Source organism: Hesperophylax consimilis, chromosome 1, assembly GCF_061612785.1.
Source record: "Hesperophylax consimilis isolate HC1 chromosome 1, BYU_Hcon_1.0, whole genome shotgun sequence".
NCBI classification, from domain to species: Eukaryota; Metazoa; Arthropoda; class Insecta; order Trichoptera; family Limnephilidae; genus Hesperophylax; species Hesperophylax consimilis.
In genome coordinates, this window is record NC_142836.1 from 40,998,737 (window position 1) to 41,200,779 (window position 202,043).

Genomic DNA, 202,043 nt, shown 5'->3' on the forward strand with positions numbered 1-202,043 from the left:
CGCGGTGGTCTCTCTCGCTGCAGCAGCTGGTCCAGTTTCTTCACCACCTAGGATTCTTGCTGATGAGTCTCCATCTTCTATCTTCGTCGAACGTCACAGCGGTGCTGCCAAGGTGTGTTATCTATGTGAGGATATTGTGTCAGCGCTTTATTAGCAGCAGACACATACCTGGATGGATGACGAACCTCGTGCTGGCACTGTTGGTGGACGCGGTGGTCTCTCTCGCTGCAGCAGCTGGTCCAGTTTCTTCACCACCTGCTGCAGAATCTCCATCTTCTATCTTCATGTCACCTGTTCCTGTTCTTCATTCTACTTTACTTAAATTCACCTTATTTTGGTAATATTTATATTTTTGTAATACCTGCATCAGCTGTAAAGCGCCCCTGAGGTGATAACTCTCAAAAGCGGCGCTATAAAAATTGACCAATTATTATTATTATTATTATTATACGATTATAATAAGTGTACGCGATACTGATGTAATTATTTTCGTCTCTTTCTCCTGGTAAATGTAAGCGAATTTTGCATCATTCATCGGGTTACTCACTTATGGCCCCACTTTCTGTAAACACTTATTATTATTACCGGTCTAGTTGTGTGACGAATTAATCGACGCTGAACGGATAAGTTATTCAACCACGTGTACCATCTTGAAAATGTCCGGATATAATAATGTTGAGACATCATCGCCTTTATCGCGCGGTGTATATGTTATTAATAGGTTTTAGCGATGCATGTTGTCTGCCTGCGCTGCATTAATTTCAATAGTAAATAGCACAATAGATAACGACACATGCAGTCAACAACAAACAATACATTATTGTTCTTTATTACACCATGTAACTACTAGGTACCTAAACATTATTGCGCTTTATTAGACCGCTTAACTACCAGGCAACTAAAATATATTTTTTTATTTATTATAGCGCTCAACTGCTAGGTACTACATACCTGATAGGTAGGTACCTAAAAAAAGAGTGAACTTTTAATACTTAGCTACTAGGTAGGTACATAAAATTCTTTCTTCGTTGATAATGTAACTAGTTACTAAGAAGTAGGTATGTGCATAAAATACTATTTTACTTTATTACTACTTAACTTAACCAAGTAGGTAACTAAATAGTATTTTGGGTACCTACCTAGTAGTTAAGTATTTTAAGTTCACTCTTTATTAGACCGCTTAACTACCAGGCAACTAAAATATTTTATTGATTTATTATAGCGCTCATCTGCTAGGTACTACATACCTGATAGGTAGGTACCTAAAAAAAGACTGAACTTATAATACTTAACTACTAGGTAGGTACATAAAATTCTTTCTTCGTTGATAATGTAACTAGGTACGAAGTAGGAATGTGCCTAAAATACTATTTTACTTTATTACAGCGCTTAACTAGTAGGCACTACCTAACTTAACCAAGTAGGTAACTAAAATAGCATTTCAATGAATTACAAATTAGGTACAGGTACCTGAAATTTGATAGCTTATGATATTATTTATTATTCGTCAACACTATTAATTTGCCCGAAGGAATAACGAGTAGTGCAGCACTTTTTGAAATCTTCGTCTCACGCTGCGTCCATCACCCATTTTTTTCCGTTTTGGGTTTAAATATTATACCTACATACACATCGTGGCTGACGTGATGGGATGCACGTAGCATGCTGTGCGTAGCTTTTCGACGCCATGATTATAGCATGCAACTATAATGCTAACAAAGACGTGCGTGCACTCACTCTTCAAAGTTTACTAAAACAGAAAGACTTCTATTTTGTGACGTGTCCATTCTCTTTCGAAGTAATTAGGTGCTATTATCTAAATAAAGGTCATAAATCATAATACTTATTAGTTCAATTTCTTCTACCCTCCACTCTGCACGTAGGTAGACATACTATTATTACAAGTAGGTACTATCCAAGTGCTGACTTATTTAGGTTTAACTTGAAACCGTGCATATTTTTATTTTGTTCTAATATAAAAATAATAATAAGTCAAATTAAAATGTAGCAATCCAAGTTACAAGACTAGATTATTTCAAATTTATAAATTACACAATGAAAAAGTTACACTACTATGTTTTATCTAATACATACTTCTATTGCTATAATTACTAGATTTTATTAACAGTACGAGAGCCCACGATCAAAATTTTTGAATCGCATAGTATTACGGATAAAACAGTATAAAATCCGCACATTTCGGCACTTCTTTCATAAACTGATAGAAGTTTTTTTTGTTAATATTATTATTATTATGGGAAAAATTAGTTGAGAATAATACTGTTAACTATGAATTTGAAATATGAAATCGACAAAAATGACATAAAATAATTAGGTACCAATGGTCGAGTGGTTAGAGGCGTTGTCCCGGTGAGATAGAGATCACAGGTTCGATTCCCAGTTGAAACCGTTACCTTTAATTTGTGTGTGTCTTGTTTCATGTTTCGTTTATACTTATTAGTATTATCTTCTTCTTTAATAATTAATTATATTTTCTTGATTAATTACGGAAATGAGCAAAGAATTCCGCACGCCACTTTTCTCTTGGACCTAGATTTTACCTATTATAGACTTAACTTCTGTCTACAATTCTCCAACTACCTGGCTAAAGGGGGATAAGGTTAATGTGGTGCTAGTAGTTTTATCAAGGGGAGAAGGGGGACAGAACATAGAACATAGGGGAAGGAGTGGAAGACAAAGGACAAAGCTATCGAGATTACGTGGTCGCTCGAACTCGAATAAAGCTATTATTTTCTTATCAGTTACAGAGTAGATTTACATAAGAAGGTAAAAAAAATCACTATGATAGACGTTTTATCTCTTTTCAGGTTGTCTTTTGGTATGACGCCATTGTTGTTTCTGTAAAGCGCAGTACATTGGACAAATCGCCGGTTTGTTTGAAATGCGCGGTACAGTTTAAAACCACCTTGTTACTTGTTGAGAGAAAATATACGAAAACGTGCCAGTATTTGCCTAATTTAGCAACTAATCTATGCCAATTAATTTGCAACGGGTATAATCAAAACAATTCCGAAACACCAATGTAAGAAAAAAATGTTTCCGATTAATCTTTCGAAAAGCGCCTTACCAATAAAAGATGCAACAATATTTTTGTTACTCAAATAAAGCGAGAAAAATTCATCTTATTCGATTATTTCGAGTGTTTACCAACTTTTGAATCGAAATGTTAGAAAGATTTTTATCGATTAATTTTTAGAATTTTTTTTTTTTCTTTTTTGAGATAATCTGTAATTACGAAATGGTTATTAAAACGCACTATTTCAACATATAGGAATAGGTGAAGATTGTATTTTTTCAGTAATAAAATGAAGGTTTTGATTGCGGTCTACACATTTTTAGGTCTGCTCAGTAAAGACGGTGAAGCAAACAATTCATCTACCTAATAGTCGAACTACCTAATTACATATTAAATATCCCCACCATCGCTTGCTGGCGGTGAAATCAGGAACTACAGGATGTCGGCGTTGATTTTCACATTTTCAATAACATAATATTAATTTGCAGCATCATTCCTGATTTCACCGTCTGCAACCTCTCGATGGTCGGAGTTCGGAGTGAACATACGATTCAACTGAACAATATTCATTTCCTGCATGAATACGAAACGGCAGTTTTCTAGCAGGTTTTAGCTGTAGTGGGAGGGGCAAAAACGAAAAAAGGTTGTTTGTGAGAAAATGATGTTTAACAAAAAAATTAATGCAAATTAGGCAATCATTATTGTGATAAATAAATCTGGTTAGAAACACTTTTTTAAATTATGAAACATTTTTTGACGGAACTGTGTATAATATATATTTTTTTTAACATTCCCAATTGCGGTGAGGTTAAAGGTAGAGAGGAGGGGGAAGGAGATGGGAAAGAGGAAGGTTAGGATGTGCCTGGTTATTTACATATGGTCACCAAATACGACTAAAACCATTTCAAACAACGTTTAGATGGCTGTGCCGAAACCGGTTGGCTTGTTGTTGTTAAAATAAGTTGACATACACAGTCTCAGTGTTTACTTGATAATATATTATATCTATTCATCTTACTTATTTAGTCTACGCTGTTATTAATAATAGAAAATGTTAATTGATGTGATAACGTAAAAAAACAAATCAAATAAATATTGTTTTACTTGACGCGTTTCTGAAAATCATATTTTCATTCAGACTAGCGAAATGAACAAAATAATCCTTAATTCATCTAAGTGGTGAAATTATAGCTATTATTAGTATACGGTAACGTGCAAACACACGTGTTGGTCCCTGAAAATGTATTTTTCACTTTGCGGGTAGATATTATTAGACTGCTGTATACGTCCAAATCTTTTTCAAATTGAGCACGTGTAGTTGCAATTATAGCACTTACAATATATTATTCTATTCAATATAGATACTCTATTCTGAGAGGCGGGAACGTGGAATTGTTTACCATTGACCACCGCTTGACTGTGTGTGTGCATATATACTAAGTAATGTTTATTACATACACTAATCCACATCCATGCTATTGCTATCATATACTATGTACTGCTGTATTATATTTGGATAGGTACTATTCCTACCAGCAAAGAGCTATAGCTACGGATAGAGCTACCATGGAACTATGATAGGTACACAGTATATATATAGGTATGTTGTTATAAGGTAGATAGTAGCTAGTAGCTACCCACAGTTCATGGTTGGGCCCGCTCTGTCCCGCTGCTGGGTTATCGTCTCAACTGGTCCGAGCCGGTTCTACACGGGGCCCACAAACTGATCTTACCCCAAATATATAAAAAAAATCAACATTTTGCTGTCACCTCAAATATATTATTTTGGTATTTTGCTTTGATTTGAGTATTTGGTTCCTTTAGAACGGGCAATCTGCCCAGCTAGGAACTAATATTCACCTGACAACACATAATAACACTTGTACACATTTAATTAAAATAAAATATAACGCATTGTGGACGATATACATATATATTTTTTTTAAAGAAAGACAAACATTCCCGGGTTTCGAATAACCTGTCAATATTTGAAAATCTCCCAATACCACCACAGTAAGCTGAAAATGTTGCTTGTGTTGCGATGGAGGACTTAGCCGGCCGAGAAATTGAACACACTACGCCTAAGTGGGACCCAAACGCAATGTCAACTCGGCCACCGACCGGTGACGGTATTGAAAAATAGTTACGATAGATTTGGAAAATTTAGATTTTTTTTTTGTAAATGTGAATACCGCACAACCATCTGGAGCCAGTGAGACTATGGCATCCCCAATTGGGGTATGTTGTGAGGCTGAAGGTATTGGGGAGGGGATGAAGATAGGGAAGAGGAAAGCGGGGTAGTACCCGGCTATTCAGATCTGGTCACCAAACACGGTTAAAGCCATTTCAAGCACAAATGAGAATTACTTGCGCACGCTGGGATTTGACCCCGCAACCTTCAGCTTGCTAATTGGTAGCCTTACCCCTCGACCACGGAGGCCTTCGATTAATGTATTACTACTTCTGTATTAGGTTCACATTCATCAGGGCTGGACTACCCTGAATCTAGAAAAACTTAGGATATTGCATGAATCATATATTTCATCAAAACAATTTTCAGAAATAATAATAATAATTGGATGACTTGTATAGCGCGTTTTTGTGCAAAATCAAATACAAATTTATAATACATTTCTCATAATAGGTAATATTAGTAATATTACTATCAATATTACTAATCATAATATTACTGATGTAAGTTTTGTGCAATTGTCATTAATTTGTTCAGATAGCCGCCATAGCCAAGTAACTATACCTACTCCAACCAATTTCTTCGTTCATTTCTACTGTTTTTCGTTCGTATTATAAGCTTTGTATATATGATAAAAAAATAGTCAGTAAAAAAATATAATAAAAAATGTAATAAGTAAATAAAAATACTTATCGTCTTTAAAATTATATGTTTGTGTAAGAAATAATCATCTCAACTATAAACGGTATCCGGAAACTCGTATTACAAGCGGGAAACTGGTAAATCTGCATCATATAGAGAACCCCAAACAACTTTTTTTTTTCGATCTCAGCATTTCGAATAGTTTCGGCAGCAAAGGATTAAAACAAACTTTTGAAACCAGGTCTACGCTCGACACATTTAAAAATGAAATATGTATACCGCTGATATTAACCCCATAGGGACCGATTTTTGTTCACATTTGACAAAAAAAATTTCCAACTCCGGACTAGAATTACTTGAAAACGAAAACTCAAATCAAAAAAGTTCTACTACAAATGTGATTTGGATTCACCGGTTTCCCGCTTGTTTTACGATTTTCCAGACACCATGTATTATAAATAATCATCTTTCGTCTGCAATTAACCAAATCAATTACAATAAATTACCCTATCAAACAAATTATTATCAATTATCACTTATTTTTTTTAGATAACTAATCTATTGATGGATCGTGTCAATCTATTATTGTTATTTAGTACCTACCTCACAAAGCTTAATCGAACATCGCACTTATCGAGAAAGATCGAAACTATTTATAAAATTAAAGCTTTATTTACTAATAGGCTTCGCCAGTTACTTATCTGTATACATTTTTTTATTTATTTTTAGTGAACAATTATTATACTCTGAAAAAAAACAGCATGTCGAGAGGAAGGGCTGTTCACTTTTCAGTACGCTGAATAAATAGATTTTCTGATTTATGCTAATCTCACACTAAACTCTCAATGTATAGGTATATAAGGCTTGGCCTGTTTCACCATACCGCTCGCCATACATTTACATAGAAAATCAAATCCAGACAAGCGATAAAGTACCTACCTATGATAATAATTTACATTGGGTTATTGCAAGGCGATTATTTTTTTCCACAGGAAATGTATGGGGAGCGGTGTGGTGAAATAATTCAAGCCAACATATTATGTTATGAGAGTACAGCATACGTGTGAGACTAGCTTTATAGTTAAAATGTTGTTCATTGCTTTGTTCTTATTCCAATGTGAGGTACCTACCTACTCAGTACTCACCTGTTGGGCACGGCTTTTTTTTTTAACCTAAAATAATTATCTATTGGAACGAAATAAATTGACATCGAACTCCTGGTGACTAATATTGATTTGAAGTTGTGTTTTTTTTTTTGCAATAAGATAATATTTAAAAAAAAAGAGCTTTTGAAGTTTTAAAAAAATCTTGGGACACTTATAAAAACATATGCGATGTAGGTACCTACCTACCCATCTCTCTACTTAGCGTAGCGAATTATTGAATGATTAAATCATGCACATTGTATATACATAAGTAATAGAATTCATACACATGTTTTCATCAAGGTAAAGTTATTATTTTTAGCAGAGGCTGTTGGCACTATTACGAACCAATAATTATTTATCAGCTCGTCGTTTTGGATAAAACTTACTACGAACTTCGAATATCGTCGTCGGTAGTACCTGTACTAGGATATTCACGTTAATTGCATAAGAATATTAATATAAAAGGAAAATACGATGTGAGCAACGATATACCTACACATACAACAATAAAAGTGTGCCCCTTTGTCAAATAATGTACACAGCTGTTTCGGGTTAAACTTGATCCGCAGTTCATAGAATATATTGAATCATATTTTCCTCATTTTTGTATACACCGCCGCATATCTGACATTGTCCGTTGCAGTTGAGTAAATGTAAATAGTAGGTATATGTCGCCATTGTTAAAAAGAAAGGCCACAATAATGAATATAATAGCCGATAGAGCGTCAAACACTTTGACTCACAACCAGGGCAAATAAACTTATCGGTCGATGACTCATCGAGTCATAAAGGTAACGAATTGATTATCCTAGCGAGGTACTGGCCATATTGCTTTACTTTGGCTATTGTAACAGAGAAATAAAACAAAGTTGTTCGAAAATAGCCAGTAAAAATGACGCAGTCACGATTCTTAATATAATAAAAGTTAGATATACGGAAAATGGGAACTGGGAACTTAAGTAATGCTTAACAATCACGAATGATGCGAACTTGATCGTACATCAGGGTGCTAAGCGGAAAAGTGAGGTGAGTCAGGAAACTTGCACGATTGCCCAATAGGTACCTACCGCTACTGCGGAAAACGAAATACTTTGCAAGTAGGTACTTATCAAGAAAATTTCAACATTAGTTTTTCTCTTTAATTCGAATCGGGTCATCCGGGATTAGTTTATTGTTTATCTGAACGGCTATATACCCGGAGTGCGCCTGAATCACCCGGTATTTACATCTGTGGACGTGCTACGCTCCGCACAATTTATTTATAAAACCAATAACAACAAACGACAACAATGTAAAACGCGTATTTAAGTACCTGGCTCTAATAAGGTGCTTTTTATAGGGTGATTCTTCATTTTTTCTATTAAATTATTATCTAGGTAGGTACCTAACCAAACTGAAACAACCACAACGAAAAGTTGGTTTTCCAAATATGAAAATACGCCTTTCGTGTATTTCCTTGTGCGTAAGTACTTTTCAAATCCAAACAAGCGATAAAGTACCTAATACGAAAAAATAATGGTGTCAAATAAAACACTCTAATTTAGACAAATATCAATCAATTTTATTAATTCTTTTTGCATTATAAAGAAAAAATGTTTATTTATATGAATATGAAAAAATAAAATATGTTTATTTTTGTATTTTATTTCTTTTTGAAAATAAAAAATATAAAAAAAATCTCAACAACTATGTTTTACCGCACAAATAGCATGTAGGCCTTTCCTACATCGAACGCAAATAAGGCGGGTTCGCTTTATCCCATTCCCTCTGTTGCTGCACACCGCGCACTGGCGTAAGTTACGTCCTGGTAATTTTTCCAGCGCAAATTTTTTGTTCGATGAAGATGGTTGTGTTGACACGCCATTTTTATGATTCATCCACTCCTTTTCGATATCCTCAATAATTTTCGATGTGAATTGGAGCCGGATCATTTTTTTTTCGGTTTTAGTGTTGGAAACATACAAAATGTAAGAGTTGAGCACCATTCTTCCAAATATGTTGAATACTACTTTTTTCCAATATTTAAGAGTTCTTCGCTCGTCCAAATACACATACAACATTTTGTCAGATTCGTCCATACCTCCCATGTATTTGTTGTAGTCATCAATCATGCTTGGTTTCACCTTTTCATATTCACAATTCCCTTTCTTTTTCTTGATCGTCACACTATTAGTATCTGCATTGGATGAAATCAATATGACTGGGTTTGGTTCGGACTTTTTGTCTCTGAATGAACACATCAAAACATTTTCATGTGCTAGGTATTTGGCTTCTCCTACGATTGCTTTCTTAGTTTCTGGAGGAATCTCTTTTCTGTTACGTCTTATTGTTCCAGTTAGATATGTATTTTGTTTCAAAAGAGCTTTGGCCAAGCGTAAGCTTGTGTAAAAATCATCTGTAAACAAATGATAACCTTTGTTCAGGTAATTTCCAAAAAAAGGCAATTTTTTCAAAGCAAATCCAAGACCATATTTTTTTACTAAATCTGTGTCATCTGTATTCTTAGCTCCTTTGTAGCAGAAAAAACCCAAGCAATATTTAGAAATCGAGTCGCACAGCATCCCAAATTTGATCCCCCATTTATGGTGTTTTTTGTTTGGAATGTATTGTTTTATGGCAGAATGGTAAATTAACGACTCGTCGATGGATAATTGTTGATTTGGTATATAATGCTGCTGAAATACAGTATTTGCATGTTTGACAAGCACATCAAACCTGCCACATGGGTCATAATCTGGATGACCTGGTTCAAATAATAACCTATTATCAACCAAGTGAAAAAACTTCAAAATCATTTGAAACCTATCCCTTGAAAACATTGTCCTAAACCATGGTATGTGTCGGGAATTTTTTATCCAATAACTAGCAATTGTTGGCTTTTTCGTTATCCCCATTTCGAGTAAGACGGCAATAAAGGCTTTCATTTCGTATATTGTTGTCGGCGTCCACTTTTTTGCTCGAGAATTATCCGATACAGTGTGCGAGGCCAAAAAATGGGCAGCATATCGATTTGTTTCCCTTACGATGGTTTCGAGCAGTGAAATGGTAAAGAATAAGTTGAAATAGGTTATGGGTGTGCCATCAGGAGGAGGCGCCTGTCTAGGACCAGGAGTCTCTAAAAAATCATTTGTTACTTTAGAAAACACTTTTGTCGGAGGAATTTTGGTAAAAATTGGTGTTTCTTCTGTTTCTGAAGATGAAGAGGAGATAGAAGACTCACTTTCAATTCTTAATCTTTTTCTTCGATGCGTTATAATACTGTTATCATCACTATTTGTATCTGCTGTTTCACTATCCGTAGAATCACGATCATCACTATCCGTAGGAATCGAATCAACGTTCGAAATAATAACACGTGACATGGTTATTTTTTAAAATAATATTAAAAAAACGGTAAAAAATTATTTTTAAATGTATAAGACTGCACTCTCGTTACAAATTACGCGCGAGGTTAGAGTACGTCCACCCCCACCGAGCACCAAAACAACACTGAAACTCGCAGCGCTTTTGCGCTGCGTCGCAATTTTCAATACAAACGATCGCAGCGCTTTTGCGCCGCGTAGCATTCAAACGATTAAAATGCACAACATATTTTTAATTCAGTAGAAACAAATTTCTCAGTTTTCATCTTGGCAAGTAGTAAGTCTAGTAACTTAGTGAGTATATCTAGGCATTGGACATGTATACTTATTGTAAATGGATGGGTATACGAGGGGGATAGAACGCCCAGCGTTATCCATTATGTTTGTACTCTTTTCGATGTGCTTATAGCTTTATGTGCTCTGAACACCACACACAATTTTCTCTTCCGCACACAATCACGCATCATTTCATAATAAACGCTAATATACATAAAATAAAACGGGTGCGTATCTATAGGAGATCCTTTGTTAACCGTGGGGCGACATTTAGGTACTGCGACACCCCACCAATATATTTTTTAATGAAAATAATAGTAAAATATGGCGAAAGCGATAGCGTTAGCATTCTGCAAAAAAGTTGGCATCAAATAAATAAGTTTTAATTTATCTTTTATGATTGAGATCTCACTAATTATTACCCGGATTCCTCCGGGTTTTTTACACTTTTATATTGAACAATAGACAAATATGGAACAAACAATCTGGCGACTTGCCTTATTTGGATACTTCAAAACTCCGTAGCTCATGATGAAATTGACGTTCCGAGTTTGAAGTAATTACATTATCCAGGACTTTCCCGAGGGAAAATTTTGTTTCACTATCACAACGCAAGTGATTTATTATTAATTTATTGATATAATCTTTATGATGAAGATATTTAAGGCGAAAGCGTTATACGTAAATAATCAGGTTGTCATCTGATAAAAATAGGTTATTAATACTTATTAAATTGATAAATAAAACTTCCATGATTGTATTTTATATTTATATCTTATTTTTGGAATAATAACAGCCGATTGATAAAAAACGTCTGATATTTGCGTAGGTAACTATTTTATTTATTCGATACACAAATAATATAAAATATACATAGTTGCTTGGAGTGATATTTCATTTTTAAAAAAGCGTTACATAATTTAAAACAATCACTATTAAATATTAACATAAATACTAGTAGTTCTGTGGTCACTAGATCTCGCGTCCAAGAAATAATGTTTTTAATTTTCTCTTATAATAAGTAAGTAAAAACCAGAACTTCCTTTGCAGATTATTGCCCTGCGGTAAGTTTGTAAAAAGGGAGACTGTTGCGTATCTTGTTATGGAACTGGAAAGACAAAGAAATAATCCTAAACAATAACCCGATACATTTCCCTAGTCGGAAAACTAATTAGGGTCAGCGTAGGGTTTAACTTTAATTTTGCAACAGCGCCCGGCTCCGGCAGTTCAGAACAAAGAAAAACGAGTCCGTTCTAGCGGCAACATCGCAACTGGGTCCCCCGCTACCAACAACTACACTCGTAGCAAGCAAGCGAGCCCGAGCTAGCAGCAGCTAGGCCCCATGGTCGGACAACATCGCGACAGCTGATGGGCAAGTGCTCCTAACAACATCAAAAGGAAACAAACAATATGAAGAGTGTGCGATGTGTAAAGTAAGGATTCGATACTCCGTTGTGAGGTGTCGTTATTTTAATACCCCGTTTTCCCGCTCGGTGATAGCGCGCTCGAGCCAATTCGAAAGCCAGTGCACGTAGAGCAATTGGAGTGGGGCACTATTTAATCGAATGTAGAAATAAAGTTGCGTCAGTTCCCGAAGTAGAGAGTTCTGGATAGGTCGTATCGTCGCTAGCCGGCTTACTCCGAGACAAAGAAAACTGTTGAGTATCCGTGTTTCGATGAGTTAAAAAGCAGCGACTTTCATTATAAATATTAGCATTCGCCATTATTTGACGAAATCTCCAGAATTTGTATTTACCCGTTAGCGGTTTCAGTGCAAATAAATAATAAAAAACTTGTGATATTTTTAACATTAAAAAATAGGTTCCGAGAGGAACAGTAAAACATAAAGTTTTTAATAACAAATAATAGAAAGAAGAAGAAATGGAGGTGTTACCGGCAACTAATCAATTCAGCATAGGATTCGGCTATGACAAAGGTAAGCTTCTATTTTTATACAATACCTACACACTCAATTAGTAAATAAATCCTCATCGATACAAGATTAGTATATTCTCTCATTTATCGACTCTATATTTCAGAAGAAGTGTCAAAGAAAATTATAAATATTGTTCTATCGGATCTTTCTTACCTATGTTAAAGTGTCATTGATTTTATGCTTGCAAATAAATCCAAAATATTGTGGGATTCTTCGAAATTGACAGTTTAGTGTAATTGTAATCAGGACGTTACCAAGCAGAGTAGAATTGTTCTAAAATGTAGGAAATAATATGTAATTTTGACGTCTTCCTGGCTTCGATCCTTTGTTTTGTAACAAGTACCTAGGAAGTGACAGTTCCTTGGCGTTAGGTAACGCTCAGCTGTTCCCCGCATCCTTTGTGTTTCAACCCGGCCGGTCCCCCGCCCCCCGCACCACACTTCGCACTCTTCACCCAACCCCCCAAGCAGACCTAGGAAATCAATTCTACCTTTATTATTAGGTTTATTTCTCTTCCTATACTGCATCTTCCTGAAATAATATTCATTCAAATTTAATATAACCTTAATTCTTAATTTTTTCACTTGTGTAGAAAATCGAACATTGGGTAGGTCACGTAGAAGCTCGCGTCGATACTCGGGTAGATGCAACCGTCGGGCTATTTTGATTCTTATTGCATCCTGCATAAGAACCATTATTGCCTGTAGTCACTAATTGTTTAATAAGGTCTTTCGTTTAGTTATTTGAGTTGGTTATTTATTGCGAAAATCTCCCAACGCTGATTGGATGGCACAAAAAAAAATATTACAAAAAATTAACAAAGTTTTTTTTTTCGTTTATGTATTTATTATTTTTATTTTTTATTTTAGTATCCGAAGGAGTTTGGGGAAGCGGAGACGCACTCCGGCGGCGGCTGGAAGAGGAGCTGAGGGCTGCCAAGGGGCGGCTGGCTGTGGGCGAGGTAGTTGTGCCGGCCACCCTGCTGCCCTCGGTGGCGCGGGCCTGCCTAGCGCTGGCAGAACACGAGCCTTGCGGGGCACGTGGAGCTACTCTGTTCCTCAGCCTGCGGGACGAGCGCCTGCCCGAGCCAACACCGCTGGCCACCCTCAAGATGGACCACTCTACCGTGTCCACCTTTGAGCTGCACCTCACCCTGCAGCACACCGCCCCCGCTTGGACTCATCTCCTGCCACATTTCCTCAAGTAATTACACCTTCTTTCTTTGTGAATTTTTTTATAAATAATACTATATTTGACATAAGAATTTAGAATATTTGAAATAAGAATTTAGAATATTATTTTACCATAATAGAGAATTTAGAATATTTGACATTAGAATTTAGAACACCCATTTAATTAAGAATATTCAAATGTGAATTCAAGTGAGAATTTAGAACACTCATTTGAAATAAGAATTTAGAATATTTGTAGAAAGAATTTAGTTACATGGAAAAGGAATTTAAAGAAAATTGACATTTGAAATGAGAATTTAGAGTGAATGGATTCTAATGAGAATTGTTTTTTGTTACAGAAACTTGGCAGGAAACGGAACGATGGTGATCAGCCCGCAGTTCACCCTGACCAAGAAGAAGCTGTACAGGTCGTACCAGCAAGACTGAAGCACGAGGGTGAGGAATGCGCTTCAACCTTCTAGCTCGGTCTGCAGCGTTTCCGTGTGGAATGCCGAGGCCATCCGTGAGAAGAACTTCTCGCCATTTGAACTTCTGGATTATTCCATCAATGTTGAACTCGGGTGAGCTGATGTCGTTGGGAGCAATGGTCCCCGCCGTCTGTTTGCTAAGTCTTTGATCTCCGGAACGGTCCTGAAGAATGTTCAAAGCATTTACAACTCTTCATATCACGTCTTGAACTCATCTGTATGGATATTGCGTCTCATGAGCAACCGATAGGGGGAGGCTAGTTCTCACGTTGCCATGTTAATGTTTCGCTATTCAATTTCCATTTTCACCTTCATTTTTTTTTTTACTCGTACATTGATAGTTTTATTTACTTGGTGGTTTGAATAATATTTCAACTACAGACTCACTGTGATTACGGATAAAATAATGTAGTTATTTGTTTATATTTGTTTATTTCTGATATCCTTTTAATTTTCTTAGATTATTAATTTGGTTCAGTCATATCTGCTAATTATGATGTCAATTGAATAAACAGAGTACAGTCGGTGCAGTGCTTATTAAAGAACCCCATTCATCATTCAGTCGTCATTCGGAGTCCTTCCTTCCTTGAAGTGACCCTTTTCCATAAACAGTATTAATTCATCATAACGCGTTGCCATTTCGACATGTTCATTTTTATTATGAAGTCATTCATAAAGCAAATGAAAATAATGGCCCTTCATTAACATACTTGTGTCGACTGTGCTTAAAATTGACTGAAAATAAAAAAAAAATTAAGAAGCCCATCGAAAGAAAAAGGATCATAAATATATACCCTAAAATTAAGTATATCATATTTTCTATATATGTGTAGATGTAGATGTAATATATTAAGAAAGCGCAGCGTGATATAATGTTAACTTAGGATAGTTCTCTGGGAGGTCTTGTTTACCCTTTTATACCTTTACCTGAATGTGCATTTGTGCACTTTCACAGCCACAGCCAATTGCACTGGCAGCTGGTTGTGCTCCGTGCTTCCATTACAGGTTCAAAACACTTTTTTCTGTTGAAACAAATAAAGAAAGATAGAGAAGCCGACTCGCGGAGTTCAGACACGAGGATTTCTGTATGTATCTCTCTTCTCTAATTTTACATACATTTAGTGATCTTAATAATGTAACTAACTATCATAGCGAATTCTGTACAATGACAGCTTTCTAATGATCGATTCCAACAATAACAAATTGCCAGCCCTTCACAGTAAAGTAAAGTCCAATTGAATAGTTTGTTTGTAATATAAGTAAAGCCGCATTGTGTCTGCAACACTCCCAGTCGCATATCTCTAAAGGTTGCTTACAGATAAATGGTAGTATTTGAAATAGCAGTATTAGAGCTTAAGTGTGATTCAGTGAGGAGTGATACGAAGACGAATAAGAAAGTTCGAAGGAGGCTGGAGCCTACGTTTCCAAATCTCGGGTCCAGTGTGTATAATGGGTGACCAATTCTTTTGATCTCAAATTTTGAATTGCAAATTATTTATGTAAAATGTTTCGAGTTAAGTGTTATTTATGTTATAATTCACTTTTGCAAATGTTACTCATTCATTGAATTTAATAAATGTTTCATAACAGTAAGATTCAGTTTTGCATACAATGAAATCTCTATGAATGTTACATTAATTTATTCTTAACTTTGTGACCTGACGAGAACAAACACGGACAGTACATTGAATTTATGTATCAATTCATATTTGGCATGAGTAACCAAAATCAATTGTTTAACCTTGTTTGGAAGTCAAACTGTGAGGTCCCACAGTCAAATAATAGCTATAGTCAACAAATAAGTGTTTTATGTAAACGTAGAAATATATATATAAAGGCTCTGTGTGATAGTAGGTGTCCCAAGTGATTATTAGAGGATATGATTAAACAATGTACAAATAAATGTGTAGTTTATGAGAGCAGTATTGGCCCGGGCTGTTTCCCTCCGCCGAGGTACTAAGGTGTAATAACTGCGTGTAAGCGGTATTGTTATAGTTCCCGATTACTAACGATACCGACTACTCCACACGCCTGCAGTAGTGGCCCGGGCTGTTTCCCTTCCACCGAGGTACGGCATGTGAGTGGTGTTGTTAGAGTTTCCGATTACTAACGATACTGACAACTCCACATGTCGCAGCATCTGCCCGGGCTATGGTTCCCTTCTACCGGTGATACTGATAACTTGACATAACATACTTTTCTCATTATATGTAAGCTATCTACTTGGTTGTAAATTTGTATATGCAAATTATATAAAAAATGTGAAAAAATACAAAAATATATTAAAAAACCAAATATCAAAAAAAAGATATATAATATAAAATGTGGCGATCCCACGTAAAAAGATATTAACAAAAAGATATATAAAAATAAATATGTTCAAAATCTAACATATGTATTTCCTTTCACCATTCCCTTACCCAATACACAAAATATAGCGTGCATGCAACAAAGGAAGAAACAAAATTGAAAATGTTGATAATTATTGTTGCGCCCTCACGGGTCAGTAAGGAATCTACATAAACCGGGTACAGTAAGAATGCGGGCAATGGTAATGAAAAACTGTAGCGACCCATGAACGGTCTACGATGCTACGGTTTTGCATGAAGGATGATTGCAATTTTTACTGTTGTACTGAATGCAAAAAATATCAATTAGGGGCAACAATATGAATTGTGATATTAAGGCCCTATTTCACCAGGACACCATTTGGTACACCAAACCAATTGTGTAGAACTATACAGGGAGGGCCTGGGGTAGCAACAATTTGGTGGCCAAAACATCCAGCATCAACGCATGCCAACCAGTAAAATATATGGTTGCTCATTCACTCAGACACCAGTGTGTCACCACTGGTGTCCCGGTGAAATAGGGCACTTAGAATTAATGGTAAAATTAACCACCAAAGCTATAACGGTTCCTATAACCAAAAAAATATAAATGCAGTAGGTTAGGGTTCATAGCTCTATTGAATATGGTGGTAAATCTACAGTGTACAAGAACATAATGGGTGACGCAGAAGAAAAAAACTATTGGGTACATAATAATATATTTATTTTATTTATCATATACCCAATAATAAGGAACTCCAATCAAAAATATATTAATATGGATCAAAAAATGCTGATTCTGAAAATATAAGTTTTATTTTATATTATTTTGTGTAGAATTTATAAATCGTTCTTTAAAAACGCCTTATTGGTTGGCATGACTGAATCTTTTGATTCTGACGGCAGGGGTCACGGAACTCAGTCGACAAGTCAACATTTTATTGTGGCTTTGTATGGAGATTGAACCAATTAAACTAAGGTTTTATTTTTATTTAAAATTTTTCCCTTATAGTTTTTTCACATTGTTGACGGAATTGAAACATAATTTAGGCCCTCAATAATTAAAATACAGGTGGAAAATGACGGAAATCATTTGAGTTACACTTGAGGATTAGTTACACAGTTACATTTGAGGACAGTCGGATAATCTACCCATAGTTAATACAGAGATAGTTATTTTATTCTTCAAGTATAATACTGACTATTTAAGTGGAGAATTTCATGCAATAAAAGCTTCTAAGCAATAATATCATCGACTGTTTGAGTTTATGATCATGTCATATTTTCTTTGCAATGATATCGATTGTATTTTCGAATTGTAATTTGAGCATCAATGGATTTTAATATACATTACACAGTCTTCATGATCAGTGTATGCCAGTATGCTATTTAGATGTAATACAATACAACTAACTAACCATCACGCCGTTTCTCCACAGGGGTAGGCAGAGAGGACGGACCTCCAAACAACTCGGTCTTGGCACACACTCCTTGCCTCATTCACATTCATACATACTCTTCTATTATTCTGACTCTTGACATGGCCCGACTCAAGTATCTGATTCACTTGGTTGGTGTCTTCCTCGGGCGTCCCCGACTTCTGCTACCATTCACATTTGCATAGTAGATTCTCCTTACACTCCTTTCTTCGCTCATTTGCTCTACATGCCCATTGGAAAACCAATATAATACATGGATTATTTTTGCACTTTCGTACGATACAATAACAGTAGTGATGAGATGCTGACATTTTACGTAGTGCTCTTCAATATTAAAAGCGGTTAAACTTAAGAATAAAAACGTCTCGACTCTCGACATCGCCATACAAAATACAGTGCCTGTTGAAATAAAACACAGGCTCCTTGTGGCATCAAACAAACCACAGATTTGGGAAGACCCGAAAAATGAAAACTTTGAATATTATTTTAAATATTGGAGCTCCAATTAAAAAGGACTGGAGTTCCTTATTAGGCAGGCGGAAACAAGGTAAGTACATAAGTAATATCATTTTAGAGATTCTTGCTTGCGTAGTGGTGTACTGTACCGTAGGACAAGAGCTGGACCTGTGCGGGCACAATTGGAGAAGTCCACTTCAGACGCCAACTTGCCAAGGAGCAGATAATACCTAATGCCTAATACAGGGCCCTGTAGGATTTCATTTCGCCAGGCGCTTATTGCGGGGTAAAAGGGGACTGCAGGGGGTGTTCCAAACTATTTTGAACTACTAATATATAGTGTACCTAGAAAAATTATTTACAGTTAAAAAATACCTATACATTTCATTTATTGTTCATTGTTTTTAAAGCAAAAAATTACACTTCACATAAGTACCAATTTCCAATTTTCCATCACATATTTCTATTTTCACATTGATAAACCTTGAAAGATGTTCCCCACCCTTTACATGATGTCCAGAAACTCGTAGTACAAGCAGGAAACCGGTGAATCTGCTTCACGCAGCGAAGCCTTCTTTTAATCTGAACATTTCTTGTTTTTTTTTTCCTTTTTTTCGGCAGGGGTTTAAAAATTTTGGAGACAGGTGTATCTAGGTTTCGAATAATTGTAGCGACTGTTTTTTTTCAAATTCAACCTCTAAAATTCCAACTTTAGATTCGATTTTCTCTAAAACGAGAGATCAAAAAAAAAAAAGTTTGACAAAATCGACTCTAAAGTAGGCGACACATTACGCCATATGCATCATGGCTTGGCCTATTTCAGCATATGGCTCGCCATAGACTACCAATGGGAATGTATGGCGAGCAATATGCTGAAATAGGCCAAGCCACAAATATATATATCGTGGTGTGTCTCAGGCTTAAATGTGATGTTGACACCAGTTTTCCACTTATACTACGAGTTTCCGGCACCATGTGTGGCAATGATTAAGATTTTTTATTTTTCCTCAATGTGTATCATTTTGACACCCAACTGAGGCCTCCTTCTTGTCTTGTGTCTTCAATATGTACCATTTTGGCACCTAGCACCCAAGATAAGGTCCCTGGGATAGGCTTGGCGGAAGTTTAACCCTGGCCATAATCCCACCAGCTCTGGGCAGAGTTAACATTTCCTTTTTTTGGTAAACAAGGGAAACACCTGTAATTAGTTTGCAGCTAGTTATTTGACTTGATTTAAATTTTTTGTCCATAATTCATGGGACAAAGGAAAAAAATAAAGTATTTTGATATTTAAATTCGTTTAATCTTTTCACAACAGAATACATCAATTATAATTCTACAAACATGAAAAATAAATAAGTATGTATTACATTATATTAACTCATTCATGGCAACTAAAAAAACCTACAAATAATAAACAGACCGATGTCACTTAACCTAAATAAATGTAAATATATCTATAGCTCATGAACTTTCATTTAGAAAGGTCTGCATCAACATGATTTATTTTTGGGGTTTTATGCCGTGTTGCACTACTTCCTTCTTCAGGCAACATTTTGGACAGTGTTACAGTGTTCATCATAAGGGCAGATGTGTGTGGTATAAAAATTGCATTACAGCGAAATTATTGTAGAGTTTTCAAATTTATCAGATTAGTTTCTCATGAACAACCCCCTTCAGTTCATGTTTCCCTCCAGTGAATGTTTTTACGATCGTGGATTAGTTCCTCATCCTCCAATCCATGTTTCCACGACCACGCATCATTCCTCTCCCGCCAAAATTTCCATGATTCATATTTCTATTGTGCCCCCTGAAATTGTTCATAGGAAGGTTGTCATAGCCAGAGTTGTAATAATCCTCTTCCACCGGCGGTCTGTCCCTAAATTGATTAGACGGTAACATTCTATGTTGGTCTTTATTCCAGGAGCGTTCACCATTGTACATATCCTGATAGTTGCCGCCGCCAACTGCATTGTGTCCGTAAGCAGCTCTCATGTCATCAGGGTACTGATTTCCTCGGTTCATGCTGGCTGGAAAGGGTCTGGAATTACCATTACCAAACACTTGATTTTGAGCATAGCCCATTTCTTTGTGCTGGTGTTGACCTCCAAAATCGCCAGGAAAATCAACCCGATTGCCTCTTTGCAACATGTTGGGGTATTCAGTGTCAGGGTTGTGGTTGCGCATGGAATGTGGGAATTGAGAAGACTCGGGGTAGTGGTTTCTGTCATAGTGATCTTGATTCATGGCAGATTGAGCTTGCATATTGAAGTTTGATGTTTCATCTGCTTGCATGTTTCTGTCATAGTGATCTTGATTCATGGCAGATTGAGCTTGCATATTGAAGTTTGATGTTTCATCTGCTTGCATGTTTCTGTCATAGTGATCTTGATTCATGGTAGATTGAGCTTGCATATTGAAGTTTGATGTTTCATCTGCTTGCATGTTTCTGTCATAGTGATCTTGATTCATGGCAGATTGAGATTGCATGTTGAAGTTGGATGTTTCATCTGCGTGCATGTTTTGATTGAATTTTTCGTTAGCGGTAATGTTTTGATTGGGTATTTGCAAAGCTTCAGAGAGGGTTGGAGGCGGAGGGGGTGGCTGCGTAGACAAGGGTTGAAGTGGTGCTTTTGCAGGAGTGGGGGCTGGAGCATCTTGTCCAGCCATACAGCCGATGAGACTCAATACCCTGGCAATGTTTTCTGCATTGCGGTCCCCAGCCATACTGTCTTCAAGTGGGCTGGGAGCCACTTCGCCCCCTTGCCCTTGCTTGAAAGATACCATTAAATTAGATATGATTGATTGCGTATCCAAAGCAGCAGTTTTCGCATCGCTGGTTTCCTTCAATGTTTTATTGATGACTTCCAGTTCATCTTGCATCTGTTTCTCTTTTACCTTTTTAGAAGCTGATTTAATCACCTGTAAAAATGCAAATAAATAAAAGTACATTCATTATTATACAATTAACTCTTATTTTCGAATAATCTATTACATATTTACTCCAATGAGAGATGGTAGCTCGAGCAGTACCTAATGACAGTTAAATTGTCTAAAATTATGTACTTCTTCTACAGTGTGTGGACGAAATATGCATGTATTTAAATATATTTACCTCATCAAATGTATAATCATCCTCATCATCACTATCCTTGGGTTTGGTTTCCACTTTCTCCACGGAGGCTGGTTTGTTACTGACTTTGTTCTCATCTTGTTCTCTACTTGAAGATATACTCGTTTTTTTTTCATCTGAAATTATTATATTTATTAAAAAATTAACCCTTTAAAGAAGTTTTTTTGTACTATAAAACATCTATTTCAAAATGAGTTTTTTTTGACTGAGGACTGAACGTTCGTACCCAGGGACTGGAGTCGACAACTCTACCAACCGAGCCGAAACCAGATTGTATAAGACGTATATAACTATATTAATATTATGTATATTAACATGTATATGTTTTGCGTATTTTAACTGCTGTAATGTCAATGAATTTCAGAGAAATGTGTGTTCCCAAAAATTGATAGAATGCATTGTCATCAACAACGAGTCTATCTGCCGAGTTTCAGCTTGATCGGGTGTCAGGAAATGGTTTAGTTTCCACCTCCAACATTTGCAATGATTCACGAAAACGAAAGTGAAATTCAAATACATAGATGTATTTAAAAATATAAATAAAAATACATAATCATGTTGGTTATACCTAATCAAAGCAACAAAAGTCGACTAGTCTGAATATTTCGTAATGGAATTTACAAATAGTATAATACAACAGTTTCTAAAAAGAAAAATAATGTTACCAAGGTTATCCAGCTCCACGTCTAATTTTTCTAATGGGTGCTTTTTCAGATTGGCAAACATTTTCAATTTGTCCACACTCCTGGGCTCCTTGAATTCGAGCTTCTTCAAGTAGGTGATCAGTCCGTGCTGCTCGTCAGAGGACAGGTCCTTGAAGTTTTGCAAGAGGGTTTTTAAGTCTGTGTCACTCAGCCCTTCGATTCCCGTCATTTCATCCGGTGGCACCGTCACCGGTGAGGCCTGTCCAGCACTGCCAACAAATCAACCATCCATTACATTTACAATAATTAGTATTTCAAGTCCCCATCACTCAGCCCTTCCATTCCCGTCGGCTCATCCAGTGGCACCGTCGCAGGTGACACCGGAGAAGCCCGTCCACCCCTGCTAAGGAAACAACCATCCATTAAGGTGGGTCTCCTGCGTTGCGTTTACACAAACATTGAACAAATTGGGTCAGAATACAAAAATGTGTACAGACATGACCCATTTTTCATGAGGTAATGTTTGTGTAATGTTAGTATTTCACAATATATGTAAAAAGCAATTGGATATTAGAAGATACACATAGTACAGGGATGATGAATTGAATATATGTATGGTGTTAGTTTGCTATGGACATACTTTTGTGTATAGGCAGACTGCAACATCTGAAGTGCATTAGTGCTGGAGCTGTCTGCTTCCTTGCTCAAATCTTTCACCTGGAGGGTTGTCAGAATGGGCATCTTTTCTATGCTGGAATTTGTCAGTTTCATCGATAATCCTACAATTAAAAGAAAATACATCACATCAACACAAATTTATCAACATGTAATACAGAGAGGTTAATTTAAAAACAAATGTGTGTGTGTATTACTGCCACGAAAGTGAAATACTTATTAAAAATGAGTAATTTTTTAAATTTTAACAAGAGATGGAAACAATAATGCCCCCGATTATTGGCATTTGGTGTCCAGTCACACAAATAAATAAAGTTCTACAAGATGGGTAGTAATTCAGGCACAGTGTTTAATTAATGCAAAAAGAAAACTGTAATGATTTAAAAAAATTGACCATATTCAACTACACCGTGCAATTACAACCCTAGAGATTAAACAATTGAGATCACCGTAGTGGACACACAATGCACAAGTAAAGTAAGCAAGTTGAAGAAATGTGACCTGTCCAAGTTGAGAATAGACACATCTGGGATGGTATTCACTAGCGGTAGGTAGTTGTTAGCTGTTTGTCTGTGGCCAGCAGTTTCTGCATAATACATAAGCTGTCTGCACTTTCATTCTTCTGGAATAGCAGGTAATGCTAAGGTCAAGTTACAACTAACCAACGGGATCTGCAGGCTTCTCAGTGGTATGTGCGGTGTTGGCCATCCCCACGACTGCGTTGACCAGAGTCTCCAGCTGCCCCGCGGTGACGCTGGTCTTCCCTTGGGCGATCAGCGCAGCCGCAATCTGCTTGGCGATGGCGGCCTTCTCCATCTTGCCGATACCTTCTACCTTCATGGGCATATGCTGTGGACAAAACAATCAAATACATTATTACCCAAATCGAGTATATTAAAAATTATTTTAAATATTTTTTCCTGTTTTTCGATCCCTGGAAGGAATAATAATTTTTCCCAAATAAGAAGTTTTCTAAATTTATTTCCCATCCCTTGGAAAATGTCATAAACGAGTTTCCCTGTAATTGGAGTAAGTAGTTTTGAGGAAATGATTGTTCACTCTTTAACGTTAACAAAAATAATATTTCTCATATAATAAGGAGCAACCTTTAACTTGATTTTCTCCTGTTCCTCCATCAGTTTCTTGGTGGCGGCCAGCTGGGTGCCCTTGTGCAGCAGGGAGGCCGTGTATTGGATGGCGGTCTTGGTGGCTTGCACGGCGTTGCTCTCCACCAGGCCGGCCAGCAGCTGCCCCTTCAGCTTCTCCTTCACCGTCTCAAACAACACACTGTGCGTGTCGTCCAGCAGGATATCACCAGAAGAGTTTGGCTTGTCCTGGAAATACAACAAAGTTTAATAGTTCATAGGGGATTCTAATCCCAAACAAGCCAAACGAATATATACTCAATATTGATAGGAACTCACTGAGGGAGCTAGGATTATTGACAGGACACTGCCACCTCAAGAAACACCATATGTAGACATGTTGGGAGTAGAAAGTGCCAACAACTGTGAAGAGGATGAAAAACACTAAGGACGGGAATTTGAACGATTTTTTCAATTTTCAAAGTTAATTTTTAAGTTCTGTGAATTTTTTTTCAAGTTCAGTTATTATTTCAGTTCTGTCAAGCCACTAGCCTATAATCATATAACAGAACTTGAATAGGACTTTCAAAGAACCCGAAAATGAATGTTGAAATTTGATAGTGTTCAGAATTTGAATAATTTATCAAATTTCAAAGTTAATTTTCAAGTTCCGTGAAAGTTTTATTTTTTTATCTATGGTTCCGATGTCTCTTCATGTATCATAATTCTGATGACAGCAAAATAAGCTGCCATGGTCATCACCGTATAAATAAATAAATAAGGTCATGAAGCTCAGATATCGTTAAAAACTTATTTTAAGTCTGTGAACAAAAAAAAAATTAATGGCCAAATAACCAAAAATGGATAATTTTAATTTTAACCCGTCAAAAGTAAGTGGCCAGAAAACATGGACAATTAAAACCTTTAATAATATGTAACACTATAAAAATCTTCCGCACAGGATGGGGGTAATACACATCCCCCAAACCAGAGTGTGTGCTATATCTAAATTGTTATCACATCATCACATACTCTATAATTTAGGTAATCCTAGTGATACTGAAAAAGGCAAAAGGAATATTAAGAGACACAACTATCTTCGGTGATACATAAATGTTCTTGGAACATGCTTAAACACCCCCTTTCCAGTGACCATTTCCCTATTATAATTATCTTTCACCATCTAACCACCTCGCATTCCTTACAACAATAATTTCAAATTTAAAATGAAAGATGCGAACTGGAGAACTTTTTCTTCCAAATTAGACTCTCTGTTGACTCTGCGAAGTCTTCTCTTGGGAACATCAGAACACTGTGAAATTGTGAACAATGTGAATTATTTCCTAGTATGGTAATAAAAGCAGCAGAAAAATCCATTCCAAAGCGTAATGTTAATTCCAAAAGAATTTATTATAGGTTTTGCTGATAAGATTGCCCCTCCTTCAGTTACCAGATGTGAAGAAATGGCCACTTTTATTTCATATCCATCTCATTGTAACTGGCTAGACTCCCCTTTCTCAGTTAGTGAATTAAAACGAGAAATTAATTCCCTATCAGACTCTTCTCCAGGTCCTGATGGAATATTATATAGCTTCTTTAAAGCATTCTCTGACATGTCGATTGAATATTTCTTATCCTCAATTAATAAAATGTTTGAAACAGGATTGATTATAAAGTATTACAAAATTGATATTTTGAAAGAAAAATTAGTTCAATTTATTATCAACTTGCTAACAGACACATCCATTATTATCCACTCTTCCTCAAAAATATTGTAGTGCAAACTATGGAAAGGGCTACCCCAGGGGTCTGTACAGTCGATTATTATTTCATATTTATATAAGGTCGGAGACAGTTTACTGGTAGTTCCCGTGAGCACTTTCTTTTTTTTTTTAAAAGACAAACATACCAGGGTTACGAATAACCTGACAATATATGAAAATCTCCTACTACCACCACAGTAAGCTGAAAATTTTGCTTGTGTTGTGAAGGAGGACTTAGCCAGCCGAGGAATTGAACACACTACGCCTGAGTGGGACCCAAACGCGATGTCAACTCGGCCACCGACCTGTCAAAAATTTATATAAGTTAATTAGACGTTGTAATCCCTTCATCGATCAAGCGACTTTATTTTTTGGACGATTTTCTTATATATTTATCACACAAAAATGTATCGCATGCTACGAAGGAATTAAATTTGGCCTTGCATAATATTAAAATTTGGTTGTTGACAAATGGAATGAATTAAAAACCCTCTAAAACTAAGGTAGTGGCTTTTACATGCAAAAGAAAACTGCCCCATTTTATAGTCTCTTTTGTTAATGTCCCTCTACAAATCGCTAAGCAAATGAAATTTCTTGGCCTAATTTTATGTAAGTTTTCCTGGCTCCCGCATATTCAGAACATTTATGCTGAGTGTGAAAAGGGGCTTAATATGATGCGAGCTGTTGTTTCCAGAGTATGGTGGGGATCCCATCCGACTATTCTTAAACTAATGTATAATTCCCTCGTTCTAAGTCACTTGGATTATGGCACATTTCTTTTCGACCTACTTCCTAAATATCTGGATAAAAAACTTGAAAGAATCTAATCAAAAGTGCTCAGAATGATTATTGGGGCAATGAAATCTTCTCCAATTAATTCTCTCCAGGTAGAATGTGTAGATCCTCCCTTATTTTTGAGAAGACAATTCCTCGCGGATAGATATCTTCAAAGTGTTATCTTTGTTGTGTCACTCTTTGGAAGAGAGTCTCGATCGTTTGTTCAGCATTTGAACAACAGAAAGAGGATAAGACCGATTGCCTTCTCTAATGCATAGACGCAATGTAGGCATGCTGTGTCTGTTCTACAGGTATTTCAATGGAGCCTGCTCCAAGGAGCTAGCAGCATTGATTCCTGATGCACCGGTGCACGTGCGCGAAACTCGACGGACACGAACTGAACACCCGTTCACGGTTGACGTTGGCTTCATGAGAACGGGCCGTTTTTACGACTCGTTTTTGTGTAAGTCGGCTCGTATGTGGAACGAGCTACCGGCATCTGTTTTTCCTCCGTCCTATAATCCGAGCCTCTTCAAGGCCCGCATTAACAAATCCCTTCCTACAGCCCCTACCTTATTCCGCCTCACAACGCCGCCCAACCGGGTGGTGACATAGTTCCCCTGTCTGTACACTGCACAGGCAGGGACACTCTTGTGAGGTGTCACATAAAAAAAAAAATAATAGATAGAGATTGATTCTCTCTCCTACTAAAAAGTTTTCTTTCATTCACATCTCTGTCTTCTTCCCTACAAAACCTACAAGATAATCCAATACTTCCTATTTACAGTACCCCGTTTGATGCTATCAATTTTATTCTTATTTCTTAAATTCAACATGTCTCGTTCCTGGGAAGAAAATTTGACAGATGCGAAAACCCGAACTGGATCTTTCTATGTTGGAATACAAAAATCATATTCCAACTTCCATGGTTTGGAACCAACCTTGGTTCCACGGTAAAAAAAAAATCCAAAAGATTTATTTCCTGTATCTCGAGAATGGGAATTGGCCACTGCTCTATTGCTGCTCATTTGTTTAAAATTAGGGTACTCGAGAGTTAATTCTGCCGGTGTGGTGAAAAGGAGGAGACTCTTGACCATGTCTTCTTCAATTGTAAAATCCATTCTTCTTTCAAAGGCAGGAATCGTTTGCTTATTAAAATCACCCACCAGTCTCTCTTTAGTATTCCTTATTTGCTGTCCCTCAACAACTCTCGCCTATATTCAATTCTATCTTTTAATATATGATATGTCCTGTTCCCTTATAGATAATCCACTAAAGTTTAACCATATATCTTAACTCTAATGGCACAAAGCACTCTTTTTAGGGTGAATTGCCTTATACAAAAAAAACACGACCCTAGAGACTCCCCTAAAAGTGATACGTGATTTTTACATTCAGGTATGTAAAGGTTAACAAGTAGGGAATGAAAAATACCTTCTCCATTCTCAGGGCGACAGCAAAAAGCTCAACAATTTTGGGTCCCAAACTTCCAAGATAATTCTCCAGAGCCGTGAGAAAGCGGAGAACCGAAATGACGTTTATGTCCATTTTATCACTTTTGAATTTAGATTTTTTTTTTTCAGCCGGCTTGGAAGATCGACCAAAGCTCCTGAAATGAACAAGATAAAAAAGATTAAAAAATATTGTTGAGGTATTAACATTACCTTTCTTTACTTATTAGTCTTCCATGTTTTTGAGGCAATAAACCTGCTGTGAACATGTCTTTAACTAATTGGGTATTTTCACTGCTTTTGGTTATTCTCAAAAAAAATTCCGATATGAAGGTATTTTTATGCTGATGAATAATGTGCCATTTTCGATTTGCCGCCAAAATGACATGTTTGTTTTTCGTGAATTCGGCAGCGTTAACGTCACGTCAGGCAACGTTGGTGACTTGCTTCTTATCAGACATTGGCAGTTTCTATGTCATAATGACGTTGTAGCCAGTTGGAACTGTTTCAGAATGTGCTGTTTTTCATATCAATAATTTCAAATGAAAATATTAAAATTACACTTCTTTAACGATAAAAAATAAACTTTAAATTTTCTACACCTTACAATGGTATCCATAGTTTGTGAAAATATAGTCCTGTTTTAACTCTACCGTTTTGCATTTCGTTGGTCTGTAAATGTATTTGTACCTACCTGCTTGAAGAAAATTTGAAAAAAGATGGTGACGTTTCTTTGGACAAATTGTATAATTCCTTATTTGAAATAAAAAAAAATGTTAACAAAGTATATGGTTAGTAATTAGAAAGTACCCGAATTCTAACAAAATCTACCCAAATGTGTGTTTTAGAGAAACAACATATTAGCATGATAGATGATAGCTGCTGGTGAATCACATACAGAAGAACATGGCACACACATGAACAGGCTGTCAACTCCGCAATTGCATTGTAATATGTTATGATATTATCATATTATGTAGACTAATCTGTATACATATTCACCAGTTCAACAAGGACTCAATTCACTTGAGTAGGTGTTCATTTACTGTCCATTTCAAGAACACAAGTAAGAAGAATACAAACCTCTCTCGTTCTGCTGAAATAACATTTCTCCCACGAATCGACGCACTCTTAGAATCTCGTGAGAAGGATTCACCTTTTCTTGAGTTGGGCACAACTCTGTCATTATCATCGTCCCATGGTAAGAAGTCTGAGCCACTAGAATTAAACAAGAAGCATTATTCCTTCTGCGGTTCATGAAATGTATACATATTATTTCTCGATGTTTTTATCATTATTACGCATTATCTCGGCACTGGAATGAGATACGGTATCGAATTAAAGTCGAGAAAATGTGGTTTTTTAACAGTAACAATGTGGTATACAGTAGGGAATAAGTGGGGGGGACACCAGAGGAAGATTAAACGCAATATCTCTGCACTGAAATGAGAGACAAAGTCAAATTGAAGTCTATATAATGAAGTTTTTTAACAGTACCAATGTGGTATACAGTAGGGAATAAGTGGGGGGGACACCAGAGGAAGATTAAACGCAATATCTCTGCACTGAAATGAGAGACAAAGTCAAATTGAAGTCTATATAATGAAGTTTTTTAACAGTACCAATGTGGTATACAGTAGGGAATAAGTGGGGGGGACACCAGAGGAAGATTAAACGCAATATCTCTGCACTGAAATGAGAGACAAAGTCAAATTGAAGTCTATATAATGAAGTTTTTTAACAGTACCAATGTGGTATACAGTAGGGAATAAGTGGGGGGGACACCAGAGGAAGATTAAACGCAATATCTCTGCACTGAAATGAGAGACAAAGTCAAATTGAAGTCTATATAATGAAGTTTTTTAACAGTAACAATGTGGTATACAGTAGGGAATAAGTGGGGGGGACACCAGAGGAAGATTAAACGCAATATCTCTGCACTGAAATGAGAGACAAAGTCAAATTGAAGTCTATATAATGAAGTTTTTTAACAGTACCAATGTGGTATACAGTAGGGAATAAGTGGGGGGGACACCAGAGGAAGATTAAACGCAATATCTCTGCACTGAAATGAGAGACAAAGTCAAATTGAAGTCTATATAATGAAGTTTTTTAACAGTAACAATGTGGTATACAGTAGGGAATAAGTGGGGGGGACACCAGAGGAAGATTAAACGCAATATCTCTGCACTGAAATGAGAGACAAAGTCAAATTGAAGTCTATATAATGAAGTTTTTTAACAGTAACAATGTGGTATACAGTAGGGAATAAGTGGGGGGGACACCAGAGGAAGATTAAACGCAATATCTCTGCACTGAAATGAGAGACAAAGTCAAATTGAAGTCTATATAATGAAGTTTTTTAACAGTACCAATGTGGTATACAGTAGGGAATAAGTGGGGGGGACACCAGAGGAAGATTAAACGCAATATCTCTGCACTGAAATGAGAGACAAAGTCAAATTGAAGTCTATATAATGAAGTTTTTTAACAGTAACAATGTGGTATACAGTAGGGAATAAGTGGGGGGGACACCAGAGGAAGATTAAACGCAATATCTCTGCACTGAAATGAGAGACAAAGTCAAATTGAAGTCTATATAATGAAGTTTTTTAACAGTAACAATGTGGTATACAGTAGGGAATAAGTGGGGGGGACACCAGAGGAAGATTAAACGCAATATCTCTGCACTGAAATGAGAGACAAAGTCAAATTGAAGTCTATATAATGAAGTTTTTTAACAGTACCAATGTGGTATACAGTAGGGAATAAGTGGGGGGGACACCAGAGGAAGATTAAACGCAATATCTCTGCACTGAAATGAGAGACAAAGTCAAATTGAAGTCTATATAATGAAGTTTTTTAACAGTACCAATGTGGTATACAGTAGGGAATAAGTGGGGGGGACACCAGAGGAAGATTAAACGCAATATCTCTGCACTGAAATGAGAGACAAAGTCAAATTGAAGTCTATATAATGAAGTTTTTTAACAGTAACAATGTGGTATACAGTAGGGAATAAGTGGGGGGGACACCAGAGGAAGATTAAACGCAATATCTCTGCACTGAAATGAGAGACAAAGTCAAATTGAAGTCTATATAATGAAGTTTTTTAACAGTACCAATGTGGTATACAGTAGGGAATAAGTGGGGGGGACACCAGAGGAAGATTAAACGCAATATCTCTGCACTGAAATGAGAGACAAAGTCAAATTGAAGTCTATATAATGAAGTTTTTTAACAGTAACAATGTGGTATACAGTAGGGAATAAGTGGGGGGGACACCAGAGGAAGATTAAACGCAATATCTCTGCACTGAAATGAGAGACAAAGTCAAATTGAAGTCTATATAATGAAGTTTTTTAACAGTACCAATGTGGTATACAGTAGGGAATAAGTGGGGGGGACACCAGAGGAAGATTAAACGCAATATCTCTGCACTGAAATGAGAGACAAAGTCAAATTGAAGTCTATATAATGAAGTTTTTTAACAGTAACAATGTGGTATACAGTAGGGAATAAGTGGGGGGGACACCAGAGGAAGATTAAACGCAATATCTCTGCACTGAAATGAGAGACAAAGTCAAATTGAAGTCTATATAATGAAGTTTTTTAACAGTAACAATGTGGTATACAGTAGGGAATAAGTGGGGGGGACACCAGAGGAAGATTAAACGCAATATCTCTGCACTGAAATGAGAGACAAAGTCAAATTGAAGTCTATATAATGAAGTTTTTTAACAGTACCAATGTGGTATACAGTAGGGAATAAGTGGGGGGGACACCAGAGGAAGATTAAACGCAATATCTCTGCACTGAAATGAGAGACAAAGTCAAATTGAAGTCTATATAATGAAGTTTTTTAACAGTAACAATGTGGTATACAGTAGGGAATAAGTGGGGGGGACACCAGAGGAAGATTAAACGCAATATCTCTGCACTGAAATGAGAGACAAAGTCAAATTGAAGTCTATATAATGAAGTTTTTTAACAGTACCAATGTGGTATACAGTAGGGAATAAGTGGGGGGGACACCAGAGGAAGATTAAACGCAATATCTCTGCACTGAAATGAGAGACAAAGTCAAATTGAAGTCTATATAATGAAGTTTTTTAACAGTAACAATGTGGTATACAGTAGGGAATAAGTGGGGGGGACACCAGAGGAAGATTAAACGCAATATCTCTGCACTGAAATGAGAGACAAAGTCAAATTGAAGTCTATATAATGAAGTTTTTTAACAGTACCAATGTGGTATACAGTAGGGAATAAGTGGGGGGGACACCAGAGGAAGATTAAACGCAATATCTCTGCACTGAAATGAGAGACAAAGTCAAATTGAAGTCTATATAATGAAGTTTTTTAACAGTAACAATGTGGTATACAGTAGGGAATAAGTGGGGGGGACACCAGAGGAAGATTAAACGCAATATCTCTGCACTGAAATGAGAGACAAAGTCAAATTGAAGTCTATATAATGAAGTTTTTTAACAGTACCAATGTGGTATACAGTAGGGAATAAGTGGGGGGGACACCAGAGGAAGATTAAACGCAATATCTCTGCACTGAAATGAGAGACAAAGTCAAATTGAAGTCTATATAATGAAGTTTTTTAACAGTAACAATGTGGTATACAGTAGGGAATAAGTGGGGGGGACACCAGAGGAAGATTAAACGCAATATCTCTGCACTGAAATGAGAGACAAAGTCAAATTGAAGTCTATATAATGAAGTTTTTTAACAGTAACAATGTGGTATACAGTAGGGAATAAGTGGGGGGGACACCAGAGGAAGATTAAACGCAATATCTCTGCACTGAAATGAGAGACAAAGTCAAATTGAAGTCTATATAATGAAGTTTTTTAACAGTACCAATGTGGTATACAGTAGGGAATAAGTGGGGGGGACACCAGAGGAAGATTAAACGCAATATCTCTGCACTGAAATGAGAGACAAAGTCAAATTGAAGTCTATATAATGAAGTTTTTTAACAGTAACAATGTGGTATACAGTAGGGAATAAGTGGGGGGGACACCAGAGGAAGATTAAACGCAATATCTCTGCACTGAAATGAGAGACAAAGTCAAATTGAAGTCTATATAATGAAGTTTTTTAACAGTACCAATGTGGTATACAGTAGGGAATAAGTGGGGGGGACACCAGAGGAAGATTAAACGCAATATCTCTGCACTGAAATGAGAGACAAAGTCAAATTGAAGTCTATATAATGAAGTTTTTTAACAGTAACAATGTGGTATACAGTAGGGAATAAGTGGGGAAACAAACCCACAGAACTCGCGCCGCTAGGCGGTGCTAGTGTAGCATAAGGCCATCAGAAAGTAAGGAAAATGTCTGAAGTTGGAGGTATTATAACAATTTTACAGTATTTGAAGTGTGACATCTGACATAACAGGACGGTTACCGCCCGGCACCTGGCAATGAGCACCAATCTGCCAGCAAGCTTAGTGGCATTTTTTGATCTATTAGCGAAACATGTAATAAAATTTATAAGAATCAGGCACAAAAAAAATTTATCTGACTCTTCTGAAAAGTTACTAAATAATAATAATGCCTGCTTTTGTTGTGGCAATGACTCATACTCTATGTGGCCGAAAAGGTTTGAAAAACAAAACGGCTGCTAAACATTTTATGCATAACTGCTGTAAAGTGACAATAAAAAAAACTCACTCGTCTCCTGCTGTGGAATTTATCGGGGGGGAAACAAAGCGTCTTGCCTTATTCCAAGAAGGTCTAAATTCGTTTCCCGCTGGTCTGTTTGGCTGGTAGTTTCTCTTATTATCTCCCTCATCCCTACCATCTCTGCTGTTTCTACCATCTCTGGTGTCCCTACCATCGCTTGCATATCTGCCGCAACTATTTTTCAGAGGAGACTCAAAGTGCATTTCCTTATTCATACAAGGTCTGGATTCCTTCTCATCTGGTCTGTTTGGCTGGTAATTCCAATTATTATCACCCCCATCCCCACCATCTCTGCAATCCTTACCATCTTTGGTGTCTTTATCATATGTGGCACCTCTGCTATCTCTCATGTCTCTACCATCTCTGGTATCTCCAGCATCTCTGATGTCTCTACCAACTTTGGTGTCTCTACCGCCTCTGATGTCTCTACCATCTTTGAATTCTCTATCATCTCTGCTATCTCTACCACCTCTGGCTTCGGTACAATGTCTGGGGTCCTTATCATGTCTGACGTGTCTGCCATCTCTGGTGTCCTTACCATGTCTGGTGACTCTACCATCTCTGATATCTCTACCATCTCTGACGTCTCTACTTTCTTTGCTGTCTTTACCATCTTTGGTGTCCTTACCATCTCTGGTGTCTGTATCAACTCTGACATCTTTGCTGTCTCTATCATCCCTGGTGTCCTTACAACCTCTGGTATCCTTACCAACTTTGACATCTCTACCATCTCTGGTGTCCTTACCGTCTCTGGTGTCTCTACCATCTCTATTATTTTTGGCATCTCTAGTGTCCTTACTATCTCTGGTGTACTTACCATCTTTGGTATCCTTACCATCTCTGGTGTCCTTTCTATATCTGGTGTCCTTACCATCTTTGGTATCCTTACCATCTCTGATATCTCTACCATCTCTGACGTCTCTACTTTCTTTGCTGTCTTTACCATCTCTGGTGTCCTTACCATCTCTGGTGTCTGTATCAACTCTGACATCTTTGCTGTATCTATCATCCCTGGTGTCCTTACAACCTCTGGTATCCTTACCAACTTTGACATCTCTACCATCTCTGGTGTCCTTACCGTCTCTGGTGTCTCTACCATCTCTATTATTTTTGGCATCTCTAGTGTCCTTACTATCTCTGGTGTCCTTACCATCTTTGGTATCCTTACCATCTCTGGTGTCCTTTCTATCTCTGGTGTCCTTACCATCTTTGGTATCCTTACCATCTCTGGTGTCCTTACCATCTCTGGTGTCCTTACCATCTTTGGTATCCTTACCATCTCTGGTGTCCTTTCTATCTCTGGTGTCCTTACCATCTTTGGTATCCTTACCATCTCTGGTGTCCTTACCATCTCTGGTGTCCTTATCATCTCTGACGTCTAAACCATCTTTGGCATCCCTGTCAATTCTGCTGTCCTTTACATCTTTTCCATCTCTCCCTTTTCTATCATCTATCTCTTCCCGACCTTTCCTGGGTAAGGACTCGAAATCCAACTTTTCTTTACTTAGCATCTCACGTATTCTTTCCACGGGTGGAGGTGAAGCATTGAGTGAACTGTCTATATTCTCCTGAGAGCTGAAATTTACCAAATCAACAATAAACTTATTACCTAATGCAATACTTTTTGTTTTAATTTATAGGTATATATATTTTTGGAAAAATTATAATAATTGACATATTTCCAAATGACCAGAAGGCACTCTTATTTCAACAACCCCTTAGGATCAAAGAAAGACACCCGGCTACAAGCCCGGGCTTTAAAATGGTAGTATATACAGGGTGTATAGGAGTAAAAAAGATAAATAACTTTTTCTGAAATTCCAACTTTTAGGTGTACTTTTAAGCTAATAACGAAAAATTTCTCCGAAGTGCGTAGACGGCATTATTTTTTTCGTCGTTGCCAAATCTACATCCCGCGCCCCCCCGGTAACTAATACCCGCTACCCCCGGCACCCGAATTCAGTCGGTCAGCTGGTAAACTGTCCCCCGCACCCCCTCCTGCACCCCCCGCTATTAGTAAATCGTAATTCAGTAAACAAACGTCTGTGCTTTGAATGTAATGTGTCACCTAATTTGACGCGCGGAGTAAACAACTTTGAAAATTTAATTTATCTAGTGTTAAAAGTCTCATTTAAATAAAAACTTGTTAATTTAGTGTCTTTATCTAGTGTTTAAGTCTTACTAAAAAGTACATCTTTATTCGGTGCGTGTTTTCCTTAAACATCGAGTTTTATTTAGTTTAAGAGTAACCTAACTGTTAAAAATGTGTTTCTTTTGTGCGTAATTTTAATATTAAATTATTGTGACAATGCCTCGCTTTACCAACGAAGAACGGGCAGATATTCATTATTTTTATGGACTACATGGTGGAAATTCCGAAGCGGCGCGCCGGGAATATGCACGTCGTTTTCCGAATCTAATGTGCCCAACTCTCGTGTTTTTGTTCAAACGCATGCACTTATTCGCGAACAAGGAATTGGCCGAAGACCCCGAAACAACAATGCTATTAATTTACCAATAGCGGACGAAGACTTCATCATGGCTACAATTGTAAATGATCCTACATTGTCGCTTCGTAGAATTTCCGCAATGACTGGTGTCCCTAAGAGTTCTATCTGGGATCTCTTCAAGACGTACGGAATGCACCCGTTCCATTATCGGTGCGTGCAAGGCCTACTGGAACGTGACCCCGTATCAAGGATTGCATATTGTCAGTGGCTACTTCCTAAGCAACTTAATAACCCGAACTTCATTGGGAACATCCTTTGGACGGATGAGGCCCAGTTCAACAGAACTGGTGTGATAAACCTGCATAACTTGCATGAATGGGCGGAAGAAAACCCGCGCTCCGTAAGGCAGTTGCACCATCAAGTTCAATTTTCCGTTAACGTTTGGGCTGGAATTATCAACAATCAAATTATAGGACCGCATGTGTTGCCACCTAGGCTTAATTCAATAAATTACCTGGATTTCTTGAAGAATGACCTTCCCGTTCTTTTGGAAGAAGTTGATTTAAATAGAAGACGTGAAATGTGGTTTCAACAGGATGGAGCTCCACCACATTTCGGACTTGCCGTTCGTCGCTACCTAGACGAACAATTCCCAGATCGTTGGATTGGACGAGGGAGTACTTCGCCATGGCCGGCGCGTTCTCCAGACTTGACACCGTTAGATTTTTTCTTTTGGGGTGCGATGAAGGATAAAGTTTACGCCAAAGAAGTAAATAACGTCGAAGATCTCCGGTTACGTATTCACGAAGCCGCAGATGAAATACGCCACAATGTACTAATTATAAATAATATTACTGTACGTTTACATACTTGCCTACAAGCAGAAGGTGGACATTTTGAAAATATTTTAAATTAGTAAAAAGCGATGAAATTAGTTAAGTGTTCAATTAGTTATTAATATTTTTTATAATAAAAAGTGTAACGTGATTTTAGTGCAGTTCTCTTTTTGAATTTGGTAAAATATCAAAACATACGGCGAACTCTGTGTTGTTATTGTTTACAATTCACATGCGGTTTCCATGGATACGCGCCACTCACAAATATGCAACGTTGCCACGTTCACACTTGCGAATTTATCGGGTAAGTTTGCACCTACACTATGGCTTTTTAGCAGGTATGTCTTTTTGTATGAAAAAGAAAAAATTGGAATTTCGGAAAAAGTTATTTATCTTTTTTACTTCTACGATCATGTAGAATCCCCCCACGAAGTTACTGCACTTTACCCCCGGACACCCTGTATAGCGGGATTGCAACACCGAAATCAGCTTCTTCACAAAACCATACCTTTATTTCCTCGCTCATGTAAATATGCCACAAAAATGCTGCTTATATTATATTTTTATGCATTTTCCTTTTTTTAATTTGGTCTTAATTTTTAATGTCATTTATTGGTCATTGATATAATCAATTCTCAATACTGGAAAAATAAAAATGTATATAGACTGTTTATAACGCAAATAAAATAATGTAATTGCAAAACACGTGTTTGTGGCATACTTGGGCGAGGAAAAAAGATATGACTTTTTGTAACTCCAAAAAGCCGATTTCGGAGTTACCTAGTTGTAGTACAGGGTTTTCCAATAAGAGGTGTTATTTTGAATAGCCCGCTATTGCGGTACATGTTACTTTTGAAGCTGTCATTTTTTGACATTTGACAAGTAGAAACTACGCCATTTATAAAAATGGAACGATACACGCTTCAACAACGCATTGAAATTATTAAAATTCACTTGAGTAAATCAAATGCAAATCATCTTGAGTGATGAGGCCCGTTTCCACCTCGGTGGCTTCGTCAACAAGCAAAATTGTCGCATCTGGGGCTCGGAAAACCCAAGAGTTATTGTTGAACAGCCTCTCTATCCTCAACGTGTGACTGTTTGGAGCGGTTTATGGTCCGGCGGAGTCATTGGACCTTACTTTTTCGAAAATGAGGCTGGAGAATGGATTGCGCTATCGAGAGATGATTAATGATTTTTTATGGCCGGAATTGGATGGTATTGATCTGGACAACGTTTACTTTCAACAAGACGGCGCTACGTGCCACACAAGCAACTAAACCATTGATCTTTTACGATTGAATATCAAAATAACACCTCTTATTGGAAAACCCTGTATAATGTAATGTAAATTTCTTTGAACCCAAGGAGAAATTTTATTCCTATTAGTAGTTGTACATTATTTTCAATGGCAAATGTGTACATTGTTAAAGAAAAATAAAAATTATGAATTTTTTACCTCATTACGGTGGTTGTTTTATCCAAAAATTTAAAATAACTAGAGAATTCTGGCTCTTCTGTAGAAAGGCTCAGCAGCTTGCAATTCTCCAGTTTCAGATCCTCAATTTCCGCCAAGTGCAGTTCGTTCATGCGGTTTCCCCAGAACACTATCCACTCTGGTTTAAAATCAAATTGGGTCACATCTGCTTTTGCTGGCGGGACAAAAATACAAATTTAACAACCACTTCTATTAACACACAATAGTTTGCCGGAAGCTTACAAAACCACTGATGGCATCAAACTTTCAGTTACAGGATCACCTTCATCAAGATTTCAGGATGATACACATTAAAATTAAAATGGATATATTTATCCAATACCCTATCTAGATTACATTTAGTTGGGGAAGAATCTTGAGATCATACATAAAGATAGCAGCCAATAAAAATATACTTTAAGACAATGAAGATAATGTTAGGTTGGATTAGCTCAGTGGTAGAGAAGCGCCCTGGCAAGGCTAAGGTCCTGGGTTCAATTCCTAGATGAGACCCTATCTTTTTCTGTTTCAAATTTTCATTTGAGTCGCTGATATTGTTTTCAATGATTAAAATTATTAATGTTTTTCAGGTATAGAAATCAAACTATGTTAAAAAATATCTATGTTAGTGTATGTTTTAGCAAGATCGTTGTATGGTCTTAAACTGAAGTGAACTTTTGATGCCCTTATAAATTAAATTGGTTTGACTATTGACTATAAGGATTGAACATTCCTCCTCGCTGCGGATGCGTAGACCGGCCATATTAGTTGCTATCAGATTTTCGGCTGGTCCCTTAGCACAGTCAGGATAGCGCTGGCAATATAAAGAATTTATTTTTATTATATGTAATATGTCCTCCGTGGACTTCTCCTACAAGGAGGTTATTAAAATAACAAGGAAAGGCAAAGCAGGCAAAAGGAAAGGAGATATCCTCACAAAAGAGACGACAACCTTCTTCCAGGTCTTATGCGCTCATGGAGAGTATGAGAGCCCACAAGGGTATGGCAGTCCAAGACAGTCCACTTCACCGTTTACCAGTATCCATGGCAGTTTACTCCATGAAGAGGGATTAGCATCCACTTTGGCCGCCCCGAAGGATGTGGCGAACCTTTCTTCTGGAAATACTCACACTAGCACTGGCGAAGTGGCCAAAAACCCATCGCCTAACCCAGCAAAAAAGAAGTGTATTAGGATTTAGGAATCGTTTCAGGTGACGACTACGATACGGCAGTCGAGGAGGACTATCTTGTCCCATTTTGGACCCCTCTTTCGAGAATCTCTGCAAAGGTGAATGAGATGAAAAATAAAATGAAAGAAGGGGAGAAGCGCTCAGTTGTAGGTAAGTATCTAAACTTGGCCATTGCCTGTGCCGCCGCCAATGAGAGAGCTGGCGCCTTCGCTGAGATTAGTGACTCACAGAAGGGATTATCTGAAAAAATAGACCTACTCATTAAATGTCCATCCCCTATGGCCCAAGTTATTGAAAAGTAGTAAGTAAAAAGACATATGCGGGTGCAGCTGCCGGATCGCCGACCAGTGGTTCTATCTTATTCGAGGGACAGGAGCGTGAGCTGCCTCCCCTGCCTCCCCCGAGGCTCATTATTTTATTCTACCCCACTGCCCCTGAAGGCAAAATGTCTGAGACCCAGAAGGTAATAACATCTCTTCTGGAACCCAAAACCGACAGTTTTAATGTGGTTAGGACACGAGAGGTCAAGGGTGGAGTCATTCTTCTGCACTGACAGCCCGGGGTGTGTCAGGAACATTCAGAAGGCGGCGGCAAAACCTAATTCTTAAAGGTTTAAAAATTGTTAACCCACAGGGACGACTTCCCAAGATAGTCATTTATGATGTCCCCACAGGAGACGCGGCTGCTGACACGACTCTTTTTGAGGAAATTTTTGATAATAAGATCAACTCTCTCCAGGGAAGACCATTTAAGGACAATGCGGAGGGTCTCCCTCTTTGGGAAACGTGAAGACGGGACTATGCATATGATTGTCACGATTGCCGGAAGGTATTAATAGATAGCGGTCTTTGCTACCTCGGGTGGCATGCCTATCGGGTTCGTGACTGCCTGAAAGCTACCCGTTGCGTCAAATGTGAGTTGCCATGAGAGCAAATCTTGTACTCAGGAGTTCATTTCTTGCCGCCACTGCGCTGCAGCAGGTGATGATTTCGAGGAGTGCCCCCAAAAAGGCACAGGCCGCTATCTGCACAACCTGTACCAAGTTTAAGAAACCAGCCGATCATTGTACTGGTGACCGAGCCTGCCCCGCAAACAGAGCTGCGATCGAGGCTCAAGTCCGGATGATCGATTATGGCCGCCGCTAATCCCCTCTCCATAGGCCATGTCAACCGGCATGAGGCCCAGCGGGTCATGACCGACCTTGGGTTCGACATTCTGCTCAATACGTTTGGCAAGGAAAAACACCTGGTATCATTAGTCCAGAGGCGGTACTCGAAGTAGGCAGCTCTCCCGGGGCGGGTGTTCTCGTTAACACTTCGTTGATCAGCCCCCTCCTTCTCGAAGGACTGTCGAACCAATACCAAACATGCATTTCCTTTAAATGGGCTGTCCACAAGGGTCAGTCCTCAGACCTGTCCTGTGGAACATCCTTTTAACGACTCCTCTAGGTTACCCTTACCTGAAGGATGCATATTGGTTGACTATGCAGATGATAAGTTTCTTTTGGTCTCAGGGGACAGCAGAACAGCAGACAGAAGTGGAGGGTAAAGCAGAAGGAAGTCTGCGTGAAATTCTTGAATGGTGTAAGAGAAACAGAACTTCGCTCCCCATAAGACCGTGGGACTCTTGATGAAGGGTATGCTCAGTCTTACAAGAAACCCTTCCGTCAGAATGGGAGGCTCCACTATTTGTTGCGTTGAAAGCTTAACGGCTGTGGGAGTGGGGATTGCGGACTCCGGCACTTCGCCTCCTACATGTACATGGCACATGTCTCTTATGAAAGCCATGCGAGATAAAAGCTAAGTAACAATAACCAGACAGCCGAGCACATTCTGTGGCACTGCGAGTTGATGAAGGATGCCAGAGAGGAAATATTGGACGGCTTGAGAGGGATTACAAGACAGGCGTGGAATGCCGATCTCATGAGAACAGAGGGAATTTTGAATGCTTTAAAAAGTTTGTAAAGTCCTGGGTAGACTGGCGAGGTCACTGGCCTGTGCTTAGAGTTGCTGACTTAGATTAAAATCATCTTTGTTCCAGGTGCCGAGCGTATTGCTCTTGTCCCTTCACGGTTACTCCTCTATCATAATTTTAATATTGATTATGCCCGATTGCTTTGTATTTTTTATATACTATATGTTTTTGCTTTCCTTGTCTTATGGCATGATTGCAATGCATTTATAATTTTGGTTGTTTTATTATTTTTATTTATTTGTGGTGTATATTGGCTTTTTACACCGTTCTTTACACTGTTTATTTATGCATTTGTTATGCCTGTATATTCTTCTTTTGATTTTGAGCCCTATTTACTGTTCAAATAAAATATTCTGTTATTATAACATTCTAGGCCTTAATAGAATTTACTTTATATTAATTACTATTCATTATCATAAACACCTCATACCTCGATTTATGTCAGGTCTTATACAAACCTAGTATTCATTCAACTATTACTACACTAGTAGATAATTCTTGTAATTATGTATTGTTTAACTGCACTTCTTTTAACAACTGTATCACTTGCAATAATATTTTTGTGTACACATTACTTGTTCTGTAATCACTCTATTGTAAAAGCCATTTTATGGCATTTAAATAAATAAATAAATTTATTAGGAACGCATTGATAATTATAATAATGTTTCTTTTTGTGTTTTTAGCTCTTTACTACTACGTAAATCTTTTTTTCTATTATGATCAGTCAATTTGTAGTTGATTACAACTTATTTTCTACGTTTGTTATTTGCCTTTTTATTATGTTACTAACACCTTGGTTTAGGTTGCCGTACTGAACTCCATCGTACTGTATTGTTCATTCCCCATTATGGGGGGGGGATAGACCTTGTTCCTGCATCCACTCAGGTGACAGTAATCCGGTGCGGCCGTCCCACGAACCACGGGTATCTCCCCCGTTATCATGAGCGCATTTTTAGAAAAAAAATTTAGTCCCGACGTGAGTGGCTAAAGAGGTTAAACAATCAGTTTCCTCACACAGCCGTTGGGAAATGGTGGGTCCCCTCCAATGATGTTTTTTCGCGAAATTTAATATATATTGATTTGTCACATAATGAAAATGTAAAAAAGCGGTAATACCCATTTGCAGCACCATCGGAGGGATATTTTAAATCGATTTACGAACACAAATACGGAATGCATAATCGAATTGGGTAGATTTCGATGCGTGCGATGCAAAGTCTTGCTGAGTCTTAAAACAAAAATTTTGCTGATCGTCCATTCAAAGTATCCGGTCCTAAAGGTTGGAATAAAATTCCTATGGAAATGAGATGCATAACCAGCTCAACAAAATTGAAATAAACCAAGAAAATAAGAACAAAACGTCATTTCGTAAAATAAAGCAAACTGTTGTTTTGTATATTGATCATTTTCTTTCATTATACGGGTTGTCCGGGGGTAAAGTGCACTAACTTCGGGAGGTGATTCTACACGATGATAGAAGTAAAAAAAGCTAAATAAATTTTATTGAAATTACAATATTTATTTTCCCATTTAAACAATTCAACTTTTTTCACATAAAAACTAGTCAATACATTGGAATTTCTAAAAAAGTTATTTATCTTATTTACTTGCACTACACGTAGAACCACCCCCAGAAGGTAATACACTTTACCCCGGGACACCTGTATAGTATATAATATTTATATTTTACAATCAAGGTGATTGAAATCCAACGAAAACGCTTAAACATCAGAGCAGAAAAATGTAATCATCTGCAGCAGTTGGAGTACGTAAAAAAATAAAAGTTTGATTAAATGTCTAAAATATGGAAGACAATCGGCAGAGGCAACTGTTGGAGAATAAATAATATTTACCAGTTTTAAGTTCCTTGTATCGTTTATTCCAGTATTTTTTCCACTCCTCTTGATAAAGGGGATGCTTTTCAGGATTTTTTTCATGATAATCCAAAGATGTTCTAGACAACCTCAGACCCTCTTTGATTTTCTCTTCCAATACATACAATTTGTGTAACAAATTATATTGTGTCTGTCAAATTAAGTACAAAATAAAATAATTAACTATCAAGGTTACTTTTAAAGTTGGGGTTATTCAGAAATTAATTAATTATTAGGAACATACATAATCAATTTCAGGAAATAATTTTTTTGGTTCTTCAACAGGTGACCTGAAACAGAAATAATTAGCATGACTTAGATAGGAAACTATGCACCCAGTCTTTTCCATACTAACAGAGTAGTTAAAATACTACACACGACACGAGTCTCAGTGAGTACACTATACAGTATAGTGTGGTGACTGACCTGTGAGACGAGTTGACCTCATCCTTGGGTACTAAAGGGTGGTGGCGGCCCGACCTCAGATAGGAAACTATGCATCCAGTCTTTTCCATACTAACAGAGTAGTTAAAATACTACACACGACACGAGTCTCAGTGAGTACACTATACAGTATAGTGTGGTGACTGACCTGTGAGACGAGTTGACCTCTTCCTTGGGTACTAAAGGGTGGTGGCGGCCCGACCTCTGATGAAAAGAACTCCTCCAGGGAGACCTCCTCACGGGAGAGCGGCTCCTGCCTCTCTTTCTCTTTTTCTCTCGAGATTGACTTCTCTCTCTATGATTTCTCTTCCTGCTGTTTCCAGGACTGAACCTTTTGTTGAAGTCACGCCCACCAGAACCCAGCGCTAAAACAACAAATGAATAATACAGCAGAAAGAAATATAGAATCAATGCATATCACAGTGAACTATGTTTATAAGTTTAAATGCTGGTATATCTACAATATCGCTAAAATACCTTTAACATATTTTGATGGTTGTATTGGGGAAACAGGCTGCAAGTTATTTCTGTGAGCAAACAACCCTAAAACAACAAATGGCATGAATAATATAGCAGAAATAAACATAGAATCAATGCATATCACAGTGAACTATGTTTATAAGTTTAAATGCTGGTATGTATATCTACAATATCGCTAAAATACCTTTAACATAGTTTGATGGTTGTATTGGGGAAACAGGCTGCAAGTTATTTCTGTGAGCAAACAACCCTAAAACAACAAATGGCATGAATAATATAGCAGAAATAAACATAGAATCAATGCATATCACAGTGAACTATGTTTATAAGTTTAAATGCTGGTATGTATATCTACAATATCGCTAAAATACCTTTAACATAGTTTGATGGTTGTATTGGGGAAACAGGCTGCAAGTTATTTCTGTGAGCAAACAACCCTAAAACAACAAATGGCATGAATAATATAGCAGAAATAAACATAGAATCAATGCATATCACAGTGAACTATGTTTATAAGTTTAAATGCTGGTATGTATATCTACAATATCGCTAAAATACCTTTAACATAGTTTGATGGTTGTATTGGGGAAACAGGCTGCAAGTTATTTCTGTGAGCAAACAACCCTAAAACAACAAATGGCATGAATAATATAGCAGAAATAAACATAGAATCAATGCATATCACAGTGAACTATGTTTATAAGTTTAAATGCTGGTATGTATATCTACAATATCGCTAAAATACCTTTAACATAGTTTGATGGTTGTATTGGGGAAACAGGCTGCAAGTTATTTCTGTGAGCAAACAACCCTAAAACAACAAATGGCATGAATAATATAGCAGAAATAAACATAGAATCAATGCATATCACAGTGAACTATGTTTATAAGTTTTAGGGCGGCTTGCACCATAAGTTAAATTTGATTTAAATATAATTTTAAACACATTATTTGATTTAAGTCGACTTGGCGTCTTGCACCACAAAATTTAAGTCGTTAAATGCGTTTAAAGAACTGTCAAAGTTAAATACCCAAAATGGGCTGTTTAACCGAGTTAAACGCGTTTAGCCCGACTCATAAAGCAGTACTGTCAAAAATTGTTTAGGTTATCCCTTAGATTTCTGATTGTGGTTAAAATCTATATCATTTTAATTTGTATTCACAATGAACATTTGGGATTTGTATTCTGACGATGATGAAGAAATTATAGAGTTTATAAGTAGACCGTTTATAGTCAGAGAAGTAAACACAAGAACAAATTTATTTGAAACACTCAGTGCCAAGAAGTTTCAAAGAAGATTTCGTCTCTGTAAAAAAACGACATCATAGTGCAAGAAATTAAACCTCAGTTAAAATTCAACACCAATAAAAACATCAGCGAGGTGCTCGTAACTTGAAGCTAACACTCCTTATCGAGGAGTACTTTGCAAGGTTGTAAACATCTAATCATACCTACAGCATTCTTATAATACTTTAAAACAATATAATATGTAAAAGAAATAAAAAACAAAATTACTCGGATAATTGTTTTATTTTTAATTCCAACAACAGAAGCTCTTTTTGTCTTATTTCATCATTATGTCTATTTGCTTTAACTTTTTCTTCAAAATAAATGAACACACTATTAAACCACACACACAATCACAAAATATTTTGACACTTCAAGTAAAATGAAACATCGTAGCTGTTTTATTTACGCGTTAATGGCGGTAACCACGCGGTAACTGTTTTACCGACGCGTTAAACACGTTTAGCTAAAATTGCCACCGAACTGCGTGGTGCAGGACGCAACTAAACGCATTTAAGTTAAATGTATGTTAGGGTCTTAAATACGTTTAGTTAAATACAATTTAAGATAAAATTTGCGATAGTTGGTGCAAGTCGCCCTAAATGCTGGTATATCTACAATATCGCTAAAATACCTTTAACATATTTTGATGGTTGTATTGGGGAAACAGGCTGCAAGTTATTTCTGTGAGCAAACAACCCTAAAACAACAAATGGCATGAATAATATAGCAGAAATAAACATAGAATCAATGCATATCACAGTGAACTATGTTTATAAGTTTAAATGCTGGTATGTATATCTACAATATCGCTAAAATACCTTTAACATAGTTTGATGGTTGTATTGGGGAAACAGGCTGCAAGTTATTTCTGTGAGCAAACAACCCTAAAACAACAAATGGCATGAATAATATAGCAGAAATAAACATAGAATCAATGCATATCACAGTGAACTATGTTTATAAGTTTAAATGCTGGTATATCTACAATATCGCTAAAATACCTTTAACATATTTTGATGGTTGTATTGGGGAAACAGGCTGCATGTTATTTCTGTGAGCAAACAACCCTAAAACAACAAATGGCATGAATAATATAGCAGAAATAAACATAGAATCAATGCATATCACAGTGAACTATGTTTATAAGTTTAAATGCTGGTATGTATATCTACAATATCGCTAAAATACCTTTAACATATTTTGATGGCTTTGTTCTTGTATCAGTTTTACGTCCTTTCAATGCATTTAAGTTTTCTTGCAAATCCTTTTCCTAGAAATAAAGTATTAAGTACGGTGGGAATAAAAATAATTTAAAAGCAGGAAGGAAAGTACAAATGTAGTTATGGGGAAGTCAATGACTAAATAAAAAATACCCTAACCAATCGAGTTTATTTAGCTATATTTTGGACATTTGCAAAACCCGCAAGCGTACCCTAGCCAATTTGAAATAAATATAGTAAAAAAAAATTCTGTAATAAAACACTTGGGCGGGGAAAGGTAGTTCTACCCGTTCAGTCGATTGATGCTTAAGGTCGAGAAGGGTAGGACATTTCAATGGCAGAAACGAAGGAAATATTCAATGTTTTTATATTATGTATATACCAATCTCTTTGTAAAGGTCCCATGTACACATAATTATCGAATCATATTGCAAGTCTTTTTTTATAGCGATTAAAACAAATTAAAGAAATTCACGCGGGACCTTTATTTCCGCCTGGAGTCAGCGTAGGGCCAGTGCAAAAAATACCCGGCCGAAATGTAAATGTGTACGAAATGTACAATTTTATACCATTTTTGTTAACAATCAGATGAATTTCACATGTTTGTGAATTTTATGATTTTTTTTTTAAACCTACAAACTTAGGTTAAATTAAAAATATAAGTAAATTCATGATTTCATCTGACAGTTAACAGTTTTTCTGTTTTCGTGTCATTATTCGGAGGCATGATTTTTTGAATGAGAGAATGGAATGGACGAATTCAAAACCAAATGTACGAAAATCTCCAGCGCTCAACTCACTTTATCGTTAATATCTTGTCGCTCCAGTGGCTAAGAGAGGACTTGACATACCAATAAAACATTCTATCCAAACAGCAGCACAAAAATGTCGACCAAGATGGCGGCCGATTTAAATATTATTTAGATATTATTCAGTGGCTTGACAATGAATGGGCATTTGGGGGCAACATTTATTTTTTTTACGAATCAACTCCATTCGTTGAAATGATATACTTTTTCCTTTATTTTACTTTTAATGATTTCTTTTTCTGAAAAGTCTAGTAAATTGTAATACATTTGAAATTTTATTCCCCTTATTAACAAACTTGTTTTAAATTTTAGAAAACTGATAAACAATCATTTACTATGCATCAATCGTTGTTTATCAGATGTGTAAAATTTTAAACACGTTTATTAGTAAGGCCCATTATTGTGTTTATACAGGTTGTTTCGGAGAATTTAAACAATTCATCAAATTTTAACATTCATTTTCAGGTTCTATGAAAGCCCTATTCAAGTTCAGCGCTTGACAGAACTGAAATATTAACAGAACTTGAAAAAATCTTTCACAGAATTTGAAAATTACGAGGATGGTCTGAAAAGTTTCCGACCTATCAATGAAACAAGAATTTTTTTCTTAAGTTTTTTATTTATTTTTCTACAGTCTCCTTGTAACTCTACACACTTCTCCCAGCGATTCTCCCATCTCTCTAACCCGTCCAAATAGTACTCTGCATTTTTCTCTGCAAAATAATCGTTCACAAAGGTGATTTCCTCCTCATTTGACGAAAATATCTGTCTCCGAGCGCAGTTTTTAGATTAGGGAACAAAAAGAAGTCGGTTGGAGCTAGATCTGGTGAGTAAAGCGGATGGTCAAGCAGTTCAAACCGTAATTCGTGGATTTTTGCCATGGCAACCGCTGAGGTGTGAGACGGTGCGTCGTCTTAGTGAAACAGGATTTTTTTTTCTGTGTGGATGTGGTTGTTTTTCCAAAATTTCTGCCTTCAGCTTGTCAAGTAATGATGAGTAGTAAGCTCCTGTAATAGTTTTTCCTTTTTGAAGATAATCAATTAAGATAACTCCATAACTAAACCAAAAAACAGTCGCCATCACTTTCCCAGCCGAGAAAACAGTTTTTGCTTTTTTTGGAGCCGGTTCCCTCTTTGCAGTCCAGTGTTTTGACTGTATTTTTGTTTCAGGCGTATAATGGTGTATCCAAGTTTCATCTACAGTAATTAATCGGCGCCAAAACTCGGATTTATTGCGCCAACAGAGCGTTGGAAATGTTCATTCGAACACGTTTTTGGTCTAACGGGAGCAAACGCAGCACCCAACGCGCGGACAGCTTTCTCATGTCTAAATTTTGACTTAATATGTGACAGACATGTTCTTTGGACATTTTTATAACCTCTGCTATCTCTCTCACTTTAATTCGGCAGTCGTAACATTATTTGGTTAAGTTTAGCAATGTTTTCATCAGTAGTTGCAGTTTTTGGACATAACAAACGTTCATCGTCTCCCAAGCTATTACGGCCACGTTTAAATTCAATAGTGGTAAATGATGGTGCAAAGTCCCCATACACAGAGTTTAACTCATCTTTGATTTGCGTAGGCCTTTCAAAAACAAAAATTTAATAACAGCTCGATACTCAATTATTTCCATTTTCACAAAAACACACAAATCGACTCACTCAAACGACTGTCAACTAAAAACTGCCCTTCCAAAATGGCCGAAACGGTGAGTAACTGTCAAAAGATGCACAGCTACATTCACTAGCTTTTATTGACGAGTACCGCCATCTTTGCGTTCAGGTCGGAAACTTTTCAGACCACCCTCGTACGTTTTAAATTTGAAGAATTGTTCAAATTCTCCAAAACAACCCGTCCTTAGAATTCAATTTTTGGCGCCGGCTGTTTTGGAGTTAAAAGCCATCATCAAACTATGGTTAGGTTACATGTAACCACCACCGTTTTTTTATTGTCGTAATTTTATTTTCTCCATACGTAACTTATAAATAATATGATAACTTATTAATATACAGGACATTCGTGCAAAAACAACACTTAAAAACAATATAATTATAAGTGAACATGTCTGTCCTATTGATGAAAAAATCTCCAAAATGTATCGAACATAGATCTTTCTTGCTTAGTTCCAAATCCTAAACCTGCATAGCATTTAACCACTATTCTCTTTGTATACCGCCACCAAAAATGCATATCACAAACATGCTTTTAATTTTATCAATGACCTTTTATACATTAACTCCACACAGGAGGCCCTGAGGAAAGTAATTTCCACACGGCCTAGGTCATCCATGGGGATGCTGTGTGAAGGGTCTTTTTGTGGAAAGGAAGGAGTGAAAAGAACCATGATGTGGGAGGAAGGAAACAGAGGACGGAAAATCGTTCCACAGATCAATAATAATCGTTGGTAGTGCGCAAATAAAAAGTAACGCAAGCTGTGTAGGAACTTTCAAAGTTACAGTAATTTTCCTAATATTCCGTTTTTAAAGTGTAATAAAATAAACAAAAATTAATAATTTTGTGTGCAACTAATAATAAACTAGCATCATTACATACACATTGTATGGTTTAAATGCACTTTCCCCATGGTGAGTCTCGTTTTCGCTAAATAGATGACTATCTATTATATAACTATAACTATCTAGATGAACTTAAAAATGAAGTTTCCAAAATTCAAACAGTGAAGGATCAAAAAACAAAAAATACTATAGAACTCATAATAACGAAGTTAGAAGATGCAATTAAATCAGAAAATCTTTCATTACAAGACAAAATCATCAGATTACAAGAAAATATAATCAACAGTGACAGAAAATATATCAGTAATTTAGAAAACATTAAAAATGATATTAGAAAAATAATCTTACCTGAAACCTATGCAGAAAAGGTAAAAAAACACGAACCAGTTGTTATCATAAAACCAAAAAAGAAGGATCAGGAAAATAATGAAACAAAGAGTGAAATAAAAGACAATATTGACCCAGCAAATTTTGGAGTTACCGGCATGAGAAATTTTAAGGATGAAGGGGTTATAGTAGAATTTAAAAATGCCACAGATATTAACAAGGTTCATGATGAGGTGATAGCCAAACTGGGAGATAAATATGAGGTAAAGATTCCTCAAACCAAAAACCCGTCCGTCAAAATTATTGGTTTATCTGAAAAATACAGTTTTGAAGAAATAGAGAGAAAAATAAAAACTCAAAATGAGTCCATCTGTGAACAAAGCTCAAAAATAAAGGTGACATATATGAAAGAACTAAAAAACCGAAGAAATCAAACAACTTTTACTATATATGCCGACGTCGACGGAAAGACTTACGACAGAATGTTAAATGCAGAAAAAATAAATATTGGATGGGACAGATGCAGGGTATTTGACAATTTAAATATCATGAGATGTTTTAAATGTAATGGGTTCAACCACAAGGCTATAGATTGCAGAAACCTAAAATCTTGTCCAAAATGCGCAAAAAATCATGACGCAAAAGATTGCACGGATGAGGATATTCATTGCATCAATTGTATAATGACAAGTCAAAGATTAGGACTGAAACTAAATTGTAGTCACTCAGCCATGAGTAAGGAATGCCCAATTTATAAAAGAAAACTAGAAGCAAAAATGAGCAGAATTTCTTTTTTATAAACAGTTACGAGAAAGATGAAATTATATACTTGAACATACAAAGCATGATAGCACATTACGAAGAGGTCAAAATACTTTTAGAAGAGAAGAAACCTTTTATGCTTATGATGAGTGAAACACATGTGACTGAAGATATCCAAGATAGTGAAATTACATTTGATCATTATAATACCATCCGTTGTGACTCGCATAGCAGACATACAGGAGGAGTGATGATTCTCTTAAGTAATAAAGTTCCATATGAAGTGATATCAATTCACCAACACGAAAAACATTGTTGGATTTTAGCCATCAGCATTAAATCAGGAATCAAGAAAGGTGTATATACTGTTATTTATAGATCACCAAACACAAGTAAATGCGACTTTTTAACATATTTTCAAAGATGGAGTATGGAAAATTTGCAAGACGAAAATATTAACATTATAGTTGGAGATTTCAATATAAATGTTAAAGCAAATGCAGACATATACACAAAAAAACTGAAATCTATTATTCAAACTGCAGGTATGAAACAATTAATTAAATATTTCACACAAATTACTAATACCTCAAAAACATTGATTGATCTGGTAATCTCAAATAAATTTAACCTATGTGTTAATGTATTAGATAAACCTAAAATTACTGACCATAATATGATTCAAATTCTAATAAATGACAGAGAAAACTACAACTCCAGTAAAGAAACACAAGTATGTAATAACATTTAAAAATTACAGAAGATACAATAAGGAACTTTTCATTCAGACCTTAGAGACTATTGATTGGAATGAAATAAATCAAATGGAATATAACAAAAAAGCTGACCAGGTGATATTAAACATTAAAAAATCCATTGATGAAGTAGTTCCAGAACAGAAAATACGCAAAGGAAACAATAATAAATGGTTCACAAAAGAACTACGCACAATGCAGCACGATAGAGATACATTTTACAAGAGAGCACGCCTTACTAATAGTACTATGGATTGGAATAACTACAAAAAATTGAGAAACAAATACTCTAAAGACATAAAAAGAACGCATAATGAGTACATAAAAAATAAAATAAACTCGGAAGAAGGGGATCCCAAAAAAATTTGGAAAATCATTAAAGAATTAGTACATGGAGATAACAAAAACGACATAAAAATAGTAAACTTCCCAGAAGATATAAACGAAGAAAACATAGCTAATAGCTTTAATAAATATTTCATAGAAAGCATCACTCAAATTAACAAATTAATACCTAACATTGTTTTCAACCCCACAAATGATAATAACAACTCAAACAAAGAATTATTGGTCTTCAGAAAAATAACTGCAGAATATTTATTTAACATTTTAAACAAAATGAAATCAAAAAATAGTTCAGATGGATTAACTATTAGTTTAGTAAAAGATGCTTTTCCAGTAATTGGATCTACTCTATTAAATATTATTAATCAGACATTTGAAGAGGGAAAATTTCCACAGTCATGGAAACTATCTACTATTATACCGGTCCCAAAGGTTAAAAATACCAGAAAATGTGAAGAATTTCGACCAATAAACACCTTACCGAAATATGAACAGATACTTGAAGTGATAATAAAAGAACAAATATTGCAATACTTAGATGAACACAATATTTTATACCAAGAACAATCGGGATTCAGATGTAAAAATTCTTGTGAAACAGCATGTAATTGTTGAAGAGTGGAAGGAAGGAATGAATAATAATAAATTTATCTTAGCAATATTCTTGGATTTTCAAAGGGCATTCGAAACTATAGATCGAGAAATATTGATAAGAAAGCTTAAAGAAATTGGTTTCTCAACTGTAGCCATAAAATTAATAAAAGAGTATTTGAAAGACCGAATACAGGTAACAAAAATTAATAATCAATTTTCAAAACCAATGGAAAATAAATTAGGAGTACCACAGGGATCAGTCCTTGGACCTCTACTATTCATACTCTATATTAACCTTTTCTATGCGTCATAAATTTGTATCACTTCGTTCACACGCGGGGCTATTTATCATCAATCTAATTTATGACTTTAAACAATAATCACGCATGGATTTTAAAATTTGTTTTAAAAAATACGTCGCTTATGTCTTGAATTATCTTTTCAAGTATAAATAAACAATCCGAACATCAATGGGACTTGATAAAAATTCGAAGTATATATTCATAATGTAACTGATATACCCGGGCGGCCATGTTAATATTTCAAGGATAACGATACACATGCATAAACATACCGGAGTAGAGCTCTTCAACTGTGGTGCGATGTAAGTGGTTGATTTATGGGTGCGATGTCGCGTTTGACTGGATACATGAAATATTGACACACTTAAAAAGGTTCATATAATAAAAAAATAACTACACTTAAATTTACAAAAATAATGAAATAATTTTTCTGTTATTATATCACCGTAAATATGTATCACTTAATATATTTTTTTATCGTGATAAATTTTGAAACAGTTACTCAACGCATAACGGCAGAATCATGGCTTTCATGTATTTCAGCAGCTTCGCAATTATTATCGACGTCACTGTCACTTATTTCAAAATCTGAATCTATTTCTAAAGTAGCACCAAATATTTCTTCGTCATTAAGACCACGACCCAACATTTTGTATTTTGGCAATAAAAATACTATAAAAAATTGATAAAAAGTCAAACTTGTACAACTTTACACTTGATTTTTCACTAAAAAAAAGTTTTAACCACGTATCTTTATTTGAAAATAATCTAACACTGACGAAATTTTATATTTCTTCAATAGTTTGAATGAATGTATGTAACTGAACTTATTTTAAAATATGATAAATCAGATGAATGTACACTGTAATTAAAATAGTTTATATCCACAAAAAAGCAAACAATAATTCGATAAAACAATGTAATCTACACGGCGAGCATCTCTGTTTGAGAATCTTATAAAATGCGCCTGCGCAATAACGTGTGTAAAGACGCGGGAAGAATTCAAACTGATTCATTTTTCGCTCTGAGTTGGAAGATCCCTTCAAATCTTTGTATCGATGATTAGGATACGTATTATGGATAAATATCGTAAGATGTCAGTAGTGTAAAGATGTGAGATTTTTTAGGAGTATAAGTTTTACCGTGCTCAAGCATGTTTCATACCCATAACGCCGAAGAAACTTTGCGTCGCACAGATGTGCCACCCGCGTACAGGGCATGCGTCTCCCGCAGGGATAGGGTTAATGACATGGTGAAAATATTTTCAAAATGCAAAGTACGACTATTTGCCGATGATACACTAATATATATAATCGGAGAAAACTATGAAGAACTAATAAATATTTTAAATAATGAACTAGATAATGTATCAAGATGGCTAAAAATAAATAAGCTTAAATTAAATACAAAAAAAAACAAAATGTATGGTAATTGGTTATAAGAAGACATCCAGTGAAAGCAAAATCAAAATTGATGGTGAAATTATTGAAAATGTTACCGATATAAAATACTTAGGAGTTGTAATAGATTCCAAACTCAACTTTAACAAACATGCTGAATATACCCAAAAGAAAATTGGAAAAAAAATATCTTTTTTGGGAAGAATTCGCCAAAAACTGTCCGAAAAAACTGCAATCCCCATTTATAACTCCATTATTGCTCCACATTTTAATTACTGCTCAACTATCCTTTTTCTGTGTAACGACCGAGAACAAAATAAATTTCAAATTCTCCAAAATAGGGCAATGAGAATAATACTCAGACGAAATAGATATTCAAAAGTAAATAAAATGTTAAACGAACTAAATTGGCTAACGGTGAAACAGTTGTTGACCTTGAACACGATGATATTTGTACACAAAATAGTAAACAACCTGCTACCGAAATATTTTTCAAATAAAATTGTATACAACAAGGACATACACAAACATAAAACTAGGACGTGCAATGAAATCAGGCTACCAAAAAAGGACAAGGCGAATACACAGAACAGTATATTCTATAAAGGGATGAAATATTATAACGCGCTGCCGGAAAACCTAAAGACTGCCCCAATTGAAAAATTCAAGATGTTGTATACATTTAAACTGTATTCCTGCAGTCTTCGTTTTCAAATCACTTTTACACCTGTAGGCATTTTGAAAGTTTTTTAAACACACACAAATAAATGTAATATGTTTCAAAATACGATTTGACAGTTTAAAAATGAAACAGCAACAAGATTCCCAGAATACTGGACAGATGTGCAAGCTGCCGATGTTTTTGTCTCAGTCTAAAAAGGGATGCGCGAAGCCAAGACAAGAGGGCAAGCATGAAGTTATTTCACAAATTACTCATTTAAAATATAATATCGCCATGGTGTAAGGCAACCATTCAGAATTTAAACGTTGCTTGAAATAGCTTTGGCTGTGTTTGGCGACCAGATCTGAATAGCCAGGCGCTTCCACACCATCTCCTTCGACTCCCCACTACCTCCAGCCTCACAACATACCCCAATTGGGGTGTCATAGCTTGCTCTCACTGGCTCCAGACGGTTGGGAGCAGTTGGGACATATTCTATATTCAAAGGGAGAAGTAGTGTTATATTAGTAAATAATTATTACCTCCTGAGCTTTGTCAAAACGCCTTGAAGTGGACTTTATAGAAGATTTGATTGTATCCTTCAACTTCATATTGGGTAATCTGAAATCACAAAAACACAAACTTTGTCCAAAAATGATTTAGGTACTCAATAATACTTCTAATGGGTTTTCCAATAAGAGGTGTTATGTGTATTTAATTCCGGCCATAAAATGATTTTTTATGGCCGGAAGTGGATGGTATTGATCTGGACAACGTTTACTTTCAACAAGACGGCGCTACGTGCCACACAAGCAACGAATACATTGATCTTTTACTGGAAAAGTTTCCGGACCGTGTTATCTCTCGAAGAGGTGATCACAATTGGCCACCGAGATCTTGTGATTTAACACCTTGCGACTTCTTCCTTTGGGGCCACGTGAAAGAGAAGGTCTACGCCAACAGCCCAGCGTCGATTCTAGACCTCAAAGATGGAATTCGTGAGGCTATCGAGGACATAAGGCAGCCACGTTGCGATTTGGTTATGGAAAATTTCATGAAAAGGATATGGTCCTGTAGGCGTGGTCGTGGTGGTCATTTGACTGATGTTATTTTTCACTATTAACGGCATACCTTTCTCTTTATAATGAAATAAACATTCGATCATTTATATTAAAAAATGGCATTTTTCTTTGAATATCAAAATAAACCCTATATAAAGATTGATAGTTCTAACCACTTTCATAACATTCAAATTTAAGTCAACTCAAAACAGTATGGTTGAGCCAATAATTAAGCCAATTACAAACTAACTAACTAACCTATATTACATATACATAACACACAAAAAATAAAAATTACAGTTTTTTCATTACAACATGTTACCATGCTAAGTAATACAAAATCATGTAGATAAGTATTCTAATAAGCTTAGAAAAAAATGTATCAGGCCTATGAAAAATAATTATTGTATAAAATGGCAATTTAAATTATTTTTATTGTAATTGGAAAACATTTTAATATTTGAAAAACAAAATAAAATAAAAATGCATTTTGGTGATGTTTTTTTTTGCATAAATCATAATAAGGCGACCGATGCAAGAATTTCAACCTTAACCGTAAGAAGTGCATGATTTTGCACCAATGTTACATGCCGAGGTGCAACGCCTTAATACAAATTTTCCTAAAAAACACAAATGAACAATAATAGAATTTATACATACAAACTTTCACTAGCAGCGTTAGGTTGTGATACATCTACAGGCGGTTCTGAAAACAAAATAATATTATGAAAAAAAAAACAAAAAAACTAAACACAATTAAAAACACAACACACATAATTTAGTTTTTCACGCTTTTTTGCGCTGTGATTCTACCTCTAGTTTACCAAGAAATCTGTTGCGAATTTCTGACATTTGTACCAGTGGCGGCTCGTGACTTTTATATTATATATCAATGATATCTGCAACTTACAAACCAAAGGGAAAAAAAATTGGACAACCGCTAACAAAGAAGCTGAATGCAAGCTCGTCCTTCTGCAAAATGGCTTTAAAAAATGCACTTACACTCAATGTTAACGTATACGATAGCCCGTATCACAAATGCGATGGTTGAGACAGTTAGGTATAAGAGTCTAGCTCCTTGGAATCTGTGGTACAGGCTAACCCGCATGGGTTTTTCGCACTTTACGTCAGTTATAAGCTGCACTTATTGTTCGGAGTTCAGTTCATTCGCTACAGTCAGTCAGTTTCTACATTTTTGGAGCGCAAACATGTTCAATTTTTGAGGTTCTAATTTCATTTTAAAATAAAAAGTGAAGTTACTTAGAAGTTAATAACCCCGTTTGGCTTTTTTTAAATTGTTATGATAAATTTAATACTATTACATTAGAATTACTAATTAATTAATTATTAATTCCATTAGAATGCAAAGCGTCGCAAAAGCGCTGCGATCGTTTGTATCGAAAATTGGGGTGCAGCGCAGAAGCGCTGCGAGTTTCAGTGTGTTTTTGGTGCTCCGCGGGAGTGGACGTACGCTAACCTCGCGCGTAATTTGTAACGAGAGTGCATTCTTATACATTTAAAAATAACTTTTTACCTTTTTTTACTTTTTTTTTTAATATTATTTAAAAAAAATAACCATGTCACGTGCTATTATTTGGAACATTGATTCGGTTCCAAGTGATTCTACGGATCGAAGAAAAAGATTGAGGATTGAAAGTGAGTCTTCTATCTCCTCTTCATCTTCAGAAACAGAAGAAACACCAACTTTTAAAGCAACAAATGATTTTTTCGAGACTCCTGGACCTAGACGGACGCCTCCTCCTGATGGCACACCCATAACCTATTTCAACTTATTCTTTACCATATCACTGCTCGAAACCCATGTTTCCAACACTACCGAAAAAAAAATGACCCGGCTAAAATTCACGTCGAAAATTATTGAGGATATCGAAAAGGAGTGGATGAATCATAAAAATAGCGTGTCAACACAACCATCTTCATCAAACAAAAAATTTGCGCTGGAAAATTTACCGGGACGTAACTTACGCCAGTGCGCGGTGTGTAGCAACAGAGGGAGTGGGATAAAGCGATCCCGCCTCACTTGCGTTCGCTGTAGGAAAGGCCTACACGCTATTTGTGCGGCAAAACATAATTGTTGAGCTATTTTTTTTTTATATTTGTATTTTCAAAAGGAAATAAAATAAAATAATATTGATATTTTATGTTTATTTATTCATATTCATATCAATAAACATTTCTTCTTTATAATAATAATTTAAAAAATTGATTGATATTTGTCTAAATTAGGGTGTTTTATTTGACACCATTATTTTTTCCTCTAATTTAATCAACATATCGTCACTGTAACGGACGTACTGCTCCGGTATCGGACGCGGTCGCCCCATATTAAAATCTGCCATTTGCCTTAACTTTGCCTGTCTTTAAATTGAATAAACTGCCTGTAAATGTATGTAAAATTAACCTGTAAACCCTAAATAATGTAGAAATTTGTAAAATTGTTATGTAAATGTAAAATTGTTACAATAAATGAACGTCGGAGCTTGGCTGGAGGTATACGGGCAGAGAAGTATTGTGAGAGCTGGTAAAATCATAATTTAATTCAGGCACGATTGTTAGAACCGTGCCAAAACGTAGTGGGAAGCCGTGCCGTGCGCCATGCGCCGTCATAGCGTCACAAATGACCGGTGGTACGCCGTCATTACGTCCCACGGGCACGGTTCTGAGGATCGTGCCCAAACAAAGAAACTACCGAAACCGAAACTACCGGCCGAGCGGCGGTAGACGGCCCGGGGGGCGCCGCGATAGCGTCGCTACACGGCTCACGGATTCCAGGAATCAAAGAGAAAGTGGGCCCGTGTGAGCGTCCGCGCGCCCGCCGGTGGCCTATAAAACGTGCAACATGCCCTCAAAACGTCAGATAACCAGAAACCACCACCAGCTCAACACCTCTCTCTCTGCTCTGCCTTCTACCTCGCTCCGACTTCTGCTTCTACTCGCCTTCTTTCACTCTGACCCCCGCTTCACCCTGGACCACGGACTTGCCTACCCCTTCGGACCAGACCCGGACTCAGCATCAAGGACGCGAAAACAGCATTCGGACCAGCTACAACGGCATCAGAGACGGCCCCGTTCTACCCCTCCACGCCACTGAAGGAAGACATCTTACGCCTCCACAGATTGGGATCACCGGCCCTATCTACAGTCTTGTGTGTCACGATTACGTCTGATACATAAGTGGTCCTTCGACGCCGGATCTTTCTGTGGATAAGATGTCACCTTCACTGCGCTCTGGGAAGAACAGCGCTGACGGGGATTCATCGCAGGGAAGCGATGATCCCACACCGACCGGGGCGGCCACAGCCGCGCCCCCCGGACTCCGGCCAACCGCCCCCCTGGCCCCCTCTGATCCCCGAGCGGACCCACTGCCTGGTCCCTCCGGCGCATCACCACCACAGACGCCCCCTGCCGCGGCCGACGTCTCGTCAAGAAGCGAGGCTTCCAGCGAGGACACGCTCCGGCAGGCGCAGCTCGAGCTAAGAGCTGAGAGGCGGCGCACCCAGAAGCTGCAGGACGACCACGCCCGACAGATGGCAGAACTTGTCGCCATGCTGAAGGGCCTCACGCGGATCGCTTCACCTGCAGCCTGGCAACCCGATGGAGCCTATCCCGGAAGCCAGCCATCTAGCGGCCCCGGGCAAGCTCAGAGCTACGCACCCGAGGCGCACACCACTGGCCCACGGGTGGACCTGCCACAGACTGCGGCGCCTTCTAGCGGCCCCAGTCACAGCCTTGCCTACACAGTGGGGGGAGACCCCACTGTTCCGCAAGCTACAGCACCACGGGTGGGTCTTCCACAGACTGCGGCGCCCCCGAGCGGCCCCAGTTACAGCCTTGCCTACACAGTGGGGGGAGAGCCCACTGTTTGGCAAGCTACAGAACCACGGGTGGAATACCTACCGACGCCGACGCCGGCGCCCCCGGGCGTACCTACTCAGAGCTACGCACCCGAGGCGCACACCACTGGCCCACGGGTGGGCCTGCCACAGACTGCGGCGCCCTCTAACGGCCCCAGTCACAGCCTTGCCTACACAGCGGAGGGAGGGCCCACTGTTCCGCAAGCTACAGCACCACGGGTGGGTCTTCCACAGACTGCGGCGCCCCCGAGCGGCCCCAGTTACAGCCTTGCCTACACAGTGGGGGGAGAGCCCACTGTTTGGCAAGCTACAGAACCACGGGTGGAATACCTACCGACGCCGACGCCGGCGCCCCCAGGCGTACCTACTCAGAGCTACGCAGCGGAGGCGCAAACCACTGGCCCACGGGTGGGCCTGCTACAGACTGCAGCGCCCTCTAGCGGCTCCAGTCGCAGCCTTGCCTACACAGTGGGGGGAGAGCCCACTGTTTGGCAAGCTACAGAACCACGGGTGGAATACCTACCGACGCCGACGCCGGCGCCCCCGGGCGTACCTACTCAGAGCTACGCAGCGGAGGCGCAAACCACTGGCCTTCCGCAGACTGCGGCGCCCCCTTGCGGCCCCGGTCACAGCCTTACGTACACAGTGGGGGGAGAGCCCACTGTGCCACAAACTACAGCCCAGCCTAGCGATGTTTTCGGGAGCTCGCGCCGCGCCTCGAGGGCTCACACCGGGACGGAGAGAAACCATGCTGCGGATCCACTCACGGACGGCGCTTCCCCAGGCGCCGCGACGCTGCGAGGTGGACCAGAGCCGCAGTATGGCTATCCCGGTGTGACCCGCGGGCCCGCCCAGTTCCCAGCATTTGCCCCGAGCGGAAACTCGCCATCGCAGCCCCCCGCTGACGGATATGGGGCCTGCAACCGAGCGGATGAGGCAGCGAGGCAGACACGAGACTGGGTGCATCAAGGGAGTGTCCCTCTCGTCCAGGTGACGGCCATGTTCGCCGACGCCCTCCGGCAGTCCCAGGCCGGTGGCACACCTCGCTACCATCCCAAAGATGAGCGGATGGCATCCCTCATCGCCCAGCAGTCCAGCGCAAAGGACTTGCCGGCCTACGCTGGCGACGCCATAGAGTGGCAAGCCTGGAAGGCGCAATTCCTCCAGTCGACAGCCACCTGCGGGATGACGGCGGCCGAGAATCTGATGCGGCTGCAGCGTGCCCTGAAGGGAAAGGCACGAGAAGCCGTCAGCCCTCTCCTCCTGGACCCGGCGCAGGTGCCGGAAATTATGGATGTCCTGGAGCACCGCTTTGGGGGCGCGCACTCTGTCGCGGCTGTCATGTTCGATAGGATAAAGCGGCTGACCAGACTACAAGAGGACGCATCGACCGAGCTTCTGGTGGAGTTCTCGGGCACGGTGCAGAACATCGTGGCTTCGCTGGGGAACCTGCGGGGTGATTACCTCTCTAACCCGGCCCTCCTCAGCGAGATCGTCTCGAAGATGCCGTTAGCCCTACGCCTCTTGTGGTTGGGTAAGGTGGCCGACCAGACGCACGCGGCCACCGTGGTGCAGCCTGCCGCGTTCCTGAAGCGGCTGACCAACGCGGTGCCGCGGTCGGGCCTCACCGAAAAAAGCCGAGCAGCGCGGCCGAGCAGCTCGGTCGAACATCAGCGGGCCGCCCGCCAGCTCGGGACAACACTGAGGATGGTTTGTCCGGACACCGCCCCACCAGCCTCGCTGCCAACGCCCTGGACCATGCCGCCGGGGACCATGCCACCGGGGACCATGCCGCCGGGGACCATAACGCCGGGAACCATACCGCCGGGGACCGTGCCACCGGGGACCATGCCACCGGAAATGCCGCCGGGGACCATGTCGCAGCACGCCGCTTGCAAAGAGTGTAGCCGAGCTCCACGGGGGGAGTGTAACGGACGTACTGCTCCGGTATCGGACGCGGTCGCCCCATATTAAAATCTGCCATTTGCCTTAACTTTGCCTGTCTTTAAATTGAATAAACTGCCTGTAAATGTATGTAAAATTAACCTGTAAACCCTAAATAATGTAGAAATTTGTAAAATTGTTATGTAAATGTAAAATTGTTACAATAAATGAACGTCGGAGCTTGGCTGGAGGTATACGGGCAGAGAAGTATTGTGAGAGCTGGTAAAATCATAATTTAATTCAGGCACGATTGTTAGAACCGTGCCAAAACGTAGTGGGAAGCCGTGCCGTGCGCCATGCGCCGTCATAGCGTCACAAATGACCGGTGGTACGCCGTCATTACGTCCCACGGGCACGGTTCTGAGGATCGTGCCCAAACAAAGAAACTACCGAAACCGAAACTACCGGCCGAGCGGCGGTAGACGGCCCGGGGGGCGCCGCGATAGCGTCGCTACACGGCTCACGGATTCCAGGAATCAAAGAGAAAGTGGGCCCGTGTGAGCGTCCGCGCGCCCGCCGGTGGCCTATAAAACGTGCAACATGCCCTCAAAACGTCAGATAACCAGAAACCACCACCAGCTCAACACCTCTCTCTCTGCTCTGCCTTCTACCTCGCTCCGACTTCTGCTTCTACTCGCCTTCTTTCACTCTGACCCCCGCTTCACCCTGGACCACGGACTTGCCTACCCCTTCGGACCAGACCCGGACTCAGCATCAAGGACGCGAAAACAGCATTCGGACCAGCTACAACGGCATCAGAGACGGCCCCGTTCTACCCCTCCACGCCACTGAAGGAAGACATCTTACGCCTCCACAGATTGGGATCACCGGCCCTATCTACAGTCTTGTGTGTCACGATTACGTCTGATACAGTCACCTCAGTGCTTAATTGTCCAAACGACCATTTGCAAATTTTACAGGAGGAGGTTTTCTTTGATTATTTCAATGAAACATTATGACAGGTGTTTAAGATGAAGATATTTCCGTCAAGCTAAAGGTCTGATCAGTTTAACCTTTTGAACGCGTTAATTTGCTCCGTTTTATCTATACCCGTACGCGGTACATATTTTCAAATACCTATGCACGCAATTAAATGTCAAATTATAGCATTCTGGCATGATTTATTGGACTATATAGACAGAACAAATTATTCTCCACAATATGATAACAAATCCTCGTGTGTCAACACTCTTGGATGTTTATAAAAACAAAATCATAAAATTTCATACAAAGACGTACCGTATCTTTTGAATGTGGTCCCGCCATTCGCTCGGCGTGTGTGTAATTAGGCCACTGCGTTGATAGACACAAGTGGAACACCATGAGCACTTATCATTTTTTGTTATGAAAACTTTTTCTAAAACTGGAGACGTAAATTTTATGTCACAAAATAATAACAAAATTGAACTAACGCCATCCGTTGACAAAATTGTAAACTATGGCACTCGAAGGCGCAAAGAGACTCACTTGATTATCGATGTTTTTAAATGAAACACAATTTTATTTTCGAGAAATTCTTGTAGATGTCAGCATCGTGATAGTTCTACAAATGTTCAAGCGAGCGGGAAATAAATTTATGTCAAAAGACCGCTGGAATATCGGCATTCAAAGTTTCCGTATCAACTGTTGATACGGCCGCGTGTGAGTATGGACTTTTTGCCGTAACAACAGTTGATACGGCCGCGTGCATAGAGTTAAGTAATTCTTTGTAAATTGACTAAGGATAGTTTTTGATACTTTTTTTTACATTTTAAAATGGAGATTGAACAAAAACGCACCACCAAAATTTTGTAAAAGGAGATTGAACAAACTGGAATTGGAGATAGGGCAACTTTTGCATAGAACTTTCCGTGCTTGTTTGTTCAAACGACCACCTTTAGTTATATACAGGATGAGTTTATTTTTAATATTTCTATTTTGGATACTGACAATTCGTGGTGGAATATATATATTTATAATAGTGATTTTTTCTTTGTTTGTTCCTTCTTATTTCCTATACCTTTTCTATACATAAAAGTGAGCTCTGGCGTTATGAAATTTATATACAAATTCACATCTTATTTCCCATACCACTCTACCGACTGCGATAAAACTTTGTAATTTTGAGTTGTGCGCATGCCCGCGAAGGTTTCCCTATATTATATTGAACTATGGCGTTGTGAAATTTGTATAAAGATTCTCTTATTATTTCCTATATCATTCATCCGATTGCGATGAAACTTTGGTGAGTTGCTTTTCGCACGCCGGCGAAGGTTTCAATACATAAAGGTGAACTCTGGCGTTATGAAATTTGCATTCAGATTGTATAATAGGTGGCGATCGAGTTGTTATAAAAGTGTGTGCATTATTTCTTGTAGCTTAGCAGTATGGACTGAAAGAGGGAAGGGTGAGGGTAATCCGTAAGGGGGGAGGGTTCGTGGGATGCGGGACAAATCTTTCTTTGAGTGGCATTGAAACGCGTGCCAGGTACTCGACAGTTCCATTATAATAATTTACTTCCATGATAATAATATATTAAACAATGTCCAACTATTTTTTATTTCTGACCGTGACCGGGTTTAGCCTATCAACCATCTAGACTTCCATCTTCGTTGTTACGACATAGCAACGAAAATGTGATATCCATATAATTTGATTAAAATCATTGCATTCCACCCCTTTTAATCCCACTCCCTAAATTTAATGTAAATAAAGCACAGTTTAAGGAATATCTGTACTAGTCTGAAGATGACCGCAGTAGGCTGAATCTCTTACGATCAGATTTTTTTTTTATGTGACACCTCACAAGAGCGTCCGTGCCAGTGTACAGACATGGGAACTATGTAACCACCCAGTTGGGCGGCGTTGTGAGGCGGGTTAAGGTAGGGGCTGTATGAAGGGATTTATTAATGCGGGCCTTGAAGAGGCTCGGATTATAGGAGAGAGATGCCGGTAGCTCTTTCCACATACGAGCCGACTTACAAAAAACGAGTCGTAAAAACGACCCGTTCTCATGAAGCTAACGTCAACCGTAAACGGGTGTTCCGCTCGTGTCCGTCGAGTTTCGCACACGTGCACCGGTGCATCAGGGATCAATGCTGCTAGCTCCTTGGAGCAGGCCCATTGAAATACCTGTAGAACAGACACAGCATGCCCACATTGCGTCTATGCAATAGAGAAGGCAATCGGTCTGTTAACAACGGATTGTCAATCAGACGGATCGCCCTCCTTTGCACAGATTCAAGTAGGTTAATTAAGTATTTTCGGGCACCAGCCCAGAGGTGGCTCCCAAATTCAACTGTTGGGCGGACTTGAGACTTGTACAGGGTCAGCAGCTGGTCACTGTTGAAGGATATCCCAGCCGTGTACAAGACGTCCAGCTTCTTGGAAGCCTGATTTACTCGGGCTTCTATGGATCCCCGATACTTGAGCCGGTCTGATATACTAACTCCAAGCATTTCAATGGAGTCTTTATTGGGGAGAGTGCTCCCATAGAATTGCGCCTAAACAGTACGGGTGGCCAAAACACTAAATCACTTAAATTATATGAAATTTATGCAAATTATTTCAGTGAATAATATACCTATAGGTAGGTACATGTTTTTTTGGCTAAAAATTAAAATCCTACCGTTTTTGTTGGTAATACTCAGAATCGTAATCAAAACCCCAAAACACACAAATGAGGAAAAAATCAGAATTATAATTTATTATATAACTATAATTTATTTCAACAAACTGCCTAATCACTATAGATCAATTTGTAAATCTCAAACGGCTACATACAAATACGGATATACTGAAAATTTCGAATTGAAATACTAATCTAACTAGTTTAATATGAATCGTCAGTCAAAAAACCAATTTTGACAGCAAAAACTTGCAAAAAGTAGAGTCTGAGCGAAAACAGAAATGTGAACACGCTGTATTACAAAGTTCATTGCAATGTAAAAAACAAAACAAATTTGGTATTGATAGAGATCTTTAAAACTAACACTTACCGCTCTATTTCCGCACTGCTGCGTATGTATGCACTTTTGTAATTAGTAATTGACATTTACCTGTTGTTTTGTCAATCAAAAACTCCTTGGTATATATTTAAATGCTTTTTTACTTCCGCGTGACACCATAAAACAAACACCGTTGAAATGTAAAAACATAAGATGGCGGCATCACGTGATCCTCGCATCGTGCTGTAATTGGTCGGTTGGTGGAGTTTGAACATACTAGCACGCAATTTTAATTCTCGACTCTAGGAGGTTGGCCTAATAAGGAGATTGGCCAAACAAGGACTCACTTTTAGAATATTGTTGTGGACATTGACATTTTAAAATGCTTATAATTAATTGTAGCAGGCTGATAAAACTATTTTTTCTTCATCGAACGACGCGTAATTTGATCCTTAACAATATTGCGTTAAAAACTCATTTTCGCTAAAATGGTCGTTTGGACAATTAAGCACTGGGGCGACGATATGTATAGCTAAAACGGTTAATATTGAAAAAAATTGTATTAATAGATTTTTTTTTTAACATTACATATTTTTACCCATTTAAAATAGTGGCAGGCAGAGAGGATACACTGCCAAACGACTTTTTGGCACATACTCATTGCTTCATATATTATGCATCATATATCATACATCTCTTACATACATCTTCATTTATTCTGAGTCTTGGAAGGACTCAAGTATTTGATTAACTCGATCGTGCCTATGTTATATCGCAGTTGTGGATGTTTTTAAACAAATTATCATTGTTAAGTAGAAATGCTTTCTTTTAAAATATGTTGAAATGTTTGTAGGTTTTAATGAAAAATAAGAAACAGTAAGTTCTGCAATTGTTCAAATATTGTTAATTCAAAATATAATCCCACTGTATAGAAAGCACTGGCGAGTGTTCTTCGGTCGATCGACGGGCCTCGGTCACATTTCGAAACGAATTATGCATTACGATTTATACGCATTCACTTTTGAATGAACAGAGACAGATTTCAACTTGGGGAGTTTCGATAGTTATGATCAGTAAGCTCGTAACTTTTAAGTGTAATAAACTGCAAAGTTTGAAAAAGTCTACATTATTGATGTTGTTTAGTCCAAAACGATTTTTAATTTTTTTTACTAAATTTTATTTTTTTCTCCTGGCCCGCATGGCAAAGATTTCCTGAAAATCTTCATACAAAAACAGATTTTCTAAAACAAAAATAATGACGTTTTCGACTACAACAACATCAATAATGCCATTTTTGTAATATTAGCACTCTAGTACACCGAAAAGTCACGAGCCGTCACTGTTTATAATATCACGGATAATGGCTAACAACTATTGATCTAAAAAACAATCAAGAAATGCCAAAAATAATTAATAAAATCAGGAAATATGTTTAGTTTTGAAGTTTCAATATTTTCACGCAATAGATAAAATACATTGTTTTTCTTTTTTTTTTAAATACAGATGTAAGTTGAAACCTCTGTATTTAAAACACACACACATGTTCAGTAATACAAGAAAACAATTTAGGACTTACTTGTGTTTGGTTTATTTATTTTGAAGAATGGATGATTCGTCAAGATTGAAGAGGGATACACATTTGTGGGTGACAACTTGCTGGAATGTGCTTTCCCATTCAAGTGAGCCTAAAATAATAACAAAAAATATATGTTTACATATACAGGATGTAACAGCACATACCATACATAAGGACCTTAAGCAGTGATTCCTAAACGTATTTTGAGTAAAAATTTATTTATTATTAGAAAAATGTCATTGTGTTGTTGCATGTATTTTTAAATACGTCTATTTGAATTTTGCTTTTGTTTTCGTGAATGAATGCAAATCTTGGAAATTAACACACTTCCCGACATTCGATCGAGCTGAAACTCGGCAGATAGATTTGCTGTCGATGGCAATGCATTTTGTCAACTTTTGGTGGTTCACTGAAATTCGGCAGATAGACTCGATGTCGATGATAATGCATTCTATCAACTTTTGGTGGCCATCACGCACACACATGTGCATTCATACATAAGAATCATAACAATATCACAATCAAGTGACAGTTGTGTTTTACTCTGCTCCCTAAATTAATTAAAAATACTATGCTATAGTGAACATTTTGCACACAACGTCGCTTTCTGTTTGCTTGGAAGAAATTTAACAAATTTAAAAGTAACAAAGTTGAGTGGATTTAGTGACATTACATTGCAGAAATCGATTTTGAAGAAAATAGTCATATCACAGTGATAATATTGTTACCATCAATTTACTCACTATGAGTTCTACCTGCAACCAATGTAACAAGGCAGTACAAACGTCTGACTGTACGAGGTGTATATGTTGTAAAAACCAAATGCATCACAGCTGTGCCAATATTACGTCTGCAAATTTTAAGAGGATGTCGGAGAAGAACAGGGAGTCATGGACGTGCGCTAAATGCAAAACAGGACAATCACCACTCTCCAGCAATCTCAACTCTGTCAACTCTTCAATTCTTCTTAGCGAAATCAAGAAACTCTCCTCCCAGCTCCACTCAATGAATTCAAAACTAGCTTCCTTTGAACAGACAATCGTTCCTAATAATAGCACAATCGAAGACTACACAAACAAAATTTTGGTTTTAGAAGAAAAGCTAAAAAAATGGATAAGCTTGAAGCCGAAGTATCGAATTTAAAAAATTCATAACTTTTTTTTTTTTTTTTTGTTTATATATTCAATAATATTGTTATTGGGTTTATAAAAACAGTTTGTTTTTAAACAAGTTCTGCTGTGTAATTATTATTACGCGTGACAGCTGTTTCGCCCTCTGAAGGCATTGTCAAACTGTGGGTAACCCACTTACAGACGATACCTTTATATTATTTCTAGGTAGGTATTTTAATTTCAATTACTTACTGATTTCTTAATTGATTTCTGAGTAAAATGTTAGAAATTATTAATGGTTATTACCCCAGTAAAGTTTCCCCAATTAGTGTAATGTTTAACACGAAAGAGAACAGTAGCTGCTCCTCAATAACATTGAAATCTTCGGTCTCCCCGAAAATAAGGATGAAAACCTAACAGACAATCTAATAAAAATCGCATCTAACGTTGGACAAATCATTAAAGAAGAGGACATTGAATTCATTAGTCGAGCCAAACCTCGCCAACATTCTCAAGACGGAATAGCAGCAGCTCCCCGTGACGCCCGCCCTCCAAACGTGGTGGATAAATTCATCTCCAAAAGGAAGAAGGACCAACTGCTTGCGGCCATTAAAAAGAAGAAGGGGGTCGACTGCAAGAGCGTAGGTGTTGCAGGAGGTAAAATTTTTATAAATGATCACCTCACCAGAAAAAACAAATTGATACTAAGATCAGCTAAAGAATTTAAAAATATAAACAAATATGATTTTTTATGGGTACGAAACTCAAAAATTTATATAAGAAAGAATGTTACCTCTCCTGCTATCCTCGTCTCTGGTCAAACCGTATTGAACAACTTAACTCAATGATTTCTTCTAAACTTAATTTTAATTTGATTTTTTTTTAATTTTTGCTTTCAACTTATACCACTTTTGTACTCAACTCTAATTCTATATACACACTATTCAACTTACTCAAAACACCACAACATAATACACTCACATCTGCGCAAATCGAAAACCATGCTCACCCCAGTGGACTTTTGGCTGCTGAGTAAACATAATAATATGTTTTTTTTTTTGACATATTATTATATTTACTTGGAATCAAAATTGGATAGTAGTTTCTCTTTAACATGATGCATAACACCATTATAATTTTTTATCAAAATGCATGTGGCCTTCGATCCAAGACGAAAGAATTCTATCAAAACGTCCTGATCAACGAATTCGACAAAATATTAATTAGCGAGACGTGATTTAGTTGACAGCATATCCGATGATGAGCTGTATGATTGCCGGTATAACGTATATAGAAATGAGAGAGATACTAATCGAACGGGTAAAACTAAAAGGGGTGGCGTTGTTATAGGTATAAAAAAAGACTTTAAAGTTCGATCTCAAAAGTCATGGACATCAGAAGCCGAGGATATATGCATCTCACTATTACTAAGACATTCAAAACATTGCGTTTCAAATATTCATATTTGTTGCTCTTACTTACCATGAGTTAGTCCTAAGGTATCTAATGCACAGCGTTTCTCTATTATCAATAGTCATACAACTGCCATATGTAACTTAACTACTGAATTTCCAAATGAAATTTTTCTAGTAATAGGCGATTATAATATGCCAAATGTTAGCTGGAACTCTACGTATCAGCCTCGTAGTATTGACCTCTGTGCCTCTACCCTCCTTAGCTACCTTTCGTTTTCCAATTTAACACAGTATAACGAAATTTATAATACTCACGGACGAATTTTAGATCTCGTGCTTTGTAACACTACAGTCATCGTCTCCGCGGCTGACTCGCCACTAGTAATCGAAGATGCACATCATAAATCTATTACAGTTGAACTAAATATTCCTCTCCCTGCTACTATCCTAAATCCCCAGTTAGTCAAAATTTTCAATAAAGTTAACTACGAGGTAGTTAATGATGCTCTCAGAAACAGTGATCAGAAACAAACTCAGAACAGTGACGTAGATGCTGCAGTACATTGTTTTTATGATGCCCTGATAGATGATCTGGTTCCAAAGAAAGTAACCAAATCAACCAAATTCTCAACATGGTATTCGGCGTCTTTAATTAACATAAGTTTTTTCGTGCCTGGAAACGGTACAAGAATCCACTAGATTACCTATCTTTCTCAATACTTCGCAAAAGACAAAAGAAAATTTCTAGTCCTACTCATAACGCCTACATTGCTCGATTGGAATCAGATATACAAAATAATGTTAAAAAAATATGGAATTATGTTAAGACGCAAAGAAAATCTCCCACTATACCAGAACATATGACCTATCATTCGACGACGGCACACGACAGCAAAGAAGTTACATACTTGTTCGCTGATTACTTCTCAATGGTCTTTAGAAATGAATTTCCAACACTCAATGTTAATAATAAGGAAGATCCTCTGAACAACAAATTAATATCCTCAATTAAAATAAATGAAGAAATCACCTTGAAATACCTTTCAAGCATAGATATTATAAAAGGACCAGGAATTGATAGGCTACCCAGAGTTTTTATACGCAACTGTAGTAAGTATATCTGTCTTCCGGTTTGCGCCATCTATAAAAAATCACTGACAGAAGGAACGTTTCCCCTCAAGTGGAAATCAGCCATTATCACACCCATCTATAAAACCGGTGATAAGCATGACGTTAAAAACTACCGTCCATTTTCCCAACTTCCTATTTTAAGCAAAGTTCTAGAAAAAATTGTCTTTGATCAATTATACTCGGCTATTTCCACAATCATTACACCGAATCAGCACGGATCCATGAGAGGTCGGTCTACGACATCCAACCTGGCCCTTTTCATTAACTTCTTGCATAGCAATATGGATGACAAAGAGCAGGTTGATACTATGTATACAGACTTCTCTAAGGCTTTCGATCGCGTAATACACTCAATTCTTTTGAAAAAGCTCATCCTACTTGGTATACACAGTGACCTGTTTAGATGGATCAAATCTTACATTAGTAACCGTAATCAAGTAATCTTAATCAACGGTGTCTTCTCAAAATCTATCGAGGTAAAATCTGGTGTCCCCCAAGGGTCCCACCTAGGTCCGCTAATGTTCAACAATTATATAAATGACATTGGATCATACAATTGTAATGCTATATTTCGCATTAGTCAGAAGTACACTGGAATATGCATCGCCTATTTGGAATCCACAATATAAACTTTACATAGATAGTATAGAACGTTTCCAAAACAAATTTATAAAATATATTACCTACAGATTCAACAATGATTTTGAGTGTACATTTGAAACTTTGCAGCGAAGACGAGTAGTAGCTGACTCAATATTTATACACAGAATTTTAAACAATGACATTGACTGTACTGAACTTCTGTCCCTTATTAACTTTAACATACCTTTGAGACGCACACGACATACAGTGCTATTTCACATGCTAAATTATAAAACCAACGCAGCACCTAATTCGACAATTAACCGAGCTCTTCATACTCTAAATAATATTTGTCTTAACTCTAACATTGACATTTTTTCGGATTCACTGCCCAAATTCAAACGTGGCATCATGTCAATAATTTAAACTATTCAATGCGCATACATACAGACACACACAACACACAAACACTCACACATACATTACACACGTCACACACACACCTATAAACTACACAAGTCACCTGGTAATTAAGGAATAAACATACCACTTAGCAGACATTACAAGGAAACATATCATAGGTACACAACATGAAGTATTTTATTCCTGCATATTGTTTCATCTCTGTAAATCATGTAAGTACTGTTTGTTTCTATAATATAAAATAAATAAAAAAAATTCTCTGAAATTGGATAACATTACAGCAATTAATAAATTAAATAAATGTTGCGCGGTTGACTAAAATCCCTGGGAAGGAATTTGTTTTTGGGGTATTATGCCGTGTTGCTCTACCTCCTTCTTTAACCAATGTTTCGGACAGCATTACAGTGTCCATCATCAGGGCAAATGTGTCAGATGTAATCACATCTGACACATCTGCCCTGATGATGGACACTGAAATGCTGTCCGAAACGTTGGCTGAAGAAGGAGGAAGCTGGGAAGGAAGGCTCAATCCTCAGCTAAACCAAATATTAGTATTTTTTTAAAGTTTAAAAGACATTTTAAAAGTTCATAGCAGTTAAGATCCAGTCCCTGGGGAGGAAGATTCAATCCTCAATCAAACCAAGAAATATATTTTTATAAACTTTTTATACTATTTTTAAATACAGTGTAACCTCTTATAACGAGAATAATTCGTTACAGAGCACTTGTGAAGCCAAACAATTTTTTCCATACAAATCAATGTAATAATAATTGGATGACTTGTATAGCGCCGTTTTTGTGCAAAATCACCTCAAGTGAGCTGTACAAATTTATAATACATTTCTACAGTGATCTATGTTATTACTAACTATTTATGGAGATAATATACAGTACAACCTGGTAGGTCACTTGAGATTAAAACTAAATTAACATTATCTAATTGATTATTAGCGAAATTTAGATACAGGATTTAGGATATAATTGGAAAATTCAATATTTTCTCTCAGGAATAAAATACTATAATGCGTTACAAGGCACAATAATACTCAATTTTATTTTTTTTAACGTTATTCAAATAAAATTACATACTAATAAATTGTTAAGGGGCATAACAACCTGGAATGCGATTTCGATTTGCAGAAACAATAAAAAAATCGAAATAACGAGTTTATTATTTATGAATTTACGACAAATAATTCATTCTTTTTTACTAGAAACCTGTCAGTTGTGTCACATTTGTTTTTGCCGACGCTTCAAAATTTGGTGAAAATGTGACACAGGATTATCATTGAATAAATTTGTAGAAGGCATTTCCACCTCCTTATTAGGATTATGCTTCTCAACGTACTATGTAACAGTTTCCAATGCTTTCTGCATTAAAGTAAGTCAAATGGAATGGGGATATGATACAATATCGCCAGTATTGATATTATTTGATAGCAGCTGTCTCGATCTAATAATCAAAAGGTGTTAGATCATTTACCGATATTGGATTACACTAAAATCAAAATGGAAAGCATTCAGTGGTCAATAAAGTAAATGACGTGTATTTCAGAAACAGTTCTATGATTAAGTTAAAGGTTAGTTAGGAGAATAAATAAAGGTAAAAATGTAAAAAAAATCGTTAGAAATTTACGGAAATAGTAATATTAACCTGTAGCGTGTTTTCTGAGTAACAGGTGACCGCACACGGAAAACAGAGGTATGCCGACGTGCCGTCTTGCTCCACATAATCCAGAGCGGCGTGAGAATTGCCATCGTTAAGTTTGATGGAGTGACTTTGCAGGAAGCTCCCGAGTTTACGTTTCTTCTCAGCAGAGGTCCCATCCTCGCCTTCGCCCTGTAATGAAAATACTTTACATGTACAATTTATACAATTTTCAACTCCTTGGAAACACAAAATACATTTCTTTTCTAATTCACCATTATAAAACTTAAACCTATACACAAATAAAACACAATATTTTCCTAGTGTGAGGGGAAAATGCTAATACCTGCAGGTATATTATTTTCGCTCTTATGGACAGTTTATTTATTTATTTAAATACATTATATATATTACAAAATATTAACAATAATATTTACAATAAAAAGTGTACATAGAGTTTAAAACAGACTTAACACACTTAATTAAATACACTAAGAAAAATGTATAGTAGTTAAAGTTAACAGGCTTTTGCCTAATGTAATAATTTCAGAAATTCAGAAAAACATGTGCCTAGAGCAGGGGTTCCCAAACTTTTCCAAGTCGTGGCACACTCGGCACCCTAGTCATATAATATCTATCTGTCTAACATAGCTACATGTTTCATATTTGTACGACTATGAAGAAGAAGAAACCAGGTAAGAAACTAATGCAAAATTATCGAAGGAAGCAAACACTTTGTGGCTTGACATTATTACACAAATGAAAGAATATCTTTGTTTTAAACCACTTTATTAAATTTATACACGTCGACCGGTTTCGGTTGAACTCAACCTTCATCAGGACAGTACAAATATAAACTGAAAGTGCAGTTTATATTTGTACTGTCCTGATGAAGGTTGAGTTCAACCGAAACCGGTCGACGTATATAAATTTAATATAGTGGTTTAAAACAAAGATATTCTTTCATTTGTGTAAACTAATGCAACTCGTATTTAAAATGAACAAGTTCATTTATTGGTAGGAAAACATAGGTGAAAATACAAAGAAAATGCAAATATAATTACAATAACTTTCCACAAACTCTTGAGGTGTATGTTTTTAGTGCGACGGGTGAGGGGCTAATAATAACGCTTGATACAGCTACTCTCATTTCCTTTTCCACATTTATTTCCAAGCGATATTTGCTCTTTATAACAGCAACCGCTGAAAATCCAGCTTCGCACAGATATGAAGTCGCAAAGGGAATGAGGACCCTTACAGCTTTTGCACTTATCAGATACTCATTTTCGACTGATACTCATTTTCGACTGATACCCAAAACTCCATCAAATCCAAACAAGCGTATTTTGTTTTTGCTGTCGCTCGAGAGGTAAATTAGATTTTCTTCTTCTTGCCAGCAAAATCTTATGGAGCTTGAGTACGGAATGGATCTTGGATCCACACAAACTTCTCCACTTGGTCTTCTGCAAAGTACTTTGTAAACCAATCAGTTAGCTGTTATATGTGCTCTGTGAAAAGTGTCAGCAAGTTATGTGAAACGTTAACTCCACTATGGGCCACGTACTGTTGCGATATTGGAAAGCAATCTTTGCCTCAATTATCACTGATTTTTCTCTTCCACAGTTGTAGTTTTTTCCTGAATGGTGAAATCTTCTCCACAAGATTCACATTCCATAAAATGTTTGTTTTCATGTCAATTTTGATTTTTAGTAGAGAGATCAGGGGATGCCTATGGGGTGCTTTTGGGAACCTCTGGCCTAGAGTATATTTGTAAATGTATTGGCTAGGAAAACATACATCAATTTAAAGTCGTGTCCTACTCTCTGCAGTTCGATAAATTCCCTATTGTATGGTCACATGACATACTAAAAACGCATTTATAAAAAAAACCCTCATTGTCATAACTTCAGAAATCAAATTTTTTTCACAAAGCCGATTGGCACCCAGCAGTATCGGTGGCAAGAAGTGCATTCAAAATGCCACGTTAAAACGTAAACGATTTATTAATCTTCTTCCGTTTTTTTCCCAACAACTAACCTCCAACAAATTCCAACATCATTTGAATCAGAGTTAACAACAAACTAAATCCTGATGAAAGCTGAATCTTCTTCGTGTCAAAATGAACATGTAACATTGGAGTAGTAAAATGTGTTAGTAGGTTATTCATATTGCACTGCCAATTTGGGATATACTATCCAAAATGAAAGCCTGGATGACCAACGTATGTACAGTAACAAATCTTGTTTGCAAAAATATGTTTACACATTAGCGCAAATGTGAAGCGCGGATATAAATGAATGGTCAATGAAACACAATCTTTGTAAGTACCTATTTTCCAAGTAGAAGGTTGAAATAAAAGTTACAGTAGAACATTGTAAGGAAAATACATTTATTTAGAAGAAAGTCCAGTGCAGCAGTATCTACTAGACAAATAACTTTTTGGTGATCGGTGATGAACACATTCAGAAAAGATCTTTTTAATTTACCAAGTATAAGATTTTCTCAGAATTATGGAAAACATTGTTTGAATGTACACATGTGCAGACTCATAAAGAAAACCATTAAGTTATACACAGAGGTTTGTTAATGTGTTATTCAATTGAAAATTCCAAAATACTTTCAAAACTCCAATACTATATCTTTCCGAATGTATAGATCAGTGGTTCTCAATTAGTTTTTCCTGAGTGTACCCCTTTGAGAAAGAGCCCTAGCTCGCATATCCCTGGTAGCCAAAATGTCTGACCGCACAGTGTCTGTATTAGTACATAATGGGTTGATTGTGAATGACCTGCTCATTGAAACCCGCTCACGAGCTTCCAAAGAGGTTATTTTTACGTCAGCAAACCGGGTCACGCTACCCACTCTCGCGATCTACTCTCGCGATCTACTCTCGCGACCTACTCTCACAACCTTGGTGCGGGTGTGGTGAGATGAATGCCCACAGATTTTCAGCACCCGGATTTTGTAGACCAGGCATCACGTCTCGAATCACTTTCTCCCGAGATACAAAATTTGTCTATTTAATAGAGATGGTAGATTCCTGAAAACTAAAATACACTATCATTGTGGTACCAGTTTCCAGTTACCAGATACTTACATAGAACATAGAACCGCTTCTTCTTCCAGATACTTTTGACGATAGGAAGGTTGATCGATAATAGGTTTGATAAAAAAATTATAAATTCATTCAATGAATATGTTATATCCTACCTGCGTCAAATGAAAGTAACCAGGAGACGGGTAATCGGGAAATCGGGTTTCGGGTCGTGTATGACCTGGTAAAGAGAGGGTTTTCGCGACCCGCTCACGACGCAAGTGGGTCGTGAGCTATCCGGGTCGTGTAAAATGATCGATTGAACCAGCTATAGTACGTATAGAGCGTGCCTATCCCCCTCTGAGCAACCTCATGTAACCCTGGGGGTGTGCTTACCACTAATTGGGAACCATTGGCATAGATAATTTATTTATTTATTTATTTATATACACAAGTTGTAAATTTCTAAGCTGAGTATACTTTCAGGTGTAAATAATATCATGGAGCAAAATATCTTAATTAATAAAGCCATTTTGCCAGTATGTCAAATTTATGAAAATTGTTTACTAATTTTTGGGATGAAGAGAGCATTTAAATAGGAAAAATTGTACATACTGTGGACCAATCCTGCTGGTTATTTGCAAATTCTTCAGATACCTCCTCCGTCCCCGGAGGACAGTCCAAAATGTCCATCTTCAATTCCCGCACTGCCACAGGTTCAAATCTTTAAAAATGCAATACGGCATTCATTTCAATGATAAACAATAACACATTTTTTATTGTGTTATAAAGTAAGACTGATATTCCAAAATATTTTGCAAAATGTAGTACAACAGGTAATTGATTAAGTAAATTATGGTGACCGGGTATGTCATCAAAATAACAATTCAACACTCCTCCAAAAAGCGATATAACGTCATGAAAAGTGACAAAAACTAGGTTAACCGTTTTAGTGCTAATCAATTTTTGCAAAAATAAATGTAAATTGCTATACACATATTGATTAATTTAGAGGAAAAAATAATGGTGTCAAATAAAACACTCTAATTTAGACAAATATCAATCAATTTTATTGATTCTTTTTGCATTATAAAGAAAAAATGTTTATTGATATGAATATGAAAAAATGAGCATAAAAATATCAAATTTATTTCTTTTTGAAATTGATCATTTGTTGCTTTAGAAAACACTTTTGTCGGAGGAATTTTGGCAAAATTTGGTGTTTCTTCTGTTTCTGAAGATGAAGAGGAGATAGAAGACTCACTTTCAATCCTCAATCTTTTTCTTCGATGCGTTATAATACTGTTATCGTCACTATTTGTATCTGTTGTTTCACCTCCGTAGAATCACTAGGAATCGAATCAACGTTCGAAATAATAGCACGTAACATAGCTGTTTTTTTAAATAATATAAAAAAATGGAAAAAAGTTATTTTTAAATGTATAAGAATGCACTCTCGTTACAAATTACGCGCGAGGTTAGCGTACGTCCACTCCCTCGGAGCACCAAAAACACACTGAAACTCGCTGCGCATCTGCGCTGCGCCGCAATTTTCGATACAAACGATCGCAGCGCTTTTGCGACGCTTAGCATTCTAACAGTTAAATAGGATACATAAGTAACTATTAATCATGATATCACTTTTTGAAGGTGTGTTGAATTTTCATTTTGATGAAATATAATGGAACCGTAAATAATATATTATGTTATAAACCTGCACTTAATTCTTCATGGCAAAAATAAAAACTAAATAAGCGCATTGGAAGACTGGTACCGGCTGCTGGGATGGAACTGGTTTTCATCATAGAATCATGCTTCCATGGCTACTAAATGAGTCGGTTGTACGTTTGCGCCCAAACTATGCAATATTGGAAGTTATTTCTAACAGACAAGAAAAAACTAAGTGCATGAGAATATCTATCCCCCCCCCCTCCCCACGATGAAAAACTAGCTATGTTTAAATAAATTAATGTGAGCTCCCGGTCGCTTCCTTGTATTCAACCTTTTAGAGATCTGTCTTTTGGCTCCCGGCCACTTACTTGTCTTCAACCTTTACGAGATCCGTCTTTTGGGTTCCAACCACTTACTTGTCTTCAACCTTTCCGAGATCCATCTCCCGGCCACTTCCCTGATCTTCGACCTTTCCAAGATCCATCTTTTGACTCCCGGCCGCTTCTTTGTATTTAACCTTTCCGAAATCCGTCCTTTGGCTCCCAGCAGGTTACCTGTCTTCAACCTTTCAGAGATCCGTCTTTTGGCATCTAGCCACTTTCTTGTCTTCAACCTTTTCGAGATCCGTCTTTTGACTCCCGGCCACTTCCTTATCACGCCAGCTCCTAAAACTAATAATAATTATTATAAAAAAATCAATAATCTCTTTAGTGAGAACTTTAGTGAGGGATAATATAAATGTAACACTATCAGATAATACACACTGATCGTCATTGGCCAGCAGGAATTATTCCAACAGGACTAAAAAAATTTCCCAGTTTCCACTACACAAACCAAGGGACCCAAAGCCCCTTGTCTCCAGCTCAATAATAGATCAGAGTAAAGAAAAAAAGCAAAACACTGGCTTCAGTCTTTCCAATCCGATGACCCTCTGAGCGCCTTCCCGTGATGCTCAATCCACAGCCTATGTTACACTCCCGGCCGCCAACTCCAAGCCAGATCCCGTCTTTCACGCCTTTCCACACATGTCAGTCCAGTTCCACGCCTCTAGTACAGTCTCCTCGCCTCCAATAGTCTCCACACCTTACCGTGAAGTTCGAAAGTCCAGAGTGCCATGCTTTCCCGTATTGAATTCCAGACTTCTACCTCCTAAGTAAAGTCAGATTCCACTCAATTAACTCCAAATTTCGAATCCGTGACTTCAATGTGTTGAATCCATGACCTAGCCTTCTTTTTTATTATTGTTGCGATCAACATGTGTATTTGTTAGCAGATAATTTTGCAATTCTAAAGAAAAATTGCTTACTGCATTTAGATGAGATTCGTCTACAGGAAATTTTATATATTCTACAGTTAACTAGCCATGAAAATCAAACAATGCAAGTCTTCGAGCACAACACATTTATAATAACTCGTCGATAGCCGTATGAAACATCGTCGATAGCCGTATGAAACATCATTACAATGTTTTGAAATTTCAGGAACATGTTTTAAAGCCGTATCGCGTGGATATAATTTCCTTGATGTTAACGTGCGATTATGTGCGACCATCGTGCTTCGCTGGTGTATAACGGTTCCATGATAACTCAACACAGTGACAATTCAACACACTTTTAAAAAGTAAGTCATTAGAAACGATGAAAAAAAATTTTTTTAATCTAACCTAACCTACTTAACCCAGTTAATAAAGTTTTTGTTTCATCACTTTCCATGACTTTTTAAAGATGTGATGAATTATCATTGTGATGATTTATCCGGTCACCGTGTATAACATAATAAACTATTGTAATGCCAATAGAAACCTAATCTTTTAAAAACCACTGTGATTGAAAAAAACATCCAACGAACATCGCTCTTGCTTTTGAAAAACGTTCGTAAATAATGTAAGAAACTGACCTGTTCAGAAAACCCCGAACCTTGTTTCCTTTCAAGAAAAGAATATCCGCAATCGGAGAAAAGTTTAAAAATATTGTGTATAATATTCTCATTCCCTTTGAACCGAAATTATAGCCTGTAGTATTAGTATTTAGTATTCCTTTTATATTTGATGCATAAATAATCCATTAGATGGATTTGGATGGATTTAACAACAAAACGCATTGCGCATATGACATTACGCCGCACCGGTGATGCCATATCCCTAAAATAAATGTTTCGGGGGTAAAAAAAAAAGATTTTAGTAAGCCTTTTAAGATTTAAATAAGAAAACAACAGTACCCAAGTAAATTATCTATAAAGCTTTATTAAAAACAATCATTTTAAAGTTTCAACAACAACAAAAAACACTGTACAAATAACAAGTTTTATTTTTTTTTTGCTCTATTAAGTTTAATTCATAGACCTCTATTTTAAATTAAAAACAAACTTAAAAAAATTAAATACACTAAGTTTTTTCATATACGTGAGGAGAGATTCTCCCTCAACTCCTAACTAATAATTATTTTTTCCGCATTTTAGTAATTACCTAATATTTACCTTAGTGTAGGTAACTAATGAAAGATAAATTATATATTAATGTATATATATAATATATTTATAGAGATAATAATTAGATAAAGGGACACAGTGAACCCGTACTGAATTCCTATTAGGAAGTATCGATATTACATTTCTGAATCAGGGATTTCCTCAAGGCTCGAAAATCGTATCTTACTCAAAGTATTGGTGACCGGTAAAAACTATTGAGAAATAAATTACCCAAAACACCGCGAAAACATGGTAAAAATCATGCATATGGCAACACTGCGTTATACAAAAACAAAGGCTACGAGGGAAACGCAATTTTTTGTCTTTCCATGGTTAATATTAGTGATGTCCATATTCCTTTGCCGGTTACTTGGAACCGGTTTCTTCTTCCAATAATTTACAATTAATATGATTGATATTGATATGTCCCTAGGTATATACATGACTTGAATTCACAGAAAGACCAAAGCGAACACGTGCTCCAGCATTTGTCTCTGTGATTTTACACGCAGATGGAGGCGGCAGTTCGAATTATTAGACATTAAGTATTTAGTAAAGAGCCTGGCCGGAAATCGCAATAAAAATTTAGAAAGCCAACTCAAGCAATACACCCATTAGTCGGCAGATTTAGCTCTAGACCCTCATCAAGTCGTAATCCGAAATGGGTGTATTGTTAAACCAGCGACCCGGCAATAAAAACCTTCGCCCAAGGCTAGGTTATATTGTAATTGTTTGAAAGCTTTGTACAAATGTCATTTTAGCATCTTTTAAAATAATAATAACGACTACGGTGAGAATGTCGATGCCAGCGCCACGGACTCAAGCAACGTACCGAAGTGGTGTAAAGCGGAACCAATTTAGTTCCAGCACCCCACGACAAGGCGCGCTACGGTCGCTGGATTGCGCAGCTGAAGACAGTCCCGAGTCACACAGTATCCAGTACCCAGTCAGAGAGTGATCATCTCGCCTCCCCTTGGGGCGGCCGCCGAGGCGCCTCCGCCCAGGAGGCTGCCCTCTCGGCGGTCACGATCTCGCCTCAACAGCTGAAGACAGATTCCACAACCAACAGTCCCGAGTCAAGAGTACCCAGTCAGACAGTCATCATCTCGCCCCCCCTTGGGGCGGTCGCCGAGGGGCCTCCGCCCAGGAGGCTGCCCTCTCGACAGTCACAATCTCGCCTTTCGAGAGTCATCATCTCGCCCCCCCTTGGGGCGGTCGCCGAGGCGCCTCCGCCCAGGAGGCTGCCCTCTTGGCAGTCACGATCTCGCCTAGTTCTCGACACTTCACATTTCCGCACTCGACAGTCATCATCTTGGGAGTCATCAACCTGCTCTCCCTCTTGGAGCGGCGCCGAGGCAGCTGCCGACCAGGGAACTGCCCTAGCAGAAGTTACCGTCTCGCCTCCGCCGAGAAACTTCCTGCTCTCCCCCTTTGGAGCGGCACCGAGGCTCTTCCGACCAGGGAGCTGCCCTAGCAGAAGTTACCGTCTCGCCTCCGCCGAGAAACTTCCTGCTCTCCCCCTTGGAGCGGTGCCGAGGATTTTCCTACCCAGAAGCTGCCCACTCAGAATTCGCTGCCTGCCGACTCCGCCCTTCGGAGCCTTGGCCCAGGTTGAACAACTTCCGCCCTTCGGATCCAACCCAAGTTGCCGCTTGTGTTGTCGGTGATAAGTGCGAACGTGGAGATCCGTGATTCCAGAATCATCGTAAAGGGAAGTGTCTGCACAATTTTTGCATAATTATCTCGTAACGTGACCCAACTTTTAAGACAGTGAATGAAGATAATTTAGGATTAAGAAAAAGGACAATTAGTTTTAAGAATTAATTTTAAGAACTATCATTAAGCCTAGATTAAGACTAACCCTTCTTTATACATTTTATTAAATAAATTTTAAGAGTGTTTTGTAACTAAGTAATTTCTTTTTTTTTCTCGTTCCTCCTTTTCTTTTACATGAATAATATTAATTATTAACTTCCCTTAAGTAGATTGATAACAATATGTCCCTAGGTATATACATGACTTGAATTCACAGAAAGACCAAAGCGAACACGTGCTCCCGCATCTGTCTCTATAATTTTACACGCAGATGGAGGTGGCAGTTCGAATTATTAGACCTTAAGTATTTAGTGAATAGTTTCACCGGTCCCGCAATAAAAAATTAGAAAGCCAACTTGGAAATACACCCATCAAGTCGTAATCCGAAATGGGTGTATTGTTAAACCAGCGACCCGGCAATAAAAACCTTCGCCCAAGGCTAGGCTATATTGTAATTGTTTGAAGGTCTTTTGTACAAATTTTAACATCTTTTAAAATAATAATAACTCTAGCGGTGAGAATGTCGATGCCAGCGCCACGGACTCAAACAACGTACCGAAGTGGTGTAAAGCGGAACCACTTTAGTTCCAGCACCCCACGACAGGCGCGCTACGGTCGCCGGATTGCGCAGCTCAACAGATTCCGCAACCAACATTGAAGGTTACACCCGCCCTGTCCCACCCCGGTATAGGTGACTTATGGTCACCCCTTCGGAGCTCTCGCATGAATCTAATTTTTGAATAAACGGCTCTACAAAGTATATAAATGAAGCTAGACCTTCAATGTCCCCGCATACGGTGTTAGGAAGCGGTATGCGAGCGCTTACAGGTATTAATCCAAGGACAACAAAGAACAATAAGCATCAAACAATCAAGTAACAAGTGTCGGGCAAATAGTTGGTGGAGGGAACCCACACTCCAGTACCTGTAAGCACAAGAAAGAACAAAGTGAAATAATAGAGTGACGGGGGAGTTTCGCCGAGCCACGTCTGGCAGTCCTGTTGAGAGATTGGTGGTGGTTGGGGTGACTGGTGCAGATCAGGACTTCCACACCCCTTAGCCGACCACCCGGTGGTGCCCTGAAGATAAGTATGGGAAAAAGAGGGATAAACCCTAAAGAACCTAGGGGAAAGAAGCGTCAGGAAGTCGGAGGCAGGGTGGAGGTTACCCCAATCCGCACAGTCACCCCTCTGACCACCAACGCTCCTCAGGGGTGGCGCAGGTGATTGGCGGAGTCTCCCGGTAAAAACAAGAAATTAAAAGAAGCTCCAGCAGTGCATGCGGGGACGAGGCCCGTGGTCCAACCCCTATTGGGGAAAAGTAAACAATACAAAACAAACAACGGAGTTCAGTTCTAGCCTGTAAACTCGTTGTCGTTACTGAAAAAAAGAAAAATACATATAAAAAAGACGAGAAAAGAAAAGAAAAAAAGAAAAACAATAAACAATCCAAAAGTGCCACTTAAGAACATCGGTAGATTAAGTAAAACAAAAGTAGAAAGCATAAAAATAACATTTGCATGGTCTGTAAAGAGGACAGTATGTGAAGTATAAGATAAAAGACAAAGTAAAAGAGATAATTAGCTAAGCAAAGATACATAAAGAGTGTCTGCAATGTCTGTAAAAAGGACAGTGTGTCTACCTTAGACACAAAACATAAGAAAAGAAAACTGAACATAAGAAGAAAATAGGATACAAGTTATTTAAAAGAAATGTAAACGAAAGAAAATCATCTGCAGCAGCTGGTACAGTAAGGAAAGAAAAATAATAAAAATAAGAAGAACAGAATGCATAAACAATAATCGGAGAATTGTAAAAGAATTAGTCATGGAGCAGGAGCAATACACCAGGGGTTCTCAGTTATCACACTAGTCAGCGACTCTAAGCACAGACCATCTCTCAACCCAGATCCTAGTAAACTTCCTCAGACATTCGAAATTAACTCTGTTAGAAACAAGATCGGTGTTCCACACCGGTCTAATGGGGGCATTCAGACCGTCTATCATTTCGTCTATGGCATCCTTCAAGATCTCACAGTGCCACAGAATGTGCTCGGCCGACTGGAAAGTATTGCCACAAGCGCAATTGGGATGGGTAGACAGGGCAAGGCTATGAAGCCTCCCCCTGAATTCCCCATGTCCTGAGAGGAGCTGCGTCATGTGATGGTCCAGTTTGAGGAAGGCCCCTTCCATTCTGAGTTTAACTGATGGGAAGAAGGAAAAGGTCCATCTTCCCATGCTCGACCTATCCCAACGGACCTGCCACTCTTTGAGCGAAAGGTCCCTCATCGTCCGAAGCAGTCCAGGGAGAGTTCCCGGTCCACCTGGTGTCAGAACGACACCAAGATGGGTTGCCGGGGATCCTCTGGAAAGTCTCTGCTTGGTTAAGACTTCCCTAATCTCCAGATCGATTGGCAAAATGCCGGCCAAAACTGGAAAAGCGTCCGAAGCAACAGTACGGTATGCGCCAGATAGTGCCAGCAAAGAAGTTCGCTGGCCCCTAGTAAGAGCGAGGAGTATAAGGCAGTTATCCAGGCGGTGCTCCCAAACAGAGGCAGCATACGAAACTTGCGCAACGTATACGCCCCTGTACAGAGCACGTAGTGCCGGACTGCGTAGTCCCCATTCAGCGGTGGAGAGTCTCCTCAGCTTTAGGAACAGCGCCTGAGCCTTGCTTGAAACATCTTTAACATGAGCCAGAATCCGCAACCAACAGTCCCGAGTCAAACAGTTGACAGTTGATTTTTTGGCACTGGAGAGTGATCATCTCGCCCCCCCCCCTTGGGGCGGTCGCCGAGGAAGCTGCCCTCTCGGCAGTTATCATCTCGCCTCAACAGCTGAAGACAGGTTCCGCAACCAACAGTTGATTTTTTTTTGGCACCCGACAGTCATCATCTCGCCTCCCGTTGGGGCGGCCGCCGAGGCGCCTCCGCCCAGGAGGCTGCCCTCTCGGCGGTCACGATCTCGCCTAGTTCTCGACAGTTCCCATTTCCTCACTCGACAGTCATCATCTTGGGAGTCATCATCCTGCTCTCCCCCTTGGAGCGGCGCCGAGGCAGCTGCCGACCAGGGAACTGCCCAAGCAGACGTTACCGTCTCGCCTCCGCCGAGAAACTTCCTGCTCTCCCCCTTTGGAGCGGAACCGAGGCTCTTCCGACCAGGGAGCTGCCCTAGCAGAAGTTACCGTCTCGCCTCCGCCGAGAAACTTCCTGCTCTCCCCCTTGGAGCGGCGCTGAGGATATCCCTACGAGGAAGCTGCCCTCTCAGGAGTCGCTGCCTGCCGACTCCGCCCTTCGGAGCCTTGGCCCAGGCTGAACTAATTCCGCCCTTCGGATCCAACCCAAGTTGCCGCTTGTGTGATGTCGGTGATAAGTGCGAACATGGAGATCCGCGGTTCCAGATAAGAACTATAATTTACGACTAGTATTAAGCTAGATTAAGCCCAGAGATGTGCAAAATGGGTACCCAAAACCATTTGAAATGCAAAATGGAAATGGGTCAAAACTTTTCCATTTGAAAATGCAAAATGGTTTTTAGAAAAGCATGTCAAGTGCAAAATGCAAAATACCTATTTTCAAAATGCAAAATGGTTTCTCAGGTCAAGCAATTAGAATAATTATACAATTGTTAAACAATTTTGTCATTTAATAATGGACATCAATGTAGAACAAACATATTACATGATGGTAAATCCAAAAACACCACGACTACAGATTATGAAACCACAAAAAATTGTGCGGGACAAATGTTGCCAACGTAAAAACATAGAAACTGCTATCTAACATTTAATATTACAGCATCATGGCCCCATGTTCAGTATTTGAATCAGTATTTTTTGTAATGATATCACTCAATTGCCAGGGCTCCTACCAGGGAGCAACTTGACAAAAGTAAATTATCTCTCATAGCGAGGTGGAGGACCGACTGATATTTGGGGCTTCTGAAAAAAAGATCAGTGGAGATAATAGGAAGAATGTTGCAAAAAAGCATTTAAAATGGAAAATGCATTGAGAAAAGCATTTAAAATGCATAATGCAAAATGGTTTTTAGAAAAGCATTTAAAATGCAAAATGGAAAATACCCATTTTGCATTTCCATTTGAAATGGATTTATTTGAAATAAAGCACATCTCTGATTAAGACTAACCCTTCTTTATACATTTTTATTAAATAAATTTTAAGAGTGTTTTGTAACTTTGTAACTAAGTAACTTCTTTTTTTTACTCGTTCCTCCTTTTCTTTAACTTGAATAGTATTAATATTAAACTCCCTTAAGTAGAGTTATAACATGTGGATGTTTATAGACAACGCAATTATTATTGGGAGTTGTAAGTTTTTGATAAATACGATATCTTTGTAACTAAACTTACAAGTTTATGTTTACTTTCATAAATATTATTTTAACATTGTATTTTTATTGTACGGGTCTTGTTACAAAACGTGATGAATATTTTATTCATTGATAAACGACCGTGTATGTGAAAACCTTAGGGCCCCTACCCACTTCCGTTTGCAAATCGAAGGAGAGTCCCACTTTAAAATTGGATGACGAATGTTCACACCTCCGAAAATCGGATCCTACTCTACGAAAAAAAATAACTGTCGATTCAAACAAAATATTTTATATACGGAGCGGTTGATGGGAAGCACATCGTTCTTCTACGATGCGATAAGAGTTGTATAACCAAAAAATAGTGGCTCTATGTATTATAACTACAAACTTTATTTTTCCTTCATTTTACTTGCCGTAGTTGATTCGGAATACCGATTTATCTACGTGAGCATTGGTTCATATGGGAAAGAGTGTGATTCCTCGATTTTCAAGAACACTACTTTCTGGCAGAAATAGGATGACGGTAGTTTGAATATACCAAAGCCTAGACCTCTTCATGATAATATGGAAACAGATTTACCCTTCTTACTTATTGGCAATGAAGCTTTCCCGTTGTCAAAATAATTATTGCGACCTTTCGGAGGCACTCATGACAAGAAGAAAATTTTTAACTATCGAGCCAGGAGGTATGTTGAATGTGCTTTTGGTATTTTAGCCAATAAGTGGAGAATACTACATCGACCATTGAATGTCTACCCAGAAACAGTTATCAAAATAATAAAAGCTTGTACAGCATTACACAATTTTGTAAGAGAAAAGGACGGTCTTAATTTTGAAGATATCCAGTCTGCAACCCCAGTGGAGCATCTGATGCGTGCACAAACACACATTACTCGTGGTGGTCCTACTGCAAATAATATACGATCAGAACTCGCCAACTATTTCGTTTCTCCAATAGGATCTGTATCTTGGCAAGCAGCAGCTACACACACAAAATAATAAAAATCGGTACTTACCAAAATCTTTTCTTTGTTTTTCTTCTAATTTCTCAAAATCCGGCATGAATACACAGCAAACTTCTCGCCAAGCCGATAATTTTAATGCATTATTTTTATACCCTTCTGTCGTTTTATCCCACAGCACAACTCTTTCTTCGACCAGTGGGATTAAATTTTCGGGATTTATTTCCTTATCAATTATATTATTATAGTTTTAATTTATTTACTTATCAAAATAACCAAATTCAACCACGCAGCGTGCCTGCTTCCTTGCGACTTGGTGCGGTCGGGGAGGGGTCGGGGTGTGGCGGGGACTCTGCCAGAACGACTAGGCGACAAGTGTGAACAGCTACATACAAAACTATGAGTGAGCGAGTTCCGGCACGATTTGAAAACGGACGCGCTGCGCTGGCGATCCATCCGACAAAAAATGCCGGATCCGTTTTAAAATCGTGTCGGACAAGTGTGAACAGCTCCATACATCCACTACAGCCGCTAGGACATCCGATTTTAAAACGGGACCCGCCTCCGTGGGAACGGGCCGTAACTGTTTGAAACGTAAAATAGAAATCATAGTTCATGGAAAGATACAGGTACATTTTTATTTATTTATTTTATGCAAATTGCAGATTTATTTTGTAGTAAAAATGTACAGATTGAAATGTTTCATTATATTTTTTTTTCATTCTTTATTAAATAATTAATCAATTTACAGATTAAAATCATTTGCTGGATGTTATATTGGGAAATATTAACGCAAATTTTGCAGAGCGCCCATAAAAATGATATTTTTTACAAAAAAGCACATTTTTTAAAATTTTGTTACTGATTTAGAATTCATAAAATTAGTTTTCACTGCTTTTGATTTTTTAATGTTTCTCTTCTATAGAAGCTGGCGCTTGTGTTTAGAAGAGTGGTGAACATCAAGATGAAGAATATGTTTGTAGTTATGATTTAACACGTTCACGGGCAGTGAGTCACCCTACTTTGGCACTATTTTTTGTATTAGATTTTTGCGATTGCTCTAGCATTTCCGTCATGATACGTAAACACTGTTTTATCTTTGTGTGCAGAAAAGGTCTCATTTGACAGTAAGCGATCTGTGGTTGTGTCAGCAGTGACAGTAAGAAATAGACTACCTATTAGAGATGGGCGAAGCGGCTCAGTTGAGGGAGCCGGTTCACTGGGTCCCGTTCACCTGAAAGATCCGCTTCAGTGAACCGGCTCGATTGAACCCCTCCCCCCCTACATAAATAAAATACAAATAAAGTTCTTCGCGATAAAAGAATACATACGTGTAGTCGTCGATATTATACAATGGTACAGATATTGAAATCGACCTGTGTTCTACACTCTACAGTGTCCTAAGATGTTTAAGATTCGCTAGTGAAATTTATTTTAATTGTACATTGCGACCGAAATCAAATTGGATCGTTTATTATACAATGTGTTATTTTTATGTTTTGGTGAAATTAAAAGTATTTATTATTTTTTTTTTGGTAAACTAATGTTTAAGACAAGATTTTTTATGCATAGCACAAAGGGTAACAATTATTTTATAAGCAATAATTATTAGCCTGAAACACTAGTATATATTGTATAGTAACAATATAATAATAACAACATATAATAATAACACTAGTATATAATGTATAATTATTTCGCGGATAAGAGATAAGCTGCCATAGCTCAGTGGTCAGAGCTGTCGACCGGAAATCGAAAGGACACGGGTTCAAGTCCCGTTGGCGTCATGTATCTTTTATCAGGAGATTTTTCAATGTGGATGAGTGTTTTAGGCTAATAATTATTGCTTATAAAATAAAAGTATTTAAACTCGAAACCATGAGATTTCATTTTTCTTTTATAAAAGTTGCATTTAAAATATTTTTAGGGTTTTATGATTTTTCATAACAGGTTGCGTCTGACAAAGCTCCCTCCGGAAGAATGAGCTGAAAAGATAAATGCTTAAGGTCATTTCTCAGGACTGCGCTTCGTCAGATGGGACCTTGCTATCGTGAGGAAACATTCCGACATTTTTGCTTCTTTGGGAATATTATATATTTCGAAGACAAAATTTTTGCCCAGAAAAATCGATCTATATATCGTATATTTATGATTACATTCAAAGGGGATTCCAAATATTATTGGAATACCCTTTTATTAGAATGACAAAATGAAATCGAGAAATCTTTTGTTTTGTTAGGTTTTTGGTAGAAAACGTCAAACTTCAATCGTACGGTAATCGTTGAATCACGTTTCTAATCGCTTTTTAGTTTTTTTACCCGGAAAACATAATTACGAACTTTATAATAGCTTTAATTTAAATTTACCATGATTTCCACAACTAAAAAGAGTGAAATTTGGAATCATTTTTCTGCGGCCACAAAAATTGTCAGATGTGTTATTTTTAAATTACAATCTATAATCTATATCAATACTATTGAAAAAGTTTCTTTAAATTAAGTTTAAAACAATCAATTGGTGAATGGAATTAAAATATAGAACAATGAAAATAAACTTAAATCTATTTTAAATTAATTGTGTGTATTAAGTGTAATAATAATACAAAAATTGTGTTGTGAAACAAAATACTTCGGTGTGAGAATAATAGTTAAACGTCGTTCATGTAAGTACCCAATGCCAACATTACTTTTTTTACGATTATTTCGATATCAATGATTAATTGAAAATAAACCATGAACATAATATAACTCTTCCTTGTTCCTGTTATAATAAACTAAATAAGTGCCGACACAACAACTAAAATGTTATGCAAGCGGGAATACCAGTATTATTATGTCGTATATATGATCAATACGGTCAGTACGTCAGTAGTGGTCAGTAGTGACCCGCGAGCCGTGAGATCCGTTGAACGATGTATGCGGATCTTCGTTCGCGAACGGGTGAGTCGGCTCTTCGGGTCTGGCGGGTCACCTGCTCACCGTTCGTGAACGACTGAAGCGGGTCACCGGCTCACCGTTCGCGAACGAGTGAAGCGGGTCACCGGCTCACCGTTCCCGAACGGGTGAGTCACTACTGATCCGCGAACGAGTGAGCGGCTGATTTGGGAACCGGATCTTACGGATCCGTGTAAAGATCCGGTTCACTGAGCCGACTCGTTCGCGAACGACTCACTTCTACTACCTATATTTTATATGGGATAAAGCAACTGCTCAAGCTATGGCTCAAGCATATCTGACAAAAAAACTTAATAAACTTCGAATGCTATAGCATCCGCGACATAATTAAACTATCCAATGCGAATGCTATAGCATGCTCGTCCGGGAACGTGTTAAGGAAATATGAATATTAAAAAATATATGTAAATTAACAAATTAAAAATTATAAGATGTGTGTATTTCAAAATTAGAATTGTGAGAAATATATAAAGGTAAATTCTTAGGAAGCAGGATTGCCAATGCATACGTGCTAAAATACCCACAACAGATGTTCAAATACCTTTACCTCAAAAATTATATTGAAATTAGCATTTATTATTTAGTTATTTTTGGATTTTCTCTTTCGTTTAGGCTCAGAAAATAAAAAAAATTGTTTGAAAATTTGCTGCGAAAAGAGATGCAATTGTAGTATATTCTCACTTGTCTATATTAGTTTTCAATATGGTTGGATAATCAGGAAATGCTCTTTTCATTGATATTAGTTGCGTCAGTTCTCATATTGTAGAATCCCCAGATCAAGGTTCCCCTCACAAAATACCCAATCTTTTTAAATTCTTAGAAATGAGCTGCTCGGGTGACCATGTTAACTGACATTGTTACAAAAATTGTTTTTTATGTAAACAATATTTTCTCATGTCTTCTTTCGCTGGAGATCACTTTTGTAGCTATGTAATTTATTGTATCCGACATACTTTTTGAAATAGCCTCTCTATCCTCAACGTGTGACTGTTTGGAGCAGTTTATGGTCTGGCGGAGTCATTGGACCTTCTTCTTCTTCTTCGATGGCGCTACAGCCCATATCGAGCTTTGGCCTCCTGCAACAGTCGCCTCCAACTCCTCCTGTCCTCAGCGGCTGACTTCCAGTTTGTCACCTGGAGAAGCTGTGCTGCATCCCCTCTTACCTCATCTTCCCACCTCAGTCTGGGTCTTCCCACTTTTCTCTTTCCACCTGGGTGACCAGTCAGAATTCTTTTTGGGACGCGTGTATCCGGCATTCTCTGTACATGACCAGCCCATCTCAGCCTGAGGAGTCTCATGTGTGCAGAGATGCTAGGGGCCTTATATATATCGTACAATTCTCTATTGTGCCGGATACGCCACTGTTCGTCCTCTTTCACCGGTCCACATATTCTTCTCAGCACCTTTCTTTCAAAAGTATCCAGCATTTCAGCCATCTTTACTGTCAGTGTCAGCGCCTCACATCCATATGCCAATACAGTTCTTACAATGGTCTTATATATGGTTATTTTGGTTTTTCTGTGGACACTACGTGACTTAAACACTGGCACCAAAGAGAAGTATGTTTTGTTGGCTGCTGTGATTCTTCTTCTGATTTCTGCTGGATCCTCATTGTTCTCTGTCAGGCTGGAGCCCAGGTAGGTGAATTGATCGACCACTTCGTATGAGTAGTTGTCTTTAAATAGTGCACTACTTCTTCTTCTGTGCGAAGGGTTCCTGCTCTGTACCATCATTTTTGTTTTGTCAACATTAACTCGCAGTCCTACTTCCCGCGCCGCTATTTCTAAAGGGTCGAAGACCTCCTTAATGGCTGAAATTGATCTTCCGACAATGTTGATGTCATCCGCATATCCGACAACTTGACTGCTCTTGAAACAAATATTGGAGCCAGTGTCTATTAGTGTTTTTCGTATTACATGTTCGAGCACAATGTTGAAGAGAGTGGGAGCCAGACTGTCCCCCTGTTTAAGTCCCTGTGATACTGTAAATTCTTCCGACAATTCTCCGTCTATTTTGACCTGACATCTTGAGTCTGACATTGTGGCTTTTATGAGCCTAACCAATTTAGGTGGAATCTGGAATTGTAGTAGTATGTCATATAGACACTCCCGATCTATGCTATCATATGCTTGCTTGAAATCAATGAATAGTTGGTGTATGTCTATGTCAAATTCCCAGCACTTTGCCAAGATCTGTCTGACGGTGAACAGTTGGTCTGTTGTGGATCTACCGGTGCGGAAGCCTGCCTGATACTCTCCCAGTAGGTTTTCTGCATATTTATCAATTCTTTGTTTCAGTATCATGGTGTAGATTTTATATGCTGTGCATAGGAGTGATATGCCTCTATGATTTTCGCATTTTAATTTATCACCTTTCTTGTGAATTGGGCATATTATGCTTATTTGCCATTCCTCTGGGATTTTTTCCAGTGTCCATATTTTAGTTATTAAATTGAGTAGCAGATTTCTCAGATGCTCATTTCCATATTTGAACAACTCTGCCGGGAGGTTGTCTTTCCCAGGTGATTTGTTGTTTTTAAGTTTCTTTAGTGCAGCATTTATTTCTTGCATTGTTGGTGGATTCGCTGATTCTTCATTACTTGATTCAGTGGGGATGTTGGTAGGGTGACTTCTCAGGTCGCTATTAGGGTTGAGAAGTTTATAGAAGTAGTTTTTCCACACTGTTTTTATTTGTTCCTTATCTGATATAATTGATCCATCAGCGTCTTTGCATAGTGTTGTATTCGGTTTGAAACCCTTCTTGAAGAAGTTTACTCCCCTATATGCTTCTCTAGGATTATTATTGACAAAGTCCTGTTCCATTTTTAGCAGTATATCATTCAAGAATTTTCTTTTCTTTCCCCGTATCAGCTTATTCGTTTCTTTTCTCGCTTGTTCGTACGCCTGTTTTTTGTTTCTTGTTGACGTTTCCAAGTACTTTTTTCTGAGTATATTCTTTTCAGCTATCTTTCTTTCACACTCTTCATCAAACCACGGGTTCCTGGGCTGTCTGGGCATGTTTCCGAGTCATTGGACCTTACTTTTTCGAAAAAGAGGCTGGAGCAACAGTTACGGTGAATGGATTGCGCTATCGAGAGATGATTAATGATTTTTTATGGCCGGAATTGTATGGTATTGATCTGGACAACGTTTAGTTTCAACAAGACGGCGCTACGTGCCACACGAGCAACGAAACCATTGATCTTTTACAGGTTTCTTTGAATATCAAAATAACACCTCTTATTGGAAAACCCTGTAGTTGTCCTTGATTGCTAATTTATTTTTCTTTATCTATTTTTGCATTTTCCAAAACCATATTGAGGCTGTAATTTAATTAAAGTTGAAGACTTCAGACACAATGATTCACTCTTAAATTAAAACCAGTTTTGTGTTCAGGATGTAACGATAAAATTCCAGTTGTTGATTAACCTGCTGACGCATTTTGAAGGAAAACATTACCGTTTTCGAAGTGCAGTTATAAAATCCATGATGCAGAGTATGGTGCGAAAATCGAAGGAAACCATCTTCATGTGCTGAACGCTACGGACTAGCGCAAAGTTCCAATCTAAAGTTAAAAGTAGTTTTGTCTTCGAAATGATGTGTTAAAATACCAGTAGCAGATTCATCTACTGATGCGTTTCGATAGAAATGTTGCATGTTCCGAGTGGAGTTTAAATTCTATTTTCACACCATATGCTGCAAAATTCTGAGGAAAACCATTTGCTTGTTCCGCATGCAATGATTATTTAAGCTTGTGGACTCTTATGTAGAATTACTCTTAATTTTTACTACTCTTGTGTTTTAAATGCAACTTGAAATTCGATTTGTGACTCACCTGTAGACGCAACACAAGGGAAACCATTCTCGTGTTCAGTTATAAATTTCTGTGAACGAAGAATTCTCGCCAGGTTTGATATAAAAATAAAATAAAATCGGTACTTGGCAAAATGAGGTTGTATGTAATAATTAGAGACCGGATTATATGCAACAAAAATACCCCAAAATATGCATGCAAATATGCAATAAAAATAGCTAAAATATGCACGAAAATCCATAAAAAGGGTCAAAATATGCAACATGTAATAATACAGGAAGTCGTATTTTTACATATTTTTTTAATTTTATTAAGCTATTAGTTCTCAAGGATAACAATTATATTTTCGAAAATATCAATTATAAAATGTATTTAACAATAAAATTTAGAATTTACCTTTAAAAACGTATTATGACTAAGTACTGTTCTAAATGTTCTGTAGACAAATTGTGTCTACGATCGCTTAATATATTTTTGTAAGCAGAAAAGGAACGTTCTACGTCTACTGATGTGGCTGGACAGAATTTAAATTTGGGTGCGATTTTTGAACTTATTGTTCCGGTCAAAATTTCACCTGCCCCGTTGATGAAGTTATCAATTTGGCACAAAGGTTCAAACCCTGGGTTATTATCAGAGATGTGCTTTATTTCAAATAAATCCATTTCAAATGGAAATGCAAAATGGGTATTTTCCATTTTGCATTTTAAATGCTTTTCTAAAAACAATTTTGCATTTTAAATGCTTTTCTCAATGCATTTTCCATTTTAAATGCTTTTTTGCAACCTTCTTCCTACTTTCTCCACTCATTTTTTTTCATAAGCCCCAAATATCAGTCGGTCCTCAACCTCGCTATGAGCGATAATTTACATTTGTCACGTTGCTCCCTGGTAGGAGCCCTGGCAATTGAGTGATACCATTACAAAAAATACTGAACATGGAGCCATGACGCTGTAATATTATATATTAGATAGCAGTTTCTATGTTTTTATGTTGGCAACATTAGTCCCGCGCAAATTTATTATTATTATTATTATTATGTAATGAGCAGGCAGCATTCTGCTGATGCGCTCATATCTGATTTCACAACAAGTTTGACAGTAATTTTTGTGGTTTCATAATCTGTAGTCGTGGTGTTTTTGGATTTACCATCATGTAATATGTTTGTTCTACATTGATGTCCATTATTAAATGACAAAATTGTTTAAAAAATCTATAATTATTTTAATTGTTTAACCTGAGAAACCATTTTGCATTTTCAATGCATTTTGAAAATAGGTATTTTGCATTTAAAATGCTTTTCTAAAAACCATTTTGCATTTTCAAATGGAAAAGTTTTGACCCATTTCCATTTGCATTTCAAATGGTTTTGGGTACCCATTTTGCACATCTCTGGTTATTATTCAGTATGTTTTCAAATTTTTCTTTGAGTTTACTCGGGAATAGCTTTGGCAACGAGGAATTCATAAGGCGAATTTCCTTCATAACCTGAATAGATGAGTTTCAAGCGTTTTTATACTTGCAGGTATGTAGGCGAAATGAGTGGTAATCATAGCTAGGTTTTTTTTAATACTGGCGTCGTCAAACGATTCTTTGCACTGGAAAACTGCCAAAGCCTCTGCACTATCGAAGTCATTGATACCTTGATGGCTTCAAAATGTTCATGGTAAAACATCGCAGCTTCGATCCATGTACCCCAACGTGTTATTACTGGCTCAGGAGGTAAAGGGATATTTGGCAGTTTTTCTTTGTAGGCCTTTATACGAGCAGGCGCCTTAAGAAACACTTTATTTGCTGATGAAATCAGGTTATTTACATTCGCAAACGTGGATCTCACTTCTTCGGCGAGTCTGTGAATTCCGTGAGCAAAACACGTCACATGAATCAAATTGGGATAAAATACTTGGAGGGCTTTGCCTGCATTGATCATATAGGGGGCAGCATCTGAGAGCAACACATACACATTTTCATCCGCAGAAGATTCAGGAAATATTTTTTTTATACCCTCATTCACAAATCTGGCGATCGTAGAATGATTTGCCTTTTCAAGCTCTCTGCAGGCCACCAAATAGGAAGGTGAAGGTTCAAGTTTTAATGCACCAACAATCAAATTTGCAATGTAACGGCCGCAAGTGTCGGTGGTTTCGTCAGCTGAAATCCATATGATGTTATCCTTGAGTTCATTGCGTATTTCTTCCAGCACATGTAGATAAATTGATGGTATGTAATTTTTACGTAAAGTAGATCATCCGGTATATTTTGATTTATGCAATATTTTCTGAGAAAATCCTTCAAGGCAGGATTTGTCAGTTTGTATAGAGGGATATTGCTTGCAAGAAATGCTTCACATAGATCCATGCTAAAGTGATTTTGTTGTTTACCTTTGGAGGTTACTTCACTGTTACTGCTACTTGCCACTGTGAAAACTTGTTGTCGTGGGCCCTTCTTCTGCACTCCTGCGATATGAACACTGGTTTTGACATGCTGGTCTATTTGGAACTTTTTTGTGCTACAAATGTTTTTCTCGCACACCCGGCAGTATAAAACTTTTCCGTCGTATGTAAATATTCCAGAATATTCAGCTATCCACGTATGGGCACTTTTTTATCAGGGGGCATGGTTCACTTTCACAATGTACAACTTCGTGCAAATAAACAAAACACTAGACGAAACTCTAAAGAACAGCGCGAGCGACCAGTCAAAAACAAAATTCGCAATTCACTGAATTACCATAAAAATATACCAAATCACCCCTCATACGAATGAATGAATTGTTTTCGGCAATTAGCCGAATTAAGCCGAGTAGGCGCGAGTGCAGGCGAAGATGAGAGAGGTCCCCACCCGCTTCGGCCGCCGGCCGTAGCGATCAGTTCTTCGCTCAGCTTCGCTGGCCGCGCGCCTTGCTATCTGACGTCTATAGTGTCGCTATGTGAGGCATCTGAACGATATCAAGCGTAAATATGCAAGATCTCAAATTATTTGCTAAAATATGCAACTACCGCTGAAAAGGGTCTAAATATCCATTTGCATATGCAAATATGCAAATGCATATAATCCAGTCTCTAGTAATAATATATCAAGGATTCCGACACCCCCCTCCACCCTTAACTCTTTGCACGCGGCCGTATCAACTGTTGTTACGGCAAAAAGTCTATACTCACACGCGGCTGTATCAACAGTTGATACGGCAACTTTGACGGCCGATATTCCCGCTCTCTTTCGTCATAAATGTATTTCTTGCTCACTTGGACATTTGTAGAACTATCACGATGCTGACATCTACAAGAATTTCTCAAAAATAAAATTGTATTTCATAAAAAAAGATCGATAACCAAGTGCGCCTCTTCGCGCCTTTTAGTCCTTTAGTTTACATTTTTGTCAACGGATGGCGTTAGTACTAGTTTGTCATTCACAACTTTTCATAACTAAGAATGATAAGTGATCATGGTGTCCCACTTGTGTCTATAAACACAGTGGCCTAAGTACACACACACCGAGAGTGGTTTATTTATGACGCCGAGTGAATGGCGGGACCACATTCAAAAGATACGGTACGTCTTTGTATGAAATTTTATGTTTTTGTTTTTATAAACATCTGAGAGTGTTGACACACGAGGATTTGTTTTCATATTGTGGAGAATAATCTGTTCTGTCTATATAGTCCAATAAATCATGCCAGAATGCTATAATTTGACATTTAATTGCATGCGTAGGTATTTGAAAATATGTACCGCGTACGGGTATAGATAAAACGGAGCAAATTAACGCGTTCAAAAGGTTAACAAAATCGAAGTGCTGCTCGCGGATGAAACTACTAACATCCAAAGGCCCCGACAGTGGAAAGGCTCCCTACAAGAAAGTAAAATTTTAATAGAATTAAAAATTACTTCATTTTCACGAATTGTGTTATTTATATACATAACATTCAAAATGACATTTCTCAAAACTTGTTTTGTCAGTTAACATGGTCTATATCGGAGCAATTCAAATATAGAAATTTGTTTTGTCAGTTAACGTGGTCTATATCGGAGCAATTCAAATATAGAAAATCCCCGCAATTTGTTTTGTCAGTTAACATGGTCTATATCGGAGCAATTCAAATATAGAAATTCCCGCAATTTGTTTTGTCAGTTAACATGGTCTATATCGGAGCAATTCAAATATAGAAATTCCCCGCAATTTGTTTTGTCAGTTAACATGGTCTATATCGGAGCAATTCAAATATAGAAATTCCCAGCAATTTGAGAAATTCCCTATGAATTTGCACCCTGTTCTGAAGCAGCTGACTATTTTGAAAAAAATCTCTGGTCATGTAATTTTTTTTTTCTCTCCCATAAAAAAATGGTCCCATTTTGCGGAATGAAATTTTCAAAAAAATCGCCATGGTTTCAAAAATACAGTAAAAAAAAACACAATGCTTATAATTTTTGTTTTTATTATTAATACCTGATTAATTGGATATTTCATATGTATTTTTCCAACACAAATTAAAATAATCATAATTCGAATACAACTTAAAAAATGGGAATTTTTGAGGTAAAAGAAATCTTTTTTTCTGTAAACTCACTATCTTACGCCTCATATAAACAGGACAAAATTTCCGCAAGCCGAGATGCGAATTATGAGAAAGAAACGAAGCAACCACAGTTTGGTTCTGTTTCAACGCACCATTAGAGGTTAATAAAGAACTGCGGTGAAAAATATGATGGTAGGTATATATAAAAAAAATATATATATTCATACATGTAGATCAACAAATGCTGATTCTGAATATGGTTCCTTGATAAATCAACACATCGACAATTCAACACACATTTTAAAAGTGATATAAAGTCATTAGAAAAGATGCAAAAAAAAAAAAAAACGTAACCTACTTCAACCAATTAATAAAGTTTTTGTTTCATCACTTTCCATGACATTATATCACTTTTAAAATGTTTGTTGAATTGTCGATGTGTTGGTTTATCCAGTCACCCTGAATATATAAGTTTTTATGTTTTGGGAAAAGGTAAAAAAATCAAGTATTTTGTATTTAAATTATATTATAATCTTATAATAAGAGGATAATAATCAATTATAATTCTACAAATATAAACCAATGATGAATTAGTATGTACTTAGGTATATTAACTCATACACGGCAACTAAAAAAACCTACAAATAAACAGACTGATGTGACTTTACCCTAGAAAAACGCATACATATATACTTACACCACATCAAATTTCATTCAGAAAGGTGTGTAAAAATTGCGTACACTATTAATTCAGGGAAATGAGGAACTCCAGTCAAAAATATACACGCGCATATTCTATTGATCTCTGACTCCGACTCCGACTCTGAGAATATTAGTTTTATAATATAAATATTATTGCCCGAGCGTAGCCATTTGCATTTATCGTCTCGTTTGTAAATATGTTTGTTTGTACCATTTCCAGCAAAAGATGGTGGCTGTTTTAATGGTTTAGTGAAGAATCTTTTTTTCAAATGTGAAATCGCAGTGTTTAGTTGGACTTTCGTATTCACATTTTTCCAATATTATTGTAACTACCTGCCTGAAGAAATTTTAAAGAAATAATTGCATTGAGATAGTGACGTTTCTTGTGTATTGTATAATTCCTTATTTGAAATACAAAATGTTACATAAAACATATGGATTATAATTAAGTAGGTAGGTTATTTAAATATCTACTGACAAACCTCATGATTTCAGAGGAAATTTTGGTTTCGATTTATTGAATAAGAGAAAATTAGAAACATACTTTGGAAGCGATGTCTACTACCATTTAGAGAATTATGTACTAGTGATGTTCCATAATGCAGGTCGGGACATTGAGGAACAAGCACTAATTGAATTGAGTTTGTATTTTTATACTTGGGTACACTGCGTAAACAATAGCGACGAGATGCTGACATAATGTATTACTACTGCGTTCTTCAATTAAGCGGTTAAATTTGTTGTATAAAATCCAGTTCTGGGGAATTACCAATACGAAAAATTTCAGTGGCCATGAGGACACACCCAACGTGCCGTAGATTTGGTGAATTTTGGGAAGCCTTTAAAAATTAAAACTTGAAAACCATTTTGATTTTGCCTAAATTTTAAAAACATACATACAATGGCATTTAAGTTAGAAGGTCAATATCGATTTTTTTAAATTGACAGGAGTTCCTTATTACTGCTGATTTTTTCAAATCTGACTTATTTTAAAATGATGCTAGATCAGTGCCTCATGATCCCCCCTCCAGTAAATGTTTCCACGAGCACGGATTAGTTCCTCATGAACCCCCCCCTCCAGTCCATGTTTCCACGACCACGCATTTTTCCTCTCCCGCCGATCTTTCCACGGTTCATGTTTCTATTGTGTCCCCTAAAATTGTTCATAGGAAGGTCGTCATAGCCAGAGTTGTAATAATCCTCTTCCATCAGCAGTCTGTCGCCATATTGATTTTGCGGTAACATTCTATGTTGGTCGTTATTCCAGGAGTGATCACCATCGTACATATCCTGATAGTTGCCGACGCCAACTGCATTGTGGACGTAAGCAGACATAATTTCGTCAGGGTACTGATTTCCTCGGTTCATGCCAGCTGGAAAAGGTCTGAAATTACCATTTCCAAATGTTTGATTTTGATTATAGCGCATTTCATTGTGCTGGTTTTGACCACCAAAATCGTCGGGAAAATCATTCCGATTGCCTCTTTGCAACATGTTGGGGAATTCAATGTCGTGGTTGTGGTTGTGCATGGATTGTGGGAATTGAGAAGACTCGGGGTAGTTGTTTCTGTCATAGTGATCTTGATTCATGGCAGATTGAGCTTGCATGTTGAAGTTGGATGTTTCATCCGCTTGCATGTTTTGATTGAATGTTTCATTGGCAGGAATGTTTTGATTGGACCTTTGCACAGCTTCAGAGAGGGGTGGAGGCGGAGGGGGTGGCTGGGTAGACAGGGAGAGAAGTGGTGCTTTTGCAGGAGTAGGGGCTGAAGTATCTTGTCCGGCCATACAGCCGATGAGACTCAACACCTTGGCAATGTTTTCCGCATTGCAGCCCCCGGCCATACTGTCAACTGGGTCGGGAGCGACTTCGCTGCCTTGCCCTTGCTTGAAAGATACCATTAAATTAGATATGATTGATTGCGTATCCAAAGCAGCTGTTTCCGCATCGCTGGTTTCCTTCAATGTTTTATTGATTACTTCTAGTTCATCTTGCATCTGCTTCTCTTTTACTTTTTCAGAAGCTGATTTAATCACCTATAAAAAAGTCAATTAATAATGTCACAATTTAACTTGTACGTTCAAATAAAGCATTACATTTACCCCAATGAGAAAATGGCAGCTTAAATAATAATTAAATTGACTAAAATGATGTACTTCTTCTACAGTGTGTGGACGAAATATGCATGTATTTAAATATATTTACCTCATCAAATGTATAATCATCCTCATCATCACTATCCTTGGGTTTGGTTTCCACTTTCTCCACGGAGGCTGGTTTGTTACTGACTTTGTTCTCACCTTCAGGATTATTTCCACATTCTCTGCTTGAAAACGGACTTGTTTCTCTTTCATCTAAAATAATGATTTTTATAAGAATATAAATAAATTATAATTAAGTTCGCATATAATCAGAGCAAAAAAATTCCACTAGTCTGAATATTTTATTGTTGAATTCATAATGTTATATATAAAGTAGCATGGTTTAAAAAAAATATGTTACCAAGGTTATCCCGCTCTGGATCTAAATTGACAAATTTCCTCAATTTCTCCACTCTCTTGGGCTCTTTGAACTCGAGCTTCTTCAAGTAGGCGATCAGGCCGTGCTGCTCATCAGGGGACAGATCCTTGAAGTTTTGTAAGAGGGTTTTCAAGTCTGAGTCACTCAGCCCTTCCATTCCCGTCGGCTCATCTGAGGGCACTCTCACAGGAGACACCTGAGAAGCTTGCCCACCCCTGCCGAGCAAACAACCATCCATTACATTTACATCAACTATACAATAAATACAAGCAATTGCATGTTAGCAAATTATATATACAGCGTAGTACAGAGATCAATACAACTAGTATGATGAATTGAATATATGTCTTGTGTTAGTTTGCTATGGACATACTTTTGTGTATAGGCAGACTGCAACATCTGAAGTGCATTAGTGCTGGAGCTGTCTGCTTCCTTGCTCAAACCTTTCACCTTCAGAGTTGACAGAATGGGCGTCTTTTCTGTGCTGGGATTTGTCAGCTTCGTCAATAATCCTACAATTAAAACAAAATGCATCACATTAATCAAATTTATCAATATGTAATTAAAAAAAAATTGTGTAAAAAAAACATGATAAAAATTCTAATTTGTGCTTATAAATTACTGCCACGAAACTGACATAAATATGAAATATGTAACTATTAAAAATATGTTCATGTAGATCAGAGGTCCCCAAACTTTTGTTGTCCCGTAGACTACATTCCAATTTTTTTCTGTTTTGGGTAAACCTCCTGCTTTCCTGATATCGATTTTCAGACTGAAAAATTTCCCTAGATTTCAGAATGGGTTTGTCTGTATGAGGTATTGTCAAATCCACGGGGGAGGGGGGGATGACTAGACAATTTCGAAATAATGAATTCCCCACAATATTTTCATGTGACAACATTTATGCCAGAAAATTTTAATATTTGAGATTTCCCCAGAATTTCCCCTTGGGGGTCGATATAGACCACTTTGGGAATGACTGATGTAGATCAAGAAACACCAATTCTGAATATACATATATATATTTTCGGCTAATAAGACGATTGGTCGAACCAAATCTGATGTCAAATGTACTCGTTTCTACAGTGTAATAACTAAACATCTCTTTCTGTTACATGCATACTTTGCGAATAAGAGGGAGAGGTCGCCAGACAATGTAGTTTTGAATGGTGATCTGAAGTTCCGAGATGTTTGGTGGTTGTCTTTTTAAATTGTTTTAACTTAAATTAGGTGACTGTGATCTTCATAAGTGTCTGTTAATACACAAAACTATTTAAAAAAAACATGTCAACGTAATGTCTAGTTTGTGTAATAATATGTCATAAAACTGATACCATTTGTTAAAAATGATATAAATCTAAAATCTCTTCAAAGGGCGATAAATTACTTCGTAACACTTACATATCAGTACAATACTTTAATAATTTGTATTTTCTAACATTTTAGAAGGTTTTTTTAATTTGAAAGCGGTTAAATTGAAGCTATTAGCACATAATGCAACTCAAAGCACGCCAAGCGTGACCGCCACCGTTAACGTTTTTGTAAAAATGAATAAGGAACTCATTTCAAATTTACTAAAAAGCAATGGTTTAATCCCACTGGCGAGTACACGTTGAACTGCAACAACGTGACTGCTGTCAGCTACATAGATATTTAGATGCGTGAACCACAATATCTTGCAATGTTTTGACAGCATTAAAAAATTCTAATGTTAAAAATTATAAAAAAATAGTATGAAATTTTGATATTAAAAAAAATACCCTAATTTAGTAAGACGGTTTATATTGAAAAAAAATTAATGGAATTACTTATTGAAGAATAAAAAAAAAATCTCCCTACTAAATGCCCTACCCACGGTATCTTTCAGACCACGGGTTTTAAAATTTTTAACTTGGAGAATTAATTTAACAATAGATAATAACTTTAAAAAAAATACTGATTATTAAAGTTAGAATGTGGACATTGAGTGTTTTTTTTAAAATTCATCTATTATATAACTACTTGAACGATGGCTACCTAAATATAGAATAGACAATGAAAAATATTTAAAAAATAGTGGATTCATTAGCTTTAAACCACAGTAAGCAAATTTATGTGTTTAAATAATATTAATACAGATATGATTTTTTTTTACCTTTCCTCATCTGTGGTGTGTATTTACTACACATTGCTTCTAATAACTTTAATAACTCTATAAATATGATAAATTCTTGGTTCCGATTTTAGGTATTCCTCCATTAAACATTTATGCACTGAATTAAAAATTAATATTTTACATAGTTTTCAAATTCAATTAAAAATCAGAGATTTTTGTTAAAAATCGGGAACAAATACACCAATACAATCAACCGTGTGACACTGTTACGCGAAGGTGTGCGAGAAAATGACACACTATTGATGTCCCGCTTTAGTTCGCTATGCGGGAACATGAGAAATCCACACGTCCGCAGTTTTATTTTGATTTAGACCATCGATACCTACGACCGCATAGCTTTGTGTGTGCATCCTGCGCCTGTTGTGCCAGCCGGCCGTCAGTCGGTCGCAGGCCGTCGTTAGATATTGACTCCTCGCACATTTTTTTAGCATTTTCCGATGGTTTTTTCATGTTTTCAGCAATTAAATTACAATTATTATCACTTTTGATATAAAATATAATAAACATAAGCGATTAGCTATGAATATTCATATTTTTCCGATATAAAATCTCTTATTTTGAGATGTGTATTGATCACACAGCACGGGAACGCGTGGATTTTTTTAGCACAGTAAGGGAAAGGTTAATGAGAGCGCGGTCGAATCCAATACTGACCCCTGGAAATCTCTATTATTTTATTTAGAAATGTGTTATCGCTCGAGTGGTTAATAAAATAAGTTAGAATCAATGGTAAACGTAATTATTGGCGTTTGGTTTCCAGTCATGCAAATAAATAAAGTTCTACGTGATACAAAACCAGACGCAGTGTTTTATGTAAGCAAGAAGAAAACTGTAACATGCTTTACAATAATTGACCATACTGAATTGCACCCAGGGCAAGCCCTATGCAGGCGCAATTGGAACAGTCCGCTCCGGGCACCGAATTGCCAAGACCGAGTGAACATTTAACTAGGCGTCTACTGGTTTTGATAAGAGACACCAAAATTTGAAACGCAGCAGGCGCTGTTTGGTTCAGAGCTGACTGCAGCATACAATAATTACATGCCCAGAGATTAAACAATTAAGATCAAGATCTGGATGAACGATGTATCAGTAAAGAAAGCAAGAAGAAGAATATGACCCGAAGAAGAGATATGACTATTCCAGTGGAGAAAAGCGAATAGCAAGAATAGTCAGCGTTTGTTGATAGACACATCTGGGATGGTTTTCCGCTTGTGTATTGTAAGTAATTGTTAGGTGATTGTCTGTGGCCAGCATTGTCTACATCAGGGGTGTCCAAACTAGATGGGACCCAGGGCCAATAAAAAAGACTAAATACATTGGTGGGCCGCAAAATATTTATAAAAATAAAATACTGGTAATAATACGTAATATCATTATTTTATTATCTACTTTTTCATTAATTTGTCTTTTACAATTCTGTCAACATCAACCTCAATACTAGTGGTAGCTAGGCGCAGTGCATGTTTAAGTGAAGTATCTGTCAATGAAGACCTGTATTTCGATTTAATAAACTTCATTGTTGAATATGCACTTTCACAAAGGTAGGTACTGCCCATCATCGAGCCCATTTTTTGCCCGAAATTCGTCAGTTTCGGGAAACGTTCAGCGAGGAGCTTAAAAAAATCAATTCCTGTTTCCGGACTTTTTTTTGAAGTCGGTTAAAAAAAGGTTCAATGGGCCGCAATAATCTAAACCGCGGGCCGCATGCGGCCCGCGGGCCGTGGTTTGGACAGCCCTGGTCTACATAACAGATAAGCTCTGTGCACTTTCACTCTTCTGGAATAGCAGGTAATGTCAAAGTCAAGTAAAACTAACCAACGGAATCGGCAGGCTTCTGAGTGGGCTGTGCCGCGTTGGCCATCCCCACGACTGCGTTGACCAGAGTCTCCAGCTCCTCCGTGGTGACACTGGTCTTCCCTTGGGCGATCAGGGCGGCCGCAATTTGCTTGGCGATGGCGGCTTTCTCCATCTTGCCAATCCCTTCTACCTTCACGGGCATATGCTGTGGAGAAAACAAACAAATATATGTTTATACAAGGATTTTAAAAACATCATTTTAATATTTTAGTATGTGTGGGATTGCACTAACCTCCCCATATTCCAGAATAAAGACATTATTATTTAATCATTGACGAAGATAATATCAACAACTCTCAATGAAAATATGAAACAGACACAGAAAATAAAAGGTAACAGTCGCAATTGGGATCGAACCCAGATCCTCTAGTCTTACGGGGACTGGCAATGATAGGTTATCTATATAAATAAAAGGCGATGTTTGTATGTGTGTGCCCCATAGACTCTGTTTGTGCCAGGAGTGTTTAGTTTGAATGGCAGAAGAAGTCAGGGATGCCCGAGGAAGACTCTAAACTTTACTCCAAACCATTCATAACCTCGAGCAATACCGGGTACACGTCAGCTGGTCCCTAATAAAAATTGAAACTACTATTATGTATTGTTTCGTTCCTAGAAGGCTGAATTCAAGAGCTAATAGGAGTAGGTAGTTGCTCATATATGTATGTGAGTAGTTTTGAGGCAATGATTGTTCACTCTTTAACGTTAACACAAATATAATTTTTCATGTAATAAGGAGCAACCTTTAACTTGATTTTCTCCTGTTCCTCCATCAGTTTCTTGGTGGCGGCCAGCTGGGTGCCCTTGTGCAGCAGGGAGGCCGTGTATTGGATGGCGGTCTTGGTGGCTTGCCCGGCGTTGCTCTCCACCAGGCCGGCCAGCAGCTGCCCCTTCAGCTTCTCCTTCACCGTCTCAAACAACACATTGTACGTGTCGTCCAGCAGGATGTCATCCGAAGAGTTTGGCTTGTCCTGGAAATGCAACACTAATTCTTAGTAAAGCAAACGGGACAAAACTTAATGATCCTAACCCCCAAAACGAGCTAGACGACATACATGCTTACTCTTGATAGGAACTGACTAGGGGAGCTAGGACTATTCACAGGACACTGCCATCTCAATGGCGAAACATGTCATGCAGCTGTTGGGAATGAAAAATGCTAATGGCCGTATAAAATGTGAAGAGAGTGTAGAAACACTAATAGGGCGGTTTGTTTTACAGGATTTGTTAACAAAATAATAAAATAATATATTGTTCATAAAATATCAAAGTTAAAATTCAAGTTTAAATTCACCAACTTTCAGAGTTAATTTTAAGTTCTGCTATTATGTATGTATATCATTATGGGCCAGTTGCTTCACAGAACTGAAATAATGGCAAAATTAACTTTGAAATTTGATATATTGTACAAATTCTTTGATACAATTGACCCTAATTCATATATGGTTCCATTGTCCCTTCATGCGTCATAACCAAGTGGAACTAGGAGACATCACCAAACAGACAATAAAAACCCTGGAGAACTTTACTATTGACCACTATGAAAGGAATAAGGGAGACAGTACAATAAAGCTACGGTCGTTTCCGTATAAATAAATAAATATGGTCAGAGAACAGATATTGTTAAGTCTGCGAGAAAATAAATAATTTATTAAAAAATTCTAATCAAAACTGTATGATTAACTCATTTTTGACTAAAATGTCGCTTACGCCCTTTTCTCTTTCCGGTGTCGATATGGTTAATTTTGAACCTGTCAAAAGTAAATGACCAGAAAACAATATAATTAACTCCTAGATCCTTTGATATTTTACAATGTATTTCTCTAAAGCGAATACATATTTCTCTAAACAAAAAACATATTTAATTAGAGATAGATATTATAAAAGTTATTGTCACTGTACTTCTTTCGTTGCGTCTATGGTAAACTTTTAAATACAGAGTAATGTTCTCTTTTTCTAACACTATTTAAGTCATACATCTCACTACATAAAATACAAAATGGCATGAAGTCCATATCAGGCTGGGAGAAATAGCTCTCAAAATTGCTCTGTAAGCTTTTCAAATAATGTGATAAAATGCTTATAATATAGAAAAATAAAAGTATTTGAAACAATTGGTGCTTTGCAAAAGCATGATACGGCTATAGAAATACATATGTACGGAGAGCAAGCAAAAATTATCAACACTTTTGGTTGTACAATTTATTTACACAAAGGTAGGGGTTTGGGCGGTCCACTAACTACTTGTCCATTCCTTCCGAGGTTTTTAGCTGGCCGCAAAGCCACTTTTGCACGTCTAAGTTGGTGGGAAATGGACTACCTAGCAAAGCATCCTTGAGCGGCCCAAACAGATAAAAGTCGAAGGGAGCAATATCGGGGCTGTGGGGAGGGTGTTCCAGTTACCATCATAATGTATAACCATCTCTCGAGCTTGCTGAATCTGATATTAAAAAGTAGAGAATGAAACAATACCTTCTCCATTCTCAGGGCGACAGCTAGAAGGTCAACAATTTTGGGTCCCAAACTTCCGAGATAATTCTCCAGAGCGGTGAGCAAGCGAAGAACGGATATTACATTTATGTCCATTTTATCACTCTTGAATTCAGAAAATTCTTTTTTAGCGGGCTTGGAAGATCGAACAAAGCTCCTGAAAAGAACAAGATAAAATAACCCTAATTAATAATGTTGAGATATTGACATTAACACTTTCCAGGCCATGCCCGGACCTTATTCAGTATGCATTTTCTTCCAGTTGGCCAGTACTTACCGTACTCACCTTCTATCCTCATCCGGCCGAGTACGAACATCGTTTGTGTAGATATTTTCGGTTATTCGGCCGAGTCCGAACTGTGTTCGTGTTTGGTTTGCATATTTTTTCTATCTAAACTACATGTCCTTTTCGTGAGGTGATAAGCTTAGCACGCGTCCAAAGTCGCGGTATGGAAAGCGTTCATAAGTAATTTCCCTTCTCATGAAATCATAAGAACTTTGCTTCCATGTATTTTATGGGAATAAACCAGTGGTGAATATACTTTTAACTAATAATATTCCATAAGACAGCTATAGAGCCATTTTTGTAAGGTTTATCAAATTGAATAATCTACAAACATCACTTCACCTAGTGTTGATGCATTGAAACTTGCAGGAAAACAAAGGTTCGTGATATGATACATGTTATCAGATGTGTTTTATGAAGTCAATGAAAATAAGTAATAAAAATTATACTCTTTAGGTGCGACACTATCAAGCATAGAAGTGTTTGCGTTGTGACACAAAACATACACAATACAAAACTTGACTTCTCTGTCTGCTGTGTCGTATCGCGTCTCTGACTAAAAGACATAATATGTTTACATTATCATATCGCATCTCCTCAAACATATTACTTAGACTATGGAGTATATCACATTCCACTAATCTGCAAATTCACCAGATCAACAAGAACTTAATTTAGTTGAGTAGCCACTCCTCACCCATTCTATATCTACTGCTTCTTCTTCATTCATTTACATTAATTACAACAAGAACATTAACATAAGTAATATATAATGTAACAAGAATACAAACCTCTCTCGTTCTGTTGAAATAACATCGCTCCCACGAACAGATGCACTCTTAGAATCTCGTGACACAGATTCACCTTTCCTTGAGTTTGACACAATTATGACTGAGTCCACACTGTCGTTATCATCGTCCCATGGTGAGAAGTCTGAGCCGCTGGAATTAAAAAGGAGGAATTATTCTTCCTGCTATTCGTCAAATCACAATGCAAAAACTTCTATGCTTGATAGTGTCGCACCCAAAGAGTATAATTTTTATTACTGATTTTCATTGACTTCACAAGATTATTATTAAATTTGATTTTAATTTAATTAAAATAAAAATAAAAAAATTAAAAAAAGACTTCCCAAGACATATCATGAACTTTTGTTTTTCATGCATCAACACTAGGTGAAGTGATATTTGTAGATTATTCATTTTGATAAACTTTACAAAAATGGCTCTATAGCTGTCTTATGGAACATTATTAGTTAAAGTTAGGACGCGTGCTAAGCTTATCACCTCACAAAAAGGACACATATTTAAGATAGGAAAAATATGCAAACCAAACACGAACACAGTTCGGAATCGGCCGAATAGCCAAAAATATCCAGAAGGACTGCTTTAATTTGCATTACAAATATTTTTCCTTAACAAAATATTTCATAGTGCTGGTATCACTGCTAGAGCAGTAGCTGTATCTAGCGTCCCAACCCCGCAATTGACTACTCCCCACCGTCGTTACACCGCGAGTACCATTAGTAAATTCGAGTTTTAATCAACATCTCCACAGCAACAACTGAACACCGATATACAGATTACGAAGTTCTGTAAATCGCGAGGATATATTCCAACCTCTCTGATGACAAAAAACTTTTCTACATCTTCTTCTTCAATGATATAACAATATGTATGTATTTGTAAATGTAAATAAGTATGTTAGTCGTAAGTATCTAGTTTTTCTTGCAAGTCATATTATAGCAATATCTTGTATTAATACAATAAAATAAAAAAATTTCAACGGCTCTTCTAATATTTGGTAAGTACAGTAGAACCTCGTTAATTCGAAATCCATGTGACATCAAAAATCAAATTTAGAATTGAAAAATTCCCACGTAATTCGAAATTTGGTGAAAAAAAAAAATACGCTGAAAATCGATTTTCTCGGCCGCCTCTTCAAATCCGGGTGCTATTTTAGGAGTAAATTAAATAATACCAATTATTTCTTTATTTTCGCAGCCGACTACCGTAGCGGCCGGCCCTTTAAATTCAGATAAATTAAATTCAAATTAAAAAAAAAAAATTCGTAAAAATGCTATATATTTATGCGTAAATCGAGATTTCGCGGCCGATTTTGGTTAAGGCCTACCCTTTAAATTGAGATATTCGTAAAAATACAATATATTTCCGTGTAAATCGAGAATGCGCGGCTGATTTCCGTCGCGGCCGATTTCCGTCGCAGCCGATTTCCGTCGCGGCCGACCCTATAAATTCAGATATTTGATGTAAATTCGTAAGTTTGTCGGCAGTTTTTCGTTGCGGCCGGCCTTTTAAGTTTAGATATTTGAAGTAAATTCGTAAAAATATGTCATATTTTAGCGTGAATCGAAATTTTCAGCCGATTTTCGTGGCTCCGTATTTTTTAACTCGGATATTCGAAGTAAAGTTAGTAAAATACAATATATTTCCGTGTAAATTGTAATTTCGCGTCCGATTTCCGTCGCAGCGGGCCCTTTAAAATTCAAATATTCGAAATAAATTCGTAAATATACTATACATTTAGGCGTAAATCGAAATTTCGCGGCCGAGTTTCGTCGCGGCTGACCCTTTAAATTCAGATATTTTGTGTAAACTCGTAAAACTACGATATATATCCGCGTAAAACGTATTTTCTTGGCCCTTCGAACTAGGATATTCAAAATAAATTTGAAAAAATACGACATTCCAGTGTAAATCGATTCAGATGTACAAAATAATAATACCAATTAGCACGATGTATAACCACGTAAAAATACATTTTTCGGCATTTACCACATTTACCGCCACGGCTGACTATTAGATTCAGATTTACGAAATATTATGATTTATTTTCGCAAAAATCAAATTTTTTCGAATTCCACAAACAATTTTTCGTGCGCGGACAAAAATAAATTTCGAATTAGGAATTAAAAAACCATTTTGTGTGAAAAAAATTTTATGCGGAAATTTTTTTGGCGAGAATTTCGAATTATCGGGGTCTTACTGTACTGCGATTGCTAGGGCCCCGTGTGACCCGTGCAGGCACCTCAGGCCGGTGGCCTTGAGCTCACGCTCCACGTGCGATAAGGTAAAGACGGAATTGCAAGGGGGCCCAGATCCCCAGTACATCAGCAAGCAAGAGCATGTATATGATAGTTTTTGACCCTCCTGAACATTATTACAAATGGTTCATTAAATTTAAAATACTCACTCGTCTCCTGCTTTGGAATTTTTTGGAGGGGATTCAAAGCGCCTTTCCTTACTTCTAGGAGGTCTGGATTCCTTCTCCACTGGTCTGTTTGTCTGGTAATTCCTCTTATTATCTCTGCCATCCCTACCATCTCTGGCGTCCCAGCCAATTCTACCATCCCTTCCATCTTTTCCGTCTCTCCCATTCCTGTCATACATCTCATCCCGACCTTCTCTGGGGAAGGACTGTTGGAAATCTGGCTTTTCTTTACTTAGCATCTCGCGTCTTCTATCCATGGATGGAGGGGAAGCATTGCGTGGCCTGTCTGTATTCTCCCGAGGAGAGCTGAAATTTACCAGTACAACAACAAACTTAATTACCTTATACAATACATATTTTATGAACTTATCAGACCTCTGGTATAATCTGTCAGAAGGTTTGAGGAATTCCGTTTTGCAATAAAATCCAAATACAAATATTTCTGAATGTATGTGAAAACTAAAAACTGTTTTTGAAAGATGATGAAATACACTTTCAAATTTTTTATCAGAATTAAACAAATAATTTTTTTTTAATGCAAACATAAAAAGTTTTAAAAATGGCTCCCTATAAATTTTTACTGAACTAAAATTAGTTTTAATGAAAACAAAAAAAACACACATTTTATTAGTCAAATGTCTTATAAACATTAGTCGCCTCACTTTTTTCCATTTTGTATTAAAATAATTATAATAAAAATTCATGAAACTTCATGAATTTTTTTCTCATGTGCGGTCGGAACTAGTGATGGGCATGATCTAAGTATTTAAGTTGAAACATCCATCATGAAACATTATTCACCAGTTTCCCGCTTATGCTACGAGTTTGTGTACACCGTCGTGTATATTCTTTTTTTTACACTTACAAAAAAAGTAAAACAAAAATGTAATTTTTTTTCTTTTTGTCGCAGGTCTCAAGAGGTTAAACCAGTTGTAAAAATAATACGGTTCCATGATAACTCAACACAGTGACAATTCAACACACTTTAAAAAAAGTGATATAAAGTCATTAGAAAAGATGAAAACAAATTTTTTTAACCCAACCTAACCTACTTAACCCAGTTAATAAAGTTTTTGTTTCATCACTTTCCATGACTTTATGTAACTTTTTAAAGATGTGATGAATTATCATTGTGATGATTTATCCGGTCACCAAATAATACATACCGTCACCTTACTATGAAGACCTTGTAAGTCCGATTTTTGGCTAAATTGAAGTTTATTCTATAATTTTTTTTAATAAATCCCATTAAAAGCTCTTAACCCTACGAATTATATTCGTCCATCTATTGTCTAATTTCAAAAGCTTGTAAGTAATTGTCGTTGAGAATTGGAATTAAAACCACACAAGTCTCAGCTAGTCACATAAGCGAATTGTTGGCACGGTAGCAGCGGCTGTCAGTACCCAATTAAAATCCCGTTTTAGAAGTTAAATTGCAATGATAACAAAGGATAAATTTTGCCGTAAAAAGGTGAGCAAGTTATTCTGTTCAATTAATGACTAATAATTACAATGTTCAGTCTTCAAAATTATGATTTTAAACACAAGAAACAAATAACCTTTCTTTTTTAATAACCTTATAATCGTATAAGGTTATTAATCGTTTGTGTGCTGGGCCTTTTTCATAATATGTACTAAAATTGCGTGTTAAACAGGAAAAAAATTATTCCAATCCTACGTATTCTTATTGAACGTATTTTTGCTGTGAAATCACGGCTCGCAATTCACTGTTTTTGTAATTGAAATAAGCGATTTTTTTTAAATAACGCACGGGTCAATCCGCACCAAATCATCCAGGCCATGTCACCCACCATCTCAGATTTTGATGAAACTTTAAATTTTTAATCCTTCCATATAGATAAGAAAATATACCAAATTTTACCTTCCTACCTCAACTCGTTTTTTTTTATGGGCAGTTGAAGTTTGGGCAAAATAAGCGTTTTTACATATTCCGAGCACTCCGGAAGAGCTTGTACCTTCAATGAAAAAAAATTGTATCTTTGTCATTTATAGTGCAAATGCAATGAAAATTTTCAATATTATCAAGAAAACTATGCTGATTGCAGAAAAAAATAAATAAACCCTTTACATTTATCTACTTGACTTTAAAAAATTACCAAAAGTAATTTTTTAAGTAATTTTTTGGGACGGAAAAGGTACTTTACAAAAAAGCAATATCTCGGGAAGGTACAGTGTTAATGAAGTAATTTTTTTTTTATTCATATCTACAAATAGCATAGAATCACATACAAAAATAAAATTCATGGCATTTTACTTGCTTCAATAAATAAAATCCATTTTAAACTTTTTTCAAACTTTTTGTAATTTTTTTTTATTCTTATCTACAATAAACATAGTACAACCTAAAAAAATAAAACTCCTGGTATTTTGTGTGCTTCACAGTGTAGAAACGTTTTTAAAATAAGAAATCTTTATCATACAGAATTGTTCTAGGTTTTTTTAAATCTAGATACAAAAATAAATAAAATCCATTTTAAACTTTTTTCAAACTTTTTGTGATTTTTTTATATCTATTTTTAGTTTGTAATTGGGCAAGTTATAGTTTAGGTATATAGCTAGTAATATAGGTTGAATGAATGGACTAATATCAAAGAAACAGTCCTAGAGACAAGTCACTACATGGAAATGATGTATCTGCAACAAGAACAAGACAGAACATGAAAATCAGTGTTGCCAACTCGAATTTTAAAGTAGAGCTAGGCGAAACCCAAAAAAGAGCCAAAAAGGAGCTAAAATTTTGAAAGTGACATAAAGCATGGGGGGGGGGGGGGTTGTTAGAGAATTTCAGAGAAGAAAAATTTGGGGGCGGAATGCAGAATTTTTGACAAAAAAAAAACTTGCCTTTTGTCCTTCTTGTTGGCTGCTTTTGAACAACTCATAACAAACACTCAACAATACACTTGTTTGTTTTTATAATTTTCAAAACACAATTATTTTTGATAATATCGAAGTCTTCAGGATATTTTTATTGCTTTTTTATAATTTTTTTTGTTAGGCAGCGACTAGTCCTCTAAAAAATCTAAGCAGTCATCCGGTTCCAGTTCCTGTACCATCGCACTGCTAGAACCGGCTTCATCAGGATTTTTTTCATATACAGCCATTGTTCCAATTTTTTTTAACTTCTAGGGGAAGTTCATAATCCTCGCAACATTTGTTGTGTCGCCTGAGCCCCGATCGAATTGTTAAAATCGAATTAACCATGTCATTGCCAAGTGTATTTCTAGTTTTATTTTTTACTTGTGCAGGAGTTCGGGGAATCTCTTTTTTTGGGAAGTCCTCGTTATTTTGGAATATTATTGCAAATATAATTTTTTTTTAATATTATTTCACGTGAATAAGAGCTGAAAAATCTGAAAAACGAGCTAAGAAGCTAAATGACTTTTTTTGGAGCTGACGACGTCGATTTAGAGCCAGATCTAGCTCTAAAGGAGCTGAATTGGCAACACTGATGAAAATTACTATCTGCCTCATCACTAAGTTTGCAGGATACTACATGCTTTGTTTCCTCTGACATGCTTAGTTCTGAGTCAGCTTCAAAGCAGTGATCATCTATATAAATACAGTAGTTGTTTCATGTTATGGTGTACGTTGTTAAAATGTCTCTAATCGAAACAAGTTTAGTTAAATGTAGTGTGGGACAACATAATGGTACTGAATGTCACAAAAAAAGTTATACTAAGTCAGAGAAATTAACGAGTGTGGATTTGTTAAGTGAATTTGAAAAAAAGCTTATTCAACAAAGAAGTTTTGTATCTACAGACTTGGTTTTCAACATTTGTGAGCACCACAGAATATTTAACTTAAATAAATAAGAAACATTTCAAAAAGCTTGTTTTGACCCGTTCCAAAGCCACAAAAGGAAAATTACAAAAACTTTAAGAACAGTATCCTTGGAATTTTCAGAGAACATTAATACCATTCTAAAAGTAACTAATAAAGCAATCCCTGGACAAAAAATTTGTAATGCATGCAGAGCAAAAATTAGTAAGAGCCAAAACCTTAACAATGAAATTGAAGAGCTTAACACTTTTCAAGAAGACATAAGTGAAGTTGAAAATGTTTTAAACAAAGAATTTTTTTTACAAGAAATCAACACTTCTTTAACTGACATTGGAGAATCTCCATTTAAACTACATGCAATACCATCCCACAGTAAGTCTAGTTACGCTAAACGGAAGTTAGATTCTGCTTGTTCAACCTTAACCGGTAAACTGTGGCTCGACCGCCGGCGGGCTTTTTTGAAATCCGGCGGTTTTTTTTTTTTTAAATGCGATTTTAACCCTTATGTATAAAGAATTTGTATGAAGTAAAAGGTCAGAATCGCTTGCGCCAAGTTCGGACTAGAATTAGCTTTTTGTTTGATGGGGCTACGAGCCCTGTACGTGTAAATATAAATTATCTATGGTAAAGTGGCGTCGCTTGTTTTATGAGTTTTTTTCCAACGGTCGGTTTCTGAGTGAGCGTTAGCTAAAAACGAGATTAATCAGTTAATTCAACAAATAAACGTAAGTAATTGTGTTTTTATACATAGTTCATTGACCAAGTAATGTGTTTTGATAAATATAAATCATTTTTGATATTGTAAATTTATAAAAGATGACGTAAAAGTTCGCAAAAATTTTGCAGGAACAATTTTTACTTTTTGGATGGAGTTATGTACATGATATATTACATTATTTGGAGTTATTCGTCTATCATTGTATGGAAAAAACAATTGTTATTATAAAGTATTTTCTGTCCCTATGAGCGCCATAGAATAAACGAGATGGGACTATATTTTATGTCGAAAATTAAATTTACGGACGCTTAGGTCATGACAGTGGGAGAGACAACACGATGAATATTATATGTTTTACAGAGATGGTGACATAAACAAATGTCGGTTTTTCATTTTACACGCTTGTAGTGTGTGGAGCAATGGTTGTTTTTCAATTAGATAGTTCGGGAAAGGTTTGGAATAATTATTTATGTTCTTATCGATTTAGAATTAAGCTGAAGAATGAAACAAAACAAAAAACTCTTATTTTCTTTACTTTAATGTTGTGCATAACTACATTAAAACTTAATATCTTAAAAATAATTTGCCGAACATGGATTGTGTATTTATTTCCAATTTACTATACAGTAGAACCCCGTTAATTCGAACCCCGATAATTCGAAAAAACGCGTAACTCGAAATTTTCGCCAAAAAAATTTCCGCAGAAATTTTTTTTTAATTCGAAATTCGTTAATTCGTAATTCGAAATTTATTTTAGTCCGCGCACGAAAATTTGTTCGTGTAATTTCGAAAAAAATTGATTTTTGCGAAAATAAATCATAATATTTCGTAAATCTGAATCTAAAAGTCAGCCGTGGCGGTAAAACGCCGAAAAATGTATTTTTACGTGGTTATACATCGTCCTAATTAGTATTATTATTTTGGAAATCTGAATCCATTTACACTGGAATGTCGTACTTTTTCAAATTTATTTCGAATATCCGAGTTTGGAGGGCCTAGAAAATACGTTTTACGCGGATATATGTCGTAGTTTTACGAGTTTACACCAAATATCTGAATTTAAAGGGTCGGCCGCGGCGAAACTCGGCCGCGTAATTTCGATTTACGCGTAAATGTATCGTATATTAAGAATTTATTTCGAATATTTGAATTTCAAATGGCCCGCTGCGACGGAAGTCGGCCGCGAAATTTCGATTTACGCCCAAGATTCTTAAAAAGTTATATAAAAACCTCCTAACCAAAATTAACAATATTTTTTATATTTGAACACTAAGGATAATGTCGGTAATACTGTAAGCTTGCGAAACAAATTTAATTTGTATTTTTATTTCTCAAAATAATATTTTTTTTTTCAATCAATATTTTTCTAAAACAGACTTACGAGGTCTTAATAGTAAGGCGACGATATGCACATTTCTTTGAACGGAAACATTTTATTCCTTGGTATTCATTATTATCAATGGCAAATTCATTGTTAAATTAAAAAAAATAATGAATGTTTTTTACCTCAATACGGTGGTTGGTTTATCATCAATAAATTTAAAATAACTGGAGAATTCTGGCTCTTCTGTAGAAAGGTTGAGCAGCCGACAGTGCTCCATCTTCAGAGCCTCAACCTTGGCCAAGTGCAGTTCCTTCATGCGCTTTCCCCAGAACAGTATCCACTCCGGTTTAAAATCATATTGGTTCACGTCTGCATTTGCTGGTGGAACAAAAATACCAATTCAACATCTACTGATATAACACACAAACAATAAATCACCAGAAGGCTACAACTAACTAACTAACTAACCATCACGCCGTTTCCCCGCAGGGGTAGGCAGAGAGGACGGACCGCCAAACAACTCGGTCTTGGCACACACTTCTTGCCTCATTCACATTCATACATCGTCTCATACATACTCTTCTATTGTTCCGACTCTTGACATGGCCCGACTCAAGTATCTGATTCACTTGGTCATGCCATGTCTTCCTCGGGCGTCCCCGACTTCTGCTACCATTCACATTTGCATCGTATATTCTCTTTACACTCCTTTCTTCGCTCATTCGCTCTACACGCCCAAACCATCTAAGCGTCCCTTTCTTGATCTTACTCATTACGCTTACATCAGCCTTGCACTCTTTGCGGATATCCACATTCCTCACACGATCATACATGGTTTTACCACACATACGCCTCAGGGATCTCATTTCAACAGCATTCAATCTACTTTCATCCTTTCTTTGCCAGTTCCATGCCTCACTTCAATACATCAGGGTAGTTACCAGCACTCCATTGTGGACTGCTAACTTCGCAACAAAACAAAACACTTTCACTTACAAAGTCAATTTCATGCTGAAATCTTTCCACATAGCCAAAGATTAAACCAGACATTAATTAATAATAATATTTGGTTGATTTTTATAGGGCTGTTTTTGTGCAAAATTACCTCAAGGACGTTATACAAATATTTATTACATTTCTACAATGATCTGATGTTATTACTAACTTTAGACTAGTCAAACTATTATCAATTTATGTTTAACAGATTGCATCCACCTGTTCGTTGATCACTAATACAAAACTATATGTACAATGTATTTGATTGATGAACGTGATGCTAGAATGTACATATGTTATTATTCTTATTTATTTATATTGTTTACAGGCAATCACAAATCACAAATAACATTAAACTGTATTATATTATATAACTATACCCATGTAACTGCATTGATTTGCAATAAAATTATGCAATTTTAAGTCCTTGACACATTTCTTTTATTAATTTTCAGATAAAATATCAACCTGTGAAATGATCTGGATTATTATTATTTTTGAAAGCAAATTTAAATAATGATTAACTATAAATAGGTTAACTCTTATTCACACCAAAAAACCCATGTGATTCATTAAATACTGTATCTAAGTATGTATTATATATTTAAGGGATAATTCTAGAAGTGCCCGTGCGTCTCAATATACAATAGGGAATTCTCGTGCATTTTGTAAATAATTTATTTCAATAAAGATAATTATTTTATTATGTGCCTCTTTTTTTCTTTTTTTTTTAAATGCATTTTCAATTTTTTGTAGTTGTTTTAAAAATTGCGTGCTATTTCGGCTCTGAAAACGGTCATGCGCCATTTTGACCGCTACGTCACAAGTGCTACGTCACACCTTTGCCGCTGCCGCCGCCATCGGTTTGCAGGATCTACTCGGGCCGGTCAACAGTGACGTCATTGTTCGCCCTTGAACGCTTGATCAATCACCGGGCGTTTTTAGCTGCATTGAAATATTTCGTTCACGCCTGTTTTTAAAGTCATTATAACTTTAATAAATGATTTTTGAAAATTATAAAAACTATGTATTCTTGTGTCTGAAGTGTTTCTACATGTGAATAATTAATAATAAGTGATTTTTTGGTGTGAAGAGAATTCCCTATTATGTGGAAACATTACTTTGAAATACAATATGGCTGTCATAGATTCTTGCACTTTAAAAATAGGGGATATTTTAGAGAACTATCAGGCACACAAATTACCAAAATCGGACATAGGCACTTCTAGCATTAACCCACAAATATGTATAATATAATATTATTATAAATATTAAGATATCTGAAATCAAAACATAACCTAAAATAAAGTACATTACAGAATTTTATTGTACCACTTCAAACAAGATGGTTAATCTTTTGAAAGAACTCGCAGGCAGAGCGCGGGTGTAAACTGTTGGCCTTGGACTTTGGAAATCTATCTATAGCACATATTGACACAATGTATGTGTTTTAGTACTATTTCATGGATCATGTTATATTAGCTGTTCACTGTTATATGATGGAAGATGATTAATATAATAATTCTCAGTAACTTTAGAGATTAGGTTTATTGTTTAACCCTGCACAAAGATAATGGATGCGTGATGCCTGTCTGAGCCAGGATATGAGAGAGAGATGAAGCATGTACATTGGCTTTCATACTGAACAGCCTATCTCTCGTACTGACAAAGTCAGATTCTCAACTTTCTAATTCCACATATCACAATACATGCGACATTAGTGCATAGCGACAGAATAACAGATAAAGTTAAAAGATTTCTACAAGGTGTAAGACAACTGTTAGAAGTAATCGTTGGAGAATAAATAATATTTACCAGCTTTAAGTTCCTTGTATCGTTTATTCCAGTATTTTTTCCACTCCTCTTGATAAAGGGGATGTTTTTCAGGATTTTTTTCATGATATTCCATAGTTTTTTTACTCATTCTCATACCATCTTCAATTCTCTTTTGCAACAGATCCAATTTGTATAATAATTTGTGCTGTCAAATTAAGAACAAAATAACATAATTAACTATCAAGTTAGGTTTAATGTAGGTTTTATTCAGTAATAAAATGATTAATAATTAGGAACTTACACTTTCAACTTCAGGAACTAATCGTAATGGTACTTCAACAGGTGGCCTGAAACAGAAATAATCAGCTCGACTTGAATGAGGAAACAATGCACCCAGCCTTTTCCATACTAACGGACTTCAGAGGATGCTGTGTGGAGGGTCCTTTTGAGGAGAGGAGGGAGTGAACATGGGTCTCGAGACACCGATGCCGAAGGGATCAATTACGCTAGTTCCTCAGAGCATCTTCCATTGAAATAACGATAGATTGTGACTGACCTGTAAGATGAGTTGTACTTGTCCCTGGGGTGCTGGTGGTAGTGCGGGGACCTACTCCTTCGGGGAGACCTCTTCACAGGAGATCTCCTCACGGGAGAGCGGCTCCTGCCCCTCTCCCTCTTGTCCTCTCGAGATCCACTTCTGTCTCTATAATTTCTCTCCCTACTATTTCCAGGGCGGAAAGGTTCTCTGGGGTTGAACCTTTTCATGAACCGTTTGTTGAAGCCACGCCCATCGGAATTGTGGGAGTCACTGGGTGGGGAAACAGGCTCCAACTTATTTCTGGGAGCGTACAAACCTAAAACAACAAATGACAAACATAGAATCAATGCATATCACAGTTAACTAAGTTTATAAGTTTAAATGCTGGTATATCGCTAAAATACCTTTAACATAGTTTGATGGCTCTGTTCTTGCATCACTTTTACGTGCTTTCAATGCATTTAAGTTTTCTCGCAAATCCTTTTCCTAGAAACAAATAAGAAATAAAGTTGAAAGTAGTTGCGGGAATAAACATAAATTAAAAGTAGGAAGGAAAGTATAAATGTAGTTACGGGGAAACAATGACTAAATAAAATACCATAACTACTCAAGCTTATTTGGACACATTTTGGCCATTTGCAAAACCTGCGAGCGTACGCTGGTCAAAATGTAGCCAATTTGAAAAAATTTTAAAAAAAAATAGGAGTGTTACAAAAGTTCCATTTGTAACTGTGATATTCACTGAGCAAACAGTTTAACACAGCAAATGGTTTCCCATGTAGAGTAGTAGTTGTACAGATGATTGATGTGAATAGTTATGGAAAGTAGTGTTGAAATGATTACCTCTTGAGCTTTGTCCAAACTCATTGCAGTGGATTTTATAGAAATTTTGATTGTATCCTTTATATTGACTGTGCGTTGTTGTTGAACTGTTTTGGGAGGAGAAGGAAACTTCATATGTATTCTGAAAACACAAAAATACACATTTGAAAACTTTGTTCAAAAAATATTTACCCAATTAAACTTAATTATTAAATATTATCTTTCATTCTTTTAAAAAAAAAAAATTATTATATGTACTGAAGTTCTAACCACTTGTATAGGAATCATATTGAAGTCAACTGATAAAAGTTTGGTTTGGTCAATATTAATACATCTCCAATACCTATTAACCCCTAAAGCCTCTTACATTTTGCAGTGTACATCTCTTAGGAGAACTGTCAGATTACAGATTCTGTGGAAAATATTTTCGGATTAAATTTGATTCCAAATAAATTCGCTGTTTTTCTTACTACAGTAGAACCTCGTTAATTCGAAATCCAGCGGACATCAAAAATCAATTTTCGAATTAACGAATTTCCACGTAATTCGAAATTTTATGAAAAGAAAAAAAAAATAAAATACGCCGAAAATCGATTTTCTCGGCCGCCTCTTCAAATCCGGGTGGTATTTTAGTTGTAAATTCGTATTAATACCAATTATTTCTTTATTTTCGCGGTCGATTACCGTAGCGGCCGGCCCTGTAAATTCAGATATTCGCAATAAATTCGTAAAAAATGCTATATATTTACGCGTAAATCGAGATTTTGCTGCCGATTTCGGTCGCGCCCTACCCTTTAAATTGAGATATTCGTAAAAATACGATATATTTCCGCGTAAATCGAGATTTCGCGGTAATTTTCTGTCGCGGCCGGCCCTTTATTTCAAATATCTGAATTTGAATTCGTAAAAATACGATATATTTCCGCGTAAATCGAGATTTCGCGGTATTTTTCTGTCGCGGCCAGCCCTTTATTTCAAATATCTGAATTTGAATTCGTATAAATACGATATATTTCCGCGTAAATCGAGATTTCGCGATAATTTTCTGTCGCGGCCGGCCCTTTATTTCAAATATCTGAATTTGAATTCGTAAAAATACGATATATTTCCGCGTAAAACGAGGATTCGCGGCCGTATTCCGTCGCGGCCGGCTCTTCAAATTCAGATATTCGAAATAAATTCATAAAAATGTTATATATTTACGCGTAAATCGAGATTTCGCTGCCGATTTCGGTCGCGGCCTACCCTTTAAATTGAGATATTCGTAAAAATACGATGTATTTCCGCGTAAATCGAGATTTCGCGGTAATTTTCTGTCGCGGCCGGCACTTTATTTCAAATATCTGAATTTGAATTCGTAAAAATACGTTATATTTCCGCGTAAATCGAAAATGCGCGGCCGATTTCCGTCGCGGCCGACCCTTTAAATTCAGATATTTGATGTAAATTCGTAAAAATATGATATATTTCCGCGTAAATCGAATTTTATCGGCAGTTTTTCGTCGCAGCCGGCCTTTTAAGTTCAGATATTTGAAGTAAATTCGTAAAAATATGTCATATTTCGGCATGGATCGAAATTTTTCGGCCGATTTCCGTCGCGCCGTATTTTTTCAACGCGGATATTCGAAGTAAAGTTAGTAAAAATACGATATATTTACGCGTAAATCGAAATTACGCGGCCGAGTTTCGTCGCGGCCGACCCTTTAAATGCAGATATTTGGCGTAAACTCGTAAAACTACGACATATATCCGCGTAAAATGTATTTTCTCGGCCCTTCAAACTCGGATATTCGAAATAAATTTGAAAAAAATACGACATTCCAGTGTAAATCGATTCAGATTTACAAAATAATAATACTAATTAGGACGATGTATAACCACGTAAAAATACATTTTTCGGCGTTTTACCGCCACGGCTGAATTTTAGATTCAGATTTACGAAATATTATGATTTATTTTCGCAAAAATCAAATTTTTTCGAATTACACGAACAAATTTTCGTTCGGGGACAAAAATAAATTTCGAATTACGAATTAACGAATTTCGAATTAAAAAAAATTTTGTATGAAAAAATTTTTCAGCGGAAATTTTTTTTGCGAAAATTTCGAATTACGCGTTTTTTCGAATTATCGGGGTTCGAATTAACGGGGTTCTACTGTATTTCAAAATAAAATACTGTTTTTGAAAGCAGACGAAAGACTCTTTCAGATTTTAATATTACAATTCCACATATGCAATCAAAAATGGTAAAATTTATAATGCAAACAAAAATAACACTTTTAAATTTGCTTACCAATGGTTTTTACAATGTTAACTATAATTGCCACCTTATACGAAACTAAAAAAACATTAAAGGTATTATAAAAGTTATTTCCACTTCACTTTTTTGTTTAATCTATCTATCTTCTATATAAATAAAAACGTTAAAATTTTTAAATCTCCCAAAGTTCTTAACCAATTGCTTTGACACAGCATTGCATTCGAATACGCATGTGTTTTTATATAACTATATTATACAGATCTGACTTAAAAGCAACACTCGCTATTGTTTCTCTATCTGCACAGACAGACTGAACCACAGCAACATGTGGCGGGGTACAGCTGGTATAAAAATATATATTTAAAAATTTGCAAACCCAAATAACTGTTTCTAGTTGTTCCTGTGAAGAATATCTCCCAAAATTACCCAAGGGATTAATAAAAATGTTGTTAATATTCCTACACTATTGAAACTGTTATTTTGTGGAGGAATTTCATTGTACTAAAATAATTAAAACATATAAAAACTTAAAATAAATTTCATTAAGCTTGTGAAAGACAACGGCTTGGCCTATTTCAGCATATGGTTCGCCATACATTCCCATGGTGACCGGATAACTCAACAAAATGACAATTCAACACACTTATAAAAAGTATTATAAAGTTATGAAAAGTGATGAAACAAAAACTAGGTTAAATAGGTTACATATGTCACTATTTAACCTGGTTTTTGTTTCATCACTTTTTATCACCTTTAAAGGTGTATTGAATTGTCATTTTGAGGATTTATCATGGAACCCATTCCCATTGGGATTGTATGGCGAGCTATATTCTAAAATAGGCCAAGCCATGCTGCGTATAGCGTAATCTGTCAGACCCATTAATGTTTAAATACAATTTTTTTTAAAACACAAATAAATTAATAATAAAAACTTTATACATACAAACTTTCACTGGAAGGGATAGGCTGATTTTGTGATTCGTTTACTGGTGGCTCTGAAAACAAAATAATACAAAATAAATAAAAACTACGCCATGCTTATGTTTGAAAACACAACATTCATAATTTACAGTTTGTCAATAAATTTTAGACAAAAACGGAGGGTGCTGCGATAGTTTAAATGGCAAACCAAGATGGTTGAAAAGATAAAAAGACAATTTGATAAAAGTCTATGATCCAAGTCAAATGGTGTTCACAAACTAGTGGTAGTGGTACTTCCTGAAAGGAGATTATTCTACATAATTACAGCTTGAGCATTACAGAATTATTGACAGCTTGAGCACTTTTTTGATAGTTGGGCCTGATATTTTTTTAAATGTACTGAAATCTCACTACCCGGAGAATATATAAAATTTCTCTTAAAAAATGTTCATGGAAAAGTCACAAGTCATGCATCTAATCAGATGTCTAAACACAAAATAAATTTAAATGTCTACAGGTATATGCGATGTATATAATTATTATTTATTCATTTGTTTTTTCTTGTTTATTCCAGATCTCGGGAATAAACAAAAACAAAAAATTGTATCAATAATTGAAACTTCGCTCACATTAGTGATTATTTTACATTTACAAGTTTTGATAAAATGAAATAAAACTTTTTAACGTTTCTTTTGTTAAAAATTATTTTTTAATAAACAAGTTTTACAAAAGTCCAAAAATTTAATAATAAAGAGTTAACTCATACCACTCCTTTGTCGAGTGTGGCTCGACATTATATTTCTTACACCAACTCCTATGTCGAGTCATACTCGACATTATAGTAACGCAATTTCGAAAAATAATTTAAATTATCAAATGTATTTTTTTTTCTTTTAAACACTTTATATCTCATTCTGAATATTCCGAATACGCAAAATACATATATCTCGTCAAGTTTCGCCTTTTAGATAATTTTTAAAATCGTATTATTTTTAACCTTGTAAATGCACTGCGCAGTTATTTGGTTGCGACGCATGTAAGTAGGTAGGTACTTGCCTGTCTACCTGCGTAACAATAGGAAGCGCTGAGGGATTTCTCCCAACACATAACAAAGGATTCTTATACCTATTCACTTGTTATCACATAATATTTTGTTCTGTTTGTGTATTTGTTTTTACTGTTTTTAGTAGCAAATATTTCGTTAGTAGTGAATAAGGGCATATTAAGTTGTTAATTTTATATATTTCTATGTTTTTTGTACTCTATGTAAAGAAAGAGTAATAAAAATTACATATTTAAAAAATTTTTGTTTAACGTTTTATTGAGGCCACTTTTTATCCCTTTTTTGTAAATTAATTAAGGAGTTGGTAGTAGGTAATTAAAAAAAAAATTAGGAGTGCAAAGGGTTAATAAGGATTTTCCTAGTGAGGTGGATTATACCAAAAAAAAAATGTATGTTAATTTATTGGTTAATAAATAATTAAAAAAAAAAAAAAAAATACTAATGAAGAAAAATGATTTATTGTTATTTAAGATTGTGGTTAAGTCTGTGCTTATGTATGTAGATATGATACCCTGTTGCCAACATAATAACAAAGCAGCTAATAATACATTATAATTTAAGATGGATTTTTGTGTTTAGTTTGGTGTAGACGTCAATTATCGGATACAGAGAACTATTGAGCTTAACCCCGTCGTCTATATTAATTAGTAATTACGCATGCTCTATGTATTTTGGGCCTTCCCAGGAATTCAGGAATAAATCCAAAGTAATGGCTGGTTTCAATTAAATGCTCGGCAAATGCCGATTTGTCAGGGTGGCCGAGTTTACATGCTCGAAAGTGTTCTAATATTCTTTTAGAGATTGTCCATTCTGTCTGGTCTACATAAACCTTGTCACATCTGGAACAGCTGAGTTTATAAATTTCAAGAGGAAACTTGGTTTTTGCAGGCCTCAGTAAGTATTTGTATCTTGTATTTTTGTCGTGTTATCAATCTTGGCAATTCTGTCCATCATATTGTGAACATAAGGCAAGAAAGCGCAGCCTTTTGCTCTCAACTCTTGTTCACTTCATTGGTTGAACTTCTATCTATGTTTATTTTTATATTGATGTTTATTCGGTTGGAAGGTTTCATAAAATTGCATATATTCTTGTGATAGGTCGGGTTGACTCCATTTTTTTTTCTCAGTTATCCGCAGCATATCATACAGATGTGATAAATGAGGGGGTTCATAATACTCTGGTAGTTGACATCCTATTCTAATTTTGTAAATGTCATACTTCTCCCACAGTTACATTATATTATGTCTCTTTCTTACTTGGTCGACCCCAAGACTTTCAGAAGTACACTTCAACCACATGTATTGAGTAATTTTCATCTAGGATCGAGAAAGAAATGCGGTGAATTCCCCCAAATGCTTAAAGGGACACCTCGCAATATACCTTTGTGCGCTCCAGATTCTACACACTGAGAAATGCGTCAAAGGACTAAATTCGCATCGTTAGTCATTAGTAAATCACAAGCAGAGCGGTCGCCTTGGTATCTCATCAAAATTCGATCTTGAAAATGATACGAAATAAACATTTATATTTTATTTTTGCACTTGTAAATTGCTTTTATCTTTAAAGAATTCATTCATTTTGGTGAAGACAAAGCATGGGGCATTTTTTCTTTTAGTAGGTTTCGGGAATATCTGGTCGGGAGTGCCACTAAGGAAATTCCATATTATTGTTATTTGTTAACACATATTACTTATTATTTATAATTACATGAAAATGTTTTTTTTTTTTAATGTACATATCAAAGAAGGCATTTATTGAATACTAAAACTAAATAAACAAAAGTATGTGGAAATCTAAAGAAAAAGACAGATTCGAAACAATAAACTCTATGTGATGAATATGGACTGTTATCTCACCTCTTTGAGACAGTAACAAGATGTACTCCCCATCCACCAGGTCTTCGAAGGTTCCCCCATCTCTTTCGGAGAAGTGATGAGTTGAAGACGATGCTTTAATATATTTTGATCTGGAAAAAAAAAATTGTTGGGTTTAAAACTTGAGTGAGCTCAATTTTGTTATTCAGTTTATTTGAAATGATGTGTATCCATAAAATAAAGAAGAACACTAGAAATGCCTTCCAAGGTTTGAATGGAAAACAATGTCACCACTGACTGAAGTACCTTTTGGTTCTAGCCCATTTAACATGTGCTGTCTCTCTTACACTCGCCTGATCGTATATCGCCAACCCCTTTGAATTTCTAACGATGGTGAAACACAGTTCTGCATATGAAATCTAAGCAAAGTATGGTCTGACTTTTGGATCACGAGTTCTTTACTCTATGTGCGTATCGGATATTAAGACCCTGAAAACTGCGGGACTTCCAACTATTATTATTTTCTATTATAGGGTAAGGGAGCGCTTACAGAAAATCCCCGTTAGACAGAGTAGTACCTGTTCTTTACAAAGTCGTGGTTTTCAACAACGGTAGGTGGTAATCTTCCATAAGCTTGCTCTATGCAATTGCAGATGTTTTGTATCACTTGTACCGTTCCATGATACTTGTCACCATCCTTCAGATACACTTGCATGGCTCTATATGCAGTCGGGTAGTGATTTCGCTGAAAACAAACCAAAACTCCATTCATTTACAAACAAACGCAAACTGCTGATCAATAAGGGACTCCAGTGAAAAATATTATGGCTTAAAAAAACATATTCATATAGATCAAGGCTGCCCAACCTTTTTAACAGTTGGGCGAAATTGACGATTTTGAATCACTGGCGGGCCACTGAATACCTGACGGTTCCTATTTCCATGGGAGGGGGGGGGGTTGTTAGAGAATTTCTATAAAACATAATTCCCCACAAAAAAAATTCAAAATGAGTGCTCCCCACAAAATATTTGAAATCCATGGGGGGGGAGGGGGTTGTTACGGAACTTCGCTGAGAAAAAATTCCGCGCACCCAAAAACATCATATGTGATTCCCCACAACAATTTTTCGAATTCCATGGGGGGGGGGTGGCTACAAGATTCCATTTCGGACGCAAAAAATATTATGTCAAAAACCGGTGTATTTTTGTTTAAAAAGTAAGTTCAACAGGTTAGATTTTTTTCGTCGCTGATTCTCGTTCTGAGTAGCCTAAATAACGATAAATCGCCTTCGTTGGCAACACTGGTGACCGCGCGCAAGCTGCATTGTTTGTTTTACCGCGGGCCCGCGACACTTTTTCAAATTGGCGGGTTTTTTGAAAATGGTTTGATGCTGATGTCACCAGTCACAAACTCAGTACACAAGTTAACATCTATTTGTATAGATATTCAGACAATGAAACTCAGGTTTTGTTAGTATGTATTTAAAAGATTTCATTGTTGTTGTTTCATAGTGTTGACGAAATTGAAACATCATTTAGGCTCTCAATAAAACAAAATTATACAAGTCAGAGTCAGTGGGGTACAGGGGTGGAGCTAGTGGCTTTATAACTTACCAAGTAGTTGAGCTTGTGCTTGGTCCCAACAATGTGATTCACAATAGTGTTACTATCTCCCTTCTTCTCACAGAGAGTACAGAAGTAATGAATTGCGCCATAGTCACTTATGATTTCTAAGATGTACTCCAAACCTACTACTGGTGACCTGAAAATTTCAAATTATGTATTGCAAAAAACAAAAGACAATATTAATTAAATAAATACTACTGTTCATTTTTTCCATAACTACATATAGTGGTAGAAGTGAAGATAATAAAACCATTAAAAAAATATATTAGAGGGATATGGAATGTGGTTTGGTAAAACCCTTCAAGCCACAAAATGAAAACTTTTCAGGAGAAAATAAAAACGAATATTTACAGATTCGTAAAACCAAATATGTACCCTGTTATATTAATAATACCTCCAACTTCTGACATTTCACATACATTATGATAGCAGCATGCTACATTAATGTCTCCTAGCGGCGGGAGTTGTGTGCGATGGTTTTCTTTCATAAATTTTATGTGAAATATATTCTTTATTTTATGTTAATAAATTATAGAAATTGAGATTTTTTTTTTGTAATCTAACATACAACCTTACAGCTTTTTATCATTAATTATTAGCAAAAAACATTAAAGCGGCTATTAACGCTGTCTTTGATGGTTTAGAAAAGTTATTAAATTATTAACATTAATTCTATTTGTGTATGCTTTTTAATGTGGACCTAAAAAGCCCTGGACGGAACTATTTGAAAACAAGTTGAAGCCACGGAGTGAGAGGGAAGATGTATAAAAAATACTAAAAATGTATCCATTCCTTATCTCTTTAAATACCCCAAAAAAATCATAAGCCGTTGTAACTGCATTAAGAATACAAAAATAAAATATGTAGTTCATCATATACCACTTTGCATCCAAATCATTTCAAAAGTCACATAAGATAGCTACCAGGCAATTACCCCTCATCCTAGATTTGGCCTCAATGCCGCTCATACAAAATCTAACTAATGCTCTGTCAAGGGCCTTTTAGGTTCATGTGCTTTAATGAGGATTTTTTGATATTACAGGGTATTTATTATTTATGATAATTAATAATTTATTATTAATTCAATTTCCACAATTATAACTAACCTGTCTCAATGTTTTTTGGCACCCCGAAAACTCTGTAATTAGTACATTCGTAAACTGCACACACAGAACATACTTTTTGGGATATTTTATATATATATTTATCAATACATATTGATCAAAATACAAATTAGAAAGTGCAGAACACTGACCCCAAGTACTAAATAAATTTGCCGCCATTGAAAGGAAAGTTAACGTCAATATGCCACACTAGTGTCTCTAGCTACTGCTGCTTGTTGATATTGCCAATATTTTACTGGAGTTGGACATATTATCAATATTATAGGGTATTTGTAGGACTAACTAAAAGAAAAACAAGACACTAACTAGATTATTTAGTTCGAGATGAATCTTGCGATCATACATAAAGATAGCAGCTAATAAAAATGTGCAGTGAGAAAATGAAGATAAAGTTAGTAGTTCTTATTCGAAGTATGATACAGTTAAATATAACCCAATGCTACAGGGTCCCATTAGCTCAGTTGGTAGAGCAGCTTCCCGGCAAGGCGAAGGTCCTGGGTTCAAATCCTAGATGCATCTTTATCCGTTTCAAATTATCATTTAAAAATTGCTAATATTATCTTCAATGATGCAATTTGAGATTTTACTCATTAAGTTATTGCAAAACAAACAAAACATAATATTTAACTAAAAAATCACAATTTGAGACACTTTTCTTGAGGGGGTGTGATGTTTTGTTAGTATTATTTAATTTGTGATTTGCACAGATGATAATTATAAAGTATCTCACTGTTTGTAGTTCTCAAGGGAACGGAACAACTTGGTGGGCGCTTTCTCCTGTTGGAGTTCATCCTCCCCGGCTGCTACGGGTAGGGGGATGTTTGCCGGCACAGCACCGCCACCGACTGGACCACCTCAACAATTTATATTTACTTTTATAATACATTGTACAATGTTACTCTGGAGCCTGGGGCTCTAGCATGAAAGCCAACATCCGCACAATACAAGTATTTATCAAAAATAATGGTTAAAATATCATTATTGTAATTATTTTTTTGGTAAACTAATGTTTAAGACAAGATTTTTTATGCATAGCACAAAGGGTAACAATTATTTTATAAGCCCGTCCCGTTGCGTCACGTATCTTTTTCAATGTGGATGAGTGTTTCAGGCTAATAATTATGGCTTATAAAATAATTGTTATCATTATTGTCCTTCGCTCCCTACATAAGCTTGTCTACATATTTACAAATATTGCGGCTAGATTTGGCTTAGAAGTCAACTTGTACAGGCTACTTTTTAACAAACAGAGACACTTATGACACCATGGTTAATGGCTATTGATTATTGGTCAAAAAACAATCCTGAAATGCCTAAAATAATTAAGTCTTAATGAGAAAAAACAACTTCTTTGAGATGACGCTGTTTTTGTTCAGATTCATTCAAATTACAAGCCGTACATCCATCTTAGTTTACATTAAAAAATATTTTTACAATCTTAACCACAGACAGCAGTGCCTACAGCAAGGCCTACAGCAAGGCCTACAGTGACGGCCTGTAGCGCATTCTTACAACGGTAAAGCCAAGACAAGTTGGACATTACATTGAAACTAACAATTTGTAAGATCGGCTTTTGGCATATTTCTCATTTTTTATGGTGATAAAGGGTTATATCTACACTGTGTAATTATGTAAACATTTTGATTTTTGGGAAAATTGCATTATTTCTTTTTTTCTTTAACGTTTTTTGTACTGAAAACTTATGCATATATTGATTATAATACATAAAACGTGCTGTCCATTATTTGAAATATATTATTAAATGTGAATTTATTTGACTATCAATGTGTACTGTCAAATGAAATGTTTAACAGTCTATATCTTTGAACTCATTTTTTTAATAACACTGTTTTTCCGCGTAAGGGTTCAATTTAAACATTCTTAGCGGAAGACGCTTTAACGTTGGTAGAGAGCGGGAGACATTTTTTGTATTTTCGTGCTATTGCAAACAGCGGAAAATGCCAAAACGTGTTGTTATTCTGCAATGTAAAAATTAGGTCCCAGATCTTGTGAAACGTGTACCAAGTACCGGACAATTCGTAGAATTATTAAATTTGTAGAATTATAGCCGGGTGACAAACTGTGGTCATAACATAGTGGTAACATTTCGTTTATATCTTTACATTTTTTAAGGTTGTGGTGATATTCTTTTGTTCAAGAAGTTCTCCATTTTCGTTTCTGCCTCTCTGCCTATATTTTTATTAAAAATTATTACGAATTTTGTACAAAATATCATTGTGAAACATAATTTCGCAAGCGAATCCCAAAATGTGAATTTCACTCTAAGGAGTGGATTGATAAAAAATCACCTGCAAACATTTGTGTTAGTAAAATCAGTTTGGTAAAAGGAATATGTTTAGTTGTTACGTTTCACTAAGTATGTCCTTGCATAGATAAAAGGCATTGGAGGGCATGTCTTTAATACAAATATAGAGGTACAACTGTACACATTAGTTTAAGAATTCAAGAAAACAATTTTGTACTTACTTGTGCTGGCCTTCTTTTTTTTAAAGAACGGATGATTTGTGATGATTGAAGAGGGAAACACATTTCCAAATGACAACTTGTTGGCATGTGCTTTCCCATTCAAGTGAGCCTAAAATAATAAATACATAATAATCATAAACACCGACAAAAAAGGACAACTATAATAATATTGATGTAGGAGTAATTTATTGATTGAAATGCGAGTCGGTAGAGCAACCTAAGTTTGTCAATATCAAAGTAAATTATGTATGTATTTCGAAAATAGATAACGAATAAGTTCTAGGTGAATTTGGGGGATAGTAATACATATTTAATAATACTTTTTAGAGCTATCAAAAGTTGTATCGATTCCATTCTTCTGCAGAATGATCTCGATTCTCTTGTCAAATGGTCGGAATTAAATAAATTACCCTTCATCATCTAGAAATGCAGTGTAGTTACATTTACAAGATCCAAAGATACATTTCTATTCCCATATCACATTAATAAAAATATATTAACAAGCAAAAACGAGATTCGTGACCTTGGGGTGATCTTCGAAGCAAATCTCTCTTTCAAATCCCACATATCTGACATTGTCTCCCGAGCCAACAAAATGCTTGAATTTGTTCTTCGTAATACAAGATCATTTACTAATGGAATTGCAATACGGAGAACATATGAAGCACTTGTCCGCAGCATCCTGGAATACAGCTCCATTATTTGGGCCCCTTCTGAACAAAACCATATCTTAGAAATAGAAAAAGTACAAAAAAGGTTTATGCGTTACCTGTATATGAGGGAATATACATACTATCCATTCCTGTATCCATCCTTGTTCTTAACAGGAATGCTCGATTTCAATACATTAGAAGCCCGCAGAAAAATATTTTTAGGCAAACACTTTTTTAAGTTAATCTCTGGTACAATACACAATCCGCCTATGTTGAAAGAGGTTAACTTTTATGTCCCTAACAATTATACTCGAGGGAGATCCCATGCACTCTTATATGCTCCGAAAGCGAGGACTTCTGCCTATCAGAACGCGCCAATAAACAGAGCGACTCAACTGCTTAACGATTCTGCATTAGCCATCGACATTTTCAATATCACCTACAGACAATTCAGTAACTATCTTATAACACACGTCACAAAATAGTAACTGCCTGTGTAAACCTTTTAATTTGTAATCTTCTCCATGATATATTGGTGAATAACCGTTTTATGGAGAACATGAAAAAAAAAATAAAAAAAATTAATATTAACCTGTAGCGTGATTTCCGTGAAACAAGTGACCGCACAAGGAAAGCAGAGGTACGCTGACGTGCCGTCTTGCTCCACGTAATCCAGAGCGGCGTGGGAATTGCCATTGTCAAGTTTGATGGAGTGGCTTTGCAGGAAGCTCCCGAGTTTACGTTTCTTCTCAGCAGAGGTTCCGCTCTCGCCTCCGCCCTGTAATCAAAATACTTAAATTGCAACTCCTTGGAAACACAAAATACAATACTTTAGTTCTTTCCCAATTCACAATTATAAAAGTTAAACCTAAAACAAAACAAAAAAATAATAATATTTTCCCAATTTGAGGAAAAATTCTACCAATTAAATTATAATAAGTACAGGTATATTATGTTCAGTTTTAGCAGGCAATGTCTCTCTCTTACAGTTTATTATTCATTGAGTATTATAAGTCACTAATACAGACAAGTAGGGGTCTGCAGCGGTAGAATGAAAGAACAAGGATGTTCCCAGATATAACGCAGTCCTGTGAACTTTGAAAAACAATAAAAAAATTCAAATATTCTTGCATTTTCATGATCAGTGGATAATTTATTTTAAGCTTGTAAAACGTACGTGTACTTAATTTATCACATGCAAGTCAGAAGACGAAGAATCAAACAACAATAATAGTTTTTTTATTTTATTTTTTTTAATATTTTTTTTGTTAAGGTCCAAAATAAACATCAAGCTTGTGAAATCATTATTTTAAAAGTTTAAAAGCAAGACCACGTATCACATTAATCTTAATAAGCTGTTGTGTAATATAATAATACGAACATAACATATTATGCCTATTTATCGTATATGATCGGAGTATGAAAATATATTATCTAGGAAAACATAAATAAATATTAAAGTCGCATCCTACTCCTGTAGTTGGATAAACTCCACTAGCTGAGGTCACATGTTAACACGACTAAAAACGCATTTATTAAAACGAATCCTGAAAAATCCGTTGCCGTCAAAATGTGTGAATTCGTTCAATAGGCGACGGTCCGCAATAAGTTAACTGGCGCCATATGCCACTTTAATTTGTTCAATAGGCGACGGTCCGCAATAAGTTAACTGGCGCCATATGCCAGTTTAATTTGTTCAACAGGCGACGGTCCGCAATAAGTTTACTGGCGCCATATGCCACTTTAATTTGTTCAATAGGCGACGGTCCGCAATAAGTTAACTGGCGCCATATGCCACTTTAATTTGTTCAATAGGCGATGGTCCGCAATAAGTTAACTGGCGCCATATGCCAGTTTAATTTGTTCAACAGGCGACGGTCCGCAATAAGTTAACTGGCGCCATATACCACTTTAATTTGTTCAATAGGTGACGGTTCGCAACAAGTTAACTGGCGCCTAGCAGTATCGGTGGCAAAAGCAGTTCATTCTAATCTTTGCATATATCACTTTAAAACGTAATCGACGTATTAAACTTCTCATAAATCTTACGCACTTACGTAGTAGGTTATTCATATTGTACTGCCAATTTAGCATAATTAACAATGGCAATGTGTAATAAAGAACTATTCAAAAGTAGAAGTCTGGATGACCAACGTACTGTATGCTAATAAATCTTGTTCGCGAAAATGTATTAGTAACATAGTAGCGCAAATATGAAACGCAATTATAAAGTAATAGCCAATGAAATATAATCATTGTAAGTACCTATTTTCCAAGTAAGAGGATGAAATAAAAGTTACAGCAGCACATTGTAAAGAAAATACATTTATTTAGAAGAAAGTCCAGTGCAGCGGAATCTATTAGATAAATAGTTTTTCGGTGATTGGATAAAACACATTTAAAAAATTGCTTATTGATTTACCAAGAATAAGATTTCCTCGGAATTAAGGAAAATATTGCTTGAAGGATGTACGCGCAGACTCATCATAAAGACCATTAAGTTACTTGCACACACAGGTATGTCTGGTCAAATGTGTTATAATTACAAAAACACTTGCACATAAAACTCCAAAACTGTATACAGTGTACTGTATGTATCTTTTCCAACCAAGAGATAATGGATATTATCTTATTAATATTGAAACTTACCGTAAATATTTCAAGTTTATAAATTTCTCACCCGAGTATAAGTACCTACCATAGAGCCAAAATATCCTAATTAACAAAGACATTTTGCCAGCATGTAAGATTGCTGGAAATTGTCATTTTTGTGGGGTGGAGAAGCTCAATAAATATATCCAGATAGCATTTAAATAAGAAAAGGTGTACATACCGTGGGAAAGTTCCGCTGGTTATTTGCAAATTCTTCGTATCCCTCCGTCCCCGGGGGAGGACAGTCATCCGATATGTCCATCTTCAATTCCGCACTGTCGCCAGTTCAACTTTAGCAAACACTACACCCTTTAAAATGCAATAAGGCATTCATTTTACCCATAAACAATAACATGTGTAATTTTTATTGTGTTATAAAATAAGGCACACTGATATTCCAAAATATTATACAACAGGTAAATGATTTAGTAAATAATATATGTCGCAAACCTGCAATTAATTCTTCATGGCAACGATTTTCTCAGCATCGGAGTGGAAGTAACTGCAATGGAATAAATAAAATAAACTTAATTCAATATGTGTGTGAATTAAGCAACTGATTTTTTATGTGTCTCAAAATACCTCTGTTTAATATTTGGTATATTTCCTTGATAATTTAATGATTTCCTTAATAATGCTAGTTCTAAAAATTAATACATTTAAACACAAAAAGTGTTATATTAAGAAAATACTTTCTTATCATAAAACATCAACAGTTTTTATTATTAATGAATTTAGGTTGATAATTAATAATAAAAAAAATATTATAAAAATGAATTTAAAATTTAATATTTGGCATCATATAATGAAGTATATAATGTAAAATCTATATAAATATCTTGAAATTGATAAATTTTACTGTAAATATAAATGTATATTAAAAATACAGACACACCAGTAAAATAGATAAAATAGATAATATGCTTACCAAGAAACCACTTTGAAAACTTTTAAACTCAAATTTAATTACTAAAATCAAATAGATTCAAAAACTTACCTAGAATATTGGTTGCGTTACGTAAATATTATTCTATAAAACCAAAAATAATTCTTAGGTCTAGATACCCTCAAACAGACGGACCGCGGGGAGAAACGGCTACCCTGTCAATATCTATTGCGGGACACAGCAAACAATCTGCTGTTGGGTTGTTTTGAGCAATACACAGCAATAATACTCACAAAAGCAGATGAATCTCCCCTGGGATCATCTGCTTGGTTGAATAATATACTGTTTTAGACTTGCTTTTATAGTAGTTGACATGACTGATCAAAATAAAATCTAATAATCACAAATTAAAAAATATTTTTATACAGGCCTGTTCCGTGGTTTGATTCCTCGCTTTCGTATAACACAACTCAAAGATGTAGAATTTGTCTATTAAGTTTATATCTAGAAAGATATACATGTCCGCGGGAATATTGCATTATTTTGAAGGGTGGTTGAACACATAAAATCACAAGCTCGTCCTGCTTGGGTTCGCTTCACTCAGAGTTTATACTTATTATTCACAGAGTTTCCGGTGTTGTACACGAATTTGAGAAAGGGATTCAAGATTTTAAGTTAGACAAACTAAATTTAAAAATATATAGTTGCAACTTCATTTTCCATCGATAATGTTACGTGCAAATTTCCAAATGGAATGAGCAGATTTGCAATCAGATAATATGTAACTCGAGGAAAATATTAAGTGTTTATTTCTAAAGAAAACAACCGAATAATGAGCTAGCCCAATTTATGTGTGTACGTGTTCCCAAATAGTAAAAATGAGTTTTTTCTTCTGCAATATTTCTGACGAGTTTCTTGAATAATCCATTTGGATTGCCGCATCAAACCACTTTCATTAAACCTTAGGTGTATTGGTCTCACGAAAACTAATACAAAAGTCTCATTCTAAATATTGTATGATTAAACGTTAGATATTATGTGCGGGGGTCTGTGTCAATGTTTTGTGAGTTGGTCAGAGAACTCCAAAGGTTGGTTACCTCTGGTTTAAAACCACCCTTGTGATGATTTTTGACAAAAACGGCACTAAAGGAATGATTAAAATAATTTTAATTTTAATCCATGCGTTGGCTTGCCTGTGACACGTGATGACTTAAAATTGCAAAAATTCACTTCGACGATGGACTGTAAGTACAGTTGAACTTGGTTATAACGATCACGGCTATAGTGAGTTCACGGCTATAATGAGTTCACAGCTATAATGAGTTCACAGCTATAATGAGTTCACGGCTATAATGAGTTCACGGCTATAATGAGTTCACGGCTATAATGAGCAATTACAAAACTATATTTTAGTTCAGCCGTATCTTCATATAATTGACTGTCATAATGAAGTGGATTCACTGATATAACGAGTAAATAATTTTGTCAACACAATTTCTGAATACATGAATGGGTCGTTGGGTCTGAAAAAATAGCTCGGAATTTTTCAAGAATTTCCTATCCTGTTAAGGGACGTATACATATTTTTATGGCACTACCTGTGTAAGTTTGTCGGCTATGTGAACCATCGCTATCCATTGGGCACAATATAAATTGTCATAAAATCTGCGAAAATCATGCGAAATTTGAGTTTCGCATGTCTTCTTTTGTATTACAACTCATCGTTAATTTTGTTTTAAAAACCAATAAATATGTGTGTAAAGGTATCTAGTAAATTTATGATAGTTATGCACAATTTTTCAGCAGAGGATTTTTTTTGTTTTTCTTTAGGGGGGTTTTCGTTGATAGCGATATCAAGAGTTAAGGTTTCTGTTGATTTTTTGGATTTTGTGTTAGGCAACCGGTTCTCAAATTGTGTTCTCAGCCAGGGTTTTCAAGAATTATACCCAAACATTTAGATTTTTCTCTATAGCCATGTGAGCCGTACAAAATTGTCAAGCGGGATGCAAGAATGGGGTGATATTTTTCTTGGAAGCCTTGAACCAGGTGATGATAGTTATAATGTGGTGATTGTTTTGAAGTGGAAATTCAGAAGCATAAAAACAAAATCTTTAAAACAATAATTGATAATAAATTTGAGTATTAAAGTGTATTTTTCTAATTATTTTTTTAATAATTAATACCTACTTCTATTTTGAAAATATACTGTACTTTTGCAAATATATTGATAGTAGAGGAAGGTAGGTAGGTACATAAGACTTAAAATACCTATTTTGGAAATAACGATTAACGGCTATAAAATACCTATTTTGGAAATAACGATTAACGGCTATAAAATACCTATTTTGGAAATAAAGATTAACGGCTATAAGGAGCAATTTTAGTCAGTCCCATCGTGCTCGTTATAACCAAGTTTGATTGCAACTAAAAATGGTTGCATAAGTTTTATTTGGTAAACACTAGTATGATGGTTGAATAAATTGCTGTTCATAGTGCATCAATTATATAAAACATATCATAAATAGCGATTGTAAGGTGGGCCACGGTGCCCATTTTTATTGTTCACGCACTTTAAATAAAGGTTAAGAAACAATTATAATTTTGTAATATGTTCTTAATATGTAAATTTGAATAATTATATTGTATGTTATAAAATAAATAATAAAATTCATATACATGGCAGACATTTATTTGCTTTATTATTGTTAATTTTATACCTTAACGTAACTATTTTTTTAAACTTAAATGTAATATTTTTGACAGAATGCTCCTCCTGACGATATACCCCACCCCAGCACAAAAACATTTTGTGCAAAACACAAGTGTTGTTTTATTCATACCTGTACAATCGAATGGGCGTGCTATTTCTGTTTAGGTATACAAAATATTAACTTCACTTTCTGGCATTTGTAATGCGCAATTACTAACTCTGTGCATAAATATTTGCATACAGTATAATGTGAGCAAATAAATTCTCACGCAGGTAAAAATTTCTAGACATTTTTGCACCCCGAAAGAAGTATTGCTTATTATGCCGAATTTGCCCGAGATTTGCATTTCGATAGGATATTTTGGATTTTCTGCAGCCGACCACCAACCATGAAAATCGAACAAAAATTCAATCAAAGTAAATCTTCGGGGCCAACACATTCATCAGTAACTCGTCGATTACCTTATGAACCATTTAACGAAATCATAATGTATTGGAATTAGCCGTATCGCGTGGATATGATTTCCTCGACGTGCGAAGTTGATGGACTATATAATATTGTATTGTAATGCCAAATATTTAGAGATTACTGGCAGGAATGTTTTTAAAAAACATGTACAACGACCGCTTTTGGAAAACGTTCGTAAATAATGTAAGAAACTGACCTTCAGAAAATCCCAAGCGTTGTTTCCTTTCGTGTATGTGATTTCCGAAGCCGGTGAGAAGTTCTGTTAACCGAATATTTTTCTCAGATATTGTGATATTGCGTTAAAATATTCTCAATTCACTAAGGAAATTTACGCTCGTGGTATAGTATTCTTTTTACATTAGACGAAATGAACAACGATATGTATATGACATGACGCCATTAACAAAGGTTAGGTTAGGAAAGGATTTTTTTGTCTCTCTATGGTTAACATTGTGTTTTCGATTGTCTCTGGCAATTTTTGAAGCCACAATAATAAATAATTACTGCAGCAGACCAGCCGGTTTTCCCAAGGACTTTATAAAAAAACACTCAATGGGCCCGGGGAGCGACAATGCCTTGAATAAACTACAACATCAGTCGTACGAAGAACGCATGTCGAAATTAGTCTTGGTAGTTGTACAACATAACCAACTATACAACGGTTATTTGAAAATAACCGCAACTACGCTGGCGAGAGCTCGGTTATTTGGTTATTCGGTTGTGGATGTTGTTGGGTGGTTATGGATATTAACTCGCAACCATCTCGCAACTCACAACCATCTCGCGACTCACATCACCACATCACATGGGCCATGGGCCGTTCAAAACTATTCTGACCATGACGAAAAGAGTCGGCGCTATTTGGGCTGCATGTTTATTTTTTTTTTCTTTAGTAAGGCGAAACGAGATAGGCGTATAAAGTTTGTAAGACGCTATCCCTTTCTGTGGACCAAAAACTACCACATACCCCATACTCCCTCCATTGACACAACCATAACCTATAACAAATAGTTGGCAACTGGCAACCGGCAACTAGGTCAACAAGACAACTACCAGAATATCAAATATCAATCAGCCGACAGTTGTAAACCTATATAACGAAATAACCAAATACCCATACAACCGTTTAACAACCAGTTATTTAGAGGGTAATAACCAGATGGTTGTGTTATTTAAATTCTAGCCAGTTGCCCAAGACTAGTCGAAATAATCAGAACCTGCGCAAAAAAAGAAAGGTAACAGTTTTCAGCGAAGTCCATCGTGGGACTTTTTTACGCAAGGTCTGGTTTCTTACCGGACTGTCAGGCGTTCACTCGTCTTTTACGTGTTCGTTTTGCGGTGAGAAAATTATAAAACAACTGTAAATTAGGTTACACTATTTTACAAATGGATTACACTATTTTACAAAGGATTCCTTCATAACCTTCTCCTTCAACAAATTCACAACATTCTCTATTTTCTTGACATGATATTCACCCGACAAAAATACATGTTGAGGTGCCATAAGACTCTTATAACGGGGTTTGCTCGACACTCACATTTTAATACTCACTCACATTCTCTAGAAACATTTGAGATTTTAGTAATACGTTCATCAGAAATAATTAAAATAAACCCCACGGAAAGATCGATTTTCTAGGCCTGTTGAGGCAAAGTCGACCATACGTTCGTCCATTACGCCGGGCCATGCACCGAATATGGTTTTCACTCGACTTCATCACATATATCGTTAAGATTTCCACTTTATTTCAGAGATTTGATGGGTTTAATTCAGAACAGGTCTGTCCAATACACAAGGGCCGTGTATCGCATATTTGTGTGCACGACTGCTTCAATTGCGTCGCTAAGATTCTGGCTTTAGTTTAGGGTATTGTCTCGTCTTAAGAGTTCCTCCAAGCGCGAATGTCGTCTTGATGAAGATCACCTCAATCATATTTTTTCAGTTGCCCTATAAACAATTCATATAAAAATTTCATCCCTGACCTGATCAGAGGGGATGAATATATTTTGCACCCCTGTTGTTCTCTTTTTCGTTTCCTTAAAATTAACGGTATTCATTTGGGTATTCATTTTTCCTCTAGTAGTTACTTAGTTTGTATAGTTTCGCGTATTTATTTTATTTCTTATGTGTATTTTACATGTACAATAAATTATATCAACTAATTTATTGCTTCAACATAAATAATCACAACCGTGAGGTTTCCGAAACAATTATTATTTTACTATTTTGTGTTTAGTGTGTTTAGAGCAGAGATGTGCTTTATTTCAAATAAATCCATTTCAAATGGAAATGCAAAATGCAAAATGGGTATTTTCCATTTTGCATTTTAAATGCTTTTCTAAAAACCATTTTGCATTTTAAATGCTTTTCTCAATGCATTTTCCATTTTAAATGCTTTTTTGCAACATTCTTCCTACTATCTCCACTCATCTTTTTTTCATAAGCCTCAAATATCAGTCGGTCCTCAACCTCGCTCTGAGAGATAATTTACATTTGTCAAGTTGCTCCCTGGTAGGAGCCTGGCAATTGAGTGATACCATTACAAAAAATACTGGACATGGGGCCATGACGCTGTAATATTAAATGTTAGATAGCAGAGTCTATGTTTTTACGTTGGCAACATTAGTCCCGCGCAAATTTTTTATGTGGTTTCATAATCTGTAGTCGTGGTGTTTTTGTATTTACCATCACTTAATATGTTTGTTCTACATTGATGTCCATTATTAAATGACAAAATTCTATAATTATTTTAATTGTTTGACCTGAGAAACCATTTTGCATTTTCAATGCATTTTGAAAATAGGTATTTTGCATTTTGCATTTGAAATGCTTTTCTAAAAACCATTTTGCATTTTCAAATGGAAAAGTTTTGACCCATTTCCATTTTGCATTTTGCACATCTCTGGTTTAGAGATACATCATGTTATATCGGTATTTATATTTAAATTACCACAAAATCTTAACACACACAAAATTCCACAACCACCTCTACTTGGCTAGAATATTCTTTTGGAGTGAAAAACCATTTAAAAAATTTGGAGATTCAATCAATTTTATACCACATTGATTACAAATAATTTCAAGAGTTTGTCTTGCAAGATGGCTGCCAGACGATTTCCTCTCACCCTAGATTTGACTTCAATATAATTCATACAAAATCGAACTAATGCCCCGTTCAGAAAGAGCAATTTTAGTTGAGCGATTTTAGTTGAACGACTTTTATTGAACAAGAATTCGTTCAGACGTTTCAGTTTAACTCGAACCGATATTTTTAATCAATAGGGTCTCAAGGCAAGTTAACGCTGCATGCGTCCCTATTATTTCGAAACTTATACGGAACGAACTTGGCAATATGAAAAAGCACAAAAAACGTCGTATGTGGGCCAGAAAATGGATTATTATAAGGAGAAACGAATTGGGCGCTTCTAACACTGAGAGAGATGGCGTTAGAAGATACTGAAGGCTATCGAAAATCATTTGCGAATTTTGGAAGAACAATTTGATTTACTGTTATCTAAAATTCAAGAACAAATCCAAAAATTGGACACAGTTATGCGCGCGGCTCTTCTGGCAAAAACTAAGTTACAAATTACGCTGAGATACCTGGCAACGGGGAATACTTTTACAAGTCTGGCTTATATGTACAGAGTTCCAAAAGAAGTGTTCGTTGCAATAGTTGAAGCCCTAAATTTTGTTATAAAGTTAAAAAATAATTATTTTAATTTTTTAAATTTATATTTTTTGAAACATTCAGAGACGTGCTATTTAATAATAATAACTAATAAGTTATAGTAACATTTCAAAAATAATATTATTAATTGCAGTGTCACGGGCATTCCTATTTTTGTAAATTTCTTGCTTCTGATCCCAAAGACAGGGATGGCTTTGGTAAAGATCCATAAACCTAAACATCATATCATCCGACCACACATTTTTTTATTGAAGTATATGCCATGATGGTAGGACCTAGGTACTCAACGTTAGACAACCTGTTAGGGACCCAACTAAAAATCGCAAGCGACTTTGATATGTCCCTAGGTATATACATGACTTGAATTCACAGAAAGACCAAAGCGAACACGTGCTCCAGCATTTGTCTCTGTGATTTTACACGCAGATCGAGGCGGCAGTTCGAATTATTAGACCTTAAGTATTTACTGAACAGTTTCACCGGTCCCGCAATAAAAAAATAGAAAGCCAACTTGGAAATACACCCATTAGTCGGCAGATTTAGCTCAAGACCCTCATCAAGTCGTAATCCGAAATGGGTGTATTGTTAAACCAGCGACCCGGCAATAAAAACCTTCGCCCAAGGCTAGGCTATATTGTAATTGTTTGAAAGCTTTGTACAAATGTCATTTTAGCATCTTTTAAAATAATAATAACGACTACGGTGAGAATGTCGATGCCAGCGCCACGGACTCAAGCAACGTACCGAAGTGGTGTAAAGCGGAACCACTTTAGTTACAGCACCCCACGACAGGCGCGCTACGGTCGCTGGATTGCGCAGCTGAAGACAGTCCCGACCAAAAACAGTCAACAATGAGTCAAGAGTACCCAGTCAGAGAGTGATCATCTCGCCCGCCCCTTGGGGCGGTCGCCGAGGAAGCTGCCCTCTCGGCAGTTCTCATCTCGCCTCAACAGCTGAAGACAGATTCCGCAACCAACAGTTGATTTTTTTTGGCACCCGACAGTCATCATCTCGGGAGTCATCAACCTGCTCTCCCTCTTGGAGCGGCGCCGAGGCAGCTGCCGACCAGGGAACTGCCCTAGCAGAAGTTACCGTCTCGCCTCCGCCGAGAAACTTCCTGCTCTCCCCCTTTGGAGCGGCACCGAGGCTCTTCCGACCAGGGAGCTGCCCTAGCAAAAGTTACCGTCTCGCCTCCGCCGAGAAACTTCCTGCTCTCCCCCTTGGAGCGGTGCCGAGGATTTTCCTACCCAGAAGCTGCCCACTCAGAATTCGCTGCCTGCCGACTCCGCCCTTCGGAGCCTTGGCCCAGGTTGAACAACTTCCGCCCTTCGGATCCAACCCAAGTTGCCGCTTGTGTTGTCGGTGATAAGTGCGAACGTGGAGATCCGTGATTCCAGAATCATCGTAAAGGGAAGTGTCTGCACAATTTTTGCATAATTATCTCGTAACGTGACCCAACTTTTAAGACAGTGAATGAAGATAATTTAGGATTAAGAAAAAGGACAATTAGTTTTAAGAATTAATTTTAAGAACTATCATTAAGCCTAGATTAAGACTAACCCTTCTTTATACATTTTATTAAATAAATTTTAAGAGTGTTTTGTAACTAAGTAATTTCTTTTTTTACTCGTTCCTCCTTTTCTTTTACATGAATAATATTAATTATTAACTTCCCTTAAGTAGAGTTATAACAACTTGAAACGTATGTTCACACGTTTCAATTCGGCGGGAAAATCGAACGATGACTTAATAACTTTCGTCGCTTAACTAAAAACATGATCAATCAAGGGTGTTCACACTTGTCATTAGCTTTCAAGCGTCATTCAATACAAAATCGCCCGGTCTGAGAGGGTTTTAACAAGAGTGGTTTATTTATGGTTATAACGCTCTGTTCGGACCTTAAGATTGGGTTTTTTTTCCCTAAAGCAGGGTTTTTATTTTATTTGTGGAATATGGCATCACTTTGTTGTTGTAATTATTTGACAGCTGGCGCAAGCTGGCGTTCGCAATCTATGCGCCATCATGGCGCCATCTGTTGATAGTTTGATTTTGAGCGGTTTATTGGGTTTATTTATAGTTTGATCAGATCATTGAAACCACCGTCGTGGTATATCTATGCCACCGTACGAGGATTGTTGTTCATATTATTATATTGATGATAGAATTGATACATGAGTCAAATTTATATCCAAATAATTTTATTAAAATTGACCGAAAATGGTTCTGTGTAAGTTCTTTCTCCAAGGTTGCTGTCGGTATGGTGATAGCTGTAGATTTGAGCATTCGTACTCCCAGAAATACTCTTATCATGGTAAGTTCCTAAGCGAATTAAAACATTATCTGACTTATTATTTTCAAATTTAATTGTTTGACTTATTAATATTCCACCCTCATTACTGTTTGTGTTAGAAAACATGGTAAATATTATGAAAATTTAATGCAACCCTGTTGTCTCTGGTTTCTAGCCCCACAAGCGCAGCAGCAGACATATCAACCTCCCCAACAAGTATCCAACAACAATACGAATCACATAACTGCTGAGCAATTGATAAACTTAGTAGTTCCTGAAGTCAGTGTCGCCCTTAAAAGCAAGCAATGGCTCTTGTCTTGCTACGGGCCTTTTAAAAATAAACTGAACTTTCCTGGCTTCAGTGACATATCTCCTGAGGAACTGAGACTTTCTGCCTATGAAGCTCAGACTAATGGAACATTACCTGATAATGTAAGGGTTTTTATTTTATCATGTTTTTGCAAAATGTTAATTAATTTGTTGGTAATTGGTTTCTGTCATAGGCAACTCCCTCATGGGTCGGTAAGGAATCGATAATAAACCAGATTAAGATGAAAGAATGTGTGACACCGAGAAAGATTCGTTACATAGGTATATCTGTACTGGCGCCAGTACACGGGTAGGTAAGACGCGGGAGCGGTGTTGCGTACTTACAGTATACAGGCAAGCGGCATGTGGTTTCAGTAGCCTCTCAATATTATCGAGTCTGCCGGATATATAACCATAATTTTTTTTTTAAATTGGTAGGTAATTTGTATTTTATTTATAAAATACAAATTGTATTTTTGTATAATTTTCTTTCAACTTTGGTAATAAATGTTAAGATTTATGACAAAAAGTGGTTCATTTTCATGCGTAAAAAATAATAACAAATAATTATAAGGGTCCTGGGTTCGAGTCCTAGATGTGACCGTATCCTTTTCTGATTTTTCTGTTTCAGATTTTCGTTTAGAAATCGCTAATATTGTCTTCAATAATTAAATATTACAATTTGAGGTTTTACTCAATAAAGTTATTCCGAAAAATAAATTATTATTATTAATAACATTTCTTTTAGTTATAAAATGCTTTTATAACTAAAAGAAATGTTTATTTTTTTAAATATTAAATCTATTACTTGGGCACATTAATAATATCACAAAAGCATTGTGAATAAATTTGAAATTCCAGCCTCGTCGTTACTTGACTCATGCAACGAGATGCTAAATGCGGGATGGTAAAAAGTAATCTGCAATACCGACAGTTTATTGGCACAAATAGACCTGTGTGCGAGTCCATGCAGCGAAACCCCGCGCAACATTACACACATTTTATTGGATGCGGACATTGTCGATTTTATACCGACCTGTGATGAGGCCATCATCTCTAAATAGTATAAAATAAAGTCAATATCCGTGTCTGTCTGTTTGTGTGCTTAGTTCTTCTAAACTTTGCAACGGATTTTGATACGGTTTTCACTATCATTTAGAGAATTTCTTCTGGAAGGTTTATATATATAATACATGTTTATTATATAAATAAAAAGTAGAGATAAGTAGACATGTTGTAATCAAGTTGTTAAAAATTATTTTCAAGTGCTTACCTTACTAAGGACGGGTTGTTTCGGAGAATTTGAACAATTCATCAAATTTCAACATTCATTTTCGGGTTCTGTGAAAGACTTATTCAAGTTCTGTTTTTATATCATTGTAGGCTAGTTGCTTGACAAAACTGAAATAAAAACAGAACTTAAAAAAATCTTTCACAGAACTTGAAAATGAACGTTGAAATTTGATGAATTGTTCAGATTCTCCGAAACAACCCGTCCTAACGCTCACTAAACCTTGTGAGATACATCAAAATAAAATATCTCCTAAGGATAGCTCCCAGCAACTCCGGCTACACGTCAGCTAGCACTACGTAATGTAAAGGGATTTAAGAAAACTTTTTTTTTAAACAAAGATGAATATATTTTACTTATTGTGCTTTCAAAGATATTAGAATATCTTCAAAATACAATAGTGTTAGTATCCCCAACTTCTAACATCCTTTTATATACATATTGTTTTCTGTCAGAACAGGGATAACTTATTTGAAGACCTCTACCCACTTATTTTATAAACTTTTATTTTTATTAATAATGTATGTAATTTATGATCTTTTCTAGTTAAACCAACTCAGAATGATTCAGCAAAATGTAATGAAGAATTTTCAAGCCTTGCTGAAACCCTCCAGCAGAATTATCAACACCATTCAGAGCCTTTATAAAGGAGAACCTACCGCGGACCCTTTCGATACTCCGAGTTACGGAAACTTCATGAGCAGCATCAATACGTCTCAAAACCCTGACAATTTATTTAGGAGTGCCGTACAAGGAACGGATATCAGCAGCGGTGGAAATATTTTGAACACTACGCAAACTGCTTTTCCAACTTCTCCAGAAAGCGCATTTGGTACAACTTCGACGAATGCATTTGCTAACAATCTCTTTGCTGCCGCTGCCCAGGCAGGGGCAGCTCAAAACACCAATAATGCATTTGCAGTCAGTCAAAACAATGATCCTTTCCAACAAGGATCACCTCAAAAAAATATTTTCAGTACAAATGACGGTAGTAGTGGGATGTTTGGAGTGCCTTCAAATCCTAGTAATTTTGGTTTTAGTCAGCCCGCAGCCCCGGAAGTGTCCCCCGCTAACCTTTTTGCCGCCGCTAATGCTGGTTTGAGCCAGAACAATGGCTCTGTCCAGGGGAACTTGTTTGTAAACTCCGCTATGGCTGTAGCTAAAACCCAGCAAAATCCATTTGAAATGCCACCGACAAATGCACCCAACATATTTGAAATGAATAAATTAGTCGAGCCAACTTTTGGAAGACAAGTCGCTGCTCAAGGTGATAATGAAGCAGTTTATTCTAAGCTAGAAAACTTATTGGCAGATGAATTGGCATCATTTAATAATAAAACTTTTCAACATGGTTTCATTCCAGAAATAGCACCACCATTTTCATTATGCATATAATTTCTCACCAATGAGAAAATAAAATTAATATCTTGGAATATTTTTGTTTTATTACAATGTATTTATTATATTTAGTAACCATTTCAAGAATTGCAATTGACTGAAAAAGATGCAAGCGCTACTTTATTGTAACTTTAGTTTTATGCCTAATTTGATATTCATGGGAAATGTTGCTGTTTTGTAGAAAATATTAAATAATTCTCTTATTGACCGCCTTGCAATAGATTTAATTTCATTTTCCTAATAGAGTCGCACAAACTAAAACTATCTTTCACTGCAACAATAATGTCAATTTGTTTATAAACTCCTTTATACCGCGCATACACAGCTTAGTTAACCAATATGCAGAAGTAGCAGATTAACTTAACCTAACTTTTTGTTGTTTTTTTTTTGTTGAATACATGAACTATTTTTTTATGTTACCTAAAAAGAAATTTTACAGAAATGAAAACGTTATATTACCAAACATTTAATAATCTTGTTTCTTTGCCAATATAAAATTTATTTCTCCAATGTCTGAAAATTCCAGATAACGTTGATTTAATATCATACAAACTAACGTATCTTATATACAAAATATTGAGCAAGTAATATTTCATGCATATTTAATTTCAAACAAAAGGTATACCTATCTCTATATTGTTTTATTTAATTCGTAAAAAAAACTATTTATGCTATTTTTTTCAAAATTAAATAATATTTATGTAAAATAAGAGTCCATCATGCTGCCTATAAGTCAAAACATATTTGTAAAAATGGGAAAGATTATTTTTAACAATTTTTTTAAGACCAACATTTTCAAGCATATTCATAAAAAGCTGTATGCTGCAATATCAATAAATTCGAAATACGCCTTTTTGAAAGAATGACAACATTATATCCGTTACCACCGGGAATCATCTCTTTTCCTAAGATGCAAAGATACCATTTGTAAGTAAGGACTCAAAATGCTTAAAAAAAAATTATAATGCCCATTTTCTGTCACACCATTTGCATTTGTGCAATATAATCACTAGGTGAATATATGAGAGGCTTGAAATAATGTTGGATTGATATTTTCGGCTTCCATCACTATATGTATTTACTCAGGGATTAAAGCACTTACCAGAACACGATTTCTATTATTGTAAATGCAACCATCTGAAATCAGAATTACCTCCTTGACATTTTGTGGCGAATTCTGCAAACGATCACAATGCAGCTGGTGAATTCGTTAGCTATGACTTCTCAGCAGGGCCGTTCCAGTGCAGGGGCAATTGGAGCAATCCGCTCTGGGCGCCGACATGTCAAGGCGCTGATAATACCTAACATCTAATACATCACCCTTGAGGTTTTTTCGAGCACCAGGCGCCATTTGGCTTAGGGCCTGCCCTGCTCCTCATTCTGCTTTGAACCATGTATAAAGCGTTGCATCGGTTACCCCCAGCGCTACTGAATAAGAAAAACAAAAGTCCCATATTATTCTTGAGGTTGTCTACAGCATTGTTTCCTGCACAACGTTTGTGTAGACAAAAGCCCCTGAATATAGGTTTTTGTGGCTATGAATTTAGTGAAATTTATGTGAACATGTTTAGCTTCTCTTCCTCCGTCAGTACCTTGCTCAGATAAGAATGATTAGTTTTTCGTTTGGTAGCTTTGTGCTCACACCTATTTCCCAATGTTCTTCTTGGCTTTGATTCAGATTGAAGAAAAATATACTTGGAAAGTGATCATTGAGCCAGATAAGGGTGGGGACCTCTGCGCTGCGTGATGCTGCTAGGCACGATACGAAGCGTCGCGTGGCCCCATAAAAAAATTGACATTCAGACGGCCCACCACCACAACTAATTGCCGACCTCTGTTCTAAAGGATGAAATAGAAATAAAATGTTAAGTGAAACATAAGACGTATTATACATTCATTTAGTGACAGGCTGCATATTTTTCTGCTCCCAATTTAAGTGCTCCGCAAAGTGTTTATTTTTGGCAAAAACAAACAGTGAAGCTGATGATTAAATTAAACAAAGTGCGCACTATCGATTGGAATAAAAAATAATAATCAATTAGTAACATATCTTCTACAAACCACATTTGAAAATAAATAAATATTTTAAACATTCTGAAACTGTCAAACTGGTGACAACAATATTTGTACAGTACTACTGGTTGTAAAAGTGTAAAGTGGAGTAAGTTTGTGAAAAAATAAATATGGCCAATCTACACAAATTCATGGAAGAAGCAAAGGAGGTAGTTAGTGAACTACTTCTCGCAGTGCAAGATTCCAGTAAAAAGTTCAGTAAAGACCAACAAATTATTGTGACAAATAAAGCCACAAACATTTTATCATTATTAGGGCACCTGGCAATTGAAATGTCGGAAGATAAAAATAAAATAGAAATCGCGAACAGAGAAAAAACATATGATTACCCTCAAAATAAACAAAAAAATACAAAAAATAAATATTGTCTAATGATTAGTCCTAAAACAAACAGTGACTCTTCTGACTCGATTCTAAAAAAAATACAAAAACATATTAAAACTAGTAAACTGGGAATATGTATTGAAGGCATCAAAAAAATATCCCGAAACAGAATCATCATCGAGTGTTTAAAAAAAGAAGATGTGAAGAAATTACAAATGGAGATCTCAAAAGTAATAAATGATGTCGATACTAAGGAATTAACAAAAAAAAAACCTACTTTAATTTTCAAGGGAATATTTAATGATTATGATAAAGAAGATTTCACTTGTGACATCATCGAACAAAATGAAGAAATTAAAATTATGTCGGAAAATAAGGAACATAAACCTGTGTTCAACGTCAAGAAAATAATTAAAAATAAATTTAATGATACATCTAACTATGTGGTTGAAGTAGAGAGTGAAACCCGGAAAATACTCTTAAACAAAGATAAAATTAAAATCGGATACCAAAGAATCTTTGTTGAAGACGCAAATCCAGTAATGCAATGTTACCACTGTTTACGCTTCGGACACGGTGCTGCAAGATGTCTGCAGAGAGAGAAGGAAGAAAAGCCTGTTTGCAGTTACTGCGGTCTCGACCACACATACAGCGAATGCGGGAACAAGGACAAACAACCAAACTGCAGAAACTGTTGCACTCAAAATGAAAAATATAAAATGACATTTCCAGTTAATCATAGGGCAAATGACAAAAACAACTGTAAGGTATATAAAAAAATGCTCGCAATTGCTGAACAAAATATTGAATATTAATTTTTACTTATCAAAAAAAATGCAACAATATATTTTAAATAAGAATCTTTTGTTATATTGTAGTATTTTGATAATTAATGAAGATAATCAATTTTATTTACATGCGTATGTGATATGTAAGTTTTCTTCTATTAAGATGCTTGTTAATATTAAATTAACACATCAAAAGTTTCACACTTTTCTTTACCAGATACAGAATATTAAAATACATTTTATAATCATTGTTTATAGGCCTACACTATTTAAATACGTTCTATACACCTACTCTACATATACTATTATGTCCATTGCCTTGCATCTAAATTATCTGTTAATAAATACTGTATTTCAACTTTTTACTTTTATACGGAATGTTATAAGTGTAATATTTTATTATATTTTAAATAAAGAGTATAATAGTTTATATACACCGCAATACCAATATTCCCATTTATCTGCACTACTGTTTCAATACTTGTTTTAGCGGCGTAAACTCACGCACACTATCTTACTTACAAATCGTTACCAAATGGAGAATGAAACAAATAAATTATTGTTATCCATTAATTATCATGTTATCAATTAATTATCAATTATCAATTAGTTATCAATTAAAATACAATGAACGAAACAAATATATTTCATGTAGAAAATGTACAGTATGTATTTACTGGTGCAAATTATTAAACCTACCTTATACTGAACAATACTATAATCTAACCATGAATGTTTTGGAAATATTTTATTTAAATCATTATGTCTTTTAGTTTCATAGATGATGACAATGATATTAATTTTTGTAAAGTAAATAACCTGCGTGAATGGTTTCAAAAGCAAGATTCAAGGAAATGTGATACAAGTAAACTTAATTTTGTTCAACTAAACATTAGGTCAATATGTAAATATTTCGACCTATTTCATGTTTATTTTAAAGACTGTTTAAATCACGTTGACGTACTCATGCTTTGCGAAACGGCAATTCGTTCGGAACTTGTTAATCTTTATGATATTCCCGGATACAATTCGTATCACTATTGTAGAAAACAAAAATCCGGTGGAGGCATCTTGTTATATATAAAGAATAACCTTTCCTTTTCGCAAATATTTCTGGACACCAAATTTTTTGAGAACGTTTTTGGAATATTGACACTTCCAAATAAGAGCACTTTAAATGTCTTAGCAATATACCGACCTCCGAATCTAAATAAGCTATCATTTTTGTCAGAAATATCCTCTGTGTTTGAAAACAATATTAAATCAAATGAAAGTTGTAGCGCGCGGAATATTACTGCCAATACACCATCTCTCTCTCCCCATATGGCATTGTCCCTGTCTTGCTGCACGCAGGCGACGAGATGCGCAGAACGCTCTCTACGCATCCCCCCCCACGCGGCCGACCATCCCCTACGCTGCTGACACAGAATGAAGCCCTTAAAAAGCAGCAACTCACCCTTACACAGTACAGTTCTTCTGTCTGCTCGCTTTGGCTAGTACCCTCCCTCAGCTGGCTACCCGTGCCCCGCACGGCCCTCTGAGGACAGCTATCTACTACCATTGCTAAGCACAGCACAGTTCTCCTGTCTGCTCGCCTTGGCTAGTACCCTCCCTCAGCTGGCTACCCGTGCCCCGCACGGCCCTCTGAGGACAGCTATCTACTACCATTGCTAAGCAACCGACTTGAAGACTACTAGACTCGCTAAAGGCGCGCTCCTCTTCTTGGCTACCTGTGCTGCGCACAGCCCTTGAGAGACAGTAATCCGCCCCAAGCAAACCTAGGCTAGTCCCGAACAGTTGTGCCGCGACTCGATTCTATTTTGTTGTTCCCAATTACTATCCCGCGAGGACCCTATATAAATCCTTGCCTAGTCGATAAATGTTATTTTCAAAGTGTATTCGTGTAAATTGTAAACTGTGACTATTTTGCCATTGTAATCTGTGTAACCTAAACAATAAACTGTGTTTTAAGCCACCAAAAGTCTTATAAAGTGTAATATTTTTCGGCGACATAAATTTAAATTTATTAAACAAAAATGATCCTATCATAATAAATTATGAAAATATTCTTACAAATAACTATTTGAAAAAATGTATAAATGGCGTCACTAGGGAAGTAATTGTTAAACAGAAAATAAATAGTTCATGTATCGATCATTTCTACGTGCGAATAAGCGGTAAACTGCCCGCTGGATTAACCAGTACAATCTTCGCATGTGTATGTGACTATAACATTGCCGATCACAACACAACAGCTATAAGTATACGCTATAACTCGGTAGATAATTTAAACTCAAATGATTATAATAAAGTTAAAATTCTTTCGCAAAAACTGGTTGATAAACATATTTGTAATTATGATTGGAAATCGCTTCTAAAGGAAACCGAATGTTCTGTTATTTATTTGAAAATTAAAAATTATTTTGATGACTTGTATAAAAAAAGCACAATTGAAATAAGCAAAAAATCAAAAAACCGACCGCATGCCATAAATGAATGGATATCTACTGATGCACTTTATAAAATTAAAAAAAGAGATTTTTTATACAAACGTTGGAGAAATGCTCCAACGAACAAATACTATGAAAAAGAATATAAGTGTTTTCGAAATATTTTAAATAAATTGTTAATAAAATTAAAAACCTCATACTATAATGATAAATTCAAAAATATATTTCAAGACTCAAAAAAAACATGGGACGAATGTAATCAAATTTTAGGAAAGAAATGTAAAAATGATTGTGACCAAGTTGCATCCAAATATTTGATGAAAGATCGGACCGAAGAAAGCGTAACAAATGACTTTGTTGATTATTTCTCTGACAATGTTTGCAATATGTTACATAAATGTAATCACAGGACAACTGGGTTTGAACCAGAGGAGATGCCTCAAAGCATGTACCTACCTAGGGCTAAAATTGCTGATATAGAAAACATTGTGAAGCAACTTAAAAGCTCTTCTCCTGGAATCGATAATATCAGAATGAGCGATATTAAAAAACATATACATATTAACATTAGGTCCAATTATAACCCATTTTGTAAACAGAATCTTATTTGAAGCAAAAATTCCAGATGATTTAAAATGTAGTATTATCAGACCCATTTATAAAGGAGGTGATCACACCATTTTGGGTAATTATAGACCAATCAGTATTTTGCCATCACTCGAAAAAATTCTTGAAAAATACATTCAAATTAAATTAATAAAATATTTGGAAGATTTTTCTATTATTGATACTAACCAATATGGATTCCAAAAAAAAAGGGCACTGAAGTGCTACTTCAAAAGTTTGCCAGCTTGATAAATAATAATTTAAATAATAAACATCATGTATTAGTCTTATTTATAGATTATTCCAAGGCATTTGACACTATTAACCATAAAAAATTGTTGAAAATACTAGAAATCATAGGAATAAGAGGGAAACTTCTAAAGCTATTTGAAAATTATTTGAACAACAGGTGCATGCAAATAAAGCTTTTGAACACTTTAAGTAAAAAAAGAAAAATCTTAGCAGGTGTTCCTCAAGGTTCCATATTAGGTCCTATTTTATATATAATTTATGTATCTTTTATTAAATTTATTTTTAAACATGTATAACACTTTGTGTACGCGGATGATACTGCATTGGTGTTTTCTTGCAGTGATTTGCAATTATGTATTGAACTTTTACAAAAAGATTACATTGAACTTTTAAAATGGTCTCACGACTCTGGCCTAATCATAAATGCAAAAAAAACTAAATTGATACACATTAGATCACCCAATGCCAAGGTAAATACTATTATACCCGAAATTAAAACACACAATTCAGATTGCCTACATGTTGGTATCCCTGCGTTGTGTACATGTGAAAATATTGAACTGGTTAAAAAATATGTTTATTTAGGTGTTATTATTGATTGTTTTTTCAAATGGGATTTACAGATAAATAAAGTCTGTGAACGACTGAGATCTATTATTAGTAGATTATTTATATAAATTAAAATTTTATGTTCCAATATGCACACTTCGAATAATTTATTTATCACTAGCTGAATCTATCATAAGGTATGGAATTACAGCTTGGGGATTTTCCTCTAAAACAAATATAAATCATGTTCAAGCAGTTCAAAATTCTCTTGTTAAATTATTAGCTCATAAAAGTTTATATGAACAAAGGCATAATGTTCCACACCTTTATCAAAATCTGAAAATCCTCTCGGTAAGAGCAATTATGTGGTATAAAATAATTTTTCAGCACATACATAGCCCTATGTACATAAATAGACTGGAACACACTTACAATACTCGATTTACATTAAATGAAGGACTAATCGTACCAAAGCATGTAAACAAATATGGAAAAAGAACGCTAGACTACATGATACCAAATTGTTTAAATATGTTACCTGCAGAAATCAAAAAATGTACAAATATAAAAAGAAATTTTTTGTTGAAAAATTGGCTAGCTGAAAGAAATAGTTTGTACTAGACTCTAATACAAACTATTTCTAACTGCATACGCTTTAATTGTTTTTTGTTTTTATTTTTATTGTATTACACCTCTCATGATATGAATGTATACATTTGATATAATCTGTTTAAGTTAAAAGCACCCAATGACAAACTACTTTAAAGTAGTTTATTGGGACTTTTTGATTTTTGTATATTATTTTTGATATTTAATAAAAAAAAATAAAAAAAAATATATATATATATTTTTTATGATATTTTTATTATTTCTTGTTTTTACAAATTAGAAAAATAATCGAATTTGTTTATAGAGTCAACATATTAATTAATTGTCTTATTTATTCATTAACAGTCATTAGAAGACTCAAAATCTTCGAAAGCTTTTAATAATGTACTGTGGTGGGGGCACATGTGGGGGCATCATAATTTTTTTTTAAATGTTACATAATTTACAGAAAATATATAAATAAGATAAATAAATAATAATAATAATTAAATCTATCCCAAATTAATAAAATTAATTAATCAAAAACAGCACAGTTTTATCAAAGGAAGATCCACCGCAACTAACTTAACGGTATTTCAAAACTTCATTTTTTTATTTTTATTGTTTATTGTTGATACATTATTTTACAATATTTAATATTTTAATTCAGTAATGTTGGCCTCACTGGGTAAAATGTTGGCATTTATAGTAATGTTGGCCTCACTCAACATTATACAATCATTTTAATTTTTTATATATTCAATAATATTGTTATTGGGTTTATAAAAACAGTTTATTTTTAAACAAGTTCTGCTGTGTAATTATTTAATTATTTATGAGTCATCGTTTGGGAATAACTAACATTAAGACATTCAGTCAAATTTAAACATTACACTAATTGGGGAAACTTTAATAATTTCTAATATTTTACTCAAAAATCAATTAAGAAATCAGTAATTGAAATTAAAATACCTACCTAGAAATAATATAAATGTATCGTCTGTAAGTGGGCTACCCACAGTTTGATAATGCCTTCAGAGGGCGAAACAGCTGTCACGCGTAATAATAATTACACAGCAGAACTTGTTTAAAAATAAACTGTTTTTATAAACCCAATAACAATATTATTGAATATATAAAAAATTAAAATTAAAATGGAGTTCTACAAATTAAACTTAATAACAATAAAAAAATTATACAATCATTTGCAGAAAATAAACAAGTCGACTGTATATATACAGACTTTTCGAAGGCATTCGACAAAGTATCCCATAAACTACCAATCCAAAAACTATTTGCTCTAGGAATAAGGGATAACATGCTAAAATGGTTTAGTAGTTATTTGTCAAATCGTAAACTGTTCGTTAAAATAAAATCTTGGATGTCGAAAGCTTTCCGGGCTACCAGTGGCCTACCGCTAGGTAGTCACCTTGGCCCGGTTTTGTTCCTCATTTTCATCAATGATATAACCAATTGCTTCAACGATGTCGAGGTATTGCTCTTTGCAGATGACATCAAACTATACAAGAAAATAACTGATATAAATCATTGCCATATACTACAGTCAAATATTAGTAAGTTTACAGATTGGTGCGTTCAAAATAATTTATTTTTAAATGTAGTAAAGTGCAAAACCTTGACTTTCTTCAGAAACAAAAATCCTGTTTTATTCGAATATTCCATCAATAACATAGCTTTAGAAAGAGCACGGAAATGAGAGATCTTGGAATTATTTTGGACGAAAAACTAAGTTTCACCAATCATATCCATCAAATTGTGAACAAAGGTATGAAAACACTAGGCTTCGTATTAAGAACAACTAAAAACTTTAATTCTTTACAAGCCATTAAACTATGATATGTATCTCTAGTAAGAAGTCTAATTGAATATAACTCAGTAGTTTGGTCTCCATCTTACAAAATTCACATTAACAACATTGAGGGAATACAAAAAAAAATTCTACGTTTTATAAATTTTAAATTAAATATCCCTGTCGAAGACTTAAAATATTTACTGAACAGTTTCACCGGTCCCGCAATAAAAAAATAGAAAGCCAACTTGGAAATACACCCATTAGTCGGCAGATTTAGCTCAAGACCCTCATCAAGTCGTAATCCGAAATGGGTGTATTGTTAAACCAGCGACCCGGCAATAAAAACCTTCGCCCAAGGCTAGGCTATATTGTAATTGTTTGAAAGCTTTGTACAAATGTCATTTTAGCATCTTTTAAAATAATAATAACGACTACGGTGAGAATGTCGATGCCAGCGCCACGGACTCAAGCAACGTACCGAAGTGGTGTAAAGCGGAACCACTTTAGTTACAGCACCCCACGACAGGCGCGCTACGGTCGCTGGATTGCGCAGCTGAAGACAGTCCCGACCAAAAACAGTCAACAATGAGTCAAGAGTACCCAGTCAGAGAGTGATCATCTCGCCCGCCCCTTGGGGCGGTCGCCGAGGAAGCTGCCCTCTCGGCAGTTCTCATCTCGCCTCAACAGCTGAAGACAGATTCCGCAACCAACAGTTGATTTTTTTTGGCACCCGACAGTCATCATCTCGGGAGTCATCAACCTGCTCTCCCTCTTGGAGCGGCGCCGAGGCAGCTGCCGACCAGGGAACTGCCCTAGCAGAAGTTACCGTCTCGCCTCCGCCGAGAAACTTCCTGCTCTCCCCCTTTGGAGCGGCACCGAGGCTCTTCCGACCAGGGAGCTGCCCTAGCAAAAGTTACCGTCTCGCCTCCGCCGAGAAACTTCCTGCTCTCCCCCTTGGAGCGGTGCCGAGGATTTTCCTACCCAGAAGCTGCCCACTCAGAATTCGCTGCCTGCCGACTCCGCCCTTCGGAGCCTTGGCCCAGGTTGAACAACTTCCGCCCTTCGGATCCAACCCAAGTTGCCGCTTGTGTTGTCGGTGATAAGTGCGAACGTGGAGATCCGTGATTCCAGAATCATCGTAAAGGGAAGTGTCTGCACAATTTTTGCATAATTATCTCGTAACGTGACCCAACTTTTAAGACAGTGAATGAAGATAATTTAGGATTAAGAAAAAGGACAATTAGTTTTAAGAATTAATTTTAAGAACTATCATTAAGCCTAGATTAAGACTAACCCTTCTTTATACATTTTATTAAATAAATTTTAAGAGTGTTTTGTAACTAAGTAATTTCTTTTTTTACTCGTTCCTCCTTTTCTTTTACATGAATAATATTAATTATTAACTTCCCTTAAGTAGAGTTATAACAACTTGAAACGTATGTTCACACGTTTCAATTCGGCGGGAAAATCGAACGATGACTTAATAACTTTCGTCGCTTAACTAAAAACATGATCAATCAAGGGTGTTCACACTTGTCATTAGCTTTCAAGCGTCATTCAATACAAAATCGCCCGGTCTGAGAGGGTTTTAACAAGAGTGGTTTATTTATGGTTATAACGCTCTGTTCGGACCTTAAGATTGGGTTTTTTTTCCCTAAAGCAGGGTTTTTATTTTATTTGTGGAATATGGCATCACTTTGTTGTTGTAATTATTTGACAGCTGGCGCAAGCTGGCGTTCGCAATCTATGCGCCATCATGGCGCCATCTGTTGATAGTTTGATTTTGAGCGGTTTATTGGGTTTATTTATAGTTTGATCAGATCATTGAAACCACCGTCGTGGTATATCTATGCCACCGTACGAGGATTGTTGTTCATATTATTATATTGATGATAGAATTGATACATGAGTCAAATTTATATCCAAATAATTTTATTAAAATTGACCGAAAATGGTTCTGTGTAAGTTCTTTCTCCAAGGTTGCTGTCGGTATGGTGATAGCTGTAGATTTGAGCATTCGTACTCCCAGAAATACTCTTATCATGGTAAGTTCCTAAGCGAATTAAAACATTATCTGACTTATTATTTTCAAATTTAATTGTTTGACTTATTAATATTCCACCCTCATTACTGTTTGTGTTAGAAAACATGGTAAATATTATGAAAATTTAATGCAACCCTGTTGTCTCTGGTTTCTAGCCCCACAAGCGCAGCAGCAGACATATCAACCTCCCCAACAAGTATCCAACAACAATACGAATCACATAACTGCTGAGCAATTGATAAACTTAGTAGTTCCTGAAGTCAGTGTCGCCCTTAAAAGCAAGCAATGGCTCTTGTCTTGCTACGGGCCTTTTAAAAATAAACTGAACTTTCCTGGCTTCAGTGACATATCTCCTGAGGAACTGAGACTTTCTGCCTATGAAGCTCAGACTAATGGAACATTACCTGATAATGTAAGGGTTTTTATTTTATCATGTTTTTGCAAAATGTTAATTAATTTGTTGGTAATTGGTTTCTGTCATAGGCAACTCCCTCATGGGTCGGTAAGGAATCGATAATAAACCAGATTAAGATGAAAGAATGTGTGACACCGAGAAAGATTCGTTACATAGGTATATCTGTACTGGCGCCAGTACACGGGTAGGTAAGACGCGGGAGCGGTGTTGCGTACTTACAGTATACAGGCAAGCGGCATGTGGTTTCAGTAGCCTCGCAATATTATCGAGTCTGCCGGATATATAACCATAATTTTTTTTTTAAATTGGTAGGTAATTTGTATTTTATTTATAAAATACAAATTGTATTTTTGTATAATTTTCTTTCAACTTTGGTAATAAATGTTAAGATTTATGACAAAAAGTGGTTCATTTTCATGCGTAAAAAATAATAACAAATAATTATAAGGGTCCTGGGTTCGAGTCCTAGATGTGACCGTATCCTTTTCTGATTTTTCTGTTTCAGATTTTCGTTTAGAAATCGCTAATATTGTCTTCAATAATTAAATATTACAATTTGAGGTTTTACTCAATAAAGTTATTCCGAAAAATAAATTATTATTATTAATAACATTTCTTTTAGTTATAAAATGCTTTTATAACTAAAAGAAATGTTTATTTTTTTAAATATTAAATCTATTACTTGGGCACATTAATAATATCACAAAAGCATTGTGAATAAATTTGAAATTCCAGCCTCGTCGTTACTTGACTCATGCAACGAGATGCTAAATGCGGGATGGTAAAAAGTAATCTGCAATACCGACAGTTTATTGGCACAAATAGACCTGTGTGCGAGTCCATGCAGCGAAACCCCGCGCAACATTACACACATTTTATTGGATGCGGACATTGTCGATTTTATACCGACCTGTGATGAGGCCATCATCTCTAAATAGTATAAAATAAAGTCAATATCCGTGTCTGTCTGTTTGTGTGCTTAGTTCTTCTAAACTTTGCAACGGATTTTGATACGGTTTTCACTATCATTTAGAGAATTTCTTCTGGAAGGTTTATATATATAATACATGTTTATTATATAAATAAAAAGTAGAGATAAGTAGACATGTTGTAATCAAGTTGTTAAAAATTATTTTCAAGTGCTTACCTTACTAAGGACGGGTTGTTTCGGAGAATTTGAACAATTCATCAAATTTCAACATTCATTTTCGGGTTCTGTGAAAGACTTATTCAAGTTCTGTTTTTATATCATTGTAGGCTAGTTGCTTGACAAAACTGAAATAAAAACAGAACTTAAAAAAATCTTTCACAGAACTTGAAAATGAACGTTGAAATTTGATGAATTGTTCAGATTCTCCGAAACAACCCGTCCTAACGCTCACTAAACCTTGTGAGATACATCAAAATAAAATATCTCCTAAGGATAGCTCCCAGCAACTCCGGCTACACGTCAGCTAGCACTACGTAATGTAAAGGGATTTAAGAAAACTTTTTTTTTAAACAAAGATGAATATATTTTACTTATTGTGCTTTCAAAGATATTAGAATATCTTCAAAATACAATAGTGTTAGTATCCCCAACTTCTAACATCCTTTTATATACATATTGTTTTCTGTCAGAACAGGGATAACTTATTTGAAGACCTCTACCCACTTATTTTATAAACTTTTATTTTTATTAATAATGTATGTAATTTATGATCTTTTCTAGTTAAACCAACTCAGAATGATTCAGCAAAATGTAATGAAGAATTTTCAAGCCTTGCTGAAACCCTCCAGCAGAATTATCAACACCATTCAGAGCCTTTATAAAGGAGAACCTACCGCGGACCCTTTCGATACTCCGAGTTACGGAAACTTCATGAGCAGCATCAATACGTCTCAAAACCCTGACAATTTATTTAGGAGTGCCGTACAAGGAACGGATATCAGCAGCGGTGGAAATATTTTGAACACTACGCAAACTGCTTTTCCAACTTCTCCAGAAAGCGCATTTGGTACAACTTCGACGAATGCATTTGCTAACAATCTCTTTGCTGCCGCTGCCCAGGCAGGGGCAGCTCAAAACACCAATAATGCATTTGCAGTCAGTCAAAACAATGATCCTTTCCAACAAGGATCACCTCAAAAAAATATTTTCAGTACAAATGACGGTAGTAGTGGGATGTTTGGAGTGCCTTCAAATCCTAGTAATTTTGGTTTTAGTCAGCCCGCAGCCCCGGAAGTGTCCCCCGCTAACCTTTTTGCCGCCGCTAATGCTGGTTTGAGCCAGAACAATGGCTCTGTCCAGGGGAACTTGTTTGTAAACTCCGCTATGGCTGTAGCTAAAACCCAGCAAAATCCATTTGAAATGCCACCGACAAATGCACCCAACATATTTGAAATGAATAAATTAGTCGAGCCAACTTTTGGAAGACAAGTCGCTGCTCAAGGTGATAATGAAGCAGTTTATTCTAAGCTAGAAAACTTATTGGCAGATGAATTGGCATCATTTAATAATAAAACTTTTCAACATGGTTTCATTCCAGAAATAGCACCACCATTTTCATTATGCATATAATTTCTCACCAATGAGAAAATAAAATTAATATCTTGGAATATTTTTGTTTTATTACAATGTATTTATTATATTTAGTAACCATTTCAAGAATTGCAATTGACTGAAAAAGATGCAAGCGCTACTTTATTGTAACTTTAGTTTTATGCCTAATTTGATATTCATGGGAAATGTTGCTGTTTTGTAGAAAATATTAAATAATTCTCTTATTGACCGCCTTGCAATAGATTTAATTTCATTTTCCTAATAGAGTCGCACAAACTAAAACTATCTTTCACTGCAACAATAATGTCAATTTGTTTATAAACTCCTTTATACCGCGCATACACAGCTTAGTTAACCAATATGCAGAAGTAGCAGATTAACTTAACCTAACTTTTTGTTGTTTTTTTTTTGTTGAATACATGAACTATTTTTTTATGTTACCTAAAAAGAAATTTTACAGAAATGAAAACGTTATATTACCAAACATTTAATAATCTTGTTTCTTTGCCAATATAAAATTTATTTCTCCAATGTCTGAAAATTCCAGATAACGTTGATTTAATATCATACAAACTAACGTATCTTATATACAAAATATTGAGCAAGTAATATTTCATGCATATTTAATTTCAAACAAAAGGTATACCTATCTCTATATTGTTTTATTTAATTCGTAAAAAAAACTATTTATGCTATTTTTTTCAAAATTAAATAATATTTATGTAAAATAAGAGTCCATCATGCTGCCTATAAGTCAAAACATATTTGTAAAAATGGGAAAGATTATTTTTAACAATTTTTTTAAGACCAACATTTTCAAGCATATTCATAAAAAGCTGTATGCTGCAATATCAATAAATTCGAAATACGCCTTTTTGAAAGAATGACAACATTATATCCGTTACCACCGGGAATCATCTCTTTTCCTAAGATGCAAAGATACCATTTGTAAGTAAGGACTCAAAATGCTTAAAAAAAAATTATAATGCCCATTTTCTGTCACACCATTTGCATTTGTGCAATATAATCACTAGGTGAATATATGAGAGGCTTGAAATAATGTTGGATTGATATTTTCGGCTTCCATCACTATATGTATTTACTCAGGGATTAAAGCACTTACCAGAACACGATTTCTATTATTGTAAATGCAACCATCTGAAATCAGAATTACCTCCTTGACATTTTGTGGCGAATTCTGCAAACGATCACAATGCAGCTGGTGAATTCGTTAGCTATGACTTCTCAGCAGGGCCGTTCCAGTGCAGGGGCAATTGGAGCAATCCGCTCTGGGCGCCGACATGTCAAGGCGCTGATAATACCTAACATCTAATACATCACCCTTGAGGTTTTTTCGAGCACCAGGCGCCATTTGGCTTAGGGCCTGCCCTGCTCCTCATTCTGCTTTGAACCATGTATAAAGCGTTGCATCGGTTACCCCCAGCGCTACTGAATAAGAAAAACAAAAGTCCCATATTATTCTTGAGGTTGTCTACAGCATTGTTTCCTGCACAACGTTTGTGTAGACAAAAGCCCCTGAATATAGGTTTTTGTGGCTATGAATTTAGTGAAATTTATGTGAACATGTTTAGCTTCTCTTCCTCCGTCAGTACCTTGCTCAGATAAGAATGATTAGTTTTTCGTTTGGTAGCTTTGTGCTCACACCTATTTCCCAATGTTCTTCTTGGCTTTGATTCAGATTGAAGAAAAATATACTTGGAAAGTGATCATTGAGCCAGATAAGGGTGGGGACCTCTGCGCTGCGTGATGCTGCTAGGCACGATACGAAGCGTCGCGTGGCCCCATAAAAAAATTGACATTCAGACGGCCCACCACCACAACTAATTGCCGACCTCTGTTCTAAAGGATGAAATAGAAATAAAATGTTAAGTGAAACATAAGACGTATTATACATTCATTTAGTGACAGGCTGCATATTTTTCTGCTCCCAATTTAAGTGCTCCGCAAAGTGTTTATTTTTGGCAAAAACAAACAGTGAAGCTGATGATTAAATTAAACAAAGTGCGCACTATCGATTGGAATAAAAAATAATAATCAATTAGTAACATATCTTCTACAAACCACATTTGAAAATAAATAAATATTTTAAACATTCTGAAACTGTCAAACTGGTGACAACAATATTTGTACAGTACTACTGGTTGTAAAAGTGTAAAGTGGAGTAAGTTTGTGAAAAAATAAATATGGCCAATCTACACAAATTCATGGAAGAAGCAAAGGAGGTAGTTAGTGAACTACTTCTCGCAGTGCAAGATTCCAGTAAAAAGTTCAGTAAAGACCAACAAATTATTGTGACAAATAAAGCCACAAACATTTTATCATTATTAGGGCACCTGGCAATTGAAATGTCGGAAGATAAAAATAAAATAGAAATCGCGAACAGAGAAAAAACATATGATTACCCTCAAAATAAACAAAAAAATACAAAAAATAAATATTGTCTAATGATTAGTCCTAAAACAAACAGTGACTCTTCTGACTCGATTCTAAAAAAAATACAAAAACATATTAAAACTAGTAAACTGGGAATATGTATTGAAGGCATCAAAAAAATATCCCGAAACAGAATCATCATCGAGTGTTTAAAAAAAGAAGATGTGAAGAAATTACAAATGGAGATCTCAAAAGTAATAAATGATGTCGATACTAAGGAATTAACAAAAAAAAAACCTACTTTAATTTTCAAGGGAATATTTAATGATTATGATAAAGAAGATTTCACTTGTGACATCATCGAACAAAATGAAGAAATTAAAATTATGTCGGAAAATAAGGAACATAAACCTGTGTTCAACGTCAAGAAAATAATTAAAAATAAATTTAATGATACATCTAACTATGTGGTTGAAGTAGAGAGTGAAACCCGGAAAATACTCTTAAACAAAGATAAAATTAAAATCGGATACCAAAGAATCTTTGTTGAAGACGCAAATCCAGTAATGCAATGTTACCACTGTTTACGCTTCGGACACGGTGCTGCAAGATGTCTGCAGAGAGAGAAGGAAGAAAAGCCTGTTTGCAGTTACTGCGGTCTCGACCACACATACAGCGAATGCGGGAACAAGGACAAACAACCAAACTGCAGAAACTGTTGCACTCAAAATGAAAAATATAAAATGACATTTCCAGTTAATCATAGGGCAAATGACAAAAACAACTGTAAGGTATATAAAAAAATGCTCGCAATTGCTGAACAAAATATTGAATATTAATTTTTACTTATCAAAAAAAATGCAACAATATATTTTAAATAAGAATCTTTTGTTATATTGTAGTATTTTGATAATTAATGAAGATAATCAATTTTATTTACATGCGTATGTGATATGTAAGTTTTCTTCTATTAAGATGCTTGTTAATATTAAATTAACACATCAAAAGTTTCACACTTTTCTTTACCAGATACAGAATATTAAAATACATTTTATAATCATTGTTTATAGGCCTACACTATTTAAATACGTTCTATACACCTACTCTACATATACTATTATGTCCATTGCCTTGCATCTAAATTATCTGTTAATAAATACTGTATTTCAACTTTTTACTTTTATACGGAATGTTATAAGTGTAATATTTTATTATATTTTAAATAAAGAGTATAATAGTTTATATACACCGCAATACCAATATTCCCATTTATCTGCACTACTGTTTCAATACTTGTTTTAGCGGCGTAAACTCACGCACACTATCTTACTTACAAATCGTTACCAAATGGAGAATGAAACAAATAAATTATTGTTATCCATTAATTATCATGTTATCAATTAATTATCAATTATCAATTAGTTATCAATTAAAATACAATGAACGAAACAAATATATTTCATGTAGAAAATGTACAGTATGTATTTACTGGTGCAAATTATTAAACCTACCTTATACTGAACAATACTATAATCTAACCATGAATGTTTTGGAAATATTTTATTTAAATCATTATGTCTTTTAGTTTCATAGATGATGACAATGATATTAATTTTTGTAAAGTAAATAACCTGCGTGAATGGTTTCAAAAGCAAGATTCAAGGAAATGTGATACAAGTAAACTTAATTTTGTTCAACTAAACATTAGGTCAATATGTAAATATTTCGACCTATTTCATGTTTATTTTAAAGACTGTTTAAATCACGTTGACGTACTCATGCTTTGCGAAACGGCAATTCGTTCGGAACTTGTTAATCTTTATGATATTCCCGGATACAATTCGTATCACTATTGTAGAAAACAAAAATCCGGTGGAGGCATCTTGTTATATATAAAGAATAACCTTTCCTTTTCGCAAATATTTCTGGACACCAAATTTTTTGAGAACGTTTTTGGAATATTGACACTTCCAAATAAGAGCACTTTAAATGTCTTAGCAATATACCGACCTCCGAATCTAAATAAGCTATCATTTTTGTCAGAAATATCCTCTGTGTTTGAAAACAATATTAAATCAAATGAAAGTTGTAGCGCGCGGAATATTACTGCCAATACACCATCTCTCTCTCCCCATATGGCATTGTCCCTGTCTTGCTGCACGCAGGCGACGAGATGCGCAGAACGCTCTCTACGCATCCCCCCCCACGCGGCCGACCATCCCCTACGCTGCTGACACAGAATGAAGCCCTTAAAAAGCAGCAACTCACCCTTACACAGTACAGTTCTTCTGTCGGTACCCAGTGCTCGCATCCAGTGATAATTTTATTTCAAATTGCACAACAAACTTTCTAAATTAGCATCCAGTGTTAATATTATTTCAAATTGCACAACAAACTTTCTAAATTACCGTGACTACAAGTGATAAACTTTTAAACTTTTCAACATCATATTAAATTACCGTGATTTTTGCCCACCAACTGGGACTTTTGCACGCGTAATTTAATTTAATTTAAACTAAACTCAGTTTAACCACATCATAAATTACCGCGATTTTTGCCCGCAGCTCGGGATTTTTGCGCGCGTAATCAAATTTTCAATCAACATTACAAACTCAGTGGTCAAATTACATGTGACAAATCAGTGTATAAACTCAGAATTACCGCGATTTTGGCCCGCCATTCGGGATTTTTGCGCGCGTAATTCTAATCAATAGTCTCGCTCACACCGCCAAATTATAGCTCCGAACAATCAATCAGAATCTCAGTGAACACGCTTCCAAATCAATTCAGTGCATCAAAAACTCTTGTGATAGTGCTGCTTAACTTCAAACTCAGTGACAGTGTCTATGAACTTTTGTGAAACCTGACGTCCTGGATATCGACTCGGGATAGTTCCCGCTTGAAAGAAGAGTAGAGCTAACTGCCCCCAGCCGACCCAAGACGATCCACAAAATCAGTACTGATCACCACCCATCTCATCACCGCCACCTCACCACCTCATCACCACTACTCCTCACTTCGCCTTCTGTGAGTACACACTTTGATTTAAATAGTCTGGCAAATTAGAGTCTTAAACTCATTCATTAAATTCATTCATTCTTAAACTCACAATACTCTTCAATTTCACCCACTTCCAAAACTGAAAATCATAAATCCATACTTTTTCCCCCCATTACATACCCCAATTCAAAATGACAATAAACGAAGTATTAGCAAGTTTCCTAATGTGCACGATTAAATTAATGAATGACCGCGACCCATCGGAGTTATCCGATGATGAACTTAAAAAAGGTGGCAAAGCACTTTTCCGCTTGGCACATCAACTCTACAACCGCGATGATACCTCCGCCCCCCTCACCAACCCTCTCTCGCCCGAAGGAATCAACGACAGGTCAAATTCAGCGTCCCCCCCCTGTGACCAACCCTCCCCCGCCTCCTACGCCCTAATGGCTGCGTCCCCCCCCCGAACTCAACTTTCACTTACCTCCCCCACTAGTCCCGCCCCCAACGCTCCCCACCTGTCAAGCCTACCCCCTTCCCCAACGCAATCCGGTAGTGAAGATTCAGACTTAGGTACTGACTCTAGCGCAGACGAAATGCCCTGGGAGACGACCAGAAGCACCCGTAAACGGGGTCGTCGCACTACAGCCACCCCCCCCTCATACGGAACGGAAAAGCACAGCGTTCCTTATGCAGTAGAATCAACAACAGACACTCAACATACATTCCAAACGGGAATAAATAACATCCCCTATGCTGTCCCATCCACATCTTACGTAACATCACCACCATGCAAAAGACCCACACAAAACACAACAGTTCCCTCCCCCCCCACTCTTACAACCCTCCCCTCACCACCCCGCGCCCAACCCTCCCCCCAACCCTCCCCGCAACCAACCACTTCTCAATCCACAACAAATTCAACCCCTCACACCGCCCCCTCTACCCAGAACCAGACGCCTCAGTCAACTGTTTCCCACCCCCGCGTCCCTCCAATCATGCTTCACAACAAAGCAGGCTGGAGCTCCCTACAAGCTGCATTAATCGACCAAGGAGTCGATTTTTACGCTAAAAATTCAAACAAATATATCAACATCTTCCCGAATAACCCTCGCGACCACCACCTCACTACCAGACTCTTAACGACAAGGAATGAAGAATTCCACTCATTCCGGCTCCCCGAGGACAAACCGCTGAAAGCGGTAATCCGCGGCATCCCCGAGGATATAACATGCCAAGAGATCGCCGATCTCCTAGCCCACAATTACCCGGTGATCTCGGTTCATCGGATGAAAACCGGCCCCCAGCGATTAGCCCTCCCACTCATCTTAGTCAATCTTACAAAAAACGACCGCGCAAAACTCATTTACACCGAATTAAACACCATCATGAACCTCAGAGTAACAGTTGAGACTCTAAGGAACAGATTGAGCGTCGGACAATGCTTCCGATGCCAAAATCACGGACATAGCGCAGCTTGCTGCAATGCCCGCCCCAGATGTGTTAAATGCGCGGGAGATCATCCCACGCACGAATGCACCAAATCCCCGCACACACCCGCCAAATGCGCTCTTTGCGAAGGGGCACACACAGCCAACTACAAAGGCTGCCCATCCCGTCCCATCCCCCGCTACGCCCCCAGACAAGACAGTTACCGAAACCAACACCAATGGCGACACACCGAAAGGGCCTCCTGGCCCCTCCCTCACTACGCGACCAATAGGAACACGCAGGACCGACCCACCACTACACACACCGCAACCAACCGTCCACGCCCCCCTCCCCTAATGTCCCTACAGACCACCCCCCCTCCACCGCAACCCCAAGCATCCACCGACCAAGCCCCTCCCCCAAACTCCACCCCCCCCCGCGCCCCTCAATACGCAATAGACGCTCTCACCAGAGCAACCGAACAGCTACAAGCCTTCATGCAACAATCCCACCTAATGCTATCTAATACCCAAGCATTAATCTCCTCACTAATGCAATAAAATCATCATTCATAGAACTCAATAGTCACTCAAACACAACAATGGCTTAATGTCTCGAACAACTAGCCAACCATTATCATCAAAAGGATCCCAAAACGTCCGCCGAACCTACGTCTGTTCGGAAAAAAAATGTGCCATGGCGCATCGATGAAATACAAAAAGCCCAAACAAATCCTCAGGAAGGAATAAACTTATTGCAGTCAACTCCCGCAAAACTAACGACCACAAACTTGTAAATTAATAATTTATCTTTTAAAATCATGCCCATCATTATAAAGGAGCTAGAGCTTGTAAACCAAGCTAATTACTCTATTTGCCATTCTATCAAAGTCAAAGTCAGTTCTTCTGTCTGCTCGCTTTGGCTAGTACCCTCCCTCAGCTGGCTACCCGTGCCCCGCACGGCCCTCTGAGGACAGCTATCTACTACCATTGCTAAGCACAGCACAGTTCTCCTGTCTGCTCGCCTTGGCTAGTACCCTCCCTCAGCTGGCTACCCGTGCCCCGCACGGCCCTCTGAGGACAGCTATCTACTACCATTGCTAAGCAACCGACTTGAAGACTACTAGACTCGCTAAAGGCGCGCTCCTCTTCTTGGCTACCTGTGCTGCGCACAGCCCTTGAGAGACAGTAATCCGCCCCAAGCAAACCTAGGCTAGTCCCGAACAGTTGTGCCGCGACTCGATTCTATTTTGTTGTTCCCAATTACTATCCCGCGAGGACCCTATATAAATCCTTGCCTAGTCGATAAATGTTATTTTCAAAGTGTATTCGTGTAAATTGTAAACTGTGACTATTTTGCCATTGTAATCTGTGTAACCTAAACAATAAACTGTGTTTTAAGCCACCAAAAGTCTTATAAACTGGCGCCCAACTAAGTGGCCAGATACATTGTGCAAAAGTGTTAAAATCAGTGAAAATTTCACGTCCGCGCCGCAGCCCTCGCTTCAAGATGCAAGCCAATGGGGAAGGCGCTTTCATCAGCTTTACTCAGGAGCAATTCGCAGAATTCCTGAATTCAACAAAGCGAACGCAAACAGATGCAAGTAACTACGCATTGGGAGCAGTTCTGGTCCAGGGGGAGGGCCCCGATGAGCATCCGGTAGAGTATGCAAACCGCCTACTCTTACCCGCAGAAAGAAATTATTCCACGACAGAAAGAGAAGCTCTAGCAGTGGTATGGGCAGTCACAAAGAAGAGAGGATCCTCAGCACCAGCCCGGGGATCATATCCTTGTCCAATCACACGCTCTTAGCAAGGCTGCAAGGGAGTTTAGTGCCAAACCCATTCCACGGCGAGATGACTCATACCTAGTACTGCAAAAACATGGACCAACAAGCTACGAAATAGTTGCCATGACAGCCCCGGATGTTTCGCTTGGCACTTACCATACATCGGCGCTGACTCCATACCAAGGGTTTGTCAGACCACTACCAGCTCCAGTGATTCCCCTGCGCAAACGGGGACGCCCTAAGAAGAATAAATAAGAAATCTCGCTTACTACAAATCTGGATCTTCAGCGAGACGCTCCTCGATCCAGAGGGGGAGGATGTAGCGCGCGGAATATTACTGCCAATACACCATCTCTCTCTCCCCATATGGCATTGTCCCTGTCTTGCTGCACGCAGGCGACGAGATGCGCAGAACGCTCTCTACGCATCCCCCCCCACGCGGCCGACCATCCCCTACGCTGCTGACACAGAATGAAGCCCTTAAAAAGCAGCAACTCACCCTTACACAGTACAGTTCTTCTGTCTGCTCGCTTTGGCTAGTACCCTCCCTCAGCTGGCTACCCGTGCCCCGCACGGCCCTCTGAGGACAGCTATCTACTACCATTGCTAAGCACAGCACAGTTCTCCTGTCTGCTCGCCTTGGCTAGTACCCTCCCTCAGCTGGCTACCCGTGCCCCGCACGGCCCTCTGAGGACAGCTATCTACTACCATTGCTAAGCAACCGACTTGAAGACTACTAGACTCGCTAAAGGCGCGCTCCTCTTCTTGGCTACCTGTGCTGCGCACAGCCCTTGAGAGACAGTAATCCGCCCCAAGCAAACCTAGGCTAGTCCCGAACAGTTGTGCCGCGACTCGATTCTATTTTGTTGTTCCCAATTACTATCCCGCGAGGACCCTATATAAATCCTTGCCTAGTCGATAAATGTTATTTTCAAAGTGTATTCGTGTAAATTGTAAACTGTGACTATTTTGCCATTGTAATCTGTGTAACCTAAACAATAAACTGTGTTTTAAGCCACCAAAAGTCTTATAAAGTGTAATATTTTTCGGCGACATAAATTTAAATTTATTAAACAAAAATGATCCTATCATAATAAATTATGAAAATATTCTTACAAATAACTATTTGAAAAAATGTATAAATGGCGTCACTAGGGAAGTAATTGTTAAACAGAAAATAAATAGTTCATGTATCGATCATTTCTACGTGCGAATAAGCGGTAAACTGCCCGCTGGATTAACCAGTACAATCTTCGCATGTGTATGTGACTATAACATTGCCGATCACAACACAACAGCTATAAGTATACGCTATAACTCGGTAGATAATTTAAACTCAAATGATTATAATAAAGTTAAAATTCTTTCGCAAAAACTGGTTGATAAACATATTTGTAATTATGATTGGAAATCGCTTCTAAAGGAAACCGAATGTTCTGTTATTTATTTGAAAATTAAAAATTATTTTGATGACTTGTATAAAAAAAGCACAATTGAAATAAGCAAAAAATCAAAAAACCGACCGCATGCCATAAATGAATGGATATCTACTGATGCACTTTATAAAATTAAAAAAAGAGATTTTTTATACAAACGTTGGAGAAATGCTCCAACGAACAAATACTACGAAAAAGAATATAAGTGTTTTCGAAATATTTTAAATAAATTGTTAATAAAATTAAAAACCTCATACTATAATGATAAATTCAAAAATATATTTCAAGACTCAAAAAAAACATGGGACGAATGTAATCAAATTTTAGGAAAGAAATGTAAAAATGATTGTGACCAAGTTGCATCCAAATATTTGATGAAAGATCGGACCGAAGAAAGCGTAACAAATGACTTTGTTGATTATTTCTCTGACAATGTTTGCAATATGTTACATAAATGTAATCACAGGACAACTGGGTTTGAACCAGAGGAGATGCCTCAAAGCATGTACCTACCTAGGGCTAAAATTGCTGATATAGAAAACATTGTGAAGCAACTTAAAAGCTCTTCTCCTGGAATCGATAATATCAGAATGAGCGATATTAAAAAACATATACATATTAACATTAGGTCCAATTATAACCCATTTTGTAAACAGAATCTTATTTGAAGCAAAAATTCCAGATGATTTAAAATGTAGTATTATCAGACCCATTTATAAAGGAGGTGATCACACCATTTTGGGTAATTATAGACCAATCAGTATTTTGCCATCACTCGAAAAAATTCTTGAAAAATACATTCAAATTAAATTAATAAAATATTTGGAAGATTTTTCTATTATTGATACTAACCAATATGGATTCCAAAAAAAAAGGGCACTGAAGTGCTACTTCAAAAGTTTGCCAGCTTGATAAATAATAATTTAAATAATAAACATCATGTATTAGTCTTATTTATAGATTATTCCAAGGCATTTGACACTATTAACCATAAAAAATTGTTGAAAATACTAGAAATCATAGGAATAAGAGGGAAACTTCTAAAGCTATTTGAAAATTATTTGAACAACAGGTGCATGCAAATAAAGCTTTTGAACACTTTAAGTAAAAAAAGAAAAATCTTAGCAGGTGTTCCTCAAGGTTCCATATTAGGTCCTATTTTATATATAATTTATGTATCTTTTATTAAATTTATTTTTAAACATGTATAACACTTTGTGTACGCGGATGATACTGCATTGGTGTTTTCTTGCAGTGATTTGCAATTATGTATTGAACTTTTACAAAAAGATTACATTGAACTTTTAAAATGGTCTCACGACTCTGGCCTAATCATAAATGCAAAAAAAACTAAATTGATACACATTAGATCACCCAATGCCAAGGTAAATACTATTATACCCGAAATTAAAACACACAATTCAGATTGCCTACATGTTGGTATCCCTGCGTTGTGTACATGTGAAAATATTGAACTGGTTAAAAAATATGTTTATTTAGGTGTTATTATTGATTGTTTTTTCAAATGGGATTTACAGATAAATAAAGTCTGTGAACGACTGAGATCTATTATTAGTAGATTATTTATATAAATTAAAATTTTATGTTCCAATATGCACACTTCGAATAATTTATTTATCACTAGCTGAATCTATCATAAGGTATGGAATTACAGCTTGGGGATTTTCCTCTAAAACAAATATAAATCATGTTCAAGCAGTTCAAAATTCTCTTGTTAAATTATTAGCTCATAAAAGTTTATATGAACAAAGGCATAATGTTCCACACCTTTATCAAAATCTGAAAATCCTCTCGGTAAGAGCAATTATGTGGTATAAAATAATTTTTCAGCACATACATAGCCCTATGTACATAAATAGACTGGAACACACTTACAATACTCGATTTACATTAAATGAAGGACTAATCGTACCAAAGCATGTAAACAAATATGGAAAAAGAACGCTAGACTACATGATACCAAATTGTTTAAATATGTTACCTGCAGAAATCAAAAAATGTACAAATATAAAAAGAAATTTTTTGTTGAAAAATTGGCTAGCTGAAAGAAATAGTTTGTACTAGACTCTAATACAAACTATTTCTAACTGCATACGCTTTAATTGTTTTTTGTTTTTATTTTTATTGTATTACACCTCTCATGATATGAATGTATACATTTGATATAATCTGTTTAAGTTAAAAGCACCCAATGACAAACTACTTTAAAGTAGTTTATTGGGACTTTTTGATTTTTGTATATTATTTTTGATATTTAATAAAAAAAAATAAAAAAAAATATATATATATATTTTTTATGATATTTTTATTATTTCTTGTTTTTACAAATTAGAAAAATAATCGAATTTGTTTATAGAGTCAACATATTAATTAATTGTCTTATTTATTCATTAACAGTCATTAGAAGACTCAAAATCTTCGAAAGCTTTTAATAATGTACTGTGGTGGGGGCACATGTGGGGGCATCATAATTTTTTTTTAAATGTTACATAATTTACAGAAAATATATAAATAAGATAAATAAATAATAATAATAATTAAATCTATCCCAAATTAATAAAATTAATTAATCAAAAACAGCACAGTTTTATCAAAGGAAGATCCACCGCAACTAACTTAACGGTATTTCAAAACTTCATTTTTTTATTTTTATTGTTTATTGTTGATACATTATTTTACAATATTTAATATTTTAATTCAGTAATGTTGGCCTCACTGGGTAAAATGTTGGCATTTATAGTAATGTTGGCCTCACTCAACATTATACAATCATTTTAATTTTTTATATATTCAATAATATTGTTATTGGGTTTATAAAAACAGTTTATTTTTAAACAAGTTCTGCTGTGTAATTATTTAATTATTTATGAGTCATCGTTTGGGAATAACTAACATTAAGACATTCAGTCAAATTTAAACATTACACTAATTGGGGAAACTTTAATAATTTCTAATATTTTACTCAAAAATCAATTAAGAAATCAGTAATTGAAATTAAAATACCTACCTAGAAATAATATAAATGTATCGTCTGTAAGTGGGCTACCCACAGTTTGATAATGCCTTCAGAGGGCGAAACAGCTGTCACGCGTAATAATAATTACACAGCAGAACTTGTTTAAAAATAAACTGTTTTTATAAACCCAATAACAATATTATTGAATATATAAAAAATTAAAATTAAAATGGAGTTCTACAAATTAAACTTAATAACAATAAAAAAATTATACAATCATTTGCAGAAAATAAACAAGTCGACTGTATATATACAGACTTTTCGAAGGCATTCGACAAAGTATCCCATAAACTACCAATCCAAAAACTATTTGCTCTAGGAATAAGGGATAACATGCTAAAATGGTTTAGTAGTTATTTGTCAAATCGTAAACTGTTCGTTAAAATAAAATCTTGGATGTCGAAAGCTTTCCGGGCTACCAGTGGCCTACCGCTAGGTAGTCACCTTGGCCCGGTTTTGTTCCTCATTTTCATCAATGATATAACCAATTGCTTCAACGATGTCGAGGTATTGCTCTTTGCAGATGACATCAAACTATACAAGAAAATAACTGATATAAATCATTGCCATATACTACAGTCAAATATTAGTAAGTTTACAGATTGGTGCGTTCAAAATAATTTATTTTTAAATGTAGTAAAGTGCAAAACCTTGACTTTCTTCAGAAACAAAAATCCTGTTTTATTCGAATATTCCATCAATAACATAGCTTTAGAAAGAGCACGGAAATGAGAGATCTTGGAATTATTTTGGACGAAAAACTAAGTTTCACCAATCATATCCATCAAATTGTGAACAAAGGTATGAAAACACTAGGCTTCGTATTAAGAACAACTAAAAACTTTAATTCTTTACAAGCCATTAAACTATGATATGTATCTCTAGTAAGAAGTCTAATTGAATATAACTCAGTAGTTTGGTCTCCATCTTACAAAATTCACATTAACAACATTGAGGGAATACAAAAAAAAATTCTACGTTTTATAAATTTTAAATTAAATATCCCTGTCGAAGACTTAAAATACAATTTCTTATTAAATACTCTAAAAATACATACATTAGAAGATAGACGTAAAATAAACGATTTAACGTTCTTATTCAAAATACTTAACTCTAAATTCGACTGTTGTGAACTCCTGCAACATATAAACATACATACACCCACAGTAACAACACGACAAAATACAATATTCTACAGCAGCACACATAAGCGTAACTACATTGCCCACTCTCCGATACAACGACCATTGCATACAACCATACAACGACTCACAACGATTTCACACCATGGGAAATCATTACTTGGGTGATGTTCAGAGATGTGCAAAATGGGTACCCAAAACCATTTGAAATGCAAAATGGAAATGGGTCAAAACTTTTCCATTTGAAAATGCAAAATGCAAAATGGTTTTTAGAAAAGCATTTCAAATGCAAAATACCTATTTTCAAAATGCATTGAAAATGCAAAATGGTTTCTCAGGTCAAACAATTAATATAATTATAGAATTTTTAAACAATTTTGTCATTTAATAATGGACATCAAAGTAGAACAAACATTACATGATGGTAAATCCAAAAACACCACGACCATAAATATACCACTCTCACCACCACTACAGATTATGAAACCACAAAAAATTTGCGCGGGACTAATGTTGCCAACGTAAAAACATAGAAACTGCTATCTAACATTTGATATTATAGCGTCATGGCCCCATGTTCAGTATTTAAAACAGTATTTTTTGTAATGGTATCACTCAATTGCCAGGGCTCCTACCAGGGAGCAACTTGAGAAATGTAAATTATCTCTCATAGCGAGGTTGAGGACCGACTGATATTTGGGGCTAATGAAAAAAAGATGAGTGGAGATAGTAGGAAGAATGTTGCAAAAAAGCATTTAAAATGGAAAATGCATTGAGAAAAGCATTTAAAATGCAAAATGGTTTTTAGAAAAGCATTTAAAATGCAAAATGGAAAATACCCATTTTGCATTTCCATTTGAAATGGATTTATTTGAAATAAAGCACATCTCTGGTGATGTTGACATATTCAATACCAACTTGGCAAGTTTTGTGGATCATTTAAAACATTTATTTCAACAATACTCCTAAACACATCATGTAAACCTACAAATAGCTGTAATTTTCTGTTTATGTTTCTTGTGTTTGTATGACTTGTTGCATAGCTTTTATCAAATGTAATTTTATTCTTATTTTTTATGTTTCAAAGTATCTGTCAAATTAAAATTATACTGCCAACCATGTAAATTGCGTTCTCTGGGCGTTAAAAAAAAAAAAAAAGATATACCACCGTAATAAAACTAGGCTTGTGTGTATGGGGGATGTGCCATTTTTTTACTTATATGCTAAAGTATTCAGTTTATATCACTAACTAACTAACCATCACGCCGTTTCCTCGCAGGGGTAGGCAGAGAGGACGGACCGCCAAACAACTCGGTCTTGGCACAAACTTCTTGCCTCATTCACATTCATACATACTCTTCTATTATTCTGACTCTTGACATGGCCTGACTCGAGTATCTGATTCACTTGATCGTGCCATGTCTTCCTCGGGCGTCCCCGACTTCTGCTACCATTTGCATTTTTTTATTTATTTATTTATTTTATATATATATAAATTACAAACAATACAAAACAAAATGAACCTTTGTGTGTCCAACTGGGAAGGATCATATATCCTCCTTACACTCCACATGCCCAAACCATCTAAGCTTCCCTTTCTTAATCTTACTCATTACGCTTACATCAGCCTTGCACTCTTTGCGGATCTCCACATTCCTCACACTATCAAACATGGTTTTACCACACATACACATATATGTTTATATCACCCCCCCCTTTAAAATGATATTGAAGAGAACAATATGTGCAAATACAAATAGACTTTATTTATCTCAATAAATTATAATTAATATTTAATTATCTTACAATTTTATTTGCCTTGCAGAATAGCTGTTTTATCCCCTGGCTAGGAACCACTGGTCTACTGAAATGCCTAGGTATTTTATTTCGGTTTTTATATTCGGTATTGTTTTAGGGCCCAGGTTTTTATGTGCGCAGTGCATCCGTTTTCAAATCATGTCGGAACTCACTCGCTCATAGTTTTCAGGGCCGCCGAGAGGGCACGTTAGCCAAGTCCGAAACTTGGGGCCCGGGCCTAAGGGGGGCCCGGGACGGGGCCCGGATATTTTACTAAAAAATGCCAATGACACTAGGAACGGACGTGGGCCGGGCGCCCAGGCCCGCACGCTCCGTAGGCCCAACTGTCAGAGCGTGTTCACACACAGCACACAGCTATAATATGCGAGGGATAGCGTATTTCGGCATAACATTCGCCGTACATTCCAAATTGGAATATATGGCGAGCGATATGCTGAATTACGTCATCCCACGCATGTGTGTGAACACGCTCTCAGAGCGTGCCACTCACAGCTCAAGCTACAAGCACGCCATGCCGGCCGGCCCGCTGTGGGAGGGGCGATGCAGCCGCCCGCCGCGCCCCCGCTCATACTCACCCCCGGGCCCTACCGACCCGATCGGCAGACCGTCGCGTCGGCAATCCGTCGGCGACAGTCATAGCGGAATCGCTGCGCGCTGAGTTTGGTATGGTTTTATGGTTTAGTCTGGTTAAGTAGTGTTTCGTTTGAACTGTTTGAAGTAAAGTGATCGTTGTGGCGTTGTGTCATTGTGAAGTTTTAAGTGAAGAACGAAGCGACTCATTCATATAACACTAATAATGAGCTATCGCTATCAGCACAAGTCAGGGGCCTTGAAAAGAAAGGAGATGGAGAAACGAGAAACGTTGTCAAGAAAAGGTCAGAAAACATGTGATAGTTTTTTTATTAAAAGTTCTTCCTGTTCTAGTTCTAGCACAAGCCTAGGACTAGACTTTCTAGGACTGAAAGTTGCTCTTAGTAAGATTAAAGAGCTTTATCTCACTCCTCAAACTTTGGCCGAAATTAAGGGCATTGAACAGTATATGAATACATTTGAATGTCTACTTATGTCTACGACATGGTTTAAAGTGTTGTCTGAAATAAACTCCTGGAGTGTAGTTTTGCAAGCGAGACAAGCAACTCTGGACGTGGAAGTTGTCAATTTGCAACACTTAGTTGAAAACCTATCTACCCTTCGTTCTAAGTGGACTAGAATATTAGAAGAGTGTAAACTTGTAGCTGAAAATATTGGAATTTCACAAGAACTCCCAAAATAAAGAAAAAAGACAAAAGTTTTGGCTGATAAAAGTCATGAAAAACAGATTGATTGCCCAGAAGAGAACTTTAAAATTAATGTTTTTTTATGTGTTGTTTGACAGTGTCATTGGAAACTTTACCCGAAGATACAAAGCTGTCAACAATATTAATGAATTGTTTAAGTTTCTTTGGCAATACCCAAGTATGACTCAAGAAGAACTAAAAGAAAGGGTGAAAAACTGGTGTGAACTCTATAAAACTGATGTATCTGAAGAAGAAACGCTTTTGGAAATTGAACATTAAAAACTATTCAACCAGGAAACTTTTCAGAACATTTAAATCCACTGCAGTTACTGAATACTCTTTCAAACCAAAAAACCGAAAAACTTTTTGCGTTCCACAATGGGTCAAGAACGTTTAACAAGTTTGGGAATGTTATCTTTAGAAAATGGTCTGGCCAGAAACTTGGATTTTGATGATGTTATAACTAGCTTTGCAAACAAGAAAAGTAGAAAAGCAAAATTTTAGATGACAATTTTTATTTGCCTATATTATTTTTTTATAGTTTGTGGAGTTTTTACTATAATTTTAAAAATATTCCAATTTAGTATTCCATTACTAACGTATCTGTGTTGCTATAATATATTTTTTATTTGAATTTTATTTTAGTAATTTGTACATTTAAGGTTACCAATTTCTAATTAATTATAATATTTCATATTGCAGTTAATTAATTATAATATTTCAAATTCACTATATTTTTTCTTGTTTTATGTAGCTCCTACAATACATCTTGAACTTTTCAATTGGTGAGGACTTTAGAGTTTCTGGTAGTGTGTTATATAACTTAATTCCTTTGTACAGCAAACTGTTTTGCGTATTCGTTTTGTCCTTTTTGTTTAATCTTATTTCCTTGCTAGTCCTTGTGTAATGCCTCAAGATATCTTGATTAACGAAGAATATGTAAATACACACAAACAAGAAACACAAGTATTTTATTTTGAGTATTGACCATAACTTTTTAAACATTTCCATTGAATAATTATGCTAAATTCGAATGATTGGTATAATGGTATAAGAAAAGGTAATGAAGTAGTATTCCTAGCAGTAGCAGGTAAGCATGAACTTATTAATTGTTATCTCACCCCCCCCCGGTAAGTTGTGGGGAGGGGGCCCGGTATAGTCTACTAGACTTGGGGCCCAGATTAGCTGTCGGCGGCCCTGATAGTTTTGTATGGAGCCATAAATATACCACTATGGAGCTGTTCACACTTGTCACCTAGTCGTTCCGGCAGATCCCCCGCCACACCCTGAACCCTCCCCGACCGCTCCCAGTTGCACGCTGCGTGGTTGTATTTGGTTAAGTAAATAAATTAAAACTATAATAATGGATAAGGAAATAAATCCCGAAAATTTTATCCAACTGGTCGAAGAAAGAATTGTGCTGTGGGATAAAACGACAGAAGGGTTCCTACAGAAAATCTTTCAGCTATTATTGGGTGTACCCAAAATTTTCTTTTCACTTTTTTCCTTCTTTTTAATAAGTACCACATAACAACAAGAGCTTCATCATCTTCCATCGCGCACCATCGTCTACTGAAGAATGAGCAAATAAAATGTTTTGGTTGAATCGACAATTATTTGTTTTCGTAGAGTAGGATCCGATTTTAAAACGGAGGTGTGAAGAAGGCCGTAAGGCATCCGATTTTTAAAACTGGGCCCGCCTCCGATTTGAAATCGGAAGTGGGAATGGGCCTTTATAAAACGCATTCAAATTCGTAGCCATTCATATCATTATAATAATATTGTGTTGCTATCTGCAAGTAAACAGTAAACATCATTGCCAGTATGAAAACACTGGTTTTTCCATTTTCTTCGAATTCAGTAACCTACCAAATGTTGCCATACGAATGTATCATAAATTGTCCGCCAACCCCATGGACCTGAAAAGCCATTTGACAGATTATTAGCCCGATTTTGTATGAATGGCGTTGATGCCAAATCTAGGGTGAGGGGAAATTGCCTGGCAGCCGTCGTGTACGACTACTTTTGAACTGATTTGTATGCAAAGTGGTGCACAATGAACTATTATTATTTTATTTTTGTGTAGTTAATGCAATTATATCGGATTATGATTTTTTGGGGTATTTGATGGCACAAAGAATGGGATACGTCATAAAATTAAGGGAAGACGTATGGAAATATTGTTGTCATATAAAATTCAAATTGTTGTCGAATTGCTCTGTCCAGGGCTTTTTAGGTCCATGGCCAACCCAACTCTAGTTATATTACATGTTCCATGTTATGCATGAAGAAGGAACAGTATAAGAAAATAAGGTAATGTAATTAAAAATATTTACATTTATTATAATAAAACAAGTTAGTTGGATTAATTCTATTCTTCTAATCTTATATGGTTAATCTGAAATAGGTACTTAATTAACTCTTAAAAGTAAATAGTTTTATGCTTAATTATAATGAATTTACCTAAATCTATGAAAAGTTTTGTGTCACTAACGACGGCGGTATGCATACGATACAATTGTACTACCCCGGCCAGGAGCTCTTCTGTCCTGATGCGACTGGTACACCAGGGAGTAGGGGATTGTGGCTTCCTGGTCGGAAGACTCGCGGCACAATTTGAGTCTTGGGTTGTGGTGCTGTGTAGATTACGCCCCTTATCAAAACCAGTAAACGCCTAGGTATGTGATTAGTGTAATCAATAATATTTGGATGATTTGCATTTTTCTGTAGCGCCGTTTTTGTGAAAAATAATCTCAGGGACGATATGTTAAGACTGTTAGGTGTTAAGTATTATCTAACCAACTGTTAGCCTATTGTCATGTATACGCTGGCGAATTTTCTAGAAAATAAGCTAGCAAACAATAACTTATCATACTAAGAAAATAAAGGGAATCGGTACTTCAATAATGACGTCATGTAACGCGTTATGCTGACTGCTAGATGTGAATATCGGTGCTTTTCCTATGAAAGTAGAAATTTCACAATAAATTATTCTCTTTGATTTTTATGTCCATAGAAATAAGAAATAGTTCCAATCCACAGAAAAACCGAGAATCGTGACATTTGCCCTGTAATGAAATTGGGTTTATTTGTTCATCCTTGTCAAACATTCATAAATTTATCACAGTTAACTCCTTTTTTACCTCTCCACCTTCTGATTTTTGCTATTTTTTATAAGTTGCCACCAAGTATAATTAACAAACGTTAAAAAATCTTTGTAATGTGATTTTTAAAATTCAAGAATTTTCGTCCGAGTTAGGTGTTTTTCACGTTTTTATGTTTTCTTTGTGAAATTTGTATGACGTACGCGGTATTAACATCGAGAAAACATCGCGGAATATAATAAATCGAATCCCTCACGATGGACGACAATAATGCTCTTGGGCTAACGAGTGAACAAACTATAAAAATATTACAATTTCAAGATCTCACAGGAATAGAAGACATGACTGTATGTAGAGAAGTTTTACAAAGACACCAATGGAATTTGGAGGTATTATTTGTGTTTCTGTGAATTACATCTATAAATATATTTCCTTTCCCTTTTTGTTTGCCATGAAACATTATTTTTATGCTGCATTCGCACCCTTTTTGACAGTTTTTCTGGGAAGTAATGTAAATAAAGTCAGTAATTTTTTGGGAATATCATTTATTTCGATTAGGTAAATCGTATTTGGCATAAAAGTATGAATACGTAGGCTGTGAAAATCTGGCAACTGATGCCAACAATATTCCGTTGTGTATTTATTTATTTATCATGATAAAACATATTTCCAATAGACTGTCCAATGTCCGTCTCACTGGGAAATTCCTGTGTCGAGACAGATATAGGAGGTATGTAAACTATATGTATACTAACGCTGAATGCAGTAATACAACCTTTCTTTATAGTTTATAAGTGGATAATATAACAGAGGCTGTGTATTAAATGGTACTTTCCATAATAGCTTATGCTGTGTAATGAAAACAAATAAGCATATAGTTTCCGGGTTAAATATCAATATTTTTGGTAAATATTTACCTAACTGCTGCACTTTGAATAGGCACCGATTATGGAAATTATACATTGTTTCAACTCATTTACTACAAGAAACAACTATTGTTCAGAGATGGACATGCATTAATGTTCCATTTTTAATCAATGTTAAAAAAATGCCCTAATGATCTTGTGCCACCGTTTTTTTTAGTATGATGTGAGGTTTGCGAAAGGTTTCATTTCAATCTAAATATGCACAAGTTTAAATAACTCTCCCGACACAAATAGTTGTTTCTTGAAACAAAGTGTAATTTCCATAATCCTTGCCTAATGTGCGGTGATTAGTTTTATTTGCCCAGCACTTTAATTAGAGCTTTTTGCTTCCTTCAGAAATAATATTTTCTACAAAGTACAACGATCCAGGAAATAAAATGGAACTTACCTATATATATTATTTTACTAAAGCCGCTATTATGACAAAACTTCCTTATTATTTTGTAGGTCAGTGATCCAAAAAGTGTATATTGTCCTACAAAACTTCCTTATTATTTTGTAGGTCAGTGATCCAAAAAGTGTATATTGTCCTACAAAACTTCTTTATTATTTTGTAGGTCAGTGATCCAAAAATAATTTATTTTCCTACAAAATTTCCTTATTATTTTGTAGGTTTTGATCCAAAAAGTGTATATTGTCCTACGAAACTTCCTTATTATTTTGTAGGTTAATCATCCAAAAAAGTATATATATTGTCCTACAAAACTTCCTTATTATTTTGTAGGTCAATGATCTAAAAAGTGTATATTATCCCTCAAAACTTCCTTGTTATTTTGTAGGTCAATGATCAAAAAGTATACATTGTCCTACAAAACCTAGGTAGGTCAATGATTCAAAAAGTGTTTATTGTCCTAAAAAACTTCCTTATTATTTTTTGGGTCAATGTTCCAAAAAGTATATATTGTACTACAAAACTTTCTTATTATATTGTAGATCAATGGTCCAAAAGTGTATATTTTTATAGAACATTTCCTTATTATTTTGTAGTTTATTTATCTTGTCAATGATCAAGAAAGTATATTTGGGAAGAAACTAAATAAAACCGCCGTAACACAGGGACATCCCTACCATGGCGGGTTAAATAACACTTAAAAATGTTTCCTTTACCATTTTTTTTGCATGAAATAAAAAAAATTATCATAGCAACAAACCATACGTTCGACAAAAATACTGGCGTCAGCCTATTACATAAAAACGGAATAGGTCTTAGGTTGGATAACTTAGAAGCGTTAGAGTTAAGGAAAGCCATAAACGTCAATAGCAAAGTCATCAACAACCAAATAAACCTAAATAAAAGCCCTATACTCAGATTGTTCCCTATTGACAAAGAACACTCGCCTCCCAATCTCCCAACTATCCCTACCTCTTCCACTGTAGCTCAGACTGTCCACCTACCGTGATATCTACACATGTTAATTTAATTTTTAGATTTTTAGTATTATACTGCCCTGATGAGGCTACGGTTGTAGCGAAACCCGGTCGGCATTAAGTATTTACCCATAAGTGATGTTTACAAAGTTACTGTTTAATTTTAAATTTAAAAAAAAAAATTAAATATAGAAAATGATTCAAAATTAAAAATATATATTTTTTCTTAAATTATGTGGACCAGACATTTCGATTTTGGTTGATCAACGCTACATTTGAAAGCATGTGTGCTGCATTCAAAGTAAGTGTGAACCTTCTTTCAACAAAGTTGCTAGTTAGAAGTCCTGTCGTTCAATTAAAGTTGCTACGTCTGAAACTGGTATAACTTAACCTCTCAGACAAAGACTTTTATTTACTATGTGTTCCTTTGCGAACTGTCAAAACGTGATAATTTTTCTGTTATTTACGAGTTTTGCTAAAAGCTTCATAACTCACGTTTTGGGAAACGTAGCCTCATTCAAAAAAAACGTTTTGGAAAGATTATGAAATCCTCTATCGCATTGTGTTATTATACGTAAATATTTGCGTTTCTAAATATACATTTTATGAAAACGTCAAAAATATGTAAAAATCGCTTACCATTATTTCAAAGCCGTGAAAAATGTACTTTTTTCTGAGTATCATAATGAAATAACACTTTATATATTGAAGAAATATAATTAAAAACTATTAGTCACCTCATAATATTAACCGTCCAAACTAAAATATTTTTAATAAATTATTTAGAAACGCAATAAATTATGAACGAACAAGATGACAGATCCAATCGGCTTAGATAATGCACCTCTACGTTCCATAGATATTCTTGAATACAGACGCGTAGCGTTATTCATTATCGATACTCTGTTTTTTAAATCATGGCAATCCGTATACTAGTGATGGAAATAAATCGATTTTTGTAAAATCTCGCGCGAAAAGACGTTCTAATGTCTTGACCGCTATTATCATATTTATGTCTTTTGACGTTCTAATGTTCTGAGTGGTTAAGTTAATTTTGGACTTTTGTTAAAGTTAGGTTAGATTAGATTTGCCATTGATTTTTCAATATGAAATATTCTCATTATTTTCAGGTGGCAATCCAGGACCAATTAAACATAAGAGAAGGTCGGCCTTCGCTGTTTGCCACTGAGGCCAGACCCCCCTATGTGGTGCGAGACCACATTGCCCAGCAGGTGTACTCCACCAACGACAACCCAGACAGGGGGGGGCCTGGTGGTATCCGCGGTCTCTTCAACTTCATCATCCACATCGCCTTCTCCGTCTGCTTCAACCTGGTCTCCTTCATTCCCAACATACTGAACAGCATCTTCAAATCGGACGAGCGGAGAAGTAAGTCTCGTTTATTTATCACTAGCAATAATGTAGTCATGCTTTTTACCGCCAATGGTTCAAAATATAAGATTATTATTAGTTAATCTGTGACAATAAATGTCCCCATGTAGCCAAAACTCTCTAGCTGAGAGGTAAAAGAACTTCTCCTTTTTACCGCCAGTGGTGAAGCAGCTCTACTTCACTCTGGCGGTACAATGGCAGACCGAGACTTAAAGAAGTTCTCCCTTTTACCAGTATTTTCACATACACATATCTAAATTTATATATAATATATATTGTAGTTTACTACCCGGTTTCATCCGAGTTTCAACACCACAAGTGAGATTAGAGATAAAATGTTTATTCATTCATAATTTTATCTAGATATTACTTATAAGCATATATATTATTTGTTTTAAAAGTGGGAACTGATTTTTTTGGTTTCCAGCTCAGTACTTAGTTCTCTGTCAAACAACTTCATTTATGTCAATTTTTGGCAGCGTCCGAAGCCGGCTGTTTCTCATCTGTGTAAAATCCCTGTAGCTTTAGAATCGGTAGAAATTCCAATTAGAACAATTCTTCCGTTTGATATTCTTGCCATTGTCATTTTGGCAATGAGTAGTCGAACATTCAGAACCTTTTGTTTTATTTACGTTTCCAGTAGTTACGGATGCCCTGGGAGATGTGATGGGATTTATCAACACATATTCAGCGCGCTACCCTGTTCACCCCGTGTTCTACCAAGGGACGTACTCCCAGGCACTGAATGACGCCAAACAGGAACTGAAATTCCTACTGATCTACCTACATTCGGACAGTGCGCCCGATACACATAACTTCTGCAGGTATTTATTTATTTTGAAAAGATACATTACATTATATAGAAGGAAGATTTTGACTGTCCAACTAGGAAGGTTTCCCATTTTAGGACAGTCAAATTAACAGGTTTCTAATTATCATACATGTACACAATTATAATTACATAATATTAACACAACTACATAATAGTAACACAATTACATAATAGTAACACTATCTTGTTGAATAATATGACAAGTAAATTGAGTAGGTAATACACTAATGGCGAATATAAGAAAAATAAAAAATTGGGTAAAAGTTTAAATTTGAGAGAAAATAAGTAGGTATGTAAAAGCGAAGATACAACTAGGCGTTTGTGATAAATAATTATCAGATTACATTTTTTAGTAATATTTCAGAATCAGTCCTGCCTAGATCTAATAACCATTTTGTTATTTTTGGACTGAAGGATGACAATTCACACAGTTTCAGCACGGATTTTGTTATATATTTTAGGACCGAGATATAAGAATAGTTTTTGATAAGCCACTCTGTTGCTTGTTGGAACGGAAAAGTATTTTCTTTCCTGACTTCTACTATTATTACATATGTTTATTTTAGCGGGCATGGCTTGTGTTCCATCTGTGTTTAACCTAAGTATAGTCCATTCTAATAATATTAAATAGTTCTTGTATTAAATAGAGCCCCCCAAGTTGACTGACTGACTAGATTATAGTTCGTTCCAATGCTCTGGGTGTTTCGATTAGGGTATCTGAAAAAAAACAGACCTAAAAACAGAAAAAACATAAAATAAATAATACTGATGTCTGCGACTGCGACTCTACTCTATTAGTTGGAATTGCTGGAATAAGCCCTACGTAATACACCCGAAGGACCAGTCCCATATATATTGCGTGAACAAATACAAAACACAAGAAGCATATTAGAAACACTAGATCAAAAACGTATCCAACAAGTAACTACAAATATAACATTTGGACAAAAAGCTTTTTATACTATGGTACTAAATTCTACAACAAAATCCCACTCTCATTCAAAAGTCATAACAACATTATAACATTTAAAATTCAGATAAAAAGCTGGATACAAAATATAGGGATATCAGAAATAGAAAACTTACTGACACCTAATACAGACTGAAACAGAAACCACTTAGCAGCACTAAAAAAAACATAATTATATATTTATAATTATTTCAGTAACTTCGTATAATTAACATGCAGCACGGGTGATCCTAGTGAGGATATCATTATCTCTACTTGTAACAAAAAAGGAAGATAATGAAACAATTATTATTAATAAGGTTAGGTTAAGTATTTTTTTTTCTTTCATATTTTTTTAAAACTTCTTCACTGTTTTGTGGTGTAACCATCAATTAGCATCCCCTTGATTGAAATGTGTTATGCCAGGTACACCCTGTCAGACATGCAGCTGATTGCGTACATCAACGAGAAGACCCTGATGTGGGGATGCGGCGTGGAGACCCCCGAAGGCTATCGCGTGGCGCAGTCGGTGGGCGCTGGGCGCAGCTTCCCTCTGCTGTGCGTGGTGGCGCTGCGAGAGAACAAGATGACCATTGTGGGCCGCGTCGTCGGTAGCTGCTCCGCCCCGCTGCTGTTTAGCCGCCTCTCTCAGATCATCAGTGATAATGAGATACATCTGGCCACCGCCAGGGCTGACAGGTACTTCATTCTGTTTTATCGTAGGTGGCTAGAAATACAATACTTATGGCATCACCTAGTTTGGGGTTTATAGTGAGATACATCTGGCCACTGCCAGGGCTGTTGTTGACGACTTTGTAATCTACGTGACTGGTATGAGCACAGTTGCTGCACGGCAGAGTTGCTCTGGGCTGCAGCTTGCAGGTTGAGGATGACCCTAAGAAAGCACCAATTTCCGATTCAATACATATACCTTGGTCTTAATACATTATTTTTATTGTTATGTGGTTACCAAATAAGAGCTGCCAACTGCTCAGAGCTAGTAGAACTTTGGCATTCCCATTTATCATGTCCTGCACTGCATGGTGAGCTGCCGACACTCACTTTCTGGAAGCCTTATCTTAACTATACAGATTTTTGAATTATTTGAATTCCACAGAGTCCGTAACCGTATCCTCAGTGCCCCTATATTCAGTGTTTTTACACTTTTTGGGTATGTTAAAACCACCAAGCTAGGCACATGCCCGTATTGTGGTGGTTGAAAGAAATTGTATTCCTGATGTGGAAAGAATATTAGAATGGTGTTTGATTGTGAGCAGGATGGAGCGCAGCCTGAACGCCAGCCTGCGGCAGCAGCAGGACGAGGCCTATGAGCTGTCGCTGCGCGCCGACCAGGAGAAGGAGCGGATGAAGATGGAGGAGAGGCAGAAAGAGCAGCAGCGTAGACAGATGGAGTGCGATAATGCCGCCAATGAGGAGAAGAGAAAACTGGTGAGCGACTCCACACATTACATATTAGTGATCTGTAGGGTAGAAATGTTGTAAATATTTAAAAAAAATTAGGTATTATGTATACTTCTTTCACATAGAATCACAGAAAATCATCTCAGGTATTGTGTCACATATCACCACTGATACTCGCTCTGTCTCTTCTGCACAGTGCTGCGGGAATGAGTTGAAGGGCGTATCAAGTGATGCTTTATGTTGTAGACAGTGACACCGTGTAAAGGAAATTTTTTTCATTTGTTTTTAATAAAAAATAAAAAAATGTCATCGGACAGCAAAATGACAATATTTTCACTCCAAATATATACGTACATAAACTATTGTAAGAGTTTAAGATGAGATTTCACAGACTTTTACATATTGCTGCTTTTTAATAATTTATTTACTTCCACGAGTTCCAATATAGTCATAGCTCTATCATGTACAGTCTAACTTGGTTATAACGATCACGGCTATAAAGAGCAATAACATAACGATATTTTAGTTCAGATTTATCTTTATATAATTTTTGGCTGTTATAACGAGGTTGATTCACTGATATACTGTGCAAATAATTTTGTCAACTCAATTTCTGAATATATGAATGGGTCATTGGGGCTGAAAAAAACGAATAATTGGGAATTATTCTTCAAGTAAGAATAAAAAATAAAAAGGTGCGTCATAGCTGCCCAGCGCACAGCGGCGGCTTGCGGATTCATATGTTTATGGCGCTACCCGTGTAAGATTGTTGACGATGTGAAACGTTAGTATCCATCGAGCACGATGTAAAATTGTCATAAAATCTGCAAAATTTGAACTTTGCAAATTTGTTGCGTTTTTACGTCTTTTTTTTGTATTAGAAATCATCGTCAATTTTGTTTTAAAAACAAATAAATATGTTTATGAAGGTACCTAGTTACGAGTACTTACAGCTCTGCAGGGGGTAAATTTACGACAGTGATGGACAACTTTTTCAGCGGAAGGGCCGCTTTGCCTGTTTAAAGGTTTAGATTAAAGTTTTATGGTCATTTTATTAAAATTTTGTGTTATGCAAATCGGTTCTTGAAATTTATTCCATTTAGGACATGCAGCATAAATTAACAAAAACTCTAAAAAAAATATTCTCAGCCAGGGTTTTCAAGAATTACCCCAAACATTTTGATTTTTCTCTAGGGCGCGGGTTGTGCATCACTGGTTTGTGATAAGTAAAATTTTGTAGCCGAAAAGCATAACAATCCCGCAAGCTAGTAGTTATTTATGACAAGTGAGATTTTACAAGCGGTGCGATACGCACAAGTTAGTAACAAAAAGACAATTTAGTGATATTTTTCTTGGAAGCCTTGCACCAGGTGATGATAGTTACAATGCTTTGATTGTTTTGAAGGGGAAATTGAGAAGCATGAAAGGGAAATCTATAAAACAATCATTGATTATAAATTTTGTTTATAAAAGTTTATTTTTTTATAATCCTTTTTTAATAAGTAATACCTACTCGTATTTTGAAAATATACTGCACATTTGCGAATATATTAGAGGCATTTACATAAGACTTTTAAAAAACCGATTTGGATGTAACAATTAACAGTTATAAGGAGCAAATTTAGTGGATACCTTCGTACCTGTTATAACCAACTTTAGTCGATTCCTCGTGCCTGTTATAACCAAGTTTAGTCGGTCCCCTCTTGCCTGTTATAACTAAGTTAAGTCGGTCCCCTCGTGCCTGTTATAACCAAGTTAAGTCAGTCCCCTCGTGCCTGTTATAACCAAGTTAAGTCGGTCCCCTGTTGTGCCTGTTATAACCAAGTTAAGTCAGTCCCCTCGTGCCTGTTATAACCAAGTTAAGTCGGTCCCTTCGTGCCTGTTATAACCTAGGTACATAAGACTTTTAAAAAACCGATTTGGATGTAACAATTAACAGTTATAAGGAGCAAATTTAGTGGATCCCCTCGCACCTGTTATAACCAACTTTAGTCGATTCCTCGTGCCTGTTATAACCAAGTTAAGTCGGTCCCCTCGTGCCTGTTACAACTAAGTTAAGTCGGTCCCCTCGTGCCTGTTATAACTAAGTTAAGTCGGTCCCCTCGTGCCTGTTATAACTAAGTTAAGTAGGTCCCCTCGTGCCTGTTATAACCAAGTTTGACTGTATTGTACGAGGCGTATCCAGAAAGTAAGTGTACTGAGGCTCTCACAACCGAACGAATTTTATTTTCGACATGTTGGCTACACTTACATGTAGCCTGACTCTTCCCCTCCGCAACGAGACCGGTTCAAGGTCAGTACGTTGAGAAGTGTCGACGCGACAAAACTTTTCGTGAAAAATGTCAATACAATCTCCCGCCAAGTGTGAAATACGCGGCGTCATCCGTTATCACGTTTGGAAGGGAAAACCTTCGTTTGAGGTTTATAATTTGGTGAAAACTGCATATGGTGATAAAGCTATGAATCGTACGAGTATGTGCAAGTGGTATCGCGAGTTTAAAAATGGTTCTCACCTCTTCACCCTCCGCCAAAAAGTTCAAAACCACAATTTCAGCCAAGAAAATTATGGCATCCGTGTTTTGGGACTGTCAAGGCATAATTTTGATTGAATATCTGCCTCAAGGGGAGACCATCAACTCTGCAAGATGCTGTGAGACCCTAAAAAAATTGCGGAAGGCGATTCAAAACAAGAGGAGAGGCATGCTGACAAAGGGAGTCAGCATGCTGCACGACAATGCCAGACCACACACGGCCAACGCAACGAAGGAACTGCTTGCTTCGTTTAAATGGGATATCCTTAACCACCCCGCGCATTCCCCTGACCTAGCACCTTCAGATTTTTATCTCTTTACCTCCCTGAAGCTGTACATGGGTGGAAAAAGGTTTTCAACAGACGAGGAGGTAAAGGGGGAGGTGGAGAAGTGGACGAAGGGGTTGGCGGGAAACTACTTCGAGGAAGGCATCAAAAAGTTGATACCCCGCTTCACCACCTGCATTGAGAGGAATGGCGACTATGTCGTCAAAATAGCTTACATATGTACTACGGTAACCATGTAATTTTTATGTTTCAATAAAGAAAATTGTAACCTACAAAAATTCAGTACACTTTCTTTCTGGATATGCCTCGTATTTCCTCACTGTCCTCCGGACTCTTCTTAGTGTTTCTGTTCTTCCTTATTTTATCTGTATTCCATTCCAGGATCTGGTGAATGCAAAGAAAGCCATGGCGTCCCAACTGCCTGTAGAACCGGAGCTCACCGACCCGCAGGCCATCTCCTTCCTTATCAAACTGCCGTGCGGAGCCCGCCTGGAGAGGAGGTTCAGCTTGACCGATAGTCTTAAGGTGAGTTACTTCACCAAAAATAGCCTTTATTGTGTGATTGGGTGAGTTCCTCAAGAAAAAAATACCCATTATTATGTATTTGGGTAAGTTAGTTGAGAAAAAATACCCATTATTTCATAGTTACTAAAAAAAAAAACTTTCATTATGTAGTCGGGTGAGTTCCTCAGAAAAAAATACCCATTTTTATGTAGTCGGGCGAGTTCCTCGGGAAAAAATACCCACTATTATGTAGTCGGGTGAGTTCATCATGAAAAAATACCCATTATTATGTAGTCGGGTGAGTTCCTCGGGAAAAAATACCCATTATTATGTAGCTGGGTGAGTTCCTCAGGAAAAAATACCCATTATTATGTAGCTGGGTGAGTTCCTCAGGAAAAAATACCCATTATCATGTAGTCGGGTGAGTGACTCAAGAAAAATACGCAGTATTATGTAGTTTGTAATTTCTGTATAGTTGGGTGACTTATCACTATGTATTTATGGGTTATACTATGAGTTATTTGGAAAAATGCCTATTTCTATTTGCATAATCGGCTTGTATGGAAGCAGTTAGAATTTATTTGATCAATTCTATTCCTGTATTGACATAACTGTATTATCTATTTGGGTCATAATTTGAAGGTTAGATACTTTAGTAATGTTGAAAAGCATCCTTGAGATAATTTTTTCTTACGGAAGTGGCACTAGAAAAATAAAATTGTTCTATTCTTATCATTTCATTTCATATATGTAAATGAAAGGCACGGAGATAAATATAAAAATAAGACTTGCATTATGATTCGATAATTATGTACATTTAGTAGAGACCTTTATAAAGAGATTGGTATATAATATTCATATAAAAACAATGAATAATTCTGTCTTTTCTGCCAATGAAATGAGGCCGGCGCAAAAGGTAGAACTACCCTTCCCGGCGTTAAGCATCAATCGACCGAACGGGTAGAACTACCTTTCCGGGAGGCATAACAGATTGGATTGGATTGATTAGTGGTTAAGTTGCAAATGGGTCTGATTCCCACTCAGGCGTTGTGGGTTCAATTACTAGCTAAGTCCTTCTTCATTGCAGGATCAACATCTTCCCCTTATAATGATCGTATCAGGAGTTTTTTAAATTTTGTCAGGTTATTCGTAAGCCAGGAATGTTTGTTTTTCTTTAGAAAAAATAAATAAATATTTAGGAAAAGCTGTGTTTTACGGTACAAGTTTTTGAAAATTGAAGTGAGCACTAATCCAATATTTTATTTCAGGTCATCTACAACTATGTGTACAGTCACCCCCTTTCACCGGAGGAATTTGAAATAACAACAAACTTCCCCAAAAGAGTGCTCGACTGCTCTGAACAGAGCACAACTCTCGGCACCGTCGGCCTTAAGAACAGGGATGTACTATTTGTAAACGATTGCAATGCATAAGTAGGTCCTCGTCTAACCTTGAAAAGGGCTCCAACGCCTGAGCAAGCATTGAGGGTTTCACACTCAAACGCCTTTCCCGATAGTCCACAATATTTGATCAATTCGATGCTGCGTTCAAATCAGTTGCTGCAACTGATAGCTGTTGAACACCACAACGTCGAGATATATATGTATATGTATATATATGTATATCATAATTTGACCAATATCAACACCAATTACCTGATATTTGCATGACATTATGTTACGCGATGAAAATAACCCGACTTATTTGTTTAAAATAATTCTCATCAGCATGGATGCGCTGCAATGTCAGATATTGTGTATTTTTCACGCAGGAAATTGGCCCGTTTGAACACATCCAAGGGTTACACCAAATTGTTTTTTGTTTTTCCTACTTGTAAAGTATTTATCGAATACTAATGATAAAGATTTGTAAATAATTCTAGCTAGCGTTGTGCTATGAATGCTGCATAAATTACTTGCAATACTGATGATGGAAAAGTCAACAATTACTATAAAATGTTTCGGTTAGTATTATTATTAATTAAATTTTGTATGAAAAAAAGTTATTTCATTTCCCACCAATCCTTAAAGTTTACCCATTTTACATAATATGTACAAATATGCATGGCGGAAAAAATGTACAGAACTGTATTTTTATTTTGTACTAGCTGTACCCCACCACGCGTTGCTGTGGTTCAGTCTGTCTGTGCAGATAGAGAAACAATAGGGTGTGTTGCTATTACGTCCAACAGATTGCTCTGTTTAAAAAAAAAGTATGTTTGTCCAACAGATGGCGGTATTTAAAAAAAAAAAGCATGCTTTACCTGTCAGAGGTGACATCTATATATTGCAGATTTTTAAAAACGCATGTGTTTTTATAAACCTGCTATATATAGATGTCACCTCTGAAAGGTAAAGCATGCTTTTTTTTTTAAACAGAGCAATCTGAAAATCCTTTTTTAATACTTTAAGCAGGTAGGTTCCATAATATTGAATGCAAATAAGAGAGTCCAAATAAACATGACCGTTTCACATTTGAAGAAAGTATGTTCACTTAACCATTAAAATGGCCAACATCTTGAACCAGGAACGGAATGTGCAAACAAATTTACATTGACAGATGAAACGCAAAAGGGTTGAGTTGAAATAGGACTTTGCTATGATCAGTTCAATTATTATTATTACATGTCAATTACTATTCCACACAAGAGTTAGTTTTGAACTGCCAGTGGAACTGCGACATCCCATTTGTGAACTGTTCCGAGGCTAAAGAAGGTGGAGGACTGGAAAGAGAAGGGAATGGTTAGGAAGTACCTAGCTATGCAGATCTGATCACTAAATATGCATTTCTGTTTTTAGTGCTTTTCTGAAAGTTTCTTCAAGTATGGAAGGAAGGTGTATATCATTGCCTAACATCACTGAGAAATAGGCAGCCCTTTATCTCGCCTACTATTGTTATAAGAGGGCAAGGGATGACAAATTAGTGTCTAGACACCTAATTTTTCTTTATTTCATTTAAATTTACACAAGAGGCCTTGAATAAAATAATTTCCCTCAGGGCCTATGTCATCTCTGGGGATGTTGTGATGAGGGTCTTTTTGAGGAGAGGACAGGTGAACATGGGTCTTGAAGAGACCCATTTTGTAGGAGGGCGGAAACACAGAGGCCGGCAAATCATTACACAGTCGAGCTGTTGAACTCAAAAACGAATCGTAGAAGCGACCCATTCAGTTTTGAGAAATGTCAACTGTGTACATATGTTGGGCGCGTGTTTCCCGAATATGTGCAGGTGGCGAAGAGATCAATGACACTAGTTCCTCGGAGCATCTTTCATTGTAATATCGGTATAACAAGAACAGCATACCTACTTGACGCCTGTGCTCTAAAGATAATATACATGATTAGCTCTGGAAAATGCTATATCTAGCGTAAATGTCCAGTATGATGCAGTGTGGTCTGACCACTTGCCAATGTTAATAAATCTCTACCTTCAATTTCTACCAGCTTTGTGGAATCGTGTAATGATAATATGATTGATCCTTCTAGATGGAATCCAAAATCGAATGTTGAAATAACAAAATATATTGAAACTATTAACAGCAAACTTCTAAACATAATTCAAGATTTCGACCAACCAGACCTTGATATACAATCAGCGGCACAATTACATGAAAATCAAATAAATTCCTTGTATAAAAATGTTGTAGATGCACTGCAAAGTGCTGCCTCTACCACATTTAATAACACGAGTTGAAAAATAGAAACATTCCGGGATGGAATCATATGGTTGCAGCACTAAGATGCGCCTTTCTTTCACGGCTCGAGGCCGGAAAATCACTCTTAGGGCCGGCTGCGAAACCAGGAAGAAGTACCGAATGATTTTCAAAGTAGTTCTGAAAAAATGCCAACAAAGAAATTCAACAGCGAGTGGATGGTATTGCCAACTACTTGCTCACTAATAAATAAAGATTTCTATATATTTTGGCAAAAAACCTTTGCAGAATTGAAAACCAATTTGAAAACTCCTCTCTGTGTGAATGGAGTAAGAGGAAAGGAACATATCGCCAATGAATTTCGTAACTTCCTTTCTATGGCAGGTGAAGAAGTAGCGGAAAATTCTCTGAATGTAAATTTTAGTTTGAAAACCGAAGGTAATATTACCACTAACAGCATTAATCCACATATGGTAGAAAGAGCTGTAAGAGAAATGGCTACAGGAAAAGCCGCAGGACATAACTCAATAGGGGCCAGCGATTCATATTATCCTAGCAAAACTATTTTCAAATATTATGTGTTATAGGTACATCCCGAACGAAATGACGAAAACGGTAATTATTCCCATAATTAAATCAACAAAACTTGATCCATCCGTTATCAATAACTACCGACCGATTTCACTCTCGACCGCCCTAGCAAGAATATTTGAAAAAATTTTATCGACGGTCGTAACAGACCATCTAAAGACAGAGGATAACCAGTTCGGATTTAAATCTGCCCTGTCAACATATTATAAACAAAGGAAAACGCCAATCTATACCTACTTTCTAGATCTAAGCAAAGCGTTTGATCGTGTTTGTCACAATAAACTTTGGGAAAAACTCAGGAAAAGAGCAGCTTTGGAAGATATAATAGCGATTCTTTCAATTTGGCACACGCAGCAAGAAAATGTGGTGAAATGGTCTGGCGACTTTTCCAACCCATTTTATTTGAAAAGTGGCCTAAGGCAAGGAGGAAGCATGTCTCCAGCATTCTTTAATATATACACTGATGAACTAATTCAAAGACTTAATAACAGTAAAATAGGTTACAATGTTCAAGGAGTATGTGTAAACAATATTAATTACGCAGATGATATGCTTCTTCTAGCACCGTCACTTAGCGCACTAATGAAACTACTCCAAATATGTGAAGATTTTGCAAAAAATCATAACCTTGTATATAATACGTCCAAATCAATAGTTATGGTTTTCAAATGCAAAAACGAAAACATGGTCACACCTTCAGTATGGCTAGATGGAAGGAAAATGGATGTTAGTCGTAGCGTCAAATACCTGGGACATATTATCACAGACGACCTGAATTAATGATATGGAAAGGCAAAGAAGAGCAATATCCGTTAGAGCAGGTATGCTGTCAAGGCGTTTTCACTTTCGCAGTACAAACGTGAAAAAGTCACTTTTCAACGCATTTTGTACTTCGCTGTACACGTCAGAACTGTGGGTGGATTACACTGCATCCCAATGGCATAAGCTAAAAGTCGCTTACAATAATGCTTATCGCCAACTATTCCGCCTACCGAGATACTGCAGCGCCACGGAAATGTTCCTGGAGGGACGAGTACACACTTTCAGAGCGCTTCTCCGCCATCACATGGGAAGCTTATGGCGCAGACTACGCTAATCAAGTAACAAAAACATCACTGCCTTGGTTGCCTGGATGGAGTCCCCTCTGATGGCCCACTGGAGACGGGAGATGTGCAAATATCCTCCATAAACGGCTGCTTACACTCATTTTGGTGTTTATATTTTAACTTTTTTCACTTAAACTCCGCTTTTTTGTGCCTATCGGAATCACACATGTCTTATTATTATTTTTCTTACTCTAATTATGTTTATTATATCAAATATGGAATGTATTGCATTGCACTACCCCTGCATACATTCTGGAATAAATTCTTATTGTTATTATTATTATATTATTTAAAGTTTTTAATAACCATTTGAAAAAAAAATTAAACTTTCACTAGAATTTCTTTTTTAAAGTTGAATGAAAGTTTGAAACATGCTGTACGCAAGCAATGCATATGTGTGAGTAGGTACTTTCTGTGTTCGACCTAATGGCCTACTTGGACAATGACTTGAAATTTACTTAACTATTTAGTTGCTACTAATACTAAACATTGACCTCGCCTAAACATGCCGTAGGCCCACTCTGGTTGCATTTCCAATGCATTAGTATACTACCCATTGCAGAAATATTAATGTTCAAAAAGTCCAACGCGAGCAATTCCCGCAGCAAACTACGGAACTTTCTTAAAGTAAAACAAGCGGTTAATTTTGTTACGAGGAGATTCAACTGACTGTCCTCACAGTATGTGAAATTGACAAACAAAAATGTTAAAATGGTACCTTCAGTATTAAATTAGACTAAATCAATTTTCTTTGTCATTATTTTAAGAGAAAAAAATCTGATCATTGCTCGCTCGTAGATAGCGCTAATTTAATTATTTTAGGAAAACCATTTTTTGCAAGTTATGCATAAAAATATTAACATCCTATGGCTTTTTTGTTTTTATCAGATCTAAGCATGACAATACTAGGATATAAGTGGTTCAATTATTTTTAATCGAGAAGAAATCTTCAAATTCAAAAAGATTATGGAGCTTGAAGGATAGTTAGAGGTCGCGCAATTAAAGTTGACCCAACTGAACACACTTAGTATTGTGTGTAATAGTGTTTTAGTTTAATAGATTAGTTTTTTAATCTAGAAA

The 202,043-nt window shown here is 36.4% G+C and overlaps 6 protein-coding genes across 18 annotated transcripts; 4 read left to right on the top strand and 2 right to left on the bottom strand.

Moving 5' to 3' along the window:
- The first annotated feature begins 12,227 nt into the window (after positions 1 to 12,227).
- LOC149426898 (protein scylla-like) lies at positions 12,228 to 16,642 on the top strand. The gene is made up of 3 exons (XM_089634019.1): positions 12,228 to 12,592; positions 13,462 to 13,795; positions 14,124 to 16,642. Exons 1-3 carry the CDS (start codon positions 12,538 to 12,540, stop codon positions 14,209 to 14,211), a joined length of 477 nt encoding a protein of 158 aa, XP_089490145.1. The 5' UTR covers positions 12,228 to 12,537; the 3' UTR covers positions 14,212 to 16,642.
- A 3,131-nt stretch (positions 16,643 to 19,773) lies between these two features.
- Positions 19,774 to 80,901, bottom strand: LOC149426899 (uncharacterized). 9 transcript variants are annotated; one of them, XM_089634038.1, is made up of 25 exons: positions 80,710 to 80,901; positions 79,230 to 79,484; positions 77,758 to 77,866; positions 74,115 to 74,300; positions 67,798 to 67,906; positions 57,137 to 57,182; positions 55,958 to 56,036; positions 46,913 to 46,994; positions 46,543 to 46,608; positions 44,618 to 44,683; positions 44,431 to 44,496; positions 44,156 to 44,318; positions 43,936 to 43,989; positions 43,754 to 43,799; positions 43,489 to 43,660; positions 38,451 to 38,643; positions 33,694 to 35,280; positions 29,089 to 29,223; positions 27,989 to 28,163; positions 24,036 to 24,263; positions 23,592 to 23,778; positions 22,895 to 23,033; positions 22,276 to 22,523; positions 21,593 to 21,726; positions 19,774 to 21,399 (listed from the first exon to the last, which is right to left on the bottom strand). In XM_089634038.1, the coding sequence occupies exons 2-25, from the start codon at positions 79,295 to 79,297 to the stop codon at positions 20,197 to 20,199; spliced, it is 5,541 nt and encodes a 1,846-aa protein (XP_089490164.1). In that variant the 5' UTR covers positions 79,298 to 79,484; positions 80,710 to 80,901; the 3' UTR covers positions 19,774 to 20,196. The 9 variants fall into 9 exon arrangements, with proteins under 9 accessions (XP_089490164.1, XP_089490147.1, XP_089490195.1 ...); XM_089634021.1 differs by lacking the exon at positions 43,936 to 43,989 and having other exon boundaries at positions 44,102 to 44,318; XM_089634069.1 differs by lacking the exons at positions 43,936 to 43,989; positions 46,543 to 46,608 and having other exon boundaries at positions 44,102 to 44,318.
- Positions 80,902 to 99,567: 18,666 nt separating this feature from the next.
- LOC149426900 (uncharacterized protein CG7065-like) lies at positions 99,568 to 142,155 on the bottom strand. 5 transcript variants are annotated; one of them, XM_089634135.1, is made up of 25 exons: positions 141,748 to 142,155; positions 137,937 to 137,988; positions 137,668 to 137,776; positions 135,427 to 135,612; positions 134,182 to 134,290; positions 132,425 to 132,548; positions 130,559 to 130,706; positions 129,523 to 129,689; positions 128,987 to 129,096; positions 126,089 to 126,140; positions 122,907 to 123,027; positions 122,468 to 122,549; positions 122,082 to 122,379; positions 121,827 to 121,872; positions 121,565 to 121,730; positions 118,936 to 119,131; positions 112,893 to 113,216; positions 110,471 to 110,620; positions 109,376 to 109,550; positions 107,647 to 107,874; positions 106,865 to 107,051; positions 103,262 to 103,400; positions 102,871 to 103,103; positions 102,574 to 102,722; positions 99,568 to 102,404 (listed from the first exon to the last, which is right to left on the bottom strand). In XM_089634135.1, exons 3-25 carry the CDS (start codon positions 137,746 to 137,748, stop codon positions 101,421 to 101,423), a joined length of 4,455 nt encoding a protein of 1,484 aa, XP_089490261.1. In that variant the 5' UTR covers positions 137,749 to 137,776; positions 137,937 to 137,988; positions 141,748 to 142,155; the 3' UTR covers positions 99,568 to 101,420. The 5 variants fall into 5 exon arrangements, with proteins under 5 accessions (XP_089490261.1, XP_089490270.1, XP_089490236.1 ...); XM_089634144.1 differs by having other exon boundaries at positions 132,425 to 132,539; positions 137,668 to 137,795; XM_089634110.1 differs by having other exon boundaries at positions 137,668 to 137,795.
- A 4,920-nt stretch (positions 142,156 to 147,075) lies between these two features.
- On the top strand, positions 147,076 to 153,790 carry LOC149426901 (uncharacterized). The gene is made up of 3 exons (XM_089638998.1): positions 147,076 to 147,554; positions 147,709 to 147,965; positions 149,680 to 153,790. The coding sequence occupies exons 1-3, from the start codon at positions 147,461 to 147,463 to the stop codon at positions 150,526 to 150,528; spliced, it is 1,200 nt and encodes a 399-aa protein (XP_089495124.1). The 5' UTR covers positions 147,076 to 147,460; the 3' UTR covers positions 150,529 to 153,790.
- Positions 153,791 to 161,540: 7,750 nt separating this feature from the next.
- LOC149426902 (uncharacterized) lies at positions 161,541 to 168,255 on the top strand. Its single transcript, XM_089639010.1, has 3 exons — positions 161,541 to 162,019; positions 162,174 to 162,430; positions 164,145 to 168,255. Exons 1-3 carry the CDS (start codon positions 161,926 to 161,928, stop codon positions 164,991 to 164,993), a joined length of 1,200 nt encoding a protein of 399 aa, XP_089495136.1. The 5' UTR covers positions 161,541 to 161,925; the 3' UTR covers positions 164,994 to 168,255.
- Positions 168,256 to 185,349: 17,094 nt separating this feature from the next.
- Positions 185,350 to 197,598, top strand: Faf2 (Fas-associated factor 2). The gene is made up of 7 exons (XM_089639020.1): positions 185,350 to 185,792; positions 188,828 to 189,086; positions 189,730 to 189,913; positions 191,297 to 191,569; positions 192,148 to 192,319; positions 195,492 to 195,635; positions 196,883 to 197,598. Exons 1-7 carry the CDS (start codon positions 185,661 to 185,663, stop codon positions 197,045 to 197,047), a joined length of 1,329 nt encoding a protein of 442 aa, XP_089495146.1. The 5' UTR covers positions 185,350 to 185,660; the 3' UTR covers positions 197,048 to 197,598.
- Positions 197,599 to 202,043: the final 4,445 nt, after the last annotated feature.

Bases quoted from the DNA above. Each gene is read 5' to 3' on its own strand.
- LOC149426898 (XM_089634019.1), top strand. From the start codon at position 12,538: ATGGAGGTGTTACCGGCAACTAATCAATTCAGCATAGGATTCGGCTAT. The intron at 12,593-13,461 runs GTAAGCTTCTAT...TTTTTATTTTAG, and splicing joins AGGATTCGGCTATGACAAAG to TATCCGAAGGAGTTTGGGGA. The intron at 13,796-14,123 runs GTAATTACACCT...TTTTTGTTACAG, and splicing joins CTCCTGCCACATTTCCTCAA to AAACTTGGCAGGAAACGGAA.
- LOC149426899 (XM_089634038.1), bottom strand. From the start codon at position 79,297: ATGGATCTTGGAAAGGTCGAAGATCAGGGAAGTGGCCGGGAGATGGAT. The intron at 74,301-77,757 runs GTATGTACAATT...TTTTCATTACAG, and splicing joins ACCAGCAGGATTGGTCCACA to GGCGAAGGCGAGGATGGGAC. The intron at 23,034-23,591 runs GTTAGTTGTAAC...TTTTAATTGTAG, and splicing joins GAAGCCTGCAGATCCCGTTG to GATTATCGATGAAACTGACA.
- LOC149426900 (XM_089634135.1), bottom strand. From the start codon at position 137,748: ATGGACATATCGGATGACTGTCCTCCCCCGGGGACGGAGGGATACGAA. The intron at 123,028-126,088 runs GTATGTATAAAG...TTGTGTTTTCAG, and splicing joins ATCCCTTCCAGTGAAAGTTT to AATACATATGAAGTTTCCTT. The intron at 109,551-110,470 runs GTTTGTATTCTT...TGTTCTTTTCAG, and splicing joins ATTTCAACAGAACGAGAGAG to GAGCTTTGTTCGATCTTCCA.
- LOC149426901 (XM_089638998.1), top strand. From the start codon at position 147,461: ATGGTTCTGTGTAAGTTCTTTCTCCAAGGTTGCTGTCGGTATGGTGAT. The intron at 147,555-147,708 runs GTAAGTTCCTAA...TCTGGTTTCTAG, and splicing joins CCAGAAATACTCTTATCATG to CCCCACAAGCGCAGCAGCAG. The intron at 147,966-149,679 runs GTAAGGGTTTTT...GATCTTTTCTAG, and splicing joins ATGGAACATTACCTGATAAT to TTAAACCAACTCAGAATGAT.
- LOC149426902 (XM_089639010.1), top strand. From the start codon at position 161,926: ATGGTTCTGTGTAAGTTCTTTCTCCAAGGTTGCTGTCGGTATGGTGAT. The intron at 162,020-162,173 runs GTAAGTTCCTAA...TCTGGTTTCTAG, and splicing joins CCAGAAATACTCTTATCATG to CCCCACAAGCGCAGCAGCAG. The intron at 162,431-164,144 runs GTAAGGGTTTTT...GATCTTTTCTAG, and splicing joins ATGGAACATTACCTGATAAT to TTAAACCAACTCAGAATGAT.
- Faf2 (XM_089639020.1), top strand. From the start codon at position 185,661: ATGGACGACAATAATGCTCTTGGGCTAACGAGTGAACAAACTATAAAA. The intron at 192,320-195,491 runs GTGAGCGACTCC...ATTCCATTCCAG, and splicing joins ATGAGGAGAAGAGAAAACTG to GATCTGGTGAATGCAAAGAA. The intron at 195,636-196,882 runs GTGAGTTACTTC...ATTTTATTTCAG, and splicing joins GCTTGACCGATAGTCTTAAG to GTCATCTACAACTATGTGTA.